This window comes from Ceratotherium simum, chromosome 11 (assembly GCF_057802395.1).
Source record: "Ceratotherium simum simum isolate JZ-2026a chromosome 11, ASM5780239v1, whole genome shotgun sequence".
Classification (NCBI taxonomy): domain Eukaryota; kingdom Metazoa; phylum Chordata; class Mammalia; order Perissodactyla; family Rhinocerotidae; genus Ceratotherium; species Ceratotherium simum.
In genome coordinates, this window is record NC_141910.1 from 66,317,719 (window position 1) to 66,543,277 (window position 225,559).

At 43.8% G+C, this 225,559-nt stretch overlaps 1 long non-coding RNA gene across 3 annotated transcripts; it reads right to left on the reverse strand.

The window, feature by feature from the left end:
- Positions 1-6,862: 6,862 nt before the first annotated feature.
- LOC147916028 (uncharacterized) lies at positions 6,863-150,515 on the reverse strand. Of its 3 annotated transcripts, none has more exons than XR_015553684.1 (4): positions 150,304-150,515; positions 10,932-11,029; positions 8,159-8,257; positions 6,863-7,725 (listed from the first exon to the last, which is right to left on the reverse strand). It is a non-coding gene; the product is annotated as an uncharacterized LOC147916028 (long non-coding RNA). The 3 variants fall into 3 exon arrangements; XR_015553685.1 differs by lacking the exon at positions 150,304-150,515 and adding an exon at positions 85,183-86,526; XR_015553683.1 differs by lacking the exon at positions 150,304-150,515 and having other exon boundaries at positions 10,932-11,222.
- Positions 150,516-225,559: the final 75,044 nt, after the last annotated feature.

Sequence of the window (225,559 nt, forward strand, 5' to 3'; positions counted from 1 at the left end):
AGAAGGACAAACACCCGCCAGGTTGGAGTGTTTTGGCAGGCTCAGAGAATGCCTCACTCTCACTGCTATGAAGGCCTCTAACAGAAAACACCAATGCGAGGCCTCCCAACTCTAGCTGAAAGACACATACTTGGACAAGGCAGAGCCAGGGTGCTCCTCCTGGTATATCCGAGGCCAAAATCCATGTTGGCTCTTCATGCCTTATTTCTCCTTTTTGGACAGACAAAGAGTCTAACAAAATAAAATGATGTAGATGAAAACACTTCAGCATACAAAGAGCTTATACTGATGTTGACTTTCTGCAAAGATTTTATTTTCATCATTTATGCTAAAACTATATTGGGAGCAGTCTGACCCCACCCCCAGCAGTCTGTAGAGCATGCTCCTCACACTGTTCACTTCTCATGCCACCCTGGGAGGAGTTTTTGCATGGGGCTTTAGCAGCAGCAAAGCCAGCATTGAGACCCTTATCAACATGATGTGAACTTGGCATTATCCTTTTGTCCAAAATATCTGCCTGAAAGATTGTGGCCGGAAGCAACTGGTAAAAAGCAAGAATCTAGCTTAGCCTGTCACTCAGTTTGCTCAAATTAAAGCCATTTGCATTTCTAAAATGTATTAGTTCTATTCAAAGACTGCCATAGAAATGGAAATGGTCTTGGGGGAACAGCCTGTTCCTAATCAGTGATCCTGGGGAATGAGACTGGCACTGACTTTGAATCCCAGCCTCGCTTCTCTGCAGGAGACCCCAGATGCCAGTTTCCAAAGGTGAGCGGGGGTAAATGCCACTTGCCTTCTCAGTGTGACTAATTACCAGGGTTGTGGCACCCAGAGCTGTCCAAGCTGATTAGGGAGCCAGAGGAGAGGACTTCCTCTAGAGGATATGAAACAAAAGTTACAAAACAACAACTGCAGACCAAAAAGCTGTTCTTCAGTCTTCAGGGAACTCGCTGGAGATGGGAAGGGCAGAAGCAAAGCCACTGGTCAGAAGTTAAAAGGTTTCTAAAATCCTAGCTCCATAAAGAAAAGGAATAATGGACAGTGAAGCCCGGAAAACAGTCAGTAGGGGAAAAAAATAAAAGTATTTTAAAAAATGAACCACTAAGAATTGCTACTGGGAATTCGTATCTCCCAACCAGCGGTGACCCGTGAGAGCGTCATCCACCTCTTTGCACTTGTCTATGGACAGTGCCACCCCGGGCATTACCCCAAGACGTTAGTCATCCCCCCAGGGTCGGACAAGTGCCCCCTCTAATTTCCTGATGCTTGAGGGAGTCCCCAAATTTTAATCTGTGTTTCTCAGGGCCAGATTGCTCTAGGCTCACAATATTAAATTACAGACATAGATGCATGATTTAACACCATAATTTCTTCCATTCCCAAAAAAGTTAAAAGACCCATTTTGAATATTCATTTGCACTTCATGAGCATCATCTAGACTGTGCACCCACCAAGTCACCAGGGTAGTGAGTGAGCCCAGCTGACTGACTCCCCAGCAGCCATGTGTCCCTGTGGCTTTGAGATTCGCCATCCATCACTGAGTCAGCAACAAATTTTGTGAAAGATAAAATGCTTCTATGTGAAAAACAGCTCTCACTTGGAAAAATATGGCATTACTAAAATTTAGGCGATTTCTCACGCAAAGATACGCCCAGGAAATAGTTGCTTGTGGATTGAAACGTGGTTTAAGATAAAGTCAGCAATCTAGTCTCCCATGTTCTTATTCACGGACTTAGAGATTTGAGAAAGTTCTCAGGATTGACCCACTGTAACTGTTGAGGACTTGCTATATTTGTCCTACCTGCTGTTTTGGGAATTCCAAGCCCTCTTTAAAGATTCTTCTAAGTGTTTCAGGGAGCCTACAGAAGATACCACATACATTTATTCAAGAATTAATTACTGTGCACCTACTGTGTGCCATACACTGTGTCAGGAAATAGGAGTGCAGTGTGAATAAAACAGAAGCAATCCTTGCTCCCACCGAGGGCTCATGTGGCATCATAATTTCTTTCCCTCCTGTTCTGGCTCCCAGTGGGGCCGAGTATGTGATTCCCTGGTAATCTCAAACACTGCTTATGGTCATGAAAAATGCCATAATGGTTACATTAGTTTCTTATTCCTACTGTAACAAATTAGCACAAACTTAGTGTCTTAAAGCAACACAAATGTATTATCTTACAGTTCTAGAGGTCAGAAACCTGAAATGGGTCTTATGCAGCTGAGACCAGGGTGTCAACAGAACTTCATTTCTTCTAGAGGCTCCAGGGTAGAATCCATTCCTTGTGTTTTCCATCTCCTAGAGGCTGCCCACATTCTTTGGCTCCTGGCTGCATCACTCAAACCTCTGCTTCCATCATCACATCTCTGACTCTGGCCCTCTTGCCTCTCTCTTATATGGACCCTTGTGATTGCAATGGGCTCACCAGATAATCCAGGATAAACTCCCCATCTCAAGATCGTTAACTTAATCACATCTGCAAAGTTCCTGTGGCCTGTAAGGTAACATATCAACGGCTCTGGGGGATTAGGTGATGGACATCTCTGGGGAGCCATTATTCTGTCTACCACAATTGCTAGCTCTGCTAAGGCTGCCAACAAATGCTACTATGACCTCTAGTGCATGGGATAAGAGTATCACTTTACATCGCTGGAAAAAATATGCTTTCACAACCAGTTAATTTCTTCTTCCTGAAAGTATTTATTAACTACCTATTATGTGCCAGCATTATTCTAATCTAGGCTTAGTTATCAACAAACAAAGTAATGTTCCTGCCCTCAAATAGCCTATAGTTCTCATTTGAGGGGGAATTAGCACTAATCAAGGAAAAAATAACCAATATAATTTAAATATTGGTAAATTCTGTGAAGGAATAAAGCACAGTGATATTACAGAGCATTACTGTGGTGGTGCTGCCTTGGGAGACCTCTCTGAGGAGGTGGTTTTGAAGCTGAGACTTGGGTGATGTGAGGAAGCAGACATGAAGAAAGCCAGGGCATGAGTGCTCCAGACAGAGAGCACACTGATGCAAAGGCTCCAGGGCAGGAGTGAACCTGGTACACTGGGAAAGACTAGTGTGGCTGGAGGGTAAGGAGTTCAGGGGAGAGTGGAGCAAGATGGAGGTTAGCAATACAGGTTGAAGCCAGATCACTTAGAGGCACAGTACAGAATTTTGTTTTTGTCCTGGGAGCAATGGGATGCCAAAACAGGGACTTCAAGAGAAAAGTGACCCATTCTAAATTGTTAAACAAACCCTCTAGCTACTGTATGGAGAATGGACTATTTGAAGGCAAAAGTTGAAGCCGGGATGAGTTTCAAGATGAGTTCAGTAGTCCAGGGAAGAGATAATGGCCATTTGACTACGTGTAATGAAGCTATGGGTAGATTCAGGATATATTTTTGAAATGTAATTAATAGATCCTTCCGGTAGATGAGGATGCAGAAAACAGACTCAAGGATAACACTTGGCTTTTTTCTCAAGAAGGTAGGTGGATTTGTTGCCATTTACCTGAGAGAGAATGGAAAGACAGGAACACAGATTACGGATTGGTGTCGGAGGGCAGTGGGAGTCAAGTCCCACTTGAATAAGTCAGATTGGAGGCCTATTAGACTTCAAAGAGGAGATTCAAACCAGCAGGTACATATCTGAGTCTGGAACCTAGAGGAGCATCCAAGGAAAGAAAGATTAATGGGAGTCATCAGAGATGCTGAGGCATCTGTATCACCTTCTGCAGGTGGTACTCTGCTGGCACCACCCGATGCTGCAAAGACACGCTGACTCTGAAAAAGAGGAGAAGCCCCCAGGCATGGTGAGGCATCCATGGCCTAGATGGCAACCCCTCTTGGCAACCATCAGCTACAGCTGAGACATCCTCTCTCATGTTGCCACTGTGCTCCCTTAGAGTGACATTAACCCCTGCACCTTAAATAAATAAAAAGCCAGATTACGCAGCGTGAGAAAGTACCACTGCTCCTTTCATCAGGGCCATAGAATCACCTGCCAGAGGTTGCCACTCTAAAATGTTTCTTTATTCAACTAAACAAAAGAATAAGATCCGCTTGCTGTGAAGGCCTAGTCCTCCACAAGGGAGCTTGCTCTCCCATCAAGATTTAGGCACGTGTGCTCTAAGCGGAGGAAAAGAAAGACATCCGTCACTTCTCTCACAATTTGCTAGTGTAAAAGAAGTTTTTTTGCAGAAACATGGCTCAAATGATACCTGACTAGCAACTTCTAATGCACTCTCTCCCACTTCCCTCCTGCCAAATGCCTGCAAAGATGAAGAAATAGGTGAAAATTCAGAACTCACTGGGGAATCAGCCTGACAGGCAGCTGAATGCTACAATCTGGTTGGAATTTCCTAGTTAGAACTGCTTTTAGGAAAAAAAAAAAAAACAAGCTAAAGTTCAGTGAGTGGTAAACCCCCATTTCTCAAAATGAAAATGTAATTGTTTAAAAGGTATGAAGCCATTTCATAAATCCCTAATACCATCCTTTGGTCCAGAGACCCCAGGCTTACACCAACTATGTACAGCCATCTCTCATCTTAACCTATCAGGTTACCCCTTCCTTCAATCAAAGCTATCACCTTCTTTAACTTCCCAAACTGAGTCTAGAAAATGAAAAAATCACTAGACATGGAGATTATGTAGAACAGCACGGGTACATTTGTCTTACAGTTTAGTTCCATCAAAGATTACCCAGACGTCAGATAGGAGTCTCCTGCTTTTTGAATATCTGGTTTAAATAGATTCAACCTCCCCTCCCATGGCCCAGAAATGCCAGAGCACTTCCTACGATCTCCGTGCATTCCAGAGGTGCTAGCATTCTCTAGATCATCCTTTGTCTCCTGGCTCAACATGTGTTATCTCAGCCGTGTATCCACCCAGGTCCAAAACATGTCCCTTTCCTTGATTCAACAACAAAAATTACTCATATAAAATACTTGTGAGCAGAGCAGAATTGGCTGGAGATTTTCTTGGTTGAAGGCGAAGAGAATGAAGAAGAATTTATAAAACAGAACCGAGCAGAATCAATCAGGTAATACTAAATTAACAAATCACCTCCAAACCTTAGTGGCTTCCAATAATAAAGTTTTACTGTCTATTCACTCTCCATGTTCATCATGGCTGACTCTGGCTCTGTTCCCATTTTCTTCTTTGTGGATGGAGGCTGACAGAGCATTTGCTATCTGGAACACAGCCAGTCATCACGGAAGAGGGAATCACTCACTGACTCTTAAAGCTTTTGCTTGGAAAATGACGCACATCCATTTCACTCACGATTTATTGACCAAAGCAACTCACATGGCCAAACCCGAGTTCTGAGAGTGTGGGATTGTATAATCGTCCCAGAGGAAGTGGCACCAAATGTAGATGAACAGTAATACAATCTCCCGCATCAGCATTTTTAAATGCAATTGTGGATGTCATCATCTTAAAGTGCGTTGGCAATGCCCCAAATGGCTCAGTAGGCCTCACCCCCTCTGCTGCTCCTCCCCGCCCTCCAGAGCCAAACAGTTCCTCCCTTGGTCTTATACAAACCTCCTTAAATTCTAGCTCTTGTCAACACACAACCCCTCTACACCGACCACCTGTCAAAGTATCTCTTTCAAACAAAGGAATGCTGGTGTCAGCTGTCAAAATAATAATATTTTCTCTGCTGAATTATACAAGAAACCTCTATAAGTAAGAATGGAGAAAAGAAGAACCCTGCACCCTGAAAATGGCAATTTTACATCATAATTTGTAACAGTTCCAAATACCAGGAAAACCACAAGTAGGCTTAAGAGAAGTTGCCCTCTTGGTAGAGCAGAGCAGTGCCAGCTGAGAGCTTTCTAGAAGCTGGGAATTGAGTTGAGACCAGCTCATGCCCACCTGCTTTCCGGATGTGGCTCTAGCTCAAAAAGGATTTCCATAGTGATGCTAGTCAACAGAGAACAAGCCCATGGCAATCGGGGGCAAAGACTTATTCAAGACATATCTTCGTTTTGTTTTTTGAGGTTGACTAAAGAAAAAAGCATTGTTTCATGAGCTTATTTGGTGTGCATCACTTCTCTTTTGGAGTGTCTGTTAAAACAATTTGTCCAATAAGAAAAAGTCAAACATTTCTATTTGCAAAAGGACAAGAGATTTGAACAGGCACTTTGCAAAACTGGATGTTCAAGTGTCTGATAGGCAAATGGAAAGATACCAACACTCATCTAAGAAAATAAACTAAAATTAACAAAAACTACTGTAGTACTAGGTTTTGGTGAGGATATAGTACAACTCAAATATTGGGAATATAAATTAAATATAAAACACATTGGATAATTATTTGGTTGTATCTACTAAACCTAAACATAGACCTACCCTACAAATCACCAATCCCACCTGTAGTTTTATCCCCAAGAGAAATGAGTACATTTGTCATTCAAAAATTGTGGACAAGATTTTTCTTTTTTTGGGGGGGGGATGAGGAAGTTTCACCCTGAGCTAGCATCTGCCACCAATCTTCCTATTTTTATACGTGAGCCACTGCCACAGCATGGCCACTGACAGAGGAGCAGTGTGGGTCTGCGCCCAGGAACTGAATCCCCGGCCACTGAAGTGAAGCATGCCATACTTGACCACCAGGCCCCCAGGGCTGACCCTGGACAAGATTATTTATAGCAGGTTTTATTCACAATTGCCAAAACCTGGAAGCAATTCAAACAATTATCAGCAGAAGAATGGACACTTAAGTTGTTGTATAGTCAAAAAACGGATGACTATATAGCAACAAGAAAACAACCAACCACTGATGTACACATAACACAGATGAGTCTAAAAAACATTATTTTGAACAAAAGAAGGCAGACACAAAAAAGTGCATATATTGCATTTATAAGAAGTTCAAGAGTAGGAAAATCTAATTGGTGGTGACAGTCAAAACGTGGTTATATCAGGGGTGGAGTATTGATGATGAAGGGGCAGAAAAGAACCTTCATGGGGCCTAGAAATACTCTCCATTTTAATCTGTATGATAGTTACACAGATGTATATAAAATTTTTTCAAGCTTTACTTGAGATAATTGCTTTCTGTGTAGTTTACAGCATGTATGTTATACATCAACTTAAAAAATTAAGTTCAGGCTTCTTATTTCACCAAAGAATGGAAACCTTCCCAGCTCCTAAGAGAAAATAAATTTTCCCATTTCAAAAATAATCTTGAAGTTGGAAGGTTTAAAAAAATTGTGCATCTTGAAAGATTGGTCAGGTGAGAAACGAAATCAAGTTTCAAAGACAAAGAAGCAAGAGAGAATAAGAACCATTAAGAGAATTACGATCAGCATGGATCCCAGATCAAAAACACATGAAAAAATCTGGATGACTAACATCTTTAGAAACGTGCTCTTGGGTTTCCAGAAAATGGGAATCATTAAGAAAATGAGAAGTTGTCTAACAGACCTAGTTCAATGATTCATTTACATGAGTTAGTGTTTTACTCTGGAAAATAAACAAAGAAACCGGTGATCTATTATCTCTGAAGATGGGATCCAGCAGTTTCCAAAGGAAGCCAGTGAGTCTGGCTTGAATTTTAGCATCTATATCCTCGTTCCAGATGCACAGGCAGAGGACTGATAAAAACACGAGTCAGATTGTTTTCTCTGTAACCACCAGCAGCATTCGTAGTTTGTAAGAATGAAGTCTTGGGTTCCCTTATTATCATTCTTCTTGCCTTCCTCAATGGTCCCTGGGCAGAATGCCTGTGGGATATAGACCAGTGATTAAAAATGTCCTATTCATTACCATGAATGTCAGCCTTTCAACTCAGACCAAGAAACCCTGAACGATGCAGGGACAGACAGAGCACAGGCATTCCACAGCTAATAGTAAGCTATTGTTTCAATTGATTACAGCAGCACCTTGGCCTCCTAAGTAGTGAGTGACAGAGGCAGCCTTGGGAATGCTTATCTGGTGGGAACAGACTAGATGCTATCAGGTCCTGCTGTATAACAGCTCTGTGTCACATCTCTTTTCTTTTGGTGGCCAGAGAAAGTAGGTCAGAGGGGGAGGGCCTGGGTGAGCCACAAAGGCTGAGCTGGAGGCTCACATGCACGGTCACATCATCTCTGTGACACTGCCATTTTCTCCTCTGGTTTTCCCGTTTCCCATCACTGGGTATAACGTGGGGCCCACCTTGTGGTTTCAGCTTAAATTAGGAAGGAAAGATTCATCACTTCAACTGCCTGCTTGATTTGAAGATATTGTGGGTCTTTATCTCCCGACTGCAAAAACCTGATAAGAAAGCAGAGGTGATGTGAGAATTTGTAACTGATTATAGAAACTTTTAAACTAAACAAGTAAAGAGGAGAGAGAGAGAGAGAATGATGGTTGATTACAGCTAAAGTATATATCTCTTTATTCTTTCTTGTCTTTGGATATTGCCATGAAAAAAGAGAAAAACCCCATTATGCCTTTTGGGTTTAACTTTGGAAGACATGGGAATCAGGACTGACCCTAATATTTCCTGAATATGGGACTTTGGGAGAGTCTCTTAAACTCCATGGATCTAGGGTAGTTCATCTATATAAGAAGATCCTCAACGAGAGGTCCCCTAGGTCCTTCCCATCTCTGAATGCTGTGATCCTATGAATTCTAGAATTCTATGAGCTTGTTTTTGTTTTTCAGAATAAGATATATAGGGGTCAAATCCCGTCACTGAAGCAGAGCAGCACTTGCCCCCACAGTCCGCTGCAGCGTTGTCACCCTCAACGTCAGACGCAGCCGGGGGCTTGCCTCTGCCCTCGCTTCCTGGTTGCGTGAACTGCGCTCTCTCCTTAAGGTCCTTACCTTTGCGTCCTCATCTGTAAAATGTGGATAATAACCCCTGCCTCTCGGAGTTGTTATATTTCCTACAAAGCTGGGTAAGGTGCCTGACTTAGGATAGCAGCTATTATCACGACTATGCAACATGTACTGGAGCACAGACTCGGAGGCCGTAATTCTTAGGTTCAAATTTGAGCTCTGCCAGTTTCTATCTGTGTTAAATTGGGCAGGTTGGTTAACCTCTCTACCTCAGTTTCCTCATATGTAAAATGGAGATAATAATACCACCTACCTCATTGGGTTGTTGTGAGGATCAAATGAATTAATATGTATAACGCCCCTAAATAGTATTTGGCACATAGTAAGTTCTATGTAAGTGTTTTGTAAAGTAAATGAAAAAAAAAAAAAATATATATATATATATATATTCACACACATATACATGCATATAAATTTGCTGGCATAAAATGTGTTCAGTAAATCTTGGGCATGATTATGATGATGATGACGGTGACCATAGAATCCATTTTTTTTTTAGGATTACAGATGAACCTTTAGAAACCGGTTCTCATGTGTGGCACTGTGTTGGCAGAGTTGATGGAAAAATAGGGACATGGTGCAGAAAAAGCTATGAGGCCAACCCAGCAGAACCGATAGCTGAGTGCGTTCATGCTTGGAGTTGGAGGTAAGGCAGAAGGCGAATCAAATAATGACTCTAGATTTCTCTCTGGGCAACATGGTAGATGGTGGTGCCATTAATTGAGAGGAAACTCTAGAGAAGGGTCCGATTCGAGGTGAAATAAAATGAGTTCATGTTTGGGTATGTTGAATTGGAGACGCCTACAAGACATTCGAAGGCAAAAGAAAAGCCTTATCCAAATAAGACTTGAACAAAGAATAGAATCCTCATAGAATCCTGGCCAAGATGAATTCCAACAACCACGTGAGCCATCTCACTTTACCTGTATCAACTTATATTCAGTTTTCAAAAATACTGAAGAAAATCAGTGTTAGCACTTGTCCCTGTCACCTGCCCGAGAGGCGCTTGGGAGGTCTGCAGGTCGTTAGATCGTCCTCGTTAGATCAATGACCTTTGACATTGTTCAGCCATTTGTCATTTACAAAGCATTTTCACGACGTCTCTGATCTTCTTTGAGCTTGTGACAAAATCACACCGCATTTTACAGACAGGAATTGGAGCTGGAACTAGATCCAGGTGCCCGTTCTGTCTGGAGCTCTCTTTGCCATCACTTAATTAGTGTCAGCTGGTACTGCAACTATTTTACCTACCAGATTTAACCCAGATTATCTAATTTAACCCTCAGATCAACCCAGGAGGTAGATGCCATCAACTTCATTTTCAAATGACACAAAGGAATTTGCACAAGGTCGCGTAGATGTTAAGTGACAAATTGGGGGTAACTAAGGCCAAGTTTGTGTTATATTTCTGTGCTTTTTGAAGGATTTTATTATAATAACGTTTAGATGATAATGCGAGTTTCTTCAGGACAGACTAGTCTTCCTAGATTCAAATCCTGCTCTGTCTCTCACTTGCTGTGGGACTTCTCTCTGCCTCAGCATCCTTACCTGTACGATTGAAAATCAAAGGTATAAGAAAAATAGTATAAACAAATTAAAAAGGAAAGAAGGAAGGAAGGAAATCAAGACAAGAAAATCAAGGCAAGACTTGAAGCATCATTGTCCATTAAATTACGTCACGCAATGTTGTACATTTACAAGGTTTGGGACACAAATTCAACTCTGAATTCCTAGCAGCCAATGCAAAGAAGGACATATGACCAGAGAATCCAAAAGATGAAAGAAATGCTCAAGAGAGACACAACTGGTCTTTACGGTAGTTCAGAGAGGACCTGTTCCCATTGCTCATAATTCAGTGAACACTGGGCAATGTGCTCACAAGTGTCCCAGTATAGAATCCAGCCTGGCCAACAGGTGTCAGTCTCTCTAGACGTCACTGGCCCACGAGGTTCCACAAGAAAGCAGCCATGGGGGGTCAACAGCTTTGTCATCAGAAGGATTTTGTTTTTACCAGAGCTCTGGGCCCCTTTGCTCCACAAGAACGCCCTTCTTTCACTTCTGCATTTGTTTGGTTTAGGGGTTTAGCTGTAAAAAGTAACAATACCGATGACTGGATCAGCGTCAGACACCAGTTATGTAGGGTTCGGGTCCCTGGGCTTCTCTGAGGTCATCAGTGTGTTGCCTTCGTTGTTCTCGAGAGGCCTGTGGAACAAGAAAGAGCAGGGACTTTGCAGTCAGGCAGACCCATCAGTCTGGGTCTCCTCCTGTCTCAGGACCCCAGAGGGCAAGCAGTTCTCCACACACTCACTGTGATGTCCCAGAGAGATTAACCGCCTCCCTATTCCAACTTTTGGAGTTTCTAAAAATGTTAGGTCCTTCAGATGGATAAGATGTGTGTTTATTTCTCTCGAAATCATAGTTCTCTTAGTGCTCATCCTGAGTTGGTTCCTCCTGAGACAAGCAATGCTCTTCCTTTCCCGAGCTGCCCTCCCTCCTGAGTATCTCCTCAGCTCTGCTGTTACTAACAAGCAGAGCCCCATCCCCAGCCTTCCCCAAATAACCCACAGACTCCTCTCCCTACAGCACCTCCCTTATCAGTAACAGTCGTTTATACACTCCGTCTAATCTCCGAAAGGATTTAAATAGCTGATGCTGAAGACAGTAATTTGTAAAAAGTCATATAGCTATTAAAATAAGCCTTCTGTGTCTCTACTGTAGACACAATCTCTCCCATCTCTGAACTCCTTAAGCATCTTAATTCTTTTCAAGTACTCATCACATTTTGCCTGGTTTTGTAGTTATTCAGATTCATAGCTTAACTTTCCCTTCTAGACTATGACTTTCTTGAGGTTAAACACATATAAAAGCCATACAAGTGCTCCTTAAATATCTAACAAATGAATAAATGAAAACTTATAAGACATCTTTGGGGGTTAGGGCAGTGAGGGGGTATTACTCTGAAGGAGTTCCTCATACAGTGGGTGAGATGGAACCATGAGCATGATTATAATTCACTTTTGTAAACACAGCAATAGACTAAGTTAAATACCTATGGAAGCGTGGAGAAGGGATGCCCGAAACAACTTAGCAAAGGATTTATTGCAAGCATAATAAAAAGGACATGAACCAGCAATGAGAGGGGGCTAATGGGAGGCACTGGCAATTAACATAACACTTGATCCTGAACATCCCAGCAGTCAAGTTGAAAAGGGAAAGAGGGTGCCTTGTATAGCTCTGGGTGTCAAATAAACACCCCGCTTTACCAAGAACCCAAACTTTTATCCTTCTTTGGTCTGAAACCTGACAACACTTTACCTAATGGTCACTGAGCAACATAACGGAGAGCGGAACAGAAATTATAGCTTTAAACGGTAGAAATGACAAATTTGTTGATCCCTTTGGGGAAAGTAAATCTCCATGAGAAATTAAAGCAATAAAAAGCTGGTGAGGATGTGGAGAAACGGAATCATTTGTATTGCTGGTGGGAATATAAGATGGTGCAGCCAGGCTGGAGAAGCGTTTGCAGTGTCTGTAAAACTAAACATGCAGCTGCCACGTGACCTATCAAGTGCACCCTGGACATTCACGCCAGAGAATGAATGCTTGTGTTCACACAAAAGCCTGTACACGAATGTTTATAGCAACATTATTCATAGTAGCCCAAAACTGGAAACAACTGAGATGTCCTTCAACCTGTCAATGGTTAAACTATGGCGGCTCATGCCAAGGAATCCTATCCAGAAATAAAATGGAGCAAACTCTTGATACATGCAACAACCTGGGTGATTCTCCAGAGAATTATGCTGACTGAAGAAATCCAATCCCTAAAGGTGACATACTGCATGACTCCATTTACATAACAATCTCGAAATATCAAAATTATAGAAACTGACAACTGATTACTGGTTGCCAGAAGTTAAGGAGGGGTTGGGATAGGAAGGAAGTGGGGGTGGCTGTAAAAGGGCCACGTAAGGAACCCTGTGGTGGTGGGAATGTCCTGCATCTTGATGGTGACAATGTCAATATCCTGGCCGTGACATTGTGCTATAGTTTTGTGAGACATTACCACCAGGGAAAAACCAAGTAAAGGATCCACGGGCTCTCAAGATCTCTCTATATTATTTCTTACAACCACATGTAAATCTACAATCATGTCAGAATAAAAGTTTAATTTTTAGAACAGTGAAATCACTAAAATGATGTAGCCATTTTGAAAAATAGTTTAGCAGTTTCTTATAAACTTAAGCACAGACTTACCATAAGACTCATTCACCTCACGCCTAGGTGTTTGCCCAAGAGAAATGAAAACATGGATCCACCCAAAAACCTGTGTGCAAATATTTACAACAACTTTACTCAGTCCCTCAAAACTCAAATGTCCGTCAACTAGTGAATGGATAAACCAACTGTGGTACATCCACACAATGGAATAATGCTCAGCAATGGAAAGAAGCTACTGATACGTGCAGCAACACAGATGAATCTCAAATGCATTGTGCATTTGAAAGAAGCCAGACTCAAGCTACTCCGCACTGTATAATTTCATTTACATGACATTCTGGAAAAGAGAAAGACTATAGGATAGAAGACAGATCAATGGCCGCCAGAGGCTGCAGATAGGGGGAAGGTATTGACCACAAAGGGGACAAGAGGAAACATTTCAGGATGATGGAAATGTTCTCTATCTCGATTGTGGTGGTTACAAGACTGTCTGCATTTTTTTTCCAAACTCATAGAACTGTACACCTAAAAAGGCAGAAATTTACTGTATATAAATTACTCCTCAAGAAACTTGACTAGAAAATAAAAAGGTGAATGATTAAACTTTCTGTTGTGGTGAAGCTGGAGTTTTGAGAAGTTAGAGGAGAGTGTCACACACATGCCCCTTTGCTCACAAAGTGTGGCCTAAGTCAGACACCGTGATGTAATGTGCTGTCTCGGTGATATTCACACCTCCTCGTGTCGTCCACGTGGCACAGATATTGTGAGATACTTATGCAAGGCCTCACCAATAATAAAATGTGACAGAACTAGAATTTCAACCCAGATTTCCCTAGGCTGGAAAATTATACTCCTTCTATGACACGGCACTGTATGATATTGCTGGCGAGGGACCGGAGAGTCTGAAATTCAAACTGCCAATTGCAGAGTAATGGTTGAGTTGGTGATGGTGTGTGCATTTAGTTGTGAAACTGGAGAACCCAGCTTCGGTGTGGAATCCTGATATGGCCCCTCCCCTCCACTCAGAGACAAATGGGCCACAGGCCTATAAGCTGGGCCTGGGTCTACCTAAGAAAGGAGTTTCAGATCAGTCCTACTGAGCAAGGAGGACAGCTCACAATTTCCAATCCATACTGGCCTGGGGTCCCAGCCAGCCTGCTGAGTTGATGCAGCACCCGGGCGGCTGGGATTCCACACCGAAATAACGAGAACACAGACCAAGGCCTGCTGCAGACGAGAGATGCTGACGGGAGGGGAACAGAGAGCTGCCTGCTGCGTGCACCTCCTCTTGGTTTGTGGTCGGGGCACAGAGGCCCCAGGAGGAAACACTGGGATGATTTGGAGGGACAAAGGATGCGACTGGTTACAAAGGATACAACTGGGAGGGCAATGAGCAATAAGACTGGCTCAAAATAGCCTGACAGCACTCATTTTGGCTTCCTGCAGGAATGTCATTTCCAGCATCCGTTCATTCAACACATGTTTACCGAGGGCCTGGAATGCCCCGTTGTGAAATCGGGCAGTTCCCAGGTCATTCTTGGGGTAAGACAGTCATTTCTACACAGAAAGAAGCCTCCGCTTTAGAGGAAATTGGAAAAGCTGCCCCCCCACCCACCCAGCTTTCCCAGTCTGACATGGGACCGCCCCAGGCCCTTCCTCATTCCCCAATGCCCCCCCACCATTCCTCGTTGGAGCTGTTCCCAACCATCTCTTGAATTCTCTCTTCTCCTCTCCACCTGCACTGTCTCTACATTCTCCTCCTCACTCAGCTAGATTTTAAAACAGGTCTTGACCGATCTCCCTGATCCCACCACCCCCTCAAATCTATTCCCGGGCAGTATCTACACACGCCTTTGGCCAACTTCACACCCTGCTCTGCCTCCCTGTTGCCAGCAGGGTGTAGTCCAAACACCTTGTAAAGCATACGAGGTTTGTGGCTGTCCGGTCCCCACTGACCCCTGAGTTCTCACCTCCCCGTGCCCCACTGCACCCACGCTCCAGCCATTCTGAACTCCCTGCTGGTCCCAGAGCAGCTGGCGTGTCTCGGGCCTCTGTCCATTAGCACTTACAGCTCCTTCTTCCTGCAGTGGCCCCACCATGATTCGCCGCACAGCTCCTCCAAGTCCTCAGGAAAGTGCCACCCCTGCTGGGACAGCTCGCCCATGGCACACTTCCTCTCCCACCTCCCCCCACCAGACAGAGTCCATGGCTCCCTCCTTGGTGTCTCTTCCACGAGACTGTGACCTTCGCAGGGGCCAAGACTAATTCTTCCTGACCTCACAACCCTTACTTCTAACCTAGTGTCTGGACTATACTAGAATTGTAATACATATTTTCAAATGAATGAGGGAAGAAAGGGAGGGAAGGAGAGAACAAGGAGGGAGCGAGAGAGGAAGGACCACTCTCAGCTCCTGTGATGGGCGCCAGCACAGGTAAAGAAGTTGAAGTCAGCTGCTTGAAAGCTTAGGTCTAGGAGGCCACGGCAGAATGAAACTATCTTAGGTAACTGTAGATTTTCAAAGGTACACTGAAAATTGGGGAGTGATCCACAGACAAGTCAGAAACAATACTATTTTCAAGAGTTATCATTCATTCGTTCAATTAATATTTACCACGGGCTTCCTCTGCACCAGGCAAAACCACATATATTATCCCCTTTATTCATCCCAAAAACTGAATTAAAAGGTATAAGTATATTGGTTCCACTGATAAGGAAACTGAGGCTCAGAGAGGTTTAGTAAACTACCCAACATCACACAGCTAGTCAGCACAGAAGCAGGCTTTGGATTTAGCCCTCTCTGACTCAAAGCCAGTGCTAGTTCCACCGCGTCCCTCCACTCGCCCCTCCCCGGTCACTGCTTTCCTTCCCCTTTCCTTACATTTTCTGCTGCTTCAAAAGTTAATCTCAGAGCAAAGTGCATTTAAATACAGAACGGAGCAGAGTCCCCTTACTCCTGAAAAGCAAAAGGCACAGCATCTTAACTGAAACAAGATAATCCAAACATTTGCTTCATGTAAAGTTTATAAATTCCATTTCATTGACCTATATTTTCACAAATGACTGTTGTGTCAAAGTTATTTTATTTTTAAAGAAGTTAGGAAAATATAAAGAAAGAAAGTTTTAGAACAAAATAACTTATGACATGTTTTTGTTCTCTCTTCTTAGTGTTGTAAGGAAAGTTTAGAGGTTTCCAAGACGAAACTTGTAGGTCATTTAACGCCATTCCTCAGGAGACCCTGGCCCCCAGGCCCAGACGCTTGGTTACCCTGCATGCATGACAGCTCTGACCCTGAGACGTTCTTTCTCTCTTTCAAAACCCTTTGCTCACCTCCAACCCTGAGATAATTTCCTACCCAGGCCCTCTTTGCAAAATCAGACATAGAAGTAAAAGCAGAGAGCTCCCACATTTATCCGAGTCACAGTTCCAGAAAAGACGCTTTTAGCCAAAATGACCAAAGTCAGCTCTGCTTCTCTCATAGAAATAAGTTCTAACGTATATTAAATACGGGACCCTGGGCCCCTCAAGTAACTTCTCTGTACCTTTTATATAGAACAAGGGAGGTAATAGCCATTCTTCCCACACGTGTGTATGAGCACAGGACCCCAACATACTCTCCTAACCCCAGGCCTCGTTACTCTTTCATCTCTGGATGTTGCAGAGGAATATGGCGTAGTGAGAAGCCAGGGGCTCTGGAATCAAAAGAACCGGGCTTTAGCACAGGCACCCCTGTTCCCTGGGGTCTAAGATATTTGAAGTTGAGTTTCTTCACCTGTGAGAGAAGTAGAACTCCAACCACCTTTCCTCCTGATGGCTTTTACTGAGACTCGCATGGATCATGTGCACCAGAGCCTCTGAAACCGGTTGGAGCAGCTGCAAAGGCTGTCACTTCTGTTACCTACGAGTTTGCTCATAGCACTATTCCGTCCCAACACAGAATCCCCTCTGTTCTCTCCCAACTAACAGGTCTATACCTTCTCTAAGACATGGCCCATCCTCACCTTCCCCAGGGAGGCAAGGCCCATCCCCACCTTCCCCTGGGAGGCTCCTGCAGCCACCCCACCCACAGCCACCATGGCCTCTCCTGGAGCACAGGGCTGTTCTATGAGCACTTCCTCAGCATCTCCCTGGGCCAAATGCTGGGAAGACAGAGATGGAGACAGAGTGTGGATTCCCCCAAAAGCCACCCTGGGACAAGGGCTCAAGTGCATGGAGTTCACTTTAGAGGTGCAGGGAGTATCGTCAAGGAGGTGGGGAAATGACACAGGGAAAGGAAGGCAGTCAGTAAAGGGTGTGTCCAGGGCCAGCTCCAAGGCTGTGACCCACATTCAGAAGGACCCATGCGTGGGTTAATGCTCTGCTGTCACCGCTTGAAATTCTTAACCATTTTATCCTTGAACTTAAATGTATGGGCTACGAAACACAAATTGTGTAATTTTGGTAATTCTGCATACAAGTTAAATATTTTTATATTTGCATTTAAAACTGGCACTGCACAATATAAAGAAGGTTAGTAAAACATATTGCTAATAATTTAACATTTTAATTTTTTTTTTTTTTTTTTTTAGTTAGAACAACTCCAAAGTAAAATCTCTTACCCATTAGGCAGTTATTCCCTGTTCTCCCCTCCCCCAAGCCTCTGGCAACCAACAATCTGCATTCTGTCCGTATGGATTTATCTATTGTGGACATTTCCCATAAATGGAATCATACAATATTGTGCCTGGCTTCTCTCACTGAGCGTTGCAATGTTTTAGAGGTTCATCCACGTTGTAGCATGCGTAAGTATTTCATTCCTTGCTATGGCTGAATAATAAATATTCCATTATGTATATATACCACATTTTGTTTATCCATTCATTCATTAATGGACATTGGTTATTACTACCTTTTGATTGCTGCGAATAGTGCAGGTATGAGCACACACGGACACGTGATTATTGGAGTACCTGTTTTTAACTCTTTTGGGTATACACACCTCTTCTGCTTTTAAGCTCATATGATTAGGTTGGCCCCACTCAATGCAGGATAACCTCTCAACCCCAACTGTATATATGTGTAATGTACCATGTTCACAGGTTTAGGGTGTGGACATTTTGGGAGGACCATTTTCCTGCCTCCCAGAAAACCTGCGTGATGGAAGTTTGGGAAGAGCGTGGTGGCTGCAGGAAACTACAGACACTCTGGTGCTGCTGCTAGACCAGTGCTGCCTAAATTTGAGAAATATAGGAAACCCATTTAAAGGAAAAGAACATTATCGGAGGTCAAGGATATGTCCACTGGCTGCCAACTTGAGAGACAGTGCACTAAAAGATAACTGTCACCTTAACAATCATTGGCTCTGATGTAATCAATGACATAAATGTAAACCCAGATAAAAAGATCCTGCAGCAAGACTGTTTTAAGGCAACTTGTTTATTAAGTTAGATCATATTTTATGTTAATTTTTAGATTATTATCAAACGAAAAGGGAAATTTTTTAAATTCTCATAGAATTCACAGAATACCAAGAATTTGGGGCCCTGGGCTGGGCTGTCAGTAGATCTTATGTGAGAAATATTGGGCTAGTGTTGGCCTGTTTTGTCCATTGCCATGCCCCCAATGCCTGGAAGACTGCATGATGCATGGAACATATTCAAGACGAGGGCTGAGGTAGGCAGAGGCCTGATGGGTCATGGACAGGCTTATATAGAGGGTGTTCTGTGCCATCCCTAAGAGCCACCTGAGGGACCTTACTATCTACATGCCTCAGCTGGTGATTAGCACTTATGGTTTTATAACGTTTTCATCTCCATTAACAGAGAGGAGCAAATGTGCCAAATTCCTGTGAAGGGCCCTGGGGAATGTCAGAAAAAGTGTGTGGTTTAGACGTGGTGCCTGTGAAGAACATGGCCCAGGGCCCCTCTCACTCCAGAGTCACTGCTCTTTACTTCTCCCCACCCTCCGGATCTCAGAAGGGGCTAGAAGGGGCTGCATATAAGCTATGAAAGAAAAGATATCCAGTGCCCAGGATATTAGAAACAAAATCAAATGACTATGCATGAGGATTGAATGTGGAACAGATCCCTCAAAGCTCAGGACCCATTTGGTATAGTATCTCATTGCAGAGGAGAGGAGAAGGGTTTTGATAAGTCTTTGGTAGTGAGCAAACCCCTCAAACCTCATTGAGGGGTTACCTTGGTATGTTCCAGCAGTGAAGGTCTTCCTGGAATTAAGGAAGCAAAGGCAGGCCAGGTGAGGGTCCCAGACAGCGTTCCTAAGATTTCTAAGGAGGAAAGACATTTCATCCTAGAAATGTAAATAGAGTTCTTTTCGCTTTATTCTTTTCAAACACAACTTGCCTCTGAAAGTTGATCTATTGAAAGGAAAGCTTGCCTTTGCCAAAACGTCAGAATCATGCAACTGCAAATGTATTTAACAAATAACTATTATTTCCTATTTATGCAAACTTTTCTATTTCCAGCTTCCAAAAATTTTGAAAACCTTCAGGAATTAGGCTGTGTCCATCTATTTCAAAAGGGCCGTCAATAGGAATAAATATGTGGTTATTCTTAAACGACACAATTTCACGAAATCTATTAGAAAAACAACTTGTACTAGCACTTACCTTCAAATTGAAAAATCTCAAGGAGAAATTCTTTGTAATTTGGTAGTTATAGAGAAAAAGAATGGCACTGTGTTTCCAAATTCCAAATGTTTAGAGAAAGCCTAAGAATTGTGCAATTTACATTGCACTTGAACTGGGAGTCATAAACCCTCTACCCAAGTCCAAGTTCTGCCACCCTGAACTTGGGGTGTCTCTTCTCTGGGCCACAACTCCCCAACTGTCACAGGAGGAGAGTGATTTCTTCTGACATGATTCTATGAATTCTCTGCAACAAATCTAAGGAATCCAAATATATTCTATAACTTTGGAGGTGCATTTAATCTTAGAAACAATGTCCCTCCAGTTCCAAAATATACACTTTCTTTAGAAAAATAAATCTCTCCTAAGAAGGTATGGAAGACATTCTCTTTTATAGACCCTTCTAAAGTTAGGGCAGTAAGTGTTTCCACCTGTACCCAGCATGGACTTGGCCACTTAATCTAGACGTGATTATCTGGCCCAGAGTTTAGCCAGAGTATGTGTTTTAAAGAAATGAAGAGCTGAGCCATGCAGTTAATGGCAGAGAATTCCAGTACCCAGAGAATCTTCTATTCCGAGTCTATTGGGAGTGAGTATACAGAAGATCATAAGCTTTCAAGGACAAGTATATTCTGACCATAATTAGAAATGGTGAGCAGCACAAACACTCACCCCTTCTGTTCCCCTGCTCAGCGTGTCCTGTGGCTTCTATCTCCAAAATATCTAGAGTCTGTTGCCTGAGGATCCCTCAGTTTGCCCTGGTTCAGAACTCCCTTTCTTCTCTTTTAAAATTAATGTCCTTGCTTCCAGTTTCCCCCTTTCTAAATCACTCTCCAAGGAGCCAGAGTAACATTTCTAAAACAGAAATCTAATTGTATCACTTCTCAGTTTAAAACTCTTCCAAGACCACCCCATATGATTAAAGTCAAAACTTTCTAGCATGACTTTTAGAGACCTATATAATATGGTGTCTCTGCTTTGTACTCTAGGCTATGGTCACCAGATTTAGCAAATAAAAACACAAGATACCCAGTTAAATGAATCTTGGATAAGCCTCGAGTAACATTTGTAGTAGAAGCATGTCTCATGCAATATTTGGGACATGCTCATGTTAAAAACTATTGTCTATCTGAAATTCAAATCTAACTGGGCTGCCTATATTTTATCTGATAACTCTACCCCAGCTACACTACTCTAATCATTATTTCCAAACCATGCCTTTGTCTGCCCTTGTGCAATTATTCACCATTTTCACAACCTTAAGTGCTTCTTTCTCCTTCTCAACCAGAAAACTCCTATTCATCCCTTAAAACCCAGCACATCTTCTGTGACACTTCCTTGACAGACAATAGCATAATTAATCACTCTCTCTTCTGCCGTCTTTTATTTATCTCTCCTTCTATACCCACCACAGTGTGTTGTCATTACTTATGAGTCATTTTCTTCCACTAGACTCAGAGATCCTTAAAGTACAGGGACACGCTCTTGCCCGTGAGGTTCTTGTTTGAACCTCTAGGCCCAGCTCAAGACCAGCACAAGATAAGTGCTCAATAAAATGTACTAAATGAATGAAGAGCAAACAGCTATGTAAATCATGAGTAGGACTTTGACACATTCTCCCACTTCCCATCACAAGATCATTCTGAAAAGAAAAAAATGCAAAACTTTTGAATTATTTAAATCTTCTTTGTCAAGAAAGAGTGAAGGAGGCCCTGGAAAAGGTCACTAAACTGCAAAGTAAACATCTCCCCCTCAGAAGTGCTTGCATGCTTCGTGCTCAGTCCGGCAGTGGCTGTGTCACATTGAAAGTCCCCATTAGCAGGTAGAATCACAATATTCCCTGGTTCTCTGCAGATACGGATCATGTCAGCCCTTTTCCTAGATGTGAATGTGGGATTGCATTTGTCCTCAGTGATCTGTCTTGATGGCCCAGCACCGCCCTCATCTGCCAGCCTCCACTCCCCCGCAGCACTTTGCCAGCCTCTCCACGGCAGCAATCTCTCCTGCTTCATTTGGCTTTGGGCTGTTCCAAGTGGCAGGTCCATCTCTAATATCACATGGCCAGCACCCAGTGAGGAGACCCACTTGATTCATTCACACCCTTGGATGTTTGCCTGGAGCCATTTGTATCCTACTTGCTTCCCTCTGCCTGATCTCCTAGTCTGCTGACCCAGACCGTCCTCCATGGTGGGTTGTGGTCACCTCTCAGACTGTTCTGCTTAACTAACATGCCTGCCTTAAGCCCCTTCCAGCAGTAGGCTATCTTATCCATCCCTATAACTCCTCTGGTTTGTTCAAAGTATATTTTTGTTAAATGAATGAATGAGTGCATGAACCTTTCTCACTGAAGAACCATTCATTGAGAATCTAATGTGAACCTGGCCCTGGGTATACAGTAATGACTATAACACAGTTCCTGACTGTAAGAAACTTGAAATCTAAGATATCAACACCATATGCTCAACCTCTCCTGGACATATAGTCAACCTCACAGAAAACTTGTTAACCCACACAAAACATCCAATCCGTAAAATAAAGAAAGAGGATTTTTTTTAAAAAAGAGCATCTTGACTGCTAATGCATTTCCTCAAAATGTAAGTGTTATTTCTGAATCTGAGATTACTCAGACCCACTGCCACTTCCTCACCTTTGTGAGTGTCTCTGTGGTCTCTTGCAGGTAAGCAAGAGCCAGAGGCAATGAAAGCCAGCTGGTCCAGCGAGGAGTAAGAACGCAGACAGGGAATCCCCGAAGCGGAGGGCTGCTCTACTCTGTTAACAAGGCTAGATGTTATCCATCTAAAGTAGGCCAAAGGAAAGGATGAAACGTCTTGGTACTCAGAACTTGGAGTGCTGGACTGGGAAATTCACATATGTGCTATAGCTCATTTCTTGATTATGGTGACGAAATGGGCCAGGACCAGACTTTGTCTACTTTGTAGATTTATGTCTTTAATTTTTCAGAGATTACTAAGCAAAGGCATTGCTCCATGTATAAAGAAAACATCTGCAAGGTGTGTTTAATGAGTTTCTGAATCTAAGCACAACTGTGAGGGCAATGGAAAGAACCTTGAATTGTTGAACACCTTCTATGTAGTGAGTACTATGCTATCCCTCGATCCAGATTGTCTCACTTGCCTCTTACTACTGCCCTGGACATCGGCATTATTACTCTCTGTATTCAGAGGAAACTGCAGCTCAGAGAACTTGCACCTTACCTAAAATCGCACAACTAATATGAGTCAGTGTAATTTGAAACTGAATTGTCTCTCCAAAGCCTGTGTCATTCCCACTCCACCGCAGCAGCTTGCTTGGAGCCCTAAGGATCCATCTCACAATGGATAAAAATTATGATCAGTCACTCAATCAACAAACATTTTTGGAACATGTGGTGAGCACATGGTAAGAGCTGCATACTGAGGGCCACCCAAGAAAATATAATGAGGTCCCGCATGAGTATTCTAGAATCCTGAGCTTAAGCACCAACCCTCCCACAACAAGCCATGTGGCCTTGGGCAATCCCCTTGCTGGCTGAGTCTCACTTTCCTGATATGTAAAACAGTGATGACAATGGCCTTCCTGCAATCTCAAAGAGTTGGTGTGCACATCAGGTAAACCGACATGTGAGGAAATGCTTTTGTAACGTGTTAAATGCTGTAGAAATTGGAAGTGCAAACTTGTTTTTTCGACAAGTCTTCAGGTAAACAGAGACTTGAATAATTACTGGAGGTTTCTAGAGCAGGAAGTGGAGTGGGAACACGCAGGTGTAAGGAACCCTGTGTTATCAGGGGTCCCGTCTTTGCAGCGAGGCTGTGTGGCACACAAAGGAAGCCGAGTCACCCCTGCTCGGCCAGGCCCCAAGGCACTCGACTGAGTCTTCCTGTGAGAAAGCAGAAACCCAAACCCTGCAGTCCCCACGGCCACTCCTGAGAGCTGGCCCCTGTGGTTGGCCAAGGTTGGTCTCAGGGCCGTGTGGTTCCTTTCTGCGGCTTGGCTGACAAAAAACAGCCAGCATAGTATATACTCTCCCAGCCCACAGCCTTTTAGGGTCTATAGGGAGGAGTCAGAGAGAGCAACACAAACCAGAGACGCCAAAGTGACTCCTCTCTGGACCTTGCCCGCTAATGGATTCTCTCGGCTAGAAAATGTGTCCGTTAGGCTCACTGCTCTGCTTTATCTTTAATTGAACTACGCCAGAAACTTTCAAAACGCCATTTATGATGAAGATCTCATAGGAGGCAGTAGAGAGCTAACTCTAGGGGGGTTCTGGAAGGTCAATCTCCCAGTTACTTTGAAAAGTGATGAATCCTCCACAACCTTGAAGGCCAGAGCACTCTGTAGAGGACACAAGCACCCGGAGCCCCTACATAGGCAGCATATGGCTCAAATCCTGGAGAACCACACAGAGCAGAACAGAGAAACGAGTGTTCCATGACCTCGGGTGTCTTTGTCTCAAACACCCCTCTCTTTTGGCGAGAGGACAGAAAGATTGAAGGGAAGCAATGGTCATTGAAGAGGATGGTTTATTCAGATATCAATATGAATAGGGATCAAAACCTTCCCAGAGCTGTCCCTGCATCCCTTGGCCTGAGGGGGAGCAAGGAGATGGAACATAAAGACAGTGGAGTCAGAGACACCAGGGTTCAACCCCCTCCTTCGCCACCTACTAGCTGTGTGGCCTTGTACAAGTCAGTATAAACTCTCTGGGCTTCTGTTCTTTCTCCTATTCCAAGCAGATAATATCCACTTTACCCCAGTGCAACCTCTATAGTGGGGCTCTCATGAGGACCAGAGATGATGTGTCTGATGGAGATGTATCTATAAGGGTCTCAACTAAAGGAAACCATACTGTTGTATCTACTGCTACAAGCAGCAAGGTGAACTCAGACTTGATCTGAAGGGATCCGGATGGCTGAAGAGGCAGTCTAGTGCCAATTCTGGAAGGGAGAGAGTGGCTGCCTCGGTGTTTCAGGTGTAGAGTGGAGCCTAGAAGGCAGGAACAGACTCGAGCCCTTTGGGCAGAGGTCACGGTCTTATATAACAGGCTGGAGCTCAGAAATTTTAAAGCAATGTTCTGGTAGGATTAGTGGCTGAATATCTGCAGCAGAGCCTCAGAAGGTAGGCTGACCCTCTGGTTAAAGACTGCCTTCCCATATCCTTCCCTGCTCAGGTGAGGACCCCAACAAGCCCTCAGACTCACGAATGTCCATTGCAGCCCCTGCAATGTTAACCGTCTTGCTAATCCCATAACCCACTAGCTCCCTAGCATGGTGTTATGAGTTGAATTGTGTCCCCCTAAAATAAGATATATTAATGTCCTAATCCCCAGTACCTGAGAATATAACCTTATTCGGAAATAGGGTCTTTGCAGATTTCACCAGGTTAAGATGAGGTCACTAACGGTGGGCCCTAATCCAAAAGACTAGTGTCCTTATAATAAGGAGAAATTTGGACACAGAGACATGCACAGAGGAAAGATGCTGTGAAGACACAGGGAGATGCGGGAGAAGCCATCTGAAGGAAGAGGATTGGAGTGATGCATCTACAGGCCAAAGAACACCAAAGATTGCCAGAAAAACATCAGAAGCCAGGAAGAGGCAGGGAAGGATTCTACCCAGAGTCTCAGAGGGACCACGGCCCTGCCAACACCTTGGTTTTGGACTTCTAGCCTTCAGAAATGAGGCATAATAAAATTACATTGTTCTAAGCCACCCAGTTTATGGTACTTTTTTTACAGTAGCCCTAGGAAATTAATTTACCTGGGAATTTGATTTATTTCAGTTCAACAAATATTCACTGAGCTCAGTGTAGTGGATAATAGACAACTCCAACCCTTTATGAGGAGTGAGGTGATGGTATATTTTCAGAAGAGAATATAACTAGCTGTGGGGGAAAATATCCTATAATTACTTCCTTTTTAGTGATTCGGAATGGTGCTCCACCATTGCTGAGGTTTGGCTGAATTGTCTACATTTGAGGCTCCTAAGAATAACACTTGAAGCTGCATCTCACCCTCTGCCCTCCCAACTCTCGTTTGGACAACGCTCCTCTATGCTCCCCAAGCCCCGTTCCTTCCCTCTACCCTAGACCCATCCCAGCGCACTGTGATTGTCACTTGCACATCTCTTCCATGCTATGGGCTCTTTACTGCATGGATTGGCCTTTCCCATCACTGTATCCCTGCAGCCCAACCAGGACCCTGCACCGAGTAGTGTTCAATGAACACTTGTCAAGGAGATTATCAAAGAGCAACCATCCCAAAACTAGTCCAGATCACTGTTTCTCACTGGAGTCCATAAATCCTTGGAATTTTGAGGCCATGAATTCAGATTTGGGAAGCATGCAGTTAGATCATAACGGGGACACACTCATGGTAGGGTTACATGATGTTAGATATTTACCTAGTTTATTGCAATAAGCACTGTTTGATTGTCTATTTTGCGTCTGTTATTGTGCTGGGCGAGGCAATACGGATGGAAAGACAAGTTGCTGCCCTCACTTATGCATGTTTCTATACCTTATTAGTTCACAGAATGTCTAGTCAAAAAAAAAAGCCTTAGAGATAAAGCTAATTCCATCTCCTTTCATGTTACAGGAAAGGAAATCGAAGCCGGGAGAAGTGAACTAAGGGAGCAGAGCACTGTGTGCAGAGCTCCAGGGCAGGAGCCAGACCAACATGCAACTCTTTCCAGTGAGATTTTGGGATGTTCTTCCCTCTTCCCGAGCCTCATTCACTTTATCTGCAAAAGGAAAATAGCCACCAACAAACAGGGTTCATGATGACTGAATGGGATGGTGCGTGAAAGCTCTGAGCTCAGAACCTGGTATCGAGTGAGAGTCTACTAAATCTTCACTCCTATTACTATTATCAAGGCCACACGACGACTTAGCGGCAGAGCTGGGACAATGAGCAAAGTTTCTTGACTCAACATTCTGAAACACTCATTTTGTTTTCCACACAAAGCTTTATGATAACAACGATAACAATAACAATAATCCCATTATACTTTTGGAATACGCAGTGCTCTTTTTATGTATAACATTGAATTATCAAAAAAGTCCCATAATGGAGCTATTACATTCCTTTTTCAGATAAGCAAACTGAGACTCAGGAACGTAAATAGTTGACTAAGAGCACATGGCCAGTGAAGGATGAAGCTAGGACTGGGTCCTTGGTCTCCCACAGTCTCCCTGGAAGACACCCCACTTTTCTCTGGGACCTTATGCCATCCCCTATTGATGTGGGTGTCGAGAGGCCTCTTGCTGCCTGTATGGCCTGGACTTTTTTTCATAGTTCCAGGGTACATTCATAACTTGGTTCCAATAAAAGTTTTATCTGCTTAAATGTCCTTTTTCCAATGATCCTTGAAATTTACTCTCCCATTTTAAATGAACAGATGGAAATTTGAGCTATATTAGAGCTCCACAATTCGCCACTTGGTTCAATGCTGTATAGTTTCCTAGTATTTACTAAAAATGACATACTCATTGTTTCTGCCTGCCAGATCAGCCTCACGCCTTTTCTGGACAGTCACTAACTCTGATGGGCATGCAGAACACCTGAGGATTTTGTTAAAATGCAAATTCTGATTCAGTAGGTCTGGGGTCGGGCCTGAGCTTCTGGGGACCACACTGTGAGCAGCTTAGGCCGTAGAGCTCCAGGCCCTGACTGCCCCTGGAAGCAGCCATTTCCTCCTTCTTAGGGGTCCACGGCCCATGGTGCAGCTCCATTGTGTGCAATGTCATTCCAGCCTGATCACCTCAGGCTCACCTAGAAGCTCCCTCCGGACAGAAATCCGCCTCACCCTCCAGTGCCTGTGTCCTCTCTAGACTGCAGGCTCCTCAGGGGCAGGTCCTGTGCCTGACTCATCCCACTGTACCACAGCACCCAGGACAGCACCTGGACCATAGCAAGTGATCAATGCTGTTTGCTAAATAGGGGGACAGATGAATCCTTGCATTGTGCCCACAGTGCCTGGCAGATAGCAGGGGCCTGCCCAAAAGGTTTGCTCAGTAAAATCCCTTGTATCTAAGATGTTAAGACAAATGTCTACATTATAACTACTTGTTTTGGCATCTGTATTCACTTATGGATCGGTATTTAGTGAGTGACTACTCTGTACCAGGCACTGGGAACAGCACAATAAATCAGAAATGTAACGCCCTGCCTTCTTGTAACTTACATCCTGATAACAACAGCACTTCACTGAGCCTGGCGTTACCATGTGCCTGGTGTTAACTAAGTACTCTATGTGCATTAACACAGTCAGTCCTCACAACACCCTCAGAGGCAGGCACTGCTGTTATCCCCATTTTACAGCTGAAGCAAGCTGTCCAGGGCCACACATTTAGTCAGTGATGGCACCAGAATTCAATCCCAAGCGGTCTGGATCTGTGTCACTATTCAGATTCACTTTGTCCCAGGAAGGGACAAATGACAAACAAATAAGCAAATAAATAGACAAGATAATCCAAGTTGGGAATAAGTAGGAAACCAGCCGGTTGATGTCGTAAACAATAGGGAGAGTGGAAACTTCCCAAGTGAAGCTGATGGAGAGGGAGAAAGATAATAAACGCCCCTCCCCCACCCCCGCCCTGCCCTTCCACTGAGGCCATCCCTCCCACTGGGTGGTTCACAGCTGTGACATTGTAGGAAAAAAATGAAGGAATCCTGGGGTCAAAAAGAGGTTGCTTGAATGTCCTCCTTGCCTAAGTAAGACAATAAAATAAACCATTTATTCATTGTACCAGTATATATCGAGCACCCACTCTGTGCCATGCAGCATTCTACTCACTGTGGCTATAGATGTGAACAAAATAGTTAAAATCACGGCCTCATAGGGCTTATCATCAAGTAAAGGGAGCTAGACATTAAACTAACTAATCAAATAAATAGACACATGAAGACATGAACAAACAAAGAGGGGTAAAGTTCTCTATAGAAAAAATAATGTATGGAAAGGGACTAGGGAATGTTGGGGTCAGGAGGAGGGGAGGGGGTCTAATCAATGCTTGCATAGGCTTCCTTTGATCTCTCAACGTGTTTCTGTATGATTGGATACTTTCCCAACCACTATACTGTTTACTCAATCAACCATATTCAACACATATTTATTTAGCACCTACTGTGTGTCAGACACTGCCACCCTCGCTTGACTGTCTCCTTCCATGAGAGTTACCTCTCTCCTCCCCTCAAGTGTGTGATCAAGCTAGGGCCCTCCTTCCCTGCCTGATATAAGAGAAAAGAGGAAGACATCATATGTCCATTAAGCATTGATTGAGGAAACATTTAATGAGTTCCTGATAACCCTAAATAGCATGTGTACTGTATGTTTATCAAACAATTCCACAACCATGATCTCCCATGGTTGTCCGCCAGTCCCATAACGAAGGCAGAGTAGGGACCATTTCATTCGTTTTATTTCTATTGCACCCGTTTTGAATAGGATTTGAGGACATTTATAAAAGATCATGACCCATAGGATTATTATAACCATTTCATAAGTGAAGAAATACAATCTAAGAAGGTCTCTGGGATTTACCCGACACCATGCAAGAAACAGTGTAGGTGGAATCAAAGCCCAGATCTTCCACCCCAAACCCACATTCTTCTCTCTACCACACACAACTTGTCATACGCGGGCCGCTGCCAGATCTCCCAGGTGCCTGGATAGACAATGATGAAGCAGAGGTGACTTTGCTTTTGCTACACTTAACCTTCAGCAAAGACTATAAGCCAAGACTTCAACAGATATAACAGGAGACAAGGACAGATGTGATGCTTTGAGAAACACGCGGAAGTCCAGAGCAGCACAAGCTCATATGCAAGTCTGGCTGGAAAAGTCATACAAGAAAAGCTTGGTGGAGGAGGTAGTAGGACATGGACTATTTAAACGGACAGGAAAAAAAAAAACATTCCAGGTTGAAGCAATATTAATTAGCCCAAGTGTTAGAAAACACTGGGCATATGCCAAAAATATCACCATGACATCCCCTTTCCCCTATTCCCATAAATTACTTGGCTTTCTCAAACGACTATAAACCAGAAATATCCCAGGGGAGACTAGAACAGGCTTCCAGGTAGCTAAAGGAGAATGGGAAGAAACGACCATGCATTGTGCATCTACCATATGCCAGAAACTGTTGAGTGCTCTACAAATGTTGCATCGGTAATCCTCACAATAGCCCCGCCAAGTAAGTATTATTCTCCGTTTTATAGATGAAGAAATTGAAACTCAAAGACTAGTTGACTCACCCAAAGTCAAACAACTACAAAGCAGAGAAACTCTGATTTGAACCCAGGACATTCAGAAGCCCAAGCCAGGTCTCTTTCTGCGACTCCACACTCTGAACCACGTTACACAGCCAAAGATCAAGAAGTGTCTGTTCTGTGAATGATTGTGAGGTTATGAGCAAATAATTCAGCTCCTGGTGGAGAATCAGCAAGTCAAGAAGATCTAAAGTAGATCTAAGAACCTAAGTCACTGGGAGAGGAAAACTGGGAGTTGCTGCCCAATGGGTATACAGTTTCTGCTATGCAAGATGAGTAAATTCCAGAGACCTGCTGTACAGCATCATGCCTATAGGTAACAATGCTGTATTGTGCACTTAAAAATGTGTTAAGAGGGTAGATCTCATGTTAAGCACTCTTACTGCAGTGAAACAAACAGACTAACTAAATCACAAAGAAAATGTTAGAATTAAAGAAAAATATACAATTGAGTGTATCCAAGCATGATTCTTCCATCATAATTCTTCCTACAAGATTGTTCCATGCCTATAAATGTTTCTTTGATCACCACATTTTTCTAAATGCCCCGAGGAAGGCTTCTAAGATATTGTGGGTCCTGTTTATGTTTGTGTCTGTCAGATCACACAAAAGCAATTACGATAGTTCATTGATTCATAAACATGAGTGTGGACATCACTAAATATTTACACAAACACATTGATTACTTACATTTATAAGCCTATGAGGAAACACTAGGCTGTTCCCTAGCATGATGTTGGAAAAAAAAAAATAAGGTTTTTTGCAAATACAGTAATCAGCCCATATTCACTACTCATTAGGCTGACTCGAAATAATCTTCAGTTCGTTTGCAAAGAAGATTCACATCTGCACACAACACATCTGTGGTGGAGCAGAGAACGTGAGTGTAGAGGGAGGTGTGCTTTGGGCTACCAATCCGGAGGGGCTTTCAGCGTTTTCGGGCTTGGGAAATACCCCACGGTAGCAGCAACAGCAAGCATCAATGGTAGCAGCAGTAAAATTCACTTCCAACAGATCAGCTCTGACTCCACAAATCATAGGGAGAGAGTGAATGGTACTGTCTCTAGAGGTGTTTGCATATTATAGGACAGTTGAGTAGCAATTGTTGCAAAAGATATTAAACAAGTTAATTTCTCATCTTTTATCCCCACTTTATTTGGTTTGGATTCCTATGGTAGAATGCATTCAGAACTATAAAATGCCCAGAGGGACGTTAGCATGACTGTGAATTCAATGCTGATATACACAGCATTTAATTTCTATTTCAAAGTATGGAACTGACATAAACAGTTATTTGTTTGTTTACTGATGTCAACCTGAAGGTTCTAGAATTCACAAAGCATCTCTGTGAGTGAGAAGACAGGGAAAATGGAGAGAGGAAATTTGGAATTCAGCGTGAGTGAGGATCAGCTGCAAGGCCTGTTTATTCACAGACTTCTCCAACTTGTTTTCTCCCCAGCACTGCAGAAACAGCATTTGCAACTTCTGTGTAACCCTCTTCCCATCTCATCCCATCTCCTAAACCAGCTTAACAAGAAAAAGAAAAAATCTAATGACAATCTTAACATCAAACACAAAATTTATCCAGAAACACGAATGGAATGATTAGACTTTTCTTCCGCAGTTGATGTTTCTTGGTTGCTGATGTAGACGTAGGGGGTGTGTGTGTGTGTGCATGTGCATGTGTGTATGTGTGCATGTGTGTGTGTGGTAAAAGATGAATTTAAGTTAGGAAGTTGACTACTTTTACAACTGAGTGACCGAGATCGTTGCTGCCAAACTGACACGGCAAATAAAAGGTTCAACTCTGAAGATGAAGATCATTAGAAATCACTTCCTGGGGCCGCCTCTTAAAGTAAGCTAAGGCCATAACAGAAGAAAACTAACCTTCTCAGGGTACCTGCTAGAGCCAGGTAACGTGCTAAAAACCCTCTCTCCTCCTCGGGGTCCCTAGATTCCGACTCCAAGATGGAGAGTTGTACGACTGGAGTGTGCTCTTGGGAGATGCACCTGTGAGGAAGTGAGGGGGCCGGGTTTGGGCAGAAGGAGAAACTGAGCAGCAATGCAGTCGCCATGGAGCCCTCAGTGGACTCTACAAAGGCTCTGGAGCTGGGATGGCCCTTCACAGTTGTCCCAACCTGAGGCAAGGAGTCTGTGCCTTTATGTCCTTGTGTCAGTCAGCCATGACGAGCACTGCCCTTTGGAGGGACAAAACCATGATTAAGGCCTTTCCCTCCTGCAGCCAAGGGTAATCCTAGTGAGCCATGAACCAGCAGCGACAGCTAATACTCTCAGCAGCTGGGGAGTTGATGTGTTGGCCTGGGAGAGGAGATCCAGGCTGAATAGCACAGTACTCTCTATTATCCACCCCTTGTGACATGCGGATGCACCTTCTTCTAGTAAGTTTGCCTCATCAGAGAATAGCTTCTCTGGATTCTGATTTGTCTTGTTCCCTGGAAAAACTTAAAAGAGGGGGTTAGTGGCATGAATTGCAATCCCCACTGTTGCGGTTGATCTCCTGGCCATCACCAATGGTCATCCTCCCTCTCCAGTGTGTGTGTGCGTGCATACATATACAGATATCGATATAGGTATAAATAGAGATAGAGACAGAGAGAGACAGACAGAGATTTTAAGGAATTGACTCATGTGATTGTGGAGGCTGACAAGTCCAAAATCTGCAGGGGAGCCCAGCAGGCTGGAGACCCAGAGAAGAATTGATGTTTCAGCTTTCTTCCTCCGGGGAGGTCAGTCTGTTCTCTTGTAAGGCCTTCAGCTGATTGGATGAGGCCCACCCACATTATGGAGAGTAATTTGCTTTATTCAAAGTCCACTGATTTAAATATTAATGTCATCTAAAAAATACCTTCATAGTAACATCTAGACTAGTATTTGACCAAATATCCAGGCACTGTGGCCTAGCCAAGTTGACACATAAAATTAACCATCACATCCAGTGTCTATTCTAGTTTCCCCTCACTCTCACCTAGTGCCTCTGCTGGTCCAGATAGCTTACCTGTAGGTGATCCATACCCTCATCCCTGAAGGATCGAAGCCCTTAGTTTCCTGTTTCCTATGTTTTTTTCAGGTGTGGGTGCTAGTCTTGTCAATTTACCATTAAAATTGGCCACGGCACACCAAGAGATGCACCAAGGGATTATGGATACCAAATATATTCTTTCTTAACCCCATTGTGTAGCAATAGCTTGATCAGTATCGTACCTCCTTGCCTTGCCTCTTGTGTTCTTGGCACGATCTGTCCAAAGTGACCAGGTGACAACCACAGCTGGAAAGTTCAAGGAGATTCTTCATATCCTCTAGAGGAAGCATTTCCTTTTTGAGAATCAAGACTCCTAGGCTTACAGAGCCAGAGATCTGGGGATCAAGAGCACAAACTCCAGAAAGTGGGTCACCGAGGATGACAGTGAGTTGAGTTACTCCGAATTCTACACTTTGGTACCCAGATCAATATATCCTATGTATTGGAGACACCATTTCATATAATGGTTCCAGAATTAGGGCCATATCTCATCCTGGAGGATGGTGCCCCATCCTCATCAAGTATCATCTGTAAACTAGTACCCCAGCTGCATCTTTAAGAGGCTATTCCACAACTCAGTCAGGGTGGTGGTTTCTGGGCAGTGTGGGATGTGATAAGACCAATGGATCCTATGATTGTATATCACACCTCCTATGTATAAAGTGGGTCCTTTGTCCTAAGTCAATGTTATGCAAAATCCCATGTCACTGAACCAAACTATCTATAACGCCTCCATTAGTGATGCCAACTAAAGCCCTGTGGGCAAGAAAAGCAATGCCATATCCAGAGTATCCAGCAATTCCAGTCAAGATGACTTGCTACCCTTTCCAGGATGGAAAGGACCCAGTGGGGTCAGCTTGACAACAAGTGGCTGGTGGGTCTCAAGGATGGTACTGTATAGGAGCTTAGCACTGGTCTCTGACAGGTTGGACTTTAAGTAATGATAGCAGCTAGATGAATCTTGGTGAGTGAGAACCAATTTCATTGGGTACATGCATAGTCGCTATCCCTACCATCACAGGCTACTCTATTCATGAGTACATTGTGCCAGCGCTGGAGTATCTGTTGATAGAGGCTGGCTTTTGCCAACTGGAAGAGTAAATCTGTCTACATGATTGTTAGTGCCTCTTTCATGGTTGGTACTCCTTGGTGAGTCTTAATATACAGTACAAAAATCATCACACTTTGTACCCACTCAAATAGGTCCATTCTGAGGCCTCCTTGATCCTACCCTTCTAATCTTGCTCCTTCCAGACCCCTGACCAATCAATCAGGCCATTCACCGCTGTTCAAGATCCATGTATGTTCTTGCTTTAAGCCATTTCTCTTTCAGTACAAAGTAGATGACCAGGTGCATTACCTGGAGCTCTGCCTACTGGGAGGATTTCTGCTCACCATTGTCTTTCAGGGCCACCCTTGAGTGAGACTGTAGGACAGTAACCAATTATTTTTGCCTTGCACCAACATACCAAGTTAACCTGTCCATAAATCAAGCTTTACATTTCTCTTCTCTTTCAGCTGGTCAGAAGGGACCACATATGTAGCCATAGGTATGAGATGAGTGAGAGATGTTGGTGCAACAGTGATGGATGACATGAGGTCTGGGACATACATTCGTGAAGCTTACTCGTACCCTCTAGATGCACTACTTCCATTTTACAGTGGATTGCGGCTAAGATGCCCAACCTTGTAACTTGGTAGATATGGCAGAATGCAGCTCATGATGGCAGCTCTGGCAGCATGACACTTGATGGCCCATGTTCAGACACTTGTCTCTACCAGGACCCAGTAACATGCCACCAAGTGTGCTTCTGAAATGAGGTATAGTTGTTCTTTCTTTATATATCAGATGGCATGGCTTTGCTCCAGAATCTTGAGGGTTTATATTATGATTTTTCAAATCAACAATTGCCAAAACTTGACATGGAAACTTTTCCCATCAAAGACCCTTCTAGTATCAGAAGATCTGCCGAGTTGTGTGGCTCAAGTGGCAAGGCCATTTGCATTAGTTCCTGGACCTGGACCTGATGCAGTCCCACTCAGTGCTATCCACCCTCTATGTCACTTGGTAAATGGCTCAGAGCAGTATTCCTAAGTGTGGAATATCCTGCCTCCAGAACCTGAAGAGGCCAACCAGATGTTATGCTTCCTTCTTCCTTCTATTAAACACAATAATTCTTCCTTTACTTTAGAGGGGATATCCTGGCATATCCCAAACCATTGAATCCTGAGAAACTTCATTGAGCTGGCAGACCCCTGGATCTCTGTAGCTTTTATTTCCCATCCTCTAATCACATGTCTTACCAAGGTCTCCATTGAATTTGCCACTTCTTGCTCATCCAGCCCAATTAACACGACATCATCAACACAGACATATGTGAACTAATATGACATTTTGTAGAATGAATGTCCAGATGATCAAAATTCCTTCAGATTATATTATGAAAGAGGATAAGAGAATTAATATAATCCTTGCCCAAACCATAAATAGATACTACTGTCCATCAAAGATAAATGCAAACTACTTTTGGTGTTCCTTTCTGATAGAGATGAAAAAAATGCATTTGTAAACTCAATGGCCACGTACCAGATACCAGAGTCTGTATTACTGTTACAGCAAAGATATTAACTGTTTGAGATTTTTTCCCCTAGAAACAGTCTCTGAGACAGAGAGCAGCATGCAGAAGGTTTATTGGAGAGTGCTCTCAGAAGACGGAGCCTTAAGAGAAGGAGGAAGGAAGAAATGGCTAGAGGGATAACCTAACCAGTGTGGATCCCTGGAGCAGAGACAGGCCCTTCAGAATTATAATGATTCGAGGCAAGGATGGCAGGCATTTGTACACCACATCATCCAGTCATTGGCTGTGTGCCATCTCCTGGTAAGGGTCATAATCTTGTAGCCAAAGGCAATTTCTGAAGAGGGACACAACTGCAAGCTGTCAGCTGATATTCCCAGCAGCTGAGAGATACATGCATCTGCCTTAAAGAGGAAAATTCTACAGTGTTCACTACCCTATCCATGTTCTGACGACTCCAGATTTCTGTCTCCACACAAGACCTTTCCCCTGTACTCCATACTTGGATATCTACTCGTCTACCCAACATCTCAATCCATTATGGATACATAATGGGCACCTCAAACCCAGCCTTCAAAACGGGACTCCCAATCTCCACATCTCTGCAAACCTTCTCTTCCCCAGTCTTCCCCGTCTCATTAATGCAACTCCACCCTTCCAATTTCTTAAGCCAAAAATATTAGAAAGACTATAAAGTCTTCTATTTTTCTCATATTTAGCAGTCAATACATCAGCAAATCCTGCCAGTTTTAGCTTCAGTCTATCCAAAATCATACCTCTCTCACTAATTTCAGCATTTCCCTTAAGCAGTGCCTCCTATGGGGCATCACCGATTCTACTCTTGTCCCTCCTCCCCCCCCATACCCACCACCCAGACTCTTCCCCACTCAGCAGACAAAATGATCCTATGAAAACATAAATCGCATCATGTAAATCCTTTGCTCAAAACTCTTAAATGGCCTCCCAAAGCACTCAGAGTAAAAAGTTCTTAAAATGCCTACAAAACCCTACATGATCTACTCTCCACACCTCTCCACCTTCTGGTATTTTCTTCTCAGTCACTCTACTGAAACCACTCTGGCCCCTTTGCCTTTCCTTAAACAAGACAGCCCATCCCATCCTCACAGTCTGTGAACAGGTTCTTCCCTATGGCTGGACCCAGCTTAATACATGTGTATGTGAGGTTTCCCCCTCATTCGCACCAGGCTTCTGCTCTAAGATTATCTTAACCATTCAGTGTTCTCAAGCTGGGTAAAATAAGACAAGCTTCCAACCCCAATATCTCTATCTCCCTTACCTTATTTTATTTTTTTCCATTACATTTACCATCATCTGACATTATATATTAGCTTGTATATTTCCTGTCTTCCCCCATAGAATCTAAGATCATTGAGGACGAGTATGTTACTCTTATTTACTGCTGTATTTCCAACACCTAGAACAGTTCCTGGTATGTAGCAGGTACTCAGAAAATATTTTTTTGAATGAATGTTTCCTGATTGCTTTTCATACTATATCTCTTTTAGTCTTTGTATTTAACCTTACAACATCCATGCAGACACCTTATTGGAAGGTATTATCTCTCATTTAATCCTCAGGAGAAATTATTGTGATAAGGTACCATTTTTCACCAGATTTTACAGATGAAATTGAGGTTTGGAGAGCTTGTGTAACTTGGTGAAGTCACACAGTTAAGAAGTGTCCACCACAAAAAGAGAACTCAGTTTCTCCTGTTCTGAAGCCCTCCTCCATTCTACAGTACTGCGGCTCCCAGTAGGAAAAGGATCATGTGAGAACGCCCGGGCAAGTTGACCAGATGTCAGAAGAAGCACCTGTCTTTGGATTAGAAGGAAACAGGGTGCATTTTAGGGGACAAGAGGAGACAACTTAGCTTCCCACTGATGAAAGTGACCTGATCCAAAATAGAACAAGAGCCCAGGCAGAGGGAGTAACACATGTCATATTACCATCATTCATACAAATGGGGCCCAGGCTGCTGAGGAGGCAAGCTGGAAGGAGGGAGCGTGGAGCCAGAGGTGACGTTGCCTGAGGCAGTAAAAACAACAGGACTAGCTTCCTAGCTGTGTGACCTTAAGCAAGTTACTTAACCTTGTTTATCTTAGTTTCCACATGTGTAAAATGAGGATCTGGTACTTACTTTGCATGACTATTATGAGAATTCTAGATAATGAATATTAATTACCTGGTACACAGGAAACTCTTCAAAAAAATAGAGCATTCAGTGCCACTTTGCCCACATAATAGATTTTTCTGGCTTCTTGTAGCTGAGCAAAGCTAGCTCAAATGTGGCCTTTGCTGACACCAGCAGGCCAGGGAGGCCAACGTGGGGGAACAGGGCACACCAGTGCTCCTGTGCGTGTTGACTTCACTTGTTGCTGCCCTGTGACCATAAAGCCGAGGTGTCAGGGCCTCCTAGAACAGAAGCCAGGTGGCTTCACTCTAGCCTGTGACCACAGACTGCAGAATCAGCTACAAAGCATAAATGGAGGTTAGAAGAGGGTATGAGGATGGCTCAAGGCAAACGCAGCCCACTGGTGGGAAACTCCTCCAAGCGGTTGTCTGAACAATGGGAAATCAGTAGTACCACTCTTGCTCATGACAAATGTGCAGGCATTCCATTAGCAGGCATCCCCCCAGAGCCTACACCACCCCTGAACATCCTGCACTGAGTGCTGGAGTCTCAGAGATAAGTCACATGTCATTCTCGCCCTCAATGAGCGCATAGTCTAGAGGAGAAGAAAGATAAGCAAACAAATCAATGAGTCGTAATGTTCCAGAAACCCTGCCTAAGGCTGCATGGAGTGCAGAGAACATGTAAAGAAGGGATCGGTGCTCCCTGGGCATTAGGCCAGACTCCACAGGGAGGTGAAGCAGGGTGAAGGAGTAGCCGAGCGAGGGCACCGGGGCCGTAAATTGCGTGGAGCGGGGCGAGATGCGCAGGTGCCTATGCTCACAGGGCCGCCTGACTTCTCCCCTCGACAGTCCACAGACGCCTCAGATTCAGTGTCCCAGCAACGACCTGCTTCTCACCCTGTTTTCTCTGGCTCCATTAGTAGTGACACCGTGCCCCGACAGTCGCCCGAGCCAGAAACCTAGGAGTCACTCTGACCCCCTGTTCAGTCCTCACCCCTCACATCCAGTTACCAGGTCCTGCTGATTCTTTCAACCACGTGTTTCTCAAATCGCTCTTTGCCTTTAATTCCTACTTCCTACCGCCATTGTGGCTGGATATCTCAGAACCTCAAGGAAAGAAGAAAGGAAGGTCAATTACCCCAAAGAAAAGACGTAGTTGGTACCATAAGAAGAGGGAAAGGATGACAGAAATCCAAAATCAGCAGATGTCCACCGCACTAATAATAGTCAAAGTACCAAGTTTTTAAATGTTACTTTTTTCATAAATTAGAGTATATTAAAGGTTATCCCTAACAAAATGTCACTCTCACTTGCATACTAATATGTGCTCTACAGTGGGGGAGGAAGGAGAGGAATTAGGCACACAATCTGAGCCTGGTAGCTGGGAAAGGCCTCGGGGACGCTCACGGAGCCTGAGGGCTGGGCACTGTGCTGGGCAGCCAGGGGGAAACCAGGAGTGAGACACCTGCACACACCTGCCGGGGGCCCCGTAGAAGCTGGAGTGAAAAGGACCAAACCCGGCCAGAGCCCCCAGGCACCAAGACCTCAAATCATTCAGAAATGAGATCTTCTAACTCTATTCCGAAAAACTGCTGTTCAATCTTGGTTTCATCTTTGCTGACTTCCATCTCAGGAAAAGACCTGTGGCTCAGCTAAATTTCTATCTGAGGCTGTCAGTCTATTGCTGTCCCACATCTATACTAAGGACCCGTTTCAAACCCTGACCATGGTTGCTGGGATTTACAGGCTCTGCTTGGGGACTGTGGGAATTTTTGTTTTTTTCATGATCTTGATGAAAAGAATTAAATAAATAAATTGGTGGCGTTGCAACTGCTGTTGTTTTGAAATGTTTCGGTTTTATTTTGAGACTTGTATTTTATGAGTATCTGTTTCTACATTTGGAGGCTCATGCAATATGCGTGGTTTCTTTATGAGATGTGATATGCGTTTGTGGAGATGGGATTGTCTGCCAGACTTTGTTGAGAAAATACATTTCGGTTACACCTGACCGGAAAACCATCTGCGTCTGCCTCGCGGACACATGGCCCATGCCGGGACTGGCGTGGGAAGCCCCGACGACTGCTCAAAGATCGCTCGGCTAGGGGAGGTCCCAGAAGAGAAATGGCAGATTTATGGCAGTTGACAAATACTTATTATTTGAAATAAATATTTATTTTTAATGGTTTTTTTCCTGGAAAAGTGACAGGGAAATAAAGATTTTGAGAGATAGCAGACATATCCAATTCCTGACTGCGAGGTCATCCTCTGTAAGTTATACGAGGTGTAAGCATAGGAGCAGAAGGATGATACCCAGCCTAAAACAGAAGTAAAAACATGGTGAAAATTATTACTACTGTTCTTGTTACTCATTTCATACTCTTGTTACCTGGTACAGTGCCTGGCACACACTGGGTATTCACAAAGTGGCAACAATATCATTATTGTTAACAATAACTATTATTAACACTGTATTCGAACCCTCACTACTTAGCTCAGGACTTGGAACACAGTAGGTGCTTAATAAATGTCTATTAATTGCATGATGAATACCAGGTGGAGGAAGCATTATGCCACTAACTCATGGGAAGATTATGATGCTCACGGTCTTTCTCTTGGCTCAGCTGTGAAGCACGCAGATGACGGCCCCAGGAGAACCTCTCCCTGGAGCCATTGGGCCCCCCAACCCTGAAGGATCCCAGAGCCCTGGCTAAATCGTAGCTGTAGAAGCTACATGTCAAGCCAGCATTGGAGTAACGGTTTCCAACAAGTCCCCTCAAGCCTTGAATTCACTTCCTGCCAAGGACTGAGAACACTTGGCAGGAGGCTGGAGACTGCTTCTCAATTTCTATGAGATGCTGATTGAAGATCTCAGTTGAAAACACGCTTTGTACATGCAGAGCACACCCATATGAGCTTTAACGACTGTCCAAAGGAAAAGGAACTTGTTTTGTTTGGTTGCACTGAGCCCACTCCCACATCCTCCGCAGGCCAGGTCTGTAGCCAAGCCGGGAGCGGCGGAAACCCTCTGGGGTGCACGTCTTTTCATGCATGCAAATGAGAAGAGAAAATAGATTCCTCTTGTCTCCTTTCTGTCCTGCTTCTTTTCTCTCCCCGATTCCCTCTCCATCTCTCTCTCTTTTGAAGTCCTGAGTGGATGTGACTCCTAGATGATAAAGCCCCAGCAGGACCGTGATAGTAAAAACAGCAACTGCCATTTCAAGGGCACCCAGGAAGACTAGGTGATTTTTTCACACTGACCCCACTCCACACAGTGGTCCTACCATGTAGACTTTATTATCCCCATTTTAGGTGAAGACATTGAGTCTAGAGAGGTTAGTAAATAGTGGAGCTTGAGTTTGAAACCAATTTTATCTGGATGGAGACCAACCTTCCCTAAACTTCATAACTTCCAGTGGGGAGAGATGAAAGCCCAGACATCCTGTATTTACCATAAAGGACTACACGGGTCTCTGATCTTACAACACGTGGAGAAGTTCTTAAGGAGAAGCAAGGTTTGGTGTTCCCTCCCTTTTCATCTTTCCATCCAACAATCCATTCACCTGATTCTGGCCGATGAACATTTTGACCATCCTCCCTTATAGGTTCTTGGTTTGCCCACATCCTGTCTCCTGGAATGCCCTCTCCCATCTCTGGAATAGGGCAAATAACTCAAGCAAAAAGCAAAGAACGTTGGTTCAAACCCCTGCGCCACCATTTAGGAGCTGTATAGCATTGAGAAATTACACCACTTCTGCCATCCTCGGTTTCCTTTCCTGTCAGTCAAGAACTAAGGGATTCTCCTACCTTACAGATATTCTGTGTGGATGGCACGACCTCCCACCCTATGAACTCCAGCGTCTGAGGGTATTGTCCTGTAAGGTTAGCCCTGACCAGTTCCTAGAAGATCCTGAAGAAGAAAGCTTGCTTTCAGTGACTGAGACATGGAGTTTTGGCCTTTATCCCTTCGCTCATACCACAGATGATAGCTTTTCTCCTAGTGTGCCTGTTCTTTTGAGCGGCGTTTACTCCAAAGCCTGGTTAGTCTACAGAGCCCTGACGGGAGGGAGCTTCTCAAAGGCACCAAGTCCCTGGAGCCCCAAGCTTCTCCTGCGCCTGTGTTATAACATCAACTCTGCGTGCGACAATCTGCCCTCATACCCCAGGCCACTGAAGACTGAGGGCAGCGCGAATCAAGCCCTGCTCTACTGCTTCCCTGACATTGCAATGTGGCCTGTTGACTGCACTTTAGGGACAGACACTAAAGCCTGCTGCTCCATTCTCCTAGCGCCACTCCTTGTCCTCGGGGCAGAAAATGCAAGAGCATGAACTTTGAGATCAGAGGTGCCTGAGCTTAAACCCTGGCTCTGTGCTCCTCCTCTAGTCATGTGATCTTGGGTAAATGATTCATTATCACTGGACTTAACGGCTTTAATGGTTGACTTTTATACATATACAACACAGCTGGCACACAGTAGCAACTCAAATAGGATTTGTATTTCATCATGTTCCCTCATCTTTCTCATAAGATCATTGCTCAAGGTCCAGGCTTCTTTGTACCTGAGTTCATCCAAATTAAGACATATTCAAAAAGAAACATTATTTGAAAGTGTCTGGCATATAACAGGCGGTCAATAAACATCAGGTGTTGCTACAATATTACTTGATCGTCATCATCGTCGTCATTGTTGACTATTTGTAGAGTCTCTTATATGTGCTAAAACCTGTACCAGGTGCTTAAAACACACTATTTCCAGTCACTGTACCCCTACAAGGTAGACATTCTCGTCCCTTTTTCCACAGACAAGGAAACTGTGGCTCAAGAGGCAAAAAGGTGACTCAAAGGCACCCAGCTAGAAAGTGGCCAAGTCAGGATTGTCTAGTCGGATCCAAGCAATTGTAACCCTCCTCTAAGACTCAGTGAGAGTGCCTGGAGAAACGGAGTTACATCAAACGAGAGCCAGAGCTGCGAGGCTGTAAGGAACTGAGAACAGATCTGCATAGGAGAGGGGGTGCTCTCCGGAGAAACTGGGAGAGCTTCAGGGTCAGAGCTGGCTGAGCTGGGCCTGACGGAGTGAGAACAAAGGGAAACTGTCAGGAGCTTTGGCAGGAGGGGACAGGGATGGGATGGGAATGCTGGGGAGCCACAGTGCATGTTCACTGAGCGTCTGCTGTGTTCCTGCCCGGGGCTGGACTGCACACGTGCATTTATCCCGCTTTACTGAGGGGGAAGCCTAGTCATACAAACTACAAGGGGTGAGAACAGAGATGGCAAGGGGCAGGGCATATTCAGGAAATGGTTCTACTTCAGTGCATCGCCTGCAAGTCTGTCTTTACCAAGGACTCATGAGGGAGGAACAACCAGGTCACCCCACCCCAAGTGCATAACACGGTTTCAGGATTTCATTTGGTTCTCATTTGCCTGCTCAGCCTGGGAGGTGGCTTTCACATATAGAACAAAGATGCTCATTCTTTCTTGATGCGATATGGTGGGTTTATGTGAATTCATCCATTCCCTCCCCCAACCCACCTTCTCAGAGCCCCTGTCGTCTCCTGTCATAGATGCTGGGACAAAACGATCAATCGCTCCAGGACTCTGCCTTCAAAACCGCTCTCACATGGCTCCTGATTCATGTGCTGTGCTATGCTATTGCCAGATAAATGTAATGAAGAGCACAGCAAATCTTAAATATAACACGGAGTAAGTTCAGCTAAACTATGCTTCATTGTCTATTTCCTTGGTTGTCCAATCTGTAACCCAACGACCAGCTAGAAATACTTATAATTATTTTCTTTCATCATACTCAAAACCACTAATTAAAGTAATTACTGCAAAGTATAGTTAACATGAATCAAGCTGGCATGAAACAAATCATACCCTTTTTCCCCATTTTGGCTTTCCTCTAAGTCCTTCGTCTTTTGGTTGGTTTCCCAGGCCAGACCCACCCAATTTTCTAAAATGTCTGAATTATCTGATTAGGCCACACCTTCCTATCCTCTCTGCCATTAGGCAGAGTAAGTGTGGAAAGTAAGCGTATATTTCCATAGATTCATATCTGGTTGGTCAGATCTCTGATCATTTCCAGCTCCCCTGCAACCAACTGTGCTCTCTCTAAGTCCATTTTGTGGCCAGTACCCCAGGCCCAAAGGCTTCAGTGTCTGTTGCCTTGTCATTAGACTCCCATTAGCATGAAGATTTATCTTTTAAAGACGTTGACCCTGGCACACAAAGAGAAATGGCTTTGGTGTAGTAAAAAGAGCTTGGCTGGAAGACAAGCCCCTGGCACCCGCTGGCTGTGGAGCTCAGACAAGTCGCTTCCCCGTGCTGACCTGGGCTTCCTCAGCAGCACAAGTGAGCCCGTTGCAGAGCATGAGCGGGGTGTGGACGTGAGAGTGCGCACTCTTCCCTTGAAATTGATTGTGTTTACTCTGGAAAGCTTTGATTGTGCTAGGAATAGCGTAACAAGTAGTGGAGTCCATCCCGAAAGAAATTTATCCCATGATGGATACTCTGATATCAAGCTCATTGGTGTTTTGTTGCTGTTATGTTGTGTTGTTTTTGATGGGTTTATTCTTTCAGGAAGTCAACCTACCTTCCCAATCATCTCCCATCACACCCTCAAACAGGGCATGAGAGCAGGGTTGCAGCACCTCGGACCCTCTCCTCTTCTTCACCCTCATGATGGCACTGAACTTACTGCACCTATAACACTCGTTTGGGAACCAGCTGCTCCCACGGCTCTCCCAGCTCCCTCAGAGCAGGGGCTGTCTGCTCCCTCCACCCCAGCGCCAGCGCAGTCACAGCTACAAGGCAGCTGCCGACTCACAAGCAAATTGACAGTGAAGCTAATACAGCTTGTTTTAGGGCCTCTCACTTGTACAGGCCCCTTCCAAAGCCTTGAACCTCATTTTGCACTCATAACTTTCTATTCTGTTGTGGACAGAATTGTGTCCTCCCCTAAAATTCGCATGTTGAAGCCCTAACCCCCAGGACCCCAGAATGTGACTGTATTTGGAGATAAGGTCTTTAAAGAGCTAATTAAGTTAAAATGAGGTCATTAGGGTAGGCCTAATCCAATATGACTGGTGTCCTTGTAAGAAGAGGAGATTGGGGCATAGACACACATGCAGAGAAGACCACGTAAAGATACAGAAAGAGGGCTGCCATCTACAAGCCAAGCAGAGAGGGCTCAGAAGAAACCAACCCCGCTGACACCTTGATCTTGAACTTCTACCCTCAGAACTGTGAGGAAATCAATTTCTATTGTTTAAGGTACTGAGTCTGTGACACTAGTTTTGGCAGCCCTAGCAAACTAACGCATATTCTTTGTGTGTGTGTGTGTGTGAGGAAGAGTAGCCCTGAGCTAACACCTGTTACCAATCCTCCTCTCTTTTGCTGAGGGAGATTGGCCCTGGGCTAACATCCGTGCCCATCTTCCTCTACTTTACGTGGGATCCCTGCCACAGTGTGGCTAGAAGAGTGGTGCGTAGGTGCGCACCCAGGATCGAACCTGAGAGCCCCAGGCCACCAGAAGCAGAGCACGTGAACTTAATCGCTACGCCAGCGGGCCGGCCCCTGCATATTCTTTTTAAATGGTGACCGAGATTGTAAAAGCATCAAGCCCCGCGAAGCCTGACCTGCCATGGCCACATTGTCAATGCATGACTGGCTAACACTTTCATGACTAGTCAGTGCATCATCAGAATGGGCTTGGGGGACGGCGATGGTGAGTGAGAAGAATTGTGCTGCCAGAGTCAGAAGAGGAGCTTCATGAAGGGAAGGGAGAAGGGTTCCCGAAACAGAGGGCCAAGACTCAGTTTGACTCAGGTTCCCATCGTGGTAGACTTTGTTCTTGAGCCCTGAGCCACACGCTTCCCTCTGTCAGCTTCAGGTCAGTTAGTCAATGCACATGAGATGCCACATGGGCCGGTACCCAAGACCTGCCGCTGCTCAGTCAGCGTGAGCTCTCTTTCCTGAGCCTCCAAAAAGGAAAGACAGGGAGAGCCAGAAAGGAGCTCATATCAAAGTGATAACTGCAGAAAATCAAAGTATTTCTGGAAGACTATCTAAAATGCCCAGCTCACAGGGCAAGGGATTACCAAGAAAATTCTGATTTAAGGAAATTACAGGCCTTTTAGCTTCTCAAGTTATCTTATAATCACTGAAACGAGAGAGAAGCAGATGGCACTGTCTACCCAAGAACTTTAAAAGGAAAAGCAGCAGGTAGAGGTTAAAAATATGTATGATTTATTTCTCAGAAGGGAAAGTACATGTGATGTACTGTCATGGTGTACATAGCATGACGGTTAACAATGGATGGCCCAGGGTGCAAAGTCACTTTATCTCAAAATAATGATCTTATTATTAAGTAGATGAGGAAACTGAGACCCAAGTTTACACAGACAGTAACATCGTTAAACCTTGATCCTTTAAATCCAAACTCCTTTACTTCTCATCATAGCAATACATTTGTATGTGAAGCCCCTCCTATGTGTGATTGTAAAATATTTTGTGCTTACTTTTTTTTTTTTTTTTTTGGTGAGGAAGATTAACCCTGAGCTAACATCCATTGCCAAGCCTCTTCTTTTTGCTGAGGAAGATTGGCCCTGGGTTAACATATGTGCCCATCTTCCTCCACTTTATACGTGAGACATCTGCTACAGCATGGCTTACCAAAAGGTGCGTAGGTCCACGCCCTGGATCCAAACCTGCAAACCCCGGGCTGCCAAAGTGGAGTGTGTGAACTTAACCACTACACTGGGCAGTCCCCTGTGCTTACTATTTTTAACAAGAAAAACACAAAATGTTTAATCAAAAGCATTTATAGGGGTCTACTTTCCTAACAGTCAGGCTAAGATTGACTCTTTTTGCCAACACTCAGAGCTGGAGTCCTCCCAGATGGAGACTGTGTCTTGTTCTCCTCTGCATCCCACACCCCTGCAGTACCTGGCCCTCCAAAGTTGCACTCAATATTTGCTGAGCCCTGAGATCCTGGCCTGAGGCTTCCTGGATCCAGGCTGACACTCTCCACTGCCCTGCTCCCAGAAGTCCATCACCTTCCTAGACCTGGGTCTGGCTTGGTCCCAAACCCAGGGCCTAGAGCTCTGCTGCCTCTGTCACCGTGCAGGTGACACCGCACCCAAGCAGCAATCGACCCACCTGATCTGGACCCTCCTTCTCTTTGCTAGTTCTGGTACCTCTATTATGACTAAGCCGACCACCCACCCGTGGTACTCCTGAAGAGGCCCTGCCACTCCCTAAAAATGAGAATAAAAATAATGGACATTTACTAATCCCTTACTATGAGACAGGTAATACAGAAAGTGCCTCATATCCATAATCTAGTTAATCTGCACTATATCCCTGGTACTGTAAATGTAAGGATTATGGCCCCCGGCATAGGTACTATAATCCTCATTTCATTAATAAAGAAACTGAGGCACAGGGAAGTTAAGGAATGTGGCTTAGGGACAGGCAGCCAGGAGCAGAAACGAATCCCTTACACACCCTGCTGTCTGCAGAAACTGAGAAACTGAGATAAAGATTATAATGACTTCATCACATCTCACACTTTGTTCTGAGCAGACCCAGGGCTCAGGTCTCAGGCCATCCGGCCCCAGGAGCGATGCTCTGCACTGCACACTCTGCTGTCTCCCTACTTGAAGGGCTTGGGCAAGGTGATGGCTCCCAGAGTGCGACAAGACTAAACTGACTTTGGGGCTCTGCTCAGACCACTCAGCAGGGCAGAGTCCAGCAAGCCAGCCATGGGTGCTTGTCCAGGGAGCACTCACATGGTTCAGGAAGGAGGGAGGGAGAGAGAGGAGGGCTGGGTACCCCAGACACGAGCAGGGACCAAGTACAGTGTGCCTCTGAAGAGTTTCTTAAGTGCAAACATGTTGCCCTTGGTTTAATGGCTCAATTAGACATAGAATGACCACCATTGAGCCTCATTCTAAAGGACCCACAGAGGTTCCAAAATCTCCTTTGCCCCAAATACCTGGGGTAGCCTTAGGGTCCAACAGACTTCACTCCTAAGTGAGACATCATCTAAATCCATTTAAGTGGCCATAGACTTCAATGGGAAATTTGGCTGAAAAAATATATATATAGATAGCTTTCCACACATCCTTGCCCACAGGGAACCTGGAAGTGCCATTACAAGGGCCCACAGAAGAGGAAATGCCACAGTAATCAGTCCAGTTTGGCTCTGAAGGAAGACCTGGCCTATACTTGCAAACATGGACAAAATAATGATGAATCATACCTTTCTTCCCAGATGTGAACCCTGAAACCCTGCCAAGGTCTGTTTGGGTTTTTTATTGATGGAGTAACACGGCCACACCCCAGGGGCTTGGCTCACTCATTCATGGAGCCAAGTCTTGGTAAATGTCTTATGTCTGCAAATCGTTGAGCTTGATGAACTGTGACAATATTTACCCATTGCAGCCCGTCCCGTGTGCTTGGGGTTTGGGCACTGCTCACACACCAGTGACACTTCAGCACATGACACACCAATAAACATGGATGGCATCTACCCTGAAGGGATCAAGACCTTTGCTATGGTTGTTATCATGGTGGGTTGTGGTTTTCTTCTGTTTCATAAAGCCCTCAAAATTATTGTTATGCTTTTCTAACAACAATACTCATAAGTCTGTGCAAAATACAAAGAGAGAAAATGGTCAAGGCCTTTCAGAGGAGGGTGTTGGAAAAGACATGGACTTTCTTGCATAGTGCTGGTTGGTGGGGAAAAGGAAGGCGCAATGTTGTACAATGGGCAACTCAGCTCTCCCGGCAATCCCGACCATCTCACACTTGGTGGGTAGAAAGGAGATGTGAGATTTCCAGGAGAGGTGACAGGAAACAGTAAGGGGTAAAGGCTGAGTGTGAAAGGGGCTTGATAAAGAAAGACATGGTCAGGAAAGGTTTTCATCCATTCAGTAGTGAAGGAAACAGTTGATGCAAACTTCCACTTTGATATTACCCACTCTAGCTTAAATCCTTGACAAATGACAAGTCACTAGGCTTCTCAGAGTCTCTTTATTCTCAAATGACAAGGGAGAAGCAAATTGTCAGGGGCTATAAAAATGTTACTGCTATCATTGGAGGTGGTAGGTCTCCGGTAGACTCATGATTGACTATGGAGTGGAGAGGCCTTAGTTAGTATTCCCATGGTGACATCATCTAAAGGAAAGCTCACGTTTCAGTGTTGCAGAGTAATTTTATCATTCAGTTTTTGCATCCTAATGGGCGGCTTTCGAAACGTCTTCTCTTAGTTCTCATTTTCTCCGGCTGCAAAGCAGACTTTGGCATAAGAATGGGCAGTTCAAGCACATTAACTGGCCTCGTTCCCTCTGGTGGATGAAGTGTCTTATCCTTAAACCAGAACCATCTGTGTAAAGCGACCAGGAGGCACAAAAAGTGCCGGAACCACAAAATTCCAGCTTTGGTTTTGGCTTTCTGGCAACAAAAGAATAAATACGCGGCTCTTATTTCTTCAAATATTTCCTTCTCCGCGGTCTACGCTGGTCGAGCTTCAGTTCTCGATTAGGAAGCGCTGAAGTTTTTGTGGCCCGCTCTTTCAACTGCCTTTGGAGATCTTGCTGGAATGCACATTAAGGTCATGGTATTGGCTGGGAGCAAAATGATTTTTTTCAAAAAGGACAAACTTCATAAATCCTGGCTCATTCCTACACAGGTGTATGAAAGAAACAGAATAAATTTCTTTGTGTGGTTAGGTTTTGCCAAGACTCAAATATGAACATATAAGACCCAAATATGAATTTTTTTTTCCACAGAAGGTGTCTGTTAAGATACTTGAAGTGAGTCCAGAGAAAGTCAAGCCATGAGCTATGAAAATATCTTGCCCAATATCCGCCAAGAATGGCCAGCAAGGTTCCTCACACAGCATCGGCCCACGCTATTGTCATCAGGGGCTGCCGAGTGCCTCACCTGGTAAACTGCAGTTTGGACTGACTAGATGGGGTGGGGCCGAGATATTTACAGAGATAAGGGAGGGATGTTGGAAAATGCGCTCTCCTCCACACCACAGGAAGGCTTAAAGACTCAACCCAAACCAGACCTCGCTCAAGTGTCAGAAGATGAAAATAATGTGGTTTGGGTGCACAAACGTTTTTAGCTATAAATACCCTTTAGATTGTTCCGATGCATTGAGCCAAAACCTAAATGCTGTGAGGTTTCACCCAACTGAATGGTTCCTTAAATAAACACAATGCAAGGACAAAAATTAACAAGATGAAATTGAAAGAACAGAGACTGACTCTAAACGGATGGCCCGACTGAGGAGAGAAAACATGTCCAGGCCTTTAGTAGCAAGTGCTACCTGAGAGCCTTCAGTGGACTGGGCACGGGTCAAGCTCATTGATACCCATCAGCATATTAAACCTTCTGCCAGAAATCCCATGAGATAGACCTTAGTGCCCTGCACTGTAAAGATGAGGACACCAAAAGCTCCTGACAGATTAAGAAACCAGCTCAGGATTCAAGGAGTCAAGCCTGATTCCAAAGCCCACCATCTTCCATGGGACCCCTGCCCCCATTACATGTGTCTGTTTCTCCATATTCACCTGACTCCTCAGTACCAGGAGGCGTTTGGTACCTTGGAAGTTGTATGAAGTTTCCTAGGGCAACCATAACAAAGTACCACAAAGTGGGTGGCTTAAAACAATAGACATTTATTTTCTCACAGTTCTGCAAGCTAGAAGTCCAAAATTCGGGTGCCTTCAGGGTTGGTTACTACCAAGCGTTCTGAGGAAGAATCTGTTCCATGCCTCTCTCCTAGCTTCTGACAGTTTACCAGAAATCCTTGGGGTTCCTTAGTTTGTAGACACATCACTCCAATCTCTGCCTCCATCTTTACACGGTATTCTCTCCATGTCTGTCTGTGTCTCTTCACCTTTTCTTATAAAGACATTAGTCATGTTGGATTAGGGCCCACCCTAACCCAGTATAACCTCCTCTTAACTTGATGACATCCATAAAGACCCGATTTCCAAATAAGGTCATATCCACAGGTATGGGGGTTAGGACTTCAATGTATATTTTGGGGGGACACAATTCAATAGGTAACAGAGATAATAAACTCTTAATTCTTGAATTAACTAAAGGCCAAATGGACCCTTCCAGGACTTCTGATGTAATCTCATGATGTGGGAACCCCCATTAGCTCCTCTCTGAACACGAGATCCCTGAGTGCTGCTGCTCTGTCTTCCTTCCACAGCCTGAAGAAACCAGTCCGATTTGCCAACACTTCCACCATGCGGGGAACCTTCTGTATCCCAACTAAGTGAGAGAAAAATTCTTCCATTAGGTATCACAGTCCACTCTCTTTTCCTCCAAAAAACCCAGGGCAGGTTTGTGATTTGTTTTTGGTTTGTTTATTTTTTGGTGAGGAAGATTAGCCTTGAGCTAACATCTGTTGCCAATCCTCCTCTTTTTACTGAGGCTAACATCCGTGCCCATCTTCCTCTACTTTATGTGTGGGACGCTTGCCACAGCATGGCTTGATAAGTGGTGCGTAGGTCCGTGCCCGGGATCCAAACCCAGGAACCCCAGGCCACCGAAGCGGAGCACGGAACCCAACCACTAAGACACTGAGCCAGCCCCCCAGCACAGTTTTTACAACTGCATAACAAAGATCAGAAGCTCTTGATGTCATTTAAATAGAAAGAGTAAGAACACGAATCTAAAAGCCACTCCCGGACCCATGAGTCAGAGCACCAGGAAGACTGCTTATTATCATGAGAAATAGTAGGAGAGAAAACTAAGTCTCATCAAAATGTAAATGCACCCGTTACTTGTATATTACCAACAATATCAGGAAGAAATACCAGGTTGGGCTTCTCCTGCTCTGACTGTAAAATCTTCTCTTTTCTTTTGTTTTTTTGAATAACTGATTTTTCAAGAATTTGATCCTATTTACAAACACATATACATTTTATGGCCTACCTCCAAGATGGCTATAAATTAAGATGTTACTACCCAGGAAGATAATATCTGCAAATACACACAAAAAGTGGCTAATAAAATCCCAATTAAGGAAACTGTAGAAAGTAACTAGGAAAATGTAAGCTCGTTCAGGCGATAAGCATTTGCGTACACCGTTAAATATAATTTCCACCAGGTGCATGAAGCACACAAGTAATTATAGATTAGAAAAAAATTAAGTGATAACCTTTTTTCGGCACGGCCACCACCTCCTCTGATTACGTGGCAGAGTCTTGAAGAGTTCACGCCTTCTACAGTTGCCAGGTGGTGGTATGATTACTGCCGTCACTGCTCATCATCGCAGCCGAGGCAGCACACGGAGCAGTTACACGGGGCATACTTTACTCTCTACTTTCTTTCATCTCCCTGGAAATTCATGGTTCATTTAAGCCTGTGGTGCTCAGAATATATTCCAAAGAACCCTAGCGTTCTAACGCTAAAATCAAAGAGTGCTTGTCTTTTCCCAATCTGCAAGGAGAATAAGTAAATGACTAGAAATTTCTCAATGTTAAGTTTTCTTCTCTAATTTTCCTTGTAAGTATTTGGATCTCACCACCTTTGGCTTGCTAGTAAGTACCATAGGTGACAGAGCAAATGAGCAAGCCTATCGCCCTACTGTTCCCACAGCTCCACGTAGTGTGCCACTAGCCCACTGCATGCCAATAGGGTGTAACACCAGTCTGTATTTCCATCTCTATCCCCTCAGCACACTCTGATGTCTCCAACAGCAGGGGCCATGCAGCTCCAGAGCCATGCGTGCTTAGCCCAGGGCGGGCCCCTGGGAGCTTGCAGTAAATGTTTGCTGCAGGAGTGAGCAGACGAAAATGCAAATCAAAACCAGCACGAGATACCACCTCACACCCATTAGGATGGCTATTATCAAAAAAACACAAACTAATAAGTGTTGGCAGGGGTGTGGAGAAATTAGAACACTTGTGCATTGCTGGTAAGAATGTAAAGTGGTGCAGCCACTGTGGAAAATAGTATGGCAGTTCCTCAAAAAATTTAATACAGAATTACAAATGATCCAGAAGTTACCCAAAAGAATTGAAAGCAGAAACTCAGACAGACACTCGTACCTCCATGTTCATAGCAGCATCACATACCATAGACAAAAGGCGGAAGCAACACAAGTGTCCATCAATGGATGAATGCATAAACAAAATGGTGGTAGATGTATACAATGAAATATTACTCAGCCTTGAAAAGGAAGGAAATTCTCATACACTCTGCAACATGGATGAACCTTGAGAACACTATGCTAAGTGAAATAAGGCAGGCACAAAAGGACAAATATTGTATGATTCCACTTAAATGAGGCACTTAGATAGGCAAATTCATAGAGACAGAAAGTAGAATAGGGATTACCAGGGGCTGAGAGGAAGAGGAAATGGGGAGTTATTGTTTAATGGGTACAATGCTTCAGTTTGGAAAGATGAAAATTTCTGCAGATGAATAGTAGTAATGGTGTCACAACAATGTGAATGTACTTAAGGTCATTGAACTGTACACTTAAAAATGGTTAAAAAGATAAATTTCATGTTATGAATATTTTACCACAATTTAAAAAGGAATGAGCTGATGAACGTGAATGTTTACCAACATTCTCTAGTAAGCATCCTGCCTTCTAGCAGCCCCATCACCTAACAAGCTTTAGAAACTTGAGAGCAGAGTTGCTAGGGTACAACTTGTGGGTATTTTAAGAATGTTAAAGAAAAAAAAGACTATAACTTTTTTGAAATGCATAGATATAGAGAGAGGAAAAACATTGGCCCATAATTCCACCACTCAAATAATCCCAATTGACCATACTTTTAAAAGTAGAAATAATAACATGCACTTACTTAGAATATTTAGCAGTCTACAATGTTGTGTGATAAAAAATACAAGTATCCTTTCCCTCCCAGTCCCTTTCAAAAGGTGATCACTATTAACAGTTGCTAAATGTATCCTTTAAAAAGACAACAACAAATGGTGTGCTTAGACTAGTGTTATGATGGCACATATGCATGTGCATATATTTTTAAATTTTCACTTAGCATGTTTATATTTACATTTGATTTTATATTTACAGTTTTAACATTTACACAATTTGGTTCATACACTGTACACTTTTGAGTATTTCATTTTTTCCCTTGAAAATATTCTTAGGGATTTTTCCATGCTAGGATATACAGAGCTGGTTGACTGGTTAGAATTCCTGATGAAATCTTTAAGCTGCTTTTAAGCTTGTTTTTGCTTTGTTTTTTGACTCTAGCAAGTACGTTTGTAAAATGGAATTGGTAGATAAAAATATGAGCAATTTGTATTTTAATTAACATTGGCGAATTACAATGCATAATGGTAGGAACAGCCTAAACTCTCACAACGTGTGAGAATACCTGTTCCCCACACATCACCCCTCAGCAGCAGCACTTTTCAGGAATCCGTGCTTTGTTTTACTTTTTTTGTCAGGAAGACTCGCCCTGAGCTAACATCCGTTGCCAATCCTCCACTTTTTGCTGAGGAAGATTAGCCCTGAGCTAACATCTGTGCCCATCTTCCTCTATTTTGTATGTGGGATGCCACCACAGCATGGCTTGATGAGCGGTGCGTAGGTCTGCACCCGGGATCTGAACCTGTGAACCCTGGGCCACTGAAGCAGAGCACTCAAACTTAACCACTACGCCACCAGGCCAGGCCCAGGAATGTGCTTTAACGTTCGCCTTTCTGATGAAGCGGCATGGTGAATGTTTATTTGAATTTCCTTAACTAAGAGATATATTGAGCATCTTTTATATGTTTCATGTCCATTTTTCTTCTCCTTTAAATTATTTATTCATTTTATTGAATTTTCTATTACTTTGTCTTATTGATTTATATGAGCTCTTTAAAGATAAAGGAAATGAGCCTTTCATTTGTCATATTTGTTGCAGACATGTTCCCCAGATCTGTTTGTTTTACTTTGTTTTAGCTCTTCTGTGCCAAACATAAATTCAAAATTTTTATTTAGTCGTATGTATCTGTCTTTTCTTTTACAGCTTCTGGGTTTTCTATCCTACTCAGAAAGGCTTTCCCTCCTCCATGTGTAAAAACAAACTCATTAAAACTTTTAGATAGGCTATCTTTGCTCTGTTTATGCAATAAACAGTAATGTTGCCTTGAATGGAATCAAATATAGGAACAGTGAATGGGAATGTTAAGGCCAATTACTAAAATGGAGGTGAATAACATTATGTCAATTGATTTTCACTAAGCGTGCCAAAACAATTCAATGGGAAAAGAATAGTATTTTCAACAAATGGTACTGGAACACCTGGATATCCATGCGTAAAAAGTGAAGTTGGACCCCTACCTCACACCATATAAAAAAATCAACTCAAAATGGATCAAAGACCTAAATATAATAGTTAAAACTATACAACTCCTAGGAGAAAACATAAGAGTAGATCTTCATGCCCTTGGGTTAGGCAATGGTTTTTCAGATGACTCCAAAAGCACAAGTGACAAAAGAAAAGAAAATAGATAAATTAGAATTCATGAAAATTAAAAACTTGGTGTTTTAAATAATGTCATCATAAAAGTGAACATACAGCCCACAAAATGGGAAAAATTATTTGCAAATCACATATCGATGAGGGGCTTGTATCCAGAAAATACTGCTTCACTCTCACTAGAATGGCTAAAATAAAAGACAGACAAAATACCAGTCCACAAAAACATTGAAAAGCAAAATGAAAAATAACAAGTTTTAGAAAGGATGTGGAGAAATTATAACTTTCATTCATTATTGGTGGAATCATTAAATGACACAGCCACTTTGAAAAAAGTTTGGCAGTTCCTTAAAATATTAGACATAGAGTTACCATATGACCCAGTAATTCCACTCCTAGATATATACCCAAGACAAATGAAAACATATGTCCACACAGAAACTTGTACATGAATGTTCATAACAGCACTATTCATAACAACCAAAAGATAGACACAACCCAAATGTCCACCAACCGATGAACATACAAACAAAATGTGGTATATTCACACAATGGAATATTATTCAGCAGTAAAAAAGAATGAAGTACCAATTCATGTTACAACATAGATGAATCTTGAAAACATCATGCTTCATCAAAGAAGCCAGTCACAAAAGACAACACGTATGATTCCGTTTATTTGAAATGTCCAGAATAGGTAAATTTATGGAAACAGAAAGTAAATTAGTGGTTGCTCAGGGTTGGGGTAGGGGGGTGTGGGGGGATGGGGAGAGACTGCTAATGGGTATGGGGTTTCTTTGGGGTGATAAGATTGTTCTCAAATTAGATAGCAGTCATGGCTGCACAACTTTGTGAATATTCTAATACCCACCGATTTGTACACTTGTAAAGGGTGAGTTTTACAAGGGTGAGTTTTATGGTATATCAATTATATCTCAATAAAGTTGTGTTTTCTTAACTTTATTTTAAAAACAGGCAGCAGGTCATAGTCTGCCAACTTCTGTGCTAGTCTTTCAACACTTTGTACTTTTGAAATATTTGATAATAAAAATGGAAAAGAATGAAGAAAAATAAGTGATGTGAAGGAAAGTGAGTGAGAAAGGGATGGGAGGGGAAAGGCAGAAACTGATACAGAGAGAAAACTCAGAGAAAGACTTGGGGAAGAAAGCTTCTGCTCTTGCCTCTGCATATACACATCTACAGACAAAATGCTCCAGCATCTGGGACAGACACTGGGTTTGAGAGCGGGAATCCGGGGAAGTTTGTCACTGGGAAATGTGGAGTGGACCAGTGAATAAAGCACTATGTGGGGTCTAACCCTGCTCCCACTGTTCCCTAATGTGAGCCCAGAGCCAAGTCACTTGGCCATTCTGGGCATCCGTTTCCTTCTCTTTAGAAGGGTGATATTATTTATCTTCACAAGCATAAAGCTAAAACACATAAAAAATATTACTACATTATAAAATGTGAATATCATTAGTATAAAACTGATGTTTCTCTGTTGATGTGGCATGAATGAAGGTTTCTTATTAGAACTTTTACTTCTTAATATGGATGTAAATATGCCCAGAGAAGAATAAAAAATTAATATCCACTTTCCAAATAAAATTTCATATAATTAAATCTAGTGGACTGAAGTTCTAGTCCAATCTTTGTAACCCTCAACTGGGTATAAACGTGATCTGGGCCACTGTTCTCTCACCTGACAAGAATGAAGTGTTAGAATCGGGTGTGTCTTTGGTGCCTTCCAACTTTGCAATTCCAAGTCAAAATGCCACTTAGAGGTCAGAGCCAGAAACTACTCATAAAAATTGGCATAATGACTAAAGAAAATATGAGGTCCTTGTTTTTCTGAAAGTGAATGGCCAATTCCAATAGGAAAACAGTAACCTTTCACAGAAAATAAATGCTCCTATTGCACTGTGATCCTTGGGATAATTTGACTAACTCTTTTATCTTTGCTCATCATGTTTACTATGACTAAACACTGTTTTTGGGAATATCATAAATATGTACCAGAAAAGTGAACGGGATAGCAAATCAAATGAGAAAACTTACCTCAACACTGACCCAACTTCTGAGGCTGGAAGACTGAGTGTGTCCTTCACCCCTCCTCCTCATTTTTCTCAAACTTTCCTTCTTTTGGCCCTTCTACCAGCCTCTGATCTCAGATTGTCCCCTATACGCCACTTCTTGTCAAATTTGTCAGCTTAGTCATCAATACTCAGTTCCTGATAGTGGCTTGTCCCTGGTTCTCTTGGCGTCCTTCCTCTTGTCTGTCCTCAGCCAGGGCCACACCTTCACATTCAGACTTCTTAATTAGCACCAAAAACACAAAGACACCACTTACCGTGCTGCACATTGGCTGCGATGCTCATTTGTGTTACCTCCCATGTTCCCTTCTCTCTGCACACAGAGAAACTTAAGTGTGTGCAACTGTTAGATAAGAAAGTTTCAGAGTCACGTAAGCTGGGACATCTGCTGCACAAATCTGGACTTTACCACTGCCAGTCTGTGAATATGGTGGCAAAGAGACACCTGTCCCAGAGAGCACTGAGGGGAAAACAAACATTGACTAAATCTTGCGGACAGAGATCTATTGGTGGAGCACACAAAATGCAGCCAAAAGATACTCTGGACTTTGTATCTTCTCAAAGTCTTCTTTGAGGGATAGGGACAGGATCTGGGGGAAGAGAAGTCGGGAAAACATGCACGTGACTCTCTTCCTCCCTCTTGGGCTCACCCACTGGGAAACCCCTTATGAACCGTCACAGAGAGGAGACGGATTTCATCTATAAAAAGGAAAGAATGACGAGGCGTCTCCAGGTCCTTCTGCTTCTGGGAGCTGTCAGCCACTAGATGTCCTATTTCTCCTTTTTTGTCACAAGCAGAGAAAATGCAAGGGCATCTCCATGCACCTGGGCAGGGCAGGGTTTGCCACTGACTTGGGCCCACACTCTGGTCTTGTGGGCGCCCAGGAAGAGGCTGCCATGGAAACTCTGCTTGTAACCAACCCTAACCAAGTGGAAACAAATGTGGGGGCAGGGTCTCTGATTCCAAGGGGTCCTCCAACCAGGCATCAGCAACCTATTTAACCCTGCCACCAGGCCCTTCAAGAAGCTACCTTGTACCTACAATCCTTCTGGCTACTCAAGTCCACTTCAATACCTCAGATGCAAGCTCTGTATTGAGGCTTGTTCTCCAAGACTGGCCATCACCACTTCTTTCTCTTCTCTCTCTCTAATTAGCCTCACAGGCTGTAAAAATCCAGCATTGCTTGGGTCTCTGGGGAAATCTATTTCTTCGAGAAGGTTTGGCTCTCAGTCAGTCCTGCACTAACTGATCCATGCTTTTCAGATTCTCCAAACTTCCCTCCAGTGACCTGGTGGGTGACCTACTATGAAAGTTTTCACTGGGATATAGAGAGAATGACTTTCTTCCCGTCCTGCCAGCATGTAGCTCTGAAATGCCCTGGAATCCCAGCAGCCATCACCGTGACTGTCCACTCTTCCTGGAGTGTCCAGAGAGTGCATCATGGACTCAGACGTCCTGGCGGCACTGCTACATAGAACATTGCTAAAGCCAGATCCTCCAGATGCTTCTGTACCCTCTGCTGCTTCTCCATCTGTGCAGTTTGTCCTCCCAGCAGCCCTGCATTGCACTCCTAACAGTGGCTCGAGTTTTTCTCACCCATCCCTGGCAGCATCCCTCTGACATTTCCCCAGCGGCAGTGAGCTCAGAGCTCCAGCCCCAGTGGCCACATCCTCAGCTGGCAGAGCAGGGCCAAGACTTGACCTAGTCCAAGTTCATTGGCCACCAATCTGCTCCCCTTCCAGAGAGCGTTCAGCTTTGTTAAGAAATTGGACATCCAGCCTTGTGGTTTTGCCAGGAGATTTCTTAGATTTTCTCATGCAAGTGAATTAGTGTAATACTGTATAAACCTGGTTCCTCATCTAAAATGTACGGTCCTGAACAGAGAATTACGTGATTATCATGATTCCCTTCAAAAAAAAAAAACTTTGTTTCCCATCTCAGCATCCTTTCCAGTTTCTCTTCCTTTTGGGATGGTATTTCAAGGGCCATCATGGCTCAGCCTTGGCTCAGTTCCCACTCCCTTGCACCCTAAGGCCAACAGAAATGTCGAAGGTGCATTCTTGACTCGGTTCTATGGCAATAATTTAATAGCAGTGTCACTTAATATGAGTCAAAATTCCAAAATAATCACTCCCTAAACAGAGCTGGAATCCACATTGCAGTTGGTGCCAACAAGGTGTCGCATAGTAATTCAACAGTTGCCTCTCAGCACACACTGCGTCCCAGCACTGTGACCCAGGCTTTCCAGGTACTGCCTCAGCCACACCTCACAGCAAGCCCGTGGGGTGGCTGCTACGACTGTCTCTATTTTACGGGTCATGAAGCTGAGGCACAAAGAGCTTACATCCTTGCCCAAGGTCGCACCACTCTGAAGCAGTGGAGGTAGGACTTGAACTCTGGCGATCTGGCTACAAACCTGTGCTCTAAACCGCTCGACAACACTGCCCTGAATTCAAAAGCCATACCTGATCCCAAAGAGAAAGAGATGAAGCTTTGAAAAGCACTTTCAATGTTGAAAGGACTTTTCTCAGAGGTGCTAAAGGGGAAATTACATTACGAGACAGGTTGAAAAAATTCCTAAAAATTGTGTTATCCCCAAATCTTATGCACCTTGGCAGCTGCTCCCCTCAAAATCTCACTTTTCTGATCCATTTCTGAATTTTCTCTAAAATCTGTAGACCACCTGGATCTCCACTCCCTCTCCATTTATGGAAAAATTTAGACTGTTTGGTTTCTTTCAATTATCCTCTTCACTCATTATCCTGGTCAGCAAAACAAAGCTACCAAAGGTAGATGAGTTCAGCAGGGAAAGGGTATAAATGCTTTTTCATACTTTTACCTCCTGGTCACATTCGTGTTAATTGTGTTGTGAAGTCAGACCCACAAACACTACCCCACTGGAATTTTGCTACTCTTTCCAACACACAAGATGTGTCCTTTATCTTGCCCATCACACCTCCAGCCAGAGGTGACGGTGCCTGTGGACCCCTCTTCCCAGCTTCCTAGGCACTCCCTCCAGCACTGCTAGACCCTCATCCACACACAAGACTGCTCCTTTGTCTCTCCCAAGGCTACACAGTGTAAAACATCTTATTTAAGTTCCATCAAGTCTACATATATACTTCTTTGTCTACCTTTACGTCTTCTTCCTTTTTAAACCATTATTAATAGATCACACCCAGATTATCTATAGAACTGACAGAATCAATAGAGCCACTGACTTAGACTGGCTGGGGAGCCTCTTCTGATGGCACTATGATTTTGTATTTAAAACCAAGACTATAATGTTGACCCTGTGTCAACCTGTTATCTATCTAACAACTGCTACACCTTGACCCCAGGCTGCACCGTCTCCTCAGTCAACCCTTCTCAAATATGGACCGATAAGTGCTAGGGCTAGGCTGGAGAGTACCCTCAGACCAGTGGGAATAATTCAGCTGAAAATCAGGGCCATCCTTCTCTGATGCGTCAAGTCCATCACATCCCAGTGGAGAGACCTAGATCTCAGCATTGGAATACTTTCTAGAAGTGCAACCATTGACATTCTTCCTCTGTGCACTCCCAACCACAGAAAAGGGTGTCGATGAGAAGATGAGAGCAATGAACTGAAAAATGATAACTCCGGTGATGTATCACCTCCTTAGCAGATGAATCTCAACCTAAAGAGTTGCACAATTCCTTAGGAGGATGAACGGGAATCTGCAGAGACACATATATCATTTGAAGAATTGTATTCAATATTTAATATAAATGTGTATGTCACAAAACTAAAATTGCATATATATAAACTACAAAAGGTACCAAGTAAAGCTAATAAAATCTTGTTGGGCAAGGGTAGGTGGAATTAAAAGCGTGAGAAATACTAACCTAGGCTGGCAGGCACTGGGCGAGGAGCATTGTGCAGAGGATCTCATGTTTTCCCCACAACAGACTCAGTGAGGGAAGTGGCTACTTGAATTCGGTGACTTCATTCCCTATTCTGAAAAAATTAGAATAATAATAGCACAATCCTCATAGAGTCCTAAGAATTAAATGAGCTAATATACATTCGGCACTTCCAACAGTGCCTAGCACATGGTGATCACAAGAGAAGGACTAATTACTATCATCAGCTCTTATCCTTCCCCACCTTTTACAGATGAAAAAGATGAAAGCTACACAGCCACAGAGCAGCAGAGCTGAGGTCTGAACCTAAGTTTTCTGAATCCAAATTCTAACCAATGCCACAGACAGACTTTCTGTTACCTTTCCAAAAAACACTCTAAAAGGGCAATTTGATCTCAATTAGCAATAAGACCATAGTAAGAAAGGCATTGTTTTAAAAAGGAAAAAGCTCTCAGCGTGGAGTCGAGAACTTGTGCTCAAAAGCTGGATCACAAAGGTGGAGAAAGACACGTGGAGTTGAGGTGTCTGCAGAGGAGATCTGAAGTTCAGACAACAATTCAAGGCTGGAAATCTATAATGAGGAGTTATTAGTTTAGGGACAGACAGTTACTGAGCCTCAGGAATGAATGAGATCGACAGGAAGAATGGGTAGAGTTTAGAGAGAGGAAGGCTGGAGGCATAGGAGAGAAGACAGAACAGGACACCTCACCTGCTGGTGGAAAATAAAGATTTGGAAAATGCCAACTGCACATTGATATTGCGGGTTCCAAGGCGCTGATGCACAGCAGAGAAGGAGCACTCTTATTCTCCCATATAATTGCATCTCGCACCTTCTGCATGATACAGATTTGCTCTGAGATAAGCTCTCTAGGACTTTCAACATCTCTGCTGGCTGAGATCCAACTTGGATTTGGCATTTCCCAGAGTGTTAACAACCATGTCTGTATTTTGGTTCTGTACTTATTAGGAGTTCTCTGAAAATAGCCTCTAGCAACTTCTGCTCTGCCTTTCTGAATGTGATGCTAAAAATTCTTACAACTGAATAGCATTTTCAACACTTCATTTCTCCTGAGAAGCATCGGGGTGGGGATCCACACTGGTCCCTTCAAAGCCCAGAGAGCAGCAATCACCCCATCCTATGGATGTCACATCCATGGAACAATGCTGGGTGGTGGTTGGCTACGACAGATTGCATACTTTAACACTGGTCCTTGCTCACTCTCAAGTGAAAATTCAAGCCAGGTAGTCAGCCACAAAAAAAAAAGAGAGAGAGATTACTAACATTTAACATAAATTCAAATCCTCCTAAAAATTATGTAGAAAATAGTGTGAATTGAGGAAAACCAAACTAAAATGGGGAGAAAATCATACACAGCAAATGAATATCCAATATGTGATGACTAAATGAAATGTTAAAAGAGAAGGGTTATAAATTCATGTTTCCTTTGATCAAATGAAAGTTTTTGATGTGTGCTAGGATCCAGACACTATTCGGGCACCTTCACATGTACTTTCTTCAATATTTACAACACTGGGGGGCCGGCCTGGTGGCGTAGTGGTTAGGTGCACGTGCTCCGCTGCAGCGGCCTGAGGGTTCGCAGGCTCGGATCCTGAGTGTGGACAGATGCACCGCTTGTCAGGCCATGCTGTGGCGGCGTCCCATATAAAGTAGAGGAGGATTGGCATCGGATGTTAGCTCAGGGCTGATCTTCCTCACACAAAAAAATATATATATATTTACAACACGAAAAGAAAGCTTTTTGGCACCACTCTACAGACAAAGGAACTGTTGTTCAGAGAAATTAAGTAGCTCTCTCCATGTCACACAGCTGGAAATTAGTATAGTCAGGATTCAGACTCGAGTCTTCCTGACTCTAATGCCCATTCTTTGCTGGGAGAACTTGCATTAAACTTCATAGAGATGCAGGGCCCCATGTACCAACCAGATGTTCTGAAAGGAGGCACGTGCACACACTCACTTGCAAGAGACTGAAACAACACGCCAGGGTCAGGGCACGAGGCCAACGGGTCAAAACGCAAAGACCTGTGAGGGGACTGTTTGATTCTGGGAGCGGAGGGGTCTGGCTGGTCGCACATCAGCTCTTGAAGGTACGAAATGAGCAGTGAGTGTTCTCAGGAGTGCAGAAATGCTGTGAGGAGACAGTAGAGGGACAGGAGTGTTTGAGAAATGACGAGGAGCTGGCTGAGGGAAGCTGAGTGCCTGTGGTGGTGAAGTGGGAAGTTAGGCTAGAAATAAGTTGGGACTAGAACACAGAGAGCTGTGAATGTCGTGCAAAGAGCTTGGATGTTATTTTGTAGGAAATGGAGGGACAAAGAGCCATTGAACGTGGAAGGGGAGGGATGTGACTTGGTTTAGGTTTCATGTTAGCGCAGTGAGACGGCTGGACACTTACCGCAGGGGGCACGGAGTCCTATTTGGAGGCCTACTTGGAATGTGCTTGGTGACCCTGGCATGTCACCTGTGGCCATCTCAGCAGGAATGGAAGAAGGGACAGACATGAGACATATTATAAGGAGGGAGTGGAAGTGACTAGATTTGATGACTAGTGTGGGTGGTTGGGAAGATGTGCTGGTTAATTTTATGTGTCAACTGACTGGACCACAACTGAGGGTGCTCACATATATGGTCAAACATTATTCTAGGTATTTCTGTGAGGGTGTTTTTGGATGAGATTAACATTTTAGCCAGAAGACTGAATAAAGCAGATGGCTCTCCTTAATGTGGTTGGGCCTCATCCAATCAGTTGAAGATATGAATAGAATGAAAAGGTTGACCCTTCTGAGTAAGGGAGAACTCTTCCTGCCTGACCACCTTTGAACTGGGATTTTGGCCTTTTCCTGCCTTTGGACTCAAACTGAAACATCAGCTTTTCCTGGGGCTCAAACCTGCCAACCGACTCATCCTATAAATCTTGGAACTTGTCGGTCTCCGTAAACGTGTGAGCCAATTCTTTATAATAAATCTCTTTATATGTAAACATCCCATTGGTTTTCTTTCTTTGGAGAACCATGACTAATACAAGATGATGTCAAAACTTCAGCCTAGGTGAATGGGAACTGGTGACTCTCTCAGAGGACAGAGCAAAAGCTGATGGTTCAGAAGGTTCGAGGGAAGATGATGAATTCAATTCAGACATGAAGTTTGAGGTGGGTAAGAACTGGGAGACAGATGCATGTACAGGTCAAAGCCCAGGAGAGATCTTGGATGAACCCAGATATCCGGGAGCCCCGAGGAGGGGTGTGACAGTTGAGGGCCTGGGCTGGAATCACCTAGGTCAGAGCTCCCTGCTCAGGACACAGTGTCTGGCCTGAAGCCAATAACACAACGGTGTGGGGAACAGTGGCCCTGAATGTGTCCCTTCCAGGTACACAAGACCTTTCTCCATTTCCCTCTCTGGGAACTGGGATAAAAATTCCTAAGTCACCTTCCGGGGAGAGAATCTATGAGGTGGCCCCATCGTTGCTCTCTTATGTGGAGCCCTGACCGTTGTTCAGGATCTGCCCAGCCCTTCAAGGTGTCATTTCTCCTTTTTTTGCTTGATTTTTGAGCTCCCTCAGTATGTTACCATCTAAGCTCACTGTCTCTGCCATTCCAGAAAATAATTCATCACTCTGTCCCTAACAAATCTATTTCCTGCTAAGGTGGAGGACTTCTCTGTTTGCATCCACTCTGATCACCAGGAATCCATCGGGCAGAGACTAGTGGCATTTGGGGAAATTTTGACCAAAAGAGATCTCTGCCCACTTAGACAGGGGGGAGAGTGACATGCTCCCAGGATCCTGAAAACACCACTTCACAATAGAGAAGCATTTCAAAATTAGTGTGGAGATACGTGAGGGCACCTCATTTTAGCCACCCATCCGTCCATCCATTCATTCAGCAGATATATATCCAGTGCCCACTTTGTACCAAGTGCCTGCTGAGTGGTACCCACACCAGTCATAGAGCAAGAATCACATCAATAAAATGGGATTAATAATGCCTACCTCGGTGTTATTGTGCAGACTGAAATAACATATATAAGGGGCTTAGCACAATGCCTGGCCCATGTAGGCGCCCCTTAAATTCCCATATCTCCCCCATCTTGTCCCCGTGTTCCAAATCAGTTAGTAAATTTGGCTTTTTTGCTGATTTTGTTGTGATACAGCAGGTTCCTCCCACTTGGAGTCTGTCTGCCTTCTATGGTTCTTCTTGTGTGAGGTAGGCCACCATCCAATTGTGTTTACAGCTAGAAAAGCCTACGGCTCAGTGGAGCAAAGAATTAGACAAATGCAGCCAAAAATAAACAGGAGCAATTACAAGTGCACCTGGGCAAAGCCACTGGGGGTGGGGGGGTTCCTGAGCACCCTAATCCCCTGTGCCCAGCAGGAAGATGCTGACTCCTGCACTACGTGTGAGTGTGTGAGTCAGTGCACCCATGTGCCCAGTCCAATCGTTCAACGTCCCTTCCACTTGAGAGCAAACGTGGGCACGGGTAACGTTCTGCATCTTGCCTGTGAATCAAGGGTCTTCCAGCTGCGCTACATTTTAGCCTCCAGTGAATTAAGGCTGTTGGAGACCAGTGGACAGTCTCTTCTCCTTGATAAACGACTAGGAAAGTGAATAATATTCAGGCTCACCCACCTCGAAGGCAGCTGTTCGTAGGATTAATTGGAAGGTTGGCCTGCTGAAGCCTCCCATATTTCTTTGGGAAGGAGAAAAATCACAAAATCATATGACCTTCATATTTGGTTCATGACTAGAAACAAATCTTCCATGGCTGCTGTTTCCAAGAACGTTTGTGGGGAAGTGAAGCAGTGGCCATGTTTACAGGGCACTAAATTGTGTGATTAACAAACGTGGTTGGACAGTCAGAGCAGAAATTGTCGATGCCAGTGTGGATTTGCAGCCAGAATTCAGCACGTGGTTACTCTGCTCCTCTTCTGCGCTGCCCGCCCAGGGCGCAGCCTCTGAGGCGGGGACAGAGGAGACAAACCCGGAGAGAAGAGAAGCCTAAGAAAAATGTCTGCAGCGTGAGAAGGGAAGTAGAGATGAGCCATAGAGACTCAGGAATTCTGAGCCACTGAGTCCATTCCCCTTTTCAGAGATGGAGGAACTGAGGCACAGAAGGGCAGTAACTTCCCCAAGATCGTACGTTGTGTGCAGTGATAATTCTCTTTCGTTTGTGGTCCATTACAAACTGATTTAGATCCACCCTACCCTTCTCTGTTCCTCTTTCTAGCTCCCTTTCCCAAACACCAGAAACATGCACACAAACACACACACACGTGCACACACACAGTAAAAACGTTACAAACGTGTGTTTGAAAAAAGATACACAGAACTGAATTGAACCAACAGTGGCACCCTGTCTGGCCATCACTGGGCCTTGCATGACTTTGCATCTTTTGTGTTTATTTACCTGTTTAATAATGTAAAGAACTTCCATGACCCTACCACCTGACCCGAGAACTAGAACATTTCCAGTAAGTAACATTGGTCTTGTTTCTCCCGTATGTGACCTTTCTGTCTCCTCTCCCCCACCAGAGGTAACCAACATCCTGAATTTTGTGTTCATTGTTATATTGCATTTATGTGTATGCACAACAATCTATCTTTTAGTTTTCTTAATTTCTAACTCCACAGAATTATCATACTCTATGTATCAGACTTATTTTTTCCACTCACAATCATGTTATCATTTATCCAGACAGTCTGTCATTAAAATTCATTCATTTTCACTGTTATGTAATATTCTCTTGTGTGACTGTACCACAACTTGTTAATCCATTCTCCTCTCAACAGACTCACAGGTTATGTGAATTTTTTTTTTTTTAAGATGCAGACTTTCTGTTTTTTTTATTTTATATTTTATTTTTCCCCCCAAAGCCCCAGTAGATAGTTGTATGTCATAGTTGCACGTCCTTCTAGTTGCTGTATGTGGGACGTGGCCTCAGCATGGCCAGAGAAGTGGTGCGTCGGTGCGCGCCCGGGATCCGAACCCGGGCCACCAGCAGCAGAGCGCGCACACTTAAATGCTAAGCCACCGGGCCGGCCCAGTTATGTGAATTTTTTATTAGAGAGAGAACTGCTGTGAATGCACATCTCCTGGTCCACATGTACAAGACTCTCTCAGGTACACGCCTAGGAGAGAATTGCTGGGTGCAACTGTATGTGAATGTTCAAATTTATAAAAGAATCACAAATTGCTTTTGACAATGACTATAGCAGCTTACACTTACACAGTAAATTAGCAGAAACACCACTGATCCATGTTCCTTCCAAAACAAAATGTCAACCTTCTTCAATTTTGCCAGTCAAATGGATATAAAATGGTATCATATTGTAGGCTTGATTTCCATTTTCACACATTTGTTCATCATATGTGTCTCCTCTTCTGTGAAATTCCTGTGTGTGCCTTTGCCCATATTTATTGGGTAGATTTTTCATATTGATTTGAGGAGTTCTTAATACTAAGATTTTGTCAGTTATTGATGTTACATTTACATCCTAGTTTGTAGCTTGTCTTTTCATTTCCTTTGTGGTCTTTTGAGGATCAGAACTTCTTAATTTTTTTTTTTTTTTTGTGAGGAAGATCAGCCCTGAGCTAACACCCATGCTAATCCTCCTCTTTTTGCTGAGGAAGACCGGCTCTGAGCTAACATCTGTTGCCAATCCTCCTCTTTTTTCTCCCCAAAGCCCCAGTAGATAGTTGTGTGTCACAGTTGCACATCCTTCTAGTTGCTGTATGTGGGACGCGGCCTCAGCATGGCCGGAGAAGCAGTGTGTCAGTGCGCGCCCGGGATCCGAACCCGGGCCGCCAGTAGCAGAGCACGCGCACATAACCGCTAAGCCACAGGGCCGGGCCCCAGAGCTTCTTAATTTTAATGTAGTGTAATTTATCAGTCTTTAATTTTATCAACATATCGGATTTTAGCCAGCCCTGGTGATCTAGTGGTTAAGATTCTGTGCTCTCACCACCATCACTCGGGTTCATTCCCCCGTCAGAGAACCACACCACCCGTCTGTCATTGTCACACTGTGGTGGCTGCGTGTTGCTGTGATGCTGAAAGCTATGCCACCAGGATTTCAAATCCCAGCAGGGTCACCATGGTGGACAGGTTTCAGCAGAGCTTCCAGACTGAGACAGACTAGGAAGAGGACCTGGCCACAACGTCCAAAAAAATTGGCCGTGAAAACCCTGTGAATAGCAGTGGAGTGTTGTCTGATACAGCACTGGAAGGTGAGGGAATGGCACAGAAAGCTCAGGCAGGGTTCCACTCTGCTGTACACAGGGGCGCCAGGAGTCAGAATCCACTCGACGGCACTAACAACAACAATACTGGATTTTACTTCTCAAACCACTGCCAATCCTGTATCATAGTTTACAGTTTACACTTCTCCTCTTGTTTGTACCCCCATACACCCAGTGAGCAAGGTTTAAACACTATCCTCATTTTAGAGATGAGGAAGCTAAGTCTTGATGGTAAGTGATTAGTCTGAGGTCGCAAAGCCAAGAAGCAGCAGTGTGGGGACCAGGGCTCAGGTCTTCTGATCATCAGCACTGCTCTGGTTCCATCGCCCCACACTGCCTCTCCTTGCTGTGCCAGGAATTCATCCATTCGTCCTCACAACAAATGCTTATTTTAGGGTCTTATGTGCATTATGCATAGTGCTAAGCGCTGGAGATGGAGAGACAAACAGGATGTCTACCCTTGAAAAGCTTGTATCAGAAGGACTGTGCCTAGAGAAGGCTTTGCAGACATCTGAGCTTGGACTTAAGGGAGAAACAGTGTTTTTCAACGTGTGGGGAGCTTTGGAATGTGTGGGAGCATTCTAGACAAAGAAAACCGCATGAGCAAAGGTACAGAGGCATGAAAGAGCGTGGTGAGGCAGTGAACAGCAGGCTGTTCCTGTTGGGTGGGTGGGGGAGGTAGCAGGAAAAGAGGCTGGGCCCACAGGCAAAGGGCAGGTTGTAAAGGACTTTGCTTGCTACCCTAACTGCCATTATCCTGTAGGCAATGCATCTTTGACTTTGAAGCTCTGAGATCTGGCCTGCAAAGGCACTCTATCCTCTAATATTCCTCCCAAGATTTCCTTCTTGAGGATTTCTATCTGACATGAAGTGCATTCCTTTCATTTGTCCTCTGGGTCCAAGGGTTTTCCCCTCAGTGTAGCATTCTGAGATTTGGTAAGCAAAGCTTCATTCTGGATTATCAAGAAGTTCATAGAATTCCAACCTTTCTACCCTGCTACCACCATCATCATCAACCATCCAATGAACACTTGCTGAGAGTGTTGACCTCAGACGGCCACCTGGCAGAGCGCATGGCATGATGGAGAGAGCACAGGCTTGGGTTTGAGTATCAGCATTGCCACTAACCATGTGACCGTGGGCAAATTTCTTCATTGCTCTGAGACCACTTTTGCCAACTGCAGTGAGGATTTCATGAGATATTGAACACGTCTAAAGCCAAGGAAACCTCCAACAGTTGTCAGTTGACTCCTCACAGTAACATAAGTCCTAGATCATGCCCTTGAGAAGCATGCAATCTAGACAGAGAAAGAAATCCCCTACTGAAAACAGAGACACTGAGTGTGGACTCTAAAAGAGAACTCCTGCCTTAGGAGAGATGACAGAGCCAGCAGCCCTGACACTGAACTCCAATCCTCCCCAGGGGTCTTTGGCCCTTAGATTCCAGCTGCCTCATGCTGGCTCATATGGCCCTAAGACAAGGGGAAGAAAGTCAGAACACACCGTTCTCATCTTTCAGAATCCCCCTTCACGAGAGAGCTATCCAGTCTCACTGTGATAACAGCAAGAATCACAATAAAAATAGATCTAATGTAGGGGAAGCAGATCAGATTGCTGGCGGGTTTCAGAGGACTTCCACTGGACATGGAGACGCCCAAACAGTCGAAATGACCTAAAACCGCACTTTCGCCAACAATCATTTGAATCTCTTAAAAGAATCATTCTCTGAAGTTAACAAGTAATGGAGAAGAATTGTAATGGAGAACAGAACCCACACAAACACATTTACAAGTGTGTGCCTCTGCAATTTGGTGCCAGTAAACTAGAAATCAGGACAGTGGTGCCTAGACTTGGAAAGTGCCCCACTAAGCAGAAATAGGAGAGAACTATGCAAAATACACTGGTTCTCTTGCACATACAGAATAGCTTCAAAAATTTATCATCTACTAAGCCACAAAGCAAGACTCAGCAAATTCCACAAGAATCGATTTTGAACATTGGGTTGAAGAGTTTCCACAGAGCTGTTTTGTATTTGCCTCTGACGTGTACCCCTAAGTTTCAGCAGACAGGACCCAGTTTTGTGTTATTTTTTTTCAGCTTGGGATTCCCATAACATGCAGGTGCCAAGCATTTGGCTGCCACATCTGAGCATTTCACAGGATTTCTCCCAGAAAACTTCTGTATCCTCCAACTTAGAGCCTCTTAGAGCAGAGAGAAGCCTCTTAACCATCTCCCATGGGGTGGGATTTATCTTATGAAAGACCTTCTCATTCTGCTCTAATTTAGCAGTGCTGATGGGAAACTATATAATTTTCTATATTCATCTTCTTTCTCTGTAAACTTCTGGGGGTGGGAGTGGGTGTGGGTCAGAGCAATGCCAAGATGTGCCAGGAATCTTCTGTTTCCTTCCTTAGACCTGCCCTGTCACAGTATAGAACATCACATTTTATTCCTTACCGTGTTTGATGACTTTGCTGCTGCCGAATCTTTCTTGGCTTTTACAACGTTTTTTCTTCAGCTGGTCATTGAGAGAGGGGGATTTTGCAATCCATCTTTATCTCACCACCATTGCCTGAAAGTCCCTGTGTCAGCAAGAAATTATTAAGAAGCTTTCTGTCCCCCAGGCTGTGGCAACAGTGCTGGAAATCGAGGATAATTAGACAAGATCCATCCTCAGGAGATTATTTTGATCTAGCTATTAAGTTATAAAGACGTGGTCAGAAGCTACAGTATTAGGGCTTAATAAATAGAAATGAAGACTGGTATCCTAGGAAAAATCATAAATTGCACCCATCTAGACGGTATTATTATTTTTTTTTTGATATATTATGTTTTTATTGTCATTCATATCACAGTATTTTCTTTTTTTTTTTTTTGCAGTAACATTGGTTTATTGCAGTAACATTGGTTTATAACATTGTAAAAATTTCAGGTGTACATCACTGTACTTTTATTTCTGCATAGATTACATCATGTTCACCACCAAAATACTAATTACAACCCATCACCACACACATGTACCGAATTATCCCTTTCACCCTCCTCCTTCCCCCCTTCCCCTCTGGTAACCACCAATCCAATCTCTGTCCCTATGTGTTTGTTTATTGTTGTTATTATCTACTACTTAATGAAGGAAATCATGCGGTATTTGACCTTGTCCCTCTGACTTATGTCACTTTGCATTATACCCTCAATGTCCATCCATGTTGTCACAAATGGCTGGATTTCATCGTTTCTTATGGCTGAGTAGTATTCCATTGTGTATATATACCACGGCTTCTTTATCCATTCGTCCCTTGATGGGCATTTAGGTTGCTTCCAAGTCTTGGCTATCATGAATAACGCTGCAATGAACACATGGGTGCATGTACCTTTACAAATTGGTGTTTTCAAGTTCTTTGGATAAATACCCAGCAGTGGGATGGCTGGATCATATGGTAGTTCTATCCTCGATTTTTTGAGGAATCTCCATACTGTTTTCCATAGTGGCTGCACCAGTTTGCACTCCCACCAGCAGTGTATGAGAGTTCCCTTCTCTCCACATCCTCTCCAACACATGTTGTTTCCTGTCTTGTTAATTATAGCCATTCTGACGGGCGTGAGGTGATATCTCATTGTAGTTTTGATTTGCATTTCCCTGATAGTTAATGATTTTGAACATCTTTTCATGTGTCTGTTAGCCATCTGTATATCTTCTTTGGAGAAATATCTGTTCAGGTCCTTTGCCCATTTTTTAATTGGGTTGGTAGTTTTTTTGTTGGTAAGATGCATGAGTTCTTTATATGTTTTGGAGATTAAGCCCTTATCAGAAGTATGGTTTGCAAATATCTTCTCCCAATTGTTAGGTTGTCTTTTCGTTTTGTTGATGGTTTCCTTTGCTGTGCAGAAGCTTTTTAGTTTGATGTAGTCCCATTTGTTTATTTTTTCTATTGTTTCTCTTGCCCAGTCAGACGTGGTGTTTGAGAAGATGTTGCTAAGACTGATGTCAAAGAGCGTACTGCCTATGTTTTCTTCTAGAAGTTTCACAGTTTCAGGTCTTACATTCAAGTCTTTAATCCATTTGGAGTTAATTTTTGTGTATGGTGTAAGGTAAGGGTCTACTTTCATTTTTTTGCATATGGCTATCCAGTTTTCCCAACACCATTTGTTGAAGAGACTTTCTTTTCCCCATTGTATGTTCTTGGCTCCTTTGTCAAAGATTAGCTGTCCATAGATGTGTGGGTTTATTTCTGGGCTTTCGATTCTATTCCATTGATCTGTGTGTCTGTTTTTGTGCCAGTACCATGCTGTTTTGGTTACTACAGCTTTGTAGTATATTTTGAAATCAGGGAGTGTGATACTTCCAGCTTTGTTCTTTTTTCTCAGGATTCCTTTAGCTATTCGGGGTCTTTTGTTGTTCCATATAAATTTTAGGGTTCTTTGTTCTATTTCTGTGAAAAATGTTGTTGGAACTTTGATAGGGATTGCATTGAAACTATAGATGGCTTTAGGAAGTATGGACATCTTAACTATGTTAATTCTTCCAATCCAAGAGCACGGAATATCTTTCCATTTCTTTGTGTCTTCTTCAATTTCTTTCAAAAATGTTTTATAGTTTTCGGTGTACAGATCTTTCACCTCTTTGGTTAAGTTTATTCCTAGGTATTTTATTCTTTTTGTTGCAATTGTAAATGGGATGGTATTCTTAATTTCTCTTTCTGCTACTTCGTTGTTAGTGTACAGAAATGCAACTGATTTTTGTATGTTGATTTTGTATCCTGCAACTTTACCATATTCGTTTATTACTTCTAAAAGTTTTCTGGTGGATTCTTTAGGGTTTTCTATATATAAAATCATGTCATCTGCAAATAGTGACAGTTTCACTTCTTCCTTTCCAATTTGAATCCCTTTTATTTCTTTCTCTTGCCTGATTGCTCTGGCTAGGACTTCCAGTACTATGTTAAATAGGAGTGGTGACAGTGGGCATCCTTGTCTGGTTCCTGTTCTTAGAGGGATGGCTTTCAGTTTTTCACCATTGAGGATGATATTAGCTGTGGGTTTCTCATATATGGCCTTTATTATGTTGAGGTACTTTCCTTCTATACCAATTTTATTCAGAGTTTTTATCATAAATGGATGCTGTATCTTGTCAAATGCTTTCTCTGCATCTATTGAGATGATCATGTGATTTTTATTCTTCATTTTATTAATGTGGTGTATTACGTTGATTGATTTGCGAATGTTAAACCATCCCTGCATCCCTGGAATAAATCCCACTTGATCATGGTGTATAATCTTTTTAACGTATTGTTGTATGCGATTTGCTAGTATTTTGTTGAGGATTTTCGCATCAATGTTCATCAGTGATATTGGCCTGTAATTTTCTTTTTTTGTGTTGTCCTTGTCCGGTTTTGGTATCAGGGTAATGTCAGCTTCATAGAATGAGTTAGGAGCTTCCCCTCCTCAATTTTTGGAAGAGTTTGAGAAGGATAGGTATTAAGTCTTCTTTGAATGTTTGGTAGAATTCACCAGGAAGCCGTCTGGTCCTGGACTTTTACTTTTGGGGAGGTTTGTGATTACTGTTTCGATCTCCTTACTGGTGATTGGTCTATTCAAATTCTCTACTTCTTCTTGATCCAGTTTTGGAAGGTTGTATGATTCTAAGAATTTATCCATTTCTTCCAGATTGTCGAATTGGTTGGCATATAGCTTTTCATAGTATTCTCTTATAATCTTTTGTATTTCTGAGGTGTCTGTTGTAACCTCTCCTCTTTCATTTCTGATTTTACTTATTTGTGCCTTCTCTCTTTTTTCTTGGTGAGTCTAGCTAAAGGTTTGTCAATTTTGTTGATCTTTTCAAAGAACCAGCTCTTGGTTTTATTAATTTTTCTATTGCTTTTTTGGTCTCTATTTCATTTATTTCTGCTCTGATTTTTATTATTTCCCTTCTTCTACTGATTTTGGGCTTTGTTTGTTCTTCTTTTTCCAGTTCCTTCAGGTGCATTGTTAGATTGTTTATTTGAGATTTTTCTTGTTTGTTGCGATAGGCCTGTATCGCTATAAACTTCCCTCTTAGAACTGCTTTTGCTGTATCCCATAAATTCTGGCATGTCGTATTTTCATTTGTCTCCAGGTATTTTTTGATTTCTTCTTTGATTTCTTCGTTAACCCAGTCGTTGTTCAGTAGCATTTTGTTTAATCTCCACGTATTTGTGGCTTTTCTGATTTTCTTCCTATAGTTGATTTCTAGTTTCATACCGTTGTGGTCAGAAAAGATGCTTGGTATTATTTCAAACTTCTTAAATTTATGGAGACTTGTTTTGTGGCCTAATATGTGATCAATCCTGGAGAATGTTCCATGTGCCTTTGAAAAGAACGTGTATTCTTCGGTTTTTGGATGGAATGCTCTGTATATATCTACTAGGTCCATCTGTTCTAGTGTGTCGTTTAAGGCCAATGTTTCCTTATTGATCTTCTGTTTGGATGATCTATCCATTGGTGTAAGTGGAGTGTTAAAGTCCCCTACTATTATTGTGTTACTGTCTATTTCTGTTTTTATGTCTGTTAACAATTGCTTTATATATTTAGGTGCACCTACATTGGGTGCGTAGATATTTACAAGTGTTATATCCTCTTGTTGGATTGTTCCCTTGATCATTATGTAATGCCCTTCTTTGTCTCTTTTTACAGTTTTTGTTTTAAAGTCTATTTTGTCTGATACGAGTACTGCTACCCCAGCTTTCTTTTCATTGCCATTTGCGTGGAGTATCTTTTTCCATCCCTTCACTTTCAGTTTGTGAGTGTCTTTAGGTCTGAAGTGTGTCTCTTGTATGCAGCATATATATGGGTCTTGTTTTTTTATCCAGTCAGCCACCCTATGCCTTTTAATTGGAGCATTTAGTCCATGGACGTTTAAAGTAGCTATTGATAAGTATGTACTTACTGCCATTTTTTAACTTTTTTTTTTCTCAGTGTTTTAGTAGTCCTTCTCTGTTCCTTTCTTCTATACAGAATTGATGGTCACTTTAGTTTGACCTCTGTCTGAAAGCTGTACTCTTTAACTCCCCTCCTCCCTCATGTTTTTGATATCATATCTAACCTCTTTGTTGTGCATTTGTATCCATTACGTTCTAATCATGGAAATAGATAATTTTTCCTATTTGTGGTCTTCTCTTTTCCCCTTAAATCAGTCCCTTTAACATTTCTTAGCACTGGTTTCTTGGTGACAAACTCCTTTAATTTTTGCTTATCTGGGAAAATTTTGATCTCTCCTTCCATTTTGAATGATAACCTTGCTGGGTAGAGTATTCTTGGCTGTAAGTTTTTTCCTTTTAGCACTTTAAATATATCGTGCCATTCTCTTCTAGCCTGTAAGGTTTCTGCAGAGAAGTCAGCTGATAGCCTTATGGGGTTTCCGTTGTACGTAACTTGACATTCTCTTGCGGCTTTTAGGATTCTCTCTTTATCTTTAATTCTGGACATTTTGATTATGATGTGTCTTGGTGTGGGCCTCTTTGGGTTTATCTTGTTGGGGGCTCTCTGTGCTTCCTGTACCTGGATGTCTGTTTCCTTCCTTAGGTTAGGGAAGTTTTCATCTATTATTTCTTGAAATAGATTCTCTGCCCCCTTGTCTCGCTCTTCTCCTTCTGGGACACCTATAACACGGATGTTAGTGCGCTTGATGTTGTCCCAGAGGTCCCTTAGACTGTCCTCAGTCTTTTTAATTCTTTTCTCTTTTACCTGTTCACCTCGGGTAATTTCTTCTAGTCTTTCGTCCAGCTCACAGATCTGTTCTTCTGTATCCTCTACTCTGCTTTTGAGTCCCTCTAATGAATTTTTCATTTCCAGTATTGTATTCTTCATTTCTGATTGGTTCTTTTTTATATCTTCCATTTCTTTGTTGACATTCTCACTGAGTTCATCTATTCTTCTCCCCAGATCAGTGAGCATCCTTAACACTCTTAGTTTGAACTCTCTGTCAGGTAGGTTGCTCATTTCCGTTTCACTTAGTTCCTTTTCTGGGGTTTTGTCCTGTTCCCTTACTTGGAATGTATTCTTTTGCCTCCTCATTTTGCCTCTTTCCCTGTGCTTGTGTCTATGTATTAGGTAGGTCAGCTACGTCTCCTGCTCTTGGATAGGTGACCTTATGTAAGTGATGCCGTAGGAGGCTTCCCGTGTGCTTCCCTCAGTTCTCAATGTTCCTGGGGTGACCCCTATGTGGGCTACATGTGTCCTTCTGTTGTGGCCTGTTTGCTCACCCTGTAGGTGCCCAGGGAGGCTGAGTTATGCTCCTGGCCAGCTGTTGTAATGCTCAGCTGCTTGTAGTTGTTGTGGGCCCTTCAGTCTCTTTATCAGGTGTGGGGAGCCCCAGCACAGTTGGTTGCAAGTTCTAATATCACATTTGTGTTGCAGTATTTCTTGTAAGTGAGTAGGCCCCCAGTGTGGCAGGTTGTTAGGCTAAGGGCCTTACAATTGCTGTAAGCCTCTAGCCTATTAGGTCTCTTGTCAGCTCTCTGAGGATTGCAGCTGGGTGGGGCTGGCCTCAGGCACAGGAGCACCCAATTGTTTCAGGTTTTGGAAGGTGGAGCAAACCTCCTATGTGGGTCTTTGAGAAGTACAAGTCTTCTGCGGCTGAGAAGCCCTGCCGCCCACAGGTCCACACACACAGTCAACACAGTCCTGCCCCATGTGAGCGCCCCGACCTCCCCAAGCAGACCCAGTCTCACCACGGCGGGAGCCCCACACACTCCGCCACCGCCCCACACTCTCCACCCGCTCCTTGTGCCCACCCTGCCCTGCTCAAGTTGGCTCAGTTGCCAGGCTGCAGAGAATCCAGTCACCAATCTATGCAGGCCCACAAGTTGCCTGAGGGCTTGTTGTTGGGTGGGGCCAGTCTCTAGGGTGGGCTGCCTGCCCTGGCTGAGTTGGATTAAATCGGTGCTCTAGCGGGTGGGGCAGACCCTGGGCTAGCAGGCCTCAGGGAGAACTCCAATGGCGTCTGTGTCAGCACGCCCACACCAGGCCACAACAATGGCCGCTGCCAATGTCCCAGTCCCTGGAGAGGTCTCACCCCTCACCGAGATGCACTCAGGGCCTATTAGGTGAGTCTCTTGTCACCAAAGCACTGTACACCTTTCTTTCTGGTGATTTTAGGGTGCTTCCTGAAACGGGTGAGTTTGCGCGCGGGCCCTTTAAGAGCCAGTTTTCGTTTCTTTGTGAACCAGGTTTTCTGGGGGTGCTCCCCAGTGTTTTAGTAGCAGCAAAGTCAGATATTATGCCGCTGGTGTCGATTGTGCTGGGTCCACAAAATGCCCACAGCGGGGGCGCTCCCCGGCTCATGGCCCTGCGCCTCCAGGGAGGCTGCGTACCTGTGAGCTGCTCCCGGCGGCCGTGAAGCTGGCGGCTTGTGAAGGCGGCGTTTTTCCTCTCCGGAAGGGGGTCTCTGCCTCTTCCACCTCAGTTAGGATTGTCCATTGTTGCAGGAGTTCCTCTCATCCAGTTTTCAGTTCTGTCTCAGGGGTAATTTTTCCACGAGTAGTTGTAAATTGGCTGTGTCCACGGGAGGAGGTGAGTTCAGAGTCTGCCTACGCCGCCATCTTGACTCCTCCCAGACGGTATTATAATAACAATCTGCACAGCCCCTCGAGGATTTCAAAATGCGTTCATGTTCTTGATCTTGTCTGAGCCTCACCCAGCCCAGTGACTTGCCTGAGGTCAGAGCCAAGGGAGTGGAGAGGGACTGGGAGGAAATGGGATTATCACACACATGAGAATTCTCCATGAGCTAAACCACAGAAACCAATACAGGAGAAAGCTGATTCACACAAACTTCAACTGGGTGAATTATTAATTCATCAAATAAAATTTAACAAAATAGATTTCTATTTTGTTTGGTTAAAGAGTAAGTTCTGTTGCATTCAATATACTTTTCCGATGCCTACAAATCGAATTACATGCAATGTTTTCAGGAGTAAAACTGTTGCGTTAATTCTGGCTACAACTGTATATTTCAAAGCAAGAGAAGGTCCAGGATGTTTCAGTGGCAAAACAAGTCATAGAAGTCCCAGAGGATTCTCACACGAGCTTGAATATACCCATTCTCTTTCTAGTACTGGATCCGAGTCTGGACTTGATTGCTAATTAGAGAAACTATTTAGAAGATCCAGGGAAGCCATCAGAAAAATCAGACATGATTTTTCAGATTCTTGATTTATGATCAGAGATGAAGCATGGAAGAGGAGACAGAGCAGGACTTTGGGGTTCAGATTCCAGTTTATCGTCTTTGAAGTAGGACCAACACATTCAGACTTGTAAGGAAGATTTAAAATACAGGCTGCTTGGGACATAGTAGATGCTCAATTTTAGAAAGTACTTATTATTTAGATAAGCGAGTGGATTCATTTGCTAGGGCGGCCACAGGAAAGAATCACAGACCGAACGGCTTGAACAACAGAAATTTATTTTCTCACAGCTCTGAGGCCAGAAGTTCCAGACCAAGGAACCAGCAGGGTTGGTTTCTGAGACCTCTCTCCGTGGCTTCCAGATAGTTAAATACAACACGAATTCTCTCCGAATGAGTGAGTCAACATGAATGAGAAAGCAAAAAGTGGTATAGAGTCTTCCCATTACAGGCTGACTAGTGTCCCCCAAAAATTCACACGTCGAAGCCCTAACTCCCAATGTGACTGTATTTGGGGACAAGGCCTTGAAAGAGCTAATCAAGGTTAAATGAGGTCATAATCCAATGAACAAGTGTCCTTATAAGAAGAGAGAGGGATGCACACAAGTGAAAAAAGACCATGGAGGACACAGGAAGAAGGCGGCCATCTGCCAGCCAAGGAGAGAGGCCAAGAGAAATCAGCCCTGCCGACACCTCAATCTTGGCCTTCTAGCCTCCAGAACTGTGAGGAAATAAATGTCTGTTGTTTGTGTCACCCAGGCTGTGGTATTTTTTATGGCAGCCTGAGCTGACTAATGTACTTCTTTTCTGAGGTGATTTGCCAAAAAGGAAACCTAAATTTTCACCTGTTTGGAGATTTTAAGTTGGGTTCTCTGACACATCAAAAAGTTAAAAATGAAAAAATAAAAGTAGTCCTGCACATTTGTGTGTGGATGCCTGGGGGGTCGTGTGCTTAAAGCCAAAGTGTTACTTTTGTTTACAAATGTTGGTTGAGGGTACCAGCCATGTGCTGGGCACCATGCTCATCATGTACCATCTAGTTTAATCTTGTTCTTTTCCTCATAATGCTACTAGTGTTAGGAACTGACATCCCCATTTTCACAGATGAGGAAAAAGAGAGATTCAGAGACGTCCTGTGACTTGCCCGGGGTCGGGGAGTGGTATGTGGCAGAGCCGGGTTTCTGAGCAGGCCTGTCAGACTCCAAAGATGTCCCACACTCCCAGCACCTCGCTCCCGCCTTCGTGATAAAAGAAGAAGAGTCACAAACCCTTAGCACCTACAATGTCCTGGGCCTGTTCCCAGAGATTTACATATTTACTTTAAATTTATATATTTAATTAATATTTAAAACTCATTTAATCTGCACACAACCCTTTGATGTGGGTGCTATTATTATCCCATTCTACAGATGAGAAAATATGAGATACAGAGGAGTTGAGTAACTCGACCTGGGTCCCACTTTACTATATGAATGAACAGCATGTGGCAGAGCTGATGCCTAAACCCAGCTTGGGGGCAGCTTGGTCATGAGCCGTGTGTGCCTTGGCTTCAATGGAGCGGAATGAACCCAGTGGCTCCCCAAACCCTGTCCCCTTCTTGGATCTTATCGCTCCGAATTCAACTGATCAACAAAACAGACAAGACTAAATGTCAGGGTGTTTTTATCCACATAGAGATCTTTCTCTTTGAGGAGAAGGAAGTTAAACTCTAATTCACTCTTCTTTTAACAAAAAATTTGACCTTGATTCACCAAAAATTTTCTTATTTTGCGTTTTTTTACTGAGACCATCTTTGTAGTTGAGAAACTCGCCAATGGCTAGGAATATTCAGGCGCAGAAAGCCCCACTGCGATTCTCGGCTCTTGTGAGTCACGTCTCATCTCTGTGTTCACGTCCCTCTCCCCTGAGTGGTCACAGGACCCGAAGCGAGAGGCCTGCTGCCTGGACCCAGTCTTCTATGACGTCATCCTGGTGGAATGTGGACTCAGGGTTTGCAAGGACTTTCTGCTTAAGCCTTGTTTTATTTAAGTTTATATCATTCTTAAATCTCGCCCACAGTTGCTTGGAATCCAGGCTTCAGTTGGATTATTGAAGGGAGGCAGCAAACTTATTCTCCTAAGATCTGAACTCAGCGAATTGTTAGGCCAAAGCCATGCTGCCCCAAGGCTCAAAGTGCATCTTTCAGTTCATTACCTTGTAAAGATTGCCAGCAGTCAGCAGCCTTCAGATTTATGTAACCTAAGTTATATAGAGTGAAAGCATGTGCTCGTTACGTAACAAAGGTTCCTGTGAATTGGTTAAAATAGGGCAGGTAAATCAGATGTTGAAAACTACAACACAAAGGCTTACAAGAGCTTTAAACATATGTTGTTTACATTTATAACAAGGAGATAATACGGTTTTTTTTTCCTGACCTTTCCAATAATAACAGACATAATTGAGTGCCCACAAAATGCCAGGCACTTCTGCACAAGGGCTCAGCGGTAGGAGCCAAGGCTTCGGGGTGAGGTCAGACTACTTGGTGTATGATGCTCAGCAAGCTCCCCACCATGGTTTACGCATCCATCAAACAGAGTGAGTCACCCCTACCTTACAGAGTCAACGTGGGAATTAAATGAAAAACGTTGCCAAGTGTCTGACACGATGTGGGCGCTCAGCAAAGGGTAGCTTCCTAGCCTGTGGCCCTTATCTGATTTTATTTACTCCTCCTGGCACTCCAGGGAGTTTGGTGTTATTATAATCCCCATGTAACAGGTGAAGAGACTGGAACCTGCTGCCAACCCGACAACACTCCTGAGTGGTGAGGGACTTGCACGCACAGCTCCTCAGAGGCGTGTCTCAATTTTGCAGCGGCCCAGGTTATCCCATTTGCGGTTCATGCAGGTCTTCCGACTTCTCTGCTTTTCCTTCTGGCTGCCTGCCATTTGGCACTTTCCCTGCTAATTAGCACCTCGACCACAGTACAGTGGGGGAAATCCAAAAGGGTGAGCCTCGGTTAGTAGCTGAATTGTGTGGTTTAAGAGCTTTGGGGGAAAGGTTTAACAAAAAAAAGTTTGGTATAGGAAGAGGTGTCACGTCGAAGCAGTGACATGAGTATTTTAAAGTATATTTAGAGCTCAGTTGTCTAATATCCTGGCCTTCCACTAATAGGTAGGTGAGAATGGATCGTTATTTTTACGAAGTTTTCTGATCCTCAGGGAGATTAGAGTTCATTTGGATGCTGAGGCATTGAGAATGTTTCTCCAAATCATATCAGAATTCCTATGCATCTTAGCCCTTACCACTGAACTGCGCCACTCTATTCTTACGCTGTCTTTCATCATCAAGCAGTTCTCTGTGCCATAGTGTTCGCTCATTGCTGAGTGAGAAGAACCGGCACCCTGTACCTAGTAAAGCTGAGGCTGTGCCGATGATGAGATTAAATCAGTCACTGGGAATTCTGGGTCAGACCACATCCCTATTCAGGCAAATCCACGCTAGCCCAGACCAAGAAGCCATTGGTGGGGGAGGTAGCGTCTAATTTTGAAACTGGTTTGCAGTGGAGACGAGAGAGATCGCTTAGGAGAATCACTTTTCAAAATCCAATAAAACATCCACATTCACACCCGACTCAATGCAGTCTACACTCACCTTTTGTTTTCACTTAAGTCCTTATATATCATCTTGAGTAACACAGCTAACTAAATTAATGAGGGCTACCAAACCTGTAAAGCCTAATTCTGCAAAAGTGTGTGGAAGCAGCACCATCCTAATGGCGTTCTAGAAAACAGTTTGGCAAAACGTAGCAAAGTCTGTAAAACGCTCATAACCTTTGACTTAATCATTGCCCTTCTTAAAGTCAATTCTTATGAAGCAACTTATAAATGCAAATAAATACGTTTCTTGCAATATTTACATAGATAATAGACAAAATTAGAAACAGTGAATGTTCCCAAAGTGGGCATGGTTAAATTCATTTATTCAATAAATATTTATTGTGCAGCTACTCAATGCAAACATTAGTCCAGCTAGTTCTCCCCCAGAAATAGAAAAGAGGGGAGAGATCGTGGGCACGAGGGTCCTAGGGTGGGCGAGCGTAGTGGAGGGAGGTTGGATGTCTTCTCCACAACTGTGTGTCCTGGTTGCTGAAGGAATTTGTGATAGAGCTCATCAGTAAAATATTCCATAGCCACTAAAAACCATGTTCATAAAAGATTTCAATGAGAGGAAACAAGGCTTAGAATATAATGCCACATGAAAAAAACATCATACATACGTGTGTGTGTGTGTGTGTGCGTGTGTGTGTGTCTGAAGATCTGAAGTGTTTGGGGATGAAGTGTACTGGTGTCTGTAACTTACTAGAAAATGCACAAGAAAATAACACAGATTGACGAATAGATAGAGGGGTGGATAGGTGGAGAGATGTGCTAAAGCAAGTATAGCAAAATGATAATTATAGAATCTAGATGGAGACGATATGGGTGTTCTCCATACAATTCTTTCAACTTTCTGTATGATAATTTTCATAATATAACATGGAAGAAAAACACATTTTATATGCATGTCCACACAAACATGTATATATACCAAAATGTTCTCAGTAGTCACCTTTCAGTGATGAAAATATGAGCGATTTTTTTAATCGTGTTTTATACATTTAATACGTTACCCACAACATGCGGCCCTGGTCCCAACTCATTAGTGAGAATCTGGTCTCCCTAAGCGGTCCCTGCCTGCCTCCAGATGCTGCCTTGACTGGACTCTGGGACAAGTTCCTCCATTTCTTCTCTGGCACCCCTGCCAGGCGGCCTCTGCATAAGCTGACCCTGTGACAGCCCCTCGTTCCTGTGCAGCTGGCCTTTTCTACCCGGAACTGCTCTGCCACTTCCGTCTACCTCAAGGGAAAGGACATCCCTCAGCTTTCCAGGTTCTGCCCCACACTCCCTGAGGGCACAGGCTGGTCCTCTGTTCTCCACAGAGCCTCTACCATACCTGTGCTCACACCTCAGCTCCAACACCTACCAGCTGTGGGACCCTGGGCTAGTTGCTTACCCTCTCTGCGCCTTAGTTTCCTGACCAGCAAAATTGGGAACATATTGGTATCTAACTCATAACATTGTTGTGAGGAAAAAATGAGTTGACACCTAGTAGTCAGAACAGTGCCTGGAGTGTAATAAGCACCGGATGAGAGTTTTATTATTACTGTCAGTCTTATACCACTACTAGTATTACCGCCATATCTACTACCACCACCAAACCCAGACTGCAACATGCAGCAAGAGACAGAGCACTCTGGACAATGAGGGCAAATGGTGTGGAAAGAATCACTTACAACCCCAGGTCCAGAGCTACCTGAGCATCCCTTCCCAGGCCAGATCCCAGGGGCCTGGCTTCCAGTCTGACCCTGCAGAACAAGGGCAGGTCACCTACCACTAAACCACACCATGCTTCTCTGTGCCTCAGAGACTGGCCAGACTGACCACTGACCCCAGGGAGTTTGTTCTAGAAGAATTAACTTATAAAACATGCATAAGGTCCATCTCTTGAGCCCTCTTTTCCTGCTCCAAGATTTACATCAATTTTCCCAGGAAAACTGAGGACTCAAATATTCACTCAATGGCAAACCCCCTCCCTGCCCACCAAGTACAGTCTGGTCTCAAAACCCTCAAAAAACAAGCATAAAGGAGTCTGACATGGATGTTTTTTCTCAAAGTCTCTGCTATTCAGTCTTATCATGGTCATTATGTTAAATTTATTTTCCAAATTTGATGCAATTAGTAGACGCCACTTTCATAACGCAAAGTAGATGGTGGTTGTGAACATTCTTAGTATTGCTACTAAGATGCTGCAGATTTCTGTGTAGTGCCACGGAAATCAAACAGACTTTTATTCCCAAGTCTGTAAGTGGTCATTGGTCATCCCAATGGTGTTTGTACAACTATTTGCAAGGCTACACTAGGACTTTCCAACTCCTTCTAGGAAACAGTTGTCAGAAGTTGGAGATGTTGTTTCCTCTGAGATGTAAAAACAACAGCAATTTGCCCTTCTTATCAATTCCATCTTTTCTGGGCCTATTAGAGTCAATACCTTGAACTGGGGCAAAAATAAGAGACTATTTTTGTAATCCAAGTTTACATGTTCAAAATCATAACCTTTGCCAAAAAAAATTTAAAAAATAGAAAAGAACTGGTTGGTTTGTAGCACAAGAATGTCATTCAAACCCTTGAATTCAAAATAACTTATGCTTTTCCAAGTTCCACTTATTTTTCCAAATAAACAAAGATATCTTTTTCTACATTGTTTCCACCCAACTTTTGAAACATGCCTGCTAAATTTCTCAAGTAACATATTTTATGTGTTTCCGAGTGTTGGGAAATGCCAGGAAACCAATCCAGGGAGTAAAAAGAGTTCATAGAGCTGGCTAGTGAGAGAAAATAAATAATGACCTTTCTACCTTCCAGCAAATGTAAAACTCTCCATAATTCTTCAGGTACCAGGTTAATAGCCATCAAAACTGTCTTACTCAGTTATTTCTGGAGCACAGCTTACATGTGTGAGCAAGGAATTGCATTTATCTTCGTGCATATACAAATGAAGGCATTATGTGACTCAATCCGTAACTTACCTGTCAGTAGAGAAGACGTTTCAGAATAAAAAAAAAAGCCTGGTATGTGAGAGCTAGAAGGGTTCCTGAGGATTATTTCATCAAAGCCCAGAGAGGTGACGAGCTCACACTAGTTCACACAGCAAGTTGGTCCCAGTGTCTGGAACATGACCTATTTAGGATGCTATGTCCATATATAAAGCTTCACACGCATCAGATTTATATCTGTCAGAGAAGCAAAAACAAATGAGGTGACCCTATGACTCCGTCTCAAGCAGGCCACTGAACTCTTCGTTGGGTCTTATTAGGGCAACCCCTAGAAACCTTTCTCAACACGTAGATCTTATATTCCATTTTGACTTTAGGTTTTATTTTTATCGTAAAAAGGTAAGAGCCTGGGACCAAATGTCCATTCTGTGAAACCACTTTTTTAGGGAAAACAACTCTTTAAGACCAAAGCAGACCTCAGAGCTTGGCTCTCCATCTTCTTTCCTCGCAGACATTCCCTCTGGTCAGATGGGTCATCATGGGCGTCAGCCACCAAGACTGCCACTGGAGCATAATCTGCTATTTTATAAGGCAAACCATTCCATCTCTGGGGCTGTTCTTATTAGAAATCATCCTCTCTCAAAATCACGCCAATTTTTACCTTCTGGAGTTGCACAGGCTGAAAATGCTTCCTAACCCAGCTCTTTAAATATTGAAACGCTGCCAAAACTCTTCCTTAGTACCCTAGTTAAATATTCCCAATTCCTTTGGCCACTCTTCATATGAGAGACTCAGGAGACCGAGAGGAAGGATCTCTGCATGATCTATTTTGGTGCAGCTGCATAGTGGTATCCTGAACATAGGAGAAGCTTGATAAATATTTGTCAAACAAATCGAGGAGTAATTAAATGCTTTTGAAAACATTCTCAGTGATCTATTTATTCAGCAGACAGGTATAGAGCACTAATGATATTCTTCTACAGGCAACAGGGAAGCAAAGGGAAGCGAGACACAGTCTGTGCCCCAAGGAATCCATGGCTTGCATCGACACCACCTGGGAATGACTCTTATGGATTAACGGACAGCCTATGCTGCAACGCAATGGATGAAACACACAGCTGTCCGTGAGGGTCCTTGGGGTGGGGGGAGCAGCACTTCCCTGAGCCACAGATAAGAAAGTGCATCCCAAATGAGTGGCGTGGACAAGCCCCCAGTGACACGTCTGGGTTAATATGACCCGTTTCCTTTTCATCAGTAGCCCTGCAATTGAACACAACGCTCTACTTAGAGCCTTCACCAGGCAAATCATGTGAGAAAGGGCATTTGTCTTAAAAAGTCATAATTTCTCTGACAATGCATTTTACTTTTGAACTTACTTTTCCAGTAGCCATGTCACATGGTTTATAGAGAGCACATACTCACCTCAAAGCACTGAGACATTTATTGAAATAGCTACTCTTTGCTAAGCCCCATGTCTGCCCAGCTGCACAACGGACTAATTTTTCATTTGGCTTAAATATAGAAGTTTGCATTTCCCACTATAACATTTCATTTCATCCCCCCACCCCCACCAACTTGTGCTCTAGCCACCACCACTGGTAGGTCATTTCTGTTGTAGGGAAGAAAGTCACCTAGGTGTCACAGCTGCACCTCCGCTTTCCTGGAGCAGTCTCAATTTCTAATGCTCTGTCTGCTCCACTATCTGTATAAATCACCAAAGTCCTAGAAATTACAGAAGCTCATTGTCTATATTTACTCCATCTTCCAGACTGTCTTTGCATCATGAGTGTCCTTTATCAGATAATGCATCCCCAATTTTCTCGGAAAAGATGATTAGGGATTTGAACAATGTTGCATGAAAAGTCTTTTAGAGCGCCAGAGAGACTGAGAGCTAGAAGTGAACCAGAAATCCTGGCGAGCTGCACTCTAGCCCGACACCCTCCACGAGTTGGCAAGATAAAATGGGCCAAGTCGTCTGATTGGTTTCCTCCTCCACTGCAAAATATGCCTAAAGCTTCTGATTCCATTTATACATGGGTTTTGTTTTTTTTTTCCCCCAGGAGATAAGGGGAAGAGGAGATGGGAAACAATATTTACCATCTCTTTTCTATATCACAGTGTTTTATATACATAAGCTCATTTAATCCTTATAATTTTGAGGTGGATATGATCATCCCTATTTTACAGATAAAGAATACTGAGGCTTAAAGAATTTTAGTAACTTCTCCCAGTCATACAGAGCCCAGAGCTGCTGGGCTTTGAAGCCCATGTTCTTCCCATATACTGTATACTTGATAACTATGGAAAATCTAAATTTGGAAAAAATCTTGGAGAATAGCTATTACAAAGCTTTTATTTTTCAGATGAGTAAAAGGAGGCCCAGAGAGTGCTAGAGACATTGGCAACATGGCAACACACTGGAGTTAGTTACGGGCAGAACCACAACCGAAACCCAGCTCTCCTGAAACGCAACCCCAGGCCCTTTCCCCTGCATCACACAAGCTCATCCTCAGAGAGCTACTCAGCAGGAAGTATTGCTTCAGAAACGTTCGCCTAGACCACACAGCCAAGAGAAGAAAAGGTGCTGTTACTTTGTGGAATAATATTTTGAGAAGGCAGCAGAAATGATGTGAGAGTAAAGATTTATAAACAATCCAATGTCCAATATAACAAGTGAAGAGAGAGACATTGATAAGGTGACAGATAAAAGGTGTTTGAATTAAACTATGCACAAAACTAGCAAAGGTCGACTAGGTGGGCAAGATTGGCGGGGTCTTTCATGCAGCCCCTTCTCTGAATTCTATCAAAATACTCCCTGAACCAGGAAACCAATATAGTGACCGCCTGATACGGTGGTTGAATGGACAGTTTGGGGCAGAAAAATGAGATCACCCTGAAGAATTCCATCTGATGTGCAATATTGTGAACAAGAGGTTAATTTCTGTTTCTTTTAAATGATGAATCTCTTCCACATGGCAATTGGGCACTAAAAAATAGTCCCATAGATAAAACCACCTAATGGGAAAATACACATAACGGACAGACTATCAAAAAATTGTTCGAGAAACAATGTATAAGTGACAAAAGCAAGTTCCTTCCAAATGATGGAAATAGTTGAACATGGAAAAGTTCCAAGAAGTATCTTCCTTCTCTGTGCCGAACAAAGTGGGAGAAGCTGGAGGTGATGTTCTGTCAGAGAGTATGATTTTTATTTAAATGGATTTTCAAAATTTGGCATGCTGATGGAAATGCTACTGATAACTAATTCGCAAATCAGAATGTAGAAAATAAGAGTAGTCCTTGGAGTCAGACTCTGCTTGCAGCAGGGTGCTTGCCTTTAATGTGATCATTGGCGGTTAAAGTCACTGGATTAGGTTTGTTCCAGATGAGCCAAGAGGCAGTTATAATTCTCTTCTCTCCAAAAGTAAACCACAATCAAAACTAGGTCACAGATGCTGTTTGAAAATAATGACTAACATCTGCATAGCCCAGTTACGATTTAAAGAGTAAATTCACATCTATTATCTCATTTGATGCACATGAAAATTTGTGAGGCAGGTACTATTATTCCCCCATCAGAGTTTGAATGACTTGGCTAAGGATGCACAATGGGTAAGTGACAGAATCAGGGCTCCTTATGTTCCCCTGCACTCTGCGCATCAAATACACCATCAGCCAGAACTACAACTACACAAAATACCCACGAGGTCAAAATCCCCTGGAACCTAATTAACCAGGATCTACAAAGGTCTAGTTTTGTTTATTTGGTTTCTTTTTTTCTTGAGGGGGAGGGGTGTGGGGGAACACTCTACTTTTAAGATAGAAAAACAGACAAATCACATTCTTGACATTATGGAACTCCTCTACTTGGTGTACAGTTATTCTGATCTCCTACACTTTTCTGGATAATTTTTTGTTCTTCTAATAGGGATCTAAAATCCAGATAATCATCAAAAAACAAAAATCATTTACGTTCAACATAGTGTTCCATTAGATTGTGAGTTTCTCTGCAATATTTTTTAAAGATTTACAATTAAACAGGTAAAACAAGAAAGATTTTCGGGTTATCCAGAAAAGCAAATTAATGAGAAATGTTGTTCAGGAACTACAGTATCATCACTGCACAAAGATGACCTCTGAATCTATTGACAAATACCGGCAGGATTCTCTTTTAGCCTTTCACCATCATTTCTCTTCTTTGGGGCTGGTAACTACAGTTAGAAAATGAGATGTAGGCGCAGCCTGGTGGTGTAGTGGTTAAGTTCGGGAGCTCCACTTCGGCAGCCTGCTGGTTCGGATCCTGGGTGCGGACCTACTCCCACCACTAAGCCACGCTGATGCAGTGTCCCACGTAGAAGAACTAGAAGGACCTACAACTAGGACATACAACTATGCACTGGGGCTTTGGGGAGAAAAAAGGACAAAAGGAGAAAGATTGGTAACAGATGTTAGCTCAGGGCCAATCTTCCTCAAAAAAAAAAAAGAAGAAGAAGAAATGGTGCCTTAACACCTTTAAAAAAAAAAGAAAAGAAAATGAGAAGTCAGTTAGGAATTTTCAGTTACTTTTTCATATGTACTTGTGTTTAAATGTTGGAATCTGGGCATGTAAAACTCAGGATTGGAAAAAAGATCTCTCTGTTAAGAAGGATTCTTTAGAGTGTTCATGGGGAGAAGTAGGAAAGGTCCAGAATTTCTCCAAAGGGGAGGTTCCTTAGTCCTATGATTTCTTTGGTGGAAGACAGCTAGTCTGGGATAGTTTGGCTCCAAATAGCGTCTGAAAGCAAACCTTCAAGTAGAGGGTCCTGAAGTCTACAACAGAGATAAAATTTACTAAGAGAAAACTTTGTTGGAATCCAAAGCAGGCTTTTCCTTCTAAGAGTCTCTGCAATTAAAATCACACTATAATTTTTTTTTACAAAGAAAGAAAGATATTCTGTCTAAAACAAAACAGATTTGATATATGATCCTCAGAAGCAAATATGCCCCAGGCTATTAAAGCAATAGACTTGAGAGAAAGTGATTTTACAGGAAAAAAAGTCAGAGATGAAGGAACATATAATTAAAGTTGGATCTATACAATATCAACTTTGAAATAACAAAATCAGTCAAATAACCAAGACTTATCTTCTTAATTCCAACAAAATGGCATGGCCAACCCCCCACTAAATTATTTAATTGATGTTGGTGACCATATTATTTTCCTTGGGCTGCCATAACGAAATACCAAAGATCGAGCGGCTTAAACAACAGAAATTCATTTTCTCACAGTTCTGGAGGCTAGGAGTCCAAGATCAAATGTTGGCAGGTTTGGTTTCTTCTGAGGCCTCTTTCCTTGACTTGCAGATGGTCGTCTTTTCACTGTGTCCTCACATCATCACCCCGGGGTCTATGTGTCTGTGTCCTAATCTCCTCTTCTTATGAGGGCACTAGCCCTATTGGATTAGGCCCACTATATACCTCATTTTACCTTAATTACCTCTTTAAAGGCCCTGTCTCCAAAAGTAGTCACATTCTGAGGTACTGGGGGCTAGGATTTCAACGTGTGAATTTGGGAGGGGCACAAATCAGCCCATAACACTCCACCCTCTGGTCCCACAATATTCATGTCCTTCTCACATACAAAATACATTCACCCCATCTCAACAGACCCAAAAGGCTTAACCCATTCCAGCATCAACGTTAGGTACAAAATCACGTCTAAATATCATCCAAATCAATTATGGGTGAGACTCGAGGTGTGACACACGCTGAGGTAAAATTCCTCTCCAGCTGTGAACCTGTGAAATCAGACAAGGTCATCTGCCTCCAAAATACAATGGCAGAGCAGGCATAGGACAGACATTTCCATTCCAAAAGGGAGAAATCAGAAAGAAGAAAGGGGTGACCGTACCAAGCAAGACGGAAACTTAACAAGGCAAATTCTGTTAGATTTTAAGTCTTGAGAATAACCCTCTCTGGCTCCATTCTCTATCCTCTGGACCCACCAGGGAGGCAGCCCTTCCCCCAGGTTCACCCTATGAAACCAGGGAGGAAGCAGCCCCACCCCCAGGTCTGTGCCCTCTAGGCTTGTGGTGGCAGTGGCAGCCCTGCCAACCTCTCACCTGCCTTCAGGGTCGTTCTTCCCTTTTCTTCATGGGTAACACAGGTTCACAGCCAGATGGCTCTATTGGCCCAACCTGCAGAATCCCAAGTCCAACAGCCTTTCTTCATTTTGTCCTGTCTCTGTCCCCTTCAGTCCCAACTGGCAAGATTTCTGCTGAGATGGTTAATTGGATCCATGAGTCATACCTGTAATCTCTTCATAGCCAAATGATTATCCAGCCATACCCCTGATGTTCTCTCCAGAACATGCATTCTCACTTTTTGCAACACAGATAGGCTGAGAATTTCCAAATCTTCAAGTTCTGGTTCCCTTTTGCTTAATAATTTCTTCTTCATCTCTCTTCTTTCACATTTCACTATAAACAGTAAAGAGAAACCAGGCAGCACCTTCAACACTTTCCTTAGAAATCTCCTCAGGTAAATATCCAAGTTAATCACTTACAAATTCTACCTTCCACAAAACACAGGCACACCATTCAGTCAAGTTCTTTGTCCCTTTATAACAAGGATCACCTTTCCTCTAGTTTCCATTTCCAAAACACGTTCCTCATTTCCACTGAGACTTCACCAGAGGCACCTTTAACTTCCATATATCTGTCAACAGTCTCTTCAAGGCGGTCTCAGCGTGTTCTGATGTGTACCTCAAAAACTCTTCCAACCTCTACCCATCACCCAGCTCTAAAGCCCTTGCACAGCTTTAGGTATTTGTTATAGCAGCACCCACTTCACAGTACCAAAATCTGCATTAGTCAGCGTTCTCCAGAGAAACAGAACCAACAGGATGTGGAGGTATATATACATATATACAGAGAGAGAGATTTATTTTAAGAAATTGGCTCATGTGATTATAGAGGCTTGGCAAGTCCAAAATCTGCAGGGCAGGCTGGCAGGCTGGAGACTGAAAAACGAGCTGCAACTCTAGTCCAGAAGGTTGTCTGTTGGCAGGTTCTCTCCTCTTCTGAGGAGCTCAGTCTTTTCCTATTAAAGCCCTCAAATGACTGGATGAGGCCCACCACATTATGAAAGGTAAGTAAGTAAGTAAGGTAGGTAAGTCAGTCTACAGATTTCAATATTAATCTCATCTAGAAAATATCTTCACAGGACTATCTAGAATAATGTTTGACCAATTATCTGAGCACCGTGACCACTAGTATAGTTGACACATAAGATTAAACCTCTCAGTGATATATGGATATTTATTTTTTAATCCTGATACTGAACTCATTCTAAGGGCCAGAGGTGAACCCAAGCATATGAAGTAGAAAGAAGCATGACATCCTGATAAGAGTCCTGAATTTGGAATCAATCGAGACATATTCTCTGCCAATTGACTGGCTATATGGTATATCTGGTATCAGGTTTTTAATTCACGAAACGGGATTAAAATCAACAACCACCTCATAGGGGGTCAAATATGACGATCAAATATGAAACACTTTGAAATGTTAGTTATTAATGGTAATATTAATGATCAGGAAATCATTGTCTCATTCTTTAAAGGGACAAAGTCTGGAGTGCACAGAAAACTTGGGTGTCTATCTTGGCCAATACCAAGATTCCGTGTATGGAGGACTTTCTCGCTCTTACAACACACTAAAGCCAAAACTTAAGTTATTACTGTGTGGATCGAAGTCTGACAGCAGGAAAGGCTTTCTTAGAGCTACTGTGTGAGCAGAAGGAAGTGTCAAGTTTTCCTTAGCTAGTGATGTTGCTTTCATTCTTCTGATGACATCGTGACCAACTCCACTCACAGCCAGTAAGTTTGAGAAAGATGGTCTCTAGCATTAGGATTCTATGTAATCAAAATCACATACGTGAAGAGGCCAGCCTGGTAATGTAGTGGTTAAGTTCCCATGCTCCACTTGGGCAGCCCAGGGTTCCCAGTTTTGGATCCCGGGTGCAGACCTACACACCACTTATCAAGCCATGCTGTGGCGGCATCACATATAAAGTAAAGGAAGATGGGCACAGATGTTAGCTCAGGGCCAATCTTCCTCAGGAAAAAGAGGAGGATTGGCAACAGATGTTGGCTCGGGGCTAATCTTCCTCACACACACACACAAAAATCACATATGTGGAAACAGAGACCATCGTTATTAGTAAAAAGTCTTTTTTTAATGTGAAGGAAAAACTTTTCCCTGCTCTGTAGTTTGGGATGAACGGGGAGTAGAAACAATAATTTAACTTTGTCTTCTGGGGTCAACAAAACAGAGATCTAGGTAGGTGTTTTTGCAGTTTTAACCCTCTTGGAAAGAAATGAATAGAACTGACTAACCAGTTACCTCATGCTGGCTCTCTGCCCATACATTGTCTCATTTAGTCTTCCCCCAAATCCTGCAGCATAGGTGTTATCTGTACAAGCGAACAGCTATGGGGGTTGCCAACAACTTGGAAATTAGGGAATAAAGTTAATAACAGGAATTAATAATAGCACCACAGACACCAGACCAGAGCTGGGAAAGTTAACTAAAAAAAATTAGAATGGCTTGTAAGCCAAGCTCTTAATAACCAGAGACATTAATACAGTTAAAGTGAAGCAAAGGGTCTTGGTCATTCCTGGAAGCAGAGCCAGGGAGAGTCAGAGAGTAGTGTCAATACCAGTAGTGACCAGGGGAGAAGGAATCCAGGTCTAAGGATTCACCATGTCCAGCCTCTGTGGCAAATTCAGCTCGATTATGAAAACGGATGGAAGATGCCACTAGAGCCCAAGGCCATGGGACATTTAAATTGCATAACTATCTAATCATACTCTGAATGCATTTTCACCAAGGAAACTTCCAGCTATAATTTATTTTCCTGTGTACTTGCCCACAAGAACTGGAGTTGCCATTTGGACCATTGCAAGTATTTTGGCCAGTGTGATAGCTATGTCTCCCATTCTAATTTAATACATTGGCAGGATGGTTTTTACATCAGCCTCATGGGTTTGGTTAATGCGAGTCTGCCCCGAGAGATGGAGCACAATCTTAGTGAATTAATCCAGTAACAAGGATGAAGGTCATACCTTGAACCACGGAAAATTCACTTCAACATCTTATTAGATTGAGAGTGGGTTTTGCTTAGTCTTTCCAAACACAATCCTCTTTGAAAGTTCAACACTATCACCTACTTACCTTCCTAGTGCCTGAGTTTTCTTTTCTGCAAAATAGGGATATGCTTGTCAGAAATTAAATACAATAATATAAATAAAGCAGATAGCAAAGGCCAAGAACATAGGAACTTGATAGTAGGAGCTCGATTAATGTTAATCCCCTTTTCTTCTGGCTCCAGTGAAGGCATTTTCCTGGAAGCTGAAATTAGAGAACACACTATACCAGGACTCTCATTCCTCTAAGTCAGAAGTTCTCTGTTTCCTAAGGAATGCTTATTTGCTCAACTAGGTTTCCAAATGTTGGAACCTCTCCCCTTTCTGGAGTTCCCCAAAACAGAAACGTAGGAAATATTAGGGAACAGTGAATGACCAGGACTAATACCAGTTTAACAAACATGTGAGCATCAGAAGTAGCATAGGTCCTGGGGCTAAGGAGGCTGCCCCAAAAGCTGGGTTATAATAACTACGTGGATGCCAAGGGAATTGCCAGTGAACTTGCTGGGTCTGGCAGAAATCCACTGGTCATTGACAGAAATCCATTGGCTCCAGGAAGAGGACGTCACACAAGGGCCATGCAGAAGGCACATTCTCTGGGTACTGCTCAGCTCTCGGGGCCACAGAAAGCAGTCCTGTCCTCTTGGTCATGGACACAATAATAAAATGGGTAATTGCTGCTCTGGACAAACTTGGAGGTGACGAAAGGGACCTAGCGAAAAGCAAGGAAAATTTCCAAGGCCATTTCCTCCCAGAGTATACTCTTTGACGTCCAGTTGGCCAGCTTGGTGAAACAGCAATCCTTGAAGCACGCTGTCTGTGACACGAATGAACTCCTCTTTCACGTCTTGAATGTTTCAAGATGTATCTTTATAGCAACAAACGAAAGTGAAGATTAATGGGTGGAGGAAGACGTGGAGCCAGACCCCACCCCAACAGGAATCATGCAATGGAGCAAGAAGCAGCCAGGAAGTTTGGGTGGGAGGCTTGCCGAGATGGCTGTCAGAGCAGCAGTGGAAAGAATCCGTCTCCCCTGGCAGGGACTGCTTCCTTCTCACCTCCTGGAGAAAAAGATGCACTTCCTGGAATAGAGTCAAAATCTCTTCCGGTCCAAGGTCACAGACACCTCTGTCCAACTTTGCTTCCGTTTACACACAGGGAAATAAAGACGCTGAGGCAGTCTAATTAAAGGTAAACTGGAGGTGGTCCAAGTGTAAGTTTGGGCCAAGACACTTCTTTCAAAATCTGGTCTCAGAGTTTTGAGTTCCTCCAGTGATTTTGTCCATGTTCTCAGTGAAAAGAGGCCTGGAGGTGGGAGGCGGGGAGAATCAGAAAAGGAGTGATGAGAGGACAAGGCTACACTCAAGACAGCATCTTCAGAGTCACACGACACTGGCTTCAGATCCTAGTTGCACTGCTAATGACTGTGTGATCTTAGGCAAGTCGCTTAACCTCTCTGAGCCTCAATCTTCTGTCCTGCAAAAGTAAGCCTGACATTATCTTTCTCATATGGTTGTGGTGCAAAGTGAATGAGATAATATATGCAAAAGTGCATAACACAGCCTTGAAACGTAGTAGAGGCAAGTCGAATGTTAGTTTCCTTCCTTTTCAAGTTACCTTGTCAGAATTTCAGAATGCGTTCACACTGAAAAGTGCTGTTGAGAAGGGTGTCTTCAATTATACTTTATAGAGAATATGAAACATATGGGAAGAAGATATTGATCCCAAGCTGCCAAAATTATTTTTGTGGAAGGAATTCAGAATCACTCCAGATCCATCCATACTCTTCACTGCAGGTGTGCTTACAAAGTCTTCAACACTATTAAGTTGAATATATTCATTATGACGTAAATAGAATTTGGAGAGCTGCTTCATTCAGGTTGGAGCTGTGAGTGGCACCACCTCCTGTAGCATCACTCCATTGGGTGTGTATCAACACATTTGAAAATGTCAGCCTGAGAAGAGGAAGTTTTCTCTCTGGGATTTGAACACCTGGTGTGAGAAAATCTAACAGAAAGGTGATGGCAGAGAAAGAAGAGAATGATTTTTATTCTTTCTCTATAATATATTCAAGCACCATTGAGCAGAGCAATAGATCTTCCTTTTAATACTTTTATTTGATAGATGTTAAATGGCCTTTCACAATAATCCATGGCGCATATTTGCATTGAAATAGTAAGTGTCTCAGCTATGCACAGGGAAAGGGCATTATAAATTTCATAATATCATGCACCTCCATCTGCGTAGAGGTGGCTGGACAGTGAGTGGGTGGACTGGGAAATCGGGATTGGTGTACCGTGGGGGGCGAGGGGGCAGAGGGAGAAATTGAGCATTTATTGATTGTCTGCTCTGTGCCTGGCACAGTGTTTGGCAATTAGAGACATTGTATCTCTTGAACTTCACATCTTTGTGAGGTCAGAATAACCATCTCATCTTAGAGGCGCGGAAACTGAGTCCAATGAAGCTTAACTAGTAAATGACAAAGGTCAGATTTGAGCCCAAATTGTCTAACTCCAAAGCCCACCCTTTTCCACTGTCCCACACTGGTGCCCGGCCAAGGACCTCACAGGGGCTGTAATCCACCCTCCCCCGCCTCAGAGTTAAAGAATCCCTAGCCGAGGGAAGTGAAGTGCATCTCTTTAGGTCAAACAGTGAACGCATCTTGAAGGTTGAAAGAGAACCCAACTCTCTCTAAAGGCTAGTACACTTCATTTTCCTCCATGTCACCCTAATTAGAAAGGCCCCTGGACACAGGCATTGCAAACCTGCTCATCCCCAGCCATCTCCAGCTCAGTAAACAGAGCCCCATTTACCCACGTGCTTCAGATAACTGGAGTCCTCCTCGACACCTCTCTCTGTCTCGCCCTACGTCTGATACTTCAGCACATCCTGTTATCAATACCTTCAGAAAGCCAACCACTTCCCCCCAGCCCCGCCGCCACCTCCCTGCTGCAAGCCCACTGCACCAGCTCTTGCCTGATGGCTGTGGCCGCTTCACTGCTCCTATGCTTCGACTCGTCGCTCCCCATGTGCTGTTCTCCGCACAGCAGCTTCAAGAGCACTTCCCTTCTCTCCCACTCCTTCATCCATTCCACAAATATCTGTGAGCGCGTATTGTGTGCCAGGCATTGTTTTAAGTGGGAATTCGGTAGTGACAAAAATGAGCTAGTGTCCCTGACCTCGTGAAGCTTCCATTTTAGCGGGGGAAATAGGCAAATACCAAGATAAATACCTAAAACATGTAGTAAGTTGCATTGTGGTAAGTTCCAGGAAGAAAAACAAAGCAGGGAAGGGGGCTGATTTTGAGATTTTGTCTAGGGTGGAAAAGGAGGCCGCTCCGAGAGAGTGACTTGGCCATGAACCTGAAGGATGTGAAGAGAGAGCTGTGCAGATATCTGGGAGGAGGATGCTCCAGGCTGAGGAAACGCAAGGGCACGGTCCTGAGATAGGAGCAGGATGTAGGACGAGCATGTTCCAGGAAGAGCCAGGAGACCAGAGGGCTAGGACGGAGAGAACGGGGGACAGGAACCATCGGGAAACCCTCAATGCCAGAGTCACTGAGCCCCACACACTTACCAAACATTCTACCGTGACTTTGCATTTATTTATTTCTGGATTCTCACAAATCAACAACCCTCAAAATATCCTCATTTTTCAAATGTGGAAATTGAGCTTTGGAAAAGTTCAGTGACACACCCAGGGCCACCCAGAGCTGAACTTGTCTAATTTCATCATGCTCCAGCTGCTTCTCTGTTGATCTGGGTTGGGTGCTGTTAAGTCAAGGCACGGCTTAAGTAAAACCTTCTTAGCCATAACATCAATCGTGGGTTGAATTACGACCTCAGTTCTGAATTATCAAGAGTTGCTCAGATCAAGCCTTGAGCTCAGACCAAGAGCTCCCCCTGGACCACAGCCAAGGCTGGTTCTATGCCCTGATTAAGCTAGGAGACCTGGAGCTCAATTTCCAGCAGCCTCAGCTTCTGCAGTATAAAATGAGATTGGACTTCACCAACTGGTCTCGGAGCTAGAGAGGCCCTTGGAGGCGACGTAATCCAACATCCACATTTATAGCAGGTGAGACAGTCCCAAAGAGGAGGCATGCCCAGCACAAGGTCACCTAGCTGGTCAAAGCCAGAGCTGGGACTCCCAGCCCAGTGCTCTCTCCCAGGAGCGCATGCCTCCCTCCACGGAGCATGTGAATTATTCTGCCTTGGCTTCAAGGCACTAAAGTGAGGGGAAGAGAATGAAAGCTCAAGCAAGTGTTCCAGTCGGCTCCTTGAAGGAAACTTCTCAGCCCTGGCTTGATGCTGGGTCCCTCCTCACATCATGTAGTGGGCTGAACGGTGACTCTCAAAATGATATGTCCACATCCTAATTCCTGGACCAGTGCATCTCACTTTACGTGGCAAGAGTGAATATTACTTTCTACGGCAAAAAAGGTGATTACGATCTTGAGAGGAGGAGCTTATCCTGGATTATCGTGGAGGACCCTAAATGCACTCACATGTCTCCCTGTAAGAGAGAAGCAGAGGGAGTTTTGAGACAGAAAAGGAGGAGGCCGTGTGACAACGGAGGCTGAGATCAGAGTGATGGGGCCGCATAAGCCAAGGAATGCCTGGAGCCACCGGAAGCTGGAAGACGTAAGGAATGGATTCTCCCCTAGAACTTCCAGATGGAGCACGGCCCTGTCTATACCTTGATTTCGGTTTTGGCTCAGGGAAACTGATCGCAGGCTTCTAGACTCCGGAACTGTGAGAGAACACATTTCCGTTGTTGTAAGCCACCAAGTTTGTGGTAATTTGTTACAACAGCCCAAGAAAACCAATAACCCTTTAACTGCTAACTTCTTGCCATCTTCGCAGCCTCTTGCCTCACTGTCTATGCGCTTGGCTGATGGCCTCAGACCCCTGTCCCCCTGCACGCATCCTCCTTCCCTCCTTCCAGCTCTACCCTCGGCCTCAGACCTCTCTCCAGCTTACACTTTCTTCTCCCATCCTTTCCACTCTTTCTTTCCAGCTCCTCCTGTCCCCAGAACCTCCCTTCCCATAAGCTACTCCCAAGACCACCCCCTCCCCATCTGCCGGAGACAACAACGGGCTAGAGGCCTCTTCCAGCAGCTCCACAAATCTTCATTAGGACCGTAATGATCATTAATGTGCTGGGACCGCAATCATCTCTTAGCACGCCTTGGTAGTGGCAGCATGATGGATGACGGCCTGGCTGCCCTCCTCAGCTGCCACTGCCTTGTGGAGAGTTTTTTGAATGAAAGAAAGTGTGAGGGAATTGCTGAGGGGAAGAACCCGGGCCTGGCCAGAGTGGCGTCTTCTTTAGAGTCAGCAGAGCTGTTCCCAGGAACTGGAAGGATGCATCCCCCTCAGGAAAGCCCCCTCTGCCCAGGCAAACCAGCCCAAGAAGGAGCCGGCAGTCTTGCCAGGAAAATATAGGACATCCAGTTAAAATTGAATCTCAGATAAACAGCAAATATGTATGTCCCATGAAATATCTGGCACACATTTATACTAAAATGTATTCCTTTTGTATCTGAAATTCAAATTTAACCAGGTGTCCTGTATTCTTATTTGCTACATTTGGCAACCCTAGACCTGGCCCAGGTCTCCAGCTGGTGGCATTGGCCAGCGCCCTTTGCTTGCCAAATCACAGCCTCCTTATAAAAGGGCCACCTGTCCAGGCTGCTGGGAGCTGCCCTTGGACAAAAGCCAAGGAGTCTGTGGCATCTTGAGTCCTTTCCAGAATTCTAGGGACCTCAGGCAGGCAGCCCACGGACTGAAACTCAGGCTGAGAAAAAGAACTGATCTGCTGAAGTTGCGGCCGTCGAAATCAAGAGACAGTAGAAGATATCTCAGAAAAGCCGCGTGACAATCCTGCAATTCATGCGACTCAGCCAGTGCGTGCTCCGCAAGGCCCTGCCAGTGCAGAGCTGAGAAAAGCACAGCCTCTGTCCTGAGGGAGGCACACAGGATGCTACGGAATTTTCCACACTGATTGCCCTGGACTCACCCTCAGTCACTGCCCGTCTTCTCTGCACCTCCTCCCAACTTGACATCAGCCGCAAACTCCTGACCGCCTGTCCCCTGCAGCGTCCCCCACACAAGTCAGCGCTTCTGCAACTTCGCGGCTCTTTGTTCTTCTCCCTCGTTATCTCCGCTCGGACCATTGCCCTCTAGAAACTTGCTCTGTTTCGTCGTGTGCCACCCCACTGCCACCTTTCTGGCTCTGAGACATCGCAGACGAGATGGAGCAGCTCTTCTTACTGCCAATGACTGTCTCCCCTTTGCCTGACTGATAGAGACCAAACCCATTGGCCCGGCATTTAGAAACCTCTGAGGTCTGCCTGTCCCTGCCTCGTCTCCCACCAGCCCACTCTAAGCACCAATGCTGTGGTCACTTGCGATGAGAAGCTGTTCCTGGAAAGTGACCTGTTTGGATTCCTTCCTCCTGTTCCTCTTTGGAATCTGGGACTCAGAAACTGAGAAGGGAAAAGCTTTGGCTAAACATTCGTTACCCAACTTAACTCAGCATGGTTTAGGGGGTCTCTACGACCCACTCAGGGGTGTTTCTCCACCCCCTCCCCAACCACTGAGATTCTATGGCTTTGTTCCTGCCTAGGTAAGCCAGTGTCAAGCAGGGTAGAGCCCCCAGCACACCTGGCCTGGATTCAACTCAGCCGGAGCCACGGGTGATTTTAACATGGCCCAAGATAACACGGTTAGCCGGAGATGGGGCTGGGTGTCAAAGCTGGGCAGTCCAGCTCCAGAGCTGCTGCCTTCCACTGCTCCCCTGTGCAGAGCCCTTGGTGGTCCTCACCACAAGACATCTGTGTACTGCGAGGATCAGGGAGAGGAATCCACATTCTGCTTCTGAAGGCTATGGTTACACATCTCCCCATCTCTGCAATTACACTGCAACTCTGCAGGCCCCTGCTCTCAGTGTTCCCTCAACATCTTTGTCTTCCTGCCAATATTAGGATGAGCTAACTGCTGTAAGTCCCAAACCCCACATCTCTGTGGCTTAGCACAGCAAGGGTTTATTTGTTGCCCAATTCAGACTAGGGAGCTCTGCTCCAGGCAGTCATTTGGGGACCTAGGCTTCTTTCATCTTGTGGCTCCAAACTCCCATAGGGCCTTGGAGTTCTCTCCCTTCAGAAGGTAAATAAGATGAGGATTTTACGTGCAAGGTTTTATGAGCCAGGACTGCAAATAGAGCATGCAGATCGTGTGATATGCCACCCAGATCCCCCTCCGAGACTGAAGGATGTGTTCCCCTGCTGCTAGGAGAGCAGCTGGCAGATCATCTTTAGGTGGCAGCCCCCTTGGCAATTTCCCTGAGCTGACAAGAGATGTCACTCAAGGTCTTGTCTCTTTCCTAGGGCAACACCGGGGTGTAAAGGCCCAGCTCCCTCACCACGACCCAGGAGAACTCTGAAGAGCCACACCAGCGTCAGAGCTCCGCCTGGGTCAGCTGAGGTCAGCCGAGGCTGCAGCACTGACGTCGCAGCCAAACTTCTCCCTCTGCCTGACCTGTGTCTGTTCTTCCCTTGACTCACAGATGAACTTCCAGCCTGCTGATTTCTACGTCAGAGTCTACGTCCCAGGCCCCAAAACTGCATACACACGTGTCACTTCTGCTCACACTGCTTCGGCCCAAACTCAGGCCAGTGACAAGAGAGCCTGGAGAGTGAGGCATTGCTGTGTCACAGGTACCAGGAGAGCACGGTGCTGATCAGCACTGGCAGTGTCTCTGCAATGAACTCTCCTCTCTTGACACAATGCTTCAGCCCAATGTGGAGCACTGGGTGGTGGTGAGAGTGTTTGAAAGTAGACATGGAGAGCGTATTTGAACCTGAGAGCATGATTCCAAAGCCCTGGACCTGGAATCAGCAGGTGGGGTTTGAGGCTCAGCCCTTCCACTTTCTAGGATCAATAAAATGTTATTTTTCTTCCTTCTCCTATATACTCCATTCCCAAAGCTATAAAATGCAGCCAAAAATACTGGAATATATAGAGCAGTTGTGAAGATTAACAAGAGAATCTGTGCAAAGTCAACTACCCCAGGACCTGGTGTGAAAAAATTCCTCTCTCGATACTAAATGGGTCCAAGTCTGTCTGCTGGAGTCTGTTTGATCCATCGAAAAACATTGACCTCTTTGACTATGAAATTGTGGGTTGGGTCACTCAGACATCATGTCCGATCAAGAGCTGACCAAACAGAAATGAATTACCAAGCTGGAGAATTCAATATCATCCCTGTTTTACCTTCTCTCTAACAAAACTTTGAAAGTGTTTTCCTTTGGTATTAAACCACTTGATCTCGACTCAGTATTCAACAGGGTCAGCCGCCCTGGAGTTCTGTGGTTTGCATGAGTTGGACCAGGATCTGATGCCAAGATCTGGCATTGACCCGAGGTGGGCCTTTGAAGGCAGGAATGAGACTTGGCTGGCTTGAGCTGAAGGCTCTTCTAGGCTTGAGGAGTCTCACTAAAGAAGGCACAACTTTTATGGGAAGAGGCTAGCTGGGCAGAACAGATTGGCAGGAGTTTGAGACTGCTTCCTTCTTGCCTCATGATTTAAAACCAAACCAGCATAAACCAACAATATAACCAGAGCATCGAGAGCCTCTCAGAACTGAATCCAATCTATACAGTACCTGGAAGGCATGCTGGGATATCAGAAGGGTCAACATAAACTCTACTTAACTCTCGGCTGAGGTCCCTGAGCCCAGTCCTGGGACATAGGACAGGAGTCAGCAGGGAATAATGTGATGTGGACACAGCAGTGAAGAGCATGGGTTCTATAGCAAGAGCACCAGTGTTTACATTCTAGTTTGCTCCTTCCTAGCTGTGTGAGTGTGTGCAAGCTGTTTACCCCTCTGTGACTGAGCATTCCCATCTCTAAAACAGAGATCAAAATAGTACCTGCATCATCATGTTGACGAGATGAAATGCAAGAAATCCAGGAAGCTCTTAAAAAGTCTTCGGCAATTATGAAATGAAGTTGATTGTTCTTGTTGCTGTTGCTTGTTAGTAATGGTATTAATATAAGTATTATTATCACAAAAGGTGTCTTCATTTGCTTCCTGATGTGCCCACTGGAGACTTACCTGTCCCAGGTCTGTGCCAGACCCTGGAAGTGGAGACATTATTCCTACCACAGAGCTGACCACAGTCTGCTCAGGGACCAATGAAAGTGAAGAAGACTCTATTTTGATCCAAATAGCTTGAGGTGATGGGACAGCACAGATGTGAGCCCCCAACCTAACCTGCGGGTACATTGCTGCCGTACTTTTTTAGCCTGCAAACAACTGTGGGTTGCTGATGGAAGAAACACACAAGCCCCAGGGTCCCTGTGTGACAGCAGAGGGAGTGGGAGGCAGAGTTTGCATGGACTGTGTGGTGGGAAGCTCAATGATGATTGGAACTACTGACACAGATCCTGGCGTCCCCTCTGCTGCCCCCACACTCCCACCCACCCTCTGAAGTAGAAGAGTACTAGATTCTCAAAACTAGAAGGCACCTTCAAGAGAGGAAGTGTGGTGCCTTAGTTGAGTTTTAGGGAAACATCATTTTGTTTTTGAAACCGAGATTCCCCGTGTTCAAGCTGTACAACTTTAGAAAGGCACCTGACCTCTCTGAAACTCATTATCTCATATACAAAATAAGAGTAATAATACCTACATCGTAACCTGTGACAATTACATGAAACAATGTTTGGTTATTTATTTGTTGTTTTCTTTTACCACAGCTGATTCCACACCACAAAGGGTGTTAAGCATCTATCAACAGACGTGATGCAGCAAGAAAACTAAATAAATAATAAAGAAGGGAAACCATGCATAAGAAGGAGAGAGGAAAGGCAAGGAAGAGATCAGTCCACATAACTGCATCCCTATGACCCCGGACCAGAGGTCAGCTACGATTTTTGCTCTGAGCTTTCCAGTAGCCAAGGCAAAGAGAGAAACCTGAGAAATTACAAGATTAATGGTGTCCATAAGATGAAAACAGGTCTGTTGTTCACAAATGAAGCATTTGTTAGAAAGCTCTTAGCTTCTACTAAAAGTGTTCACAGCTACCATGGACTACCATGCTGCATGACTTTCACCCTTGTCGTCATCAACTAACACAGTATTTTTCAAAATAAATGTGAACTCAATTTTGTGTTCATGGTCAGAATGTTTTTTAATAAGATAAAAGAGAACAGAACAAAATAGAAGTATATTTTTGAAACGTTCGTTTCAATATTTTACATACATAGAGAGAGAGAGAACAAAGTGTTGGTCTGAACCGAATTGTGTCCTCCTAGAATTCATGCATTGAAGCCCTAATCCCATGTGACTACATTTGAAGATAAAGCCTGTAGGAGATAATTAAGGTTGAATGAGGCCATAAGAATGGCTCCTTGATTCAATAGAATTAGTGTCTTTATAAGAAGAGACATCAGAGAACTTGCTTTCATCCTCTGTCCACCGTGTGAGGACGCAATGAGAAGACTGCCATCTGCAAGCCAAAAAGAGAGCTCTCACCAGAGACCAACCCAGACAGCACCTTGATCTTGGACTTTCCAGTCTCCAAAACAGTGAGATAATAAATCTCTGTTGTTTAAGCCACTCCGTTGTATTTTGTTACTGCAGCCCGAGCTGACTATGGCGGTTGTGATACAAAGGGCGCTACATATTGTGCTTCGTGTTCAGAGAAGCCTGGAAGGTGCTGACTAGATCCACCCATCGCCTGACCACACTCGACTCTCCTGTCCGGCAGTCATCTAGTGGAGGTCCACGTCTGAGCCAACATCAGAGCATCCAAGCTCACTTCTTTCTTGAGCAGCCCAGTCTATCATTTAGTCTCCCAAGATGTAAAAAAAGTCTTCTTTTGAGCTGAAATCTGTCTGCCTGGAACTTCTGCCCACCGAAACAATACCATACGTTCTGAAGCAAGTTTATTTTCCATTCACCTGTTTTTATGTTTTATTTGAATTCTCTGAAGGCTCTTCACTAAGCAGAGCACTGGCCTAGCCCCTGGCAGAGTGAGGGGAGAACAGAGGTCTCGTGGGTTCTCATGGTGAAGGCGCACGAACGCACCAACAGCATGTTCGAGAAAGAGCCGTGGAGGTGGTTCCAGGGCCTCACTGGGCATGAGCTGACAGAACAAAGCAGACTTGTGTGTGAGGTGCAGGCACAGTGACTGGGCGTGCACGGTGGGCAAACGTTAGGAGGGTCAGAGCTCAGGAATAACGAGGGACCACTTCATGAATGATGGCAGAAAGTAGCCCTATAGCTGGATGAAAAGTGAGGGGCGTTTCAGAAAGACATTCTTCTCGAAGAATTAGAAGAGGAAAACTTAGAAAAGGCACACAGCTAACAACCAACAATTTGGTTGTTTCTGACTGAGTCTACTTAATTAAATTAACATAAGTCAGATGACTGTCAATGGTCCGTAAGACCCTTTCTGGGAAGAAAACTAGAACTCGCTGACCAGCCTTGACCAGGAACCTGCGTGAACCAATCAACTGTGACCAGGGGCAGCATCATGTCCGAATACAGCAGCTGTTGTGGGAGCCACGTAGCTGGAGGGGGAATGCCGGACAGACAAACAACAGGTGTCCACACAGGAATGCTAGCAGAAAAGTTAAAATTTGGATGGAAAGAGGAGTCAGGGCCTGAAGGCAGGTATTCAAGCCTTTAACAGACTGGACTAGGGAAGAGAGGGGCAAAATGGAGTGATTGAAAAACCACAGGTTTTGAACTTGAACCTGAGTTTGAAATCTGCTATCTAGCTGCTGTGTGACCTTGGGTAAATTACTAACCTCTCTGATGCTCAATTTTCTTAATTAAAAAGGAAAAAATAGTACCTAACTTTAACCTTTAACCTAACTTGGAGGATGCTGAAAATTAAAAGAGAAAACATGAAAAGTGCCTGGCACAAAGCTGGTCTCATCTAAATAGTACCTACTACTCTTGCTCCTCTAGGTGACACCTAAGGACATTGCTAGGACCAATGGCTGGAAGTTACAAGGAGAAATCGTCCAGTATAATGAGCATTCATTGGAATGGCTCAAAACTGGAAAAGGCTGCCTTCTACAGAGCAAGCTCCCACTTGGAAAGAGGCAGTGTGGTGTAGGGGAAAGAACATCAGAGTTAATTCCGAGGGTCTTGCTCCCACTTATTAGCTGTATCATCTGAAGCAAATCACTCAGTCCCTCTAATGCTCAGTCTCCTCATCTATAAAATTGAGGTAATGGTCCCACTTCTGTGTCTCACATGGTTGCTTGACATTCAAATGACGTAATGACTGAGGGAGTATTCTGTTAACTGTGAAGGGTCATACCAAGGTGAGCAGTGATTAGGTGTTTAAGCAACAGCTGAATAAAAAATGAGCACCTGTCAGGAATGTGACAGAAGAAAGGCAGCCCTGTTGGAAGCTCGAGCTGCATGCCTGGCCAGGTCTTCCATCCCTGTAACACTGTGAAATGTTCAGTGTGAGCTCACACACACTAGGTCAATCCATCACCACATTTCTTTTGCCAACGAGATTCCTGCTTCTCAGCCTCTTTGATTTCTCCACCAATTTAAAGCTTTTCCTCTGTGAGCAAGCCCTCATAAAGCCCCATTTTTACCAACTCAAACCCGCTTTTAAAAAATTAGTCTGCCCAGAATTTTGCATTTGTCCACAATCTCAGTGATAAGTTTCTCAAAAGGACTGCTGCTGGCCCAACATGCTACACTACTAAACAACATCATGATACAACTTAAATTCAACATGCCGTAAAAGCAAAGGTGGGCTGCTGTGCAGTCAGTCCTCCTAGATTTGAAACCTCAGCTCTACCGCTTATTCATTGTGTGATCTCGGCTAAATTTACTCTCTGAGCCTCAGTTTCTACACCTGTTCAATAGGTATAAAAATACCAACTTTAGGGGCCAGTCCTGTGGCATAGTGGTTAAGTCCTGCAGGCTCTGCTTTGATGGACCCAGGTTCTCAGGTTCGGATCCCGGGCGTGGACGTACACCGCTTGTCAAGCCATGCTGTGGCAGTGACCCACATACAAAATAGAGGAAGATTGGCACAGATGTTAACTCAGGGTGAATCTTCCTCACCAAAAAAAATGCCAACTTTGAAAGTTTGTAAAGATTATAGTTGAGAACTTATTAAAGTTGTGAAGATTACGGACAATGTATATAACACATCTATTATGGTGCTTAGCTCTTAGTAGTGTTCAAAAAATTTTCTTTAACTTTTATTAAATTATACCATATATATGAAAAGTGTACAAATCATAAGTGTACAGCTCAATGAATATTCCAAAGTGAATGCATCTGTGTAACCAGCACCCAAATCAAAAAATGGAATATTACCGGCACCCAGAAGTCTTTCTCATGCCCCTTCTAGGTTCTACCCGCCCCCCAGGACAACCAACATCTTGACTTCTCTCACCGTAGATTAGTCCTGCCTGTTTTTGAATTCTACATAAGTGGAATTGTACAGTATATAATCTTGAGTCCAACTTCTTTTACTCGGCATTTAATATGTGAGATGTTATTATGTGTAGGTGTAGCTTATTCTCAGTACATTTTGGTTATCATTTTTCAGTTCAGTGTGTGAGTTATCACCTTGAAACAAAATGGCCATCAGAGAAAACTTCCAAATAGCTAAACTTGTGTGATTGCACCAAATGATGGCTGCAGTTCAAAAAACCACTAGGTTGATATTTTGACTCACAGGATGATTCACTAAGTTGCCCTAGCGTGTAATACATAAAATGTGCACATCCTTTATAATCAATGAAATAAACCAAGCAGTCGCAGCCAACAGCTTAAATAAAAGCAGGCATATATCAAAACCTTAGTGGACTCCAAGAAGAAAGATTTAATTAGAATAAGGAGAATACACATTGCCTATGCAAATAGGTAAATAAAGAGCAGAAACTTTCTCTAAAGTCACCAATGGAGTTGTTAGAAATGGGCAGGCATGAAACTCAATCAAAAGAACACGGACATTGACAGACTCAGATGGAGCCTCTTAGTATGCTGCCCATTGACTGTGTGATCTGGAATAAGTTATTTCTCTTCTTTGTCTCAATTTCTTCATCTACAAAATTAAAAATAGTAGTATCTACCTCTTAGGCTTGGTTTGAAGGTAAAATTCAATTAAATAGTTATGCAAGATGTAAAGTAGGTGCTTATACTATTAAGAAATGAAGAAAATGCTGCCCCATATCCCCTGCTCTGAACAAACTTGATTTTTATAATTCTAAGTAAATGGTACTATGAGCTATTTGAGGGCACAATATGAATCTTATTTATCTCCAGATCCCAAGTGCTTAGCATTTGGTGCTAGAAATGTATGTTGACTTGACCCTTAGCCACCATGAGGTGGAGGTGTTTATATGTTGGCTTATGTATTTGGAAGGAAGACAATGACACTCATATTTGTTCGTGCTCTCATATGTCAGCCATTGTGCCAGTCACTCTGCAGATGGTAACAGATCTGGATTGTTCTATCATTTGATCTTTATAAGAATTCCAGGAAACAGAGTTTTACAGACCAGGAACCAAAATTCAGAAAGATTAAGGTCGTATAGCCTGTTAGTTTAGGATCGAGACTGAGATCAGGTCCGTATACTTCCAAACACTGGGCGCCTTCCACTCACCATGGTTTCTTACTGTTCCTCAACATCTTCTCTGCCCATCCATTAATTCAATTATTTATTCATTCATTTAATTAATCGATCAACAAATATTTATGGAGTACCCCCACACACCATGACAGACTCTCTTGTAGGCATTTGCAGTACAGTGACGAAAGACAAATGAATCTCCACCCTCATGAAGCTTACATCCTAGTTAGGAGAGGGTAGTAAATAAATAAATAGGATTCAGATGGTCGATCTACGAAAAATATAAATAGGGAAATATAACTCGGGGGGGGGGTGCCTGTCAGGTAAGACCTTCCTGCAGAGGTGACATTTGAGCTGAGGCCTGAAGAGTGTCCTCTTAAGTGGTTCCTGCTGACATAACCTCCTGCCCTTCAACAATACCCTCTTCTGGTGGTTCCTGACACTGACCCATGAAATATTCTAAGCCATCCCCAGGCCTTCTATGGGAGCAGTTTTGAAAGCTGGATTCACAAATCAGTAGGAACAGATCCCAGCCTGCCTCCCTGCCAAAGTGCTGTCAGCACATACAGACAGTTCTCACAGATTCCTGCTTTCCTATCTGTCTGGGCTGGCCCTCCTACTCAGGGGGGCAAACAGGCTACTGGAGGTGGACGGTTGGGGAGAACTTTCCAGGCGTCTTTTACACAGCAACTGGCCCCTGTGGTTTTCACCCCTGCGGGAGTGCTTGACTGATGTTCTTTTATCTTCCTACACCTCCCCGTCCCGATGGGAGAAAGAGCTGCCAGTGACGGAGGATCCGCTGTTCTCCAAGCACCGCACTTTACATGCTTATCCGAAGATGCCTAGTTACGAGACCCTGCACATGACCTTCTTATGTTTGGTGACACGATCTTCCATGTGGTCACAAAGACGGCAGTTGATCCTTCCTTTCCTGAGTATTGATTGGTAAAGACTGGGAGTTTGGTGCATCGCAAACACATTCAGAGGCAGCACTTCACTACTAAACATGTCGTGCAATACTAGGCTGTAGGAAGAGAAATATTGGGCCCAAACAAGAAGGTGAAAGCAGCTGGTGAAGGAGGAACAGCATGAGGTTTGAAGTCACAGACCTGGATTCTAAACCTGCTTCACCACAGCAATGTGATTTTCAAGGAATCACTCAATTTCCCTAAACCTCTATTTCCCCATCTGAAAAATGAGGTTAATGATAACTCAACAGCTTTAAAAAGTAATGGAAAGTGGTTGGTCCTAGCCAAAGCACACAGAATCACAAATGTGTCCAAGGGAGAGAATGGCACGCATAAGGCAACATTTACCTTGGAAATTTACTGTAACCTAAGGTCTGGCCATCAGTTTTGTGAGAATAATGACATGATTTTTCAGCCCACCAAAAGTCCATCCATCCCTTAGGACAGAATTGCACTGATCAAGCTCACTAGATTGATGAAAAAAAATTTTAATGAATATTTTAAATATTTAAATATTAAATGAAAAATAATATCAACTTTTAAAATGATAAGGAGGACTAGAATTGTGATACAAATCTCAAGGTCCTATCAGCATGACGAACATTCTCCCCGCACTGAAAAGTACAGGGGAAGCCAAATGCTAATCAGGAGGACAGCTGGTGAAGGCGGAATCAGGACGAGGAGAATCAGATGAAACGCCTGCACCTGTCTGAAGGCATCAGGGACAACACGGCCAATGGGACAGAAATGCTCACGACCCCTCTCCCTGGACAGAGCCTCTGTGGGCACTGGTGACATTTGCCTCTGCAACTCTGCTGCTTCCTGGGGTCCTTTGTGATTGCCTCATCCTTTTTCTTAGAAATGCTACCATGTTCCACTGAGTTTCTTCAAATCTTTTAGACCCAAGAAACATTTTTCTGTTGAAGGTCACTTTGCATTGCCCTATTCTGGTCTCCTGACGTTGATTTTATAATTTAGCTTTCGGGAGGCAATCTTAGTTCTATCCACATTAGTCATAGAGTTGCTGGGAAGGGTAAATGATGTAGATTTTTTATAGCACCTGGAATATAGTAGGTGATGAAGAAGCTCTTTTGGTGATGATGATGATGAAGATGATGATGATGATGGTGGTGATGATGATGAAGATGATGACGAAGATGATGATGGTGATGGGTGATGATGATGATGGTAATGATGATGATGATGATGATGATGATGATGATGATGATGATGATTTTGTCCATTGGTCAGAATACACTTGTGCTCCAAATCGGGGAATATTTCAAAACAGACAGCAGCAAATGTAAAGGATGGAGGATAGGTAAGTCACAAATCATGGTCATTTCTGGATTCTTCTTCAAGTGGCATATCCTATCTCCTGACCATGAGACGAGGCGTGTGACCTAAGCTGAACTAGCCATAGGATCCCAGCCACCACCACAGAGACTGGCACACAGCTGAGTCACATGACCAAAACCAGCCAAACGACGTCCTTTGTAAGTCCTCGTATGGTTCTTGGGCTGTTGTGCTCTGGTGTTTTGGACCTGCTCAGTGCATAGGGGAAAGCCATATTCCTGTGGGTAGAGGACACAGTATCCACTGAAGGAAGAGAAAATTCCCATCATCTTGAGATAAGGTAGATCATGGAGCAGGAAAGAAAGACTTAGAAAGTGGGAGGATGGAGCTTCTTCCTGTCCTTGAGTCTCGTCCTTGGGTCTTTATTGTGAGGCGTTAGATGCATCCAGGGTGCCCCTGGGTGGAAGCCAAAGAGTGGTCTCTGCCACATTTATTTACCAGGGCCAGACTGACAGATAGAAACAGACTGGAAAAACCCACGTGGGCCAAGGCCCCCATGCTGTGAGAGCAGACATATCTAGTATCCATTTATGAGCTACTCTGTAATTCCCTGATGTTAGCTCAGGCCTCATCTGTGCTCTGAGGAAATGCAAAGGTTTGTGAGCACCCCCAGCAGCAGGAGGGTCTTAGTCTGTTCAGGTTGCTCTAACAAAGTACCATAGACTGGGTGACTTATATACAACAGAAATTTATTTCTCACAGTTCTGGAAGGTAGAAGTCCAAGATCAGGGTGCTAGCATGGTCAGGTTCCAGTGAGAGCCCCCTTCAGGGCCGTAACCTGTTGCCTTCTCATTGTATCCTCACATGATGGAGGACAGAGAGCAGCAAGCTCTCTCGTGATTCTTACAAAGGCATTACTCCCATTCATGAGCACTCTGCCCTCAAAATCTCATCTAATCCGAATCACATCCCAAAGGCCCCACCTCCTAAGACCATTACATTGGGGAGTAAGCTTTCAATATATGAGTTTTCAGGGAAGGCAAGCACTCAGTCCATAATGACGAGTAAAGAGTAAGCAGTAGCCCTGAGGAGCCGTGATGCCTCAGCAGCCATGATTGGTGAGGGGCTCCCAGGGGAAGGGGCGTCTTCCTTCCAGGGTCTAAACCCTAAGGGCCTGCCTTGACCTCCAGCCCTGAGCCCCCTTAACCCCTGACACATGCAGACACAGATTCAACCCCTCACTGTCAACCCCAAAGGACTTGGTTTGATGTTGTGAAGCACGTGGCCATTTCTTTTCTCCGCTTGCCTTACATATAATGACACTCAGTGCTTTTATGCAGATTGACTTATGGCTATGGTTTTCTCTTTCTATAGGGGTTTCGGAGGCTACAGACACAGGTGTTTCAGCCTAAAAGCAGACAGAACCTGCAGCCTAGAGATGAATCCTGGTATAATCCCATCACACTGGAAAAGGCAAGGTGTTTGTTTAGTAAAGAAGGATGTAATAAGGAGCAAAATTACTTTCTTAAAATGTCCCAAGGGCCCATGATGTGGAAGAAGGAGCTGATGTGTTCTATGAGACCCAAAGGAAGAGAATTAGAACTGATGGATAGAAGTTACACCAAGATGGGTTTTTATCTCATCTTAAGGTAAAAAATGTTCAGGTCTTTATTCTTGATAATAAAGAACAAAAGATGGCTCCTGCTTTCCTTCCCATCTCACCTTTAATGCCTCTAAAATCTCTCCAAAGAGCACAAATACAAGGCTCATGAGGCAAACAAACTGGCAACTGTGTGAGGAGCAGCAAATGCACCAGCCTTGCTAAGGGTGGCTCCTATGTGCTGTGCTGTTACCATGGGCAGGTACCTGCCAAGAGCTTTACAGACTTTTTCTCACTTAATCTTCACAAGGACCCCAAGAGGTCAGTACCGTCATTAGCCCCATTGAAAGAGGAGGAAACAGGCTTAGAAAGGTCAAGTAACTTGGCAAATTGACTTATTGAGTAACTAGATGAGCCAAGAATTGAACTCAGGATTGACTGTCTGACACCAAAGTCTTTGGTCTTAATCAGTAAATCATGATATACATTGTTTTCAGTTTATGGAGCCACTTTATGAAAAATTGCATGAAAATGAATTGCTAGTGAGGATCACCAGGCTGTACAGGAGGGTGTTGTCCTGGGATCCAACCAACAGGAGTGCTGAGTAATCTCCAACCAAGGGCAATGTGGGTCAGCCTCCATAGAAATCACTCCCCAATGACCTCCAAGTATGTTCCTTATCAAGTGTTTATTTCATTGCTTTGCACACTCTTTAGCCCAGAAGAATCTTGAAGAATTGGATTTCTTTCAGAGAAGAAACAGGGAGATCAGAAAAGAGGAAATACGCAGAAAGGCCCTTGCCGGGACACTGGAAGCTGCTAAAGTTGGATGAAGAGGTGATGAGCTGGAAAGTCTGAAGGTACAATCTGAGACCAGATGGCCAGTTGGATGATTCACATGACAGTAACTATTTTGAGAGAGGCAGAAGTTCTAAAAGATTTTTGTCACATTCCTCTAAAAAGAGGTAGTTAGTCTTTAGGGACTAGATGTCACAAATTGTGTGTCAAAGTCATACTCATAACAGAGAGTTTTGTATCGCCTGTTCACAAAATTTTAGTGTCTTCCAATAGCTTTTGATATAAAGTTGAAATGTCTAAATTTAGCACACACAGTCCACATGTTTGGCCCTTGTAGTAGCATCTCTCTCCCCTTCTGCAGATACATACTTGGCCCCAGCCACAGTGAGTTGCATGTAGTTCTGGAAACAAACCTATTATTTCGTTTCTTTCTATTTCTGGCTTTAAGATCCTCCCGCCCTTTTCCTTACTCAACTCCTACTTGTTCTTCAAGACTCTGGTCAACTGTACCTGGGCCTCCCTGCCTCTCTTCTTTGCCTATGTGGCATAGTGTCCTTCCGTGCTCTAAATACCCACAAACATTCTGTACTCATCTGCATCAGAGCATCTAACGCAATGAGCTCTATCAGCTGTCTCCCATCACCACCCTCACCACTGCTTCCACCACCATCAGACTAAGTGGAGGGAAAGGACCATATCTTTATTGACTTTGTAGCTCCAAGAGTTTGATATTGCAAATGATTTAAAAACTAAATGATTTTAATTTTTAGTTCAGTTTCTAATAACTTCCTGTTCCAGTTCTGAGTCGGATGGACTAAGCAGAGAGCAGCCTGTGTCTCACTAAATACAACTATAAAGGCTGGACAGAACTCATGGAGTGTCTATGTGAGGACTTTGAAAAGTAAAGAGTAGCAGGCTGAATGGGGAAGGAGATCAGAATTCAGAGTACCACTGAACTGGTGGTCAGTTCACTCTCTTTGCCGTCTAGTATCTCCTGGCCTGAAAATGTGTGAGAAACCCAGAAGTGGGGAACAGGACACAGACAGAGAGAGTTCTAAGAGAAGTCCTCTAGTTCTGGCTTGAAGAACAGGAAAGGGAGCTCCTAACACTTAAAGAGAGTGATGGAATCCCTGAGTTTTTTCTCTCCTCCTTTTTCCATTCTCTCCTGCCCCAGCCCCCAAGCAATCCCGTGGCTGTGGAGGCAGTGGCAGTAATAGAATCCAGAGAAGTCAAGACCCCAAGGGAGGGGAAACTTCCTCTCCACTCAGTAAAGGTATGGTTCCAAAAAGGTGAGGCCAACCCCCATTGATTTTTTATCTCTGGGTTCTTCCACCACTTGACCCTGAATGTAGGCACAGTTGCAGAGTTATACAGCAGAGCAATATAACTAAAACACAAGCTTTCCTCCCAGAGGACCGAAAACAGGAGCCCCGGGGAAACAGAAAAGAGCAGAGAGACAGCAGAGAGAGAGGAACTTGGGAAAGTAACCCCCTCACATTGTTTCTAAACTCTTTTCCTCACCCTTGAGCTATACGTGCATGAATCTTATCCTCAACACAATACCAAAATGTGTGAGAACTGAACTAACCGAGAGACCACCACCCAGACCCCAGAGAGACCACTGGGTGGCGCATGCATGGGACAGATCCAAACTCCATTGCAAAGGATTTGAAAACTGAACTGACATTGTAACCACAGTCCACAGAAAGTGGTTTGGAACTAGAAGACTAAATCTAACCAAGTTGACAGCCTGCTAAAACAGAAATATAAACATTCACCACAAGATTTAAACAAGATCCAGCATCTAATAACATAATATTCAAAATGTCTAGGATACAGGTCAAAATTATTCTACATATGAAGAACCAGGAAAATCTCAACTCACATGAGAAAAGACAATCAACAAGGGCCAATGCCAAGACAATGCCGCTGTTGGAATAATCTGTAAAGGTATTAAAGCAACTGCTATAAAAATGCACCAGCAAGCAATCATGAATACTCTTAAAACAAATAGAAAAATAGAAAGCCTTAGCAAAGATATGGAAGATATAATGAAGAACTGAAAATTATAGAAAAATACAATAAAAGAAAGAAAACTCCCTGGATCAGCTGAATAACAAAATGGAGATGACACAGGAAAAAGTTAATAAACTAGGTCAATAAAATTTATCCAATATGAACAATAGAGAAACAAAAAAAGATTGATTAAAAAATGACCAGAGCCTCAGAGATCTGTGGGACAAGAAAAGGTCTAACATTTGTGTCATCAGAGTCCCAGAAGGAAAGAGTGCATTGCTGAAAAATATTTAAAGCAATAATGGCCAAAACATTTCTAAATTTGACATGCACCTACATGTTCTAGAAGCTTACTGAATCCCAAAAGAATAAACTCAAAGAAACCCATTCCCAGAAACATCATAATCAAATTGCCAAAAACTAAAGACAAAGAAAACATCTAAAAAGCAGTCAGAGAAAACCAACGTGTTACCTACAAGGAATAACGCTACAGTGACTATGAATCTCTCATCAGACACCAAGAAAGGCAGAAGCAAGTGGAACAACATTTTTAAAGTGCTGAAAGAAAAGAATTGTCAATTGAAAATCTTTGTCCAGCAAAAATATCCTTCAGAAATAAAGATGAAATACAGACATTCTCAGATAATGGAAAATGAAGAACATTCAGTCACAGCAGACTTGCTCTAAATGAATTGTTCATAATGTTCTTCAGAAAGAAGAGATATGAGAGCAAAAGGAAACCTGAAACATCAAGAACGATGGAAGAGCAACAGAAAAAGTAATATCTGGGGAAGTTTAAGAGATGATTCTTTTCCTCTTGAGATCTTTAAAATATGTTTGGCAGTTGAAAGCAAAAATTATAACATTTTCTGGTAGGTTTTTGAAGTATAATTGATATGACGTTCAAGACTACTATAACATAAAGGGGAAGGGGTTGCATATAGTGATAAAATTTCTACATTCTACTCGAAGTGGTAAAATGTTGATTGAGTACGCTGTGAAAAACTAAGTGTGTATATTCTAATTCCCAGAGCAAGGGTTAGAAAACTATAGTCCACTGGCCAAATCCAGCCCACCACCTGTTTTTCGTAATCAAAGTTTTATTGAGACACAGCTATGATCATTCATTTACATACTATCTATGTCTGCTTTCACACTATAATGGCATAGTTGAGTAGTTTGCAAAAAATACCATGTGGAGTGCAAAGCCTAAAATAGTTACCATCTGGTCCTTTACAGAAAAAGTTGACCAACCTCTGCCCTAGAACAAATACTTTGAAAAATTATACAAAAAGATATACTAAAGGTCAATATAGATAAATTAAAATAGAATGCTAAGAATTGTACAAATAACCCAAAAGAAGGGAGGAAAGGGGAAAATGAGGAGCAAAAAATGAAACAAACAAAACAAGTAATAAAAGGGAAGGCACAAATCCTAACATATTAATAATTACATTAAAATGTAAATGGTCTAAATGTATCAATTAAAAGACAGATATTGTGTGAATAAGTTGAAAATAAATGGCTCAACTGTCTGAGAGAAACCTCCTTCAAATATGATACAGATGAGTTGAAAGAAAAGGATAGAAAAAGATATACTTGAAAGCACTAGTGAAAAGAAGGTTGAAGTGGCTATATTAATATCAAACAAAGTAGACGTCAGAGAAGAAAATTAACAGTGATAGGAATATTTCATAATAATAAGAGGATCAATTCACCACGAGGACATAACCATGCTACATGTATATGAATCTAACAACAGAGCTTCAAAATACACGAAGCGGAAACTAACAGAACTGAATAGAGAAATACACAAATCTATAATTGTATTTGGAGACTTCAACACTCTTCATTCAGTAATAGAAGAAGTAAAGAGAAAATCAGTGAGGATATAGAAGAACTGAACAACACTGTCAACAAACTGGATCTGACTGTCATTTACAGAACACTCCACCAAACAGTGGCAGAATACACATTCTTTTCAAGTGTGCATGGAATATTCACCATGATAGACCCTATCAAGTGTCATCAAACAAACCTCAATAAATCTAAAAGCACTGAAGACATACGAAGTATGCTCTCTGGCCATAATGAAATTAAACTAGAAGTCAATAACAAAAAGATAGAAAAATCTCCAAACACTTGAAAACTAAAAACACACTTATAAATACAGGTTTTATGAAAGAGGAAGTCTCATAGAAATTAGAAAATATTTTTAACTGAACAAAAGTGAAAATACAGCATATTGTAATGTGTGGGATGCAGTTAAAACGGTGCTTAGAAGAAAATTTATAGCATTAAATGTTTGTATTAAAAAAGAAGAAAGTCCTCAAATCAATAACTTAAGTTTCTGCCTTAAGAGACTAGAAAAAGAACAAAATAAACCTAAATCAAGCAGAAGGAAGGAAATAATAAAAACATAACAGCAGAAATCAGTGAAACAAAAGTAGAAAATAATGGAGAAAATCAGTAAATCTAGTTCTTTGAAAAGATCGATAAAAATGATAAACCTCTAGCAAATCTCACAAAGGAAAAAATGGAAACGACACAGATTATCAATATCAGGAATAAAACAGACCCTTCCAATCTTAAAAGCATAATAAGACAACACTATCAACAGTAATATGAACATAAATTCAACAACTTCTGTGAAATGGACCAATTACTTGAAGATCACAAACTACCCAAAACTTACCCAAGACGAAATAGATAAACTAAATAGTCATAAATTAACCAAAATAGTGGTTTAAAACCATCCATGAAAGAAAAGTCCAGGCCCAGAGGATGTCTCTTGTGAATTTCAGAAAACATTTAAAGAAGAAACAACACCAATTCTACACAATCTCTTTCAGAAAATAGAAGAGAGAATAATACTTCACAACTCATTTTTTGAGGCCAGCATTAACCCGATGCCAAACCAGGCAAAGACAGTATTAAAAAAAGAAAATTAATGACCGACAATCCTCTTGAACATAGACACAAAAATCCTCAACAACACATTAGCAAATCAAATCTAGGAATATATAAAAAGAAAAATACACCATGAACAAGTGGAGTTTATCTCATGAATGCAAAACTTGTTCCATATTCAAAAACAAATCGATGTAAACAACCACATTAACAGTCTAAAGAAGAAAAATTACATGATTATATCAGCTGATGCAGAAAAAGTATTTGATAAAACTCAACATCCATTCATGAAAGAAACTCACAGCAAAGAGAAGTAGAAGGAAACTTCCTCAACCTGAGAAAGAAAATCTACAAGAAACCTACAGTTAACATCATACTTAATGGTGAAAACTGAATACTTTCTCCCTAAACTCAGGAATAAGGCAAAGATATCCACTCTTACTACCCTTAGTCAACATCATAGTAAAAGTTCTAGCTAATGCAACGAGGTAGGAAAAAGAAATATAAGGAATATATATTAGAAAGAAAGAAAGAAAACTGTGCCTATTTTCAGATGAAATAATTTTCTAAGTAGAAAATCCCAACTAATATACAAAAAAAGAGAACTCTAGACCTAATAAGTGAGTTTAGCAAGGCCACAGGATACAAAGTCAATACACAAAACTCAATCAGATTTCTATATACTCCCAACGAACAATTGGAAACAAAGAAACAAACAAAAACGTTTATACTAGCTCCCCTCCAAAATGAAGCATTTAGGTATAACCTAACAAGTCATCTACAGCAGGCAACACCAAATTTTCTGTAAAGAGCCAGATAGATAGATTTCAGGCTTTGAGGGCTATTACAGTGTCTGTTGCACATTCCTCTTTCTTTTTGTTTTGTTTTGTTTTGCTTTTGTTTTTGTTTTCCAACCCTTTAGAAATGTAAAAACCCATCTTAGCTCACTAGTCTCGCAAAATAGGCCACAGACCAGTTTTGGGTTATGGGACACAGTTTGCAGATCTCTGATCTATAGGATCTGTATGCTGAAAACTACAAAATCCTAATGAAAGACTTCAAAAACCTAAAGAAATGGGGAGACATAGTGTGTTCATAGATTAAAAGACTTAATATAGTAAAGATGACAAATTGGTCTATAGATTTAATGTAATACCAATCAAAATCCCGGCAGAACTTTTTTGTAGATCTAGACAAGCTGATTCTAAAGTTTATATGGAAAGGCTAAGGAACTAGAAAAACTAAAACTATTTTGGGAAAAAAAAATAAAAGAACAAAGTTGGAAGAATTACACCATTCAACATCAAGACATTACAAAGCTACAATATCAAGAGAGTGTGATGTTGGTGAAGGGATAGACACACAGATCAATGGGACAGAATAGAGAGTCCAGAAACAGACCCATAAATATGGCTGTTGGATTTTAGACAAAGGTACAAAAACAATTCAATGGAAAAAGAGTAATCTTTTCCATAGATAGTGCTGGAACAATTGGATAATCCATATGCAAAAAACAAAAAAAGGACTTTGACCTAAACCTCATGCCTTCTAAAAAAAATTGACTAAAATATATTAACTTAAATATAAAAACCAAAAATTGTAAAGCTTTTAGAAGAAAACTAGTAGAAAATCTTTGTGACCTGGGACGAGACAAAGACACAACAAAAACACAATCTGTAGAAGAAAACGTTGATAAATTGGACTTCGTCAACATGAAACCTTTGCTCTAATGAGTTTTCTTTGGCATCATTTCATTTAAATAAAAGGATGTTTATAGCGCTTTAAATAAGTAGAAGCCAATGTGTTTCTGGGCATTGTTATGTACTCCTTTGCATTATTCCTGGTACAGAGAGCCAGAAGTTTCCCTTGGGTTGAATAACTGCTGCAACCATAGACCTTCTCTAGAACCGTTATCAGATACCATCCTTCCTCTCGTATAGTCTGTACCAACGTGGTCATTTTCTCAAAAAAGGTAAAAATTAGAAAGCCTTGTAGAGGAGAAACATTTACTTAGGAAAACAATAAACTAGCTATTGCATTTTTACAATGAAATTTTAAAGTATTATTTCCTTCTGGAGATCTTCCTCTCTGAAACTCCTCGTGTTGGATGTCAATTTAAAATACCACTGCTGCATTTCTCCATGAGCATTTCCTTTGAAGAGACTTTTCAAAACCTTGGTCAATGGGCTGTCTCTCATTCAGGACGGATGTTACACATATTGAATATCCTTGATATCTTTCCTACTAAAAGAAAGCAGACTTTTTTAAGTTTTACACTAAATCGGAGAAAAGATGTATGTGTCTCAAGGTGGCAAGAGAAGACTTGAAAAAGTGATGTACCCCTCATAGGTGATTTTTCCTTTCCTCATTTCTGAGCTCAGCTTATTTCTACTATGTCAAGCACATTAACTTTCAAAGCTTTAATAGACTTCTTAAATATTCCATTTATACAATTCACAGCTTCTCAATTATCGGCAATCTGGAGCCACTCACTGCCACAGCTGCCTCTCCTTTGGGCTCTGCTGGACCTAATTGGCCTCCTTTCAGCTGTTCTTCCTTCCAACCTGATTACAATGAAGAGATAAAGGGGGAGGAGGAAAGTTCTGGTAGAGAGGCAAGTGAGACGTGGAAAAATGGGAGGCCAAATGTCTGTTAAAAAAAGGAGAGAATCTTTAGCCCACGTGTATTTTAATTCAACAGTTCTGGAAGTTTTGCCCCCATAAAGCTGTAAAGTAGGGATGTCTCCTCCAGAGCAGTTTTGCCACAATGGTCATGGGGAGATACACAAGGATGAATGATGTTGCCTTGTAATGAACTTTTCATAAGTTCTCTCTGGTTGCTAGGTATGTGTGAACCATTCTTTCCTTGGGTCAGAGATTTTATGACCATCCCAGTGGCCAGGATTTCACCGTAATAACTAATGGAAAACATTTGTGTAGTATTCGAAGAGTTGAGTAAATAATCAGCTCATAAGAGCAAGCCACATTTATAAGGAGAAATCAGAGCAGTCAGTCCAGCCCAAATAGCCCAGAGCAGAGCACTAAAGCAGTAGGGTAAAGATGCCAGTCCTGGGGAGGCCAACTCAGGACCACCAGCCTCAAAAGCCGAAATGTCCAAGAGATGGAGTTTAGCCCAAGATGCGCTTTGCTCGTGCATTGACCGGGACCTTCAGCAGCAAGTGGAGACAGAAGCGTCCTGGATACTGGGAGAGGCAAGAATTGGATTGAGCAAACTTAGGGTGTTGTGGTTCATCTTATTTGCCTTTGTCTAGAGCCAGTAACTCAGTTCAAGGGTAGAATTTGTTGGATTTTAAGCTGAGATCAAAAGATCTAGATGAGCCTTGCCATACAGTAGTCCCCTCTTATCCATGGGGGATATGTTCCAAGACACCCAGTGGATGCCTGAAACCATGACAGTACCGAACACTACATATACTACGTTTTTTCCTACACATACCTATGATAAAGTTTAATTTATAAATTAGGCACAGTAAGAGATCAACAACCATAACTAATAATAAAATAGAACAATTATAATGATACACTATAACAAAAGTAATGTGAATGTGGGCTCTCTCTCTCTCAAAATATCTTATCGTCCTGTACGCATCCTTCTTCTTGTGATGATATGAGATGATAACAATGCCTACGTGATGAGACGAAGTGAGGTGAATGAAGTAGACATTGTAACGTAGCAAATTTTCTGTTTAATATTTTTGGCCATGGTTGACTGTGGTAACTGAAACTGTAGAAAGCAAAACCATGGATAAGGGGGAACTTCTGTAGTACCAACAAAGGGAGGCATGAGGAAACGAGAGAGAAAGAGAAAAAGTAAAAGGTGGCAGGGAGAAAAAAAGAGGAAAGGAATGAGCTACTGGTTATTTACCACTTAGTAAATGTTTGTCCGTGTCCTAAGGGCTTATGACATCTCATGGTCGTGGTCAAGATAAGACTGAACGAAGCTTAGTCTCTTGTGACTTCTCTTAGAAGAGTGGACCCTTCAAACTAGAAGGACCCTAGCAACCGAGTGGTTTTTAACCTTATTTTTCAGCAGCAGCAGACATCTTTGTTCAAGTGAAATCATCAAGAAACTCACTATATACAAAAACAATAAAAGTATAACTGATCAGAGAGGACATGAATTTCCTAAACAAGAAAGAAAGTTGATGATAGACCCAGGCAAGAACTCAGGTCTCTCTCTTGGTCCATGTGCTTGCCATCACATCACATCATCTCTTTATGCCAATGTAATAAACATTCCTGAATTCATATCTCATGTCTCCACAAAGATCATAAGCCTTGAAGGCAAACTTCATACTTGTTTTTACCCCACTGCAAATAGACAGGGACTGACACAAACATCAAGACTCAATAAATACCTGTAGACAAACTCTGGGGATTTTTCAGTAAGGCATATAGGTGCAGAGCAGTTTCGTTGGTTTTTTTTGGTGAGGAAGACTGGCCCTGAGCTAACATCTGTGCTAATCTTCCTCTATTTTGTATGTGGGTTGCCACCACAGCATGGCTTGATGAGTGGTATAGGTCCACCCCCGGGGTCTGAACCCTGTTCCTGGCCCCATCACATTGAAAAAAAAATAATGGAAAGGAAAACGATGTTATTGGTAAAATGATAACTTTAATAAAATAATAGACTATCCTCCTTAACAAAAACTCATTAAATGAATGCAAAATGATCATCAGTCATAAACACAGGAATGTATTTTTAGCAAAACGATATCATCATACATACACACAATTTTCAGGTGTAGTTTCATCAACTTGCCTATGTGAGATATTAAACTACTTTTGCAGTTCTCTGTGAGCACTGACTTCCTGGGCCTTCTTGCATGTAAATGAGAAATGACTCAGGCTGTTAATGAGAACTCTGAACATAAAGGCAGCACCAAAGCGTGGCGCTGCATTTATGAAGTGGCTATTTACATTTGTTTAATTATCTGGTTAATTATGGGGTCATAAAACCAGAATGGGCTGGGGAATTGCAAGGATGGCAGAGAAAAAGCAATTGATGATCTTCTATTCCTTGCCAAATCAAGATTCGCCTGTGCATAACTGCTCGTAGAAGTTTGCTCCTTGCTGCATATCTTGTCAAATCTAAGTGAATCTGCCCAACATTCTAAAAGCCCCCAAGACTTCTTTCCTCCTTTGGGGGTAGTAGAAAGAGCGGTAGCCTGGAAGTGTACAGCTAGAATCTGACTTCCCCTTGGAAATGTCCCCAGCTTTGCCTTGCTCTCTTCCTTCTCCTGTCCCACAACACTCCTCCCCAGGCACCCCAGCCAGTCTTCCAGCCAGAGACAGAGCAGTCATCCTAACCGCCTCCCTCTCCTGCACCAGAATATTCCATTGATCTCCCTGTCCAGCCCACTCCCTTCCTGAACATAGTCAATCCATCCCATCCCCTCCAGCTCAGTACCATAGCCCAGGTCAGAGCTTGCCTGTTTCCTTGTCTCCAGCCTCCATCCCCGAACTCTGAGCCTTCCTCTGTGCCACCAGAGTAATCTCCTAAATCACAAATCAGGTCAAGTCACTCTCACACCGGAAACCCCTCACTGTTTCCCATCACCCTTGGGTAACTCCGTAGATGAGAATTCAAGGTCCTTCACCCCACAGTGTCGACACATGCAGCATTTACGGTTTTCTTTTAATTTGAAAATTCACCTTAAATACCAAAATGACAAGCGTAATATTAACAGCAATGATTTAATATTTTTGAAATTGAGCTGTCTTGTATTTAATATGTACAGACAATGGAGTAGAAAAATATATTTTTCCCTGAAAAAAACATCATTATTAAATTGACAGTGTATTTTAGAATCAAGAAAATGAGGTATGAAAGAAAAAGATAGGAAAATTTTTGCTCCAACTATTGAGGCATAGGGAGGATATTTTGAAAACTGAAATGTCCCCACAATGGCTTTCTTTTTTCAAAAGGGCAAGAATTTGAAGACAGATAGGCCTGAGTTCTGTACAATTCTGATACTTTCTGGATCTTTGATCTTGGGAAAGTTATTTAACTTCCTGAAATTCATCTTCTTCCTTTGTGAACTAGATATAGTATCTACCTTAGAGTGTATTCAGAGGATGAAATTACGTAAGATGAGTTATGCACTTAGCACATTCACAAAGGGAAGATCTAGTAAATATAGCTTATTATAATGAGGATTCATATTACCATTGTCATTTTTTCCTCCTGCCATAAAACCACTGCCTAAATATCATACCACTCTTTTCCTCGGTTGATATTATTTGTGGCAACTGTAAAAAAAAAAAAAATACAGTCGAATGAAACATCAACAGAACTCTGGCTGTTTACAACATAAAAACACATTTTTGAAATTCCAATTTTAAAAGAAAATCTATGCCCTAGCCTATCATCCCCATTTCAAGTAATTACAGAAATTCCAAATTTGCTTTTGCAAGAAAAATGTTTAGATGGTCCATTAGAGATGACTGTGATGAGATTGGATCTGTATTTAATAGAGCTTGGAATCAGAATGAAGGATATAATTGTGTTGCACATTAAACTTAATAAAAGGATGGACTTTCATCCTTAAGTCTTTCATTACCAATCTTGTTCGACAAGAAGCAGTTGAAACTCTTCCCAAGCTTGCCTTACTCCACTTCGGTTAATTCAGCAAGCAAGATAGCACTGGCTGTTTAAACTATCAGTCAATGGTTGAATGGAGTGTTATTAGCACAATATATGCAAGAAATCATGGAGATAGTGCTGGTAGTCTTCACAGCCAGTCATGGCAATGATTGGCCAATCAAGATTTTGTCATTTTAAATTAATCAGCCCATTCTCCCCCCACACTACCAGGGCCAAATGTGAGCAGAGGCAGAAAAAGGAGTGCATGTCCAGTTGATTGGATATTGCATAAATGTGACCATTGCAATGGAGGTCTGAGAAGTGCCTGATGCTACACATCCTTGGGACAACAGGCAGGAGGGCAGAATAAGGAAACTTAATTACAACATGTTCAAGCTGCTCATGGAGCTGCCCAGGGAGGGAGACCTAATGGGTGTCAACACAATTACGGATCTTCACGCACATTTGAAAATAACAGACTGTGACACAGACACAATGGCCATGTTGTCATCTCATCTTCACAGTGATTTGACATGCTGGATATCAGTGCAGAATTGAATTAAAGAAAGAGATTGCATGGTAATTTCCCAGCCTGGCTTTCCAATTTCTCTCTCAGTCAAGGGAGCACAAGCCCCAAAATCATTCTGGCAGCCCAGCTACCCCACACCCCACCCCAGCCCAGGCTCCTGCCTCAAAACTGACAAAACCAGGATGGTTTCACATCAGCTCCTTGGCTGCCAACACTCAAGATGCTTAGAAGAAATGCAGAAGCTGGAAATGATGGAGTGCTCATCCCAAACACAGTCCTCAGAGCTACGCCCCCAGGACTCCTTTGGTCTGCCCTCTCTCCCAATCTTGTTCTCTTAATTCCTTAACAACACCCTCTATTAGCTATGTGGCCTTGGGCAACTCCCTCCCCTGTTCTGAATCTCCATCTGTCCATCTCTAATATGGGGTTAGGAGAAGCAGCTAGGCTAAATTAGAATCACCTGGTAAATTCTTTAAAAATGTAGATTTATTTCCCCTACCGAATTGGCAGCCTCAGGGGATGAAACCCAGGAATGTGTATTTTTAACAAGTTCTCCAGCTCCTGAGGCAACCAGCTCTGTACCAGGCGCAAGATTAGAAACCTAGAAAAGACTAGATGATCTATAAGGGGTCATTCTAGTTCTGCAGATTGTCAAGCTGTTCTTCTGATCATAATAATACATATGGATCACTTACCAGTTACCAGCTGACACTAAGTATTTACACGTCTGCTATCTTGTCTAATCCTCACATTAGCGCCTCTGAGGATGGGGTTATATATCATCTTCTACCTGCCCCTCAGGTCTCCCTTGGACATCACTTTGTTCAGGAGGCCCACTGACCCTAGACCAGGTCCATGCCCATGCTCTCATGACTCCTTCCGCTCCCCGAATCATCCTACCATCACATTGTTTATTCGTCCATCTTCCGGAGGAAGCTGGGGCCTTGCCTGTCTTGCTCGCTGCTGTATCTCCAGGTTTGGCACACGGTAGGTGATTAATAAATACTGGCTGAATGAACATGTTACGGGTGGGGAAGCTGATGCTCAGAAATGTTAAGTAAGTAACTCAAGGTCATAAGAATTTGAAGCCAGGGCTGGCTAACTCACGAGCTGGTGCTTTTCCCATTGTTTTCAATATTCTTATCCCGATGGCTGGCCTGTATCTTTGCAAGATAACTTGGCAGTCATCTTTGCTCTGAGTTCCAACCCTAGACTTCTTTACAAGTTAAAAAAACAACCATCCTAAGAAGACTAGCCCACTCAGACCTTGGGTAGAAGTTGACCAACATGATCAAAGATCATGTCCTCAGGGAGGGCCCTCCCACTGGGAGAGACCGGCTTTCTAATCCAGCCCTATTCGTGTTCCTTCCCCCATCATTTACCAGGAATCCTCTACTGGGTCTAGCAGGTGATGTGCAGGTGCCTTGTGTGCTTTCTCCTTAACAATCGCAACACTCCGGTGAGATAAAGATGGTAATCCCCATTGTACAGATGGGGAAATTTAGACTTTGAGGCATTAAATACCTGACCAGAGTTCCACAGCTCATGAGCAGCAGAGCAAGACATGGGTCCTCCTTTCCCATAAAGAAATAAGCAGCAAATTGTCAAGAGTTTCACTTCCAATTTTATTTAGGCAAAAATCACCTAGAGGTAAATTGGATTTTAATTGCATGCAAGAAAATTCTGTTGTTTATTTATTGGCCTAGTTTTTAGCTTTTGATTAGGAATTCCATGTCATTCTTGGTCCCTCTAGACCTAAGCTTCTCCATCAATATTAATTTTGCTATTGAATTGCTCTACTTACAAGACAGTTTCCATATCTTTTTCAGCTTGCGGCTTTTGCCTGGGTCATTATTTCAAGTTCATTAGAAAACTCTATCAATAATGTGATTTCAGCTGTATGTATGCACTGGTGTACATGGGTCAACATGAATAACAGCAACAGAAAAGGGCGCATTGGTTCTTATGGTGGTGTTGTGGGGTTTCATTTCCCCTTTTTTATGTGTGAGAAAGATTGGCCCTGAGCTAACATCTGTGCCCATCTTCCTGCATTTTATAAGTGGAACACCACCACACATGGCTTGATAAGCTGTGCATAGGTCTGCGACCGGGATCCGAACCTGCAAACCCCAGGCGCACAAACTTAACCACTACACCAGCGGGCCGGCCCTCATTTCCCCTTTTCATGTTGTTTGTGTAAAATGCTTTTTCTTTCAGTGATTGAGATACTGATGAAAAAACAGTCTAGCCCATTAGAAATTAGAAGCCCTATGTAAATCATATTTGCATCTGTTTCTATCCAGATCTTAAAAATAGCCTAAAACAGTCAGTTTTAGCAAAAGGCTACTGGGTGGCAAGAATGATGCTAGATGCTGGTGCAGAGCAGAGGGGAAGAGAAACAGCAGATAATTAAGTGCATGGGCTTGAAAATCAGATGGCCTGAGTTCAAACCTTACCTCAGCTCTACCCCTGGGAAGGTGCATTACTTGGAGAAAGTTACTTAACCTGTCTGTTAAGGATGATACTAGCACCTGTCTCAGATAAGTTAAGGGCAAGGATTAAATGAAGTCATACGTAGGAAGCACCCTAGCAAGTGCCTTGCACAGAGTAAGCACTCAATAAACAGAGGCCTTTATTTTTTCCTTTATTGAGAACCCCATGGTCTGTTCCATTCTTATTCTTCCCTCAGACTTTTTCTCCAGCCTTCTTGCCTTCAGTCGCTTTTCTTCTGTACTCTGCTCCCACCCACTGCCTGTACACCCTCCCACGGGGCTACGCTCTTCTTCCTCCCCTCCCTCCTTCATTTCTGTCTGTGGCACTCAGTCAACAGTCGTGCTGTGCATCTTTCATGGGGTAAGACTCACTCTTTTGGTAGTAAAGATCTAACCTCATGAAATGTAAGAAGACAGCCCCAAGAAACAACTTCTTCATCTTTCACACTTCAAAGTGACCCCAGCCACCAGATCAAAAGGAGAGAAAGCCTGACAGCCTTTCATCAAAGGCTCCCTCCATCCCACGGATTGGCAGCCTCCCGGCAACGCTCGCTTTCAATTTGTTGCCATCCTTGCTATTCACTATGTTGGAGCCCGCGTGATTCTTCTTTCAGATGAAGAGACTTTGAAATTTGGTCTGAAATCTTTCCTACCCTTAACTTTTGATTTATGTTGTTTCTGTCGAAATCGCAAGGATTATGGTGGAGCCATTTATAAGATGAGTCACTGAAGCTTGTGAAAAAGATCCTGAACACCCAAGAGCCAACATGGGATCCAAAGCTACAGCCCCATGTGGGAAGCCTACGTCTATGGACACCGCATCCCTAGCGCAGCCGCAGTCCCTGGGAGCTGCTGGCTAAGACGTGGAAGCTCCAGGAAGCAGGAGAGATCTATCTGATGATGCGCTTCAGAAATCAATCACCAGATATTTCATTTAATTTTTAACAAGTAATACACATTTTTGCAGATCCTGTGGAAAAGTCAGATCACACAAAATAAAAAATAATCCATAATCTCACTACAAATAACATCAGGGAACATTTTAGTAGCTCTAACAGTACATTCATAACAATAATATTTATAATATCAAAACGTGGGTAAACATTTAAATATTTATAAATATATTTTTATATATTTTATTATAATAGTCATATATATTATTATTGTATAATAGTAATTTGTATTGTGAAAGTATATATTTATATTTGTATGTTGTATATTTTATATTTATATATTACATACATGATAGTGCTTATTAATTAAGTTTATGTAATGTATAAGTATATAATGTATACATACAAAACATGTAAATATGTAATGTATAAGTATAGAAAATATATCAATAAGTATGTATATTCTATATAGTTAGATTTACAGATTTAGATATAAACAGCCCCACTTTTGAAATTATAAATAACGCTGTCGTGAATGTCCTGTTACAGAATCATTGCATTGCTGAAGATTCACTTCTTAGGTGTTGGGTAGGGATTAATAATCCATTACTCTCAAGGTGCAAGAAATACCGCATCATTTTTCCCCAATCAGTTGAAACCTCCTTTAAGCCCCTCATTTGCCAAGGTAGGCAAGACAGCCACTAGCAGTCATTTTATGTGGCCCCTCTCTCTCCCTCTCGTGGGTTGTGTCAGAACCAGGAAAACAAAGGCAAGCCCTGTGTCTTGGTCTGGATTGCTCTCCAGTGCTGTTGCTCTAGGGAAGGGCTGGTGGACCCTCCAGGTCCCTAAAACTCCATGGACAGAGCCTGTCCGTGAGCCAGTTCTACCCCATGGACTTGAGCTAGAGCTGCTCAGGCCCGGCACTCACAGCCCAAATGCATCTGCCTGGCATTCCGGGCCCTGCAAATGAAGGGCCTGTCTGTCGTTGAAGACCCATCTCACTGCTGTCCTTTCAACACAGGCTCCTCCTTCATTTAACTTCTAACTGTTTGCACCGCCACACATAGGATGCTAGGTCAAGTGCTATAAATATTTTTAAGACTTTTTAAAAATCCTTTTAAATGGTTTATCATGAAAATATTATAGATACAAAATAATATATGAAATGCATACACAAAATATACAGAATTATGAAAGAAACCCCATGGTACCCATGACGCAAGTTAAGAAATAGATTCTTACAATTCCTTTCAGGTTCCCCATGGGCGTCTCTCTTTCCCACCTCCCAAAGGGAAATATGGTTTTGAATTTTGAGTTTATTAGTGCCTTGCTTTCACATAAAGTATAACTAAATAATATCTCTCTTTAAACAATTGTAAAGTTTTGTATTCTTGAGGATACCAATAGTGTCACACTCTTTATATTCTTTAGAAACTTGCTTTTTATCATTCAATTTAATTTGTTTTTAAGATTCACTGTTGTTGATGCATGAAGCTGTGGTTAAACCATTTTGCCAAAGTCTAGTATTCCATCAGAGGAATAACCACGTTGTATTTGTGCATTCCCCTCTTGATGAACATTTGGGTTGTTTCCAGCTTTCTGATATTAAAAACAACGCCACTAAGAACATATTTCTGCAGTTCTCCTGGTGCACCAAACAAGAACATATCTGGTATGTGTACTTGGAAGAGGAATTGCTGAGTCAGATGTATGCACATCTCTACCTGAAAAGATAATGCCAAGTTTTTTCAACATGTTCACACACGTTTTGCACTCCCTGCCCCAGCATGCTATACAGTACTTTTTTTTTTTTGGTGAGGAAGATTGGCCCTGAGCTAACATCCATTGCCAATCTTCCTCTTTCTTTGCTTGAAGAAGATTTGCCCTGAGCTAACATCTGTGCCAAACTTCCTCTATTATGTATGTGGGATGCCTCCAGAGCATTGCTTGATGAACAGTATGTAATTCCGCACCTGGTATCCTAACCCGCAGACCCTGGGCTGCCAAAGCAGAGCACGTGAACTTAACCACTATGCCACTGGGCCAGCACCCCAGTTCTGTTTCCTCTACTCCTTTTCAATAAATAAGTTTTGCCAATCTGGTAGGGGTGAAATGGTATCTCCTTGTCATTTTAATTTGCATTTCCCTGATTTCTAATGAGATAGAGCATCTTTGCCTATGTTTACGAGCCATTTCATTTTTCCTTTTCTCTTAAATGCTTGTTCTGTCACTGGTCCAATTTCTTTCTATTTGGTTTGTCTTTTTCTTTTTGACCTGTTTTAGGTCCTTAAATATTAAACCATTATTGGTTATCTGTCTTGAAAATATAGATTTTTCTTTACATCCTCCTTATGGTATTCTTTGACAAATTGTTTCAATTTTTTTATCTTTTTATTAAAATATAATTTACATACAAAAATTTCACATATTTTACATGTATAGTTTTAATGATTTTGACATATATTTACACAGGTAAGTATATAAGTATACAGTTTACATTAGGGCTCACTCTTGGCATTGCACATTCTATGGGTTTGGACAATTGTATGATGACACGTACCCACCATTATGGTATCATACAGGGTAGTTTTGCCCTAAAAATCCTCAGTGCTTCAACTATCTGCCCCTCCCTCCTCCCGACCCCTAAAAACCACTGATCTTTTCACTGTCTCCATAGTTTTGCCTTTTCTAGAACGTCATTCAGTTGGAATCATAGAGTATGTAGCCGTTTCAGATTGGTTTTTTTCACTTAGTAATATGCATTTAAACTTCTTCCATATCTTTTCATGGCTTCTTAGCTCATTTCTTTTTAGCACTGCATAATATTCCATTGTCTGGATGTACCACAGTTTATTTACCTATTCACCTACTAAGATGTCACCAAGCGACATCTTGGTTGCTTCCAAGTTTTGGCAATTATGCACAAAGCTGGTAAAACATCTATGTGCAGGATTTTGTTTTGACATAAGTTTTCAGCTCCTCTGAGTAAATATCAAGGTGCACAATTGCTGGGTTTTATGGTAGAAGTATATTTAGTTTTGAAAGAAACCACCAAACTGTCTTTCAAAGTGGCTATACCATTTTGCACTCCCTCCAACAATGACGGAGAATTCCTGTTGCTCCATATCCTCACCAGCGTTTGGTGTTGTCAGTGTTTAGGATTTTGGTCATTCTAATAGATGTATAACGGTATCTCATGGTTGTTTCAATTTGCATTTCCCTGATGATATGTGATGTGGAGCATCTTTTCATATACTTACTTGCCATCTGTATATCATCTTTGGTGAGGTGTCTGTTAAGATCTTTGGCCTATTTTTTAGTTAGGTTGTTTGTTTTCTTATTGTTGAGTTTTAAGAGTTGTTTGTTTGTTTTGGATAATAGTCCTTTAACTGACATGTCTTTTGCAAATATTTTCTCTCAGTCTGTGGCTTGTTTTCATATTCTCTGGACAATATCTTTCAAAGAGCAGAAATTTTTAATTTTAACCAAGTCCAGCTTATCAATTATTTCTTTCATGGATTGTGCCTTTGGTGTCGTATCTAAGAAAATCATCGCCAAAGCCAAACTCATGTAAATTTTCTCCTATGTTTTCTTCTAGGAGTTTTAGTTTTGCATTTAACAAATGCAAAAGTCTGTGATCCACCTTGAGTTAATTTTTGTGAAAGGTGTAAGGTCTGTGTCTAGATGCATTTTTTTGCATGTGGATGTCCAGTTGTTCCAGCATCATTTACTGAAAAGTCCGTCTTTGCTCCATCATCTTGCCTTTGCTCCTTTGCCAAAGATCAGTTGACTGCATTGATTTTTGTCTATTTCTGGTGTCTCTATCTGTCCCATTGATCTATTTGTCTATTCTTTCACCAATACCACACATTCTTGATTACTGTAGCTTAAGTCTTGAAGCCAGTTAGTGTCAGTCCTTCAACTTTGTTCTTCTCCTTCAATATCGTGCTGGCTATTCTGGGTCTTTTGCCTCTCCAAATAAACTTTAGACTCAGTTTGTCAATTCCACAAAATAACTTGCTGAGATTTTGATTGGAATTGCATTGAATCTATAGATCAAGTTGGGAAGAACTGACATCTTAACAATATTTAGTCTTCTTATCCACAAAGATGGAGTATCTCTCCATTTATTGAGTTTTTCTTTGATTTCTTTCCTCAAATTTTATAGTTTTCCTCATATAGGTCTTATATATATTTTGTAGATTTATACATAACTATTTCATTTTTGAGGGTGCTGATATAAATATAATATTGTGTTTTTAATTTCAAATTCTACTTTTTCACTGACAGTATGTAAGAAAGTGATTAACTTGTGTATATTAACCTAGTAGTCTGCAATCTTGCTATAAATGCTTATTAGTTCCAGGAGTTTTTTAGTTGATCCTTACAGATTTTCTACATAGATGATTCCTTCTCAATCAGTATAGCTTTTATTTTGTTTTCTTGTCTTATTGCATTAGCTAGGACTTCCAGTATGATGCTAAAAAGCAGCAGTGAGAGACAATATCCTTTCATTCTTCCTAATGTTAGTGGGAAAGCTTCTAGTTTCTCACTATTAAGTATAGTGTTAGTTGTAGGGGTTTTTGGTAGATATTCTTTATCAGGTTGAGAAAACTTCCACTACTCCTAGTTTACTGAGAATTTTTATCTTGAATGGGTGTTGGATTTTGTCAAATGCTTTTTCGGCATCTATTGATATGATTATGTGATTTTTTCTTCTTTAGCCTGTTGATGTGATGGATTACATTAATTGATTTTTGAATGTTAAATCAGCCTTGCGTATCTGGGATAAATCCCACTTGGTTGTGGTGTATAATTATTTTTATACATTGTTGGATTCAATTTGCTAATATTTTCTTGAGGATATTTGCATGAGAGATATTGATGTATAGTTTTCTTTTCTTTTAATGTCTTTGTCTGGTTTTGGTATTTGTGCAAAGGTTTTTAACTATAAGATGGATAGATATGACTATTCAAATATTTCATTTCTTCTTAAGTCTATTACTAAGTTGTGTTTTCTAAGGAATCTATACATTTCCTCTAAGTTACTAAATTTATTGACATAAAATTATTTATAATATTCCTTTTATTACAGTCATGAGCCCCATAACAATGTTTCAGTCAATGACAGACTGCATAAACAACGGTGGTCCCATAAGATTAGTACCATATAACCTAGGTGTGTAATAGGCTATGCCATCTAGGTTTGCATAAGTACACTCTATGATGTTCCTACTACAAAGAAATTGCCTAATGTTGCATTTCTCAGAATGTATCTCCTTCATTAAGCAACATGTAACTGTATTCTTGTTAATGTCCTTAGGATCTGTAGTGATTTATTCTCTTTCAGTCCTTATATTGATAGTGTGCGTTTCCTCTTTTATTTTTTTTTTACTAGTCTTACTAAGGATTTATCAATTTTATTCATCTTTTCAAACAACCAAATTTTGGCTTTGTTAATTTTCTGTAGTGTTTCCCTGATATCTATTTCATTGATTTCTTCTCTGGTTTTAATTATTTCTTTCCTCCAATTCACTTTTGTTTTAATTTGTACTTTAACTAGCTTCTTAAGATACAAACCTGTATCATTAATATTTTTTTTTTGTGAGGAAGATTGGCCCTAAGCTAACATCTGCCAATCCTCCTCTTTTTGCTGAGGAAGACTGGCCCTGGGCTAACATCCATGCCCATCTTCCTCCACTTTATATGGGACGCCGCCACAGCATGGCTTGCTGAGCAGTGTGTCAGTGCGTGCCCGGGATCCGAACCGGTGAACCCCTGGCAGCTGCAGCGGAGCGCATGCACTTAACCGCTTGTGCCACTGGGCTGGCCCCAACAAACCTGTATCATTAATTTTAAACTTTTCTTTTCTAATATAGGCATAGTTATGAATTCTCCTCTAAAACTACTTTTGCTGCATCCCACAGATTTTAATATTCTGCTTTCATTACTATTCAATTCCAAATATTTTCTAATTTTGCTTATGATTTCTTCTCTTTGATCTATGGTTTACTTAGAAGTGTGTTGTTTAATTTTCTAATAAGCAAACAAAAAAAAAAAAAACAGTGAACCCAGAGGCAAACCCAGGCATATACAGACACTTGATTTATGGCAAAAGTGGCAATGTAGATCAGTGATGAATGTACAGCCTTTTTTAAATGGTGCTGGGAAAATTGGATATTTATGTGGGAAAAAATGAAACTGGATTCCTACCCCACACACTGCTATATTAAATCAATTCCAGGTAAATTAAAGACTGAAATGTAAAAGGCCATATAGTGAAACTATTAGAAAACAGTATAATAGAACAGTACTACTCAAAGTGTGGCTCATGGACTAGTATCAGACCACAAACTTTTTATTAAACTGATCTATGACATACTTGGTATAAAAACTGAGAGTACACTCTTAGAAAATTTTACAGAAACTTGACAAAATAATTTTATTTTGTTGAATCTAATAATAAAAAATTGGGCCTTCTATCTTTTGTGTCTTTTTTAAATTTCATCTTTCTAGTAATTCATTTTTATTATATATCACAAAAGTGTTAACCCGTGATGGACTGGGGGAAAAAAATTGATCCTTCATCACAGTGTCAGAAGTATGTAATAAAATATCGTTTGTAAGTACCTCAGAGTTAAGAAGAGTTTTTTAAACTGGACAGAAAAAGTATAAACCATAGAGGAAAAATTTTAAATTACTGACCACATTAAAATGAGGAAATTTTATGGGCCGGCCCGATGGTGTAGCAGTTAAGTTCTCGCATTCCATTTTGGCGGCCTGGGGTTGCCAGTTTGAATCCCGGGCTCGGACCTACTCACCGCTCATCAAGCCATGCTGAGGCGGCAACCCATATAGAAGAGCTACAACTCTACAACTATGATACACAACTATGTACTGGGGCTTTGGGGAGAAAAAAGCTAAAAGAGGAAGCTTGGCAACAGAAGTTAGCTCAGGGCCAATCTTCCTCAAAAAGAAAAAAGACAGAAAACTGACTGATTTGTAATGAAGTGTTAAAAAAAAAATTAGGAAATTTTATTTATCAAAATATACCACATATGAAATGATACATTTGAGACTGTTTCAAAATATTCTAGCATAAAAATATAGTAGTCAAGAAATAGGAAAATCAATAACGGCAGAAAATTGATAGTTTGGGAAGACGGTTGAGAAGTAAAGAAGGTTCATTGAAGTAGCCTTTATATTTTTTGTGTATGTTTGAAAACTTTTAAAATTAATGCTTAAATTTTAAAATTAAATTAAAAGATACCATAAGGAGAGAAAAAAGACAATCCACAAATTGGGAGATGATAGTTGTAGTACCTATAACCAACAAACAATTAATATTTAGAGTACATAAAGAACACTTAGATATAAATTTTTAAAGCATTTAGGCCAATAGAAAAAAAAGGACAAAAGACATTAAAACAAATTTTAATGGGCAAAAGACACATTTCACAGAGGAAGAAACGTTAATGATCAATAAGCATATTAAAAGATTCTCAACCTCTAGTAATTAGGGAAATATAAATTTAAATCACAGTAAGATACATTTCACACCTACAAGACTGGCAAACATGTGAAAGTCAGACCAGAACGTGGGAAATGGGAATTCTCATTCACCACTGAAGGAAGTAGAAACAGCTTCTCCCGCTTTAGAGAAGAGTTGGGTATTACCTAAAACCGTTAAACACAGATGTAAACTACAACCCAATAATTCCATTCCTAGTTACAGACTCCAGAGAAACTCTGGCCCATTTGTTTCTGCAAGTATTTATAGAAGCATTATTCATTATATCAAGAAACTGGAAATAACTCAAATACTATACTAGAATAGTATCAATCAATACTAGAACATTAGAATGGATAAATTAGTAGAATGCAATGGGATATTATAGAGCAGGGAAAATGAATGAGCCATAGCTACACTCACCAACATGAATTAAGCTATATCCGTGTCATTAATCTAAATAATAGTGTTGCGTGAAAGAAGTGGGCCACAGACTAACGCAATCAGAATGATTCAAATCATTTAAAGTTCAAAAACAGAAAAAGAAAAATAACTATTTCTTATCTAGGGTTATTTACAAAGGTGAGCTAATATAAAGAAAAAACAAGAGAATGATTAACACAAGATTTAGGATTGTGATTTTCTTGGTGGGCAGCAGAACTGAAAGTGAACCAAAGAAACATTGTATCTGGAAAGGGCAGACAAAAGATTTCTAGGGTACTGGTCATGTCCTGTCTCTTAATCTGGGTGATCAGTACATGGTCTCCAATTTATTATTATCAATTAATCTTCACATACACTTTTTTTTTTTTTGGTGAGGAAGATTGGCCCTGAGCTAACATCTGTTGCCAATCTTCCTCTTTTTGCTTGAGGAAGATTGTCACTGAGCTAACACCTGTGCCAATCTTCCTCTGTTTTGTATTCGGGATGCCGCCACGTCATGGCTTGATGAGCAGTGTGTAGGCCCGCACCTGGGATCCAAACCTGCAAACCCTCAGCCACCGAAGTGGAGCGCACAAACCCAACCACTACGCCAACGGGCCAGACCCACATACACTTTTTATACTCTTTTGTATATATTATATATTTCACAAAAAAATTAAATGCCCTTCCAAAAACAACTTGAAAAAAATTTAAACTCCATGAAAACTCTGATGCATAGCTAGGGTGAGGCTAGGGTCTATTGGTGATCCATTTAGCAAGTATTTTCTGAACACCAGCTCTGTACCAGGTATTGTGCTGTGTGCCAGAGAAATGGAGATGCGCGGGATAGAGTGCCTGTCCTCGAGGAGTTCTCGGCCATCAGAAGAGACAGATGCCTACATAAGTGCATCCTTGGAGGGGAGAAGAAGCTGGAAGGTTGGTGAAGATGAGCCGTGGAAAATGGTTTTAGCAAAAAAGCTTACCATCAAATTGCCACATTCTTTGACCAATACGCAGCGAGGAGCCTCCGAGAGTTTTACAAAAGGGGTGCCAGGATCGGAGCCTTCTCTCAGGATGTCTAGTCTGGCCAAAGTACGCTGGGGGACTTGCAGCAAAGCAGAAGCGAGAGAGAGGAAGCAGAGGTCAGCAGACACTAGAGTAAGTGCTCACAGAATAATTATCAAAGGCCTGAACCGGGACAGTGAAATCAGGATGGAGAAACAGAGTGTATTGATGTGCGTGTGCTAAGTGGGTGTGGGAGGAGTGTGTTGAGAGACAGGGATCTTGGTGGTTGTCGGTCAAAGGAGATGGAAAAGACAAAGATGACTAAGAGAAGTTCAGCCTGTACGATGGGAGGATGAGAGGAGAATGGGGCTGCAGAAACACAAGAGAAGGAGCAATTGCAGGGGGAGAAGCCAGAAGGGAAGAGAGCCTAAGGAGTTCTCAGTCAGGGCCACACGGAGGCTAAGGTCCGGGTGGGCATCCCTGGGAGACGTCCTGTAGGAAGCTGGAAAGGTGCGGGACTTTCCTGACTACTTTCACGCCCCGTGCCCCCCTCCCCAATGATTTTTCTCTCTTTGGTCAGATGATTCTCTGCGGCTTTATGATCTTCCATTTGCTGACCAGCCTTCCAGACTCTGAGAAATTCCAACCAACATCAGACCAATTCACATCTGCCACTCCCCCCCAGTTACATAGAGTCCGCAGTGACATGGATGCTTTTAATGGAGGCTCACCTTCGGACCACGAGCTGCATCCGCATGGTACCAAAGCCCTGATTCAGAAGAATCAAGCTCAGGGTCGCCCCGTGGCTTAGCGGTTAAGTGCGCGCGCTCTGCCGCTGGCGGCCTGGTTCGGATCCCGGGCGCACACCGACGCACCACTTCTCTGGCCATGCCAAGGCTGTGTCCCACATACAGCAACTAGAAGGCTGTGCAACTATGACATACAATTATCTACTGGGGCTTTGGGGGGAAAAATAAATAAAAAATAAATAAATAAAAACAAGAGAAGCTGTTACAACATGTTTCTATTAAAAAAAAAAAAGAATCAAGCTCAAAACTTGGAAGCTGACAGACTTGGGTTTGAACCTCCATTTCTTTCTAGCTCTGTGACTTTGGGCAATCCACTTAACCTCTCTGAGCCTCAATTTCTCTCATCAATGTAAGGTCAATAATAATACCTGCCCTAGTTATCTCACAAAGTTGTTGAGTCGATATCATGCAGGTGTGAGCTATAACGATTATCATAACAAGACCATTTGGTGAGAGCAGGAAATGCAAGGGATCAGAAAAGCCAGTTGCTGCAATACAGAAATACAGACCGAAGACCAACTGCGTGAATGATTTCCTCTTTCATCTGCTGTTCTGGCCTTTTAGATAATTCCAGTGACTGAGCTTCTAAAACCCATCTCAGTTTCTTGATGGAAGTGATACTGCAAGAGATCCACAGAACACCACCAGACAAAATTACTACTAACTAAAGAGAAAATACCAACCAGACCACGCACTCCTCCTTAAAAGCAATTCCAGACACACAGCATTTCCTCAACGGAAGCCCTCCTTTATCCAAAAAGGAAAGTGAGGTAGGGGGAGAGGGAAGGAGAGGGAGAGGGGCGATGGTACTTGTAACGAGCGTCTTCACTGTGCCTGGAACTGTGCTAAAGGTTTGTACACACGTTTCCCCATTTAGTCCTCACGACTGCTCTGCAGAATAGGTATAATTTCCTAATTTAATAGCTGAGAAAATCGAGGCTCTTTAGATGCTAAGAAAGCTGCCTAAGAGCCAGTGGTTAGATAGAGTCAGTGCTGAGATTCAAACCCTGGTCCAAGTCAAAGCCAACGTGCCCTTACTCCCACTGTCTCCCGTGCCCGAAGGATTCCACGCCCTGCACGGATCATTTACAATTCCATCCTCAAGTCTTCCATTTATAGGAGGAAAGCCTTCTATGTAATTATCTTAGGGATGAGTTCTCCATAAATTATACTTCAATCTGGTTCTATATTTGAATAATTAAGTTTAAAACAGAAAGACTAATGAAACTAATGGTTACCAAATTACTAGATTTTGAAAATCATTGATTTTCTCATTTGCCTGCTAAAATTAATTGATCTCATTTACATATACAGATTGCATTTGCTTTAGCTTTGAGAATATTTATCTTCCAAGTTTTTCCACCGAAGTTTCAAAATCCATTTGCGGAAATGCAATTCTATTTCAATTATGCTCATTTGCATAGAAACCAAAGCCTTACTGCTCTTCTCATTAATACTGTTATGATTGTTCCTTTTATTTGAATACAACGCCCTTGTAATTTAAAGAATAAATTTTTAACCCAGCCAAGCAGCTTTAAAAATACATATGGAAATAATCAGTGGAATACAATTTTTTCTGGTAAATAAGAGAAATAGAAATAAATTCTCCTGTTACAAAACACAAAAAGCACTTTACAAAATACATTTTTAACAATTTCTACGACACAATACCCTAAGACATTATGACCATGTGATGCTAAATATATTTCTCTCACATGATGAGACGGTATTTCTCGGAATAATTAATGGACAGGATGAACTCAAGATGATTTTAAGAAATACAGAAACATAAGGATCCATGGACTTGAAAAGGAGCTAAACCTCCTAATTCACTGGTTTTCAAAGTGAAGGTCACCACCTACAAATTTGATGGATTGCAAATTAGCATTTTTAATAATAAAATATAAATTTAATAGAAAACATATAGGAAGAGCAATTTTGTTTCATGAAACTTGTTTCAGTTTTATATTTTTCTATGTGGGTATGTAAATACAAATAGGTGTGAGCATATCTGTGTGTGTGTGTGTGTGCATGTGTGTGAGTCTGTGTGGGGTGGGTGTGTGCGTGAGAGTGGCCTGCCTGGGTCATGGTCATGAGATAAAATGTATTTCTTACTACAGTCAAGGTCAGAAGTTTGAAAACCACTCATCTAATTGATCCCTTTCGTCCAGAAGTGTCGTGAGGACTGATATTTCAAAGATAATAAAAAATGGACTTTGGCATCAGACAGCTTAGGTTCAAATCTTGGCAAATAATTTCATCTCCCTAAATCTCAGTTTCCTCATTTATAAAACAGAGATAACAATAGTAATAATATCTCACAGGTTTGTTTCGAAGATTAAAAGAGATAATGTATTTAAAGTGTCCAGCATAGTGCCCGGCATATAATAAGCAATACACATTGGCTATCACTATTTTCCAGAACCTCTGAAGAGCTTCTTTGTCTCTGATTACATTTATCTGCTTCAGTTGTCTCCGTCTCCCATGCAGTCACACTCGCATGGATCCCCTGCTCAGCCCCAGGCCCTGTGCTAGGAGGAGAGATGAAGGAACAAAAAGAAGGATCATGTGTCCACGTACCCCCGTGCTATGCTACTTTCAAATAAGAATGCCAGCACAGCCGGGAACATTCTTAGTCACCTTAGAATTCTTCATGACTCCTGGATCCTTTTTCTATCACATTTGCTTCTTTCAATACAGTTTACCAGAGCATGGAATGAGGAAAAAGACATTCTAAAACAAAACGAAAGCAAACACTGAGTCCATACTGATGAATCCCGGAATAATGGGATTTAGGGTGGTTAAGCACGGAAAATTTATAGGGGATATGCCAGAGATTAGATAGAAAAGATCATATAGTTGAAGGAACTTACAAGGCAATTTAAGGGTTTTGAACTTTATAGTATAATAATAAAAACAGGCAACAATTGCTGGGTTCCTCCTCTGCCTGATGCTGAGGGCCTGACAGACATTATCACAATTGACCCTCACAACACCCATGAGGTAGGTTTTCTGGTTATCCTCAGTTCTCGTATGGGACAGCCAAAGATTCAAGAGGCTGAGAAACTTTTATTAAATGGTGAGTCTGAGACGCACAACCCCGCCGTCTAACTCAGGGGCCAATCAGCGGGGCCAGCAGAGGCTTTGTAACCAGGCGATTGACACGAAGAGGCCAGCATGTCATGTCGTCTGCTTTTTCTGTAAACTGAGGAGAGTAGGCCAAAGCCAGGAGAGAGGGAGCCAGGGAGCCCCCTGGGAGGCTGCTAATGAACGCAGTAGTTCAGGCAGAAGGTGACAAAGGAATGAGAGGCGTTGCACTGGGGGTGGAGAAGACAGGTTAAGACTTTAGACAGACACGAGAGCCTGGATTGGTACAAATTGGTGATTGTTGAAATGTGAGGCCTGAGGAACAAGCAGGGGCCTGGGACAACTCTGGTTTCCAGCCTGGGATTCTGTGTGGGTGGAAGGGACATAGCCAGAAATCCTAAATGCAGCAGGAGCAGGCCTGGGAGGGAAGATGACGAGTTCAGTCTGGGGCACGTTCCCTGAAGTTGCAACTGCCAAGAAAGACAAAGCAAATTTGCATACAAAGAGGCAACAACAGCTCCAGAGCGGAGCTCCGGAGCCAGACTGCCTGGCTGTGAATCTTAACTCTGACACTAAAAAGTTATGTGACTGAGGGCAAGTAAGTTAATATATGTAAAACACTGCCTGACACGTGGAGAGAACTCAGGAAGTGTTAGCTATTGGTATGATTATATAACCAAATGAAATACAAAGAGCGAGAGGCAGATTTCTCCCGGATCACTGCTTCCTCCCATATACCTCCCTGCACCGAATCTTAGAAACTGATTTGAGAGGGCTTAGGACTCACGGAGGAGCCCAGAGGAATCAGAGAAGAACCCATGTGAAATGGGTCCCTTCTCCTTTGTTCCAAGGTCAGCCCTGTTCCCAGTCAGATGGCAGCAGCAGAATGCTCTCTAACGTCATCCTTTGTTCTGCGCTTATTCCGCGGGGTCGGGTCATCGTCCCATTTGTGGATTTGGAACTGATCCTTTAAAAGACCTTTTAGACGGACTCAGTCGGTCCTGCCTTCCTCAGCGGGAAAACAGCGCACTCCTGAACTCCAACCAGATTTGCTGAAGTTATGTTCTCCTGGGAAAGGGGCAAAGGTAGAGAACTCACATTTATTAGGAACTTCCCTGCCGGGGGCCCTTTACACAGATTGTCTCATCTACTCCTCACAGTGGACCAGTAAGGTCGGGGGTAAGTAAGGAAACTGAGACTCCTGGAGACTAAATAACCCCTCCAAGTCTCACAGCTGGTAAGTGGCTAAGGCGGATTCTAACCCGGGTGGCGTGACGCCAAAGCTGTCTCTTTCCATCACTCTTTCCGGTGCGTCATCGCACAGCTGGTCATCTATGGCAAGGCCAGACCCAGAGCGCTGATTCCCCTATCCTAAAATGCTACGTCTCATTTCCAGCACTTCCCACGGACAGATGACGCTTATTAAAAGGGTGAGAGACCCAAGGGATTACAGCTTCCTCGTGCTTAAACCACTGAACTGCGGAGATCACACACCAACTACAATTACGCTCACTGAGGTCCTTCCACTGGTGCCCCCTAAGGGTTTCTATGTGCCAGACCTTTTAGCAAAAATAACTGAAAATTATTACAAATGTAAATAAAAATACGATATAGAACAGCATGTAAAGAAATAACCACCAAGATACAACTATCCATTTGGTTAAACAAATTTTTTAATTAAATATTGACTGAATATAATCTGGTTTGCCTTAGCAACAATTCCCCTAAATTTATCCTAGCATCAGAGGGCTTCTGCCTCTCGTCGTGTTCTGTAAGTTTTTCCCAGCCTGGACACAGTAATGGCAAGAAGAGTGGTCTGGTGTCCTTCCCATCAAACACCACCACTCCCCCCATTCCCTCCTCATTTCTACCAAGACAGTGCACAGCATTCACCCCACCACCACCCTCCCACCCCCGCATTACGTTTCTTCATGTCCTGAGCTGAGTGCCCTTAGTTTGAGCTTCAAGAGCTTTGTGTGTATGATGTGTGTGTCTTTCTTGCTCTGTCTTGTTTGGGTGGACGTTTAGTTCCACCAGTTTCTTAAAGAGACTAATTGCTTTTTTCTGGCTGAATATTTCCAGATTCCCCCTTTCAGCAATGGAAGCTTAACTTGCTTCAGAACAATCCTCCCTCCAAGACAACTAGAAAAGCTAGACAAGTTATTTTTCTGAAGAATCTGTTTGAAGGTATTGGAAGGCCACTAGAGGAGCAAGGATTTTGGAAGCTAAAAGCCTGAAAAGAAGGGAAGCCAAGAGAGGTGATTCCACCTTTCTCTTACTGATCAGAAAGCTAGAGATGAGAAGCTGCACAGAAGTTTCGACAGTCTCAAGGAGAAAGGACCCTGACAATACTTGGGCCTCCTATTAGAACCCCAGAAAGGCAACACCTGAGGGACAAGAAGGAAGAAAACCCAACTGTATTGCTAGTCACAGAAGACAACCTAAAAATAAGGATACAGAAATGTCGAGAGTAAAAAGAAAGAAAAAAATGTGTTTTATGCAAACACCAGCAAAACGAAAGATGGATTCATTATACTACTGTAAAACAAAGTAACCTTGGCTTCAAAGAAAAAAGTACCCCCAGAAATAAAGAGAGCAATTTCATCATGATGAAAAGAGTGACTCCACCAAGAAAACATAAAAATTCAAAGTCTGCGACGACCGGTATCAGTCAGGGTTCGTACAGAAGTGAGAGACCACACCAGAAAATGGAGTAGGGAAAATTTAAGAATTGTCAATTAAGTAAAAAGTGGTTAACCACTAAACAGACCGGAATTGCAGGAAGCTGGGCGATGAGCAAACACGGAAGAATTCAGCCCCTGAGAGGAAGGCCATAGGAACACCCCACCGCCCACCGTGGTAACAAATAGCCTTCATGACTCCTGGATCCTTTTTCTATCACATTTGCTTCTTTCAATACAGTTGGTTTCTAAGATTTACCAAGACACAATGTCTCCACCAGGGCCCTGCCGAAAACAAAAACAAAAAATCGTTGGTGATAAGAATGATATTTTCTGGAAATTATTCAAGAATCCATCATAGCAGATGGACCATTTTTCCCTTTTAATTGTGTCACATTTCCCTTGTAACCTTCCTGAGAAGACCCTTACAAAACAGAAGCACTTTGAGAACCATTCCTCCACAAATTCGCTTCCTTTTCCTTTTTGTGACCCCCTCATCTAACACGGGACCACAGGGATTGTCCCCACAGTTCTCAGAAAGCTGGTCCAAATGGAAACGCTGTGCGAGGAGCTGGCGGCCAAATGAAATATGTGCATAATTAAGTGAGAGAGAACATCCAGCCAACAGCACCCTCAGCGCTGGCGGCAGCTCGGAGAGACTGGAGAGGAGGCGGACCGGCGGAGCTCACACACCCGGCTCCTCTGACGTCAGCCGGGGCTCTGCAGGCAGACAGGCAGGCTGAATTTGGCCCCAAGGCCTTAATAACAATGTTATTTTCCCTTTGGGGTTCAATTCTGTGCTTAGCGTCTTTTGTGCAGTTCTTCTCAGCTCCTATGCAACCTCTGGAAATCTCCCAGCCGGTGTGGAACCCCCAGGATTGTATGCACAGCTTAAAAAATGGGCAGGCCTGCAAAACTCTCAGAGTGCCTTCGCCATCCACGGCCAGGGTCTTGAGCTCCTAGTTGGAGGTGGCTTCCTTGACACCAACTCAGCACCCACCCAGCTGTGACCCGCCATGCTGAAAGAAGGAACAGATAAATGAGCTGAATGGGTACTTTTTTTCCTCCACCTCTTTCCCACTGGGGCTGACGAAAGAAGCAGAGAAGCAGGTTCTCAGGTCTGTTCTCCCCAGTAGGTGCTGCTACAGCGTCTGCTCTGCCTGCCGTCCTCCCTTAAACACCACCCTTACCACCCACAGCGGATGCCAGAACTCCCACCATTACAAACCCTTAACTTTGGCCTTGGAAAGTGTTGGTTTCCAGATTCTCTGCTAAAACCCAAATATCCTAATGCTCTGACACAGCATTTCCCAAAGTGTGTTCCTAAGAATGTTCTTCAAAACATTCTTAGAAAAATAGTCCCGTGGTTTAAAAAGGAAAAAAAAGAGAGAAGTGGCATATTGCATGTCTTTCCTGAGGGGCTGTGATGCAAATCACCATGTTAAAGGCGCTAAAGATCTGACAGTAAGTGAAATCATTTCATTATGTTTAACAGTGTTTCCCAAAAAGATCTGGTCATGAAGCCCTGTTTTGTTTTTCCTCTATGAACAGCCCCCAAATGGACAGAGCTTTCTTTGCAAACCCCAACATAAGCCATCAATTTACAATAACTTGTGGAGCAGAGTCCAGATGGCTGGACTTGAAGTCAGGAAAACGTGGTCTTCCGTCATTAGCTCTGTGATCTTGGGCAAGCCTGGAAACACTCTGATCTTCCACTTTGCAGAAGGGGAAACAATAATACTTAGCTCAGAGGTTTTTGTTGTGAGGCGTAGGTGACATACTGGCTATGAATATGGTTTGTAAACAGTAAAGGGTTATTCAAGCTGTATTAACATCAGCACAGTTATTATTAATCTGACCCTTTCTAACTATGATTTTTATGCTTGCCATTTGGGCCTCAGTAGCTTCACAGTGGCCCAGAGGAGCCGGAAGGCAGGAGAGTAAAGTGAGTGGGTTTGAAGAGGTTGGTACAGAGACAGGCGAATGGGCCACACTACAGGCCCCAGGCAGCAGTCCTCTGCCGGCCTGAGGATGCATCAGGAGGCAGCCACACCATGCCCTGGCTCCCAGCCAGCGTCCCGTCTCCAGAATGATGCTGTCAGCTTCTGTCTGATGAGGAGCAGGGAGCTGAAACAGACATGTGTTTAAGCTCAGCAGAGCCCGTGCACCCTGACACGCATGTGTGGAAGGGAAACATGATCAGGACAAGGTCTCCAGTGCAGATCAGACTCCAGCTCTGACTGTGAGGGGGTCCTGGTGAGCAGACCTCGTCTCTGACAGCAAACCAGCCAGTTCTCATTCTACTCAGCATTGAGCCTGAGGTCAGTAGAGCTCTGCAGATGATAGAGTCAAAAAGCCACACATAGTGAGGCCAGGAGACCAACTCAGTGATGCATCAAAGAGTCTCGGAGCCTCAGTGATAGCCGACAGCCAAGGGCCCCACAACCCCTTGTTTGCCCATCACCTTGACTGCCTCGTCTGTTTACTGGTTCCTATTGCTGACTGGATGGGGACCCCTTGTCAGAAGGAGTCTTACTCACATCTCTATCCCCAGCACCCACCGATGCTGCTAACAAATCACATATGTGAAAGCATGAATGAATAAATAAAGGAAATGCCGTGACATGGATGGGGCCATTGACCTAGCAGTTCCTCATGCCTCTCTCTCTTCCTCTCCCTCCAGGAGGAGAGATTTGCACTTTTGTGGAGCAGAGGACGGCCACGCCCTGAGAGTTCCATGCACAGGGAAAGAATCTTTCTCTTTTCTTCCCTGGTAACCCGCAACCACGACCTATAGCCTGGACAAGCAGATCTGCCCATCCATCCCTCACACCAGATGCTAAGTGAGGATTCCCGAGGTATCACATCTGATCGGAAAAATGCCCAAGTGTACTTGCCCTTTTACAGTGGTGACTGCCCTGATCTGGCCAAAGCAGGCCCCTAACGCAAGACAGCAAATGCCATTTGAGTACAGGTACCTGGTTTACACACATCACCCTTCAAGCAGTTCCTAATAGGATTCCTTCTACTCCAGGCTTGTCGTAACCGTGTCCTTTAATTTCGGTATTCTGATCCTTTGACATCTTAGGGTCTTGCTGATCCTGGAGGAACTGCCACTCCTAAGGTTAGCCAATTTCTAGAGATACTCAACAACTATCTAGGGAGCTCAACTTTCAAATGCAAACCAACCAATCCAGAGTCATGCCCCCAACCACCTCTGTTATTTCAAATGCAAACCAAACAAATCAGAGCCCACATCCCCATCACCTCCTTTATCAGACTCACACTCCAGGCCACTATCCACCTGCCCTAACCACCCCAGGGCGAGGTACCAGACAACAAGAGACAGCCCCTGTGCCCCAGAGCCCACTGAAACTATTCAAACTAGCCAATCCTAAAACTGTTTACCCCACCTGTCCAGTCCTCCTCATGGAAACCACAATAAAGGCTCTTGCTCACAATTTCCCCCTCTTCTTCTGCCTCCTGGCCTGATGCGTGAATATTGTTTAATAATACAAACGTTAAACTAAATATCGTTCAGCAGCTTTGAGGTCTCCAAACTCATTCGGGCCCTCGTGGTGGCTCAGCAATCCTGCTGTGTAGACCTCATCAGACCCTATATTACTGCCCTTGATGATTGTTACAAACCTTCTCTGTCCTCTTCCAGCTCCCTGGTACCCTGTCTCAGCAGAATACCTTTTCAAAGATTTCATTGAAAAAACTGAGACTATCAGAAATGAACTCCCTCAAATTCCTACCATGATATTGTGTTGTCACTTCTCTCTTCTGAATATCCTCCTCTCTGCTGGTATTTTAATGCCCAAGTTTCCTCCAAATTGGATTTTTTTAAAACACTCATTCAACAAATATTCAGTACTGATTGAAAGGCACTACACTAGCGGCCAGCACTCAATTCTTACCCATAGGTTTCTTACCACAAGTAGACAGAGACAGACAAGCAAACAAATGCTGCATTCTGGTTGGGCCGGGGCCCCAAGCCCCGAGGGGATGGGTGCAGCGCACCGTGGGCACAGGCAGGCGGGGTGATTTCCCTTGGGTATGGGACAGAAAAGGCTCGCAGAGGAGGGGAAGCAAGAGCCATGCTTGACCTCACCTTTGGTGTAGCTCTCTCCCACTCCCTCCTCACTTGCATAGCCATGCTCCTGAAGCTAAGAGTCCACTCTGAATACTTCCACTTCTCCAACCACCTCTCCATTCGCTTCCAATTAATCTGGCTTCTGAGCCAACCTTTCCAGTGACGCCGCGTCCTTGGAGGGCACTAGTCATGTGGAACTCTCTACACCGATGGACATTTTTCATTACACGTTATCTTATTTGATCTCTCTGAAGCATTTAACACTGCACCACTCCCTTCTTTGGGGAATTCCCTTCTCTTCTGGCATCTGAGGTGTCTCTCTCCTCTGAGTCTCTTCCTGTCTCTCACACTTGTCTGTCCTTCTCTGTCTCCATCATGGACTCCTCTTTTCACACCAGTTATAACATTGACATTCCCCAAGGTCTCTCCTTGGCCCTCTTCCCTTCTCCCTGCATTATTTCTGGGTATTCACTGCATCTACTTGATTCCCACATGCTTTTAGTTCATGGCTCATTTGTCACTTTCTCTCTGACCAAATAAAATCCCCCTGGCACACCCTCTCATGACACCAAGAACCTCTCCTTCAAAGCACTCACTTCTGATCTAATTTTGCATTTATTTATGTGACTGCTTGCTTAATATCTCTCCTTCAACTAGACTAAAATTCTGTCTAACACTCTGCTCAATAATAGCAGGTTGTTTAAATATTTATGGTACACATGATGAAATAATACACAACCAGTGAAAAATCATCCCCCCAAAAAATAATGACTTGGAAAAATATAACCTTGCATGGTTAAATATTTTAAAAGCATGATCCCATTTTACAAATAAATATACACATATGTACAAAAAACCACTAGAAGAATAGACAACAACCTGTTAACAGTGTACATACTGGGATAGTGTAATTAAAAGAGATTTTTATTTTCTTAGCAATAGTTACAAATGGGGGTTAATTAATGGGAAGATCTGCATGCTTAATGCTTCCGTGGGCCCATCTCTTTTTTTGTTGAACTGAGTACTTACTATATACCAAACTGACTAGGTGTGTTCAAATTTGATACTATATTAATACAAATATATCCAGACTAACGTGTTAGAGATTTAATCAGATTTTTCTTTGCTTACCAGAAGAGAGAGAAGCATCAGTAAGTTATAAAGGTCCAAAGCCATGGGCAAGGGCTTCCTGGTCCACCTTTAGTTCCTTTGAAGTTCTGTATTCATTCCACAAACATTTATTGCACACCCTGGCTAGGCACCTGTTATGAGAGGTTTGGGGATCCGACTGGAGAAACTTTCCACTCCAAACAAATGGACTGAAGGTATATTTTATTATATAGAGGATAGTAAAGGCGATAGGCCGCAAACAGATCTGAATAGGTCAAATAATAAGAGGGAAAAAACACCAGCTCGACTGGAAAGGGAAAACATCCACATCAGCTGAGATAGCAGCAGATTCAAATAGGTCATATAATAACAGGGAAAAACATCAGATCGATCAGAAAGGGAAACACCAGATCAACTGAAGGGAAATGACACAAATCAACCGGAAAGAGAAACACCAGGTTGACCGAAAAGAGAACACATCAGATCAATTACTTCACAGTAAATCAATTACTCACAACATCCACGGCCCACTGCCAGGAGAGTCCTGTCAATCGACACGGCTGGGCAAGGATCATACATCCTGGGCAAGGTCTCCCTTCCACAGGTGGAACTCTCACCAGGTCTCAGTCTCCAGCAGATTTTTGTAGCATCAATAATTTCCAGAGTAAGCAGTTACAGAGCTTTTTTCAGAGCAAGCATCTAGTGTTCCCATGCACAAATGGTTATCAGTGGCGTACGTGCACTGAGCCCCCCCGCCAACCCCGGCTGTCGTCCCAGCCCAGTAGTTGTGTACGTGCATCGTTTATCTTGCTTATCGTCCCAGCCCGGCACAGATGGCCAGTCTGCCCCAGGCTGCAGCACCCGAAAGGCCTTGAAATTTTTACACATTGCAACTATCTCCATGGGAGAAGGGCCAGTTCCCACCATGCAGAAAGCAGCTTTTATATTTCTTTTTGTGCTGGTGGCTGTAGGTCAATGGAGCAGCCAAACATGGCTGTACTCATGTCAAGACAGCACTGGAGGTACAGGAACAAATTGGATGCATTCTCTTAGCATAAGGAGTGTGCAATCTAGTGAGGGAGTCAGACATGTAAACAAAAAGGCCAATATGAGTTACAGGTTCTGTAAGAGAAGTCTGTGGGGGAACAAAGCGGAGTTGTCATTTCTACTGGATGAGCAGGTGCCCAGTGAAGGGCCCCCAGAAAGGCTCAGAGGATGACAGAACAATGACTCCAGTGCATGTGGTACTCTGCAGATTTCCAAGAAGTTTTCACCCTCTTTATTCTGTCTGCTTATATCCATCAATATGACCAAAGCCGGTACTATTATTCTCATTTTGTTTTGCAGATGAGGAAATAATAGCTCAACCTTATATAGCACTCACTAAGCATTTTACAAATATTAATCTCACCTAATCCCCATAACAACCCAAGGAGGTAGGAACCATTATTATCCTCATTTCACACATAAGGCTAGAGACAGAGGGAGGTTAAGTAATTTGCCCAGCTAATCAGTGGTGAGCTGGATTTAAAATACAGGCAGTGCAATGCCAGGACCCACGTCCTGGAGCTGCATCCTGTGCTGCCTCTCAGGAGAGCTTTGCTCAAGGCAGAGGCAAACCCTGCACAAAAATCCACACATTCAGTCTCCAAGCCCAGCACTATGTTCACTCTCCCCAAGAGACAACAGTTCTCAGAGTTTGGAGAACCTAGAAATGGAAGAAAGGAGAAGGGAGAGAGGGAAAGCACTAACTTTGTTGAGTGCCTGTTTGCATGGCAGGCACTGTACAGGACACATGACAACATCTCATTTGGTCTTTATGACAACCTGGAAAGGCTGTGGACATGATTATTCCCACCGTGCAGAGGAGACCTGGTTTGAGAGGAGGAGCGCCTGGCGCCCAGGTGCCTCCCCTAGAGGCAATGTCTGCGGTGCTGGAGCCTTGCCTGCTGACCCCAGGGAGCGCGTTCCTGCTCCTTCTCCACTCAGCGCGCAGGAGGAAGCACTGCCAGGGCCCACTCAGGCAAATGTGCCCCCTAGAAGGGCCTGCCGTGTGCCCCGCATTGGGAGACAGAGATGAAGAAGCCTGGTGTCCGCACAGGAGGAGGTCACAGCATGGAAGCGTCTTCCCGCCATCTGCTGGGCCCCAGGAAGGGCACGGAGGTGGAAGGGGTCCTTGCCCATCCCCTCAGCTTCCTGTGCTCTCCCACTCCACCCCACCTCAAAGCAGGAAACAGGAGAGGAAACATCACCGCACCATACCAGGACCTCTGCTTATGTTCCAGAGAGGCTGACCGGGATGCTTGTGGCACAGCTCTGCTCCTATGCACGGTGATGGCGAGCTGCGGAGGAGGCTGTCTGGGTTACACCTACACCCCACAGAGGGCACAGGCAGCCATGTGTATTCCTGCAAGGTGTCCAGGCTACGGGAGCTCCAAGAGCTGTCCCACACTCCACTTCCTACACTCTCAGTTACTCGAAGCCTCCCAGTCCGGCCCAGAAGCCTTGGTATTCACCCTTCTCCGCTTTGCAACAGCCCCCATATGCTGCATGTATTTCATCTGAGAGGGAAATGCAGCACTGTGTCCTCCCGGAGTGATCTATGCCCTCCACTTCCAAGTCGTGTCATGCACTTGATTAGAATATGCTTAACAAGACATAGAGGGAAATTGTGTAACCCAGCATGGTCGGGAAGCAAAGGGGGTTTCAATTAGGCTATGGGTTATTTTGGCAGAAATCCCACCCGAGATGCCAGTGCCATCGCCCTTAACAGAAACAGCAGGTCTGCCCACATCAGCAGGAACATGATCACTCCTGCCCAAAAAGCCAAAAGTTTTGACATGTACGTTTCAAGAAGGCAGTGGCTTGGGCTGCAAATGTTTCTGCTCCTTTTGAAAAATAGAGACAGAGTGGGCAAAACCATAAAGAGATTTAGAAGAGGAGCCCAAAGCTAACAGATTTTACTCCTGGGACACACGGTTCCTCAGGTTTGGTGTTTAATTAGAAGTGAGGACTTCTGAAATTTCATGGAACTTCCAGTACAGTGGTTTGCCACTTTCAGAGCGTTTCTGTGGTGGACACCGCCACCCTCACCTGTGCCCCCCAATAAAAAGGAGCTTAATTCAGGCTCCATTCTGGAAAGAATGCAGCTAGACTGCTCTAAACACTCCAAGCACCAACATCTCCACAAGGTATTCATCTCCAGTCAAATGGTTTCTGATCTGCTCCTTAAGTTCCAGAAGGTTCTATTATTGACTTGGGATGTTAATGCGTTAAGACTCTCCATTAAGTGCTACTTTTGAAAATTTACTGTACATCATGCCTGGTGCTAGACACTTCACATATATTATTTGATTTACTCATCACAAGAAGTCTTTTCTTCAGCTGTAGAAATTGAGCTTAAATTAAAAACTTGAAGCAAGTTTCTAAACTAGTGCAGCTGGTAGTTAACCAGTGTTACTTGGATGGGGCAGGCTGTTTTAAAGATATGGTAGCTGGTTGGGAAAGATACTTTTGAAGATCAGAGGAAAAAGGAGTCAATGAGTACTGAAGTAATCAAGGAAGACTTCCTGAAGGAGCTGGGATGGGTCCCAGTTTACATTCTTCAATGTTACAAGACCTCCATCCTCCTCCAAGCATTCAAGGGGGCACCTGGTTCTTCCATCTTCTTGTCCTTTCCCCTTAGAACACTTCTGTTTTGCAAGCTAGCACAGTAGCAAGATAACGTTTTTCACCTGCTAACATAGGTTGCCTTTTTTGTCGACATTATTGATCTTCTCAGTGTCATCCAGGGTTTGGTGAAAGTGCAGGCAGTATTGAAAATTGGTACGGCTCTTTTAGGCATAAATGAGGCATTATTTTGATTAATTACCATTTATTGAATATTTTCTATAAGCCAATCAGTGCATTGGGCACTAAGGATACAGAGCAAAATACAATTTATTGACTTTCTGGGAAGAGAAGAGGAGAGAGAAAACTGAAACTCGGAGTGCCAGGCTTTCTGCTTTGGGAAAACACAAGGCACCACTCATCAGGAGGCAAAGAATTCCCTGTCAGTTTACCCATGAAGTCGCTTTCTGGAACCTGCTACTTAATACATAAATATGCTCATTGAACCACAATTTTTAATAATTGAAAGCAATATACATACCCAATAATTTGAACTATTAAATAATTTATGGTACATCTATTCAGCAAAGAATTTTCCTTCTGTTAAAAAATGGTTCTTATAAGGTTGTTTTTTTTAATACCAGGAGGAAACGCTTGTGTCGTTATGTTAAATGAAAAATTAGTTATGCTATGCTTCAAACATAGGGAAAAAAGACTGGAAGACAAGAAGCAGGTGAGTAACGATAAATGTTTAACAAGCAAAAAAATAAAGCCCTGGTTTGTAGCATGCACCGACTGCTGTGATGAACATACTCCCACCTTGACCAATTTCAAGCTGCAATGTGATGTCACTATGTCTTTGAACGTGAAATCTGGAATAAATGAGCACAGCTGGCCTTCCCAAGCTGGTACCAGCCAGCTTCAGCACCGCTGGCAATACCTTCAGGATGTTGACAGTAGTTTGGATGATGTAATTATAGGCAAGGTTTTTTTAATTTATACTTCCCTAATTTTCTGTGATGCAATGAGGGAAGAGAACATCATGATTGTAAAGCTCATTTCCCCAGCGGAATGGCCTCTTAGCAAGTGCGGCCATTAGCTGAGGATCCTACCTGAGCGATACTGTTACGTACGCTTTCTCTTTGCACGCCAGACTAAATAAATTCTTGTTATTTGGTTTCCCATTGTGTTCAGCGAATAACGTTAGGAGCCAGAGTGAGCCACAGAATACAGTCTTTTCTTTGTCCTGGTACAACCTACCCAGCAACCTCGGAATGATGCAGGCAAGGAGTACCCTGATGTCTGAGCAAGAAGAAAGAGGTCGTCACGAAACTACGCTACAGCAGGCTGGGACCCTGACCAATACCCCAGTGTGGTCAACAGAGACAAAACCTTTTTCTTGAGTTGTGCAGATTTTTTTTAATGAAACTAGAATGCAGCATTAGCTTCTAAGAAGCCTGATGTCGCATAGGTGAGTCCTTAAGCAAGTTATTTATTCTCTCCAATCCTCAGTTGTCTCATCTATAAAATGGGGACATTAGTACACATTGGTAACCATCTCACAGTTGTGAGAATTGAATGAGATAGCAAACGGGAATTGCTTAATAGCACTTAATATTGATATTAGTTCTTATTTGCCTCCTTTTGCTTACTCCACTGCCTCGGGAAGAAAAAGAAACATCCAAAGAAATGTCAACCAACGGAAAAGGGATTCATGATAAATGAGAAGCTCCTGGTCTCACAAAGAGCCCCAGAGGCTGCAGAAGAGCAGTAGCACGTGTTTCCTATCTGCCATGGCATGAAACCACACATTTGTGTTTTTGTAAAAACCTCAAACAGCTTTGCCCTAAATACACAGCTATCATATAGCAAGAAAAAAAATAAGCTTTTGAGAAATTCAGATTTATTCTGCATCCAGACCTGCAGCTCAGACAACAGGACACGATTTCAGAGAAGAAAGAGCACAGGATTTCTGCCTGCAATCATAAAGCTGCTTCCAGCCATGGCCTTCCCGTCAGTAGATCAAGGGGCTGCAGTGCAAGAGGTGGCAAATTGCTAAGTGCGGTTCCATGCAGCATACACACAAAAATACATTCCTTGATTGAATTCACAGAAACTACACTTCCCTTTCAGAAAACACAAGTGCTAATCTTTCAAAGCACTAAATACGAATAAATACCAGGCCAAGAGCTTCAGATTCTCGAAATGGCCAGCCGACGTGGCTTTCTCTCTTTCTCCTAGGAGGCTCTACTCAGCACTTCTGGCACCACAGGAGAGAAAACTCTGCTTGCTCTGGAACAGAATGAAGCACAGATATTCTCTGGCTCTCTGCAGATGCCAGATACCAACGACAAAGTGCTCTGCCCGGAGAAACAACAACCAGCCTTCAGTGGTTCTTTTCTCCTACTCTGACCAGAGTTTGGGCAGCAGATTGATTTCATTCTCAGATGTCATTTTAAACCCTTTCCTATATATTTTGCCACTTTTGTTCTATCCAGGGATTGGAAGGCACTGGAAATAAAAAATTATTAAAAGCAAACCAGTTATAATGGTTAATTTTATGTATCCCTTTGGCTAGATTATGGTGTCCAGTTGTTTGGTCAAACACCAGTCTAGATGCTGCAGTAGAAGTACATTTTAGATGTTATTAACATTTAAATCAGCAAACTTTGAGCAAAGCAGATCACCCTCCATAATGTGGGTGGGCCTCACCTAATCAGCTGAAGACCGTGAGAGCAAAGATTGAGGTTTGTCAAAGAAGAAAGAATTCTGCCTCCAAACTGTAACAGAGAAATTCTACCTGGTTTCCAGCCTTCAGACTCAAGACTGTGACATCAACTTTTACCTGAATCTCCAATCTGCCACTTGCCTACAGATTTGGGACTTGCCAGCCCCCACAATCAGATGAACCAATTTCTTAAAATCTCTCTAGACGACAGATAGATATAGATGATGATAGATAGATAGATAGATAGATAGATAGATAGATAGATAGATAGATAGGTGATAGATAGATAGGTGATAGATAGATGATACAGAGAGAGAGAGGTATCTGTATATCCACATCTGTATCTGTAGATGTAGGATCCTATTGGTTCTGTTTCTCTGGAGAAGCCTGACTAATATACCAGCAAACACCTCTCTGGCCTCAAAGAGCAACCAGTCCAGTGGGGGCAGAGGATTTGCCAGCAGATACGAGGTTCTCAGAGTGTAGGTCTGAGCTGCAGAGGAACACAGACACAGCCCCTGCAAGGTGGGCTGCTCATGTCTCTCCCATGAGCTCCAATTCCATGATTACCTCATATAATTACCTCACGTAAAGGCCCCAGGTAGGTCTGAGGCCTGGCCCATGGGGCTAATATGTCCCCAGACTCTCACCCCCTTGACTCCCCAGGCAGTCAGGAAACGACGGCTGGCACCTTTATTTTCACAAGCGAGGGTGGGAATGAGAGGCAAGGAACCATCCGGGTAGAAGAGAAGTGGGGAACATCAGACTGTTCAGAGAGAAGAGCTGCCTGTGCGGGCTGCGCCCTGTGGTGCCGCAAAGCCGCTCGGGGAACCTGCTGGATCTGAGTGAGGAGAAGGAAGCGGACTGAAGAGCAAGTCCAGTGAGAGGGTGTGCCCCAGAGCAGCGGTTCTCAGACTTGAAGGATGTGAAAGCATCGCCTCTGCAGCTTGCTAAAAATGCAGATTCCAAGGCTCCAACGGGAACATTTGCTTCAGAAGTGTAGGATGGAGCCCAGAAAAAGACTGTCAACAACACACCCCAGGCGATTCTGACACAGATGTCGTGTCAACTGGAGGCCATTTTGTTGGCAAGGCCAAAAGTTAGTTAATACACCTGTGAGAAGGGAGCGACCCCCCCCCCCTTCTTCCTACTCCACACTTCAGTCCAGTCAGCTGGGGGAGAGCAGAGATGCCGGAGGCACAGGGCGGTCGTGGGCAGGCAGAGGCAAAGGCCGTCCCTGCTCACCCCAGCTTCCCATCTCTCTCTGACCCAGTCGGGTGCGAGAAGTCTGCTGGGAGGGGAACAGAAGATAGCATCTTTGTTGCTTCTCAGGGGAGTGCTGGCTTAGCTGGAAACTAATTCCAGCAGGGGCAGTTAGTCAAAGGTTAATTTGAGATGGAATCAGTCTTGAGCTGACATTCATTTTCCCTTCTCAATTAGCGGAATTGTGATAAAGCAAATGTCATTAGTCAACATGAGGAGTTGGAAAAGAGGAACTCCAATTCTCATTCCATCTGATATTTGAGCATAAGGATGGCAGAATTACTCCCTCGATGCTGTAACCTTCTCCGTGGTAACACTTGAACGGCTCCCTCCTTCTGTTCACGTTCAGTGTCTCACCCCTTCCTTCATTTTCATGTTAATGAGCCATCGCCAAATCACCTCATTCCCTTTTCTGACCCCATCCCTGCTGACTTGCTTACAGCCTGGCGAGGCTTCCTCTCTGCGAGAAGCATTACCCAACCATCCTAATTACTCCTTCCTTTCTCCTCGGTGACCTGACCGAGGCTGCAACACCACCCCATATTTCTCCATCAGTCATTTTAACTACTCCACAGTTGCCCATAAATGTCCTGTGTTCTGTTCATCATTGAAGTACCCGGGGCTTCCTGAATAGCACATAAACCCAACCACACTTGGGAATGAAGAACGTTTAAGCATTCCACTTTATAACCTTTATCTATAATACGAATGTGGAAAATTACAAAAGGCAGAGCTGGAGGTTAGAAAGAGGCAGGGAGCGAGTTGGTGGATTACAGAACCGTTTCATGCAGTTTAGCTTTGGAAAAGACAGAGTGCGTCTGTCTGTTTCAAGGAGGGGGGATGAGAGATGCCTGAGGGGATGGGGAGCCAGGTCAGAGGGTCCTGCAGAGCTCTGCCCTTGGTAGCAAGGAGTCATCATAGGCAGTACCAAAGCTGAACAGCACTACGTTTGGGAGAGGGGATTGGGGTTGGGTCAGGAGGAAATTAATGTCTTGGGGTTCCTCTCATAGCTAAGCCAAACTCGGTGAGTTAATAAGTTATACAACATTCCTCCTCTCCTCATCAGCCAAGTTATTCTGGGTCTCCATAGCCACGAGGCATCTGAGAGGCAGTCATCACAGAGCTGGTGGGGAAATGTGTGTGATGAAGCAGCTACTGGACCCAAATATGTAGAGACACGAAGTCCTTTGTGATAGTCTGGAACTAGATTCTGCGTGTGGTAGGTTGTTGTCTTAATTCCCACAATGAATCCCACCTCCTGGTATGCAAACTCTGGTGTAGTCCCCTCTCACATTGGCTCTGGCCTTGGCCATGTGACTTGCTTTGGCCAATAGGATATCAGCAAATGTAACACAAGCAGGGACTTGATAGGCTCGTCTTACTGTCTTGGAGCGCTGCTGCCATGATGCAAAAAGTCTGGACGGCCCTCCTGGAGATGCCACATGAGGAACAACCGAGGCACCTTTGCTGACAGCGCTAGGCAACGGCCAGAAATAGGAGTGAGGTCACCTGGAGCCACGCCAGTAGAGCAGCCAAATGACATGAGTGGCCCCAGACCAAAGGAGCTAGCCCAGGCCACACTGCAGCATATGAGCAAATAAATTGTTGTTATTCAAAGCTATTGAGTTTGAAAGATTTGTTATGCAGTGATAGAAAACTGTTACATTATACTTCTAACCGAAAGATCCTGTGACAATGCAGAGAAAATAAAACGCTGGATAAAATCCAACAGTTATGCATGATTAAAACTCGTTATGAACCAGTAACAAAGAATCTTCCCAACCTGACAGGATATCTGACAGACACTCGTGGCACACCTAAATATCGTGGTGAAATATGAGAGGCATTCCCTGTAAAGTGGGAGCAAGTGCCTGCCATCGTTACCTCCTCTCACCATTGTGTTAGAGGTCCTGGAGGACCCAATAGGCAAGAAAGAGAAACAAAAGCTATAAGAATTGAAAACGAAGAGAGAACAAAAAAACTACCTATTTACAGAGAATGTGATTGTGTGGGGTAGGCTGAAAAATGTCCCCCCCCCCGTGCCCCAAGATATCCATGTCCTAACCCCCAGAACCTGTGAATGTTACCTTTTATGGAAAAGGAACTCTGCCAATGTGACTAAAGGATCTTGAGATGGGGACATGATCCTAAATTATCTAGGTGGACCCAGTCTCTGACACAGAGTCTCTTATAAGAAAGAGGCATGTACAAACATTAACGAATCCGTGAAAGAGCTCAGAAAAATCCAGCAAATGATCTACAAAACATGTATTAAGAAAATTATAAAATATTTTGAAGGTCATAAAAAAAGACCTTTATAAATAGAGAAATAGACCAAGCTTATTACGAAGATCATCATGATAAAGAAGGCATTTTTCCTTAAATTAATCTATACTTTCAATGCATGAATCCCAATAAGGTTTTTTGGGGGGTTTTTTTTGTTTGTTTTTTATGGAACCTGATAAGCTGATCCTAAAATCCAAAAGGAAGAGCGGGCAGGAAAGGGCTAACTCAGCAGGCTTGGGTTGTTCAAATCCTGTATAACTAAAGAGGGCTTATCTTCAGGACTGGCTAGCCAGCTCCTGAGAAATACCTTCTGAGCCCTTGGAATATGCTGCCTGACGAGTATTTTTGTATGTTTGAGGCCTTTGGCCATACTGAACTACTTTGGCCTGATAAGTTTATCCTGAGAACGTGATTGACGGTGAATGCTTGTTTTTGCTCAGAGCAGCAGGAGGGGGGTCACAGAAGGGTCTGAAATCTGACGAGCTGAGGTCAGTCATGCAGGTTGCTGCGTGTCTACGTGACTAACTCCACACAACAAGATTCAGGTGCGCTTCCCTGGTTGCAACGCTCCCTGTGCCGTGTCACACATTGTTGCTGGGAGAACTGTGTCCCTGTGCAAATCCACTGGGAGAGACAGCTGGAAGCTCGCGCTTCATTTCTTCTAGACTTTGCCCCACACCCCTTTTCTCTCTGCTGATTGGATCTCTAGCCTTTTGCCGCAATCCACTATAACTGCGAGTATAACGTTCTGAGTCCTGCAAGTCCTCCTAGCAAACCATCAAGCCTGCAGGTGATCTTAGAGACCCCCAACACAAAGAGCAAAGCACCAGGGATGGCTGTGCCCCTTGTGAAGAGAATCAGCCAGGTGGGGGAGCACGTTACTGCCCTCACCAGATTAAGGCTTGTTATAAAACTGTAACTGTCAAGCGAGGTGGCACTGGAACAGATGGAAAGACGGAATGGAATAGATAGAGATCATAGACACAGGTCTGCGTCTGGGAGCTCGACAGGTGGAATGCAATGGGGGCAGGGGTGCTCACTACTGGATAAGCGGGGCTGATGATGAAATGAGAGTAGTCCCCGGCTCACACAATGTATGAAAAATATGGAACGTACATTCTAATCGGGGTGGGGAAGATGACAAACAATGAACATGGTAAATAAGCAAATGTAGAGTATAATAAAAGGTGATCAAGTGCTACGAGGAATGAAGAAAAAGAGCAGAGTAGGATTAGAGAGGTCAGAAATGACTGATACGAGCAGCTCGCAATTTTAAATAGGGCGTCAGGATAGCCCTCCAGGAGAAAGTAATTATCGGAGTCTGTTCAGGCTGCTATAACAAAACACCGCGGACTGGGTAGCTTGTAAACAATCGAAGTTTATTTCTTACTCTTCTGGAGGCTGGAAGTCCAAGATCAAGGCTCCAGCATGGTTGTGTTCTCATGAGGGCCTTCCTCCTGGTCCGTAGCTGGCGCTGCTCACTGAGTCCTCACATGACAGAAGCCTCTTTTTATAAAGGCTCCACTCTCATAACCTAAGCGCCTCCCAAAGGCCCCATCTCCTAATGCCATCATCCTTAGGGGTTAGGATATCAACACATGAATTTTGGGGAGACAGAAACATTCAGACCATAGCAGTAATATTTAAGGAGGTAAAAGCATTAGCCATGCAGATATGTAGAGAGAAGCATTCCAGATAAAGGGAACAGCCATAATTCACATAGGAGAAAACTGAGGCGTGGAGAGGTTAAGCAACTAGCACAAGTTTATATAAGTAAACAGCTGAGTACAGATTCAGTGCTAGGTCTCTCCAATTCTAAAATCCATAAAACTTTGGTTGCACCACTTAAATAATCTGTCCTTAAAATTAATGACAAGGATTTCTTACCTAAAAGGCAAAGTATTTAGGCTTATCTAATAGTAATCCTCAAATTTGACTCTCACCAATTTTTTCATCCTTATTTTCCACCAACCTGTTCCTAATGCTCTTGCCCCCATGCCTCAGCCTCAGCGAACTCCTCACTCTCCTCCCACACACCAGACACACTCAAGCCCCAACATTTCTTTCACGTTGAGCCTTCATTTTTCAATGCTCTACCCCCGCTGGTGAACTTCTACTCATTCCCCAATGTCTTTTCAAGTGGCATTTACTTTACGACACTTTTCCCAGCTTCCCAAGGAAAAGGAATCAATCCCTGCTCCACGTTTCCATAGAAGTCCTGTAACATTGAGGCCATAGTATGTGTGGCCCGTGTTTGTCTGTCTGACTGTCGCTCCAGAGCATAGACTCTACAGGGTCCAGTAAGTAACTGATTCATCTTTATCCCCAGCACACACCACAAGATGGAGGGCCTCGGGAAAGAAATGTATGTCAACTGGAAAATGAATGAAATATTAATGATGATGAAAACCAAAGCATCATGAAGTAAATAAACTGTAATGTTCAACAGGAACTATGGTAAAAGTTTATAATTCCTAAGATTTACATTTGGGATAAAATGATGTGCCATCCAATGAGTAAGCTTAGGATTTATTAAATATTACACAAATAAAGGAAGACATCAAGAAGACCAGGCTAATAATTACAGTCAAGCTACATGCAGAGCTTGCTAATTTGTTTTATTAGTTGGAAGAGTGTCTCCACATAAATACATTTTTTAAGAAAGATGGTTCACAGAACTGGTAAACTATAAACATGCTTTGAAAGTTAAACTCTGAAAATTTGGTGGTTTCATTGAGTACAGATATATATAAGACTTCTATTCATCATGGAATTCATTATGCCTTTAGGAATATTTCTTTACTTAATAATTTCAAAGACTCTTGCTTCAAATCTAAGCATTCTAAAACCACATTAATTCATGAACACTGATTACATCTTTCTTTGAAACAAAAGAGATTAAAAGAGAGTTTCCCCTTTGCTGTATTTATAGATAAAATACTTGTTAATCAAAAGAATAGGGGTAATGCTAATACAAGAACAAGTTGAAACCTTTTTTTTTTTAAAGATTTTATTTATTTATTTATTTTCCCCCCAAAGCCCCAGTAGATAGCTGTATGTCATAGCTGCACATCCCTCTAGTTGCTGTATGTGGGATGCGGCCTCAGCATGGCCGGAGAAGCGGTGCGTCGGTGCGCGCCCGGGATCCGAACCCGGGCCACCAGTAGCGGAGTGCGCACTTAACCACTAAGCCATGGGGCCGGCCCAAGAAGTTGAAACCTTTAAGAAGTCTCCCACTCTCTCGCTCAGCGCTCGTGTACTCCACTTGCACTATGCAATGCGGTAGCCCTTAGCGACATGTGGCAAACGATCACTTGAAATGTGGCTAATACAACAAAGGAATTGAATTTCAATTTCATTGAGTTTCAATTAATTAAAAATTAAGTTTAAATAGACACATTTAAACATAGCTAGTCACCACCATATTGCACAGCATAAAAACAACATATTTCCATGACCTCAGAAGTTCTACTGGATAGCATTGTTTGTACTGTAGTGTGGATGGCCGAAATACAATAAGTAGAAACGAAGCTAACAAACAATGAGCAGTTCATCAAAATATAAACTCTGACACTGAGGCATATAAAGGAGAAGGGTGGACTCTTCCTTCGAGGAGACAGATGTATAAATAGTAAAATAGAGGGTTGTCCCTAATGCAGGTATGCACAAAAATTACATGAAGGAACAATTAACTTTACCTAGTGATCAAGGAAAGCTTCAACAGAAGACATGACATTTGAACCAATTCATATAGGAAAGAAAAGTTTGAACAACGGATGGGGCAGGAGTAGAGTACCATCAAGCACAGGCAGAGCCATCAGGAAAAGCATCCTGAAAGATCCTGATGTCGGGTGGACAGCACAGCTTGGTGGGGCTGGAATGTGCAAACCACATGGAGAAGGGGCAAATGACAGCTCCCTGGAGAAGCACAAAGCCCTTGTGGCCACGTGAGGGGGTTCAGAACTGTCACTGGGGACAATGGAGAATTGTATTCTGTTTCAAGTAGAAAGGCGACATGGCTGGACCTGTGCTCTAAAAAGGTCACTCTGGCTGTGGAGAGGAAAATGAACAGCACGGAGGTAGATTAGAGACGGGGAGGCCAAGGGGGAGGGTGTGGACATAGAGCCGAAGAGAGATGACCAGGCTGAGCTAGGATGGATGAGCTGAGGCCGCAAAGGAAGCAAAGGATGTAAGAGTTCTTTACTCAAAATGGATGAATATTTATTTCAAAAGACTCTTTTTTGAAAATACAGCAAGTGTGAGACGTGTGCTCATTCTGACATCCCCATAGCATATGTTACAAGAGAAGGTGTTGTTGCAATTTTCGCGATGGGCTCTCGTGAAAGCTCACAAAACCACTCCAAAATGCAGAGCACACAGCCAACCTGAGAAAGCTCATCACTGCTGCCGAAATCAGTCACCCAGCCCGGCAATGGCGGCATGGATTCCTCCGGATGAGAGCAGATACCAGCCACAGCAGGGGAACAAGACGTGGAGCACTCAACAGGAAGAGGCACGAGGGACGGACTGGGCTCTCTGAGGTCTGGCACCAAGTCCTGGAAAGAGTCCAGGATTTGGAGACACACAGACCATATTCAAGGCTCCAGCTCATCAACTTACCAGAGCTGGAAGTCACAGAACTCTCCCATCCCTAATTTCCTCACCTGTAAAATGAGAGCAATACCACTTCCCTCGTAAGTTTTCATGAGGATGACTAGTGCATATTACGTGCCCTAAGTATGTTAATTCCCTTCGTCTTCCCCAAAACACACTCTCTCTAGGTAGCCAGTCCCCCAAAGCTCTAGTGGGAAGAATTCATGTTTCGTGTATAGCCTAAAGTCTTTTCTATCCCTCTGCCCTGCAGAACCCAGGCAAAGAAGACAAGAGGGACCTGAGCTGTACCACCTCCCCGGCTGTGGGTGGCCCAGGGAGGACGCAGCCCCAGCGAGGATCTGAGCCCAAGAGGTCTCAGGGAAGGAGAGATGCGTGTGGCTAAGCTATAGTAAGTGTCCCCATACAGCCCAGGCCAAGAAACAGATCCAGTGGCCCAGTCCATCCTTTCCTTCTCAAGGTAGGGGAGAGGGACAGGGAAGGAAAGCTGAGGCAGGCATTGACCCACCCCATAATGCAGAGAAAACAGGCAGAAAGACTGAGATCATCCTTTCCCAGAGTGTAGGGGCTAAGTAAGGGAATAAACAGAAAATTGTATGAATGTTCTGGATCCACTGGTTTATATTATTGCTCTCTCATCTTCAGGAGGTAGCCCCTACCAGGGTCTCTCTCTTATAACCACCTAGATGGCCACTATAGGAGAATACCATCTTTAACAGCTCATTACCGAGAGTGGATTTTTAGATACAAAGCAAGTCCTTGGGCCTACATCTGCACTTCCGGCTTCCTGTCTGAAGACCCATGCCTTCCTCAAGAAACTGACAGGCTGTAGATCCCATCTGTTGCCTTCCCCCAGTGGAATAGGCTTTTCCTAACTGTTCTCATTGGAACAGCTTTGTCAGGACATGCTGTCACAACCTCAAGTTCATTCACTAAATACATGGCCAGAGTAACTGAGGGGAGTCTGCCCATTCCTGGAGACTTTGAATAGTGCAACAGAACTAAAGAGACTGTTGGAAACTTCTCACACTTATGAACAATCTAAACTGAACTTTTTCAAACTGGGTTCACATCTCCCATAAACCAAATAGGGTCCTGTGGGATTTCTATTAAGAAGAATAAAAATGCCTATCACTTTTTTCCAAGCAATTTTTACGTGGTCCTTTTCACATAGCTAATCCTTACAAAGATCCTATACGGTAGGTTGTTATAGAAATTGTATTCCTGCAAATTCATACGTTGAAGCCCTAACCTCCAGTACATCAGAATGTGACTGTATTTGGAGACAAGGCCTTTAAAGAGGTGATTAAGTTAAAATGAGGCCTTTAGGGTGGGTCCTGTCCAATATGACTGGTGTCCTTATAAGAAGAGAAGGTAAGAACCCACAGAGACCCCAGGGATGTGTATGTGCAGAAGGATGACCGTGCGGAGAAACAACAAGAGGGCAACCACGTACAAGCCAAGGAGAGAGGCCTCAGACGAATCCAACCCTTCCAGCCTCCAGAATTGTGGGAAAATAAATTTCTGTTGTTTGAGGCACCCAGTCTGTGGTATTTTGTTATGGCAGTCCTAGAAACTTAATACATGGGTATACCATAAAAATCACACTTCTTCAGATCAGAAACTGACCTAAGTTGACACAGCTAATATTTGAATTTGAACATGTACTTGCTGTCGAAACTCATGCTCTAACACTACCCTACGCAATTTCCCCTTTTGCAAAGCAAATTAGGTTTTAGGCACATTGTGTGAAATTATTATTTATTCAAGTAAGTTTGCAGGAAGACGTTATCTCTGAAGCGAGTTCCAGTTTCATCTTCCATCTCCAAATGTCTCCCTAATCCCCACTTTAAATCAGCACTTGTTTCCAAGCACAATAGACACCAGCTATGCCATGAACTTCACTGCAGATCTAGATATGGTCACCAAATTTGCTTTCCTATGACCAAAACAAATAAATGTAAAAAGGAAAGAAGACTTATAAACCTTATATCTACCATTCTCAATCTACTACATCAATAATTACAACTTTTTCCAATTTATCAAGACAAAATGTAGGGATTTTGTGTGGGACTATTCCCACATGGGACATGAAGGGCATGGGATAATGATGGAAAGAACACAAAGTTGGATCAGGCTGAATTATTGATAGGGAGCCAGTAAGCAGAGACTCTGGGTTCAAAGTTGTAGCTGGGGAATTAGAAAAGGCTCTAAGAGTTTGATTGGTTGGCTGAAACATGGACCAAGGATGGCCTACACTAAATGAAGTTGAAATGCCAGAACTACCTTGCTGTACAATGGAAGAAGATATCCAAAGGCTTAGGAAGATTGGAATGTTAGAGTGAATTTATCACGTAAGACCTGCTCCTCCAACCAGAAAGGGTCCAGAGGACACAACTTCACCACAACTATGAGAAATAAATGTGTTAGGGGAGCCCCAGCATCTCTCAAGATTTCTGTGGTCGCTCTTCTCTGTAGGTCAGATATTACCATGGGAACTGTGGCCACGGAACTGGGATCTTTAGATGCAATGAGGACAACTGGATCCCAGAATGGCAGAGCCAAGTGGCAGCACTTAATCATCAAAGACAAGGTGGGCCTGGCTACCTCAAAGGACAGCATAGTCAAAGCAGTAACCAGAATAGTCTGACTCAAAGAGAACTATGGTGCTAGCTAGTGGATCATGATGTCCTTAGAAAAAGATTGACAGTCTACTAAATGTTTACTTGATCTGCATACATGGAAGTCTAACTTGAATCATCAAAAACAGAGTCCTGGCCCCTCAATCAGTTCCTAAACTTAAGTGAGTTTACACGCCCAAACCCTTTCAATGAAGGCCAGTTCTGTTGGGGAAGGACCCTGCTACATTGCCAAAAATTTGTACTGTTAATCTTTTTCCTAGCCTTCCCCAAAGGGACCTACGGCCTTTTACCAGGGTGACTGTGCACTGGAGGAAAGGAAATAATCAGACTTTTCAGGGGTTACTGGACACTGATTCTAAACTGATACAAATTGCAAGAGACCCAACAGGTCACTGGTCCACCAGTCAGAGGAGGGCCTAATGGAGGTCGGGTGATCAATGGAGTTTTAACTCATACCCATCTCCCCAAACCCACCTGTGCTTATTTCCTCAGTTCCAGAATGCAGAGTCCCCAAGTCAATTTTAAATATTTCCTCCAACCCGGCTATAAATTATTGCAAATTTTGTTTATTACCATAAGCTCATCTGAATATTTCTTTCTGTCCTTTCTTTTTTAAATTATAGAGGATCTGCAATTTCAAAAAGTTTTTAAAACCCTAGGCTGGATAAAACCAGGTTATGCAGAGTAGTTTAAAGTGGTCAAGAAAGCAAAGACATATGGGCACAATTTTGTAAACTCTTTTAGAGAAGGTCCCTGCTCCAAACCAACACTGAAGGGAGAAGCCCATCCTTCTCCAGGTCTCAGAGGTGCGTTAACTTCATCAGGCAATTACGCTCTTCCGGGCACTCCCAGGGGCATTAGGAGTCAGCAAGATTTCAGACAGAAATTATCTTCCATTTCCTTCCATTACAGAGTGCTGCCAGGTCCCTCCTCTTCTCTGAACTCTGCCTGATGTGAGAGGAGCAAGATCATCCACCTATAACTCTGTCTTTTTGCTCAAGTCTATCTAGACTGCCCCAGTGACCACAGCCAGCCAGGGGTCATCCACACACTGGAGTGGCAATGTTGTTGCCATCAATCATGGCCTGATCTCGAACGAGTCCTGTGAGCTTGAGGCAAGGAATGCAGTCTCCCCTGAGAACAGCCTATTACGACATTATGATTTCATTCTCTCTCTTCTCCACTCCTTCATTGTCCATTGCTCCTTAGTGGTTACGGCCTGCTTGGAAGCAAAGACCTAAGCCCCACTCTTGGGCCCCACACATATCGTTCCTCACAGCCCAGACCAAGCCTATATATGGATGGATGAGGGAATGGAAGTTCCCAGAGCTAGAGAGTTGCCAAGTGAAATAGACTGCACCGCAGTGCTCCTCTTTCCAGGGAAAGCCTTAGAGAATGGAGAGGGGCTCATGTGTGGGGGAATAGAATCCACGCCGTGCTTCTGGGTCTCATCCTCAGGACAAGGGTGAGGACGGGAGGGCGAGGAGAGGAGGTCTCAATTCCAGGAGCTGTGTTGGAGTCCACTTTCTCCCTGTCCAGCCCCAAGCTCCTCTCTTGGGCTTGGGCTGGTCTCACACCCTCACTTTCTTCTCAGCTCCAGGCCTCAGGAGGCCTCAATCTGATTCTCTTTCCTCTCTGAAACTGACACTGCACGCAATGTCCCCTGAGGGGCCTCTCCTCCTAGGGCCAGCCCTGGCACCCCACCCAGCCCTGCTGTATGGGGGGCAAGGTTCTTCCCAGTTACTCTGCTCCCCTGTTGCCTCTGAAGATGAGCCGATAGTCCTTTGCATTTAAAGTGTCATATAGTTGGTGCCAACGAAGAGACAGGAGCAGAGAGTCACAGACGTGAGATCATGGGAGCTCGTGGTTTTGACAGTTACAGGCTAGGTGTCAAGGCCCCGACTCCCTCCTGATACAGAAGGCCGTGGAGCATACCCCTAAACTCTGCCTCTTTGTTCTTCTTCCTCGGAGGGGTGTATCAGCCAGGGAGGACCCCAAGGTAACACATGGCAAGGCCGACTGATGGAGGTTCGGGGAGCACAGAGAGCACAACATGCACGCAGGTCCGGGGAGTTGTGGTGGCAGAAGGCAGGGGCCAGGTTGAGATGCTGGCGTGAGACAACTCACCTAGGCAGACACTCAAGCACATGGGGAAAATGCAGAGACTCAGCCAGTGCATGTGAAGTATAAGGAGGGCTTTAGTCACAGAGAATAAAGGAAAAGTTCTGTTTGCAGACATTCTTTCAAAACTCACGTATTTATTCAGCAAACATTTCCTGATTGCGTTCTCTATGCCAGAGTCTGTCTGAGGACCCAGAGAGGAATTTAGTCCTTGCCTTCCAGGGGCTCTCATTCCCATGGGGGAGACACCCATGGGATTGGAAAACAAGTGTAAAGTAAAAATCAAGGCCCCCCAAACATATCCCGTCCCTCACTGTTAAAATGTTGGCACATATTCATTCAGAAATTTTTCTGTGACCATACCGAGAAACAGAATAGAAAACACTAGAAGCACACTTTCCACGCTGCACAGCCACACATCTGGAATAAGATGCACAGCGGCATTTCCAGGTGACTAGCGCCGGGAGGGAGGGAGGGAGCGTGGGAGCCCTGAGGATGCAGCTGAGGAAAGACTCCACACTGCGGGGACAGACACACTCCAAGCAGATGGGCAGGCATGCTCATGCAGGGCTGGGTCACTCCTGCCAACTCGTGGGGTTCCCTCTGTGCTCCCCCAGGCCTGGAAGGTCCCCGCACGAGCAGGACTCGGTTTGCAGGTGGCAAAGGGCCACCCTGGAGCTAGAGGACGGGACAGGGGCTTGAAGCCCCATAAGACCTGACTCACCCGCCGTTCTGAGCCCCGGGCAGCCCTGGAAGGAAGGCAGTGAAGGAAGATGCAATCCTCGTTAGGGAGCCGTGGAAAATTGACACAGACAAGAAGCAGGAAGGGTTCCAGGTCCCATGATGAGATAGTGGCAGAGGTGGACAGGAGCACTGTGCAAGGCTCTTTCCTCCAGGGACCGACAAGAGTTGACACCCAGGCATGTCCCAGCACACGCCTCCCACACACTCTGCTGGAGGCCTCCTGTTGAGGGAGACGGGAGGACCGCCTGAGAGACAGCAGCCCCCTCCGGGCAGGGCCTCACGGAGTCCGTGTCGGGTGAGAGGCTCAGGGTGTCCTTCCCAGGCAGCGGGAATGAAAACCAGCAGGGACCAACGAGAGGTGGCAGCCTGGAGAACAAGTTTGGCCTCTGGGTTTGATTCTAGTTGACTCAGCACCTCTCAGACCCGTGGTCGTGAGTATTAACCTCCCCACCCTCAGTTTCCTCTTCAATAAAATAGAGATAATAAGACCTTTCTCCTGGGTTTTGTGAGAATGAAGTGAGGGCACAAATATAAAATGCTTAGCCCAGGGCTTGTCATCTAATAATAATAATAATAATGGTGACATTCATGAGCATTGTGTCCTGGGCTCCGCTGTAGGCACTGTATGTGTCAGTCCTCACACAGCTTTGTGAGATGATGTCATTATTGTCCCCATGATATATATTTGGAAACTAAAGCACAGAGAGTATAAGCTCGTCGTTGCCCAAGGTCACAGAATTAGAAGGGAGGTGAAGCTGGAGTTTGACCCCAGGCCATCTGGGTCCAGCATCTGTGGCCACAGCCACTGTGCACAGCTCATTAAGTGGCAGAAGTGGTGGTGATCTTGTCGTCATTTTGCCACCTTATAAGCTTATTTTGTGGATTAGAAATAAAACATGGACAGTTCCTAGAACAGTGCCTGGCCCAGTTTGTAGATACTCCATAAACAGTAAGTAATGATTAGAATTACTATCACTATTGCTAGCATTATAATTAAGGCCAATGGAAGGCATGTATATACCCCCCTACAGAGCTCCTATCAGTCACCTATTGCCACTATAACGCTGTGTAACAAATACCCACAAAACTTCAGTGGCATGCAGCCACAAGCGTCCATTGAGGGCACAGTCTGGGGGATTCGGGCTGGACTCACTCATGTTGCCTGGCCTCAGTCACAAGTCCTGGGCTGGCCAGCTGTCAGTGGATCCGGGCTGACCGCAGTGGGAATATCTGAAGGAACTCCGCTCTGTTCTGTCTTCCACCCCTCAGCAGACTAGCCCAGGCATGTTCTCGAGTGGTGACGGAGGGCAAGAGCAGCAAGCCCAGCTGAGCAAGGACTTTTGAAGCCTCTGTTTGGATTCTATTTGCTAACTTCCCATGGGCCAAAGCAAGTCACACAGCCAAGCCAAAAGCCAGGTGGGAGGGTCCTCCACAGTTACAGGGAAAAGACTGTGGGAAGGGAAGGGTAAAAAAATCTATCACAATTACAAAACCAGTAGCTTGCCTCTGAGCTGCCACCAGTGTAACTACCAGAACACTACACCCTCCTCCCCCAGTTGAACCTCTCTCTGTCACTTTTATGACATAGTTCTTGAACTCCCTGCACTTGGTCAGCATCATTAATCCCTCTGAAGTCAGCTTGTTCAATCACTATGCGCCAGACACCACTGTAGGCACGGAGAACACACCTGCGAACCAGACAGACAAAGTCCCTGCTCTATTGGAGCTAGTGTTCAGTGGAGGAGACATGCAATAACAATGCATAATATAATTTCTGATAATGAAAAGTTCTATGAAGAAAAGTAACCAGAATTACTTGATAGAGAGAGCCTGAGAGTGGTCTTACGAGGACAATGACCTTTGAGATTCATGTCTATATGCTCAGCCCTAAGCCCTAACACAGAATAAGCTTCAATAAATGTTAAAAGGAAGATGGATGAATGGATGGGTGGATGGATGGGTATGTGGGTAGATGATTGGGTGGGTGGGAGGATGGATGGATGGATGGATGGATGGATGAATGGATGGATGGATGGATGCATGCATGCATGAGTGGGTGGATGAATAGATGGGTGGATGGATGGGTATATGGGTAGGTGATTTGGTGGGTGGGAGGATGGATGGATGGATGGATGGATGGATGGATGGATGGATGGATGTGTGGATGGGTGGATGGGTGGATGAATGGATGGACAGACGAATGGACAGACACTGTGACCTACCTGGCACTTCTTGCCATTTCCTCTTCACTACCTTTACTCTCCGTGGCCATTGGAGACAGGAATGATCCCAGAGAGAAGACCCAGTTCCCTCTCCACATCTGGACAGCCAGATTAAGTCTCTTCTGAGACCCCAATTAAGTCTCTTCTCCACAGACCCAGTGGCTGGGGCATCTCAGCTCTCTGTGGTTAGCAAAGGGATTGCCTTCCTTTTGAACTCCCTGCTCAGTGTCAGAAAAGAGTCCACAGAACTAATGCGCACTGTCCTTTTGGAGAAATCTGGACCCAGTCCTCACCCCTTGGTGTATGTTTCGGTGTTGAGGTGTGACAGAGATGTGAAGAATCAGGGGAAGATGCTAGCTCTGATCCTACCCTCACCAGATTTCCCTGAGCCAGATCAATAGTTTCATCATCCCAATAGGTTGGCTTCTCAGTAAAATTTATTGAATTACTAGGTACTACATGTATATTTACCCTTCACAGTAACTCACTGAAGTTGGTTTTATTGCCCCACTTTACTAAGAAGATAAGTGATTTTCTTAAGGTTACCATTATGGAATGGCAGAGCTCTCACTCAGAGCCAGTTTTTCTGCAGCAACATGTAGAATGGAAATAAAACAGTTCCTCCTGGTCCAACAGACATGGATGTAAATCCACCTTCAACCACTTAGTCCTGTAACTGGCGCCTGCTGAAGCAGAGTTGAGTGTGACAGTGACACTTCAAATCACTGACGTCTAAAGCCTCACAAACGTGTGGCAGAGTGCATCTACTGAAAGCTCATATGTTGGTGGCTTCCATTTTTCTTTTTTAAAATACTTACAGAAATGACAGTCAAAGTACATTTAAAACCTGAACACAGTAATAAAAATTACCAGTCTTCCCAATTGTGTATGCCTACAAACAAACAATCATCTGAAGTGATGCCTTCTCCTCATAGGACATGGCAGCCCATCAAAAAAAGCCTCCAGATGTGCACGCTGCTTGGGATGAGGGGCCAGATGTTTTGTGGGATCCTCTTTACCCCAGTCCACAGGCTGTAGGTGGTGAATTTCAAGGCAGACATGAAGTCAGAGGGAGCAAGAGGAGGAAGGGTCTCTGAGCCTTTCTCTGGAGCAATTCATACTATAGAAAGTTGTTGTTAATTTCTTCCATATGAATCGTGAAGAACATGAAACATTCAGGGGGTTTATCATAATTCTCGATGAGATAAATACTGTGCTCATGCAATAAAAAAAATGGAAAACATGTATTTAGTCCAAAAACTTCATTTTAAAAAAGTTAACATAAGGAAATGATTTCCTAAAGAGCCGTTCAGTCTGAAGCAAAAGAAGGACTCTGCTGTCTTAAGGATACAGATCAGATTTATCACCCTGGTTATGTCGCCTGACTAGCACAGGCTCAAGCCGTGAGCGCTCCAAGCAGCAAGATTGAATTCTGCGGAACCCAAGCATGCACTCGACTGTGCTGTGCTCCTTAAGCCTTGCTCAATCCAGGCCCTGCAGTCCCACCCACGCTGCCTCAAAATTACTGCTGTGCAGCTCCGGGCAAGTTGCTGAGTGTCTCTGAACTTGAGTTTTTCTATTTCCTACTGTAATAACTACCACATACTGTAGGTGAGAAGATCGAATGAAATAATGAAATAATAGAGCTTGTTTGGTAATCCACCTAGCTTATTGACAGCCACTATTGCTTTTGTAGACAGAAAAGCAGACACAGACTATTTCCAGGACCTATCATGAGCTCCACAATGTGCTAAACACTAAGAAAAGAAACGCAAGAAAAGCAGAAGGTGTGGTCCCTGCCTCCAAGGAGCTTGTAAGCAAGTTTTCAGACATAAAGAGGAAACAAAGAGGGGCTCATGTAAAAGAACAAATAAGCAAATCAGTGTTTTTATGGGACAAGTTACAAAAGGCTAGAAGACTCTGGTGAGACTTAGGCACATGCATGCAGCTGGAGGAAAACAGAATAGGAGGGAAGGCAGGTGCCCCACGAGGCTGAGGGAACTTATATCTCAAACGTGAGTTTGGCAAAGACAACAGGATCTAATTCAAGATCTGGTGATTCACCCCCCACCTCCTTCAGACCCCCACTCCCCACACCCCCAGTCACCACACATTTCGCATATGTGGTCATGGAGCAGCCAGGCTGGGAAGTCAGAAGGAAGACTTGGAGAAAGCCTAGTCCCCAGGCTGGCCACAGTAGAGTCACCTTTCTGATCTCAGGTTCCTCTTCTGCAAAACAGGCCACCAGTGGCCCCGCGCCCCACCCTTCACCTTCTGGAGTGGGGAGGAGCTTTCAGAGAGGTCATGCAGACGGTGTAGAAACAGGACTAAGGGCCACCTCCAGAGAGATAGCTGGCCAGACAGTGGAGAAACAGACAAAGTGGGGTGGAAGGGAGACGAGGAGGAAAATGCGCCGAGGGCCTGCTGTGTGCCAGCGCTGTGGTAGGTGCCTTGTCACACGTTATCCCACTTAATTCTCTCAACTGGAGTGGAAATTAATATTCCCATTTTACAAATAAGGAAACTGAACCTCATAGCAGTTGAGAGACTAGCCCAAGATCCCATACCTAATAAGTATTAGGAAGATTTGAACCCAAGTCCTTCAGACACCGAAGCCCACACTCTCTATGGCCCACAGAGGCGGTGGAACAAGAGCCTGAGCTGGAGCAGAAACAGCAGGCAGGGGCCCGGGGAGGAGCTTCCTCTGCTCTGCCTTTTCTTGGCTGGGAGAGGGGGAGGCTTGGGTTGGAGACACTCCCTTGGGAAAGGTCTTGGGGGCTCAGAGGGGAGCAGCCAGAGGAGAACAGCCTAAGGGTGACCCACAGCTCCCCTAAGACAGAGAGAGGAGCAACCCAGGGGCCCAGCTCGGGTGGCCTCAGTGGGGAAGGACTGGAACTGGGGACACACTCTGTCCAGGAATGGAGAGGGCATGTCTGGCCTGCCCTGGTGGCTGGGACAGATGAGACCGAGGGGCTGGTCTTAGGGACCACCAAGGGGAAGCAGGGCTAGACCTGGGCCCAAGAGTTAGGAAAAGCATTCCTTGTGACAGCACACAGCCAGATCAGAAGTGGGAGAGAACTGAAGCCACAAGCCAAAGAATGCAGGAACCAGCACGCATAGACATTCTGCTTCTCAAACGTAGAGGGTAGGCACGGGTACAGCAAACCACAGCATAAACATGCCCCATCTCTTTGCAAGATCAAAGTTAAGTAGTTTCAAACAATATTTTTACATTAGCACAAACTTGGAAAAATGAAATCGAATTCAACGAATTTTTAGAATGAAACATAAAACTTCAAAGAAATTTCACAACTGAGGCAACCACTGGAGATGCCCGCAAAACATCACCCAGCCATTAGACTTTGCAACGAGAATTTTACGGAATGAAATCAGAGGAGACAAAGAGGTAACAACACAAAGGGAGGGGAGCCAGGCCAGTCCTCAGGGGAGAGCTGGAGCTGGGGCCTGGCGTTAGATTCCCAAGGGACAAATAAGAGGGCCAGGGAGCCAGACAGATGAGCCCAGGACCGGCCGCTGAGGGCCCATTTACACTAACTTGGAAAGGTGTCACCCGGGCAAAAGACATCTCCTGCCCATCCAGGGTTTTAATGCCAAAAGAAACTGTCAAACTGAGGGTGCATGTAAACTGCAAAGCGCTCCAGGACAGAAGGAATGATCATCCTTGTCTTTAGGTTGTGGTAACCTGGGGGGACCTGCCCATCTCCTGATTGGTCCTCTCCTCCCTGACCCTTCCTCCTTCTTCTGTAGCTCCACCCAGGTTCTAAGCTGATGCCCCACCCCCAAAAAGCTGCCCTCCCTCTTGCTCATCCCCCACTCAGGTGTGAGCTTTGCCATATTTGCTCTCTTTGGCCCACGGCCTAGAAATGTGGTTCTGGCAGAATCAGGTCTGCTGCTCAGGCCACTCTGGGAGAGACACGTCCACAACGTAAGAGCCAGAAGGGAAGGGAGCCAGGAACACACACAAGGCTACCTGTTATGGGTTGAATTGTGTCCCCCGAAAATTCATAAGTTGAAGCCCTAACCTCCAGATCCTCCAAATGTGACCTTCTTTGAAAGTAGTGTTGTAATTAGTTAAGATAAGGTCACACTGGAGTAGGGTGGGCCCCTCATCCAACATGACTGGTGTCCTTATAAAAAGAGGAAATGTGGAGACAGACACACATACAGCAGAAGCTAGGAGAGAGCCTGGAACAGATTCTCCCTCACACAAGGAACCAGGCCTGCGGACACCTTGAGCTTGGAGTTCTGGCCTCCAGAACTGTGAGACAATGAATTTCTGTTGTTTAATTAAGGCACTCAGTTTGCGGCACTTTGGTAGGGCAGCCCTAGCAGACGACCACAGTACCCAACCTCTCACCCCGGGCCACAGAGGGCTTGTGAGAGTGGTGTGGCCTGAGCCAGGTGTAAAGAATGAAAGGGTTCCAGATACAGAAGGAGGAGCGTGCAAGTTGTTCTGGGCAGGGGCAAGAAGATAAGCAGCATGAAGATGCTCCCAATCAGCTTCCTCTTGCTCCCGTAAGTGTCTCACCACTAGAGAGGCAGCGCGAGCTGGCAGACTGGGGTGGTACATGGCAAGACCCAGAGCTGGAGAGGGCCTCGAAGACATAGCCCAAATCCGTGATTTTGCAGATGGGAAAATTGAGGTCACGGGAGGGGAAAGAGGCCGCCAAGGATCACTCAGGGTCAGAGCCCAGCCGGAACCAGAACCCAGGGCAGCAGATACCCACTAGGTCCGCAGACAATGTGCTGATTTCTGCTTACAACGTCACTGATGGGAAATGGGCTATGATTAAAAGCAGGTTTCTCTTTAGAACAAGGCTCATTTAAAAAAAAAAAAAAAAACTCATTTATCCATGGCTTTTGTTGGTACAATACGAAATGTTTTGTCTTCCGGTGTAATCAGTATAACATAAACTTGGCTTATACAGAGACTCCATAGGGGGAGCTGCAGCCCCCGCGTGGCCGGGGGATGTTGTCACCTGAGAATGGGAGCTTTTCCTTTCAGGGGTTCTCGCCACGACGTGGTTCTTACCCTCCTGAGGACATTCTGTCCTGGACTGTGGAGGAAACAGCATCCAGGGCTTCCCGCCCCGCACGCCTGATGACTTGAGCACATTCGTTTCTCTGCTCAGATTAAGGCCAGCAGTGCCTCACTCTTCCTGTAGTCAGAAACTCGCACCAGATTTGAGGGAAAACTTCGCTGTAAAAGCCATTGAGGTGGCTGGACGGGGGAGGTTCGGATCCCGCCGTGGGTTCACTGCGCTCCCTATTCTGGAGGCGATGAGCCCGGGGCCAGGTGGAGGGGGCACCGGCCAGCCCGGCCCCCCCTGCTCCTAACACCGGTAGGAAGAATTCAGAATTCACTATGGTGTTCTCACCCTGGTTTCCCTTCTCACAGGCTGTGTGACATAGGACAAGCCCCAACCTCTCTGGGCCTCGGTTATATCACGAAATGCAGCTTAGCTCCCTCCCTTGGGTCAAGGCAGAGTGCTGGTCAGATGAACTTGACATTTCTCCCCACTCTAAAATGCTGCGCTAATTTAGAAATGCAAATATTAGAATTAAAGATCAAAACGGGCTTGAGTTTGGGAGCCACGGACATAAGCTCCCTGATGCCCCTCCTCTCGCCCCTTCTCCTCTGTGACCTTCCCTGCCCTCTCTTCCCTTGCTGCAAAGTTAACCCCCCTCCTCCAGGAAAGGGGGGAGACAGAAACAGTGTGACTGTCCCTCCTGCTCTGTCCCCAGCCCCTGGCTCTGGACTAACCCTTTATGCAGTGTCCATCACCTCATTTAATTCTCAGAACCCTGGGGGGGGCTATGGTTGTGCCCATTTTACATATTTGAAAACCGAGGCACTAGAGGTGAAGCAACTTGAGGCCTGGGTCTTGATCCCCAAATATGCTCATCCTCTTCCCTAATGTGACACTGCATCATAGTACAAGTCGCACCTTGGGTTCCCAAATCTACCAGGGTCTACCTTGGGTTCCCAAATCTACCAGGGTCCGGTTCTAACCCCCATCCCCTCTCTCCTTCACTGTTTCAATCTTACCTGTCTCCCTTGCCATCCAGCCTCCCCCACCTCTGCAAGCCCCCATGTCCTCTGGAAGGTTGGACTCAATGGCCTTTCCTCCTGCAATGCATTCACACCATCAACAAATTCCCCCGACTCGGGACACTGGAGGCATTGTTTACCCGTGATTTTTTTTCCCTGCCCTTCTGATCACTCCTCCTCTGCCTCTTCTTCTCTGTAGAATGATGGGGAAAAACAACATGGACTTAGAGGTTCTGGGCTTATCCTTAATCAGCTACTCCCAAGTCTCACTGATTTTTTTTTCTCCTGAAGCTTTCTCTGACTCTGTCCATTTCCCTCCTGCACCTTCCGTATTTCCCCCCAAACTACTGCCCTGTTGGAAACAATGCGACCATGCAAGCTATCCACCAGACCAGGAAAGGCACAATTATTTTGTGCATTCATCATGACATGCTTACAAGAGAAAATAAAAATCAGGTCATCTTGCTTTCTTCAGAATGCTGATCTGAATGCAAAATTCAGATGCCACAGAATCACACTATTTATTCAGATAGATGCCAAGAAAAAAGCTTAACCCTTCCTAATTCAGGATAAATTTCCCTTGGCTAGAAAGTAGTCTCTTCTGAAAGGTCTGGAATATTTACAATGTTTTACAGAGGAAAAATCAACATCTTTAAGTAGGAGAGAAGGTATTTGGTTCTAAATGTTGAACGTGGTGTTACACAATAGTGTGACATCTCGAATAGAGAAGATTCTCTAGTCCACAGAACTCTATTCAGGCCCTTGTTCTGGTTGCTCCAGGCTTGAAAAATACCCCTCTTTCTTCTCAAGCCTTCCTAAACAAAGTGGGGAAAAAAAAAACTTAGGAATACTGTCTGAACTTAGAATTTATCATAGCCAGAGTGCAAACAGTTAACCACAAAGAAGAGAGAGAGAGATGCAGCAGGATGGTGCTAATCTTGTAATGCCAATTAGAGGACAAACCGTAGCACTATATACAGAAAAATAAAGTCCAGATTAACAAAGGAGGAAATAAGTTCTAATGAAAACTCACAGCCATGAATATTACCTCTAATAACATGGTTTTCACACAATAAGAGATATGAGAGTATTGTCCAAAATTTGAAGAGCTCGAATCATTTCTTTGGCTTCTCTTTCACCATTTCTAAGATGAGGGTAATAATTACATCACAGGGTTGTTGAAAGAATGAAATGATGTAATGTATATAGAGAGTCTGCTTTAGTACTTGGCACCTACTAAGCATTTCATCATTTTTTAGTGCTTTTCAAAGTCGAGTTCAATGGTCCTTTAGAATTCTCATTCTTATTGTCCATCTGATTGGAGGAGCAGAGCTGTTTATTGAGGGCCCGCTCTACATTCGTTACTCTACAAGGTGCTGTATAAAGTGGAGTGTGTGGGCGCACCCCGTGTGATGTACGGCATGAAATGTTTGACGAGCAGTACCCTCCGAAGCTCTGATTGTTGCCTCCAGGTCTTATCTTTAATACTGTGATACAGAAAACGTCAGGGCGTCTACATTTCTACGCGATAGCAGAATCTGTTTTCAGCTCAGACGCCAATAACAAAGTGAGTCTTGCTACTGAAAGGCATTCACAACACCCTTCCTTTCTCCACAGAGCAGTGGAATTCAACACTGAAAGAGAAGAGGTGGGAAGCTCAGAACGGAAAAGGAAGCCAGGCCTGCATTCACAAGAAGAGCAGGCGACCAGTGTTTCCGGAGAGCGCAGAAGGAAGCTAGCCTCCTCAGATACAGTCAAAGCGACTGCACTTAGAGAAAATGGAGCAAGTGCATGCATACACAGACAGATGCGGGTTCCTATCCAGGAAGACGCCCACCACGCCATGGTAGCAGGGGTGGCATTCACAGATGATAGGCAGAGGGGTCAGTCCTCCCACACCAGGTCATACTGGTTACCAGTAATTCTTCATAAGGAGGTTCTCAATCCTGGGTGCACTGTGCAGTCATCTGTGACAAACGCTTGGTTGCACCCCAGCCCTACCTGATTAGAGTCTTTGGCGGTGGTGCCCGGGCATTTCACAAATATTACCCCTCAGTATCCTGCCTTCTGACCACCGCCTCCAATTTCTCCATATCTTTCCCACCTTCATTCTCCTTACATCTGTCTCTGACCTTGAAGAGACCTCTAGGTCCTGCTTATGTGAAGCAGTGTCCATTTTCGCACACCCTCCTGGTCTCTCTTCCTTTCTAGCCCAGTCTGAAGTCTGTACTAGTCTGGGGTCTTCAGAGAAAGAAAACCAATGCGAGATAGATAGATAGATAGATAGATAGATAGATAGATAGATAGACAGATAGATAGATAGACAGATAGATATAGATAGATAGATAGACAGACAGATATAGAGATAGATTTATTATAAGGAATTGGCTCATGCAATATGGAGGCTGAGTCCAAGATCTGCAGTCAGCAGGCTGGAGACCCAAGAGAGCCAGCCAGTGGTGTGTGCTAGTCTGAGGGCTGGAGAAGACCAATGTCCAGCTCAAGCAGTCAGGCACACAAAGTTCCCTCTTACTCAGCCTTTTTGTTCTATTCAGGTCTTCAACTGATTGACTGAGGCCCACTCACTTTAGGGAGGACAATCTGCTTTACTCAGTCTACCAACGCAAATGTTAACCTCATCCAGAAACACCTTCACAGACGCACCCAGAATAGTGTTTAACCAAATGTCTGGGTACTCCACGGCCCTGTCCAGTCGACACATAACATTAACCATCACAGACTCCGTGGTTGATCACCAGGACCACAGTGATAACTTCTACCATCCCTGCCCAGTAAGATCCAACATCTTCTGCATTTCTACACCCAAGTGGCTCAGCGCTCTTGGGGAAAAGTTCATACTGTGGGATTGGAACAACTACAGATTCATCTCCCCACTGCCAGCTGGATCCTCAGCACTCCCTTCAACTCCTTCACTTACCCTCACCTCTACCCCAAATCCCTTCCACAATTGTTCCACCCATTTCCCATCCCCTTCAAGCCTCTACTAAACCCCTCTCATGGCTCTGCTACCTCCTGCCTCCCTAACTGTAAATCCAAACATGCCTACTCCCATCACTACTTTATTTTCCCGATTTCCCAATCTTTTCTCCATCTGCTCGTGATGTCCACTGTTATCACTTCCTCTCCTCTGTCTCCAACCTCTCTCTCTCTTCCTCTCCCTTTCTCTCTCTTTCCTACCTCCTTTCCCTCAAACTTCAAACATGCTCAATTCTCTCCCATCCTATGGTTGACAGAATAATGCCCCCTCCAAAGGTGTCTGTCTCCTAATTCCCAGAGCCTATCAATATGTTACCTTATACAGCAAAGGGACTTGCAGATTGATTAAATTAAGGACCTTGAGATGGAGAGATTTTCCTGGATTCCAGCTGGGCCCAGTGTCATTGCAGCGGTCCTAGTAAGAGGGAGACAGGAGGCTCAGAGTCAGCGAAGATGTGACTACAGAAGCAGAGGTCAGAGTGATGCAGAGGGAGCCATGAGCTAAGAAATGCAGATGGCCTCCGGAAGCTGGAAAAGACAAGGAAACAGACTCTTCCCTGAGAGCTTCGAGAAGAAATGCAGCCTTGCTGACGCCTTCATTTTAGGACTTCTCATCTCCATGACTGTAAGAGAATAAATTTGTGTTGTTTTAAGCCATAAGTTTGTGGTAATTTGTTACAGCAGCCACAGGAAAATAGTACACATCTTAAAGATAATCTCCCTTGATTCAAATCCCTCTAGCCCACCACCCAAAACTCATCTTTCTTTCTTATCCAAACTTCTAGAATTAGTTGTCTGATCTCCTTACTTATACTTCCTCAACTTCCATTGACTCTTCCAACTACTGCTTCCTATCCCATCCCTACTGACACGGATTTTATAACTTCTTAGTTATAATAACTTATTGCCAAATACAATGGGACCCATCCAATCATATCTTATTGGGAATGTTGGATGAGTTTACTGAATGGGGGGGTTGACTGCCACCTATCTACTCACATCCTGAAATCACAGCTCCAGGCCACACCTCTCCCCGTCACTTCCAACCATCGGATCCACTGCCTGTTGCACATTTACACATAGGCACCCAATAGGAGCCTCAAACTCAGGTTGTTCAAAACAAAACTTATTTCTACTACTACCCTCATCCTCCCCCAAAAAAGCCTTCTACATATTTCTCTCAGTCTGAATTACAACCATACAAGTCACCAATGTTAGAGACCAGGATTCGTCTCAATTTCCTCTCCCTCCTTCAGTCACCACATCTCCTCAGTCTTGCCAGTCTTACACTTTGATTATCTCTTGAACCCATACGTTTTTCTTCATTCCCCACGGTTGCTGTTTTATTTGAGGTCACCATTGTTTCTCACCTGGAATTACCTCTTGATTTACCTACCTGCTTCCACGTGTATTGATCTGCTATCCCCAGTGCAACCAGAATAATTAATTTAAAATGCAAATCTGACCATTTACTCCTTGCTTACAACCTTTCAGTGGCTCCCTGGATGAGACAAAGTGAGAGGCATGGCTTACAAGGCCCTTGCTAATCTCATGCCTCTCTACCTCTCCAGCCCCCTTTAACTTCAGACCCTGTCTCAAGCTTCATGCACCACCAACACCGCATATACCAAGCTGTTCCTTACTTCCATGTCTTTTGCTCATGTTGATTCATGTCTTTCCAATCCTCTTCACTGTCTTATCCCTCAAGACTCAATTCAAGCATCACCTCCTAAAACATATTTTAGTTCTAGACTCTCCCAGACTGAGCTAGGTTCTCCTCCTCCAGGCTCCCAGAATGTGCTTGCCGCAGTGCCCAACACATTGTAGGCAGTTCCATCAATGCTCATTGTGTAAATAAATGAATACATAAACAGTCCATTATAGTTAATAGGTGCACTAATAGAGGTGAGAAAAAGATGCTATAGGAACACTGGGCAATGGAGGGCACCTCACTCTCTTGGAGAGTGAAGGAAGGCTCTGCGATAAGGAAGCAGCCAATCTGAGCTCGGGTAGTGACCTAGAAGAAGGAGATGAATTGTGCGCCAGGCAGATAGGCAGAGTCAACTTCATGGGCATGTCACCTGTGTAGTTGCTCAGGGACCTTACTTTAATGCTCTGCTGCCATCATCTTGAAATTCTTCATTTTTGAACATAGAGACCTGCATTTTCATTTTGCACTGGGCCCACGACTTAGGTACCCAACCATGCAGATAGGGCTCCCTTGTCCAAAGGCAGAGGGACCTGGGGGAGTTTGACAGAGTTCATCGGGATATCTGCAAGTAAGTCCAGTCTGGCTGTGCTCCTCCTAGCAGGACACTTAACCACAGTGAGAATGAATGTTTTCTTCCCCGTGCATCTTGATCTATTTATAAACGTTTAGAGTTTACGAGGGAAACGCCAAATCCATATTTCCAAGCCTTTTTCTGCTCAATACTTAAATGTGCCTATCAGGGGGCAAATCAAATCCATATGTTTCAGATTCGTTCACACTCTGTTCCTCAGACTGGCCTCCTCCTCCCGCCCCATGAGGTCCAGCTCACGTCTAAGAAGCCATCTAAGCACTAGTGGAGCTTTCAGGTTTAAAGAGAAGAGTTTTGAAAAATCTGAATCTGACTCAAGAAAACTGGATTTAAACCTCCAAAGGTCCAATTACACTTTGCAACTCTAAATCCCCCCTTTCCAGGGCACTCAGCTTGGCTCAGGCCCCTGAGTCAGCCCAATATCCCGTGGCAGGCACAGCCCCCAAGGAGGGACATTTCCTCCCTCGGAGCAGACAGTGCCTTGATTGTGCGGTAAGAACTGGAAACTCGGAGGAAATCATATCAATAGCTGCTTGAGAAGAAATAAGCCTCTCTCTCACACTGCTGCATTTAGAATCACAAATCTTTAGGACTGAAAGAGATAATCGAGATCATCTACAATAATAACTACCATCTGTGCAGTGCTTTACACTTGATAAATCACTTCCACACTCATTTTCTTATCTAATCCCTATTTGGTAACAGAGGTACTGTTATCATCACCCTCAATTCTATAGCTGGGAAAAGGAGGCTCAGAAAGGTCATGCCGGTTTCCCAAGCTCACACAGTAAACAGCAGCCGTGCCTGGACTCAGACTCGTGCTCTTGACACCCTTTCCCCCGCCAGGGCTTGTCCCCAACCCCACTGCCCACTTCTCAGGGGTGTATGAGACCAGCAAGGCAACGTCCAGGCCCTCGCCGGGCTTGCCAGTGTCCCTCGTGTGCAGGGAGGAGCGACAGAACCAGAAGGCCCACTGCCCGTCTGGCACTCTTTCCACTTCTCTCAGTGTCCCTTTTCTCCCTTTATTGGAAGAAGCCAGGAAGGAAAGAAGCTTATCTCTTCTCATCCTGTTCAAAGATGTGGCTTCATTGTTTCTGACATTGCAACACCCACCCCTTTGAAATAGCCAGGAACAGAGCAATACATTTTAACATGTGGTATCTCTCCAATTCCTACAACCTGGTAAAGGAGATATTCCGCAACCCATCTTCCTCAAAGAGGAAACTGAGGGTCAGAGAGGATAAGTAACAGCCCCCATGACATCAGTGGTAAAGAGCTCACAGGACTGAGACTTAAACCCAAGGTTTTTGGCACCAAGCCCAAAGATCTTTCCACTAAGCCACATTGATGGAATTTGGCTCCGATCCCTTGAGGACAAACAGTGGCAGAAAACTGAGCTGATAGAAGGAAAAAGGCAGAGAGGAAAGATATCCCTAATGGCTTGCAAATGGGACAGATTACTATACAACTTGCCTATTTGGCCAGGATCATTAAAAACCGCAGGAAAATATTACGCATAGAAGCAAGACAGACTGGGAGGAGGAACAGGGGCTTCTTTAGAGCAAACTCTGAGAGGCGCATGTGTCTATGCATACAGAAGATGCACAGTTTTACCTCTTTCAAGTATATGCAAACTAAGCTGTAAATTAGTACTAATCAGTACCCATGAGGTGAATTAATTAAAAAGTTATAATTCACAAGAGGCCTACATTCCTTGATAATGTACCACTAAAGCTTATAAATATGAGAATGAATTACTTGGCCCAGATGTTGGAGGAATGTTTAATTTCTTGAGCTCTTGGTTTGAAGCATCCAATGATTTTATATAGCATTGAAACGAAGCTAACATTATTGTGTGTTTACTAAATTATTATCTTAACAAACAGCCGCCATTTATTAATGAGCTAATATTCAGTGCCTAGCTGTGCTAGATGTTTTATAGACATCATTGTCTTTAACCCTCACAACAACTACATAAGATGAACATAATTATCATTTTGTATGTGCTAAAAAAAAAAGGCTGTATCATCTAAGAAGCCAGGCTCACACAAAGTAAGTGAAGAACTGAATCTACAAACTTGGGTCTGCCCAGTTCTGCCCACGGCAATTGCCCTTATTTCAAATGAAATACATTATTTCAAATGACTAAACTTCAAATGACTGAGAATTTATTCCATTTATAAACCATTTGGTTTTGCCTGTTTTTCATTCAAAGCTTAGGGATACGCTTGAATCTCAAAGCTGCAGGCAGACAAGTCCATTTGTTTCCAGGCTGCGTGTTCATTCTTAACTTGTTTCTCAATTCACTTTAACCAAAACCAAAATCAAATGCTTCTGCCTGGTAGGTAGTACAAATATAGAGCCAAATTTCAGTCATCACTGAGAGGGCTGGGGCAATAGCATGCACATAAATAAGTCATATCCACATAGCCCCTAAACCTCACTGTACACAGCTGCAGGAAAAAGGAAGCAGTGGAGAAACTGGAATTTAAAAAGTCTGGATTCCATGTGATTTTGAGTTTTTAAGTTGTTTTAAATTTTTAATAGTATGTTTTTATTTTCTACAATACACATATTTTTCTTTTGTAATAAGAAAATGCATGTTAATTATTAAAATTATGAATGACAATTTGGCTGGGTATAGAATTTGGAATCAATCCTTCTCCCAAACTTTATATACATTGTTCCATTGACAGCCTTCATCCAATGTTGTAGAGAGAAGTCTGAGGCCTCCCTCGATTTTTTCCACTGTACTTATTGTGGTTTTTTTGTGTGTCTGAAGTTTTCTAGGATTCTTTTGTTAGCCATGGAATTCAATATTTTCACCAGGATATGTCAAGATGTTTGTCAGATTTAAGTAATCTTTCTGATATGGTTCACATGATAGGTTCACAACCTACCTTAGCTTCAGAAAAATTTTATTCTGTAGTATTTTGTCCTTTTTTTTTTTTTTCTTGAGGAAGATTAGCCCTGAGCTAACATCTGTGCCAACCTTCCTCTACTTTGTATGTGGGACGCCGCCACAGCGTGGCTTGACATGTCGTGTAGGTCCATGCCCAGGATCCGAACCCACAGACTCAGGCCACTGAAGCAGAGCACACCAAACTTAACCACTACACCACAGGGCCAGCCTCTGTGGTATTTTGAATATTATTTCTGATTTGTTCTTTAGGTTCAGCAGTTATTCTGTCTCTAGTCCACGTTTACATCCTCTTTTCTCTGATATTTTATCCCGTAGCCAGTTTTCCCTCCATCCAGCTTCCCTCATAATTTGGTGCTCTACCATTTAGTTCTGTATGACCTTGAATTTCTACTCTGCTCTGATCTGTTTCCTTACATTATTTTCTGGAGTCTCCTCTATCCCAATAACAATAACGCAATTTCAGTCAAAATACAATGGAATATTTTGAGAGACTTAACATACTAAAGTTTATCTGTAGGAATAAATCTAGAAAACTAAATGGAACATTAAGGGGGAGAGAGAGGGGAATGGTAGAAATAAAAGGAGGGGAGCCATTCAATAAAAGACATTAAAATGAATTTAAAAACTAAAATAAATAAAACAGAAAGAGTGGCAGCCTATTGCCAATATAGGCAGGCAAATCAATAGGACAGTACAGTTTTGTTTATTCTTCAGAAGGAGGGGAAAGGATTCCACATGGCAATGGCAATGAAACTTTTAGCTACCACTTTAGGAAAAAAATACCATGCTAGAACCCTGAATTACATTGTATAACCTAAGGTCTAGATGAATTGAAGATTTCACTTTTTAAAATAGATTTAGATGAAATTGATGAGTATCTACATAATCTTCATATATAAGAAGACTTTGAGGTATTTCGGCCAAAGATAAAAACCCTAAAGCAAAATCTGACAAATTTAACCCTATGAAAATCAATTAGAAAAATAAACACTGAAGGCAATGAGAACAAGTACAAATGGGAAATTCACCAAAAAAAAAAAAAGACGAAGAAAAGAAATAAAAATGGCCCAAAACTTAAGAAAAACATTTAACCTCATTATAATCAAAGCATTATAAAATGAAGGAAACTCTTAACATGTTCTCAACTCTTATCTCTTGCTTCATAGTCTCTATTTTTATGCACTTGTGAGATGTAAAAGAGAGATTTGATTGAAGAGCATTGTAAGGCCTGAAGTTGGCAGAACTTGCTGGAGACTCGTTAGAGAGAAGACAAACATGACATAGAAGAACGTAACTGTGCCCCACAATAAAAAAAAATGCAACAGATCGGACTAGGTGCAGAAGACAGAAAATTCACCATGGACTGGTATAGTCAAAAATGACATTCGGGAGAACTGGATCTTTGAACTTGACCTTCAGAAAGGTAAAACCAAATATATAAAGAACTCATACAATCAACAACAAAAAATGAACAACCCCACCAAAAAATGGGCAGAGGATATGAACTGAAATTTTTCCAAAGAAGATATACAGATGGCCAGCAGAAACATGAAAAGATGTTCAACATCACTAATTATTAGGGAAATGCTAATCAAAACTACAATGAGATATCACCTCACATCCATCAGAATGGGTATAATTAACAAGACAAGAAATAACAAGTGCTGCAGATGATGTGGAGAAAAGGAAACCCTCATACACCGCTGGTGGGAACGCAAACTGGTGCAGCCACTATGGAAAACAGTATGGAGGTTTCTCAAAAAATTAAAAATGAAATAGCATATGATCCAGCTATCCCACTATTGGGTATTTATCCAAAAAACATGAAATCAACAAGTCAACAAGATCTATGCACCCCTATGTTCATCGCAGCATTATTCACAATAGCCAAGACATGGAAGCAACCCAAGTGCCCATCAATGGTTGGATGGATAAAGAAGGTGTCGTATATATATACAATGGAATACTAGTAAGCCATAAAAAAGACAAAATCTTGCCATTTGGGACAACATGGATGGACTTTGAGGGTATTATGCTAAGCAAAATAAGTCAGACAGAGGAAGACAAATACCGTATGATTTCATTCATATGTGGGAGATAAACACATAGATAAGGAGAACAGATTGGTGGTTATCAGAGGGAAGGAGGGAGGGCGAAAGGGGTAAGGTGGCACATATGTATGGTGAGGAATAAAAACTAGGCTATTGGTGGTGAACACCGTGCAGTCTATACAGAAACTGAAATAGAATAATGTACACCTGACACACAATGTTATAAGCCAATATGACCTCAATAAAATAATTTTAAAAATAATAATAATAAATAAAAAAAAAAAAAAAAGAAAGGTAAAACCAGTACAGAGGACTTGGGTATACTCCAAACTTGGCCGCCTGCCTCACTTGACCAAGATAACTATGAGTTCACAGAAGATAATTGGGCAGTAGGAAATTAATTCAGTCTAGATTGCAAGAAAATGTGCTTGAGCATCATGCTTTATAGTTGGAAAAAAGTCCTTTGATACATTATTTTCACATAATCTTGCCACAATCCTTAGTGTTAGGCAGTAAAGAGGTCATAACCCTTATTTTAAGAAGAAGAAACTGAGGCTTAGAGAGATGGGATAATGTGCCTGCAGTGCACCACTAGATATTACTGGAGGAGGTAATTCAGTCCCATCTCATGGGGGAACCCTGCCTTCTTCACCATCCATGTTACCACGTGGAATAAAAATAACCAGCTCCGTGCTTCTCCATTAGAGCTGCACTGGGTTCAAAGAATGGATTCTCATCCAAGTTTGAAGTGGTTTCCTAAGGAACAACTGGTGTTGGATGCAAAATGTTAGCAGACAAGAATTTTCTTAAAGAATCCAGATGTTCTTACAACCCAAAAAAACCCTTTTGCTGCATCTGGATCCCTTTCTGGAAAGAATAAGGAAACACTGCAACGAAAATATAAAAGTTGCTGCCACAAGGGCATCATAGCTATAACCACATAAATCAGAATACACAGCTGGGGGCCTTGCCCCTAACCACGGCAGAACTTGCTGTATTAATTCTCCTCACATTGGGCCTCAGTTGCTCCAGGTACAAAACTAAAGGTAAGATACTCTCTAAATTCCCTTTCACCTCTGACCCTTATAAGTACCAGTTTGAGTAGGAAGTAGGCACACACTCAGAGAAGAGTACATAAGGTGAGGGGATTGGAGACTGTGTAATGATAGGGGGTGGCCAAAGCACGCAGGGACTGGGGTGAGAAGACATGGGGACAGGAGTGATGTCTGCAGGGCTGTCTTAGGAAAGACTGACTCAGTTCACCCCATGTGGCCACTAAAAGGGAAATTGAGACTGATGGGTAAAAGCCCAGGGGGTCAGGACTTGCTAAAAAGTAGAGCCATCCAAAGGTGAAATGAGAAGCTTCCAGGGAAGGGGAAGAGAAGGGGGAGAAGGAAGACAGTTATTGCACTCCTGTCTTGACCTTTGATGTGCATGACCTTTACCCCCTATAACAATCTTGATACCTAGGCATTATCAACCCCTTTTCCAGATTAGAAAACTGTTTCTCAGAAAGAAATCATTCGATCAACATCAGTGGTAGTGAGTTATTGAATGCCCCATCCCCAATATCAGGAGAATGTTGAAACAGAGGGTAAAATACCAATTTAAATGTACTTAGGCATCACATGGAGAAGGTTGGAAAAAAATGGTCTTTATGATCCCTTCCAGCCAGGAAATCCCATGATTCTATTGTATTTGGGTGCTACTTCCCAATCACAATGAAGAATCATATATCTCAAAATATTGAATGGAAAGAAAAAGCCCCATTGATACTCAGCTACACCACCACCACCATGATGACCACCATCATCACCACCACTGCTACCATGATGGCCACCACCATAACCACCACCATGATCACCACCACCACCACCATGATGACCACCACCATAACCACCACCACCACCACCATGATGACCACCACCATAACCACCACCACCACCACCATGATGACCACCACCATAACCACCACCACCACTACCATGATGACCACCACCATCACCACCACCACCACCACCATAACCACCACCACCACCACCATGATGACCACCACCACCATGATGATCACCACCACCACTACCATGATGACCACCACCATCACCACCACCGGCACCATGATGACCACCACCATCACCACCACCATCGCTGTGATGACCACCACCATCACTGCCACTACTACCATGATGGTCACTACTATAACCACCACCACCATGATGACCACTACCACCATTTTCATCACCATCAGCAGCATCATTATCAGTAGCAGCATCTCTTATATGCTGGATACTAGTATAAGCTATAATTAGAGATATTGATTGTCATTAAATACAATGACTATCAAGGTAATTGTCTTTGTCACCATTTCACAGATGAGAAAACTGAGCCTCAAAAAGGCAAATTATTTACAAAAGTTCATCAGCAAGTAAGTGGCAGAACTCTGGCTCAAGCCCGGTTTTATCTGATTCCAAAGCTGGTGCTATCTTCAGAATACCCACCCTCTTTCTCTAATTCTTCTTGCTCAGTGCCACGCCAATATTGCACATACCATAGAATACACCACATTAGGAAGCAGAGGAGCAGGTGTTGGAGCTTGAAAAAAAAGACGTTTCAAAAAAATGTGCTTTCCTGCATGTAGCTATCACAAGTATTACTTCATTGGCTATTGCACTCCTTGAGAAACAAAGAGCTTGATGGCATGATAAGAATCAGCCTGGCTTCTCAGCTCAGTGTGGCTCTCAGAAGGTAGCTCCAGGACACTGGCCATGCCATCTGAAAGCCCTATCCACAGAACCTCAGGAAGGCAAGATGCCACCTTGCAGAGTACAGCTTATTTGAAAGATTCATCCGCCCTGTGCCGTACCCCCCACTCTGGGGATGCTGACTTGGCTTGCCCTCCCCGCAAGGTACGAAGGCCATCAGTAACTTTCCCCAGGCTCAGCACTTTTTCCGACTCTGGCTCTTTCAGCTGAGGCTGCAATGTTAAACATGTAGTTTTGTAAATTAATTCTTTGAAGATTCACTCTTGTCAGCTAACTTTCCTCACTGCAATAAGCCGAGGAAGTCACTTACGAGCAACTGAATTTTCCACTTTCATGTCCTCCCAAGCCTTTTTAATTTAAAACAGTGTTCCAAAACCGCTATTCAGCAAAATTTACCAGTTATATACAGGAATCTCAAAAATGGTCACTTAAAATTAATGGGGAACGTGATAATCCCATCTTGGCCTTGGATAAAAAAAAGTGTCTGGGTACGTCATATGGGGTAAGAAAGGAGGCGGAAGAAGAATAAGCCTGCAGCCAGCATTTGACTTAAAAACAATCCCAGTTTTTCAGTTTCATTCCCTCTCCAGCCCCAATTCAGCAGTCATTTGTGCCATCAACAGACTGTGCCAAGCTCAAGGTAAGTGTTGCTACAGGTGAGATCTTAGCAGAATGAGCCACAGCCTCTGCCTTCCAAGAGTTCACAGTTGAATAGGGTAAGGACACACGATCCACCATGGGGCAGAGCAGACAGTCCTCAGAGGTGCGGGGGTCCTGGGAGCAGCTCTGGGCTGGGAGGCCTGAGTCTTGGGTTTTGGTTCTGACTCCATCCCTAATTTGCTTCATAAATTTGGACAAGTCGTTTCCCTTTTCTAACTCTCAACTTATTCATCTAGTAAAACAAAAAAAAAAAGGTAGAACCAGATGATAACTAGATTCTTTCTAACTCTAGTTTTCTAAGACTTAAGAATAGCAAAATGTTCCAGCAGAAATGAGGAGAGTGGTTCTCATTGGATTGATCTGGGAAAGTGCCGGGAAGGCAGCAATCATGAGCTGGTCTTTGAGGAACGCTTTAGAATTGATGGATCTGGAGATAAAGGGTTGGGAGACATTCTTGTCAGAGGAAATAGATAACCACCCCTGCTCTGCTGAAGAGGAGGGGAAGGGAAAGTAGAGAGGTAGGGGAAGAAGTAACACTACCTAAAACAACAACAACAACAATATCTGCATAGTCCTTTATAGTTTACAGAGCAGTTCCACGTACATTGGCTCATTTAACTCTCAGAACAAAACTAGGAGTCAGGGATTGGCATGTTAGCCCACCTTACAGACTCAGAGTTGATCACACATCTAGTAATCGAGCCCTGATTGACAGCAAGCCTCACATCACACAACCATGATCACAAGCTCAGTATGCTGCCACCACGTGATAGAGTGTTCAAAGGACTCTGCACCTGGATGCGTGCCCTCACCTAGGTTAATGGATAACAAGCTCTCCAGAGGCAATGAAGGAGAATCCTGCTGTGCTCTGTTCTGACCACCTCAGGACCACCGCTTTTAGTTCTGGGTCCCACACTTCATAAGGGAAATTGCCCAAGTGGTACATTTCAGACGATGGTGAGAATTCTTAAAGCCAAGTAATATTGGGCGCAATTGAGGAATCTTGGGTCATTCGCTTGGAGAAGGGGGGATATAGTGGGTACATAGTGTTGTTTCAGAATTATCTGAAGCCAGAGTCCCATCTGGAGACAGACGGCTTCATCAAATTAGATTAATCGAGGAGGATTTGTTATTTGCAATGGTATAGGTGTAGAGGAACCCAAAGGATCCAGCTGGAAGCAGGGGTGTTGTCCTGCTTAGACTCGAGGAAGTAGAGAGGAAGTGGTTACTGAAACCTGAAGAAAGTGACGCAGAGAGAAGGTCTCCTTGAAAGAAACAATGACAATAATTTGGACAGTAAGGACAATATCAATCAGAGGCAACCCCACGAGTAACAGCCTAGGGAATATAAACATCGGAACTCATTGTCCTCTCTCCTTTCAATCTCCTGCCAGGACACCCCAATGGCCAAATCCAACCAGAAGTCAGAGCACACAGGACCCCACGGATGAAGTTCTGTTGAATTCCATGCAGGTCAGCTTCCCAGGGCAGACGGCAGAGTAAACAAGGGTGAAGGCAGGGCCTGGAGGGGCAAATGGAAGACATCAGACACGGCCGTCCTGTGTATGATTCAGACACGGGTGTGAGCCCATAGGGTAGTGGAGAGGGGGTAGAAAGAATTAGAGCCAAGAGGCATTACAAAGAAATGAATTTTAGCTAAATTAAAAAAAAAAAAGGAAGAAATTAACAGTCAAAGAGAGCTGAACTAGGAAGGAATGAATGTGCATAAAGGATACTGAGCTTAAGCCCGCTACCTGAGGGTTACTGCAGATATTCAAGAAGACCACGAAGAACATGATTGCCTTTCGACCTTGTTCCCAACACAGACGTGGATGAATCTGGTCAATTTGCTGTTTTCTTGTTTAACTTGAGGGGTGACTCAGGTCTCGAGGATTTGTGAGTTTGTTTTGCAGAAGAAAGAGAATGCCTTTAATGAGGATGGCCAGCCCCCCGGGGGCCATTGCAGATTGCCCAGGGGCTTATCAGAAGTGATTCCTTTGTTTCTCCAAAGCTCCTCCTGCCAAGCCTCTTAGGTCTATAAAACCCCCTGTTTTCTGCTCTTATTAAGACAGATTTGACTGAACCCATGCTCCCAACTTCTCCTTTGGACCAGTTTAAATGAATCTTTCTGCATCTTCAAGCACCCATGTCTCAGTGTTTGGCTTACTGCGCATCGGGCACACGAATTTGAGATTAAGAGGTTCAGTATCAAGCTCCCACCGTTGAACCACAAGCCAAGGTTAGAAGACCTGTGAGTCATGAATGCTCAAGAGGAAATCCAATGTTAAATTGGATTAAATGACTTATAAAGTTTCTTCTACCTCTGACATTCCAACATTTTATAAAAAGGCGATGAAAAGTAAAATAATAGAGGGTTTTTTTTTTTAATTAAGCAATCTTTCTCCTTGGTCTCCTCCCAAAGTACCTGCATTCACTGTACCTGGAAGAGAACAGAAGATGCTTATAGATTAAAAATGTCACCAGAGTTAAAGTTCTGATTAGGCAGAATTTTGAAGTCACTTGAGTTTTTTTAACAAATCTTCTGCCATGTTTATTGTGACAATAAGATGACCTTGACAAGGAAAGGGAATGTTATTTTCTGGTCCAAACAACTTCAGAAGATCACGTCATCATCTCAAGAAGTGTCAACCCTTTGCTCACAAAATTTTGATCCATGATTTCCCCACAGTCTCTCCAAAGTGGGATAGCAAATTACAAATAAGGGAGTATCTGATAGGTAATTTGCAAACTTTATTTACCTTTAAGTTTTTTCTCTCTTGTTTACCAAATAATATTGTTAATAAGTTTCCCCCTTTCATTTACCCAGAGTTACACTGTGATCTCTCTCAAGGTTAATTAAAATCTAGATTTGCAGATGCTTCCATTTCCTAAATTTCCAAACAAATGCTTTAGAGAAGTTTAGCAATTGCATAATTACCCATAATGTATTTTATATACTAGAGGCATTTCATGTGGGCTTTGTCTTAAGTGAGTAATAGCAATGTTGTTTTGAGCGAATAATAGTTCAGTTAACTCCATTGTTACTAAGTAATTTACACTTACTTGGAAAACTAAGAGGGTCATTTGGAAATATGTGCATTGAAATCTGCCATACTTTGGTTACACAATATGCTTTTCATTATTTCACAGTGTCGTGAAGAATGGAACTAATAGAGCTGATATTTCATGGTGTAGGGTGCAGACTAGCAGTTTGATGTAATGTTTCAGCTTGCAATTCTTTTTATACAAGAAACAGATTAATCTGTTCAATTGGAGGAAAGGACCACCCAAGGTTTAACTGCACAGGTGAGGTTCAAAAACTGACTCACCACGATTCTCTCCCAGAATTAATGTAACCCATTGGCCCGTCTCCAAAACAAGCACGACAGAGCCATAGGTCGATGGATTCAATTCCTCTTCCAGGAAAACCATGAATTAATTCAGTTATGCTCAGTAAGCCAAAACATTGCAGCCATTAGGGAATCTTTTAGGAGCTATGGTTTTGATTTCTTTGTTCCTACATGGTCAGTAGTAAGTGGAAGACTTGATCCTGTGATGGGTCCATGTTACAGCACATTAGCAAGAGCTGTTCATGCACAGGCACGCCCCGTGAGAGAGGCAAAATGAACCCAGTGTGCCTGGAACAATCATCAAATTCCCATCAATTCTCAATACTAGAATTTCACACAATCACCAAGAAATCCTTGTCACCCACATAATCTCTACTTTCACTCCAGTGTGAGCCTTTTGAGTCCTAAACCATACGGGGAACACCTATCTCTTCTCTGCATTCATTCAGCAAAATCCACCTTCATTCACACTTTTGTTCAGACATCATTTAGAGATCCTCCCTCACAGGACTTTGCCTGCACTGCGCAGGAGGCTTTCACAGACCAGATCTCATCTCCTCCACACACCAAATCTGCCACGCATGTATGTCATTCCTGGTTTTAGCACTATTTTTCATATCTTCACTCCCTTCCAGCGATGCTAGTCCATGTGCTTGCAGGTGCAGATAAGGAAAACAAACTCAGAGCGGGCAATGGGCTTGCCCACATCACCTGGCATCTTAGTCTGTTCAGGCTGCTATAACAAAATATCATAGACTGGGTGGCTTAACAACAGACGTTTATTTCTCACAGTTCTGGAGGCTGGAATTTCAGGGTCAAGATGCTGGCAGATTCAATGTCTGATGCGAGCCTGCTTCCTGGTTAATAGATGACCGTCTTTTTGCTGTGTCCTCACACAAAGAGAGGAGGGAGTTCTCTGGGGTCTCCTTTATAAGAACACTCATCCCTTTCATGAGGACTCTACCCTCATAACCTAATCACCTTCCAAAGGCCAACCTACAAATACTATTACATTGGGGATTAGGTTTCAACGTATGAATTGGGGGGGGGACACATTCAATCTACTGCAGCTGGTTAGTAAGTCATATAGTCAAAGCAGGATTCCTGGTCTGTCTGACTGCAAATTCCATGCTGTTTCTACTGCACCAAACTATTTCAGACACTGTAGTCTCCCCACCACTGTAGCATCATCCATTTTTTCATGTGCTCTAGCAATAATATTATAGGAAATATATCCTGGACACTGTCCAGCACACACACACATACAAATGGCTAGTACTCATTGAGCACTTACCGTACGCTGGACATTGTTCTAAGTGCTTTACAGGTTGTTTACACATCATTCAACCCTCACAACAACCATGAGGAAAGTTACTAGTATTATCCTCATTCACCAGATGAGAAAACTGAGGCACAGAGGGGTTAAGTAACTTCCCCAAGGTCACACAGCTAAGAAGTAGCAAAGTTGAGATTCAAACCCAGGTAGTCTGGCTCCAGAGTCTGTGCTTTTCCCCTCTACACTACCCTGATTCAAGAGTTTCTCCATCAACATAAGGGGCCTTTATTTATTGGCATAAGCATTTATTAAATGCCTCCTGTATACCAGCATTGAACAGGTCCTGGGCACCCAAGAGTCAATGAGACATGTGGTCCTTACTGTGCTAGAATTTATAGCCTAGTGGGCGAGACAGATATTAAACAACTAAGAGTTATTAAGGAAAATATACAGTGAGAAAAAATGATCATGCAGAGGTGGGGACGAGATCATTTTTAGACTGAGTGGTCAGCAAATGCTTCCTGGATCTGACATGATGTGACTCAGCACTTCTGAGAAACATAACTGATAGATGGGAAGGAAACAGATTCTCCCTCCACAGCTCACGTGCTCAGCCTGCATCTGTATCTCAACTTGGACCCTTGAATGAGTTACTTAACTCCATTGAGATACCATTTTCTCATCTACAAGAGGGAAGTAATAATAATAATAACTTCCTAGGCTGCTGTGATCATTAGAACATAGAGAAAGCACCTTGCAGAGTCCTTCATGCACAGTAGATACTGAACAAAGGTTTGTCCTTGCCTTTCTCTCTTCTCGTCAGCCTCATCAGCCAACCAGTGCTTGGGCCCTGGTGTCAACGGGGGCAGCTGTCACTGGGAGTATTACAGCTCAGCCACCCTCACACCCAAACCTTCTCAGCCAGGCACATAACTTGCTCAATAAGTCTCCAAAATAAAAGAAATCCGAGTGTCAGCTGCGAAACCAGCACCATGAAGGCTGTGTGGGCCAAACGAAGCCAGCTACTTTCACTGTCTGCCCTCAAGTACTGTGTCAGTCAGAATAAGCTTGGTCCTGCTACAATAACAAGGAAAAATGTCCCAAATGCCCAGAGATATAAAACAACAAAGCTTTCTTTCTTGCTTATGCTACATGTCCCCACGGCCAACTGGGAGACTCCGTTGTTTGTCACCCTCCTTCAGGAACCCAGGCTGAGAGAAGCCCCATTCCCTCTTTCTATGATGGCTGAGACTGGGCAAAGCAAAATGGCAAACCCAATGCTGGTGCTTGAGACTTCTGCTCAGACACGACACATGTCACTTCTGCCCACATTTTATTGTCCATGACAAGTCATATGGCCAGATCTAATTTCAAGGGTCCAGGGAAGTACAACCCTACCAAGTGCCTGGAAGAACAAGAAATAGTCTGTGAACAGCTCCAATGACCCCCACAAGGAGTTTATAAAGATACTGTACATGTGCCCGGAGAGGAGAGATCCCACATGTCTGTTCCCAGAAGGTTCTCTTCCAGGAAGGCTGGGAGGAAACTGCTCCCTTCCAAGCACTGTCAGTGTGGCTGCCCAGCAGGCTCTCTTCCCTTCTGAGAAAGCGCCTCAGCATCATCCAGAGCTTCCCAAATATTTCCACTGAAATAGCCTGGCTGGCAAGGAAGGCAGAACTCGTACCTCTGTGCATTTGAGCACCAAAGAGACCTCCCACTGGTGTGGAATTTCTTTTTTTGTTTTTTGGAGTTTTTGGGTTTTTTTGCAAGGAAAGATTCTCCCTGAGCTAACATCTGTTGCCAATCTTTCATTTGTTTTGTTTTTTCTCCCCAAAGCCCAAGTGCATTGTTGTATATCCTAGTTGTAAGTTCTTCTAGTTCTTCCATGTAAGCCACTGTCACAGCATGGCAAGTGACAGGTCAGTGGTGTGGTTCCATGACCAGGAACCCAACCTGGGCCGCCAAAGTGGTGACAGCACCAAACTTTAACCGATAGGCCATCAGGGCTGGCTCGGTGTGCAATTTCTTTGAAGCCTTGTGTTTTATCCTAGAAGTTCATGTGAGTTTTGCATCTTAGTCCATTGCATATTACTGTGTGTGTTTTTTGTTTTTTGTTTTTTTAAAGATTTTATTTATTTTTATTTTTCCCCCCAAAGGCCCAGTAGATTGTTGTATGTCATAGCTGCACATCCTTCTAGTTGCTGTATGTGGGACGCGGCCTCAGCATGGCCGGAGAAGCGGTGCGTCAGTGCACGCCCGGGATCTGAACCCAGGCCGCCAGCAGCAGAGCGCACGCACTTAATTGCTAAGCCACGGGGCCAGCCCTCACTGTGTGTTTTAATATCAAAATTAATGCTTATAGAAGGTGTGCAGTTCTTATCCCCTGGTTTTGCATTGCCACTAACCCATCACCTCATGCTCCTGGAAAAACTCAGTAACAGATCCCTGACATTCCAAAAAATTATTCTTGAAATTTTCGCAAATTGCCTAAACCTCTAAACCATCACTTTCTCACATAGATCACTTTTCTTTTTCTGGATAAAAATACTATCTACCATTTACTGAGAACCTTTAGTGCCAACCACTTGGCCTGCATTAGCTCATTCCATGCTCATAACAGTTCTCTGAGAAAGGTACAGCATGACTGTGGTGTTCACTCATGATGGGAAGTAGAGGCTCAGGAAGGTCAATGACTTGTCAGAGCCACGTAGTAAGCGGCCAAGAAGGAATGTGAACCCAGTTCTGAACATCTCTGAACCCCACCCCCCAGCCTTTTTCCACTATAATCAAATTCCCTCTTAGCTTCAGCTAAGAAATTAACCTCAGATCTCCATCAATATAAAAGAGAATCTGCAATACAATTGCATTTCCTTCCATCTTTAGCGCCTGATCTTGGCTTGCTCTCTTTCAGGAACAAACTTCATCAAGAACCAACGCTTTACTACTTTGCAAGCAGCACTATGAAGTGCCATTGAAATGCAGGGGCTAGATAGCGATGGGCCTGCCATCAACCCGCTAAGCAACTCATTGTCATGCATCAGTATCACGCTACTGGGACTCAAATTCACACCATGGGAAAACACAAACTACTTTGTAGCATGGATCTTTGGAGTGTCTGGTGATAAGTCCAACAGGGATTATAACAGACACAAAGAAGAGCAGGCACCCACTGCCTGGTCAGGATGATGGGAGGCTAGGACCAACAGGAAGGAGATAAACAGTGGGTGTAGGTGCGGTGCAGTTTTCCTGATGGGCTCACAGCAGCACCTCGAGGCTCCAAAGGGCCTTTGCTGATCAACCTCGTGTCAGTTAACAGGGACCCTGGGGGCAGTTCGGCCAGACTCCCCTGGAGGGGAAAACACCCACAGGAGGTCAGCTCTCCCTGTCAGTTCTGCTTCCACAGACAGACAGCCTTTCTGATCATCATTCTGCCAAGTGGCGGAGCCACTACATCCTACATTTTTTAAGAGATGGATCAAAAACGACATTATAAACCTAAAAGCAATGGCTGTTATAAAAAAAGAAAGAAAAATAGATTCATCAGTGAAAAATTGTAAATCCCTGTATGTCAAAAAAACACCCTCCTCAAACAAAATGAAAAGGCAAATGACAACCTAAAGGGAAAAAAATTTGTTGTTTAGATGATAATGTGTCAATGACATTAACACAGGGTAATTCACACAAATCGATGTAAAATGCGTATCTTTTTTAAGAAAAAAGACATTCATAGAAGAACTATAAATGGTCAATAAGCATTTCTAAAATGTTTATCCTTTCTGGTAACCAGGAATACAAATTAAAATAAGGTACCATTTTTTGCCTAATTGATCTTTTTCCTCTTTTTAAGAGGATACTTAGTGCTCTTGCAAGTGCCACAATGCAGGCCCTTCCCCACAGGACCAGGAGAGAGTGAATTCCAGGAAAGCCATTTAGCAATGCGTATTGAAAGCCCTACAAACACTATCTCCTTTGATCCAGTAATTCACTTCTGGGAATCTGTCCTAGGAAAATCATCAGAACTGTGGATAAAGATTTATATTCCGGAATTTTCAATATAATGTTATTTGTAATAACCAAAAACAAAAAAAGAAAGAAATGGAAGCAACCTAAACAGCAAAAAATAAACAAATAAAAGGTAGGTGAGGTTAAGTAAAATATGAGGGGGAGATACGATAGAGTAGGAAAAGATACCATATTTTCTGGCTGGCCTAGTGGCGTAGTGGTTAGGTTTATGCACTCCGCTCCAGTGGTCCAGAGTTCGCAAGTTCAGATCCTGGGCGTGGACCTACACACTGCTCAACAAGCCATTTGTATGTGGGCGTCCCACATACAAAATAGAGTAAGGTGGGACAGATGTTAGCTCATGGCCAATCGCTGTCACACACACACAAAAAAAAATACCACATTTTCAAGAATTATTTGATGACTTGGGGAAATGTTCATAATATAATGTCAATTAAAAAGGCAGACTCTGATATCATTCTTTTAAAGGAAAATACGACACAAACATGCATACACACAGTCATAGACACTCATATGCTCATAAAACAGGAGGAAACATACTAAAATGTTGACAATGATTATCTCTGGATGGTACGTTACAGATGATTTATTTCTTTCTGTAGAGTTTTCTATTTTTCCCCAATTTTCCAAACTAATATATATAATATATGAATGTATCATATATTTATACATTTTTATAATTTAAAAAATTTTTTTGAAAACAGAATGTGATAGTTTGAGAACTTTGCCACAATGATTCCCTCCCTGCATCCATGCCCTTGGGCAGTGACTTACCACACTGATTCCCAGCTTAGCCATGTAACTTGGCCATGGGATGTTAGCCACTGTGATGCAAACAGAGGCTTGAAAAGCACTTACACACTGGAGCTTGTCGTAACTTTCTGCTTTTCCAGCATGAGTTAGTCTGTTGGACACTGAGAGACACCTGGTCCACTTACCACCATTGCCCAGTCACAAGAAGCTAGCCTCCAGACAGAGGCTTTCTAGCCAGCCAGCAGCTGACCACAGATGCATGAGTGAGCCCAGCCACCATCGGCAGAAAAACCACCCAGCTGAGCCCAGCCCAAATTGCCAACCCACAGAATCATCAAATAAATAAATCGTTGTTGTTTTAATCCACTAAGATTTGGAGTGGTTTGTTATGCAACAAAAACTAAACGACATAGGAAAAAATGTACTCTGGTAGTAAAGTGGAAAAATCCTGGGTTTCTCCACTGGGTACATTATCTGATCTCTCTGTGACTCCATTTTCTTGTCTAGAACATGGGACTAATACCACCCGATTCACTGGGTAGTTGTGAGAATGAAATGAGTATGTACATGAGAGCAGCTGACATAGAGGAAGGCTAAATAAATACGAGATTTATCTGAATTACTATCAATTGTTAGGAATTGTTAAGAAGAAAGAAGTATTTAGTAACATGAAGAATAGATGAATCAGGATATATCCAGCTCCACAGCTGAGGAGTGGGTGAAAAATATTATTTTAGTAGTCAGAGGATTTCATCACCACGAGCAATGGACAAAGCCTTGGGCTGAAATTTGGAAGCATGAGTTTTACATCCTAACTCTTCCATTGACTAGGAATTAGAAAAAGGATGCTTTTTCTATCACAATTAATTCCTAAGTGGTGGTCCCTCATGTCTGAGCCAATTGTAAAAAAGCAAAGGACGAAGTCTAGGCAAGGTTATTTCAGATCTAAAGCTTGAAGTCAGTCTCCTTACCTGACATTTATAAATTGGTGTCAACTTCTCCTGCCACTCACAGTCCACCCCACCCCATAGGCTCAGCACTCAAGCCAAGTAAAGCAGCTTGCTACTCTCGAGACAGAGTACGTGGCTGTGGTACCCTGCTATGCGGCTCTTCTGCTTGGAATTTCTTTTCCCACAATCGAACTCCTACTCATCCTTCAAGACCTACCACAGGAAGATTCCTCTGAGCCCCCAGACAAAAGTATCTCCTTCCCTTGTGTTCCCACGGCTATTTATCTTAGGTCAGGTTTTCTAGAAGCAGAGGCCAAAATAGGGATCCTTGTGCAAGTGTTTTATTAAGGGAGGGTTCTCAGGAGGACCCTTAAGGAGAAGAGGGAAGCAGGGTAGTGCAGTGGAAAAAGCTAAGCAAAGATGTGGGTTCAGCTGAAGTCTATGTGGAATGTAAGTGAAACCACAGAGTTGTCCCATCTTGAGTCAAGGGGTCTATCTGTCTTCTGTATCCCCATATCAGTCAACCAATGGCTGGAAGCCATCCTCAGAGGGAGGACATAACCTTCCAAGCATTTCCAGGGCAGCATCCATTATCCAAGGCAATTCTCAAGAGAAGGGAGTAGCCATAGCCGAGAGTGAGCTATCAGGTAAAAGGGATCTAGAAGAGCAGCAACAAGGTCTACTGCCGTCCACTCCATGCACCCTTGCCTCTCACATTAAGTTCACTCCATTTAGGCACAGCCTCTTCAGGGTTCTGATTGGTCACAATTCCTGAGGAAACTTACAAGAGATGAGCCGCTGCCTTGGTCCCAAGGTCATATCTGAAACTCATCATCTCTCTCCTCCATCACTCACACCAAGTTTCCCTCCACATTAGCTAGCACCTCTGCTGATCCAGGTGGATTTTCCTGAGGCAGAGGGAGACCCAGATCTTCACAGAAGGGGGTATGAGCCCCTGGTTACCGTGGCTGTGGAACTTGCCCATTTACTGTTAATATGGAGTGTGGGAGTGCCAAGAGCTGCCCAAGGGATCTCCTCAACGCCAAACCTATTTCTCCTTACCCTCGTTATGAAGCAGCAGCCCCACTTCCTCGTGATGATCAGAGCTGTTTACCTCCACCAATATAGTAACTCCTTTCTTTGCCTGATGATTATTGGCACAAAGAGCACAAAATGACCAGCAGCAGCTGTGGCTTTAGTTTAGTGGTCTCTTGCTGTAGTCTCTGGTGGCATCATCTCCGCTCTGGGACCCAAGACCTCTAGACCCTCAGAGCCTAAAGTTGCAGAGATGACGGGAAACACAAATATCCCAAGTGGGTCACTAGAGATGATGGTGAGCAGAGCCACTCCTGCTTGCACCTCCTAGGTCCTGGCCCCATGTGTTCTGTCTATTCTACAGCATGTCTCACTCCAGGGACTATACTTGTGACTGTCTTCTCATGCCCCCTTGCGTAAGGCTCCTTGAGGGCAAGGTCTATTTCTATTGATCTCTGTACATATAATAACTCACATTGCCCAGCATAAAGGAAGGATGAGTAGTGAGAGCAGAGAAGACAAGTGCTTTCTTATACCATGCACATCACGCCTCTGGACGGTCTGGCTCACATTCTTCCAACAAAATATCAAGACTGTGGTCCTAATACCTAATAAGGAGACAGTGGGTCAGAAGGTTAAATTGGGACCTTTCCAGGACACCTGCAAAACAAATGGCGACCCAATTTTGGGTAGTTCCTTAAAAAGCTGGCAAAGTTAAAAATACCATGAGCAGTATACGTGTGGTCAGGAAGAGGGAGGGAGAGGCCAAAGGCCAGGGTTTCCAAGGGCCCTGACCCTGATGAAAATCAGACTTTGAAGATGAGACTCATTTCCCTGCCTGGCGAGCTCCCCTTATGTGGGAATCAGGGCTAGAGACAGTCACCTGGGGCCACAGCAATGTCAGGCCTCTGTCCCCAGGACCACAGTATGTTCAGGCTCCGGGAGTGGGGGATAGGGTGGGCAGAGGGAGTGACCATGGAAAGTGCTGGACAACGACCAGCTCCCTGGCCACAGCCAAGTCTGAATATCCTGCCTTGGCCAGAAGGGGCTGGAAGGGAAGCAGACACAGAACAATTGGGAAAGGTCTGAAAACCACAGGAGTCTGATGAATAAAGCCAAGAGGCTGCCCAGTGATGCAATTCATGGGAGACAAGAAAAGAAAGAAAAAAGAAAACCTCCAGTCCTACCCGGGAGCATTCATCATTCAGCGTGACCTTCCAGGAATCTGCTGACAGACACTAAGTGTTTTGTGCGACTCTCTGCCTGGGACCTGGAATGACTGCCCCCCAAAGAGAAGAGGAGGAAGGCAGGGAAGGGAGCTGGAGTGTGTGGGAGGTTTCAGTGGGGAGGCTTTTTCCTGGCTCGCCGTTGTTGGCACCATCTGCTGGTGGCATGGGGAACCACATCCATCTCCCTGACCAAAGTAGAACAATGTTTCTGAGAGAAGGTGTGCATGGGAGGAGAGGAACCAAAAACATATTTCCACCTATGATGAGCCAGACGCTGCCACATACCTTTCACCTCCTTTGAAGGTTACATACCTGTTAGGTGAGAATTGCTATGCTGGTTTTACAGATGGGAAACCCAGATTCAGGGAGATGATTAATTTCACCGAGGGCAAGCATTGATGGATTCGCTGTCATTGAAGAATCGTCTTGCCTTCTGAACTCATAAGGGCTGGAATAGTTCCTGGAGCATAAATGCTTGCTGAGTAAGTGATTGAATAAGGCTTGAGTAAGTCGCCTCTTAGTACATTGTATGAACCCAGCAGAACAGGACAAAGTAAATGCACAAATGGGAATGGCGGCTGTGTTTGTAGATAGCACTCAGTGAGTGCCCCGGGCATCTTCCGCCTCCCTTATCATCTCCCGCCTCCCTTATCATCTCCCAAGATGACAAACTACTTCAAAGCCTGGGATGGGTTTTATTCCTTTTTGACCTCCTGCTAGCACTGAGGGGCCTGGAGGGGCCACATAAGGAAGAAGGGGGAGATTAAGCTGCACAGGCTGGTACCAGATTTCAGAGCCACTCGACCTGGTCCAAGGTGACAGGTGGCAGGCTACACTGAGGATCTGAAACACCATTGCTATTGTGACAGCTTTACTCCAGCCACCTCTTCTCTTCTGTCCCAGACTAGGGCCCTTCTTCCTCTCAAATGTCTGGTGATATTCAGGCACATCAAGTCTCTTCATGCTGGGCCCCACCTACCCCTTCGTCCATCCCCTCCTAATCACCTACACACATACACGCCCTTCCCTCAAACACAGAAACACACCTACGGATCCATACTCTTACACAAAGGCAAATGGACTCTAGCACGGTAAACCTCAACATCCCCAAACACACTGGGATCTGTCACATCTTTGAATCTTTGCAATACTTGTGTTTCTCTGTTCTCTCTGGTTGGGGTGACTATCCTCCTCTGGCAAACTCCTATTCAACCTTCAAGGCCCATCTCCAATATCACCCCCTTATGAAACCTCCCCCCCAACCCCATTCACTATGGAGTTGCTCCCTTCTCTGAATACACAGAGACTTTGTTCATATTTTACTACAACACATGAAGCACTGTCTTCATCTGTGCATGCCCTAGATGTAAGTAGATACTCAGTAAGCGTTCATTGATTGGATAAATGAATGAATGAGCACAAGCTTCTTATAAACCCTCTAAGACAAAGAAAAGGAGTCAAAGCAAACTTGAAAGGGAATCTGTACACTATCAACTACGAGGATCCCAGATTTGGGCACAGGCAGCTCTCAATCCTTTGGTCTGGTCTGGAGCCTTTAGACAGACGTGACTGCCTTTCTGGAGGAGGAAGGAAAGTGGGAGTCCCCTAACTTCCAGAGGAACAACGCACAACTAGTCAAAGAGAAAAATGCCCCTCTTAGGACAGCAGCAAGTCAGAAGTATTGAGATCCAGAATCCTTGGCATCCAGCATAGCTCCCATGCAAATTTGGTCCAGCACGGGGCACTCGTTTCTTGTGCTCAGGCTTTGATCTCTCTTGATATTTACCTAGAAAACGTGACTTCCAGATGTCCCAGGCTAGAGGAACAGCGCCATAACTGTTTACTAAATGAATGGTCTAAAAGTGAGAAGATAAACCAATGGTAAATCCACTCATCTGAGATTTTCACCCCTGTCCCAAGACCCTAAGTCCTAGACTGCAATGGTCCCTCCAGGAAGGAAGGACACCCATGTTTAGTGCACATCTACTGTGCCCTAGCCATGGACCTGCACAACAGAGCGTCAGGGTGGACATCATCATGCTTTTCTGACAGATGAGGACAGAGGCTCAGAGAAGCAAAGGAACTAGCCCAGGGGCCCCCAGCCTGTCAGGGGAGCAGCACTTGTCAGGCCACTGTGCCAGGCCACCTCCCAGAGCCCACAGGGGCTGGGACCAGGGAACAGAGACAGCTGGTTTCCTTCGGTGCTTGTCCTCTAAATGACCCCTTTTCAACTCCTCATCCCACGCAGGAATGACATCAATGCTATAAAGGGTTTGAGGGAGACCTCCATCTACTCGGAGGGAAACTGCAGAGAGGAAGGCAGCACCTGCACCCACTGTTATGCATTCAACAAGCACTGGTACCACACACCCATGGACCAGGTATGGGCTGGCCGAGGGATGCAAGGCCTGGTGACGTTGGGCCCTGGTTGTCCCATCATGGCACACCACAGGAGAACCAACGCTGCCCACAACTGGACGTAGGGCAGCTCCCCGGGCCTTGGGAATATAGCACTGATTCAGGGGTGCAAACAGGCATGCCACCAATTTTTTCTAAGGCTTGCCAAAGGTGGAGAAGTGAGAAGAGTGTATTTTGCAGGATGTGAAACGAAGATTCAGGCCAGCAAACCCTTGATCAGCTTTCCTCAACAGTACTGTCATGGAACATGTCAGAAACGCTCATCGTATAAGCCAAAAACTGCCTCAGTTTCTGGAACACAGGGACAAGGAAAAACGCTGAGCCATGATTCTTACTTCAAGAACAAATGGCACATCGAGACGGCAGGGGAGAGCAAACTTCCCCGCAGTGCCATAGATATTTGCACCATTATTTCTCACTTATTCACTCATTAACACAGGTGCAGAGCGGAATTCCCATGTCCCAGGCACTGTCCCAGCCCCGGAGGTGCAGAGGGGACAAAATGGACAAAATCATCCATCTGGGGCCAGCCCTGTGGCTTAGCGGTTAAGTGCGCACATTCTGCTACTGGCGGCCCAGGTTCGGATCCCGGGGGCGCAACAACGCACCACTTGTCCCGCCATGCTGAGGCCACATCCCACATACAGCAACTAGAAGGATGTGCAACTATGACATACAACTGTCTACTGGGGCTTTGGGGAAAAAAAGGAGGAGGATTGGCAATGGATGTTAGCTCAGAGCCAGTCTTCCTCAGCAAAAAGAGGATTAGCACGGATGTTAGCTCAGGGCTGATCTTCCTCACAAAAAAAAAATGTATAGATATCACCCATCTGCACGCAGGTTATGTACCAACAGAGGAAGACGTCAGACAAAACAGGAAAGTGAGTCATAGGCAACGCAAGAGGATGAGCGCTATGGAAAAGATGTAACGAAGCAGGCAAGGGGAACGAGAAGCGCAGGTGGCACTGTGCGAGCTCTGAGCATACCAGGGTGAATAGGGTCCTCGGTCCCCTGAGGAGCTGCTGAGAACGGACAGGTGAAGGAAGGCTTCCTAGAGGAGGCGACCCTTGAGCCAATGTTGGCCAGCAGACCAGGCGGGCCTGGTCGTTTCAGACCACAGTCAAAGGCCCAGGTGCACCCCAGCAGACAACTGTCCCTGCGGGTGTTGCCTGGCCTCACGTCTTAGTCAGCTCAGGCTGCGTAACAAAATACCATGGGGAGGGGCAGTGAAGAACAGAAATTTGTTTTCTCACAGTCCTGAAGGCTGGAAGTTCAACATCAAGGTGTCAGCAAGTTTGAGGCCTCTCTCCTCGGTTTGACCATGGTCACTGTCCCACTGTGTCCTCTAGTGGTCTTTTCTCTGTGTGCATCCCTGGTGTCTCTACGTGTCCAAATGTCCTCTTCTTATAAGGACACCAGTCAGAGTGGCTTAGGGCCCACCCTAAAGGCCTCATTTTAACTTACCTCTTCAAAGGCCTTTTCTCCAAGTGTAGTCACATTCTGAGGCACTGGGGGGTTAGGGCTTCAACTTATGAATTTTGAGGGGATACAATTCAGCCCATAACCCCAGGTCATCGAGAAACAGTTTCCCACCCGGGGTCGGGACTTTCTTTGCAGGGAGGGGTGTTCCAGTCAGGCATGTGAATTGGCCCATGAGTGAGAATTCCACAGCATCCCACATTCGTCCCACAGTGGCTGCTGCTCCCCCGCCCCCACGTTGGCATGTGGCAGCCCGCCCTGTGCCGCAGGCTCCTCCCAGCGCTCCAGACGGCGCACAGCCAAGTGCCTCAGCCGTCGTCTTTCACGTCAACATAAGAGCACACCTCCCAACCCCACAAGCTCAACTTCCCATGTCTCCTCACACCTCCCGTCTTGAGCAAGAGGGAGAGAGAGCATCTGATTAAGGGTATTAGGGGCTTTAGCTGTATTATTCTTTCAACTTTTCTATCACTTTAAATTTTTCATAATAAAAAATAGAAATAAAAGAGAATGGAAAAAATGCTAAGAAATTTGTTGTGGGCTTCAGATGGGATCCTCTTTGACATTTTTGAGACACTCCAGTAAAAATTTAAGTTGTTTAAAGAAAAACTTCCCTTGATCCCTTCCCCCTACACTTACTCTTCCTCACAGCAGAACCCCTCAAAATGGCCATCCACATTCGCTTCCCCTTCCTCACTTCCGTTCCTCTGAAACCATTCTTGCTGGGACTCTAAAGACTTCCGTGGTGCCCATTTCAATGGACCCACATAGCCAACCACCCACTGGGAATCTTAAAGTTAACGTCTCCAAAATGGACTTCAATGGGCTTCTCCTTTGGTCTTCTCTAAGTCAGTTTCTTTGCCACCACCATCTTGCTAGTTTAACCCTGAGCACAGGAAACACCCTTGATTTCTCCCTTTCCTTGAAGCCTCACATCTAAACAATCAAAAACCCCCTGGTTCTACCTCCAGAATATTCCCTAAGTCCACCTATTGCTCACCGTCTCCACTGTCCCTCCCTTGGAGCCAGCCGCCATCCTCGCTCTCCTGGACTTCAGCGACAGCTGTCCAGCTGACCCCCGAGTCCACCGTTGCCTCTCTGCTATTTATTCCTCCCACAACATCTCCCCTTCTTCAAAATACCTCAGTGACTCCCCCACGCTCTTAAAATAAAGTCCACCTCATCACCATGGCTTCAGAAGGCCCTGAGTAATCTGCCACGTGCCTTTTTCTCTCACCTCCTGTCATGTCACTCTCCTCCACTGCTGTCACACTGGCCTTCTTTCACTACTCTGCACACACCTGGGCCTTTCCAGCCCCAGGTCTCTGTACTTGCTGTTCCCTCTACCTTTCCTCAGCTCATCTCGTGGATGAATCGTTCTCATCCTCAATGCTCAACTTAAACACAGAGCTTATCCGCTCACCCATCTAAAGCAACCCGCCTCCCACCACCCGGCCCCTGCGTAATTCTGCCTCCCCTACAGATAGCTTCTTTCAGAGCATTCTCTTGCTTACACTGTTACTGTCTGTACTTCCAACTACGAGGGCAATGCCGAGGCGGCAGGGACTTTGTCTCCTATCACTGGGGCAGTGCAAATGGATGAAGGAGCCACAGCTGAGCAGAGGTGTCACAAGGAGACATGAATGAAGCATCAGGATCTAAGCGCTCACACAGCATCATCCTGGACAAACGCCATCTGGCTGACCCTCGGAATGTTCCAGCCTCCAACTGCTGAGTCCATTCAGAGCAGGTGTCTGAGGAGGACTTCAGTTCTGGCGGCAGCTACCTGAGATGCTCCAGAAGTGCCCCTCCAGCCACCTCCCTGAAAAGCATTCCCTTTCACATTTAGGGAAGATCCGCTGAACCAAATACCTTGATCTTTGCGGGGGTCCCTGCTTCCCGCCCCCAAAAAACAGCACAAACATCTTCTCGTTTGGTTTTGCTTTTCTCCCTAAACCCTCTAGTAGCTCCTCACCTTCTGCGGGCACTCCATGCCCTCATATGTGCCCATTGCCCATCTGGCCTCATCTCCCACCACCAGCTCATGGGCCTGCACTCCAGGCACCCACACCCCGACCCCCTGCACGTCCCACCTTTAGGCTTTGCTTACACTCGTCCCCTAACCTGGATTGCTAGCTTTATTTTTCCCCATCTCTCCAGAATGAAGCACTTCTTCTAAGCTAGTGCTATACCTTTGTATTGATATTTCCCTTTTGAGCCTCTTCCATCAAGCCTCTTGGAGTGACAGATAGCAGTTTACCCCACTAGATAGTTGTAAGATCCTAACACTAATGCTAACATATGTTAATAGCATATGATTTGCTACATATCACCATGTATAAAGGTCATGGCCCTGGGCAGGACAGCTGAGACGCGTGCCACAGTGAACATCATACACAATGGGATGGAATGGTGTGGGGAAGCAGGAAGAGAACTGGATTTGGAGTCAGGCAGACCAGAGTTCAAAACCCACCTCTGACGATTCTTAACAAGGCAGGCTGGAGGAGATCACCACCCGTCATCCCTAAGCAAGATCGTGATCCCAGGTCATAGTCGCAAGTGCGATTAAATGAGGTCACGAGTAAAGTACTTGGCACCCAATCAGGGTTCAGTAACTGTTCACCTCCTCCCCTCCCCTGCCTTCCCTCCCCTGGGCTCTGCTGTGAGCCGGCCCACCTGAGTCTCTGTAGCTCCCTTCTCTCACTGAAAGAGCAGTTCTCCTTGCCCTTCCCCTGAAGGCAGGTTGCAAAGCCACACACGTGTTCCAGCTGAGAAGACTTTCTGTGGCCTCTCTGCCTCTGTCTCCTGCTCTCGGTTCTGATGTGACGCTCTCAGGCTTCTGAGGGGAAGCATTTTGCAATGACATCACTGCAGCCTTCGCTAGGCTTCCCATCCTGAGGAAACAGACTTCCACTGTCCCAGCTCCGGCCTTGCTCACATAACCTGATGCTGGAAACCTCATGAGACTACACATCTCAGATATCGGGTTCAAATCCCAGCTCTGCCACTCACAGGTTGTGTGATCTTGGACACATCTGCAAAATCTGTCTTCGCAGGATGGTATTTATCTACGCACTGGCCATGAACTAAATGCTCACAGCTGATGCACGAATGGGCGTTGTAACCCACAGACCGCGTGCTCATTGTTGTTATTCTGAAGTCAGGAAGGGCGTTTTCTTCACTGTTGTTCTTGTATCTGTGAAAATTAGGGTACTTGGCCAAAATTACAGTCCTTGTCCTGTTGTATTATACCTTATTATAGTTTAGCTATTTGCTGCTGTGTCTCTGCCACTTGGCTGTGGGTTTCCTGCAGGTGGAGATGGAGTCTCATCTCTGTCCTCCCCTGTGGAAGCACAGCCCTTGGCCCAGAGAAGATGCTCAGAATAAGTTTGACATTGGAGTCAACGATGCACTGAATGAATGACTTCAATTGAACCAAATCTCTCCCCCAACATCTCTGGGCTCATTTCTTCATCTGCAAGATGAAGACTGTGTTACTGCATGGGCCAAATGTAGTGAAGGTTCTCTTCATCACCCTCTTCACACTTTCCTTCTGGAATTTTCTCTGGTTAGATGCCCTACATCCTACTCAAAGGGCTGTGGTTCTTATACTTCTTGAGGTGCCTCTGTCCAAAGGAAAGTCTCTATGATGAACCGGAGGCTCATCATGTGGACTTGTAATAATATCACACCTCTCCAAATGTCTCATCTTGTAAAGGTCATGCTCGCCTGTCCAGGATACCCACACGCTCACTCAGGATTGGGGGCCAAGGTGGGTAAAGTCCTAGATTGCTGATGGAGAAAATCCAGACACTGCGACCACAGACAGGAAACAGGTTTCTTCCAGGCCTCACGTCCACACCCCACAGGAGTATGGCTGAGAACAGGCTGTGGTGTTTTCCATCCACGTAAACACCTATTGGGCACAATTCAAGCCCAGCCACTTTCTAGCCCTGTGACCAACAGTAAGTTAATTTGCCCCCTTAAGCCTCGGTTTTGTCATCTGTAAAATGGTGAAAATAATACCTATTTGAAGCATTACCATGAAGATAAGAACAACTAAATAGATATATTAGATAAAATAGAATAAGTATATATAATAACTAGATCAATAGAATAATTAGAAACAGAAAGCCATTATATAACGAGTGCATTATTTGGCTACATGGTAGTGCTCAATAAATGAAACTAAATTTAATATCTTGACTCTAGACTTACTTCTTGTGTGACTTTGGTCAGGATATTTTTTTCTGGGCCCTAGAGTTTTCATCTGGAAATTAGAAACAATCCCTACCTAGCAATCCTGTGGCAAGTGTAATGCAATGTCTAGATGGGAAATCATCGAGCATGCCACCTAGCAAAATGTAATTTCCTCCCACCGCTCTTCCATTAGACAGGAGCTTGGGAGAACAGGAGTCTGGTATGATACGCCCCTCCCTACAGTACCAGGGAGCCAAGGAGCTGCCCAAAATTGATTCTGGGACTCCATTTGAGCCCCGAAGCAATTTTAAGAAATGACCCAACATGTGATGCTCACCACACCTACTATGCACTAGGCCCTGAGAAAACCGTTCCCTGGCTCAGTCCCAGGCCAGCTCCGGAAAGCAGACCTTTGCATGAGTGCATGACAAACCTGCCAACAGGAGCTGGGGACGCCTCCCACGGAAACAGATCGCCCCTTCTCGGGCTGCAGGCACACTTCCAGGAGCGCTGGGCACACAGCTGCGGCTGGAGGCCGCCCGGGCCGGCGCACACTTACCCAATTGTGTCAGGCACCACTGGGAGACACAGTATCCCCTCTGAGCTGCACAAAGCTGCTGTCAGCCTCCGTCTCCAGGTGCTGCCCACAGGGGACCTTGTCGGGGCCTTTCAGGGACAACCAGGAACTGTTCTTAATGCATTCACTGCGGGGCCTCAGGCCCTTCCCACGGGTCTCCTTTCAGCTTTCCTTCAATAAATTAGCAAATGGAATTCAAGTAACATGCTAATAGGTGACGCCTTGAAGGGAACTTATCTAGCAACCTATTTGAGTTCCATTTTCCTCGTGAGAGGCAGCTCCCTCGCCCATCATCATCCCAGATGTTATCAGTAATAAGAGTAATCTGTCCTTACAGATAGGAGCAGAGAGGCATAGACTATTAGAGCCAAAAGAAAACTGAAAATTCACCTAAACCAGTGGTTCTCAAACTTCAGGTTATATTACAATACCCCCCAACCCCCACCTCTAGAGGCCTCGGTAAAATACAGATTGCTGTTCTCCAGGCCCTGAATGTCTGAGTCAATAGGTCCAGCGTGGGGCCCGAGAATTTGTATTTCTAATGAGTTCCAGGTGATGCTGATACTGTTGCTGATGCTGATGCTGATGCTGATGCTACCAGCCCCAGAGACCCTACCAGTGACCCAGGCCAAACTGTTAACATAATGGTAGAGAAACAGAAGCCCAGCGAGGGGAAGGGACTTTCCTGAGGTGACATGGGGAGTGAGGAGCGGGTCTCCTGTCACGCAGGGCAGTTCTTAGCCCACCAACCCAGAGCCCTTCGAGCTTGTTTTCTTGGCAGTGTCTACCACATGATGCTCAACTCTCTACACGCCACCACCAGGAAACAATAACACAAGTCAAGTCACCGAGCTGGTGGTTAAGGTAGGGATCACCTGGAACCTGTCTAATGTGTTTTCAAAAAATGGTCCCCAAATTTCTCAGTGGAGAAAACAGCCTGCAGTGGCCCGGCCAGAGCCAGGGGCGTTGGGGAAGGCCTTGGGGCTCTGTGTGGCTGGGTTGGGCCCAGGCGGCAGTGAACGATGCCATGGGAGAGAGCCACCCCAGTCCCACCTCCTCCGTCCATCTTGCCAGGTCCCCAGCCTTGTGAGAGATTCATCATGTGGTACTTCCTCTGTTCTATCTGCCCCTGCATTTGTTAGAACAGTGCGTTCCGGGTCAGAGCTGGAGAAGGGATCCACTCAGTCACAGAGCTGGTGCAGAGAAACAGCCTGGCTTTGGCACCTGCCTTGGGTTCGAGTCCCAGGTCCCATTATGCACACACGGCCTGCATCCCCCATACCTCAAGGGTGGTTCTGAGCATTAGGTTATAATAAACGTGAAGCACCTATCATGGTGCCTAACGTGGAACAGATGCTCAGTGAACCATAACCACAGTAACAGTCATCACTCCCCCAGCCCATAGATGGAGTTTCTCCCCTTGTAGTTCTGATCCTGAGCCAGATGCTGCCTCAGCATTTTTTTTTTTTTTGGTGAGGAAGATTAGCCCTGAGCTAAGATCTATTGCCAATCCTCCTCTTTTTTTTTTTACTGAGGAAGATTGAACCTGGGCTAATATCCGTGCCCATCTTCCTCTGCTTTATACGTGGGATAACAGTGTAGCTTGCTAAGCAGTGCATAGGTCGGTGCTCAGGATCCGAACCCATGAACCCCGGGGCCACCAAAGTGGAGCATGTGAACCCAACCACTGCGCCACCGGGCCGGCCCCCTCAGCAAATTTTTATTACATGCTGAAGACTGTGCAGCAGTGTCTTCTCTAAGCAGGTGTAAACTCCGGAAAACGCCTTCTGAGGTTGTTCTGTGGATCTAAAGGGGGCAGGCCCATTCAGGTAGGAGAAAGGGTGTAGTTAGCACCTTAACTCTTCCTGTGAGTAGTTGAGTGTATGGGGGAGCAGAATTTGCCACCTCAAAATGTGTCTCTTTGGCTTGATCATTTTTAGGGACAAAAGACTCAGAAAGAAACTTTGACCTTTCCCCTAAACACCTAAAAGAATTTAAGATAGAAGGCCTGTCCCAGAAAGGAGCTATCACCATAGATAACTCTGGGTATGGTAAACTTGGAGGAACCTTGCTAAGGCCATTTTTATCAGAGCTCTCTCTCTCTGACCACATTGCCTATAGATGGCCCAGCAAACATCTGTTTACCAAACATTTGCTTTTCCATCTCCGTGTGAATTGCCTTCCTGCCCTTTGAAGTCCCAAACCACTACCCTCAAAATCCTCCTTTGTCTTTAGCTGAAGATGGTATTTAAGGTGGTGGCTTCTGCCATTTTGGAGAGTTACTCCATTTTCCTGGGTTTCTCCCATGTATACATGTTGTTAAACTTTGTTTTCTTCTGTTATTCTGTCTCATGTCAATTTAATTCTTAGACCAGCCAGAAGGACCTAGAGGGTAGAGGAATAGTTCTTCCTCCCCTACAAGTGTTTGCAAGAGCCTTTTCAGTCAAGTCAGTTTTACTCCTAGATCATGTGTCTCCTGTGTTCGGGACTGGGAGCCACTGAGGCAAACGGGCCATCCCAGTCGGTCTGTCCTGACAGCTGGGGCCAGGATAGGTGTGGGGACCCCGCTGAGTGTAAGCGTCTCAAACGTTTACATGAGACTAGAGGAATGGTCTCTCTAAGAATACAGAGTTGATTAACAAATGGGATGCAGCCTTTGGCTTGAGGGAATGTTCATGAACAGGTGAGAGGAGGAGCACTGAACTTGGTCAAGGAGACAGGCTTTTTCCTGAAGGAGCCAGAAATCATTTCTGTCATCCCAGAAGAGCTGGGTAAAAGTGTAAGACGAAGGAGAAGCTTGGGTGACTCCTCAAGTACCCCTGGTGGGTTAGCCTGGGGAAGAGATGCCCCAGAGCTGCGAATGTGCCCAGATAACCAGCAGGAGGGAACACGGTAAAATCATGTTTTCCCATAACTTCAGTTTAGCAACAAAGATACGTGAATTTTGTTTTATGCTTGTTGTGTTTCCCTAACTTGGGTTTTATATAGAAACTATTCTTTGTTCAGTCTAGGCACATGATATTCATTAAATAATAGTAGCAAATACTTAGACGGCACTTGGTAGGTGCCAGGAACTGCTCCAAATGGTCACAAACATTAACTCATTTAATCCGCACAACAACCTGCAGGTACCAGCCCCATTTTAAAGACGAAGGAGCTGAGACACCAAGAGGTTAAGTAACTTGCCCAAGGACACAGTTACTTAAGCAGTCTAGCTCTGGAGTCATTGCTTTCAACCACTGCTTACACTCCCCCGGGGCTACCCACCTAGGAGTCCAGTTACCACTGCGCACGTCACACGAAATCATAATTACTGATTTACTTGTTGGTTGGTCTCTTCAACCCCTCCTGCCACCAGCCTACAAGCTCCCAAAAGCCTGTGATCTGTTCATTGTGTGGTCATGAGCTATGCATTAGCTTGGCATGCGCCCAGTATAGTTGGCCTGCAGCAAATGTGGAATGGAGATGTGCGTGAATGAAGAGATTTTTGGGGAACAAATCCACATATCAGTTTGAAAAAAAATACAGTGCAAGATCTAACGTTGACTGAACACACACTCTGTGTCAGAAAATTTGTATATATTATTATTGTTGTTCTGCAAACAACCCAATGAAGCAATATCAGCCCCATTTTACAGATGCAGACACTGAGACTAAGAAAGGTCAAATAACATTCCCATAGCCATTATCCTAGGATTCCCCAGTGTCAGAAAAAACTGTGAAAGTCTTTGAAATGAGGAAAAACAGACTACTAGGTGTTCTTTCTAGAGCATCCTTCCAAGATATCTGCACCTTCTGTACATCTTTGTGCTATTTTACTACTCTGTAAATTGTAGAAAACTGATAATAATGCCAATAATTCTTGTCCACGGAGATGCAAATCAATTTTGGTCCTTGGAGATGCAATTGATTATTGCCCTGTGGACACTGAACTGTTTTGCTTCTATTTGCAAATTCATTTCCGATTCCTGACGGCCCGCATTTGTGTTCTTTGAATTCTCCATTGAATCTGTTTTTACATTTTACTGGTTTCCTCATTAATTAATGACTTAAATAAAATCTTTGGCATGTATTCATTCTATATTGCCATGAGAGTCATGATTTTATTTTAATTTTAGCACCAATTAGGATTCAAATCCAAGTTTGTTAGTTCTTTCCAATTAATTATACACACACACACACACACACGTATCACTGCTGATCACAAGTTCTTTATCATTAAGCTCTCTGTCAAAGGCAAACTAAGGTTGGTTAAAACATAAAAGCAACACAAATTTAAATACATGTTTTAAAAACTGTACTTTTTCAATATTGTCTATTAAGGACTGAATTAGTAATGTTCAACTTGAGTACTACGGCATCCTCAGTGACAGCCCTGGATTCCTCCTACAGCACACACCCCAGTCCTTCTGTTTTTGTGCTTGCCTGCCTCCATCTCCACCAGATCCTCAAGGCAGGAGCCATGTATTTTCAGCTGTTTCTCCTAAACTACACTGTGGCCCAGAGCAAACTGGCACTTGGTCAGGGAAAAATAATTCAGGTTGGATTGAATCAAGTTGATTTGAACTGGACATGAGCTTAGCCTCCTCAATCTATCCAGGAATCCTTACCTTCCCACAATGCCAGGTCCTACAGAACAGTCCTCCAGAGGTAATATACTGCCGAGAAATCTGGGGAAATCCCAGGTTTTTTCCTATCAGATGACCAGAAGCTTTTCAAGACAAGAAGAATGGCTGCTGCAATCAGCAGACCCTAGGCTAATACTCCCCGTGCCCCCTCCACACACAGGCACGCGCACACACACACACACAACACAAATACACATATACTAAATGAGATAGTGTGGCTTAATGAAACAAATTCTAGAGTCAGGGAGCTCTCAACTCAAGTCTTAGCTACACCATTCAATACTTCTCCAAGTTTCAACTTTATCATTTATGATGGTTAATTTTATGTGTCAACTTGGCTAGACTATGGTACCAGATATTTAGCCAAACACCAGTCCAGATGTTGCTGTGAAGGTATTTCATAGATATGATTAAACATTTAAGTCAGTAGACTTTGAGTAAAGCTAATGACTCTACATAATGTGAGTAGTCCTTGTAGGGGAGGAAGAAATATTCATCTACTCTTCTTGGTTCTTCCGGCTGATTTAAGAGTTAAATTGACATGGTACAGAATAACAGGGGAAAATCAAAGTTTAATAACATGTATACATGGGAGAAACCCAGGAAAACTGAGTAACTCACCAAAATGGCCAAAGCCACCATCTTAAATACCATCTTCAGCGAAAGACAAAAGAGGATGTTGGGGGTAGTAGTTTGGGATTTCAAAGGGTAAGAAGGCAATTCACATGGAGATGGAAAGCAAATGTTTGGTAAACAAATGTTTGCCATGCCCCGCAGAGACAATGGGACATGGAAAGGGCTTTGATCAAATGGGCCTTGCAAGGTTCCACACCTAGTTCATGGCATACTGTAGTTATCTGTGGTGATAGCTCCTTCCTGGGACAGGCCTTCTATCTTACATTCTTTTAGGCATTTAGAGGGAAGGTCAAAGTTTTTTCCTGAGTCTTTTGTTCTTAAAAATAATCAAGCCAAAAAGACACATTTTGGGTTGGCATATTCTGCTCCCCTACATCCTCATCCAATTAACCGAAGATCTTAAGAGAAAATGACTGAGTTCCCCTGAGGAAGAAGGACTTCAGCCTCCAGACTGCCTTTGGACTTGAGCTGCAACATCAACTCTTCCTTAGGTCTCTAGCCTGCCAGCCTGTCCTGCAAATTTCAGACTTGCATGAACTGATTCCTTTATCTCTCTTTCTGTCTCTCTCTCTGGATAAAAGAGTATTAAATGACAATCCAGGGGTGGACTGTGCAGAACTGGGCTGTCTGGGTTGTTGTGCAACAATAAGATATTTGCTTTCGTAGACCCAGTGAGAGCCTGCCTTACCGGGCTAGTGTCTTGCAGATAAATGAGGGGCCAATGGAAACTGTAATGCATCACAATGTATCTTCTGCCCTCTGTTTTCTGTGGCTACCTCACTTCCAACATGTGTCTGCATCTTTAGCTAAATAAATAGAAAACTTAATCCAACCATAGAGTGAATGTTTGCCTGGGAGGGGGGGGTCAGATACATAATCCACCTGAAGTGTTGCACAATTGAAAAAATCCAAGATGATTTACTAAAATTTGATATCTTTTGAGGACTACTTTACCAACTCCAGAAAGGTCCGTTAGTGAGTAGATTGTTGGAAAGTATTTGAATGTTTCACAGCACCCGTAGATCCCTGGGCTAGTCCGTCTGATCAAATGCAAACCAAAACCAATAGGGAGGCTGCTGTCGCCAGACCCTGGGATGCACTTCACTGGACTTGATTCAATTGTGCAAGTGTGTATGAGTGTCCTCCTGAGGGAGACATCGCTCCCCGAGCGGTGAAACCACTCCCTCAGCTCCTACTACTAGTCTCTGTGCACCATTAAAGGCTCTTAAATGGGAAAGCACAGGATATTAATTAATTAACTCCAAGGTCACATTTTCCCCTATTCTGAAAATTTACCCCCATTCTATTTCACACGGTAAATACGTTTAGCTGGATTGTCTAATATAGCCTTGGAGAGATTATACAGTGAGCCCAAATATACCTTAAGAATGCTCCCAAATACGCACACTGTAAATTGTTTCCCATTTTTTAATTTCCACATAGGAATCAAAGGCCAAAGAAACTGAAGTCTAAAATAATTCTCCTTTCAACTTTCTCATTCTGTTCTGTGTTAGAGAAAGCGGTTCCTGATGGAAGCAGATGTCAGATGGATTTGGTCTGAAGCTGCTGCTTGCCAAGCTCCTTCCAATGGAAGGGATGTAACTCTTTTAGCACCTGCAAAGAGGTAGAAATCCAACGTCAAGTCTCTTGTATGTCCCATTTTCCCAAAGATCATTAAGAACCACAAGATTATCTCAGGACCACCCCCACACCCCCAAAAACTAGAAAACCCAAGCAAATTCTAAGCCCTTGGAGAATGATGGCGGCAGGACCAGTTCATCATGCAGTTCAGAGCTCAGCCGAACACCATAACAGAGACTTGAGGAATTTCTAGGAGAAGGAAAGTATATGAAAAAGTTAAAATATGCTTGGTTTCAGCCTCACCAGAATACCAGTGAGTCTGGCCAGTTGTTTGATGTGTTTTTTCTATGAATAAAAATTCAGCAGGAAGACTTCACCTTTGAGGAGGTTCGTGGTGAGAGTTGGGAATCAACTACTCTCCAGAAAGTGATATTTGAGACACTGCTGTCTTCCTGCAAACTTGAGAAATTTGAAGTCTCTGTATCTTATTAGAGACTCCCTTCTGCCTCTTAAAGTCTCTTTGTTTCTGTTTCCCCAGATGTTCCTGGCACCCCAATGCTGAACCATGTACCGGATCTGTCTCTACTCCCTCCTGTCAGCAATGCACACCACATGTATTTTTAGCTTTTTGTTTCCTGATAATTCCATTTTGGTTTTTTCTCTGCATTACACAAGAAGATGGAATATCCCTCCTCCGGCTCACAAAGGTCTTTATCTTTTTATAGATAAAATCCACCATCATGCTGCTGTGGTTGAACCCACAGTCTGGGTCTTTCAAATCTACAACAATCAGAGTTTATGATGCAAGCACTTCCGAGCCAAGCTGACCCCACCGGCAGGTGGAGATGCAGAGACGCAGATTCAGTTGGTCTGGGGTGGGAGTTAGTCATCAGTGATTTTTAAAATCCCCCCCTCCATTAATTCTGGTACAAACCAAGGTTGAGAATCTCTGATAGTGATTCTAGAAGTTTCTCTGTCCTAATATTTCTCACCAGCCTCAGCCACAGCTGTAATTCTGATGGGGGCACACAGCTGCTGCCTCCCCTCAGGGCAAGTGAGCCCTGAGGCCCACAGAGAGAGTCTGTAAAAGCTTGGCTTCCCCACCAAGAATCTCTTCTGCGTGTAAAACTCACAAGGTTTATTCTCAAGGATTCCCAGCCAAAATGCACCAAAATGTACCAATGACTCCTCCTCTGATCTGCATTGTAATACAGATAAATGTAAAGCTAATAGGCATGTAAAAACCAAAGATCAATTTTATTAATCTGGGCAAGTTGTCAACAACCCCCTCTCTCCTGAAATAATAGAAGAAGAGCTAGGATGGAGATCACACCTGGACCCGAGGCCATACCAGCCTCCCCGCCTACCTCTCCACAGGTGTGAAGATGCCAGGTGCCCACTTGGCTGGGCTTGGGCTGAGAAGTTGAGGGGGACAGAAGGTGGGGACCCACACATGCCTACAGAGCTGTGCTCCAGGGGGCTCTGAGAGGGTCCAAGACTTGTTCAACCTGGAAGCGAGGCCCGTCCTGGCTCAGGGGAGGCCTCGCAAGCAGAACAGCGCTTCCGTTTTCCTGCAGTGTAGGCCTCCCTGCAAAGGCAGCTTGAAGAGAGGAGCCGTTCTGGAGCCACTCTCCAGAGTGGAGCTGCTCTGGCAGGACCTGTGTCTGAGTCTCTCCTGTCCACCTTGTCGCAGACAATAAATTATGTCCAAATGGACACGTTACCTGCTGCTCACTGCCACCAGATGGGGTTCCTCAGGGCTCAACCCTGTGACATACCTCGAGCTGACTCTTCATCTGTCCGGTCCGTGCCCTTGGCTGGTTCTGTTTGCCTGGGCTCCTAGATTCTGTGATGGCTCCTCGGGCAGAAGAGTCGGGCATGTGGAAGTTATTCTGGGCTCCCCCGGTCTCCCCTCAGTTTCCACTCCTTCCCCTCATGTTACTGCCTAGATTTGGGCCCTCGGCCCCTCCTGCCTGAGCAGCCCTAATGGTCTCCAGTAAGTCTCCCTGGCCCGGCCCACCGCTCTGGTCCATGCACGCCGCTGCCTGAGTGACCTCCCCACAGCACCACCCGATCAGGCCGCCCCCTCCTTCACTCGAGTGGCTGCCAATTGCATTGGAGGTGAGACCAGACCATCAGGCCTGGCCACACCGTGACGCAGCCACCTCCCAACCACGTCCCTACTGCACTTCAAATCCCCCTCTAACCACATGGAGCTCATCGCTGCTTCCCGCTCACCATGCTGCTTCACACCTCCGTGCATCTCCCTGTTCCCCCGGGGGAAAAGGTCCAGTCACCACTCTAGACTCAGTCCAGGCACCACTCACCCCCAGAGGAGGCCTTCCTCTACCCTGATAACACCCCCCGTGCCCCCACCCCGAGATAAACTCCACCTTCCCTCCATGGTGCCCTCCCAGGACACTGGCATTTCTGTCACTGCCCCTGCTGCACTTGAGCACACAGTTTCTTTAAACATCTGTCTCCCACTGGCCATGAGCTCTTCAGGTCCCCTGACACCTGGCATTGTATTGGACATATGGTAGGTCTTTCATTCCTTCAAATGTTTTCTCTATTGTCAAGTACTGGCTCTAAGATACAAGACACCGCTCAGGAGAAATGGTGATTGTTTCATAAACACTCACCCCAGGCAGAAAGCAGCTTATAAATAAATGGATTGGTGCTCTCAGAATTGGCCACTAGACGGGTTGTCCTTGGAGAGTTTGTCTAGTGAAGAAGACTTGTCCCTTAGAAAATCTTAAAGAGTAGGGACGAGGAGAGGGAGATCTCCATCCATTCTCTTGGCTGGTTCCTCGCTCTCTCTTCTCCTCCTCCTTCTGTCCCTCATCTCCTTTTTGTTGAACATTTCTTCCTTTTTTACTTTATTTTGTTGGCATCCTTTTATAATTTTCATCCTATTGTTTTTTTAAAACCAAAATAATATATTCACATAGTTTTAAAAGTCACAGTAGTTCTAGAAGACACAGAACAAAATCCAGCCACACCCACCCGCACACCCCTCCTGCTCCTTGGACAACCCTTTTCAATTCTTTCAGCTGTTTATTCTGGTATTTACTTTTATATTTCTAAATAATATGAATGTACTATAATTTCTTGATTAGCCAAATTTAGATATTACTTATTGACTTATTATGATAGATGAAGATTTTATCTTCCTCATACTCTTTTCATATCCCCAAATCTCCTAGGATAACGACATGATACTATAACTTTTGACTTTTCCTAGGGCTGATAGTTGCTCCTTTTTTTATTGCTCATCGTTTCTTCAACGTTTGGCAACTTCTCTCTCTCCCCAAAAAGTGCTATGGGAGAGACAGCTTCTCAGTAACATTTTCCACATTGTCAACTATGTCTCTCCTTTCTCTCTCCTGCTTTTACAAACAGAAAAAGAAAATATAAAGCTCAGGGTGGAACCCCACTTCTCCTAAAGCACACCGGCCCTCACCATCACAGAAAGCCTGGGTGGCCACCTCTCTCCTTGAGGCTGCTCTGCCACTGTACTCCTCTCAGATCTGAATCTCTTCCCTCACATGTGCTCTCACCTGTGCCTCAGTTAGATTATGCTAGCTGCTGTCACAAATAAGCCTCTGAATCTCAGAGGTTATCACCATGGAAACTTATTTCTCACTCTACAAAGCCCATTTTAGTGTTTGGGAGGCCACCTGTCACATAGTAATTCAGGGGCCCAGGTTCCTTCCATCTTGTGGCTCTGCCCTAGAGAACTTTGCTTCCAGTTGATGGATAGAAACAAGGAGTATGAAAAAAGGACACCTCTTTTTTAACTGCTTTGGTCCAGAGGTGACCCACATCTCTGCTGCTCATTCCCACTGCCAAGATGTAGTGACATGGCCTCACCTAGATATGGGGTGGGGGTTAGGGGTTGGTAAACTTGGTCCCTGGGAGGCCGCTGCTTTTCAGCCACAACACAATATGAAGGAAAGAGACTCTTTAAGGACAGCTAGCCTCCTCTGCCACACCTCCTTAAGCTCAGGGTCTCCAAACTCCCTGTCCCTGCCCCATTTTCACAGGAAGCCCCAAACCAACATTTCCACCATAATATTATACACCAGGATTTCAGCAAATGAACGTGAGTGTCATTCCTTTGTATTGTTATGCCGCTGTAATACATCAGTGGGAAAGAACATAAGGCGGAAGAGGAGCACAATTCACCTGGTCCTGGGCTCCAAATGCTACTTCACCTGCTCACACCCTAGTGCGTCTGGTCAGCAGGTTTCATGGGACCCTGGCAAATCCTCCAGTTCAGCCAGGAGCTGGTGTTTTTGGCAGGAGCTTCAGTTACATATGCTCCCTCCCCCCACCCAAGCATAACTGAGTCTTTGCAGATATTTCTGAATTGAAAGGTCAAGCTCTGCTTGGGAAGAGGAACACGGTCTGGTTTACATTTGTTCCTGATCAAAACAGGAAGTACTTACCTCATTTTTCAAAATGTGTTAGCTTTTTATAAAGCAAATAAATGCACAGAGGTACACACAGTGAGTCAACCCTGAGCAGTACATGGGAGCTGCTTCAAGTCTTTCTCACGGCCTGTTCCCTGCTCTGTGTCCTCTCGCGGCCATCAGCTCAGCCAGGCCGGATGTTGGTGCCTCTCTTGTGTGTAGATTTCTGGAGGCTGGCTTATGCAATGGGCACACGGTGTGGTGACTGCTCTGATCTTTGCCCACTTCCCCTCCATCGTCCAGTGGCCACCCACACAACCACCACTCTTGGTGGGTGCAGTGGGACAGAGCCTGATGACACTTGAAATTATGCTGGATTTGGAGACCTGAGTTCCAGCTCTGCTTTTTACTAGTCAGAGGACCTTCGACAAATCACAATATCTCTGAACTTCAACTGTCTCCTCAGTAAACTAGAGTGAGTGACTGGAAAAAGTGATCTGAAACAGCAATGACAATAAAACTTAGCTTTAAGCCATTTCCTACAGTTTCCGAAGCACAGACACGCCCATTATTTTATGACATTATTTGCTTTATGGCAACCACATGGAAACAGCAAGGAGGATGATGATCTCCCCCTTCACAGATGAAGAAACTGATGCCCAGAGAAGACACTGGTGGCCACAAGGAGAAACTGCAAAACAGAATAGGGGACAGTCCAGATTGTTTCAAATCAACCCCTCTGAGAATATACAAGGTGCCAGGCACTGCGACAGTTGCTTTGGAAAAGAATTATCAGAGCATGTCCTTATATGGGGCCCCGAATTGAACTCGGATGACGCTGGGAAAACGGAGAATCCCGTCCCTGGCCTGGCTCACAGTCTTGTTCAGCAAGTTCAGATGAATTGAATGATTGACATGTGGCAGCGATCCGGAGAACGTCGTGTGGGCCAGGCTGCAAGAGACCATAGGGTAGGTGAGGCTTACGCTGGGCCTTGAGAGATGCTTGAGACTTGCAGAGGGGAAAAGAGGGCAAGCCAGTGAGCTAAAGAATGTGAAAGGACTCCATAAACTGGAGGAAGAATTCCATAAACTGGAGAAAGAGTTCAAAGATGATTATTGTAAATGTAGTCTACTGGCTCACCAGTTGGGAGAAGTTCTTAAAGGCCTTGCTTCAATGAACAGGTGAACAAGCATATCACCTATTTCTAAGTAAACTGCATGTTTTATGC